General features: G+C 34.5%; 11 protein-coding genes, 2 long non-coding RNA genes and 1 other non-coding gene across 42 annotated transcripts; 6 read left to right on the forward strand and 8 right to left on the reverse strand.

Annotated features, from left to right (window-relative positions):
* Positions 1-19,781: 19,781 nt before the first annotated feature.
* On the reverse strand, positions 19,782-26,026 carry LOC123720573 (multiple inositol polyphosphate phosphatase 1). Its single transcript, XM_045677244.1, has 9 exons — positions 25,642-26,026; positions 25,432-25,566; positions 25,015-25,190; positions 24,423-24,548; positions 23,938-24,088; positions 22,907-23,007; positions 21,814-21,923; positions 20,989-21,171; positions 19,782-19,983 (listed from the first exon to the last, which is right to left on the reverse strand). The coding sequence occupies exons 1-9, from the start codon at positions 25,799-25,801 to the stop codon at positions 19,827-19,829; spliced, it is 1,299 nt and encodes a 432-aa protein (XP_045533200.1). The 5' UTR covers positions 25,802-26,026; the 3' UTR covers positions 19,782-19,826.
* Positions 26,027-26,991: 965 nt separating this feature from the next.
* On the reverse strand, positions 26,992-33,997 carry LOC123720485 (7SK snRNA methylphosphate capping enzyme bin3-like). The gene is made up of 5 exons (XM_045677108.1): positions 32,660-33,997; positions 32,321-32,511; positions 31,711-32,051; positions 28,641-28,862; positions 26,992-27,637 (listed from the first exon to the last, which is right to left on the reverse strand). Exons 1-5 carry the CDS (start codon positions 33,691-33,693, stop codon positions 27,080-27,082), a joined length of 2,346 nt encoding a protein of 781 aa, XP_045533064.1. The 5' UTR covers positions 33,694-33,997; the 3' UTR covers positions 26,992-27,079.
* Positions 33,998-34,527: 530 nt separating this feature from the next.
* On the forward strand, positions 34,528-36,860 carry LOC123720592 (protein claret segregational-like). The gene is made up of 2 exons (XM_045677270.1): positions 34,528-34,637; positions 34,738-36,860. Exon 2 carries the CDS (start codon positions 34,738-34,740, stop codon positions 36,622-36,624), a length of 1,887 nt encoding a protein of 628 aa, XP_045533226.1. The 5' UTR covers positions 34,528-34,637; the 3' UTR covers positions 36,625-36,860.
* A 1,099-nt stretch (positions 36,861-37,959) lies between these two features.
* Positions 37,960-99,687, reverse strand: LOC123719427 (inositol-trisphosphate 3-kinase homolog). 3 transcript variants are annotated; one of them, XM_045676181.1, is made up of 5 exons: positions 99,303-99,687; positions 96,400-96,501; positions 95,913-95,963; positions 39,203-39,355; positions 37,960-39,071 (listed from the first exon to the last, which is right to left on the reverse strand). In XM_045676181.1, exons 1-5 carry the CDS (start codon positions 99,369-99,371, stop codon positions 38,169-38,171), a joined length of 1,278 nt encoding a protein of 425 aa, XP_045532137.1. In that variant the 5' UTR covers positions 99,372-99,687; the 3' UTR covers positions 37,960-38,168. The 3 variants fall into 3 exon arrangements, with proteins under 3 accessions (XP_045532137.1, XP_045532138.1, XP_045532139.1); XM_045676182.1 differs by lacking the exons at positions 95,913-95,963; positions 96,400-96,501; positions 99,303-99,687 and adding an exon at positions 66,084-66,338; XM_045676183.1 differs by lacking the exons at positions 95,913-95,963; positions 96,400-96,501; positions 99,303-99,687 and adding an exon at positions 39,461-39,645.
* On the forward strand, positions 94,488-96,532 carry LOC123719462. Of its 3 annotated transcripts, none has more exons than XR_006755526.1 (4): positions 94,488-94,596; positions 94,785-95,071; positions 96,036-96,245; positions 96,402-96,532. It is a non-coding gene; the product is annotated as an uncharacterized LOC123719462 (long non-coding RNA). The 3 variants fall into 3 exon arrangements; XR_006755532.1 differs by having other exon boundaries at positions 94,577-94,621; XR_006755537.1 differs by lacking the exon at positions 94,488-94,596 and adding an exon at positions 94,667-94,687.
* Positions 99,688-100,979: 1,292 nt separating the features above from the next.
* On the reverse strand, positions 100,980-142,581 carry LOC123717817 (rotatin-like). Of its 3 annotated transcripts, none has more exons than XM_045674035.1 (33): positions 142,291-142,581; positions 142,019-142,206; positions 141,682-141,884; positions 141,496-141,603; positions 141,133-141,328; positions 140,719-140,856; positions 139,996-140,205; positions 139,076-139,245; positions 137,871-138,078; positions 137,063-137,488; positions 136,017-136,161; positions 133,805-133,954; positions 133,267-133,391; positions 131,965-132,173; positions 131,662-131,798; positions 131,046-131,258; positions 129,343-129,586; positions 127,442-127,614; positions 125,300-125,560; positions 123,633-123,850; positions 121,920-122,064; positions 120,386-120,516; positions 110,918-111,032; positions 109,841-110,063; positions 108,871-109,031; positions 107,307-107,465; positions 106,386-106,592; positions 105,025-105,203; positions 104,276-104,471; positions 103,840-104,009; positions 102,021-102,240; positions 101,811-101,914; positions 100,980-101,400 (listed from the first exon to the last, which is right to left on the reverse strand). In XM_045674035.1, exons 1-33 carry the CDS (start codon positions 142,331-142,333, stop codon positions 101,263-101,265), a joined length of 5,913 nt encoding a protein of 1,970 aa, XP_045529991.1. In that variant the 5' UTR covers positions 142,334-142,581; the 3' UTR covers positions 100,980-101,262. The 3 variants fall into 3 exon arrangements, with proteins under 3 accessions (XP_045529991.1, XP_045529998.1, XP_045530008.1); XM_045674042.1 differs by having other exon boundaries at positions 142,019-142,217; XM_045674052.1 differs by lacking the exon at positions 110,918-111,032 and having other exon boundaries at positions 109,841-110,076.
* Positions 108,980-112,799, forward strand: LOC123717857. The gene is made up of 2 exons (XR_006754885.1): positions 108,980-109,034; positions 111,885-112,799. It is a non-coding gene; the product is annotated as an uncharacterized LOC123717857 (long non-coding RNA).
* LOC123717842 (cytochrome P450 6a2-like) lies at positions 112,657-116,477 on the reverse strand. The gene is made up of 2 exons (XM_045674086.1): positions 114,902-116,477; positions 112,657-113,556 (listed from the first exon to the last, which is right to left on the reverse strand). The coding sequence occupies exons 1-2, from the start codon at positions 116,214-116,216 to the stop codon at positions 113,393-113,395; spliced, it is 1,479 nt and encodes a 492-aa protein (XP_045530042.1). The 5' UTR covers positions 116,217-116,477; the 3' UTR covers positions 112,657-113,392.
* A 111-nt stretch (positions 142,582-142,692) lies between the features above and the next one.
* On the forward strand, positions 142,693-147,139 carry LOC123717833 (tetratricopeptide repeat protein 37). 2 transcript variants are annotated; one of them, XM_045674065.1, is made up of 2 exons: positions 142,693-143,046; positions 143,278-147,139. In XM_045674065.1, the coding sequence occupies exon 2, from the start codon at positions 143,278-143,280 to the stop codon at positions 147,061-147,063; it is 3,786 nt and encodes a 1,261-aa protein (XP_045530021.1). In that variant the 5' UTR covers positions 142,693-143,046; the 3' UTR covers positions 147,064-147,139. The 2 variants fall into 2 exon arrangements, with proteins under 2 accessions (XP_045530021.1, XP_045530031.1); XM_045674075.1 differs by lacking the exon at positions 142,693-143,046 and adding an exon at positions 143,067-143,106.
* On the reverse strand, positions 147,139-148,912 carry LOC123717847 (tRNA (guanine-N(7)-)-methyltransferase). The gene is made up of 6 exons (XM_045674101.1): positions 148,695-148,912; positions 148,501-148,616; positions 148,221-148,405; positions 147,650-147,763; positions 147,372-147,473; positions 147,139-147,296 (listed from the first exon to the last, which is right to left on the reverse strand). The coding sequence occupies exons 1-6, from the start codon at positions 148,766-148,768 to the stop codon at positions 147,165-147,167; spliced, it is 723 nt and encodes a 240-aa protein (XP_045530057.1). The 5' UTR covers positions 148,769-148,912; the 3' UTR covers positions 147,139-147,164.
* A 111-nt stretch (positions 148,913-149,023) lies between these two features.
* On the forward strand, positions 149,024-186,729 carry LOC123719962 (kinase D-interacting substrate of 220 kDa B). Of its 12 annotated transcripts, none has more exons than XM_045676312.1 (28): positions 150,226-150,650; positions 161,096-161,498; positions 162,317-162,451; positions 162,879-163,076; positions 164,119-164,228; positions 167,690-167,910; positions 171,101-171,258; positions 171,577-171,780; positions 172,030-172,173; positions 172,348-172,645; positions 172,750-172,957; positions 173,203-173,340; positions 174,209-174,379; positions 174,767-174,883; positions 175,191-175,401; positions 175,645-175,824; positions 176,956-177,150; positions 177,552-177,813; positions 178,140-178,305; positions 179,082-179,260; positions 179,589-179,689; positions 180,117-180,290; positions 181,070-181,234; positions 182,161-182,263; positions 182,588-182,685; positions 183,786-183,803; positions 184,216-184,306; positions 185,493-186,729. In XM_045676312.1, exons 1-28 carry the CDS (start codon positions 150,355-150,357, stop codon positions 186,419-186,421), a joined length of 5,673 nt encoding a protein of 1,890 aa, XP_045532268.1. In that variant the 5' UTR covers positions 150,226-150,354; the 3' UTR covers positions 186,422-186,729. The 12 variants fall into 12 exon arrangements, with proteins under 12 accessions (XP_045532276.1, XP_045532268.1, XP_045532269.1 ...); XM_045676313.1 differs by having other exon boundaries at positions 180,120-180,290; XM_045676320.1 differs by lacking the exons at positions 150,226-150,650; positions 161,096-161,498 and adding an exon at positions 149,024-149,257.
* A 2-nt stretch (positions 186,730-186,731) lies between these two features.
* On the reverse strand, positions 186,732-191,058 carry LOC123719964 (late secretory pathway protein AVL9 homolog). The gene is made up of 7 exons (XM_045676325.1): positions 190,876-191,058; positions 190,583-190,780; positions 190,293-190,509; positions 189,919-190,108; positions 188,634-189,337; positions 188,332-188,515; positions 186,732-188,133 (listed from the first exon to the last, which is right to left on the reverse strand). The coding sequence occupies exons 1-7, from the start codon at positions 190,942-190,944 to the stop codon at positions 187,746-187,748; spliced, it is 1,950 nt and encodes a 649-aa protein (XP_045532281.1). The 5' UTR covers positions 190,945-191,058; the 3' UTR covers positions 186,732-187,745.
* Positions 191,059-191,479: 421 nt separating this feature from the next.
* LOC123718316 (serine/threonine-protein kinase tousled-like 2) lies at positions 191,480-215,167 on the forward strand. Of its 11 annotated transcripts, XM_045674742.1 has the most exons (17): positions 191,480-191,742; positions 192,326-192,382; positions 200,416-200,501; positions 201,881-201,934; positions 206,500-206,593; positions 207,280-207,432; positions 208,050-208,204; positions 208,503-208,601; positions 208,854-208,994; positions 209,444-209,649; positions 209,988-210,219; positions 211,495-211,646; positions 212,251-212,394; positions 212,760-212,907; positions 213,089-213,339; positions 213,632-213,851; positions 214,099-215,167. In XM_045674742.1, exons 2-17 carry the CDS (start codon positions 192,358-192,360, stop codon positions 214,270-214,272), a joined length of 2,334 nt encoding a protein of 777 aa, XP_045530698.1. In that variant the 5' UTR covers positions 191,480-191,742; positions 192,326-192,357; the 3' UTR covers positions 214,273-215,167. The 11 variants fall into 11 exon arrangements, with proteins under 11 accessions (XP_045530698.1, XP_045530710.1, XP_045530706.1 ...); XM_045674754.1 differs by lacking the exon at positions 201,881-201,934 and having other exon boundaries at positions 191,481-191,742; XM_045674750.1 differs by lacking the exon at positions 191,480-191,742 and having other exon boundaries at positions 192,346-192,386.
* A 1,615-nt stretch (positions 215,168-216,782) lies between these two features.
* On the reverse strand, positions 216,783-216,870 carry Trnay-gua. The gene is given in 2 exon segments: positions 216,783-216,818; positions 216,834-216,870. It is a non-coding gene; the product is annotated as a tRNA-Tyr (tRNA).
* Between the last annotated feature and the right edge of the window lie 16,444 nt (positions 216,871-233,314).

Consider the following 233,314-nt stretch of genomic DNA (forward strand, 5'->3'; position numbering starts at 1 on the left):
ATCTGCTGTTTACGGAACAATATTATTGATGACATACGGTGCACCAACGTGGGCGCTAAATGTTACCACAATTACGCGATGATTCCTTTCCACGCTTTAACATTTATTTACATGTGTAAACATTCTTTGAAAGTAGTCTATCGATTTTTGGATGAACAGATGTTTACGTGCAGACGGTGTGAGTCAGATGTTGTTTTATAGTTTATAAACTATATATCGTGAACCATTAATCTTGACTTTGACACTTATCAAGGAAGTGAGTTACTGCATCTATATTGTTACTAATAGAGCGCATTTCGTACTGTCTACAGAAGTTTTCTTTTGTATACAGATTGATTGAAATCTAATCTAGTTTAGCTGTCAAACCATTTCTTCTATTTGATGTGTGACATAGTCGATAATGCTCAAGCGTATGTGTCATTTGATCGCTTCCAATATTCAGATATTTCTTATTCGTCAATTTAAATTAAGATGGAATACTCTTGTGCATTAAGGTCTCTTACTGTGAAGGAATCATTCTACTAGTAAACTGTAAAAAAGTATTTGCAATACTGTTGTTAATAAAATTGATCTAAGTAGATATAACATTGACAGGTTGGGAGAACTCTGACATTTACTTTAAATAAATGTTATATATTGTAAAAACATTTCAACACTACGAGTTTTTCTTCGAAATTGCAAACATTCTATTGCCGCTATACTTTATTGGATGGATTTGTTTATTGACACTGAGTTATCAATTGTATGTAATGGGACAATAACAAATGTTTTTGTCCATGCAAATTTCCGATTTTAGATACGGAAACAAGTATTAAGGACTTGAATGTCAAACATGGATTAGATTTTAAGATATGCAAGTCATAGTCGCTGTAACCGAGTCGACTCTGAATAAGATTTACTTACATAAAGCTTTTCTAAAGTTAACGGTCAAACGGTCAGGACCGACGCTTCAGCGGGTCAACCCCTCACACGTAACAAAAAAGGGATCAAAAAAAAGGGCGGGGGGGAATGGAAGCACTGCTCTTCAAATCAGGGCGAATAGGCCGATGTGAGTATAGCCTTGCTTGGCCAAGGTCCATCCCACATCATTAATGGCCGTTGGCGGCCATGATTTCAACGACTGATGGAGTGGCGAGATGCGGAAAAGCCTGACCTGTCTTGGGCGATTACTGGTGGCACCATGGGGCTTAAGAGGTCATGTGCAGTCGCGAGTGCCATGTAACCACAATTATAAAAAGTAAGTGGGTTAAACGTACAACCATCGCCGTGCGTTCGATTCACGGCTGGACGTCATCGACTTCTATGTTCAATTATCTGCCACGATGAAGGAAAACTACGTCAAGAAAACGGCATGCTTTAAACCTAAAAATTATGTATTACGCACGCTCAAAAACGCATTGAATTTTACATCTAAGGTACCGGACACATTCATGCGTTCCTAAAATATCTCCATTGTCTATGTTGTATTGTTATTTCTATACATAATATCGTATTTCACTAAAGTACTCTTCCAGAGAAATAAAGCCTCTGCTGGTTAACTTAATTTGAATCGACTGGAGCCTCAATTCGATTACTCTTCGATGACGTTACTAATCAATGTCTGACACAGATCTATGTAAGCTGATACTTGTGAGTTTATCTTCGTATTTAATTATTTACAAAAAGCTTGCCAACGCTCGGCACACTCATATATTGGGTAGAGGATAAATAAATTACAAGATTTAATGTGACAAGCACTTATAGACAAACATACTCGTTGTTTTAGAACTTATAAATGAATACCAAACACAAAGAGACAAGAAGATAATTAAATTATAAAAACTAAAGTAAAATTGATTTCAAAGTATGAGAGAAGCAACTATGGATATCCAGACCCAGCTACGTTTATCAGAATGCTCAATCTGGAAATCTGGACAAAATGAGAAGGGTTGGAAGGGAGTTAGAAGAACATAGTATTTAGAGGTTACACGAAATTATGATATCGTTAAAAGGTTAGGAAAATCTACCTAATTCTTAAATATCTCAAATGCAAACATTTTTATGTAACAGGAGACAAACGAGCGGCATACTCATCTGATGTTAACTGACTCCGCCGCCCATAGACACTATATTGCCAGGCTCGCAAGTGCTTTGTCGGCCTTTTAAGAAATGGTACGTTCTTTTCATGAAGGATCCTTAGTCGTAGTCGTAATTGGTTCGGAAATACTTTAAGGAAACGAAGGAAACGTGGAACGACTGACGTCGAGGTGATACGTATGGTATTTTGTATTCTGCCTTGGCGTCTGAAGATGAAATGACAACATCTTTAAGTGCGCTAGCGTGGTTTCGTATGTTTGGTAACTCTTTTATAGAGATGCCACTGGATAAAAGTAGGCGAACCTTATAAAACCAACGACATCTCCGATACTTTTCACTCATCGTTTACGGGTGCTTTTGACTAGTAAAAACTTGTCGACTAAAAACGTGCGGTCTTGTAAATAAGTATTACATATAAATTTAAGATAGGTACTATTACACCTTTATTATTTACTTGCGCTATGAACAGGTGCTAAGGTTGAGGCAACATCAAGAAGAAACCGGCATCTTGTAGACGTAAAAATCAACGATATGAATCAGCACGGATCACCTTCTTCTCTAAAGTAATCTCTGTAATATATAAAAAAAAACAGATCCATTTGAAACCAAGATCTTTTATAGGGCTGCGACTGGATTTCTCAAATACTTTGTAATAATAGTAATAGTACTATGATAAATATAACAAAGGTTAGTTATATTTTACGTAGTTTTCCAGGAAGCGTGCTAAAGTTTAATGAAATCGTTACCTTTTACGACCTACATGCAGATTTTTACCTCAGCTTTCTCACGAAACATTTAGATATTTTAAAAATTCTAAAGTTTCGTAATTCGGTGGAAATCCTCTAAGCACATATTTTTATTTTTCCCGGACTTTGTTATTCATATGTGTTTCATCAAAATAATCTAAGTAGATGTAAATACAATATTTTTATATTTTTGCCTCGACACCTTTTTAATTTAATGATTGTATAATATTTAGGATAATATTTACTTAATTGTCGGCTTGAATAAATTAAATTGTATTACTATTATTATAATATTTCGATACATATTGTGCCATAGACGTACTTGTAGTGGTTAGACGAGACAGTAGGTGAACACTCATTATTTACTTGTATTTTATAATTTCATTAATTATTTAACACGCCCATGAAACCAGTTAGTAGGATGATAATTTTCAAATATTTTGTGATACTTTATTCACTATAAAGTGAAAACTGATGAATTGTTGCGGAGTTAAAAGAAGCCTGTCCAAAACGTGAACTTTAATTAAAAATTATGATGATTATGATAATTATGAAAAATTATTATCGCAATCAAACACGACCTATCCTTAAGCCGGTTAAAAACTTATTAAACTTAGTTGGATTCCATTTACCCACAAATTAAGTACGCGTTGTTACTAGCCATTTCACAACAATTATTTAAAGAAGTACCTGAAGATGTTTAGGCTACCTATTCTTTGAATGGAATACTTACTAATAATGAATTTAAAAAAAATATTACTCATAATATATTTAAAATGTTTGATTACTTACCCGTTTCTTATCCCGCGATGCAGTGAATAAAACCCATCCGACATAGACAAACATAATAAGTGCAGGCACGACTAGACTGGCTACGACGGGAATCCGTCGGACCCAGGCATGGTATATGGCAACGAGAAGAAGACATATACCGACCAATATTGCTATATATCGCCCAGTGCGCCGGCGCTCCTCCTGAAATAGGTTTTGAGACTATATTAGAAGAGATATAGTATATAATTATGTAACTGGTTTTACCTCGTTGTTAGCAAGTTCACTGTTCGAGCATAGGTGGGACAGACACTTAAGAATATTTTCATATTTTTAGTAAATTTCAACACTCCCGATCAGATCTTACGCCTACTGTCATGATGAGTCATGATCATGTCCATCATAGTATCTATGAGAGTTATGCAATAGGGAGTACACTTATGTCCCTACGCCATCCAATTCTCGTAATAAAGACACAATTAGCGCACCAACCACAAGGCTGCATAAAACGTGTAATTATTTCCAAGTCAATTGTATACGTTTACATTTAAGTAAACGGCTACGGCCTATTTTTACGGCATTTACCATGGAGAGTGTTCAGAGGAGTTGTTCGGATTAATACCTGCAGCTGAGTTTCATCATCGGACGTCGAGGCAGAATACAAAATTCCACCTCGACGTCCGCCGTGCCCCATTTTATAAAAACAAAAATGGCGAGGGGGCCGGTAGCTGGCCATGCGTGATACTCGTGAACCGGTGCTACTTATGGTGACTGGTCGTACTTGAATTCGTGTATTCGGTGATGTTAGTTATTTCGACTATGTATTTGCGTGTTGTTCCCACGAGAACGTAAGTGCGCGCTCCTATTTCTTCATTCCTCCTGCTGATGTCATGTGGAATATGGTGTAATGGTTACAGCTCCTTACAGACGTTGCATAATACAAAAAAAAACTTGGCGAGTAAAAAGAGTGGCGGAGAGTTTATAGCCAGTTCTTCTCTTCCGTCCTACGCCCTTGATTTGGGAACTGGCAGTAAATGTAAAATTAGAAGCATTTAATGTATATTCCTTTTTTTTGACGTTATCAACGTCATTAGGGTACATTATGAATAAATTGTACATTGTGTTACCTATACGAATAAATGATTTTTGACTTTGACTTTAAAATTACACTAAACCAATTGTCAAAATCTATATAAGAATATGCGATAAAATTTTACTGCACAGTGGAGAGTGAGATGCTAAAACCAAACGGTAATGAAGAGTCGACTTTATTGCAATATAAACTTTTATACATAATTGTAGGGGTCTGTTTAAGACTGAGTATTTAGGATCTATTTAAAAAGTTTGTATCGTTTGAAATACTTAATGATTTTGCGTCAGTCTGGGCTGGGCTGGGGGTAAATCGTTTTATTTTTCTATTCTAATGTAGCCATATTTGATGTTCATATATGCTATTGCGAGAGAGAATACGAGCGCGAGGTTAGGGTCAATATATTTTATCATACTTTACTACATATTCATTACAAGATCAACACAGTTAATAATAGTGAGGTAGTCATTCAACCAGAAATATTTAGGGTACCCTAGGCCCTGGAAATAGAGACGGACAGTTTTTTGTTAGTTCTTCTCGTCCCTTCTGCACCCTAGCCTAGCTTACTAGCAGCACTATACATGAATATATGTATTTTGACATTGACCTGATAAACAGAGGACAGCGCGGTGAGAGCAGTGGCATTTAGTAAAGGCATACATGCTTGTATATATGTATATGTTTTCATTTCCTACAATATCAATACGAAATATACCCAGTATTGGGTAAACGTTTATTCGCGTAATTGCATTCCATCTGTGCGGATATTACAAGACTTGTGTCAATCAACGACTTAAATTGAATTTCGTAAACATACTGTACGAATATGCATTTTTTAAAGGTTATATTTATTTGAATATATTATTGGAGATATTTTTATTATATCTAGAACTATGTCTTATTTTGTATAAAGTAATTGTTGTTCGTTTGTCTTGCTAAAACTCGACAATGTCTGGACCGATTTGGCTGATTATGATCTTGACATACTTGTAGAAGTTCAGGGAAGGTTTAAATGGGAAACATAAATAATAATTTTAAAAATATACTGAAAACAACAATTGAATGCAATACAAACTATTTCTACAAAAATTGTCATTTGGTAAGGAGTAAACGGCGTATTAGGAATTGGTACGCTCTTTTTTTGAAGAAAAATTGGTTCGGAAATACATCGGTGGCAGGTGGTTCCACATAGTGGTGGTAAACTCACTTGTGATAGAGGTTTTATGATTAATTGCTTCTTCGTGAAAAGTCGGAAATAGCAATCGCTGCTACTTACATTACAGTAAAACCCTTTGAAGACGATTTTACACAGACGATCCAAAACACTTCTTAAGCGAGAAAGCGTATTATAAGGAAGTACCACATGTTATTATGTATCTATCTACTAAGTTATGCATTTATAAATTCCATACAAATTGTAATTTTAATTAAAAGTAATCACCTGTTTGGGTTTGACACAAAGATTTGAATTAGCAATTACAAGTTTTTCGCATTTGCATCATCGCTTTAATTCAAAAAATCTACGTAGTGTCTTAAATCATTAAGGCGTTTTAAAAAATTGTACCTGTCTCATCTTCGCCTTCATCTTTACCACTTAGGGCCTGTTATTGTGTTAATCACATTCTCAATAGGATCATCAATTGATTGAATTTCATAAGATGCCACATTGTCATCAATAGGATAACCAGGAAAACCCTGCAGTAGCCTGCAGAGCCCGTGGGCTCCTCTTCTTCCAACATCGTTAGACGCTATAGATACTACATTTTCGATGAACTTGGACTGGCTTCGAAATCATATTTAGCGTGATCGTATTAAAAAAGGTTCTTTTGTATTATTCCAAAAAGATGGTGACGCGAATTTCTTACCAGCTCTTCTGGTTTACGTCCTTGATTTGAGAGCAGATATCGAACGGTATTTTAGAATAATTTAATTTTTATAAGTCCGTAAGTATACGTTGCACTACCGACCGTTATATACACAATATTTGTACTGGATTTTTTAAACTTATAACTTGAATTTAACCCAGAAACGTCTATAAATGCTATGCTATAAAAATTTCTGCTGCTATTACTTACGAGAAAACATGGAAACTTTTTGCATTGTTAGTAAATATTTTAATGTCCTGCTAAGTAACTATAAAGTCACAGATGCTGCGGTTATATCCATTAAAGTTAATTTAAATTATCAGAAATAAGTATTATGTAAAAGTCTGATTGTAGGTTCAGAATTGCATAACACATTGCTTTACAAAAAAACCACAGACAGGTATTGGCTAAAGCAGGATTGTCGAAAAGCCTCGTATGCATCGGTCTTCAATATGTTCTATATATATATCAATAATATGTTCTACGTTAATGCGAAACATATATTAAAATTTCATAGAGATGTCAACATTTATAGGTTAAAGCGTTAATAATGTGCTTAACATGGATGATAAAATGTTTCAGTCATAATTGTGAATAATGAATAATTCACGTCACAGTAAAATTGTATGCACGTTCATGAATATTTCACAATATGGAAATATTTAAATTATATTTAAAAATGTATTGTTACTATTTAACAAGAGAAAGTCTATTGACGGAAGTGATTATGAAAAAACCAGCCGAAATGACGGTAGGAGTAACTTAAGTGAGATGGGTCAAACAGAGACAATGATGATGATGTCGCGCGTATTCGTGTGTCGCTGTGATTAAAGCCAAGCCGTTGAGCGACACGACAGATAACAATTATAATGTAATAGTATTATTGTGTTTAAGTTATTTATATTCTCTATGGAAATGGCAATTCAGCATTCAGACTGACCTACATTTAACACAAAACATCATGCATTCATTAATTGTCAATATGGCTAAAGTTTCCAATCTTGTATGAATGAATTTCTAATAGTTATTTGTTATATTAAGAACTGTGTGATATTAATTTTAAAGGACACTTGACAATAATTGACGTCTTGTTATGCACTGATGACAGTTTACCAAAGCGGTTATATCACGAAAATATGAAAGCATGCAAAAATGAACTTAAGAAGATCGGATCTGCTACTTGAACTAATAAAAAATTCATGTGTTCCAGTTTCCGAATACATCAACAATAAACCATTATTTTGAAAAGTTCCAAAACTAAACTTAATTACTAAAAATATAATTAATTAACATTAATTGCTGCTACATTTATTATTTTTTACAGTACTAACATAAATAACCTTTTATTCAAGAGAGCTTAGACTTATGTTAATAGTTAATTAGATATCAGTCAATGAAATAAAACTTCAGAAAACATAAGTTATGGTTATAGTAATAGAAAAAGAAATAATAAGCTAAGTAGTTACAAAAAATGTTACCGCAGAATAAATCTTTAAACAAGGGAAAATGCAAAAACGTAAGGAAAAAAATACAATTGAAAATCTCGCGGAAATTATATACAATTTCGTTACAAACAGAGGAAAATAAAGCGAATTACCTTTACAGAAGAGACAGGCGGTTTATGAAGCAACTTGTCAGAGCTTCTTACCTCGTTGTTAAATTTTAAATTCATGTTATTTTTATTCACGATGCGTATGCGCGCTCCTACAGGCGCCGGTTAACTGAATTAACATGAAATTAATGGACTTACACTTTGTTTACTTCGTTTAAGACGTACAGCTCCACTCGGTTCAATCTGCTTTTTTACAGTATTTTTTCTGGTTGGAATTCATAGACAAATGGTCTTTTAATAGTTTACGTACGTAAGTAAACGTATACGGTACGGTCTCCTGTTTTAGTAATCTTAGTCAAATTTAGTTCGGGATGATTAAGGAGGTCACAATGTCCTGAAATACGGTTTATTTATTGAACAAAATAAGTTGCCATTACAGATTACTCCATCTACATAATATTACATATTATTAACATTACATACAAAACAATACATACTCATGGAAAAAACAACACAAGATTAATAAGTAATAGATTCAGACAAAAGACTAAGTATTTCTTATAGTATAGGAACAATGAGGCAAACCTTTTGTCAGTTCAATAGACAATTATAATCGTCTGTAAATCTATGCAGTTCATTATTTATTTTCATGCGTTGTCATGTGTGACCTTTTCTTAACATCATACATTTCATTTTATGTTATTCCTTGATTTTCAATAATTATTTAATTAATAACACATAATATATAACGACCGAAACTTAAAACGGGAAAAATGTAACAAATATTACGTAGTTTTTACTAGTTACCAGTCAGTTAGATAGCCTAACGTTAACCGACATAAAATGTAAGTGGAAAAACTATTTTCATTTGGCGAGTTCCTAAACAAGACTTTTTTTATATACATAATATGGGGTCAAACGAGCCTGCGGGACGCCCAAAAGTGCAGTCATCGCAGCCCATAGACACCCATTTTTAGTGTTTGAGTTGCCGGCCTTTGAGGGAGGAGTACGCTCGAATTTTGAACAGTTGGAGGTCGTATCTGTTAGGGACGATCCCCACCGGGAGTCGATTCTACAGTTCGCTAGTTCGCAAAAGAAAACACTTAGTTTATACAAATTACAGCGGTTTTCTAATGTAACATATTATGATAATATTATATTATTCCGTAAAATTAATAAAAAATAATTAGATATTATATAGCACCCAAACTAGCAACTATTGTAAAACAGGAAATAAAAAGGTTTATTTTATTATTATATAAGGCACTGACCGCGTATTATGTGACATTCTGAAATTATCACTCAAGTTTGTACAATCCAATCAACAATACAACCTTAGCTTAAACAAGTTAGAACTCAAACCCAACTCAAAATATATTTATTCAACTAGGTAACCAAGTACAGTAGTACACTTAGGAACGTCAACAAAAAATACGTTAAATTCATTCTAATGTAAATATCCATTGACACTTTTACAATTAAATATACACACTATAAAAATCAGTGCTTTTCTGCCTAAATTTCGTCTTGAATCCACTCTAACAATAGGTGCAATTAATCAATAAAAACGCTAAAATCGACGGCTGACGCTTACCAGAACATTTTTATTGACTCCACAATGTTAACCATACGCACTAACTATAAACAATTTTTGCTATGCTCCGTTAAAAACCACAATCGAAAATTGCAAACATATTTGCTGAACGATCTGGCGAGTGATGATTTGCGGTTTTCAAATTCTTTGTTTTTGGGTTCTGTAAGGAAATATCATAACTTTTTCTATATAAAAAGCTGATAGCTCTCGTGGTATTGAGGAAGTATAATCCCTATCGTGGGATCTCCGTTTTGACTTCAAGTCCAAACAGTTCTCCCTCCTTTCCTTTTAGAAATCAACTTAACATAGTAATGCACTCGGGCGGCTTGCCTCTTGTCAGTAAAAAAATTAAAAAATCTTAAGGACCCGAAATCATACCTTGAATTAATTGCTAAATTATATTCATAACTTGTACAGATTGAGCCTAGATTTTACAAAATATTCGTAATTTTCATTGTCAATACGGAACGCGGAAGTAAATGTACCGATTTTCTCAACTTTATTAATAGATAATATAAATGGTGTTTTATCGCGATGCCGATAACATACAAACGGCGCTTTTAAATACTCATTTCCTTCATTAGATTTGATTGATTTAGACTTCCGTTAAGACAATTTAATTGATATAAAAGAACAATTAGCTGGTCTGTAAAGAATGCTATATATTGGCAAACTACGCCACGTAAAAAAAGGAGAAAGTCCAAGAAAGCGAAGATCACCAATTATGTCGGTCCGGTATAGCAAGCAAAAACAAGAGACATTGGAAGGAAATTAGAGGAGTCAATAACCAATCTCCGGCTGCACACCGAGAGAATTTCGTGAAGAAACCGGTATAACTTAGACAACGTGTCTCAAGGTGTCTCATGACAAAAAGTTTTCTACTTGGGTAGAAAAAAAATATCACGACAGAGATACAGACATATGACAACTGAACCTGGGTTTTTTATATCGATAAAGCGAAGACAATAGTGTTAATAAAATTAAATTATGATTATATATCCACGTAGAATAATAATAATAATTTATTGCAAGAATATGGTGTATGAAATATTGTAAGTTATATAAAAGAAAAATATCACGAAAGAGATCCAGAAATCTGAAAAACCAACCTGGGTGATTACGCCAAAAAGGTAAATACAACCATATAATAAAAGAAATTTATATACACAGAGTATACGACATATTGTAGAATTTCTGCATTATGTTTTGGTACGTATGTATTTTGACAATTAAACGCTCAGCGTGCGTATTTATTCACTCGTTTCGTAATGCAAATTCCCTAGGCGTCGTTAAATTCAATGACTTGAGAGTAAACGCGATTCACTGAAACTTTTCCATTCTATTGTTTTCATAATAGTTACATCAAACAATAGATATGTCTGAAGTTTGACATATCAAATTTGCTTATTTTACCCGTAAAATATGGTTCCATTAACATACCCATTTTAAGTATTATGGCCCCACCAAATTAGAGGTAAGTTTTGAAAGTTATGGGTGGAATTCAACAGCTGTTCCTTTTCGTAACCGATAAAAAACTTGTATAAATACTCAGGTTAAAAGCATACTTTATGTAAAAACGTAAAACCTTAAAACATCGCAGCGCTGCTATCAGTAACTCAACATCTTTAATTTATTTGGAACTTTAAGGTAAGATATTTTTCATAAACAATTTTATTACCGAATAAATCAAATGCTAGAAACTTCGGAAAAGAAAACATAAAACGTATTAACATTAATGGTGCTAAAAATAGACCCACTTATAAATCTTAATAAATCTTTGGTCGAATCAATAAATGCTTTGCAGTATGAGAATTGTTAACGTAGCAATAAATTTAATTGTAATATTTGTGTTTCTAATAAAAACTTTAGTGTTTTTTCTTAAATCTCTACTAAAATGCTGTTAATGTACGGCTGTTAGAAACGTTCTACGGCTAATCATATTAGAAGAAGTTTTTCGACAAGCTAGGACATCATGGACTGTCATGTCAAAACAGTGCAGGCCGCTTCTCGAGACATGCCGCACTTAACGATATCATACGCCGGCCGCAACAGACGATGGCAAGAGACGACTGGAGTATGAGTTTGATTCCATGAAGGATGGGCCGGGCCGTGTATGTATGTAAACGCCATAATAATTTGGAGTCCCTAACACGATCCGTTTATGTATTAAACTCATACACTGTAAAAGTAATAAATGTTGTTTGCAATAGAAACCTTATTTTACTTTATTTCAGTATTTATGGCTAGACGAGTTATATTCTTGTCTCTATGTCTGTCTTGAGAAAGGTTTATTAAGACTTGTTACGGCACAGCTAGTCAAAAAATATAGATTTTGTTTTTAACATGTGAAAGCTTAAGCTTTAGAAACAGAACATTACATCAACAAGATTTTTATTTTTTGGCGCCAACATGAATGTCGGTGCATAGACAAGCGCCTTAGAATCTAGGCTACAGAATGCGTGCGCCCAATTCCGATATGCCATTGACCTGTGGCACTTTGCCCAAATGACGTTGCCAACATTGTGACACTATAATTCACTTGCCAATACGAGCTAGATAAAGCCACTTGTTGTTATTGTCAATCACGTATATTACGCGTCTGGATTACAATTATTTTAAACAAATTATGTAATACATACTCGTAGGCAAGGTAATATCTTGACTACTAGTTCCCTTTTAGATCGAGTCATGCATGCAATGCAACAATAAATGTAATAATTATTGTTGTTACCTGAAATTACAGTGACGGCCTAGTGGCTTCAGCGTGTGACTCACATCTCTGTAGTTCGATCCCCGGCGATGCGCATTTAACATTCGCACGAATTCGCACGGTGAAGGAAAACATCGTGAGAAACTTGCCTTAGACCAAAGAAGCCAATGGCGTGTGTCAGGCACAGGAAGTTGATCGCCTTCTTGCCTATTGGATTGACAAATGATCATGAAACAGATACAGAAATCTGAAGCCCAGATCTAAAAAGGTTGTAGCACCACTGATTTTTTTATCAATTACAGAGTAGCTATGGTAATTACCAATCGAACTTAAGTAATTATTAAGATTTTAAACAAAACAGTAGCGTTAGAGAGGATATCTACAGCGCTATTGTATTTGTTTCAATAGTAATGAACATATAAAAAGGTGGAAATTTCCAAGAAAATTTATCCTTACATAGTAGAAATAAAAAATGTATTACTCATATAAAAATTGAAACGGCAACATACACGTACGCTAGAGCATTTAAAATGCTTGCTACATTTGATATCATATATGCCATTCCAAGCCTGTACAGTGAATGCTTTCTAACCGTTCCTACCGTAACTATAGACAAATGTTCACATTTTATAACATCAAAGGCATGCTTTGCTCGTTGACATTTACAAGCCAATATCATACATTTCTGCGCGTTATTTAACATATAATATATAAATATATCATTTGTTAAAACAAATACTTTTAAATCGACTTTCTTAGCCTGAAATAATGATTGAAAAAGTAATTGCTCGGGGAAATGGGATGAATATCAAAAAATATGTTAATGACTTTGTTCAGTTCTTTGAAGACTAAAGTTTGAATCGTTTCCTATTGACTTTGTTAAAGTGTTTTATAAGTTTTCAACAAAATGATTTATCTATTGAAACGAACGAAAATGATATATTGTATTTTTAATGTAAAAGATACTGATTGGTCATGGACGTAGTAACGTGATCTCATATCTTCTAATAATGAGCAAACTAGTATTGAGAGAAGGCTTAAAGATTAAAAGTTTTCAGTGGCGGATTTACACATTCCAAATACAAGATCAGAAAATGGTCATGCAGAATTCGTTTGATTACTATGAGGTAGCAAAAAATTGGTTCCCGAATTTGTCGGTCTCCAACCGGTCCCCAAAATCTACCGCCTTAGACTCCAGCCTACTCAGCCTGCTGGTAAATCCGCCACTAAAAATTCTGACTGTAAAATAAAAAAAAAACCCTAAAATTATTATGATGACAAGTTATATTAAAGCTAAGCCTTTTGTCATTTCCTACTGTACAACAATCCTTGTCGCACTGCTATTTCTAAGACGTGTAAGTTAGCAAATAAATTTTCCCGTGCAATTGTTCGATTCCCGGCTGTGCACCAATAGATATTCTTACTATGTGCGCATTTAACGGTGAAGTGGGAAAACACGGGCGTGCGTCAGGCACAGAAGACTGATCAGGTGATCTTGCCTATTCAATTAACAAATGATCGTGAAACAGATTCAGAAATCTGAGGCCCAGATCTAAAAAGGTTGCAGCGCCATTGATTTATTTATTTTATGTTTGCTGCTTAAAGGGTGGATTAATATTTTAAACGGTTTGCCTACACAATGAAAAACATATATGTTTCTAGATGGCAAACCGTTTTATATATACAAATTAAATAAACAAATGAATTATACAAATAAATTATGAAAGTCAATATCTGCCATACGTAGGTAATGTTGTCATATACATTTTTGTGTTAGTCAAATACCTTTTATATTTGGAATTTAAATTTGTTAGTTATGGCAGCCAACACTTGTCACGTTTGAAGTGACAGTTTTTTAAATATCTGAATGTTTATTCAAGCGTTATGACAGATAATTGTTTTCTGTTATGAAAACGGTAAATAGACATGCCCGTGTCTAGAAGAGAATACCGTTTTCAATACCATTTTCGTGACACATCCTGGGGTTTAATAAACAAACAATATTGGAAATATGTAATTTATATTAACCATGAAGTTTTTTAAAATAGCCCCTCACCTCATAGAGAATTTGAAATACTCTAGCAGGATATGACGAATCTTCGAAAATATGTTGGAGTTAATTCAAAGGAGCCATTCCTTACTCCTTCTCTCCTCGAGGAGTTTGAGGCGAACCTGATGCGCCGTATCAGGGATAGATTAAATGCGCGGATTGAGAGTCTTGAGCCTAGGCTTAATCCTGCACCTGCATTAAGGCCTTCTCTAGCTGCGGACCGATGCAAGATCGTTAGACCGTCTAGATTTGAGCCAGTTCGTCCCTTTTTGAAACACTTGGTGGACCGACGATGGGGAACGCTTTCCTATCGGCTCGTGCAAGTTCTCTCTGGCCATGGATGCTTCGGAAGTTACTGGCATCGAATCGTTGAAAGAGAGGCGACACCCCCTTGTCATCATTTTGACTGTATAGATGATACGGTGAGGCACAGAGTTGAGGAGTATCCAGCTTGGGACTACTTTCGCTCGGTGCTTGTTGATAGCATTTATGGCAATCTGTCGCTTCCACTAATTATTCAAAGAATGGTGGAAGCTGACAATGACGGTCCTTGGAATGCCTTCAAGGCTTTTTGGAAGGCCGTCATAAGTCAGAAAGAGAATGCGGAGCGTCAGCGTGAAAATGATTCAGATGCTCCGACAGTAAGGAAACGACGACCGGGGTAGCGACGCCGTGTTTTCGCACGTCCGCCCTAAATCAAGATTTTGAAGATTTGTGCGTGAGAGGAGTCATGGTTGTATTGTGGCATTCGCGTTTGGCGGGGATAAGGATAGGGCTCAGCTGTTACCTGCCTTCGCCCTTTGGCGAGCTGAAGTTATCCGTCAGGTTAGTGGGTAGAGTTTATTAAGTCTGAGTCCCACATAATCCCTGCTGGTGTAAAATAACGTAGGGATATGCGTAAAAGCATTTCCTGACATAAAAAAGGGGCCGAGAAGGTTGATCACCTACTTGCCTATTAGACAAAAAACTGGTACAAAGCCTAAACGAAGGGTGGAGAAATATGTACTGAAATTTTACTACCACAACACAATACTCGAATATTCATGACCGCTCTAAAATCTCTCAACTATTTCCTTTGACAATCCGTTCAGTGTATCCGTTTAATGAGTCATAAAGTGTCAGGGAATGTTTGTTACGAATTTGTAAACGATTTTAAAACGATCGTGACCCGGTTCGGTTATTGCGAGTAATAATTTCTTTACAAACTCATTGTCATAATTTTACGTTGAAACGAAGGTCAACTCGTGAAATAAACTTCCATGAATTTATTAAAGTGTTGTGGAAGATTTACGAACGAAACTTGTCGATAAGTTTTCACTTTCACTAATCTGTACTAAATACTTTTAAAAATTACTTTTGTTAACATTAACTTAGAAAAAAAGACTTATTTTAAACACAGAAATGTTAATTATTGGCTTTACAGGGACCCTTGTAATAACAGACATTATTGGGTTATTTAACTTGGATGTTAACTGATATCGCCGCCCATGGACACTCTCAATGCCAGTGGGCTCGCGAATTTGCGGGCCTTTTAAGAAATAGTACGCTCTTTTCTTGATGGACCCTAAGTTGAATTAGTTCGGAAATACTTCAGTGTTAATTGTCATATAACAATTGCAAGGTGATTTGCATTGCATTCAAAATATGGAACAATATCTACGGTTTTTTTACGGTACGGTAATTTTACGGTGACAAAGAACGAAGCTATTTTTATATTTCTCTTCTTTGCTTTACGTGCGATTTAAAACGAGCACTTTAATATCATCACTGCCATCACGTCAATTTAATACGAACCATTTTACGACGGCCTTTTCACAAAGTAGCATGTTTACAAAATATTACGTACATTTGCCGTGTGGGCTGTCCGTTGACACATTGTTACCTGCATATTAAATTTTTCACGATCATTTTTATATCGCATATAGGTTTATAACCGATAAACTTTGCAAGGTTCTTTGTAACAATGTTATTATTAAATGAACATATTATGTACGTTAAGCCTGCGAATAACGGAGAACACACGTTGCACACACACACACACACAAATATCCACGAGTGGAGCTCCCTTTTGTTCTTTGCCTCAGATTTCTGTATCCATCTATATCATATTTCTTTATAGTAAAGTAAGTGATTAGTTTTTTGTCTGATGAGTCTTTGATCTTTGGGTTTTAGGGTAAGAATCAGAATCTATTGATTCAGCATTCGGAAGTGGACGTAGACATAGTTTGGGAGTGGCAACTCTGCAGTAAAAGCAGGTACAAATTTCTTAAAAGGCCTCTGTCGTTGAGAGTGTCCATGAGCGGCGGTATCAAAAAACATCAGGTGAGGTGATAAAAAATATATGATTCCCGTATGTAAAATCCAATCCGTTGGAATACAAAAGTCATTATTCACGCTAAGTCTCGAATTTATATCTAACCCTAAGAGGTTCCGCTCGGCGGTGTCTACCTTTACCGTAAAAACAAGCGTTAAAATCATAATTTTTAATTTGATTTATTAACAATGAGGTAACCTAGACATGACAGAGAGTTAATTAGGAAATTTCTAAAACGGAAATTGAAATTTCAGATTACTCATCAAGTTCGCTCCAAAGCTCAATCAAAACTTATCAATTGCTAATATTGGACTTTAACAAACTTCGACTAACTAAAGCTCCTACATAACTGGGCATGTCTATGCTTAATTGTATTTTAGACGACCATTGCTGCCCTGCGACTGCGTTGCCGTCCTTACATTTTCCTGGACCCTTATTGGTCGTTGTAAATTTAAATAAACCTGATAAAGTATAATTTTATAAGAATTTCATGCTTTAAATAAATAAAATGCAATAAAAGTATCGCCTTCCCAGTGTAGCGAGCTGTATACAGAATTCTAGAGGTTTCTTTTCAGTTGGTAGCTCATGTTGATGGTAGAAATATCTATAGCGGATAATCTGTTTTCACCACGTCCACCAGTGCCTCTCTTGTAATAGTGTATAGTTTTGAGGACGATGAGTCTTTCACTTGATCGTTACATCTGGTTGGTGGACGGCCACGTGATGTTTTGCCTGCTGTGTAACCAACCACGGTCAGTTTCTGCGCAATGATGTTGCCTTGAGATATACAGAAGTTGCATTACTGGTTCACTATTGTTATTTATACTCACTTGAGTATACCGCACCGTTTCTGAGTATCGTAAGGCCAGTATTTAAAAGGGACATTACGGTTTTAAAACCGCAACGCTTAATCGTGAATATAACAATTATAAACCTTTTTCATGACGAAATATGGTTGTGATCAAATTATTCTGGCGATGCCACCCAAACTAGGGAGCCCTTCTGTTATGTGAAACTAGATTACAGCTCTTCGCAGGTATATGGTGCATGTTTAAAAGGAATATAAGTTATGTATACAAATATTTTTTAATAAGTCTTAATGCTAAACCAAAAGAATTCGAAAATTGTGTAAGATCTTAAGTATGCATGAGTGTATGTGTGGGTGCGCGAGTGTGGCTGCTAGACGTAAGCATGCGTGCGCTGGGTTAGTTTCTGCAACCTCAGAGCCATGTAGTAGACCTCGATAGTTTGACTATCTCAGAATCCATAGATCGGATGATTTCATTATAAATATAAAACGGCGCTAGCCGAACACAGTCCGTCGTTTTAGGGTTGGGACTAAAATGTTATTAGTCCATGGAGTTAACGATATCATAATATATAAAAGGTCGCTAAGATTGTTATGTTACTTACTAAATTGGTTTTTGTTTCTAGGTGGAGTTTGACTGTGGGATTTCAATACGGTTTGTCATCAGCTACTTTAAGAATTGCAACAGTACAGAGAAAGACAGTATGTTTGTTTGAACTGATTAAGTACCAAGTAAATTATTCTAACAGCCTTATCCTCCGCTACTCGTTTCAGTCGATTGTAGATATAGCATCTGTACCACAAAGGTCGGTTTGGTGGCCGTCGATACACAAGTACATATCTCGTTACGACGTATCCTTACCAAGAAGATAGGCACACAATTGTCAGTCGTTAGGATTTGGAGAAATTGTATTAATTTGGGAACAAAGGTAGGTTAGACTGATACTGATGCCTCTACCTTTACTCTCTATAAAGTTATAAATTGAGAATGTAACTATTAAAAAATATAATTAACAAAAAAGTATATAAACAAAAAATAATGCGTCTAACATAACCCGAGGAAAACTCGGCCGAGTAAAAATATTTTGTTAATTAAATCAAATTTTATTAAATTAAAATTACATATGTATTTCGAACAGTACAATATTTTGCGATATTAAAATGGAGTGGTGATAAAGAGAACCGAATCGCTGTGATTGCATTACACAAAGTAGGTATTGAACCAAATGCAATTATTACAACTCTCCATAGGCTTGTAGCCTATACGAGACGCACTTGTCATTTCTTAACTGATATTTAAAAAAAATAGGGTGGTAAAACCGAAACAACTATTAAATACGCAAAGTGAGGTCACAGAAAAAATTGTTTACCTACGGATGAGATTTTTTTACAATTGAGCATCATACTATCAAACAATATGACCGTATTTATGCTCAAAGCTCTAAGGAAGCTTTCCAATATGTCGACAAAGCAGAACGTGGAGACTATCCGATTTCTGAAATACGTATCAAAACATCGGCACAAGTGTATCAAGATACCATTCTTAGGAAGGTAGTAAAGCTTAACAACACTATGTTCAATAACCAAGAATGGTCCTTCCAGCAAGACTCGGCGCCGGGTCATAAAGCTCAGTGTACGCAGTCTTGATTGGAAACGAACGTTACCTTATGTCCGCTGTGTTATGATTTACGTTCAGTTTTAGAGAGTACTGCTTGCTCTAAACACCATGATAATTTGGAATCCCTAACAAAATCCGTACGATTGGCACTGAAGAATTTTCCAATGGAAAGAGCTTCTATTGATATCTGGCCTCAAAGTTTAAAGGGCTGTATTGCAGCCAATGGAGACCATTTCGAATAACCTTTTTATATTTTAAATATATGTACACGTGTATGTCACTGAACTCCATAAGCGGCTGGACCAATTTAAATGATTTTTTTTGTATGCGTTTGGTTGGCGTCCTGAGTGGTTTAGATGCACAAATCAGCCAGGCAGATGGCGCTGCAGTAAGGTAGGTTATTTATCCATACAGCAAATGAACAGCATATATACCATAAAAATCTTCTGTGCATGTGTAACTAAACTCCTTAACGGCTGGACAGATTTTGATGAAATTTTTAGTTGAGATTGACTTACATTATTAGATTGTTTTGTGTGTAAGACGTGTGTACAGAGCAACCTCCGCTGATATATTTATAAATAAAGTAACTACAGAATTGATATATATTTAAAAATAAATTCTGTTGAAGCTTATGAAACATTACAAATATCTGCATGATTACAATTGTGTATAGAATTATGAAAATATTCTTCTAGAAGTGTCAACGGGCAAAGCTCCTTATCACACATCGGCAGCTTGATAACTCTTTCTTGGTGTAGAGTTAAAATTTTATCGCCATCTTTACATCTGAAAAATGAATTATTTTGAAATACCTTTTTGCCCCTTTAACGTTATAAGCCTAACATCATTTTCGCAGGGAATCGTATACAGATTTCGCAATAATCTTAAAAAAATATATAATATGAACGAGCCTACGGGTCGCCCAAAACGGGCATTCATCGCAGCACATAAACGCCTATTTTTAGTGGGTGAGTTGCCGGCCTTTCAGGGAGGTTTCCTTTAACTTTAGCCGTAGATTCTGAGGCTACAGTTTCAATACAGATGCATTTCTTAAATTGTGTGTGCTTCGGGGCGGACGTATATTTGCGTTTCTCTTTTATAATAAAGGTACGCATTTTTTGTATCATTCTATCCTATCTATCATCAGACATTGTCTGTACCAAATAAATATAAACCAATACAAAGAATAATAAATAAAACTATAATAGCCTCCCCGATATTGGTCAAATTATGAAGTGCATATCATACTATGTCATGATATGCCATGCCATACATATACATATACAGGCGATATTTCGACCATATACTGCTTACAAAAAAGTCTACAACTTTTATACTATGATCTCTTTGAGGAGTAGTTTTAATAAGTTAAATATAGATTAGTAGAAAAAAATTAATGAAAAATTAGCATAGTAGTATCTTTTTATATCTTTATAAAAAGATACTACTATGCTAATGAAAGTTGTGACTTCTGCATATGAATTTAATAAATGACATATAGGAGTCACACTTAGCGCTAAATCTTACCTAAGTTTACCCTTAACTGATGAACAACTTAAAGAAGCGGTGAGCATTTCGTAAGGTAGTTTTTGCTGCGCACCACCACTAGGTGGAACCACCTGCCTACTGTATTTCCGAACCAATTCGACTTAGGATTCATCAAGAAGAGAGCGTAGCAATTCTACAAACGCCCGCCCGACCCCTTGAGAGTTTCCATGGGCATGACACTTGACCAAACGAGCCTCCTGTCTCTTTCTATTATATGGGGGGGGGGGGGGGGGTTCAACTTACTTGTACATGACGAAGGCTATGTTCGATGCAAAGCAATCTATGTTTGAAGCTCTCCAGGTCCTGTCATCATCTACATAGTCACCCCTTAAATGTGATTTTGGTTTGTATAACTGAAGATGCGCCAGGAACTTCAACAGCGTACCGGAATGGGCGAACAAAAATGTCGCATTGCGACTCTCATTCCTAAAATTAATCCTATGTTAAGAAAGGCCTCATTACGTGGGACGGCGAAGGGTTGGACTGCCTCCCACTAGGTGGACAGATGACCTGGTGACAGTGAAGGGAAGGCGTTGGATGCAGGGCGCGGGAAAGCGGTCATACTGGAAATTTAGAGGAGATATGCCCAGCAGTGAATGTCAACAAACTGTAACGAGCACGTGAAACGAACAATATTAAAACCGCTACTACTATTACGGAGTGTTGGCCTAGTGGCCGGCTGTGCGCCAATAGACTTTCTTCCTATACACGCATTTAATATTCGCTCCAAAGAACCACGGTAAAGGAAAACAACGTGAGGAATCCGGCTTGCCTTAGACCCAAAAAGTCGACGACGTGTGTCAGGCACAAATGGTTGACCACCTACTTGCCTACTAGATTGAAAAATGATAATGAAACAGATACAGAAATCTGAAGCCTAGGCCTAAAAAAAGGATTGTAATGCCACTGGTTTATTTATTTATTTTATTAATATATGACGCAGTAAGCTGTTTGTAACCATGGATATCCATGGGCGGCGGTAACTGCCTTTTACTGGGCTGTCCTCTAGGCTCAGTTGCCGCTCTATTTTATCAAAAAAACTAGTGTAAAATCATCTAAAAGACTCACCGTAAAGTATGAAACATATGTTTCAAAAGCATACAAGCCGGACGTGAAGTCAAATTATGTCCGTACCCATCGCTCCAGTAATGTTTTAAATCATAATAATACTCTAATCTCTGTAATTAAAAATAATCAAATAATAATTATAATATGAAGCAGTGGCCTAGGTTACTGGTAGGCTTGTGGCTCATAGATGCGAGACTAAGCATGCACCAATGGCATTTTTGGAATAAACATATGATCATGAAACATTAGACAAATCTGAAGCCCAACCTTAAAAGTAGCACCACTGGAGTTATATCTTCCATTATTATTTGTAATCTATACTCTAGTAATAAACTAATTATTATTATTAATAATTTAAAAAATATTATATTTATTTAAAATAAGCATTCAAACAATCTTTGCACCCTTTTGTTATTGGGAAAACAATTTAAAGAATTTACAGACAGTGCAACATTTTAAAGTGACACGAGGAGTGTAGGTTCCTTAGGTGCAATGGACCCCCAACCAGCTTAAACCCAACCGCCCCATCTGCTCGCTATAGACGGGAAGCATAGTTTCCCTTAATCCGCGTAAAAAATCCTTGCCTAACCCAATCACCATCAATAGCTATACAGCCCCTTGTGGGCCTTAGCCTCCTCAAGTACACTTCGCCATCGCAATCTAACTGGAGCTTCCCGTTTCCAATTGCGAACCCCTATTGTTTCGAGGTCCTTCACAACTCCATCCCACCAACGTAGTCTCGGTCTACCGGGTATTCTCTTGCCACCGGGTTGTGAGTTTAGTAGGGACCTTGGGGTTCTGTCGTTCGCCATTCGGTGCACATGTCCCAGCCACTTGAGCCTGCTGCATTTTATGAATTGGACGGTGTTAGCGTCGTCTAGGATGTTATAAAGTTCCTCGTTGTAGCGAATACGCCAAACACCAAACAGGACCATTCTCCGAAGAATCTTTCGCTCGAAAATTAGGAGAGAAGTCTCGTCTTTCTTGCTAAGGGGCCAGGTTTCAGGTATAAGTGAGCACCGGTCCTATCCCAGTGCCTAACCCAATAAAGATAATTATTGACATTTGACATAAAATCATTTGGAATAAATACCTGAATACTTGTAGCGTCAAACGGGCAACACCACGGTGATGCAAAATGTTTATGCCATGACGTTTCATAGCCACAAATTTTATACATCAGTGATACCACGTCTAAAAATAAATATTTTTAATCAATTTAATAAGTAAGCCATAAATAATAATTGCTGGCAAGCGAAAGCCGGAGAAATGTTTAGTAATTTTAATTATACAAATTGTATAAAGATGAATAGTTTTTGGGTAGTCTGAGAAAATACTGGATCGAATTGAAACATTATTTTTATTTTACATCGTCCATTAATTAATATTACCGCGACTTAGCCCCAGGACAGTGTAAGCCCTTCTAATCTAGCTAGTTAAATAAATTCGCGTATATATCCCCTGATTTTATTTAAATGTACTCACAAAACCAAATATAATATTTAATTTAAGTTAACTTAAACATCCTATGAAAATGGCTGAAATGTCGGTGAAAAGTATAGAATCATGCCAAAATAAACTGAAAAAACTAGGATCTAGATGTAACAACTCTCAAGAGATAAGCGAAATACAAACAAAACAAGACTTCTTATAATGATCACTTTATTAAAAAAACAATACATGATCGCCTTTAAAGCTTGTATTGCAAAAAGCATTATCTAACGAAACATACTGTTAAAAGCAGTTAATTTTAAGTGAAGTTTACAGTCTCTATACGAGTGCTCACTAAATTAATCCTATTTATTAATTATCTTGACTATAGTTCACTAACTTCACTAACCCGCGTCAAAAAATATATGTATAAGTACAGGGAATAAAATATATAAGGCATTGGGTTAAAGCTAAAAACAGAAACATTAAAGGCTAAACAAATTTTAAAAAAAAACAATGGTGCCTTCAATCATGCTGGAGCTAGCGATGGTCTAATGGTGTGGGTGTCAGAATGCAGTAAGAATAACAATATGTAAAAGCTATATAGAAATACTATGGTAGAGAGGAACATATGTAAAGGTAAAGTCAAAAATGCAGCAGAAGCGAGAGGCTATGATTTGTATAACTACAAACCCAAACTCAACACCCTATCGAGACCCAAATATTTAGAAACATTTGCTAATGTTTCGTTCATTTCTTTACTAATGCCATATAATTTTTGCTCCTTGAAAGTTTCAGGATTTTTCTTGACTTCCTTTTTCCACCTGTCACAATCTTTGTAAAACTGAAAGAGCATTTATCTATAAACTATATCATGGGTTATTTGTAGGCATAGGTACAAATATAGGTTTAGGAATTAATATTGTTTTAGAATGTAGGGCTTAGTAGGACATCACAGACTTACAAAGAAAAGTATCATTGCAACATAAAGGGAGGAAAAGGTACAGAGGAATTTTGAGTTAAAAGTTTTAATAATATAGAATTTAATTGTTAAAGATATTAACAAACTTATTAACTTTACATTTTAGGTTTTTAGAAATTACATAATTGATTGAGTAGGCTTATAAATTAAATGAATAATAAATATAATTAATAAAAGCATAAATAGCAATACATACCCGAAGTGTATTATCTACTTTCAGAGCTGGTTCAAAGACAACATTGTGAGCATTATTTTTATCAAACAGCCCAATTGAAAAATATTTTGCACTCTGTTGTGTTCTTTGAGTTGCTGTATATCTAAACTGTGGATAGAATAATACTTGGTAACAAAAATAAATTGAGGAATAATTTCTCAGTTTAAAAATTTGAAATTCATTCTTATTCTGGCAGTTATTAATATTCACTATACAGTCAAAATCATTTATCACACATTCTTTAGAACATGGTTATATTTACCACAACTGTTTCTATTTACCAAAATCAAAGGTCCTGGCTGAATTATATAATATTAGGTGCTCAATCGGGGATAATAACATCAACTAAAATCAGTTACAATAGACAATACTATATATTGTGTTTTGTTAGAATAGCACATTAAGAAAAACACTTTTTGAATGGATTAAAGGTGTGTATTATTATGTAAATAACTATAAGTTTTAATAAATTCTTAAAATCAGTTTATACAACCAAATATGAGTAGTCCCTTCAATGTTGTTATAATAGATTTTGACAAAAGTATTTTGTATTTGAATGAAAATAAATATTTACCTGGAAGCTATTATTATCATACTTTTGCTTAACAATATTTGGGAATCGTTTATGTGTTCTCTCAGCTAGTAAAACCATTTCATCTTGTCCTTCTAAGGTCAAATATTTCTCTTCTTCCACTGGCATATCACAGGTCCAATGTTCAAAAGTTTGCAACTGCTCCTTGTTTAAAAATCCTGTAATAGTATAAAATAAAAATTAATACACTGTTTAATACTTATATAACAGAATACACGCATAGAACAGAAACATTCAAAATTTAATTGCAATTAATAAGCTCAGGATTTGAGCTTACACAGTTGTTTGAAAGCTTCAGAAAATAATTAAAAACATTAATATGTTTTTTATTTAAAACATTAATTTATACAAAAAGCTTATTAGCATAATTGCAAGCTTTACTCTAATCTATGGACTCACCCTTTCCCATCTTATGCTGTAATAGCACTTCATATTTCAAGTTTTGTAAAACTGTTTGTGCTCCCACTATGTCTTTTGCGCTAGGAAGACGAGATCCGTGGCGTAAGAGCATCCATATTTTGTGTGCTTTACAATCTGGAAGATTAAAGAAAGTATATTTATTCAAATAAGTATCTGAAACTCCAGAAAAAATAGTTGTGCGTTACTTACTAGGAAACTTTATCTTAAAATCATCTTTGTTGCATTTAATTCTATATGGCGTACGAGTACTTAAATGATGCCGTATGTCAGATTTTATGCCATAACACTGATAAAATCTAAATATAATTATAAACGACAATAATGGTAAAACTTTTTTAATAATACTCATAATGCGTTGAAGCTATTCTAACTATCATTGTATATCTATTTTTAACATTTTTATCAAACTTTCACATTTCCAAATATAAATTATTTTAATAACACCTAATTTTGGCAATATTTTAATGTTTCACAGAAAACTTTTTTTTTTTTCCTTTCTTGGCCTGCACGGTTTGTGCGTCAGCCATGCAAAAAGTTAGGAAGTGTGTTATTAGATTTATTTTATTGGTTTGGAAATTGGATCGGAATTTTGAAAAGGATCAGATAAATTAGGTATATAATAAGTACATAAATGATTATAATTTTATATTGTTATTAAAAATGAAACTGGCTAAAATTCTATATACATCAATATTTATATTAGATAGAAGGATAGAGATTGAAGTAGAAAATTTAAAATTACAAAAAAAAACAAATAAACGAAATGTTTTATTTTTAATTTGACGATTTCTGTCAATTGTCAATCGCACTGTCAAACAAATTACAAAATATATAATAAAGATAATTAATATTCACAGTTTTATTAATTATTTATTGTTGTAAGTAAATAAAAACATTTAATTTGTTAATTATAAAAATATTGTATATTAGGAGATATCTGTAAGATCTCCTCTATTTAAAAGGATGTATCTACCTATACCTATTAATAAAAAAGCCCATCATGTATCCTACTGTACGCATTGCGTAGGATTTAAGATTTTAAAGTGACGATGACGCAATACGTCTAATATTTGTACTTTACAATACACATGTGCTCTCCCAGAGCGTTAATTTTTGTGCTCTCTGGAGCGAATATACTTATCTACAATTCGCCTCCACCAGGAGGCGTATTAATATATATTCAATAAATCATTATCGATCTACTAGAAAATTTATACTATGGCATTTTGTGCTGATAATTTATACACTGAAATTAATATCAAGCGACTAATTGCCGTGAGCTTAGTGGTTTACGCTTACATCCTAGCCGGTTTGAAAGTTTTTTAGAGTTGATAGGCACAGACGGCTGATAAATCTATAAATATTGATAAATCAAGAGAAAGATCAATGAATCAGGCAAACCAAAAACTGCTGCCGTTATATTTTGCTTTGTATGTTTTTTTATGTTAAGTATAGGATACTTTACTACTATGTTCTTTGTTATTTATTATATAATCGTAAATATAATCAAGGAATAAGGAAAAAATAAAACAGGAAACGTAAACTGCTTAATATAAGAATTTATTATAAAATATTTTCAGCCTTAATTTTAGGGGATCTACCGATATTTACAAAGGCGGAATGACGTTCAGTCGTCGTGTAGGCGTTCCGGTGCGGGGAATCCTCTCGCAGTTAAGGGGTCAGGCGCGGGGGACGCGTGCGGGGCAGGGGATGCGGCGGGGGACGCTGCTGGGGATGCACTTCCCAGGGGAGACGGAATCGTCGCATACACAGTGGGCCTCGGGGGCTGGTACGACGGCGCGTATGAGTCACTCCGCGGATTGTAGAAGGGCGAATCGTCGGCGCTGCAATCCAAGTTCGGCGAATACGGGGTTACAGCCCCGCAAGATGGCGCATCGTCGCTCGGACGGTACGCGGGTGCCACTGGGGCGTACACCGTACGACGGGGGGACTCCGCTTCGGGCTTGTGATGAGACGACGGCGCGTAGGCGTCCGACCATCGGGCCTTGCTGGGGGTGAAGTCCCCTTTAACGTACAACTGAATGGGACGCGTGAACCCTTTGCTGGCATGTTGGGGCACGCCTAATACACAGCATTTGCTGAAACCTACTTCTGGTGAAAGTAGATACTCGCGGAACTTGTACGGGAACAGTTCAATTGAATTGAAGTTCTCGTAAATTGTTGGCTGAAACAAATAAGATACACATATATTCTGTCTGATAATGATGCTTGTGCTGATATCTATGTAAGAACTGAGTATAAAGATAGTCCACAACTATTTGTAAAAACAATATAAATTGTTAACTTCCTTCTTATTGGAATATTATGAATACGAATAACGTCGTTGTCTCACTTGGACCGACATCCCATTGACAACCACAGCAGGTCTCGGCTTACAACATGTTGTGAAACTTTTTTAATAACATGACAAATTACTCATATTATATATAAACCGATAACGCTACAACCTTGACTTGGCCTCATATATAATTTTTTATTTTTTGTCGTAATTATTTTTTTTAATAGGCAAAAGGGTGATCGGCCCTCGTACCTAATAAACATCGCCAACTTGCGTCTAAGGCATGTCAATTTTCTTACGATGTCTTTCTTTACTATAAGAGCGTGTGTTGCATACAAAATATGAAGTGCATTGATGCACAGCCGGGTATCGAGCCTACGACCGCAGAGACGAAATTCACGTTCAAGGCTTATACTGTCATAAATATAAATCAAGAATTTTACTTAAGTAATTTTATTTCAATAGAATTGCAACAGATTACGTAATTAACGGCAATGTAATATAATTTCATCAGTTTCAAACAATTACTCAAAAAGGTCTCTTAGCGGCCTAACCCAACATCACACGACTAGACTTTTTTTTAAATATTTTATACTAATAATAAATATAGCCTAATTTACTCACGGATAATTTACAATATTTTTTAAGTTCAAAGTTATTGAGTTTATTCGCTACAATAATAGAAATAAATACTGATACGAAACAATATTAGTATAGATTGAAAGCATCTCATTATTAATTTCGAAGCTGGTTTTGTAAAACCATAAATTTTTTAGAATAGAGTCTCGGAACCCATAGATAAGATAATACAGAGGAAAAAAAAAGAAAAAAAAATTGGCCCTACACAGTCCGTTGTTTTGGCCTATACACCGAATTAAAAGAAACTCACCGTTAAACGCTTTTTCTTCTTATAGCTAGCCCAGTTTTGTGCTTCAAGCACGAGCTTTCCTCCGGGACGTAGATCATTGAACATTCTTTTGAACGCGCGCTTAATACCAGCATCGCCCCAATTTAAATGAAGCCATTTAGTGGTAGACAGACACAGGATCAGATCGAATTGTGGTGACTCCATAGACCCCACTGCCACATCTTCACGGGGCACGTAGTTACCCTGTAAATAGAAAGACCTCTTATAAATATATTATTTAGAATAGGAACATAATAAAACCAATATGGTATGTACAATTAGTTATAGTTATTTCATATACATGTCGCAGCCAACTAGCTTAATTAGCCGATCAATTAATAGGAGGCAAACGGGTAGGAGCCTCACCTGATGTTAAGTGATACCGCCGCCAAAGGACACTTACGTTGCCAGAATGCCCGCATGTGAGTTGCCGGCGTTTGGTTCGGAAATACTTCAGTGGGCTTTGCATAGTGGTGGTGCGCAGCAAAAACTGCCTTAAGAAACGCTCAGTTGCGGAACGACGGAGGTAATGTCGTATAATGTAATCAGTCCAGGTGATACGGATGGTAATGGTCTACCCCAATCCGGGACTCCACGCAGTAGAGTTTCAACTTCAGAGGCTGGAAAATTCGAGAGCAGTGCTCTATGCCACACTCGATCGAAGGCTTACGCTATGCCTCTGCCCACCTATATGTAAGGTATACAAGGATGTCACCGGCTCAGCGACCACGGCGAACGCTAATCAGCTGGCCCTCTAGATAACATAGGAGCTGCCCTTAATAAAGTTTTCCATTATTTTGGAGAACGAGGAGGTTAGTGACGGATCAGAGGATGGATGTATTGAAGCGTTCTTTCAGCACTTAGGGACTATGACAAGCGAGTACAGGCGGTACCGGAAAAGGCGCATTAAGACCGGAGCCAACTCAGAAGCGCGCACAATTGGGAAACATATTCATCCGTAGCATTTGTTACAACATTTAATAAACTGACTGACTTAAGCCATTTGAACGATAGCCATGTCAGAGAAATATAAAAAAGATGAAAGATCTTACATAACTGTTTGTTCTTTAAAATTAAATTGCTAGAGTCAGTCAGAGCTAAATTCACATTAAAATTGTCACTACAGCCTTCCATTGTACTTGTTGTTTTTCATTATACTTTGGAAAACATATTTGCAACGGTTTAATTGACTGCCCTGACTTATTGTCGCTTTTCACACCCCTTCATCATACAATACAAGGCAAACCCAACTATTCCAGATTCCTCAGTCTCATAAAAACTATTTACCATGTATCGTATACGTTGAGATTATGACACAAATTACCAGAAAATTGATATATTTAATGTGACTAAAGAATGAAGAACTTAAAAAATATTTTAAAAACTCTGGTATCTTTTATTAATAATGGCTTTGTTATTCTTACTTTATATTAAATATTTATTATAATTATCAATGAATCTTAGAACTTATAATCTACAATTTAGTATGAATTTGTACTTAGTTATATTTTTTGTATAAATAGGTAAAACTGTGCTTTATGTTTATGTTTGAATGTGTATTCCGTTTTTGGCTTTTGTGTACTTTAATAAAATAAAAATTAACACCATCAAAGTTGTGATTTACCGGCGCCATATTGACAGTTTGAAGAGTTTCGAAGTTAGCCTAGCCTAGGTGGCAGAAAATGGAACTAAATTTAAATTAAAAATCAACAGGTAAGGAAACGTCATCGATCCAAATAATTTGCCTACTTGTTTGAATATCTTTCAGGATGCTACTTAAACGGCGCTTTGAGGCTAGGCAACAGCCTATTGATTGATTGAATTCATTTGATTGAACGGCTAATTAAACTGACTGCAACATATACATTATATAGCTAAAATAGGACATAAACTTAAGGTATTCACTTAAACCATAGGTAACACATATAAAATTCTATTTGCCTTTTGTTCCCAGTTCTATAAAAAAAAATGTTTTATGTAAATCTAAAATATTAGTTTAGATAGAAAAATTATTACAACAACAATTGAAGTATATGTTTGGTATTTAACTTCATTCCACTACATTAAATATGCGTGGATTATAATCCCATTGTTAAATGAATATTAAAGAACCGAGTGAATCATTTTCAAGGCATACTCAGACTTGTTTATGTTATATTCTTGTAACCTCAATGACAAGACTGTCAAATTTATTCCAAGACATAATTTTAAAAGCGAAACAAATTTTACAGACATATCCCAAAGTATCAGCTTGGTATTTTAATTTTATTTTTTATTAATTTTATGGCCTGATAATCAGCTTGCTTTATTAATAGTGCATAAACAATATTAGACCATTCTATCATGAGCATTATCATTATTTGCTAAAAATATTTGTTACTATCATAGAAATGGTATGAAAAATATTGTGTTGCCCTAAACAATGAAATATGAGGTAAAATTAAAATATATAATCTAATATTATTATCATTCATTTATATCATTCAAAGGAATAAGCTTTAACTAATTAAATTGTTAGAATAAAAAATAAATATTTATATTAGAATTTATTATAAATATATTTTGTTTTTGTATTATTTTTTTGTATAAATATATAAAAATTGTTAAATGTGTTATGTTTATGTTTGATTGTATTCTGTTTTTGGCTTTTCTATATAATGTATTGTTTGGATATTGTTTAGTGAGTAGCTGCAGGAACACTCATGAGCAAATAAATAAATATTACACAGACTGAAGGCGAATAGGGGCGAAGCTGAAATAATGATTCTGTTGTATTCGCAGCGTGAACACTTAATTACAGCAAAATCTTACATGACGCATTTGTTTCACTTTAAATATTCCAGTCTAGTAGTTGTGTGTAATTAAATTTGACATAAATCGTAATGAAACTTCAAATCATTATTTTAATGCCTTAGCAGATAAAATATTTTTATTATAGTAGTAGATAACCGTTTTTGGTATTTTTATTTAATAAGGGGAATAAATAGTACATTATGTTCATATTAAAAAGAGCAGATGATAAAAAGGGCCTCATTAAACACTTATAACATACCTGTTTAAATGTGACATTGTATGGAAATGTTGCTGGTGTAGTTTCCTCGGGAACATTTCCCATCGGACCATACATCATTGACATTGACATGGGAAAGAAACACTGACCCTCAGGCTTTCCAATAGCCTTTCGATTCTTTCTGGGTCTTTTAATTTTTCTTCCTTTCTTGTCATCTTCTTTTTCCTTCTGTTCTGATGCGAAACAGTCACATTTCTCCTCTTTACATTTATCACAATGTAATTTTTTATCATCTAGTAGATCTTCTGGTTTTTTCTCATCTTCAACCTTTGGCTGTGGTAATGGGACTGGTATAAACGAATGGAGATTTTTACGCGCTCGTCCTGAAATTATTTTAAAATTTGTTTTAATTAACATGTGTACAGTTTTTGTATAGCAATAATAAGAATACATTAAGAAATATATATATAATTTTTTTAATAGGTATTGATAATTAAGTAGTAAATTATTATTGTTCCAAACCCTGTCATTTCAATTGTACCCATTGGTTTCTATTTTATATAAAAAAAATATGCTTCCAGAATTGCACCATTTAAAAGCAACTTGATTGATTGATTACAGAAATACTTGCATCAGATGTATTTTAACTTACCAATAAGAAGATTATCAATGTCAATGCCCACAACTGATTTGGCACCAAGTGTGCGAGCCACTGCTATCGAGATATGACCAACATTACAACCAATATCCAAGATATCTTTATTTTGGAACAAATGCCTATGCATTTCAAATACTTGCAGACGAATATCCATCATTGCATTGAGATTACGATATCCATAATACCTGAAAGTAATGTGTTGATGTTAAAGAAAGCATAAGCATCAGTGGATGTTCATTATAAAACATCAAAGAAGTTAACACTGTTAATAATCTGGTGTAAAAACAAAAATCAGGAGTCTACAAAATATTTCAAATAAGGATTTATATTTACCTATCATAGTTTCCATATTGATAGCGTGAGTTCTTTGGGTGAAAAGTTGGCAGTTTCTGTTCACCTTCAGATAAACTCTTCAGTTTGGTCCTGTGAGGAGATGCTGGTCTTTCTTGTGGCCCTGTCCTCTGTTGGGGCCTTGCCCTCATCCATGCACCAGGTTGTGGAACCACAGGACTAACAATTTTATCCAGAGACTCCATGCGGCGTAGTTTTTTGGCATCTTTACATTTTTGCGAATTATTGTCACTATCACTACATGAACGTTTGCGCGACTTTGAAGATGATGGTTCGGGTGGAGGTGGTTCTTTAATGTGCTCTTTTTCTTCTACAGTAGTCTCAACATCAGCTGCAACAGACTCTGCTGTTCGACGTCTAATGCGCGGCTTCTTCCTAGGTGTCTTTTTGCGTTGTTGCATCTCAAGCCTCTTCTCATACTCCTCATTGTCCAGAGGTTCCATTAGATTCAAAGGATCTCTAATGTTAGGTGGAATAATCACATCTATCTTTGCCTTGTGTCGTGGTGGTGTGGGTAACGGAGAAGATTCAGGTGTAACAGCATTCATAGCTCTATTGACATCCTCATCTTGTAAGCTATTCAGATTCAGGGGATCAGATATGTTACCGCCGAGTAAAAATTTCGTCGGAGGAATAAAGGCTTCCTTTCGCGGTCGATTGTATGGAAGGAAAAACTTAGAAATAGATGGAAAACTTTGTGCTCGTTTCTTAGTTTGCTTAAATTTTGTGCCTGCGTGATGGAGCCTGCGAACAGTACTCCTTTCTGGATTTTCTTTTAGCGCACCTTTCTTGCCATGGCGAGTCTTTTTCTTTAATTTCTTTGAATTTCCAATCAACGACTCCTCTTCTTTAGACGAATTGGCATCACTAACCGTAACATTATTGGATGTGTCTATTTGTGATGTTTCTGAATTATCAACCACATTGTTTCCAACACTAGATACGCTTTGATCTAAAATCTTACTATTATCACTTGTGCTTACACTTAAATTTAATTCCTTTTCGGGACTCCCCATCGCGAGATCACAAACATATAAAAGATCACATAATATTTAAAACAATAAACTGTAAATCAAATTTACCGCCACGACAATTCTTGCAAAATGTACAAGGACATCCGCCAATAGCGATAAACAGGCCCTAGATATTTTACTTAAAAGTATAGAAGATCTTATAAAAGCCGTGATTAATAAACCGGAAATGCACGAAAGTTTTATTTTAGTGGAATATCCAATATTCCAACTAAACACTATTAATTCACATTTACCTACTTAGACGCACCACAAAACACATCGGAACGATTTCCGAAATAAGCAATTGACATAATTCTAATTTACGAATCACATTTCACTAGTTGACAGTTAACGGCTGATGGTTCTGTAGTTTTGTCATAGTCACTATGACATTTATATGGTACAAGCTGAAAATTAACAACAGACTACACCAAGTACAGTGTAAATAGGCATAAAATAGCATTGAACCTTAAAATATTAGATTTTACAAATATCAAAATGTATACTAAATTTTTATTTATGTTAATATTTAGCAGTATAATAAATAAGTATAACTTGAAACGAGCGACTAGATATTCTACATATTTTATTAAATTAATTCTTCTAATTATTCTAAGCATTGAAAAAGTAATCTAACAAGTGTGTTGTGTGTTGATGTATAATAATTTAGGTAAAAAAAATTGAAACGTGTTATTTTTATTTTCATAATGAATCATATTTTTGATAATTTTTCATTTATTTACTATTTAATTATTAGAAAAAAATTAAATATTACTACATTTTTTCGTTTTTGAACTGGCAACATACATTCAGTCGGCGTCAAAACAATTTCGAATTTTGAATGAAACGACCGTTTATGGCTGTTAAGTTGTGTTGTGTTAAAAACGAAAGGGTTTCTTTGATTTTGTACCATATTATATTCATGGTTTATAATTATAAACGTAAAGGTTAGCTATGTTTACTGAAATAAAAATCTTGTAAAGTAAAACTTGCGCGAATTTTATGTGTTTATAATTATATGACAGTGGTTTTTTTGAACTCTTACAGATGTCTCGAATTCCAAAGCTGCCAGGGGCTAAAGAAAATAAACCTGGGTTTTCGAATATAAGAAACATAACAAGAACAATTGGCAATGGCCTCAGTGATGTTGATAAAAAAGCGCTTCTTCTGAACCACACCAAACCGAGTTCAACAATTACGTCTGGTACCTCAGTAGCAGCTCCACGGCTTAAAAGAGCAGCTTCTGCAAACGCTGTAGCACCTCCTTCAAAAGCTGCTAAAGTGGAAAGAAAACCAAGTGTATCAGCAAGAATTCCACCATATGACTATAAGGCAAGATTCAATGATTTAGTGGAAAAACATAAGGTGATAAAGAGCGAATTGACTTCGTTAAATACTAAATACATTGAGGTATCTGATGACTATGAAAAGTACAAAGAATTGGCTGATAACAGCCTTAAAGAAACCTCCATATTAAAAGACAAATTGCAAAACTGTTTAAGAGAGCTGAGACAGATTACAGCTGACCATGACAGCCTCAAACTTGACAATGCATTGCAGAAAAGAGAACTTGATGACCTGCATAATAAAACTAAAATATTGGAAGATGTAACAAATAGTTTAAAAATAAAATCTATGGAAAATGATAGGCTTGAATTAGAAATTAATGATTTAAGCCGACGTCACAAAAGTTTGCAAGAAGAAAATGAAGCAATAAGAGTTCTAAATGAACATCTAAAAAAAGTGTCGGCAGAACATGAAAAATTACAAGAAGATCACAAATGTGCTCTTGAATTAATTAAGAAAACCCAAACTCACCGTGATGCCTTACAAAACATAATTGATACCATGTATAAAGACCAGAGAATCCTAAGGAATACTATACAAGATTTAAAAGGCAATATAAGAGTTTACTGCCGAGTAAGACCTCCACTTGAGTCTGAAACTAATAAGCCCCTCTACAATTTACATGTTGTTGATGCATGTACCATTGAAATTGAGAAAATTGAACTTTTGAATTCAGCTAGAAAAGGTAAATCCCAACATACCTTTTCATTTGATGGAATTTTTACACCCCATTCATCACAAGAAGATGTTTTTGCCAAAGTTTCTTCTATGGTTCAATCTGCACTAGATGGATACAATGTGTGTATTTTTGCTTATGGACAAACTGGTTCGGGAAAAACATATACAATGGAGGGTGGAAATGGATTAGCTGAATATGGTATCATTCCAAGATCAATAAATATGATTTTTGAATGTATGGCAGAATTGAAAGAAATGGGTTGGGAGTTGTCAATAAAAGCTTCATTCTTGGAAATTTATAATGAAGTAATTTATGACTTACTTGATTCCAGCAAAGATCAAGAGAGCCATGACATCAAAATGGTCAATTCCAAAGGATCAGAATTATATGTTTCCAACTTGCGTGAGGAAGAAGTGAAAAGCTCTCATGATTTCATCAGGTTGTTAATATTTGCTCAACGAAACAGACAAACAGCTGCAACATTGAACAATGAAAGAAGTTCACGATCACATTCTGTGGCCCAAGTCAAAATCTCAGCAATTAATGAAAAGCGTAAAGAAAAGTTTACAAGCAATCTTAATTTGGTAGATCTTGCAGGATCAGAGAGTGGGAAAACCACACAGAGGATGGGCGAGACAAAACACATAAATAGATCACTTTCTGAGCTGTCTAAGGTGATTTTGTCTTTGCAGACTAACCAATCACATATTCCATACAGGAATTCTAAGTTGACACATCTTCTTATGCCCAGTCTCGGTGGAAACTCAAAAACACTTATGTTAGTAAACATTAATCAATTTGATGATAACTTTAATGAGACTCTTAACTCCTTAAGATTTGCCACCAATGTTAATAGTTGTAAAACAACTAAGGCCAAAAAGAACTTGACTTTGTTTGATGGATTTTAAGTTCATTCCTAAATGAAAAAATATATAGCATGACAAGTTTTATATGGACGGGATCTATGGAACTGATAAATCTGCAAAATTGAATATCTAAAATAATTTCTTTTTTTACAATAAATAATGAACCCACCAATATGTTATAACTATGTATGTGTGTTTATGTTTCAATCATATTCAATTAGATAATTGTTATTTGATATATCTCATGTTTTTTGACCTTACCCCTAAATTTGTCTCAAATAAATATGTATTAAAGTCTTAGATTAGTCTAGTAATAATTTATGTTATGTTATCGTATGATATTTGTATGAGAGATAATTTTAATCTTGTATTGGTTTTAGAATAGTCTTAATTATGGCCTTCTATTTGAATAATAAAACATATATATATAATATTTATTTTAAGTATACATACTACACGTTGCAGCCAACCTAAATGTTAGCCCCAAACGTTATTAATTATAATGCGACACGCGTAGAGTTGCTGTCTCTTAGCTGAGCAGGCTTAGTGATTAACGCACTCAAGTGTACGCAGTATAACTCGAAGATTCTAGGTTCTAATACTAATATTAGGCAGATGTGGCACTCACAGTAGATCAACCTTAAAAATATGGTACATGAAAACAAGACTCCTATTTATTAATGGTTTTGTTCATTATGAAGAGAATTTATATTCGATAGCAGCACCATCTTCTGGAAAGAACTTGAACAATGACTTAATTGTCTGCACGAATCATATACTAACGATATAGAATCCTCCTAGATGGAGTCACATACTCGATTTCTTGTAACTCGTAATTTAAAATTATATTTATCATCATATATTTTCAAAAACTTGTATACCCCTAAGGATTATAAGTAATTTTGTTATATTTTTATAGTTAGTAAAAAGTTGTTTGTGCTCCTCGGGACTTAATTTTAAATTCGAGTGTCGTTACTTGGATTTTCCTTACACTTTTCTAAAAACAAATGGTTTGTTCCTTGATCTACTATAAATTCGCGGACAGTAATGAAAAAGTTAGAAATTTTATATTGCATTTCTATGTTTAGAAATTACTTTCTTGCTCCTGTATTGTACCAGTGTATATAAATTATACTTAGCTTGCTGGTACAACATTTGAGTACCAATTAAAATAATCTTTATGTTAAAATATCTGTATTAAAATCGATTTTAATTGTTTCAGCAGATCCAAATTTATATTAATAGGAAAAAATATCATATGTCATCAACTTCTACGTTTTTATTATAGCGTTAGTAAATCTATCATATTAATGCAAATAGATATGATTATTAATAGATATAACTACTTGTTAAGGAATTTAAAAAGAAACACACGAAAAATTATTAAATTATAATTATCAATTGAACATTAGGACTAGATCATTAAGCGAAACTTGTTTCGCATTGAAAACAATAATTCTGTACATCCCCGTGCGTACACCCTCGGTGGGCACACGAACTAGCACTGGGCGGGCGCGGCTCAGGCTTCGATTTGACCGCAGACGAGACCTTCAGACCTTTTTCTTCCAGGTCCACTCATCAGTCGCTCAACGAGACACTTCAGGTAGTTTAGCCGTTTCTATAGTCTCTATCAGTCTATCCAGTCCATACAAAAAGCCCTCCTCGTGGCTTCCTTGTTCCCAGGGTTCGCGATGCGTAACACTCAAACCCTCAGGAAGCCGTCGGGTCTTAGCGAAGTCGATTAACCACGCCCCGACGCGCTCATCATCATAAATTATAAATATACTACTGCCGACGATCTCGTGCGTCCGGAAGAACTCGGAGTTTTCGAAAAGTTCCCTTATTTCGCGGAGACGGGCAGCAATAGAGCGGCGCGCGCGTTCATTGCGAGCGAAGAACTTGGCAACTGTAGCGGTCAGATGACCTGGCTCTTTTACTTTTTGCAAATCAGTTAAGGGAGGCTGTCCTGGTAGTTTGACAGCTTCAATTCTAAATCCCTGCTCGGCTGACGAGGAGCATTGTTCCCTGAACTGCATGTATCTTAGTTTGGTGACGGCACGCACAGTATGCTCTGCTTCAGTCGGAGCATTGGGATCGAGGCGGACCATCTTCTCATACAGGTCGGTTCTAGCCCGAGCGTTGCTGACTTCGTCTTCAAGAAAAGTCCGGGTTCCCATTTTGACGTCCATAACGTGAGGGTCGCGGAATCCGTGCAATAAGTCTTGAAGCTCAATGAAATGTTCACCACCGTATTCCAGTTCTCTGTAGTAACGTGGGATCGCAGACCGCATGTGGGGACAGGATGCGAGGGCAACGTAAGCGTCACGTTCAGGGTTATGTGAGGGATGATCGCCGGGAGAACGGCGTTTCCAAACGGTGCCAGGTCCTGCAGGTGCTAAAGACCCCGGGTGACCGGAAAGTTGGAACCACTCCGAAGAACGAGTCTTGAGTAGGGCGTCCGAGGCCGGTGCGGACAACTCTAGTGCATTCTGAAAATAAAAGGAAAAAACTTTATTGTAACTGACTATAATTTTAAATTTAAAAAATACAACCAAAATAAATTATTACTGGTCTTTAAAAACTGGTCTTCAAACTATTGAATTAATTAAGTAAAACTTACAATAGCCAAAAATTTCAGCAAATCCGAAGGTTGGGCTGGTGATGTAGGGGCAGGCGCTACAGGAGAAGATTCCGGGGCGTTGCGTCTCCATCGCTTGAACAGAGCGCCTTCCTCTTTCCCACGCCAGCGTTCTTCATCTTTACCAGATGCAACCTGAGGACAATAAAAACCACACATTCAAACACCGTGCAACACACAGATACATCAAGAACATCGATTCACTTTCGTTTGCAGCGTCGATTGCACAAAGTTACGTACCGCTAGTATTTTGTTAGCGGTGTAAAGGAGCCCGCCAGGTCCAAGACGGCTGAGCAGAGATTGGCGGGAAACACTATTCATCTTACTAGTTACAGTCATGGCGAACACAATGAATGTACACGCGAGAAGCGATCAACGTTTGTGACTAAGCGTCTAGTGCTAACTTGCGAGTGATGCCAGTGGGAGGGTGACGATGCTTTTATAGAGACCTCGGCTTTCGCGTGACGTGTGCGCTCGCGCTACTCCGCGCCCGCGCCGCACGCACGTCGCTGGTTTGTTTTCCCATCGTTATTTTGTTTAGCATTAAGCTATTCACGACTTGCACTTAGCAAGAGCTCGTTGCATTACCTATATTAACAAATTTTAACATATAGAATTTTAGGAAAGTGTTGTATAATTTCAGGGGATTATAAAAGTGTGTATTATATATAATTTAAATTACTTTTATTTATACACACAGTATGTGTGTGAATTCAGTTTTTTTTTACAGTGGTTTGCTTTTGGATAAGAATGTAACAATGAAGTTTATCATTAAATTTGCATAGTAGTTGCCATGACAAGGTAATTAAACGTAACTAGGGTATAAACTGATCCGATGACGCAAATGTTCTTAGGACAAAAGCCGTGACGTAAGGGGAAGACGCGTTCCGCATCCCAAAGTACTCCTGACAATTTGCGGTAAACAGTTTTATAAATACCTAACATACATAAATGCCAATTTTGCCAGTAGTTTTAGTATAGCAAAAACAGGATTGTTAATAGGACAATAAAAAATTGTGTATATTTACTGTAATCATTTAGATGCGCTGTTCATTTTTACCCAAAGAAAAAAAATAAAAGCTAAATGGGTAAAAATTAAAAGCTCATCGCTTACACTTAGTATTCTTGTTTTTGATCAGGAAAGCGTCAGATTTTGTTAAAATAATTGTAATACACTTATTTAATGGCGTTAGGACATGTTTGTTTTTCCATTATTTATTTGCCATGAAAGTAATAAGTTCATAAGACGAATTACAGAGAAATGCACCAATATCATACCGACGTACAAATATCAAAATATAATTAAATTATTTGATAACCGTTGAAAATTGATAACGTTAAATGCGATTACTCTTAAGCTGAATGAATTATAAAAAATAAAATAAATAGATTTCTGATTCTAATCTGTATAATAATAATACAAAATCAAAGTCCGTCATCCGGTTTTACGATTAACCCTGTCATTTTTGTATCGACAAACCGTGAAAGCACGAATAAATTATAAAAAAAATATTTATAATAATAATATTTTTTTCATTTATCGCACAATAACTGAACCACAACCAATAAAATGCTTTTTGCCCCTAGCACACAAAAACACAAATTTTGCTTTTATGGACGTATTTATATGATATATTGAAAAGTAACATTAAATTTTATTATTATTTTCCTAATTAATAAAAACTAATTTTTAGATATTCCATTTATAATTTTACTATGTATTTAGTTTTTTTTTAAATACACGTTTTATCCACCTTACGGTTTTTTTGTCGGTTAAAACTAAAGGAAATTAAACCACCTTTATTGGCGTCATCGTGAAGGACAAATACCACCTCTGCCACTATCAAAATTCTCAAAGGGGATACATTAATAATTTAATTACATTTACCTTGACTTACGCGACCCAATAAAACTGAATCTCATTTGTATTTGCAACTGTTCTACTGCAGAATATTGTCTGAATTTAAGAAAACGTCATGACAATTTTTCTAATAAGCAATTAGTATTGCTGTTTAAGCAATAAGACCTGTCCTGCGTCGGTGCAATTGTTTTTTTTTTAATAAAAGAAATGTCGCCTTACTAAAAGATCATGACAGCTCCGCACGGTTGGACCTAGGCATTGGTCGTCGAAAGTAATGTTTTTGCGACCGTTATTGCGAAAATCGAAATTTCATATAAAACGGGATTTTGTTAGTATATATTACAGAGTATCGATATTTTAAGAAGCAGTCCTCAATTCAAACTTAAAAAATAATTTGATTGCTGTACAAATATAGTGGAAAATATAAATTGCCATTTCCGACACCTCAAATTAGTTTTTGTGAAATATATTAATTTAACAGAATTTAATATAATATTGCCTATGTTATGTTTTTTCGAACGACATGGTTCAAAAATTTTAGGATAACATTTGCAGTATAAATGCATCAGGAAGAGCAAATACAGTAGCAATATTTGTCTTAGTAATGCATCAATCAACGTTCACAAATAATAAGTAACGTCATTTATTTATAAAGTTATTAACACATAAATACTGTACTAAAAAAAGGCAATAATAGTTCCGGTGTTTAGACAAAATGGATTTGAATGTCTGATTAACGACCGGTTTTTTAAGCATTAACTATGGACTAAAGCGGTTACATCTAGGGTCAGTTATGTAAAACAATCTGGAAAATTCCATATTCAAATCCTATACCATAAGTTAAACTGTGCTTAACGCGCGGAAATACAAGTAGCCATGTCAGATGTCAATGCTTTCAAAATTTTATGAATTTTTACAAAAAAAATATATAGGAAGGACGTAATTAATATAAATACTACTAGATAGGGAATTATAATATACAAGTATTAACATAATCTAGTGTTGATAAATAAGCTTTTATTTAAATTTATTTCGTATTTAAATTATATAGAACAAAAACAGAAAGAAAAAAATAACAACGAAAATTCTTAAATACATTTAATTAAGTTATTACTTATGTAATAATTAATTCTGCTGTGTTGTGTGATTGTGACAAAGTGAGGGTGTGATAATGACATCATGTGCTGATGATGTAGGTGATTTAACGTGATGGATATTCTTATAGATACCGGCAAACATCTTGAACAATTTTCCTTGCCTGCGCAGAAGCGATTTTTAGATATCACTGGGAGGGGGGCGGCGGCAGGAGAGTGACGTTGGCGATCGCGTGCATGGTAAATCAGTTGACGCTTGTGTCCCCCCGCGCTGAGTACGATGCGCAAACTTTCCCCCACTCCCTTGTTTAATGCTTAAAAAGTTTGCCGGCATCTGTAAGACTCCTATTACGCGACATCTTGAACAAGTCAAGGCTTAAAAGTTGTGTTTGTATGTCCGGGCGGCGCGACGCGACACTGTATTTTGAATTGTGAGGAACAAGAAACAAAGCACAAATTATTGTTAAATTATATTACCACTTAAACCTATATGAACACGTTGTAAACAGTATTAAGTTTTGTTGTGTATGAAAAATATAAGAAGTAGTATCTTTTGTAGATTTAAGTTTCCTTGTCTTCGATGAATAATAATATATGACAGGAGGACGTTTCCATGAAAATATACGTATATATAACTATGACATGTTTCATGTAATTGTTAATATGAATTATATTATCCTTTTATTGTGAAATGGGTCGGGGCCGTTTTACAAAATCTACCTAGTGCTTTCGTGAGGGTTCTTGTTTTTAAAGTTTAATAATAATAGTTTTGATAATTTATCTTCTGCCTCATAATTTGCTACTTATATATATTAATTGTGACTCATTAACCCTAGGATTAACTTTTATATTTATGTTTATTTTATAATAATTATTATTTTAGTTATAGTTTGTGTTACATGTTCTGTTATGTTTATTTTTTATGCACTTCTTGTACTTTACCCTAGATGTTTTGTTTTTTTATTGATTAATACTAAGGTATTCAAGTCAGGCAGGCTTGAAGAAATCGCTTGTTAGCGGTAAGGCAGCCCGTTGCCTAATAACGTAACCTTTGGGGTGGGAAGTTGGGGTTGGTGTTGGTGGGAATCGCTGATGGAGTGAGGTCAGCATTGCCTAGAAAAAGCCAAAAAAAAACCTTCTGCTGTGTTACGTAGTGGAACACTAGTATAAGCAGAACCCCGACCAGTCCGAGTCATTCACGTCCTAGTCGTCCACCCTGGGACCTACTGCAGCCACGCTCACGCGTGCCCACTACTTAGAGCTGCAGATGAGCTGAGGATGTAGGGCAAAAGGCGAATATTCTGCGCCTTAAAACAGAATCCACTCACTAGGGAGGTAACCCGTATAAAACCGAGCATGTCTGGATGCTCTAAAGTGGCAGCCCCACTATCACACTAGGGCACAGTGGGCTAATCTCCTGCTTGCCTGAAAAACCAACGATTCAAGAAACTCGACTAGCACAAGCAGAAGCAGAAATGATTAGATATAATCTACAAATACTTGGTTTAAGTGAAGTGCGTAGAAATGGTTTTGGCGAACTGAGAACGTCCAAAGGCCTAACTCTTCTATACTCCGGGAAGGAAAATGAGGATGACGACCTTGAATATGGCGTCACTTTCCTCCTCTCTAACTCCGCAAAGAAAAGCCTTTTGGACTGGAAACGGATCTCAGACCGAATCATTTGGGCCCGCTTCAACTCAAGTGCACGGAAGATCTCCATTGTGCAGTGTTACGCTCCCACCAACACGTCTGCGGAAGACATCAAGGATGACTTTTACAACGCTCTAAATGCCACACTTAAAGGTATTAAGAAACAAGATATTGTGATCGTCATGGGAGACCTTAACGCAAAGGTGGGGAGCGAAAACAGTAACTGTGAGCGCAACATGGGCAAACATGGACTCGGAGTACGGAACGAGAATGGTGAACGGTTTATAGAGTTTTGCCAACACCATGACCTGACCATCGGTGGGACACTTTTTATTCATAGAGATGTACATAAGTACACATGGAACTCCCCTGATGGCTTCACGAAAAACCAAATTGACCACCTTGCGATCAGTTCGAAATGGCGCTCGTCACTCTTCGAAACCGAAGAGGCGCTGATATTGACAGCGACCACCATCTGGTTGTAGCCGAAATGCGACTCAATATTGCAGTTGCGCGACTAGCTGGTGCCCCTGGTAGAGCTGGAAGAAGGTTTGACGTCACTAAACTGCGAGATCCTGAAATTTTGAACAGGTTCAGGCTTGAACTTCGTAACCGCTTCACCGGACTTCACGCCGACGATGACTCAATAGACGGAGAGTGGAAACGCATCAAAGTGGCCTACACAGAGACCAGCTCTTTTGTCTTAGGTCATACTAAGCACTCGCGCGTGGATTGGATGTCACAAGCTACTTGGCAGCTGATAAACGACCGTAGGGAACTCCACCTAAAACTGCTAGGAACCAACGACGAACTACTACAAGCCGACCTCAGACAGCAGTATCGGGAGATTCGTAAGAAAATCTATCGCAGCTCGCGAAAGGACAGAAGGTTGTGGGTTGACGGTATTGCTGACCACGCTCAAATTGCCGCTAACACCGGCAACATGGGAGAACTGTATAAAGCGACTAAAATCTTAGCAGGAAAGATAAGTCCGCATAAAAAGCCTCTAAAATCAAAAGACGGTCAACTTATCGTAACAGCAGAAGGGCAACTACGACGCTGGCGTGAACACTTCGAGGAAACTTTTCGTCCCACAGCTACGCATGAAGGCATGCAAGACACATTTCCACCACCCAGGCCACTAGACATCGATATCGAACCACCTACACGTGATGAAGTGGAGAGAGCGGTCTTGGGTCTTAAGACTGGTAAAGCACCAGGGCTTGATTTAATAGCCGCAGAAATGTTAAAAGAGGACTTGGCTACTACCGTCGACACGCTGACACCTTTGATTGGGAAAATCTAGGCCAGCGAGAAGCTTCCGGAGGACTGGAATAGGGGCCTTCTTATTACTGTGCCCAAAAAAGGTGATCTAAGCCAATGCAGTAATTGGAGAGGTATCACCTTGCTCTCGGCCCCTTCCAAGGTTTTCTGCAGAATTATCTTGGACAGGTTGTCTGCAGCCGTCGAGCCTCTCCTTCGCATAGAACAAGCTGGCTTCCGGCCTAACCGCTCGTGTACCGACCAAATTAACACTCTTCGTATCATTCTCGAACAGGCATCAGAATGGCAGAGAGAGATTTATCTTACCTTTGTTGACTTCGAAAAAGCTTTCGATACGTTGAGATGGAGCAGCATATGGTCGCGACTCTCTAACATTGGTGTCCTGCCAAAGATAATTAACCTAGTTAAGGCCAGCTATAGGAACTATTCTTGTAGAGTGATTCACGATGGTCTCGTCTCAGACGATATTCAAGTGCACGCAGGCGTCCGGCAAGGCTGCTTACTCTCGCCACTACTTTTCCTGGTTGTTCTCGACGGGATTATGGATCGCATACATCAGAACCATCGTCGCGGAATAGAGTGGGGATTAACCAACATCTTAGAAGATTTCGATTATGCCGATGACCTCTGTCTGCTGAGTCACACGCACCGCGACATGCAATCTAAGTTGGACGACCTGGAACGCGAGGCGGGATTTGCGGGACTCAAAATCAACACCCGGAAAACGAAAGAAATGCGTGTTGGAGTTGAAAATCGCACCCCAATGCGGGTGGGTGCAGAGGACATAGAAAGCGTTCAACAATTTGTTTACCTCGGAAGCGTCGTGTCTGAAACTGGAGGTACAGAAGAGGACATCACTTCGCGCATTGCCAAGGCCAGAGCAACCGTTGCACAACTTCGGCCTATATGGCAGTCACGGATGTTGACGCGTCGAATCAAGGTTAAAATATTCGGATCCAACGTCAAATCTGTGCTGCTCTATGGGTGTGAAACGTGGAAGGTCACCAAACACATCTCGCACCGACTCCAAGTCTTCGTTAACCGCTGTCTTCGCCGTATTCTGAACATCTACTGGCCTGAAAAGATCTCTAACGAGCAACTTTGGGAGCGCTGTCGAGAAACCCCGATCAGCCAGCAGATCAAGCGACGCAAATGGAATTGGATAGGCCATACACTCCGAAGGGATCTCAATCATATTCCCAAGCAGGCGCTTGATTGGAATCCGCAAGGAAAGCGGAAGCGTGGCCGTCCCAAACAAACCTGGCGCCGAACAGTTGCGGACGAGGCAAAGAGAGCCGGAAAGACTTGGAGCGAGGTGAAACACGAGGCTCAAGACCGAACGCGATGGAGACTCACTGTGGACGCCCTCTGCCCCACCTAGGGGTTATAGGACATTAAGTCAAGTAAGTCAACAAAGTACAAAAAAATAAATATATGTCTTATAGAGAACAATAGCTACCATACTTAAAATACCAGCCGTAATTACTACTTATGGTAGAGATTTTTTTTCAGAGAGGGTTAGTCTATTATTATCTATAGGAACACGAAATACATAAGTAATATTAAAAATAAAATGTACTGGAACCTGTGTCCGCTTTTTCCTACTTCGCAGAAGCAAATCCTAAGAAAAATATTTTACCATGCGCCATGCATCATAGTTTTGCGGTGTCTATTATCCTCATATAGATATTATTAGTATATGTAATATATTGGAGGAGGATCAATATGTATAAATATTTTTTATTTATTTAAGCAGACAACAATATTAGACTAGTAGGTCGGCCTAGGTACGGCTGGATCGCCAGAGTGGAAAAGAACCTGCTGAAAGCCAGTAATTGACGGGAAGATTTTCATTTCGGAGGTCAAGAGAACTTTTGGGTCACAGAGGTTTATGTGGGTTATGTGGGTAGCAAAGTGAGTGATCTGTTCTTCCGAATCCCGTCCATATTGATATTTTGTTAGTAACAATACTGTCCTTAATATTATATTATAACTATCCTATAGTTTTAAAGTATATCCATTATTAAAATTAAATTTTAATATAACCCGATCACCCATATTAATTGTTTATCAAGTAGGCACACGCAGTCCATTAAAGTATATAAGTAGGTATTCTAAAACTTCCACTCGTAACTTAAACGAATCGCTTAAAAACGCAGTATGGTTACCCTTCGGTTAATCACAAACACGACCAGAATTGATTTAGCCATTTCCACGTTTGCCTACCGCATAATTTCGGTATTACGACTAATTCTCTTAGCTATAAGGAGAATGTAAGATCTACCTATACACTACAACAATCATAGATTGTAAATCATTTTTAATCTATGGATTAAACGAAAAAACAGATGACATAATAGTGATAGAATGAGTTTATAATCTACATTTGTAGACCTTCAACAAACCTGCTCTTAAGTAGTTTTTATATTACGTTTCATGTTTTATTGTTAAACACATTCATAGTATATATGAACAATTATCGTTTTAATTAGTAAAATATTTGTTATTTGACATTAATAAATTTGCGTATTCTCGGTAAATCAGAATCGACAAAAATGTACTGGATTTTGACATATAAGAGAAATATTACCCTAGAATCTACATGTAGATCATAAAAATTTATATTACATATATATATACATAACTTCTTTAAGTGATTTATTACTTAAATAACGTATTGAGTGCTTCGTATTCGTAGTGATATTTATATAAAACATTAAGTTATTTAAGAATTTCGTTAAAGTTATTGAATATTTTTTATAGATCCTTTTGTATATGTTTGAATTTTTTTTGTAAATATTATGTATTAAATCTTTGGCTATGTCCTTTATTTTTTTGTTATATATAATTTATGTTATATATAGGTTTACGTAATAAATAAATAAACAGTTTTAAATAAATGAAGGGAACTTTTTTAACAAATAAGTACAATTTGTATTTAGATGAATAGTTTCTCTATTGTTAGAGTGATTTAGTTTTTATCAATAAGGTAGTTATATTGATCTTGTAGTATTGCCTGTTTATATTATTTTTGCGTAATGGTAGAACATAGTTTATGTATATATAATCTGTTTGTTTTGTTTCACAATTGTATTAAAACTTTTTCTTTCCGCTACTAGCTAAGTAAAGATTATTATGAATGATAAGCGTGTCTTGTAGTGTGTGGGGTAGTAAACAACTCTTAAATTCAGCGTCTGAAAGTGCATTATAATGCGTCACTGCACCTCTAGTGTCTGGAGGCCAAGTTGTGTATTGTAAATTGTTTTGCATGGTTTCTTGGTCAATAGGTCATGCACACCTATACATCGCTTTGTAAGTTTAAAAGCGTCTATACACGGCCCTAAAATCAGAAGCAATATCGGGGATGTGGTGGGGAGCGTCCTAGATAGCCTCGTGTGTAGACAAATAAACCCTAACTCAGAAATTGGTTGGGGCTCACGATTTATAACCACCTGTCCACCTGTCCATTGTCCCGCTGATTTCAAGGTCGTCTTTGGGACAATAACGAAATTTTAAAAGCCTTCGACATACTCGTACAGTTTTTATGTATGAAAATTCATTAACAATGTAATGCCAATACAATTCTCGTACTTTTCCAATGTTTGTATTGATCTTTTTCATTGGGTACGTAATTTGTTTGACTGGAGTATATTAGTTTACAATTCTTGTGTATACAATATGATTGTATGTCAAATATGATATTAGCTGATTTGGCACATTCCTCACGCGGACACAGGATATCTCAATTTTAATCTATTGACAAAGCTTCCACACTGTTGTTGTTGTTAAATCTAGAGTATTAAAAGAAATGTCACTTATTATTTATTCTTAGCATTTGTGTTAATAAAATCAACTTCTAAGAATCGTGGTATTTTAAAAGATATTATACTTATACGATACGTGTTGAAATTATTGAATAATTTATGCTACTGATGAGTTGACATGACATATAATTGTCTCATATATCGTGTCCAACAAGTATATAATGTAAAGGACCATTATATATTAAGTACAATACAGTAATAAAGCAAAATGACGTACGTTTATATTAACTCACTTTCTAGAGAGTAATGGATTATTCAAATTATTATATATTTTCTTTTTAATTGTTATTTTATTCTGGAATTGAAAGCAATGTTTCCACATTTTTTGTGCCATGCCCCAATATGTAACATACATAGGTTTTAGATTAACATCACTAAGAAATTGTTAACTTTCGTTCAACAGTGTGGCACTTTTTAAATCTATTCGAATTTATTTCGCGGTTAGTTTTAACGACTAAAAACATAATTAACTAACCTACGGACACAGATACGTATGCATTGCAAAAACCAATTAACATAAAGGAAATTAAGTTTAAAATTCAAATAATTTAGAACGATAATGCGATGACGTCAATCAATTAATGTGCTGTGCAATTACTGTTCTTTATCATTTTTGTAACCTTCACATACGGTTAATAAAATCTAACATGGAAAGTCACAAGTCTGATGCAAGCAGATGATAATGTTATGTCAGACTCAGCGAATTTGCTATTATTAATAAATATCTACAATACAATAAGATAATAATGGATCCAAATATTTTACCTTGTCTGACACACGCAAGTCAAACGTTTCAGCAAGAAAACAACAAGAAAAGTCCTGTAATGCCGGCATGGAAAGGCATCTTAAAGTTAAGGAGATTAAACAAAACAAGAAATTGACATTCGTAACGAGACTTACAAATTTCACTCCCTTGTTTCATGCTCAAGAAGTTTGCCGGTATCTGTACTAACACAACTAATGCTCATATTAAGAAATGTAAACCAAACAGTTGTTGTATGTATTCATTAATACAGCTTTAATAATAATAAATATTAAGTACATCACAAGTACAAAAAAATCCAGCACAAAAGAGTAAATTCCATTACAGTAGAGAAATAAATATATTTTTTTACCAACATTCTTGAATAAAGCAAAAAATTTGGACTTTTCTTTATAATGTAGGCGTGCCAAAAAGGGCAGTCGTCACAGGCCATGGACACCCATTTTCAGTGGGAGCGTTGTCTGCCATTTGTTAGTTTGTATAAAAGCCTTAAAGCTAAGCTAAGACTTGGATCATCTTTAAGATCGTAATTAATGATTATTAAACGTTGGAGTGGATGTGCATGTGTACATAGAGCAAGAGAGAAGAACACACCCTTGTAAATAATACGAAGACGGGTTGACTGCAATGTTTCTAGATTTTCAGATTGTTATCCTGGTATCAGGAGGCTAAAACATTTTTTCAGGCAGTTTCAGAACAAGTATAGTCGAGAGGTACTGAGGTTTTAGGTTTAGGTAGTAGTTTTCAGGCCTAGTTATACCCCTTTGATGAAGGAATATTCTAGACCGAATTTTCTAGGTGTGGGACAAAGACGGAATGATACGCGAAGGAAAGGGAAAATTCGGAACTTTCTCGAAGTTAGAATGAAAGAGAGAATCTAACCTAACACCGTACGACAAGGACGGAGCAATGTGAGAAAGAGATAAAGAGTACGTTGTTCTAGAATAATTGTGCAATCGCTACTAAGTAGCATCCCACCAAGAGAGTTCTCGAATAGTGTTCAGGATTATTCCAAGGGATATATGAGCGAGCCGAAACGCGGCCAGTTAGTTCAGTTTCGAATGCGATTTCAAGAGATAAAGTGATATAGTACTGTGTGAAGTGAACGTAATCAATTAATTAGTGTACGTATAATAAGTGAATTTCTGTGCGTAATTTCCGGTTTTGAGTGTAAACAAATTCGTAGATCTACGGCATTTTCTATCCGATCCCCTATCTCGTAAAAATATTTTTGAAGTTTTTCGTTTGGTACAACCAAACCAAACAGCGCCAATCTCAGAAATGACCCCTTTTTCCTAAAAAAACGAATCAGTTTTTTTTTTTATTTTGTCATTTTTTTTACTCGTCAGTTTATTTTTATCACAGCTTAAACACGATTAGAAAGATTTTTTTATCGGCCCATAGTTAAATCGGGTATATATATGTATGACAGTACGCACATTACACCGATTTGGTATCGGCCGATCAGTTTTCATTCCAAATGAGTTGGATGGTCTTCACGACTCTTCAAACTGTATTATCAACCAACGGCCTAATAAACATGTCGCGGAAGCTATGCGCATGCACTTAATTAAATTACATGGGATCGGATATGTCCACTCGATAAAATGCAAGAAAAAATCGGGTAATCCGTAAATATGACACAGCCTCGATTTCTCTTCTTGATCCTTCTCCGTTGCATAAAAGAATTAAAAATATTTCTATGCAATGTTGTATGAATCTTCATTACTACAAACTAGTACATAATTATGTAGCAGTCACCCGATTGTTTGTCTTACGCACCCACGACTAACCCGACAGTATAGTTGGCCTGGTTTTCACGCTTGTGGAGCGACGGACCGTCGTATCGCATGTCGGAAAGCGGATATTGCTCTGCTGTTACGGCCTAGGGAAATTGTCGTTGGAGTTTTTAGATTTTAGTGGATACATAGCGAATCCTTTATAACCACTACGGACGGTAATGCATTTGCTAAGAAAAATGTTTGCCCTATAAATCTCGTCAAATTATCGGCAGATAAAAATATTTTTTATAGTAACGTCATAGAAATACAATCTTTAATAAATATGAAGAAATAATATATCCGTTATAGCGATCTAAATTAATTTAATGACGCGAGTATCTGAGTAAACTCAACCGTTCAGCGTTCAACCTTTTTATATACAGCTGAATACACAGTAAACTAAAAACAATATTTCATGAGTCGCTTGTTAAAAACTATAATAATAGTAAAAAGCGTATTATAAAATCCAAGACTATGTTGACGATAAAGATGTATAGCGCTAATTCATCTCTGCATGTGCGGCTTCCCTGGCAACTTGCGCTGTGCAAGTGTGTGTATCTCATTTTACACTAATAGTAAAAACTCAATTTTCTTTTGCATTATATAAACTTCTCAGCCGATTATTACTATTGTAACCGAGTCTTTGTAAGCTAAACCATTGTTGAAAAGAGTGTCCATGGAGTTTCTTGCCGGTTCTTCTCCATGAGACCCACTTTTTGGAACCGTGCAACTAGACGTTTCATAAGAGCCTGCAAAGGCCTATTTGAAATAAAAACTTTTGATTTTGAATGAAACTTACGTTACTTAAAAATATGTAGTGTATAATTATTATATATAGACAAACGTATGTCTGTAGACTGCTTTTAGGTGTAAGTCACTGATTTTGATGGAGTGTTTATTGTGTATTGTATTGAATGTTCGAAGGCTTGTAGCGACATCTACAAATGCGCTTACAAATCATTGCCTTGACACGCGCTTACAATGTTATTCCGGCCGCTAAGGATATACACAACTCATCTTAGCCAGGGCCTTCAGGTCAGCCAGTCGGTGGTTAGACTGGTCGAGCATGCAATCCAATGTGGAGGAATACCATCCCTCAGACTAAAGTTTTCGGGGAATAGTGCTCTAGAACATGATTTAAAACACTAGAGTAAGATTCAGTGAGATTAAACGCTGACTACGATGTCATAATTCTATCTATCAAGTCTCGCTGACCTTTACCTAAATTACCTTCAAGAAAAGAGCTAAACAATATGGACGTATAAACCATTAGGACCTGTTATCTCTGTGACTTTCTTCTGAATGAGCCATGGTCCAAATATAATATACCAAAAGCAAGGGAAGCTGCTCCCCTAGAAAATAGAAAATACAGTGTAAGCTCCATGTAAGGTCCCCCGATTTAACGACGAACTCCCTAAAGCCTCGAAATCATTTGTTTTTGATTGGTTTAGCATGTCCATACAATGATACACTCTACAAAGCATTACACCCACTCTCAATAACGACAACAATTAAGTAATAAAGTACTTTTAAAGTCTACATTCTTTTGTCGCTTTATTATCCTAACCCGTAATAAACTTGATTATAGATATCAAGCATACGAACTTTCTAAGAAATTCATTCTTTTGTTTACAAATTGAGATTGCTTGCACGTGTAGACTGTTATTGACCATGACTAATAAGTAGGAGTCATGGATTATCTATACATTTTTCTTCTCTACATTTAACGACAACTCTGTATAACGCCATATAAGATAGTCCCTTCAGTGTCGTTATATAGAATTGACACTGTAAGTTTTTATTGCTTATTTTAACTTTTCCCATCCGTAACTACTATTGGCCAGGCAATGAGTTGGAGACTCATTTATCCAGGCTACAAACATGCAAGTACACCAAGAAAATGTTTTCTATACTATTTAAGGATATCGTTTACTTGTTATTTCGGGGTCAAATGTTTATATCGGCAAGCGGAAACTCGCACAGTCGAATACAAAGCATTAATCTAAAGCGGAACATTGCTTTTCAATACTTAATAACGGTTTATTTGAAATGTATGTATGAATGTCAAGCCAAGCACAACCTCCACTAATGAAGACTAAATGAAGGAGATACTTCAAAATAAATACTACACTTAACTATAATAATAATATACTGGCAGAATTGAACTCTTAATGCTGGGATCATTGCTTGAGAAAATCAAGGTTGATATGGTTTTTTGACTAAAATGTTACGACTTTTTTAACAACGCTAGAAGAAGAAGCTAGTTGCACGTCCTACGTTTTGTTTCATCACTAAAAAGTGTTAATTTGACACAGAAAACATTCAGGTTCACTGCCATTTAACCGCCAACAGCCTTGCGCTACAGCCGACACTATAATAATAGTAACAGTTAAACACGTTTTACGTTTTTTAATTCATTAGAAAGCTGAAGTTAAGTGTTCCTGTACATCGTAAAATGTGGCTTTTAATACACAGCTACACGTTGAGAAACTAAGACTTGGAATGGCAAATCCGCGTAAACAAAAAAACACTTGAAATACAAAGAAATGTTGATTAAAAAATATCAAGTTTATAAAATAATAATAGACTCGAAAGGGTGAGATCTTGTATGTATTATTGATTATTCAATTCACTAGTTGACTATATTTATGTGTTATAGATATGATAAACATGTACACCTGTATAACTAAGAAGTTAACTCATGACCTCAGACAAGAGTCACATCACGACTTTCACTTAGACTTTCAATCGACCCCGTTTTTTTAATGTTGGCAATATACATTAAGATGAAATTTCAAATTTTACTTACGCCTTGCCTAACATGATTTATTACTACATTTTTAGTAATATAAAAAGAAATAACATTGTTTATAAATATATCACCTCATTCGTGGAAACTTCTTCATCTAGTGCCTCTCTATTACTGGAGGTTCAGTCTCTTTAAGCGTGTCATGTCCTGTGCCAGATGCAGAAACTCTTCCGTAGTCGCAATACCTCCCTAACGTTGTGAAGCCATGATTCTTGTATCAACACGTCGTTTACCCTGGGTTTTACCAATTGCAATTAATTAAACGAGGTGGCGGTACGCACCTTTCCGTTGTTTAATGTTCTGCATAAGTTTTTTCGACATTTCAACTCATTTAAGAACCTTCTCGTCAGAGGACTTCTGGATCCAGCTATGCATAGCACCACATCTCAGGTGCTTCTATGCGCCGGTGGGTATCTTCTTTAATTGTCCAAGCTTCATAGTTGTACAGAATCATTGGACATATGTATCAAAGGAGAATTCGGACTCGGAGTTCAATGGTCCAGTGACGACAGCGCTAAACTTCCTTCATTTAACTGATAGATCGTCGAAACTACAGCTGCATGCTGCCCTTGGAGCTGGCAATAGGTCTTTCTTTATTTGGACGTCGGTATACCGAGATACGCTTTTTCATTTGCCATTCACTGATCTACCTGACTATTCCAACGACATTTTTGGGCTTTAGGTTCACCAATTATGTTGGGTACAACAAAGGTAGCGTTCTCAAGTTTCGAAGGCCAAGGCTACCTTGGGTCGCTGCACTAGCGGAGTAAGTATTCATAGAAACTCGCTGGATCGGTAAATCATATCTAAGTAGTTCGTATTTGGCTTTATAGTATCTGATCAGATCAATTTCCTCTGCCAATTTTTGTCCTGTGTATAATTTCATCTCCTTGGCTAACGTCCACGCGATCTTTTGCCTTCGGTGTTGCCAAACATAGAAACTAAATCAATATAATTATTTTTAACTATTCTTTACTGGTCTTTCAAATCATAGTTAAATTCTATATTTCGTATAATGGATAGACTCAAGTATAGATGCCATTTGATGCATTAATTTTAATGAAATTCCTTTTACAACTGCAAATTAAAACTACTTAATTTTTAAATATTTTAATACGTATTCATTCATATTATTTTTGATACATCCGATTCAAGAACAGGTTACAAAACGAGCCATAAGCGCCTTGACAGGCACCTTCAATATGAGGACAATCACGTCAGATCAACGGCATTATAATACTCACATTGATTTGAACATACACAACTATACGTACAAACATATAGTAGAAATTTTTCAACGAACTCATGATGAAGATTATTTCAATATTAATGTTTTTTAAATAGCTTTGTATATTGTATTTTATATTCCATATCACGGATCAGTCTTCTTTAACTGTTACGAATGACTCTATACATTTAAGCTAATGATATTAATCATAATTATATATGTTTATTGGTTCGTCTGAAGGTCTGTCTAATTAACAACAATATGGAGAAAATTTTATGAAAATATTATGAGGGAAAGTGCTAGAAATAATGACATGAAGGTGACCTACTACTTTAAGCAAAATATTGTAAATATCTCGAAAAAAGTGTTTTTTGCAGTAGGACATACTGTCTTCTATTATTTTCTGTTTTGTATGTAAATAAAGATTAATATTTAACAACCTTCACGTGTGGTACCTACAACGTGTACTTATATTTGCATTCCTTTGTTTTAAGACCGTAACCAATTGCTGTAATTTAAATGTTTCGTTCATAAGAATTATGATTCAAGTAAATCAAAATTCAGGATACATCACGGAAGGGGAAGCGAGCCATGCTTTGTTTTTGTAGGTTTAAAAGTTCCGGAACGCCACAAATTATTTTTATTAACATTGGCAAATATAAATTTTAGTTTTAGTAGGTATTCTTCATATTATTAGTACTTTTTCATCACAGTATAAAAATAAAATAAAAGAAAGAGAGGAAAGAAATCTAGCGTATGTCAACCGACTTTCCGCTTCGAATTCTACCAAGACTTCAGCACTAACTGGCGTCATCATTCATCCCACATGCCGTGTTTGTGCACACATACGTACGGAGATAGGACAAGGACACAAGTCCTTCTTTCTCTTTCTATTGCCTAGACATAGCCAGCTAAAGTACTAGGGGCGAAGACGCAGGCGGAAGCCAATTTTTAATCCAATAACCAATGTTTGCCCGTTCAACGTCTTACGAAATAAGGCACATCACACAAGGCTATGTCGTGCGTCATATTTCACATTATTCAAAATTGTTGCCAGTTTCGACATATCCATTTTAAAGTTTCATCAACCCACAAAAGAGTATTTGCGTATTGATTTTATTTAAATATATACTAATTTGCTACGCTATCTTGACTATAAAGGAGATGGGGAATTCTTAGCTGAGGATGGCTTCTGGATGGATGAATCATGGAAGATTTTCCATGATTCATAATAATTATTTTTGTCATTTTAAACCTAATTCCTTGTTCATAAGAACTTTGAAATAGACACTAAAGAACGGAGATTCGTTTTTTATAGCATTATCCCTACATAGTATTATAAAGCAGAGGCCCCGGTGTTCGCGAACTTTTTAGACATTGAAAAACGAGGCTTTTTATGTGAAGACATATTTACATTTGTAAAGGAAAGGAAAATAACCACGACTATATAGAAAATGTATTAAATAATAAACTGAAAGGTCGCTTTAGTATACATATATTCTAGCTTGAACCTTGCTGCTGGTATAGCTGGAATGTCCTGTAATTCAATGCATCTCCGAGTTCCCTGGTATATGTATCGATTGCATAACGACACTGTATATTTGTGTCCTTCGAGGCGTATTAATTACAGTATATTGTTTAGTTAATAAAACATGTAATATTCATACAAATGAAATAAAGAAATATACAGAGAACTAGCTAATTATGATTTCTTCTGGTGCCACTTTCTTGCTAAAGGCTGTTAACAAATTGAATTTCTGGGTATCTTGAGGTAGTCTAGAAAGCTCATGAGATGCCGATCGACTCCCGTACATTCTGCAACCACCTCCTTCCAGCCAGTCTCTTTGCACAACAAACTGCAAAAAGTCGTATCGATGTCGACGTAAAACGTGTCAGACATTCCGTATAACAGTCTTCATAAACTTTCGTGTTGTCCCGATTCGTTGAAGAACTCTTTCATTCGTCACTCTTTAGATCTAGTTGATGCATGCGACGCTAACACATCTCAAAAGTTTCAAACCAATTATGTATCTCTTATGACAAATCCATTTTTTTATTATGGAGTTATGCTGGAGCTGTGGGTAGTATGTAGCACCAAACTATTTATAAAAATTACGACATGGTTATCAAACTGTTTTTTATCGCCTGATGAAAGAGATCACACTAATGCTTTTGAGGGATAGGTTAATAGATCGTTAAATGGACGATGCTATAACAAGGGAGAGGTTCTTAGACTGTCAATTTTGACATGCCGAAACATATGACATAAATCGTGTAATTTGACATTTGACATGGGTAATCATGCGATTTTTGTAATTCCTACCTTACTGTAATTTACTTTTGGCAAAGAATTTATGATATATTAAGTCGAGCTATAGTTCCAATCGTTTGTTAGCCATAGGCTAGCTTCTTTTCTAAGACACCATAAAAGAAGATTTCTAAGATTCAATAAATCTGCGGCAATAACCCTTATATTGTATATCTAACATCTCAGTAATGTAACCACTATAAAATTGCAGACTGGCGCCGCCCGATCCATAATGTGTGCTGTTTTACTTATTATGCACATCATCAACTTAACACATACAATACACATTGCATTCACAAATAGTAATGCTCAATTCTTTAGGTTTTTTGATACAAAGTTTAAAAATTATCTTATTGTCCCCTAAAGCATCTGACTTTTATTTTTTAAAAAATCGCCACTGGCGCTACAACCTTTTTAGGTCTGGGCCTCAGATATCTGTATGTGTTTCATGATCATTTGTCAATCTAATAGGCATGTCGGTAATCCTCCTGTGCGTGACAGGGCTGTTCTCTCGATGTTTTTCTACACCATTCGATCGAATGTTAAATGCGCACATACAAAAGAAAGTCCATTGTTGCATAGCCGGGGACCGAATCTACGAACTACGAGTCGCACGCAGAAGCCACTAGGCCTACACTTACTGAAATACAATAATTTAGCCTTAAATTCAATACCAAGTTGTTCTTGGAGAATCGTAGAAAATTAATTGATATATCATTTGCAACAATATGGTCGATTGCACATTGACTTTTATATAAATTATAATTTCGCGTATCATCCCATTTTATTTCCCTGCTTTCAGAAGAACGCGTGTTGACCAAAACTCACCAATATCTATATTGGGTATTCTGATAAACGAGCTGGGTCCGGATAGCCATAGTTGCGCCCCTTACTTTGAATTCAATTTTCCTTTAGTATCTAATTTTTTTATTGTACTTTTACTTTCTTGTACCAATGTATATGTGTGCTGAGCGTTGGCAAGCTTGCCTTAGACATACATAAGGGCCTGGACTCTACTTTGAACTACAACTACTCTTTCATCTCTTTCTGTCAAATTGTGTTAACAATGTGATGAAAAGACAGATATGTACTTCAGTTATAACAGTGCTATAAGATTGATCTCGTTTTTAAGAATAAAATTATGGTTAAGGAATTTTTGCAATTTCTTAAATCACGACATATGTCAGATTTTTAGCAATTTTGTTTAAATTTCGTAAAACCGCGCCAACCAAATATTATTGATTATTTTGATCTTTATATACCTGTAACAAAAATGTTAGCAGATCCACGAATATGTGATATTGGTTAAACCATATAGGAAATTTATTTAGTATAATAGACATTGAGCACATTGGTCTGATAAGGACTCAAATGAGTACATCCTGTGTGCGTGGGTAACACGCGATACAAGCTTTTATGCGCCCACGCATGCTACAAAACGTGATATTCAGGTAAAGGGGATATATTTATGAGGTGCCCTAACTGTTATCTAGCACACATGGAGGCTACAGTACAAATGTCTGGACAGTTTTATGTTAACAAACTTATATATTGCGGGAATAAATAGTGTGATATTGTCAAATTTCGTGCTGCTCTCTGTCGTATATATGTCGCATCCAACTAGCTTAATTAGCCGTTCAATTAACAGCCTAGCCGTTTAACTAAACTACGCAGTTAAACTAGCGGCCTGAAAGATGGTCAGCCAGTTGTTTGAACAGCTAGGCAAAACTTGGATCGATAACGTTTCATTACTAGCCTGTTGTTAATTTAATTTTAGATCCGTTTCCAGTCTGAGAGTGGCAGAAATTCTCAGACTTTTCAAACTGTCTGTTGATGGTGTTTTCCAAAATTTCGTGAAAAACAACAAGTATTTGAAGAGTGTAGTGACAGTAATATTGTGAATTTGACTTTAATTTTAAAAGAAATAGTGTTTAATGTCCTATTTTATCTTTTTTATTTATGCCAAATAATGACTGTATCGTACGAATGGCCTAAGCATTAGCCAGCCAGTTTATTAAATGTTGTAACCAACACTACGGCTGAATATCTTTCAGGCCGTTAGTTAAACGGCGCCGTTTAGTTAAAAGGCTAGGCTGTTAATTGAACGGCTTATTAAGCTTGTTGGCTGCGACATATGGATGATATATACAACAAGAAATTGCTGTTCGTTTGTCTCGTTTTAACTCGAGGATGGCTGGACCGAATTGGCCAATTATAATCTTGAAATATTTGTGGAAGTTCAGGGAAGCTTCAGACGGCGGGTAATATTTGAAATTTTGCCTTATACGAAATAAAAATTGTCACTAAGTTGGTATATTTATATGTATCATATCATCATATCTTTATAAGGTCTAATCTCTTTGGTCAGATTTTAAAATACACAGTTTTGACACAAATGTATGTAGATAATGATACGAAGTTTACTGAGTCGTCTAGTTTTAAAATAATTATATGATAGATGACTGTTTTTTGACTACCTTCATGTTTTTATGTTATTAAATACAATGTCGAATTTATAGGTACCCAAAAGTGCTAATTTGACTACCGTATCATTTAAGAGTTTAAAACTTATTTGAAAATACGTGTCGGTATTTATTATTTCTGTACTTATAAATATTTAAAGGCCGTGCCCATATACATTTTGAATTTCATTTCATTCTTTCTTTTTCTTAATTCTTAAGAGCAAAAGTACAGAGTAAAACAAAGTGTTATATCAAGAGTGTTCTGAAGGGTTGTTTGTGTTGATCCCTCGTTTCAACACCGTACGAGCCATATTAATTTAAAATTTCATCAGCATCACCTTGATGGCTGGAAGCCTTCCACGGTCCGGTTCACAAGACACTTCATTTGCGAACTAGCGAACTGTAGAATCCACTACCGGTGTAGATCTTGTCTGGGGGATACGACCTCCAATTGTTTACAGAGAATACTCCTCCCTCAAATGCACCCAAACGCATCCACTAAAATGGGTGTACATGGGCTGCGATGAATACCTTTTGGCCGTCCCGTAGGCAAAAAGAAATAAAAGCAGGAGAGAACGCTTGATAATAGATTCCCTTTTCACATAATAAAACGTTAATATAGAAAAGTGTTCCAATCAAGGTTTAACGAAGAGTCATTATCTGTATACAACAAGATGTAATTACGATAACTAATGAGTGTTTAACTGCGCGTCATAATTGGAAGTTAATTTATATAAATTATGCGACTACTTAACAATTCGATCCGATTACACTAGATTCATAAAATATCCTATTAAATCTGTAATTATAGATTGCTAATTATAATGAACTAAATAACGTAGGATTAAAGTTTAAACAAGATTAGTTTTATGTTTTTTCTTTCAATATTTTGAAGAACAGTATTGTACGTTACGTTACTTACGTACGCATTTTACTACGTTATTTAATTTAACTTCTTTTTGACGTTCATAACTGTACTTGTTTACCTATATGAATGAAGATATTTCGAGTTTGAGTTTGATTGGCCTTTTGTCTTCAGCGTGTGACTCTTATCTCTGAGGTCGAGCTTCGATCCCTTGTGCACCAATGGATTTTCTTTCTATGTGCGCACTTAACATTCTTTCGAGCGAAATCTCTTGAGGAGACCGACTTGCCTTAGGTAAAGTTTAGGTTTATCAGGCACAGGAGGCTGATCAACTACTTACCTATTGATAAAATATCATGAAACAGGTACATAAATGTGAAGGCCAGATCTAAAAATGTTGTAGCGTAGTGAAAAAGCTTCCAATTGATTCACGTTGAAGTTACTCATCAAAAACTGGTGAAAAATAACTGCGATGTTATGATACGATAATAATATCTAAGTATTAATGGCAGTTAATCTAGGCTTCTCATAGTTATGAAGGGGTAGCTGATAAAAATTGGATAACGACGCCTAAAAATATTATGGGGTGGAAAAAGTTTGAGAAGACATTCTTCCGGACAGAAGTAGTAAAATTGTATATATTATATGTATATTTATTTTTGTATAATGTATGTAAATAAGATATGGATAAATTATTATTATGGTAAAGTGAGTATTATTTCATTTTCATAACAAGAAAGAGAAAACTAGTAATTAAAGACTTTTAAGGGCATAAACAACCAACCAGGGAATTTCAATATCTTCCTTACCACTTCCACTACCCGCTGTACGATTTCGTGGTTCTCACAACCACAACTTTTAATAATATACTTGTATGCCATTCGGCGTATTTTATAAAAAAAATTAATCCACATGTCACTGAACTCATATGAAGCTAATTTGGTTACTGCTTATAAAAAGAATACAGTTTTAACGAGTCTAGTCAGACATAATAATAACGTTTCGTGTGCTTAAAATATATAATACTATATGCTATTGCATCTTCAGGTGCCAACAAGGAAGCATGAATGATTTGTGACGACTTCCGTCTGGTTATCCAATCTGACGTAAATCTTGTACATATAAACAACTTCGTTATTTATATGGACCCCGGAAGCTATTGATAATCATGTATTAAGGGAAACGCGTCTCTAACATCTAGCATACCGAGTATAATACTAGTAAATGAAACATTATTATATACAAGATTCATTAAACTTAACCAACATGGCCTTAGTCACAGGCTTTGCTTTCTACTGGTGAAAGAATGGTTATAATCGGTCCATAGTTTCTACGAATTTACTAGATTCTTTAAATATAAGTGAACTTTGGAAGCTGGAGTGAAATTAAGGGAGCTGCCCAGGCTGAATGTCATGATCTTGTTCCTTCAAGAAAAGATCGTTCCAATTCTTAAAAAGCCCCTCATGTGAGTGTATGACTTAATATCAGTTTTGAAAGCCGAATACATATATTACAAATGTTTCATGTTTCCATCTATGCAAATGCATTTATTCATTATCAAGCATTCAGGATCAAAAGATCAGGCTGGTTTTCTACACTCGACCACTGCCCCACTTGCGGTGACATAGGACTTTAAGGCAAAGTAAAGAAGCATTTTTTAAAAATATTAAATATGTCATAAATTAAAAATACCTTATTACATGCAATAGCGTACATATAAAACTCAAATCGTTGTCAACTGTTATAAATTCTACAAACCATTTTTGAATCAAGTATTTCTGGCTCGTATTTTACACTGCCACAGGGACCAAATTTTTTTTATGTACGTGTAGGTTAAGAAAAATGTAAATACTGTATATCTGATTGTAATGATTAGTAATAAAATAGAGGTATCCTATTTATTGTACCAAAAGTAACTAAAACTATTTCCTAATAAACATATATCTCCACTAGGTAAATGCGGGTCCTCCGTTCAGCAATAATCCATGGCTTCAGAGAACCAGACTGGAAGAAACAGACTAAGGCGGTTCCAGATAATTAATATTTATTATTAGTTCATATCTGCCTATATTTACGTACTTAACTGAGATAACGACCGTTTCAAGTCGATGGACTTTACAGCCAAATAACAAGAATACATGGACCAAATTTATTTAGTTACAGACGTCAAAACATTAACTACAATTAAGCCTAACATTCAAATGTTTATATTAACAAGTTATTATTATTTTTTAAATTTGAGTAATATTAAACTAACGACGAATGATGTCGTGTCTCTGAGTTTGGGCTAGCAGTTGCCCAACCACATTTAGACGAAACGAAACATTTGTCTTTTACATTATATTTTTCACAATACGTTTTAAATACGTTTGGCAATTAATATTTGCCAAACGTATATCCATCCTTTTAGTTGGCTTTTAAAAGAATAAATTTAAAAAAAAACAGTGGCGCTCAGTCTTAATAACTTTGTAGGTATGGGCCTCAGATATCTGTTTCTGTTTCGTTATTTTTTTTTATAATAGTTGATCACACGCCGTCAATTTAGAGTCAAAAGCCGGTTTTCTAACGATTCCTTCACCGTACGATTGGTAAATTCGCACATAGAAAGTCAAGTGGTGCACGGGGATCCAATCTACGACTTCAGGTATGAGCCGTAGGCTGAACCCACTATGCTTATTTACAACACAGCTCTAACTACCAAGACATTAGAACTTCTTTAAAAAAAAATTACCTTATTCTTTACGCAATTTCAAAATTTATACCAAATCAAACTCAGTTCTTTTATTCATACAAACATACACACATTTACGTGTAATATATATATATATAAGACTTATCATAGGTTATCTAATGTTTAATATAACATCGAGTTAATTCTATTTTTGTATAATAACATGCGTCAAAAAATCGCGCGATTTTATAATTACGTATTTACTGATAAATATTTTAGGACATCATTTTTAACGGTCAGTTTAGTTTCTGAGCATCGTGGTAGATAATTATTTGTCTTACGCGTATCATTTGCCTCCATCGATTTCTGGTAGCACACATCACTTCTACCGGAAAGAGTTGCCGACCCAGAGAGAGATGTTCTTTTATGTTATAGGTTTTAAGTAGAAGTTCTATCAATAGGTTGACAAGGCTTACTTCTGCGTTATGTATTCTCACGAAAACTTGTGATTCAGCATTCTTTATCCTAAATCACATTTTAATTTTGTAACAGAGCTGCCTAATAACCTTTAGCAATTGCTAAAATAATTATGATATATTCCGATGAAAATACACTCAGATAACCTTCTAAAACACAAGTTTAATTTGCATTGTAATACTGTCGTGAGAACAAAGAAGTATTTATGCCACACTTCGACGGAGAAAGTAGAACGTATTTTAATGTCTCTTTTGTCAAAATTTCTCAGAGGGGATAATGTTTCATTTGTTTCATACAGGCATATGCCTGCCCCTAGTGAAAGGTAAGATACATGGTAGAGTACCGCCTGCCTAAACTATGCCTATTTGTTTTCACCTAAACAGCTACATGTTATATTTTTCTGGAAAACGCAGACGCAAAATTACTGAAGGCATTTTCTGTCACAACTCATAGTGTCAAAATTCATAGAGTCAAAAGTCTGCCCTATTAAGTCGGTGACTAATAAAGCCCTATTATTCTACCAATAGATAGGCTGATGTGCGACTCTAAATCCAGCTGCGAACGTGAAATTAGATGTTTGAAATTACTTTTGCTGGTGCCTTCCTCGCTCTGTAAAATGTGTCCATAAAATATTAATAGATACTTACTTATTTTATCAGCCTTGACACATTTGTGACAAGTTGATTGCACATCACAGAGGCCTCAAGAGTAGTCTTTCATTTTAGGTATATAACAAAGGATATAGATAGACAAGTCTATTATAGTGGGGAGATCTAGGTTAGTGCTTGGAAGAAGAAGTTTTTAATGTCTTGCTCGTGGTACGTCATAGAAATAGTCAAGAAGAATTTAGGACATTAAAATATCGTATCTTATGTTTTTATTCTTTCTTATACTATGCCTTCTACACGAGATAAATATATAGGTAATGTCACACAAGAGCATAATCTGAGCGTATTATATTAGAAATAATTCTGTTTGTATGAAACGTGAAGAAACGTGTTTTCTTTGGGACTTCGGGCATCACTTCTACATAAAATCCACAATCCGAAAGTTGAACCCAAGAAGTCGGAGCTAATCCAATCGGTCGCGGCTAGGTTTAACTATTATCCCACGCTGAGAACGGGTTAGAAAATTACCATACACGAGTATATTTTTGTATAAAATTATTTACGCCAATCATTTTTATTTGAGTATAATTTACATATTATCAAACATTTTAGCTACTATATCTAATATGTTTAATTTGTTATGTATGTATTTTTGTGTTGCTATGGAAAATAAAACATATCAAATTATTTTAATACATTAACTGTGAAATTGTTAACGCGTTATCCCGTGTATGTTTACTAGTAATTAAAATTGATTTTATAAAAAAATATTATTTTAATGTCTAGCAATACAAAACTAAAGTTGTTTAACTTTTCCATAATTGAATATGTTTTATTGAAAACTTATAAATTACTAATACAAACTAGTAATTGACGTCACGATTATAATCGTCCGTATAAAAATAAAACAAAAACGGCTCAATAGTTCCAAACGAAGTTATGTTTTAAAGGTCAAGATATTTCTGTTGAATAGGTATGCAATTAAAACCAGTTTCGATTATATTTAATCTCTATCAAAGATCTCGAAATATTTCTTACAATCGCTGTTTCACAATACTACAGGCTTATTTGAATGGGTATAATTTATACGGTGACTGAACCGCGGATAAATTTCAATAAATCAAGTGAAGTCTGTATAAGCCATGCAAATAGTGCAATGCAAAGCTATTTCCGCTTACTTTTTCCTTAGTGAATCGTTTCAAGTCGATTATCTTCTGATACTGCCGCAGCGCCCGCATATAAATGCGGACGGGGAGGTCAGACGGCAAAGCCATGGACCCCGGAGGCCGGGAGGCGACCCCCGTACCGCTCATCGTGGAATCCGCACACACAAACACACTAAATCCATACGCACAGCACGTTGATTCCGCAAATTAAAGTGCTAATCGCGCGTCCGAAGTGAACGTTGGTTCAACGCAACACTGACGTACTAGCCGCCTTCGCGCATGCGTATTCGCAAAAGGAAACTTAACAACTCGACTCGTCTGACTTTCCATACAAGTCGGCCACCGACCTGACCCGCTTTTACTATAAATAACTATAAGCTACGCACAAAATATGTGCCCCGCACCTCGTGGGCAAGCTTTTGGTATGTCACACACATGTCAGATAAAAAATATACAATAGACAACGTAACAGAAGATAAAAAACTAAATATTTGACGATTAACGCATAGACAATAGACACAGGCCTAAGTGCGTTTAAAATAACTACAGATTTTTTCATTGCTGCTGTAGATATGAGTTAGTTACTTAACTCTAAAACGATTTTGTCGTCGTGTGATTGTTTATGTTCTAGCAGAATTTATTATTCCATATTGTATATGTGAGATAACTTGTCATGCAATCCTTAGATAAGCAAACAGCATTATCAAGGAGTCCGGACAAATTGTTACCTAGCAATTCCGTTTTGAAGTTATAGATAAGATAAATCTAAACTTGTAAGAGTCAACGTCTATCTGTGAATTATACGTGATGAAACGCAGAAAGTCCTAAAATTGTATATAAATGTCCTATAGATAGATTGACGTAATCTTTTTCCGGTGTCCAAATTCGATCGATCCGAGGGATTCATACCACAGAGCATAGGATTTTTAGAAAATGTATATAGTTTAGTAATCTAGTTATAAAACCGAAATCGGTTTTATAAGTACTACTTTCTAAAACGTAGAAGAAAGATTCTGCTAAATTGTGTTCACGGTTTGATGGAATGAGTCCAGCTGCCTACATGAACAATACATGAGACTTAGTATTACGTAATGAGATTCATAGAGGCTTGACATATGAGAGTCATACTAGCCCTCAGAGGGATGAAACATATCTTCTGACATCAATACAATAATTCAAATGCAAGCATTCAAACCTGTACAGATAGTTGAATTTGTATTAAAAATTACATCTACTTTCGAGCATTGTCGTAAATAATTTTGCGTCATATCAATTATATATTACAATTACCTATTGTTTCACTTGTATAAATGGTGTTGCAATTAATACATAACGTAATTTTATGTAAATGACTAAAGCAATGTTTATACTAAGTACAAAACTACATGTCTCACAGACCTTTCCCTGTCCGTTTGAGAATCTTAGCTAGAAACTTCTAGATAATAATGGTATATACATATATTTTATCATTCGTTTAACAATGTCCTAGGGAATGTACCTATATCACGCGAAGTAGATATTTCAGATAACAAATATATATGAAGCCTTTTAATATAACTTAGTTATCTCTAAGAAATTCGTGATACTAGAAAGTTAAGTAGAATTTGACATCGAAGGATTTTCTAGAACAAGAGATGTGCGTCATTCAATGTTTAAATTAAGTCGCCGGTCTTTAATACGTTTTGGTCCATTTTTAGAGTGAGTCACGTATGTATAAATTAGTTATTACTTGTACTAACATTCTGTGTCAAGGACAAATGTTATTTAACATTGTTTGTGTTATTGTTGGTCAAAATAACTTCCCGAAACAATGGGAAGTTATAACAAAAAACTGTTTATGGAGACGTACCTAGTTCATAATTCGTCTTTCTACATAATATACCTATATACAGCTATAAAATTTATCGTTTAAGTCCTTATAGCATGACAGCACTTACAAGAACACTTTAAGTTTATGTTTAGCATAAAAGTCATATCAAACGAAATGTTAGAGCTCTACTTACAATAACCCGAAGCTTTTGGGTAAACATAACCTCTTCTTCAATAAAACTTTTAGTATTAGGTTTATTTTAACTTCACATACATCGAACACGCACTTAATAACTTAAACATCACATAATTTATCACTGTTCATAATATTAACTTGTGAACATGGAATTTAATATCGACAAAGGCAAAAACAACGCGTCAGCATCCTAGCCGGCATTTTGCGTCCCTTCCCCCTCCGTACTCCCCTAACCCCTTGCCCGTGTTCCGGACATGCATAAAGCTAGGGTTGACTTGTGTTTTTTGTCAACAACTAGACTCAGGCCTCGTTTAAATAGTTATGTAATAGTTCAAATGTATTTAAACAACGTTATTTAATAACCTTTTAATGAAGAGATCAAGATATAAGAGATAATTAAAGGTAAACTAGTCATAAGTGCGTATTACTTTGTTATTACCAATTGAAAAGCAATTTTACTTACAAATCAAACAAAAAGTATATTTTGATTTTTATTTTGCAAATACATATACATAGATTCGTATCATATAACGATATGCAATAATGTATGTACATAATAAGATTTCAAACAATTCTTGTATCTATTAAGATAATTTTTTCCCGGGTGTTATAATAAACAGTAGAGGTAGGTCAAGAAAGTGTTTGACACTTTAATGAGCGTGGAGGTAAAGGAAGTCATTTAGATAATGCATAATTAAACTGGTATTTCTTTTTTATCTAAAATCCTTCGTTAATAAGGTGTCATATACCAACAACGTTTGTTAAAGAGACAAAAAAATATAAATATTAGTTTGAAATGTATATTTACTTATATTTCCTAACTAAAACTACAATCTGTAAACGATTTTTTTCTTGAAATTCAAATAATTTAAATAAATCCTTACCTGTCCAATGCTAAATATATCGTCAATAGAGAACTCCATAACTTTGCGCTATTATCCGTAGATAAATGTTTCATTCCAAATATACATTATATTTTAAGCTTATTCGCCGTTTCTGAATAATTTGAAAATAATTATTGATATCTGAGTACATTTTAAAATGGTCATTAGTAACATAATTGTCTTTGGTCAATGTTAGTTAATAAAAAAAAACTACGTCATAACATGTTTGTATAATATAACTTTTACATAATTCTAGCATTCTTACAATTCATAAATACATCCCTTAAAGTCTGATGCTTTCTTTATACGGCCAGAGATTTAAAATGTATGAATAAATCATTCAGGCTATAGTACAGGATCAATCCAGAAAAAGGTAAACGTCCGGGACCGCGTTGTCTCCGCTCTAACACTGAGTGTATGAAATTATATTAAAATATTTTTACTTAATTACGTTAGTCTTTAATTACTTATTAGTTTTGAGGCTACATCGCAATGTTAAATGATGCCTTTGTGCAGAGACAATTTATAAAATAAATATCCTCTTTTTTAATACTAATCTGTGGAATGTCAAGTAAAAACGTAATTATATATTTATTGTACCCAAATTCAAGTATTTTTGTAAGCACGAAACTTTTTGGACGGATATCGAGTAGCGATAGCGTACTCGGGGCCCTAACATGCAGCTAAACTAAAGGCCATTGACGTCAATGGACATACATATTTATTAATACGCACATAATTATTCGGTTCTCCTTGCAAAATAAATGTCGTAGTGAAGCGGACGACAGGTATATTAGCATGAGGTGGAACTTAGAAAAAAACAATTTTTATGAAGCAGAATTGCTAACAATAATTTCATGATTTATAGGCCGGCAACGCGCTGACTAAAATAGGTGTACATGGGCTGCGGGACTGTCCTTTTTGGGCGTCTCGTAGGCTCGTTTGTCTCCTATCCAATGAAAAAATAAATAATAAAGAAACAATATTGATTAATTTTGTTACCCATGCAAATTAATTGGTATTGTCGAAAATACGTAATTTTTATTATTCACCTATTATTTCAAGACAACAACTGTCTTGCCTGAAATCATAACTTCGTGCTCCTGCTCCACAAAGCTATTTACACTGCTTTTAATTGAAATTATTGAAATAGGTACTGGCTAAGTTTTTCTCACGATATAAAGCTATAACTTTACACCGCTAGCAGGATGTTGCATTTTATAACCGTGGGATTGTTTACTGTTTTAACTGGATGTTTTGAGTTATAGCTATAGAACCATGGGTGGAGTGTGAAATCGCGTCAATGGTGTCCGTTTTTTTTAACTAAAACTGATTCTCCAATGTTTCTGAAATACACAATTATAGAACATTTAGAGTTCGTTATTTTATAAAATTTGTTCAAAACAACTATTTTAATCTAATTCCTAATTTAAATCCGGAAACGAAAAAATCAAGTGACAAACCACAATTTTTCCACAGACTAAGAAATTCTCAATGTTACATATAAAACATTAGTTGTGGCACACGACAGATAATTAACAATCTAAAAGAAATATAATTATTTCTATACAGACATAGGTTTGTATGAGCTCGTAAAATTACGATAATATACAGAATCATTAACAAAAACTATTTCGCAGTAATGCTTTATGTTTCAGAATATCGAGCTAGTGAAAAATATACACGGAACGGAACTTTCGCCTCCTACTATAAAAGTGGAAATTTAAATGTACATACTTAATATCAAACTGAAGAATTTCATACCACGTTAAAGACCGGCAACGTACTTGCAAACTCCCTATTGTTACTATAACAAATATGTGGAATTTGAACTACAGGGAAAATGTTATTAAGTATCAGTAATCAAACCTAGCGAGCAAAATCATGACTATAAGCGTATCATCATATAAATATACAGTATAGGTACATAAGTATATATCTTTATAAATAACTAAAGCAATCACATAATATGTTCTACATTAACATAACGTTGTAAAATTGCTTAAAAGTGTTTATGAATTGACGCCATATTTGCCCTGGTGCTATCTGACTACCTTTTCAAAGATACAAACATCATGTTTAGCTCGAGTCAAGAAGGCTTTTCGATAATATTCGCCCAAGTATTGCACTTATATTGCTCATATAATGATGGATTGATCTACGGTGGAAAGAGCCAGGCGCCAAGATAACTTACGGGTCAAAAGATACGAGCTGCACGTGGGAAAAATAAATTGCAACTTCTTAATATAGAATTGTCTATTGTAATAAATACTTATTCAAAAAGTCTACGGAAAGTTAGACACATCGATACAGCTCTCTCTCAAATTATCTCTATCTCTTTCTGTCAAATATGGTTTATGGCAAGATGACATAACTTTTAAACAAGCGTTTTTATGAAATTACTGTTTTAATTTAATATGGGGTTTTTCACATAGTTCTATCGATAGACAAATTTAGCTGACCTAAAACATTGCTTAGCTTAAGAAACAGATCAATTTCAACACGTCAATGATAACGTCATAGACTAAGTACAAATATCATGTATCGTAGTGTAAGGTGTCATTAGTAGGGTCGCCAACCAAAATTTTTTATACTTTATTTTTGACATGATTTTACACTTTCGAGTTTTTATTTTACGTCAATACGTCATTTTGATTTATTACAATAGGATTTTTTACTATTGTTATTTAAGTTCATTTTGCCGCCCTAGTCTTCTCCAAGGCTACAATCGAGGTTGATGATATCCAGTGCGCACGCGCAGCCTATTGTGAAACCACACGATTGACGTCAATGCTGCCCTGCACTTTCTCCAAACGCAATGTACCAGCACTTTCTGTACTTATGTAATAAATTGGCAGAAATTATGAGCTAATTTATATATCATATATAATATATCTATACTATCATTAAACAAAAATTCTCGTTTCACGATATTTGTGGTAGCACTCAAAACTGCTTGACAGATTTATATGTAAGTATATTTGGTAGGTCGTATTTCATGATGAGTGAATGAATTTTTTTTAATTAATGTCGCAGGGAATAAATAAGATTTGTATACGATATGTTTGTCAACTCATATCAACTCAAAATATACTGGACTGATTTAATCCCCATGGCAACATTATTCCTTATCATGCACTATTTATTTCCAAAATAATAATAAAAATATTTGTTTATCTGTTTCTAGATAGAATTATGTTAAAATGACGATTGGTAGCAATTCTGTTAATCACAGAAATTGTTATTATTTGCGTAATTATTTGCGTAATAGTTGTAATACAAGAAAAATAGATTTCGAAAAGGTTTACATTTTGTTACTGTTTTTTATAAAACGGGGGCAAACGGGCAGGATTGATAACTGATTGGTTTTCTACACTGCCCTCTGCCCCTCTTGGGAGACGTAGGACTTTATGTCAAGTAAGTCGTATTGACAGATAGGAAATGTAGTACACCTAATACTTAAAAGCTTTTTAGGGGCTAACTGTGGACGGGCACCAGGAAAGTATTCGTCCACAACACTAAAATACTAAAAATTCTCGTGTTTAGATTAGTTAGTAGACTAGTTTAGATCATACACAACACGTTTATTTGATTCTGGTCTTTCTTATAAGCAGTTATGAAGTCTAACGAATCTCTAGATTTCATATACAATATCAGGTATACTATTTACATAGTGATACAATTTTGTTTGACGTCAAAGAAAAAGTTAAAGCTGTTTATGCTGTCCGGGGTGTAACAGGGAAAAACCTACAAATGTAATATTGAATGCGGAGGAAAAACGTCTGATTCGCGTAACTAACGGTGCGTTTAATTCCGAGAAATTTTCAATCTGTATTTCAAAATATTGTTCGTATGAATTTTGACAGGTTTACGAATTTTTTTAATGTTTCTTGTAAATACGTAAAAACCAGTAAAATAAGCGTAGGGTAAACTTCCTATAATATGTATAACGCAGTACTTTACGATTATTTACGCTTGTTTTATATTCAAAGATATATGTTAGGAAGTGAAGAACCAATTCGACTTAGTGTCCTTCAAGAAAAGAGCTTTCTGGCAATGTGAGTGTTCATGTTAACACTTAACATCAGGTGAGCCTTACGCCCGTTTGCCTCCTATTACATAAAATAATAATACACTATGTACTCGTAGATATACTGCAACTTCGCCGAGAAAAAAATTAAGTAAAAATAATATTATTACGGGTTTAAAAACGTGACTACAATAAGCGTCATACGAATAAAATATAACGCAATAAAATTACACGCTCAGATAATTAAAAGTCGGTTGTGTGCGTATTGACAGGAAATAACGAAATACCTTCACGCTAAAACGGAAATCGCAAAATATTTAAACCATTTCGGTTTACATGCAAGGGATCGGTACTTCCCTGGTAGCAAAATATGGTGAACTAGAGCGTAATTTAGCCTTAGTGCTGATCACCTTTTCTAGAGGCGCGGCTCTGTACATCGAGAGCAAACAACGTATATGGCGAGAGAACAATGAGGTATTAGTCAGACTACCGTGTGAGTTATTGGACAGCGTAACGTAAAAAACTTCTTTTATATGCATTTCTCGCGTTCCTAACAAGACTGCTATGGTTATATTTATACAAACCATAGCGGTTTTCTAATATAACATATTATGATTTTATTATGTAAAAGAAATATATAAAAAAACCTACCTTATGTACTTGGAATTTATTAACCGCATGAGTAAAACAATTGCGCACTTAGATTAAAATATCTCTTGGTTTAGACATGGTTCAAACACAAACAAAGTTGGTATTTTTCAGCAACCTTTCTAGTATTATAATAAAGTTGATATGTCATTTGCATGCCTATTTTTATAAGGCTTTATTATTTTATAAGGATTGTGCATTTTTTATAATCCAAATGTCCACTTTCTTTGAGAATAAATTCCTTTTTATTATTGGTATTGGGACTCCTGAACCAGTCCCATGTTCCTAACATGACAAAATGTTAGCACCCCTTTACAGAGTAGGCACGAGCCAGAAACATAAAAGATCAAAGACCTTTTTTGATGTTACAATGCGTGCGTATGACTTGGCAAAAATGTGTGACGTCAATAAGGTCGTAATAGATTATTATTATTTAATGACCCATTCAAATCCAAACATGTAACTGGAGAAGTTACTATTTTTAGATTACGTATTTTATAAGGCTTCAGTGTGCAACTTTCGTCGTAGTATCGTTTCTTGACTGTGGATTAATGGACTTTCTTTCTATGTGCATATTTAACATTTGCTCGAACGGTGAAGTAAAACATCGTGAAAAAACCGGCTTGCCTTAGACCCAAAATGTCGACGGCGTGTGTCATGCACAGGAGGCTGATCACTTGCCGATTAGATTGACAAATGATTCTGATGATGAAATAGATAGCGAAGTCGGAGACTAAAGGGATAGATATTATAGGCTGGAAACATAGATACCCACTACCATCAACCTCCTAACCCACAGTTATTATAGTCAGCATATGTATTCTATATCATGAGAGTTGCAATTAATTCCTATCCCGTAATTTTCCACTGCGTTTTTCACAATGAAAATCAAATAAAAAGTAATAGAATTATGGCCCCAGATAATAAGGTAAATATTTGCCCAAGAGACTTATGTGGTGCTTATGTTCTTGCCGCAATATTGAGATAGATTTAAGTGTTTACACAAAAATTCTCCCACTTATTGCGAAAATAAAATACAAATGTTATGCAGACATTATGTTTTCTCAACTCTAATAGGTTATACTCTTGATCGGGTTGTATAAATATCCTAATTGAAATAAAAAACATAAATAATAAAAATTCGTATTACTACAACAAGTTTTAATTTTGCTGAACAAAAAAATGATTGATTATCTATGATAGGCCGAATAAAATAAAAAAACAAGGCTACATGCCGACGGCTCGTAGTAATTGTATTACAATTACTATCATTATTTCTTAACATTTTTTGTAATAATCAATAACTGCGAATAAAGAATAGCCTGTGAGGTAGTATTGCCAGTTTTATTAGCACTCACTCACATGCACCCACACACACACTCATACACTCTGGCGTGTAAACAGTAAAAAATCAAATAGTTAAAAACAGTTGCAATTGAAAAGAAAAAGGTTTTGGAATTTACTATTAAGATTTTATTGAAGAGCTGGGAACCCTGACACAAGTATTTTTATACATAAATGTTTTTTTTACCAAACCTTACACATTACCATGAATATCTTCTAATGAATAAACACAATTCAATTATTTTACCTGTTGATAAATTAAGTACGTAATTTTGTAGTCGGCATGGGGGGGCTAAAAACGTAATGTCGTTTTAATGAAGCAATCAATATGTACGAAGTAAGTCCGCACTGTTATTGGCAACGATTGACAATAAAAGATGTATGGAAAATCCATATTGGTAAAAATCATATTTGGTATACGGAAAATGTGATAAACTTTTCATTTTAACTCAATTTTAAAAGTATGGGATTTTGCTATAATAAAAATAATTTATTGGAGTTGGAGTTTAAAAAAAACTGTGCAGAATTTCGATAAAATTGTCGACGACAGCTAGTACGTAATGTAATAAATAGTTAAAATTCTGTTCAAATCCTTTAAAATAATGTCTAATACAAGCTTAAATGGAAGGCAACGTAAAAAATGGTCTGATTAATGGGTCGATGTATCATTGCTGAACTGGAAATAAGCCACAATGAAAAAATATTTCTCCTCCTACAGGGCTTCTTCGTTATATATATGGAAAAATTAAGGTATGAAGGAATAAATTTGAGTCGAATTGTTATTCATGTATGATAAAATTATTTATAGATAACTTTAAATAAATTGAGGGGCGAGGTGCTTCTGTAGTGAATGCTGATGGTACATTGAACTCACCATGACCCGAAGGCCTTCTACTATTTTCATGATACCACCCTGGTAGCCCGCTAAAATAAATCGCTGGGACAAATTAATAATTTCCTTTCATAAACTTACTTTCAACTAGTTGTTTCTATTGAGCTTACTTACGCCATAATCAATGTATTGATCCGAAAATGTGGTGATGCTGATTTTTTGCAAGTCAAAGTTTTAAAATTTAGTGTAAAATAGGTACATAGTAATGGGGTACTTTGCCGCGTTCGCTCCTTGTGTCGTACTCTGTAGTATGTGACTCGTCGTTGACCGGTCCACCGCCGAGGTCGCGTTGAATATGCAGCACTCGAATATTAATATTAATAGGAAAACTCCTTAAAATACTACCCGGGGACAATCACAGTGATAATCGAATGTAGATCTTCTGTGGGGGCGATTGACCTGTCCGGACGACGAACGCAAGGGTCGTGTAGCTCCTCCTATATCGTACTATATATGTGATATATATATATATATATAATTATATATATATATATATAATTATTGTAAATACAATATAACCAAATAAAATATGAAACTTATGTCGAACTAATAAATATTGATTACCTATTTAATACTAGACAAATTATTTATGAGTCTTCTATGCTCCATGTCATACATGCTAGGATATTCTGTACAAGCATAGACAAAGGGAATCACACCTAGTTTCATCGTCTATAGGCGGTGTTGCCATATCCTTTGCACATTTAAATAATTTTATTCTATTTATTTTGATTTTTTTTTAATTTTTCGTGTCTTTTTAATCGTGTGTATACAGTTCTACTTCAAATGTCATGTATTCCTCTTCTAGTACTAAGATTATTAACTAAACTAGTGTCCAATTTATTATCAAAGAAGCGACGCTTACAAACCTTTGAGCATTTGACTTATCGCGAAAAATTCGTAATAGATTAAAAAGTATGTTATGTTTTCGAAGAACTCCTCACTAAATATTTTGAAGTCAGTGCTTCTTTTGGCTCGTTAGGGAAAATGATGACAGTAAAGTTTTACGATGTGAGTTCACACCGTCACAAAAAACCGACCGACCTGTAGTTAGCATTAGTCAACATTTTATTTTTTATCTAATGCCGTTTTTTCTAGAAACGTGGAATAAATTTTTGAAAAGATTTTTATCTTGGTACGGCAAAAGAAGTATATCTTCTAACGCGTGTACATAAATAAATACACACAAGTTTTTTCTTTAAATACAAGATGAATTTAATTTCGATTAAAACTATCGATATTAATATGAGCTACGTCAAACTGGGACCACAATTATTCCATTTTCATTTACGAGTTACCCTTTGCATAAGAAATGTATGTGCTTATACAAATTTTAAATAGTATATTAACATAATGTCGTCCAAAATTGCTAATGTCAATATTAAAATTGTCGGCACCGATCCCATAAGAAATTATAATCTGATTTGCTTGATTTAATTTTTCACGATTTAACCACGATGAACGATTTAAAAATGATAACAGATGTTGTATTATTTCAATACACTATATATTGATGTTGATAGAAATCTACATCGAAATAACTATGATAAAAAATCGTAATTAGCGAGTATATATTTTCTAATTTATTTATACCTGTTTACACTTCATATCTCCACACTAATCTATAATGCGATAGTATTTATTTTCCTTCACCAATCCGCAATCAACCTCTTGGCTTCTATCACATTTTCTGACTTTGATCAAGTGGTTTTGAGGCAATTAGGGAATGCGAATCTAATGATTTGGTTACCCTCCGTAACTGGGAAACTATCAAATTCGTCAAGTCTTCAAGAGACCCGAAGCTAGGTTGACGTGTTTCCGAAGTATCCTTTTATATTGTTCGGTTGATCTTTCTATGTGGTAGTTATTGATATTAATAGTATACATACTTTAAGAAGAACATTAAAGAGAATAAAAATTAGGCATTTACAAAATAGGGAAATATATATTCAACACGTTCAAAGCTATTTATTCATTTGTAAAAGCTTGCCAAAAATAAAATAAAATATGTAATGTGACTTGCACTTATAAGCAAACATAACAAATACGAAGAGAGAAAAAAAATACATATAAAACTAAAGGAAAGTTTCTTTCAAAATGTGAGAACCATGGAAACCCAGCTCGTTCATCAGAATTCTGCTATACTTAAGAGAGAAATGTAAATGGACTATGCTTGTGACATAACTCTTTATAATAGATTGAGATTCGAGACTAAATAATAAGCGTCGGCGTCGGCACGCGTAGGATGTGCGCGGGCCCACTACGTATGCGACCACATTATGACTGATCAAACTAATTAACCACCCACAATAAAATGTTCAAACGTTTAGATGCGATACAATATTTATTTTTAAACTATTTATCTTTATGTACGCTAAAAAATGATTTTTTTATATTTTTAATTATTCGACTTATTTCTAAGCTGTTTCGCCAAAAGTGAAAAATAATGCATACATTTTATTAACGTTTTTTTTAAGCCGAAATAAAAATGTCTAGAAGAATTTTCAGCTTTACCTGAACAGATATAACAAACGTATAAATATTCAACCTTTATAATTATTTCATTTAATCTTCAAGCTCATATTTCGCAGTTTCAATCTCGATGTTAGAGCGGCTTGCTGTCCCCAAGAGCTGGCGTAGGACCATATTGGTTTTGTAAATGAGATGTTCATTTTCCAGACTGGGTGCGGCTTTTCTACCTAATAGCCAGTTCATGTTACGAAGCTTTTTATAAATAATATATTTGTCTTTCTTAGAAATCTATCTATCTAGAAACAATTAAAAAGCTGGAACGTGAATATATAGCCTAAGAAGCACGCGCCAGGCCCGTGTTTATCGTTTGATCTGGTGACCGCCTGTCAAGCCCAATTGCGACTTAACCTATGTTTAACCTCAATCACAACAACCACTCTTTCACACGACTCAATAGCTTTGAGTTACAGACTCATTCCTATGGTTTAAAAATAGAAATTTACGTCAACATAGTTCTCCTTCGGCGGTAAAAATACAATTATATTAGATTCAAATAACCTTTTATGAAATAGTTATTTCAATTATATCTATCGCATTATAGATCTTTTTTTTACATAATAGAGATAGATAGTTTTTTTATACTACTATTCAAATTGTGTATTTCATTCGTTCTGAACAAGAGCACCGTACTTCGTCATAGAAGTAGCCTTTGACATCAAAAACCAAATCAAGCAAACCAGTGGCGCTACAAACTTTTAGGTTTGGGCCTCAGATTTTTATATCTGTTTCATGATCATTTGTCAATGTCTCTCTTTTGACTTTTTGGGTCTAAGTCAGCTTGCCTTACGATCTTATCCTTCAGCTTTAGAGCGTATGTTACTGGTAAATCGAACATACGACCTCAGGGGTGAGAGTCGCACGCTGAAGCCACTCGGTCAACACTGCTTCTAACTTAAACAACACTTATATAAGAAAGGATCCATCTCGAAGGCAATGGTCGTCAAGTGAAGGGTTGATAGCACCAAACGTCATAACGTCTGCATATATTCATCTTCATTTGCAAAAAGAGATCATATCGTTCTGAGGTAGCCAGGGATCAATGATGCACCATGCATAATGCATCATGGATAGTTCGTTTACCTCAACGTCTGCATTCTTAACATGATGGTTGAACGTTGCCCTTTGCCCTACACTGACTGTATATGCATTATCGCCTCTCCTATAAATAATGTCTGAACAAAGTCTGTTTCTATGATTAAGGAATCGATTTAAAACAGAACGCTCATACAGCGTGTTTGAAAGAAATACGTAATTCTTGGTTATATTGTGAGTTCTGTACTGAAAATTTGTTTCTACAGTATAAGAGAGGCGCTGGACAGACACCTGGACACCTCAGGCTCAGACATGAGCTGCCGACTGAGGAGAGAGACTTATAAACTATTTATTTAATTATAAGTAATCTTACTGCTACACACATATATATTATGAAACAAAACACTTAGACCACAACAAATAACATTAATAAACTAAATATATTAAACTGAAAGTAAGTCAATGACTATATCTTAATATTAATTTCGCGTCACGTTGTTTACACGCCATGGACTCTTAAACGACTTAACCGATTTCTATCAAATTTGCACATCGTGTATTATTTGATCTAACTTAAAAGATAGTATAGCTTACATATATAACATTCTCTTGTATGTGGGAACTCCTCTTAAAAGGCTGGACCGACTTGAATGTTTTTTTTGGATGCGTTTGGGTGGAGCCCTGGTTGGTTTAGATTCATAAATCAGCCCGGCAGATGGCGCTGCAGTCAGTACTTTCATACTTTGTTTAATATCGCTATCGCTAATCGAAATATCATGCAGTAAAACGTCTGTCGTTTCCTCTAGTATATTAGGAAGAAAACTGAAATTAAACATTAAACAAAGGATAAACTAATATTTAAAATAAAAAACTTAATTATTACTCCTGCTAAATACAGTCAAAGACGTCACGTTTCTTAAAATATGTCCTCGCTCCTAACATCATCTTTGGTAAGGTGGAAAATTCTTCCTGAACATCTTCATAATTTGTGTTATAATTAGCCCGAAACATTGGTGAATTACGCAGATAATTAAAAAGCCGGCACATGAGAGCCTTCTGGCAATGTGAGTGTTCTTGGGCGGCGGTATCGACAAATATGAGCTGAACCTCCTGCCCGTTTTCGTGTTCGTGTTCGTACGAGACACATTGAAGAATTGTGAATATCTTGTCGCATACGGGATATGGATTCTTAGAGAAATTAACGATTGTATTTATGTATTTGTATACTCTTATCTTCGTAAAATGCATTTGATGTAAAAGCTGTAGTAAACAAAGTATTTAAACTACAATATGCCTTTTCAGGCGGTCGAAAAAAGGAAATCGCGGTCGCGTGCTACTCGAATTTCATCTACGGTCGTCATACAAGGAAAACATCTTGTAAGCTCATTAAGAATCAATCAAAATCGATTAATTAATAGTTAAAGTTTGACACACTTGCGTATAGTCACGTACGCGCCTATTATTAGATTTTTATTATATTATTATGTATCGATAATGGGAACAACGATCACATAAGCTTGGCCCTAATGTTTGCAATTAAAGAAAAAAATTAATTAATAATTAAGAATTGACGTATAAGGATGGTGTTATGCACTTCTCGAGAGCAGCGTTGGCCTAGAAGCTTCAGAGTGCAACCATTCCTGAGAACCATTCATTTCATTCAAGTTCGCATTTAACTCGCTCGAACGGTGAAGGAAAACATCGTGAGGAATCCAGCTTGCCTTAGATCCAAAACGTCGACTACGTGTGTGAGGCACAGAAGGCTGATCACCTACTTGTCTATTAGATTGACAATTGATCAAGAAACAGATATAGAAATCTGAGGCCCCAGAGACCTAAAAGGTTGTTGCGCCACTGTTGTTGCAATGCACTTCTAATAAAAGATATAGGTTAGTGCAAAAGGCGTTGCGCTTGTCCTTGAAAGCCTTTAAATAGAACGTTGAATTTTTGTATTAGAAGGTATTTTTTGAAGAGCTTTTATAACTAAATGTATATGTGATTGGTTACCTGAGTGAAACGTACACATTTTTAAGATTTTTAACTAAGTAAGGACATGACCACACTAAGTATATATGACAAATTAGAAAATATGTAACTCACGTCACTCTTACGAAAGTTTCCAGTTAACAATTACGAAATATTACCAAACTCATTTGGCATAAAAACTATATTTCTTAAACGTGTTACGATTTGAATCACCCTGTATGCCACAAATGCGTCCCTTCTTTCCGTGCGTAATAATATTAAAAAATGCTATCGAATGTCTGAGAAAGTTCTTGAAAATTTAAAATAAAGCGCGGTTTTTGACGGAATTTATTTGTTTAGTCTGTTTTTCGTAAAAAGGAGAAAAAAAGTTCGTGTAATAAATATCTCTAGATGCGGTTAAGTTAAAGGTAGTGTTTTTTTAACTACCTCAGTGTTTCTGATAAGGTTAAAAAGGTAACATTTGAACGCCGTACAGTCAACACATTCTTGGATTTCTAGTCCCCAAATTTTCGTCAAAATTCCGGTCCAATACCCAGTTTTAATTATTCCTTTTTACATAATAGACCGCCCGGTAGGTGTTTTCACAACTAAAATCAGTTTTTTTAGTTCGAATAGGTATGAAACTCCTACAAACGTACCGCGTAATCTCCGTTCCCAAATATAAAATTGAATTGTCGTTGAAGCTGTAATACGGTGATAATGTATGTTAAAATAAGGATGGAATTTAAAAATTCGTATTTTTAGAGTTGATATATTTATTAATTATTAGAGAATCATATGGATTAGCTGGTTTCAAATAAGAAGTCTCTTCTGGGTGACACAAATACCAATTTTACTTAACGTCATTTAATTAAAGAAAGTCCGACAGTTTATTGATCAGGGCTAAAATTGTGTATCGTAGCTAATTTCACAGCATTATGCCGTACGGTATTCTACTGTGGGGTGCTGCTTCAGAGATTCAATCCATATTTGCGATGCAGAAGCGAGCAGTTCGGGTTATTTGTTGTTTCCCCAAGTGTCGGTACGGAATAAGTTTAAGGAATTAAACATTATGACACTATTTGATCAGTATATTCTTGAAGCCTTGTTGAATGTACAAAAAATATAATCGACAAATGGTGACTTTCACTAGTATAATACTTGAAAGTAAACTAATTTAGGCGTACGACCAGCCAGGCTCCAGAAGATATATACCACTGCTTACATTAATTTTTTTGACAAACTTCCGAAGCGAAACGAATATTATTACTTCTTAAATTTAAAACTCTCGTCAAACGTAAAAAAATCATAAAGCTTTTTTATAAATTTCACGATTATTTAAATGATCCTATCTTTGGGATTGAATGCTTCAGTTCAAACGATTTGTATGACTCAAAACTTGGCGGTTATAGAGAGTGGCGGAGAGTTTCTTTACAGTTCTTCTTGCCTGCTTTATGCCCTTGACTTGCGAACTGGTAGTAAAAGTATCAACTTAACATATTTTCTGTTGATGTTCACAGGTTAACTTGAGTACTTATATGAATAAAGTTATTTGGAGTTTGACTTTAAAACACCTTACACATAACAGCCGTAAAACACCAAAAGCTTTCAAAAAAGTTACGGGACTCGCCTTGTGTTACTTAGATATGACTTATCTATAAGCGCTTTTTAAGTTTAAGAGACCCATTAAAAATTATTTAAATAATTTTAACTCATAAACCAAACGTAGGTTTAAACAAATTTTAAACCCAAGTTTAAAATATTATTTCTTAAAAACATATTTATGTACAATTAGAGATTTAATATAAGAAATGACTGACTAATATTTTAACGGTAAAACTTTGTAAACATTGTTAGGGGTTCAGAAGTTCGATTGATTTGTACTAGGCAGACGGGAGGACGACGTACTGAAGGTAGCGGGTTCAATGCATAGGACAAGCTATAAATAAATAAATAACCGTTTGCCGATACATATTAAGTCTAGATAGGGACTGAATATTATATATTAGGCCAGTCACTTTTCGAGCGGCTTGATCCCTTGGGGTTCCGTAGAGATGTGGGGTCTCTCTGCGTCTTCTACCACAAGGAGAGAGTTTAGAAGCGTTGCTCGAATTAAAAACTGCAGCTGGGTTTCGTCATCGGATGTCAAGACAGTATACAACAATACATCGTTCACAACTGCGCGTTTCTTAAGCCAGTTTTTGCCGCGAACCATCACTATGTGGAATCAGCTGCCCACTGAAGTTTTTCCGAATTAATTCGACTAAGGGTCCCTCAAGAAAAGAGCGTACCAATTCTTAAAAAGTCGGCAACGCACTTGCGAGTCTACTGGCAATGTAAGTGTCCATGGGCGTCCATGGCCTCTGCTCCGTTTGACCTCTAGTCTATAAAAAATAATATTACTTTAGGAACATTTACTTTATATTCAGCACATAAGTTAAACGGCAAAATATTTTTAATTTATTAACTAAGTCTAAGTTGAGAGCTGATTAAACGCTAGGCAATCTTTATGTATGAGAATGGCCTGGAATAGATTCTATTGCATAAGGCTGTATGTGATTAGTAAGAGGCACGCGCCGTTATCTAAAAGAAGACTAAGTCAAACGCCTACGTGACTTCTGGCATGGAACGTTGTACCTTTAATCAACTAATGAATCAATCTGATGACCGCTTTCATAATTGATTTAAAATCATATTTTAATTATTGCCGGAGGGATTACGTTCACGTTTAAATAGAAAAACGTAGTATATAAAGATGGCGGTGGATACTATAATATATGACGTGGAAAATAAATAAAAATCTTATCATTTAAGTCTGTAGTTTAAATGATCTAAGTGGCGACGTAGATGATTTTGAACTTTCCTCCTCACGTATACTGCCTATTTCCTTTATTTACAAAAATATTAAGCCAATAAATGAAGTCGAAAAAAATATTTTAATTATTATATTAGAGACAGAGTACAGAGTCAGTACGCAACGTGTTTGTTAACGGGAAGACTCGTGTTATATTTTAATTGTGTTTACATATATCCAACACACAAATATAGAGTATTTACAATATTATTAAGAATAACAAAATATAATTAACCTACATAGCAATAAATTTTATTTTCTTATTAAAAATAAATAAATAGAAAATTTATAAAGGATTTTATTTAAGTTTTTTTTACTTTAAGTGTACATATTGTTTCTGTTTAATTTCGAAAAACCTTTTGTTGACATTTATATGTATAAGAAAAGTCTGCGCCGAGATAAACATAGTATATATAAAAGAATAAACGATTACGACGTTAGATTTATACATGACAATAGCCTACCAGAGTTTGTGATACACTTCCAAACCCATTTCATCAATTACATGAAAGATACTTCTACGTGGGTAACACTGAAAATGCTTAGAACGGGCCAGTTAGAAACATTGCTAATGAAAACTTTTTGAATTTTAATTTTAAAACTCTTTGGTAACCTAATATTGCATTCATTCGTGATTTATTTTTGTGAATTGGCGGCAAATCTAAACTCTTGTTACGCATGAAAATGAACCTAACGGGAGAAAATTTTCGGTCAATGATTTATTATCACTTACGTTGTGGGCTTACTCAACAACAAAGCTATGATAAGCCGCGATTAGCATTTCTTAATGAAGCCCCATCTCGTGTCAGTATTTACAATTGGTTTAAGTGTAAGGGTGGTTGTAGCAATCTCAATGATGATCCGCGTGAGGGACGTCCTTTAACAGCGACTACTGACGATAACATCAGTGCTGTGCGTTGCATGATAGAGGAAGTTAAGAGTGTGACCTATCAGCAGATACAGGCAAGCCTAGGCATTGGTATAAGTCAAGTTCAAAAAATATTACTCAAACACTTAGGCGTCAGGAAACTTTGTACCAGATGGATTCCCCATACTTTAACTGACGACTAGAAACACCTTCGCATGGACTGGTGAATATTTGACTATGGCAGGTGTCGAGATAGTGAGTCATCCGCCATAGAGTCCTGACCTGGCACTCTGTGAATTTTATTTATACCCAAGAGCTAAAGATAAAATTCGAGGTATTGCTTTACGAGCCCTGAAGATGCGGTGAAAGCGTACGAAAATGCCAAAGAAGAGCCCAAGGAAACATGGGCCCACTGCTTTTCTTAGTGGTTCCATCAAATGCGCCGATGTGTAGAGAGATAGATTACTTCGAAAAACAATAAAAGTATGAGGAACTTCATACATTAAGCTGTTTTTCATTTTCTAAACATTTTCAGTTTTACCTAGATACCTCTTAAGTCCATACTATCGTTTGAACAATATTAGAACCTCAAAGTTGAACCCATTAAATAAACGACTGACCAGAGCCATAGAAACGATGACAGTTACCATATATTGACGTCAAAGGATAATGTATTCAATTTCGTACAAAAACATCCAATAAATGCAAATAAATCCAGTTTTCTCAATATTATAACTTGACTGGCGCCGAGTATGTAAAATATTCTTTACACAGGTTAACACTACAGAATGGACACTTGAAAAATATTTAACTTAACTAGGTTCGTATAGTTCTTTTAACAATTGAAAGATTTAGTGTCAAGGACTTATGTTAGGTGTCGCTACAAGGCTTTGTACATTGGATAGAAAATATAATACATAAACACTTTACATCACAAAACATAGACTTATATATAAAGCAGTTTCCTATAGGTTTACGTGTCGTATTTTTGCCAACGTAAGTAAAGTACCACACGACATATTTTTAAATAACTAGTGACTCATGAAATATTGTTTTAATTAATTGTGTATACAGCTTATTTAGGTAGGTTTATATGGCAAACAATTGATATTTTTCAAGTAGCCCGACTATTAAGCTGTTATACAAAAATACAAGAAGTCAGTAGCAAAAATAAAACATAACTTAGATTGAATATCGACATTTAATTAGCTGTCTAGAGATTCAATTAACTCTCTGATTTAACTACTTTACTGCGACATATCTATATCCATTAAAATGGCGTTTTTGTTAAAATACTTGAAAGAACACAATTGAAGGATAAATCATGTTCGAACCAATTTTTTGTATTGTCCTTACATAAACAAATAAACAAAAGATGTAATCCACAGGGACAGAAGTATAAACAGATACATAATATATAAATTTCACATTGTGTCAGTACTTCACTACTATACTAATAGTCTATCCATAAATACTGTTACATTAAAAACACTTTTTTTTAACTTTTTGTTTTTTTTAACACATTGCACATATTTTTTAGTGTTCATTATCAAATTGTATGTAACAGTATGGAATGGGATGTTAAAGAAAATAGGATTGCAGTTATCGCCGAGCACAAAGTGGATATGGAGCCGTCGGCCATATTCCAGACACTTCAAAAGCTTGGTATCACCCGTATGTTTATACTTTGAACAGATACAACATTACTTCGTCTGTAGAGAGAGAGACCAGAAAAGAGCCAAAGTGTATCAAGATTGTATTGTTAAACCTCTCAGCAATACACTTTTTAATAATATACCGTGGACTTTCCAGCAGAATTCTGCACCACACAAGGCACGACCTACCCTAGCCTGGCTCGAAACCAACGTTCCGGACTTTATAAGAGCTGAAGACTGGCCCTCAACTAGCCCAGCTCAGACTTCAAATTATGGTCAGTTTTAGAGAACATTAGCACGACACGGCAACATTGAGGTTCTGAAAGAGTCTTTCGAGCAAGCAGTGACGAAATTTCCCTTGGAAACAGTGCGTAAATCCATAGATTCGTGGCCAAACAGATTAAAGGCCCGTATAAAAGTCAAAGGTAGGCATTTCGAATAGAATTTTAATTTTAATTTTTTGCTAAGACTTTAATAAATATGTAGGTATACATTTTAATAATATTACATAACTTCATTAAAAAAAATCATTTGTAACAATACTTATGGCTGGTCTAGGCTAGACTTAAACGCGTACAGTTAAAAACGTTAAGGTGTATAATAGTTCTTTAGAGTGAAATATAACGATTGTTGTTTAAGAAGTAAAAAAAATTGAATAATACACGGAATCAATGAGAAAAATATGTTTTTTTATGATTTGCTTGAAATTCTAGTGATTTAACCGCTTAGCTCGTAAGGTTTATTTTCTTTTATTTCTTAGATAGATAGATAGCTATGGCATTTTTATTAATTACATATATTCTATTTTAAAAAAACTACCTTTTCGTTCCCATACAAAACGCCAATTTCATATTTACATCGGTAGCAAATTACAATTTCATATTTGAATTAAACACAAAATAATCTAGGATCTTCTCATAAACATTGTATTTAATTCTACAGAGTTTATTTTTTTAACAATAGATAAACATTACATAATAAATTAATTATGTAGTACACCTGACTCATGATCTTTGTCACTGATCTCATTGCACGCCAGTCGGAATACAAAAGGATTTAACACTTAATTGGCGCCATTCTAAGCAATTTATGCAAAATAGACTAAAGGATATATTTATCTATGGTTATGAATTTTGACAAAATTTGACAAGGTTAGGGATCACTATTATTTTCCATTTCGATGGCTGCGATTATGCGAATCTGCGAGCTGTGGAATCCGGTCGTGATCTCCTGTATTTGGATTTGAAAACGTATGCATTCCTCAAAAACCAGCGACGCACTCCGTAGGCTTATTGACGTCACTATTTTATGAAAAATAATGTAATTTTTTTTAGTAAACAAAGCAGAATGAATGAACTTAACTATTTAAACAGTAGTAAATAAAAAAAAGTTAATATTTATAGAATGGGTAGGTTCAAAATCCAATTGAAATGTCATTTACATTATAATCGTTTTACAATTACACTAATATATTTTCATTAAATATTTTCTATTAAATAAAATATAGGCTGCACACAAAAAACGTTTGCAAAATGAATCTTATATAACGACAAAATAAAAATATATCTAAATTTATTTAATCCTTATATAATAAATATGGAGGTGAGCTACAGAATGTGTAACATTTTGCTAGACATAGGGTAAAAGTTAAGAATAACGTCTTTTGTACCTACCCACCCTAATCAAGTCTTTCACCGTCATATTTAAATCACAACGTGGTCCTGGTCTAACATAAATGGACTAAATGGTTTGAAAGTCTGTTTAAGTTTCATTGGTTTCGTGCGTAGACATTGAAATATGGGAAAAAAATATGTATTTGTGTCTTTTAATTATGTATTGTCTTCATTTTATATAGACTTAAATAATATATATTCTTGTAAGTATAACAAATAATTACATAAGACGGTAACCGATAAAATAACGCCTGTTCATTTTTAATAGTTACTTTTCTGCGTCACTGCTATTATACATTTTCAGGAAATACGAGTGCTATATATTTTTCTCATCTTTATTATTACGCCATTAAAAAAAGGCGAGCTTTTTTTAGCTGCACAATTCTGCATATTCAAAAATCCATCTAATATATGACACCTGCTGGGTTTAGAACCTCCCCCCCCCCCATGAAACGCGCCTTAACATTTTCTGTACCCAATAGTAAAACGTTTCGTGACCACCCAGTGACTCTTTCTATCTAAAAGTTATCCTTATGTGGTTTAAGTACTGGAAAGTTTAAATTTATATTAACAATAACGCGTAATTAACTCACAAAGCTACATATTACTTGAACGCTCCCTTATACATTACCCATATTATATGTTTACATTACATATTTAAATAATTTTAAGAATTAACAATAAACGAATAATTTTTACTTATACTATTATTTTTGCCCTATGACTTCACTTGAAGGGCCGCGCAGGCGTTGTGGCTCGGATGCCACTGTGCTGCGGCGAGCGCCTATCCTTGCGGTAGGTATGTTGGTGATCACGTGATTATTGACGTCAATTCTGACCTCTGCCGACTATACCGGCTTGCCTCCTGCTTATCTCAAATACCCTATACTATGTACATACCATTCGTTTCCTTGCGACCCGTATTATAGACAAAGAACGACGCGAGATCTCCAAAATTTTATCACGTTCACGTATATCATTGTTTAGGTACACGTTTGCATTGCAACGTCAGATAACAAACTAATACGTACAAAGAATTGTAATATAATTTTTAGTAGCATTTTTACCTTATTTAAACGTTTCATTATTTTTTTTAGAATAATAAAAGTTTGTACTTAATATTGTAGAAATGTTCTTTGTAAGTCATGTCTTACTGAATATCAACGAAATCACTTCTGTATTCATCTTAGAAGTAAGGGATAACAAATAAAAAATATGAATCGTTTTTGAATCACATACATGTTGACACTTCTACCTAAGTAGATTATAGTAGACTATAATTGTACAATACGCCTAATCTCATTACATCATTAAATAAGCATTCCAGACTTACAAACAGCTTCGTTACTCTGTAAAGCTTATCAATGTTAATATAAACTCAATAAATTTATTATAAAAAGGAAATATTTCTAGGTTTTTATTGTTGTAACAAAAACACGAAAAAATACTGGTGCATTTCAAAAAGCTCTTTCACCGTGATCCTAGATCGATGATCATAAAAAAATCAAAATAAACTAATTAATTTATATCATACAGCTTGGTTCGGCTAAAGGAACTTTGTCTGCAATTGTCGAAATATTGCTTAACACTAAAATAAAAAGTTAGGTAAAGTACACAGACAAGTACAAGTTGTAATAATTGTAATTAAGTAAAGCAAGGATCAAGGATACAATCCTTGATATCTTAATTCTGTATCTGTCAAAATATTGGCGTCTGCCAGCCCAACACGCCTACGAATCATACAGACATAAATAAAAAAAAACATTAATAACAAAATTCAACAAAACTTGGCAAGACATCTGAGGGATTTGTAAGCATTGCCTTGAACAGGTTACGACGGACATTTGGAACTTTCGGAATTATGCACTACATAGACTACAAAATATCTCTATATTGTCATTTTAACTTTAGCCAGTCTAGAGTAATTCGGAAGTCGGAAGTAATTAAACAAATTCTTCATCTGTCAAATGTGACGTGGGATTGTTGACAATTGACTTTGGTATTTCACTGAATCTTACGATGTGTATATATTATTCTCTGGACTTATCAGACTGGTTACAATAATAATACAAGGATCTTTATCATTTTGAACACTCGGCCCTTTGAATTGTTTTGTGTGTTACACCTTACAGATACAAAACATAATAATCCAAAATAATGTAAAACTCATACGTTTTATATAGAACCTGAAATTATTTAAATGCAATTGTATGAATTTGAATGACATATTGAAGTAACTAGCTTGGTTGGCATAGGAGACTCTAAGATATAAATCTAGCCAAGCCTTCACTACGAAATAATCAAACATGAAGGCATACCTTTACATACAAGTTTATTGATTACAAACGTGATATAAACGAATACTATAAATGGATGAACATTGTAAAACATATTAAAATGGATTCTGATACTGAAGGATATATACATAGCCTTAATTAGCCTACCTTAACAATGAATTCTAATAAAACAAGAAAAATAAATGCGCTTTCCAGAGATTTCTTGTCCATTGTTTTTACCTGGTTAAGGCGACATATTATACAGTTTTTCTCATTGTTCGAGACATATTATGTTGATAAGATTATGTAACGATTACGTTATGTTTTAAATTTCACTCAAGTGGAGTTGTTTTTCTGCGGCAAGTATTAAAAACGTGATCGTGGCCTTGAAGAAAATGAAAAATTTACAGTTCATGCACGTTTAAAAACTGAATTTGAAATTTAGATCTTTAGCAATATCACGTAATAAAAGTCATCTAAATGTTACGAAACGTATATTTATCTTAAATCTAAATATTTTTCTATAGCAGCAGAGCTTTTTACGTTATTCATAAATACAATTTTTTATAACCTACAAACTAACTGTATTTGTGTTATTTATTGATTTGTGTAACTATTATTATTAAACCTTTATTGCTGACATCTTGAAAAATATTAAAACTTATTTAAGTTACATAATAAAACCTTGTTCTAATACAATTTTAATAATGTATTACAATACATGTAAAATTTTGTGTAATAGATGTTTTATAAAACATTGATCTAATGGTATGTTAAATCATAGTAGATCTTTGATTATTTTATTTTTATAAAAAAAATATTGTATTTTTGTTTCTTAGCGAAACAATTTTGCACGAGCAACAATTTTGTTTTTCATATACAGTCAAAATCTGTTATAACGACATCGAAGGGTCTACTCATATTTGGTCGTAAAAACCAATAGCCGTAATAGCCGATGACGTCGTTATGAAATAATACAGCAGAATTCAGCCGGGATCTTTGACATTGGTAAATATAAGCAGTAAACGATGTCGTCGTAAACGGTTTAGACTGTAGTTTTTTTTTCTAATCATTAAATAAAACACATACACACCTAACTAACCTTAAATTTAAATTTTCTCACTAAGTGAATGTATTTGTTTGAGAAATAACGTATCTTTGAACCGAAGTAGACGATCAGCCTTCTGTGCCTAACATATAACACTGTTTGGATTTAAGATACCTTATTCTTATGTTGTTTGTGTGCACATGGATAGCTTTCTATAGGTGAACATCCGTGATTCAATAGCGTAGCATAGCATAGCCACTAGCACAGCTATTATTTTGCAATATATATTGGACTGAACCACGTGTTCATACATTTAAATAATATATTTTTCTAGTACATATCGCGAATTACTTGCAAAAGTGATTCATTAATTAATTATTAAGTACAACCCAAAGTATTGCACGAAGAAGTAATAATACCGGGCGATTCATTATAACAACAAAAAATCTTATTATGAATGATAATAATTTCTTTATTTCTCCCACAAACATTTACAACAAACCATAAGATTACAGAATGGTAGAAGAGGACATTATATCTGCAAATTTTTATAGCACAGGAGGGGCAGACGAACGTACGGGACACCCAAAGAGGGCAGTAATCGCAACGCATAGACACTTTAGTGCACTACCTTGTTTTGAAACAATTGGAGGTCGTATCTGGTAGTCGATACAATAATGCGCAAAAGACTATTATGATTTCGGGAGGTAAAATCACTTGCTTAAAAAAAACTGAAACAGTAAAAACGGGACCTAACACAAGTTATAAAAAAGGTCTTACTTACATTATTTTCAAAATTAAATTTTTATTCTTTAAATCAAACAATATCAGAACAGAACTTAATATTAAGCACCCTTAATTGTTAATTTCTTTCTATTATAAAAATGCGGTAGACGGGAAGATACTAAATGTTAAATCCTAAATTTTAGATAGACTTATTAATTTATGTTATAAAATTTCACTGCATTTCCATCCGCCTTTGTACTCAGTAAAATTAAAGACGAAATATTTAAGCTAAATATTTAATAATATTTATTTTTATAATTTATCTGAAGAGTGACGAGCAAAGACTCCTTTCAAATTTGCTAGTATGTATCCATGAGAATAAATTAAAATAAGAGAATTATTTAAAGAAATTAGTGTTTAAACAGTTGCCTCCCAATATGTGTATGAAAATATTATGTACGTTTATAAAAATATAAATACATATATTTTTTTTAAAGCTTAGCGACTGTCACAATTTAAACACAAAAAGTAAGAATAGACTTACTTTTCCAGCTTTCAGACTTCATAAAACTGCCCACTCATTTATAGGGAAATGTATACAGATATATAACAAAATTCAAGGAAACCCTTATAAAAATAAATATTACACAGTTCAAGAATACATAGATGATAACAATGTGTGGGCACTACTGCCTCTATAAGATAATGAGATGGCGTAAATTGACATGCATAAGTGTACAAATTACAAGATTAATAGATGACTTTTTTATTTTGATTCATATGTATCGACGTATTGGACAGTATTCTAGCAGCTTACACTGAAATCGGTAAAGTTTAAAATACCAGTGTTCTGTGTGTGCCCACGTGAGGCCCACGCCCCAGTGGAGGCAGTGATTGTTAAGGGCTATTCGAATATTAATTAAAATTATTTGGAAATGCTTTTACAGTTTTCTCTTTATATTTTGAATATTTACTTACTGTGTTTTGGTAACAATTTCCTTGTAATTTCTTATCTATCACTTAAGTTTCTTTAATGAACAAATTAATTTTTTAACATCAAAACATAGGGGCATAATAATTTTTGAAAGGTTAAGGTTGGGCATGGTATAAAATAGGTTGGAAAACACTTCTATCGCCTATAATATATCCATTGTATAAAAATACGGCTAAAATATCTAAAATTTCCATCAATAAATAATGCCTAAGACTTGACGTTGAAGATATAATTGACAAAACAAACGACGGAAACACTTTCCATTCCGTTTTACTTTCTAATTAAAATCACGAAATCAGAGTGAAAAGACGATATTCTGAAAGCGGTGAACGCTGTAAGTGGTGAAATATTATAATTTATTCCTAAAACACGTGTGCCGGACAAGTGATAGTAATTTAAAGTATTGATTTAGCTCAAAAAAGTAGCGAAATACACGTGATCACCTTGTCTACTTACTATTAATGATTTGGTGGCCATTTCGTTTTCTTTTTATCGACTTAGGAATTCGACTGAGATATATTTTATTTTCCATGCAAGCATTTGTTATCCGTAAATTCAAATTTACAGTTCGAAACGCGGGATTTTCCATATTAACACGTGAAAAAACTTCCTTGTAGGTATAGAAATAAAATAGGCTTCGTAGGAGTGTAATCGATCTTATCCCAACATTTTGAAAGTAATGATTCAGCATGGCTTTATTAGAAAGAGACAGTCATCTTCCTCTATGTCATTTTCACAGCGTAAATACAATTGGACAGAAAAAAAGAATATTACCAATTTCGAAAATTCGATCGCCTTTGGAATGATACATTATCTCCGGCTACAGTGATTTAGAAACTATTAAAACGAACTTGAAACTGGCATAAAATAAAAACTATTGCCATAGCTAATATTAAAAATGTAATAGCACAGCCGTGCAAAGCTGGCATAGACTAAAACGTAGGATTTTTTCCTTTGAAATATTTGTTATGTGAATATAAAAGCAATAAAGAGCAAAATACTGTGACGGGGCAAGCAAACAGAACTTTTAATTAAAAAATACTTAATAAGTATAGCACTACATAGTTTTGATTTATAATCTTCTCTACAAAGTACCTGGGTATATTTTATACTCCCTACTCTAGGTTTAACAATTAAATAATAAACTTTTCATGTTTTTATATAATAAATTAGAATGAAAATTATTGTCTGTAAGTCTGAACTTTTTCGACTTTGAAGATTGACCTTTTTGAAGAATTTGAAAAGTACCAATGAAAACCAATAATTAAATTTGAACGAAATTTTCAGAAACTTTTGTAGGGTAAAAGTGTGCAAACAACAATCAACGTGACCACACTAGTTTGAATAATTCTGGGATATAATCTAAGCTACAATTATACGATCACATGTAAGCGGAACCATAGAAAGAAAGCGGGAGCTCTCTCGGGCGGGAGTGAACACGTGACCTGCGCCCGAACACCGGTCGTGCACGGTCACTCACTCCGGAATTTATTAATGCGTAAAAAAACCCATAAAAGTACAGACAATGAAATTTGTATTTCCTTCAACATCCAATTCGATAGAATTTGAATTAGGTAAGTTACTTGATATTTACAAGACTATTTTTAATAAGTATTTTTGTTTAAGTAACCTGTTCTCTTTATTTTTTTAAGATAAACGTTTCCAATTTTATTCAATTAAAGTGCAATTTTGGTTAATTGTTGTCTACCTTATAAAATAAATATTCTTTAACTTATAAGTCTTTAAAAATATAATTAATTTTTACGGCTGACAACAACAACGCACTTGTGAGCCCTCTGGCATTATGTGTCCATGGGCAAAGCTATCCCTTAACATCAGGAGAGGATCCTACCCGTTTGCACCCTATCTGTAATAAAAGCTTAATTTACTATAGGTATCCATCTGCGTAAAGTAGTAGTACAGTAATTTGGGCAATATTGTATCTTCGTTGTAATATATAACGCTGTTAAAAACATCTGTATGTTTTTGAACATTGTTTACCTGAAACCCATTCCAGATACGCAAAACCTGTGTTGTTTACGATAAAATATTAAGGCGTAGATAAAAAATATGAATTTAAATGTAACGACGCAAATGCACACGATATGTCATGTGTCGGTTTTAAATAAAAAAGCTGGTATAACTAAAGGCTATGACGTATATTATATAATATTGTTTATAAAGAAGAAAGTTTTTGTATCTACATTATCTCTAAGTAACAGGTTATATTTATCACCTAAATATTTAAAAAGGAATGTTGTGTCAGAAGCTAGGGCCGCTAATTAGATTTATCGCAACTAAAAATACAATGTACAAAAGTAAGAAGGCGCTTTGTTGAAGACGAGTATCTTTACGGTATTTTGACATAATATATATGTATGTAATAAATATAAGATATTACGAAAAAAGACTCACATTATTTGAAGCAGGATTATCTTTCTTGATAACTTTCTTGCTATTCTGAAACTGAAAACAACATTGATCTTACTCATGTACTTGCTAAATATTTATAGAATTTTACCGGTTATTTATTTTCAGACAAGGCCATTGCGTAAAAACATATTTATCAAACTGCATTTAAGATTTTTGCAGAAAGCACAGTATAAATAAATGTACTTTGCTTGGTAACAATTTACGAATTTGATTTGAATGCAACGTGGATGAGTTGGAGCTTTTCTTTTATTCAGTTTTCGTGGATGTGTCTTTGTGATAGCTCGTTTCATTGAACTCAAGATAAATAATACACAGGTATATAATACAACAATTTGTATTATTCGTTATATATTTATATTTTTTGTATTAATTTATTGATACTAAAAGCTTTTCTCTAAGTACAAATTCAATAGCTTTTTGCTACACCTACATTACTTATTACCATTAGAATCGGTTTCCGAATACTTACAGCACAATGGAAGCAGCTGAATAGTGATGTTGAGGGTGAACTAGGGCTGGAGACTTGTAACACTTCAACAATTTCACAACTCGCGGTTTTGCCATTCACTACCTAAAATTAAACAAAATATATATAATATGGCTATGTGTTGTTGTCGGAGGTATACAAATAGAATTTTTAAATAAAAATAGTATAATATATTACATATACATTCGGAAACCTGTCTCTTTATGTTTTCTATATTTATAATTTGTTCGGTGTTGGAACTTTCTTATATATATATATATATATATAATATACGATATATTTCAATTCAAAATGATCATTTATAATTGGTTTGTGCTTTGTAGTATACGTTTCAAATAAATTAATACATTAATATTACTAACTCAGTATGAAATTAGTTCTTTTTTAATTCCTTAAAATAACTTAGGAAACTCTTGAAAATAAATTTATCACAGTACATTAATACGGTAAGTTATTGTTATATTTACTCTTTATGCTGGTTTTATCCATAAGGTATTAGACAAATTTATACTATCAACATTTATGTCATTGTAATAATCACGTATATTTTACTCTAAGGGCTAGTGATTTTGGAAAGTTACTATATCTTTGGTTTAAAGCCTTTTTTAATGAACCTACGAAGGAGTATAATTAACAGCTTGCTAAAGAAATTAACTTTTAAGCTACCTTTAATTAAATATTGTGGGTATTTAGTGAATGAACTGCATAAACGCTTTTTATTTTAAGTGTAATCTCATGTAAGCTATTAATGTAATTGTCTTTTTTATTATATATAATATAGAAGTATAGATATAATAAATGTAAATAGAAGGGAAAATATATATTTTAAATCGTTGGTGTAATAGTAAATATGCATTTACTTCATTAGACTATAATTGCAATCACGGGACGGAAAAAAATATTTAGCAAATTACTACGTAATAATGCTAATAATGGATACGCCACACAGCTCGTTATTTCATCCAACATATGCAAGTGTGTTTTTTTATAATTCGCTTTCCGCATTGCTATAATACCAGGCAAGAGTGTTCGACATGGTGTCCCACAAAAGATTACTTCGCAAGATTAAACTCATAGGAGTGAGAGTGGTTTAGTTCTACCTTGACTGCCAGACTACAACGAGTCTGCCTTGATGGTTACACAAACAACGAGATAAGTGACATTCGGAGTTCTCTCTCGCTCTCTTCTTTTTAATACATTTGAAAAACCTAAGCAATCTTCTAATGATGAGTGGAAACATATATAACTTTGCTGGTAACAACGCTGTAGTGTTTAACGCCAATTCTTGGAAACAGGCCACTATTGTAGCAGAGGAAGGTATTGAAAGACTTTCAAAATGGCTTCGAAGCAATCTATTACATCTAAATGTAATCAAAACAAACTTTAGTCGGTATTTCAAATCGTTCTAACACAACAATCAAACTTCATTCATTCATCAGTGCTGAAAATTCTTGGAGTTAAAAAGTCGATCCATTAGGAGTCGTTTCACTTGGCTGATGCCAAAAAGAGGGGCTGCTTTCTGACTACGATTCTTCTCCTTCCCTTCCTAAAATATCCAGAATGATTGACTCATTCAAATTTTCGCGACACAAACTGATCAAAAGTATTGAAAGCCTGCCTGAACCTCTGGACATCCGTTTCATGAAATCCTTGCTGCAGATTAAGGCTGGATAAGTATAATATTATATTAATTCTCTTTTAATCTTATGCATTTATCCAATAACAAGACAGACTAAACTGATATACACCTCACACACAAACATAAAATCACAAATCTACATACGTATACTACGACTAAATAGTATATTACAACCTTTTTTTTACATATGTAGGTATATTTTTTTTACATTTACCTGAAAATTATTGTATATATGAACCACGATATATAGTTTATCAATTCGGATAATATTCATTCCAAGGATTTTATTATAAAAATAGCCTAGCACAGGACTTGTATTTTCGTCTGTAATTTTTTGAAATAGAAATAACGTGAACTGAAGGTTCTTCAACTGCGTTTAAATGTTTGAGGGTAATGTTTAATCTATTGCATACTGGTATAAAATACGAATTAAAGACAATATAGGGAAGTAATTTAATATGTAAAGACGTCTTCGTATTTAAAACATAATGACGTACCATAAAAATGCAAAGCAGTATGTAAATTTATATCCGAACTGTTAATTTAAAAACAAAGATTGACGCACGATGCCACCTAGCAATATCATATGTTAATTCAAAAAGTGAGCATGTCAAATGTGGACATTTAGTTATTGTAACATATTATATGTTTTCTATTCATTAGATAGGTAATAATTATAATAATAAGCCTTTTTATTTCCTGTTATACAATAGTTGGTAGTTGCTATATTACAGTATTCCAGTTAGTAGGTTAGCTTAGATTATGTTAGTAACATATATACATCATTTATTTATGAATTAACCGGAACCCCGCTTTGGGTAAAGGCCAAAGATGCCCATTTTTGTCGGTCTTGTGCTATGGAGTACCAGTTTACATTAGATAGGTCTCGCCTCATTTTTTGTAGTCTGTTCCAGGCCCTTGATTCATAACAAATTCAATTGGTAAGTGCGTTACCTTTATGAATAAATTATAATTTTATTTAATCTTAAACCATATGGAGCATAATCATGCATGATTAAATAATTAATAATTTAATCGAGCTGTGATGTAATTGTTGATAAAATTATGAACTTGAGAAAACGAAACACAGGTTGCTTGAATATGTGGTTAAAAATAGACAAGCAAATGGACCAGTATTCTTTTAAATTATGATATTGATCTATTACACACGAGTTGAATGCGCCAATAAACAGTGTTGTGGCCTTGATTATGCGCGTACGAATGATAAGAGCCATGCTGTACTTACATTAGCACTAGCCTCGTTATAAACAGCCGAATAACTTTCCGGTGGAAAGTTGAATGGCAAGGCGGACATATCCGTTCTAATTCACAACACAAACACTATTGGAGGCCGTAGGGACACGATCAAGTCAAGTGGCAAGTATTCAGCAGATTCATTGTTCCTTATTCATCAACACACTGTGCCGCAATATCACCACGCGCGGGTGTCGGGGAGATCACTGACACTCCGTCGCGTCTGGACACGCACATATGCGGATTATCACGTTTTACGCCTTTAATGAGTAATGCAAACTTCCCTGTCGTAAAATTGGCCGTGTACGCCGGTATTGGCGCTATCGAAACGACCGACCCACTGCCCAATTGATTGCTAGCCTGCAGTGTATGGCGAGTGGACGAGTTATGCAGGCGATAAAGTCTACCTACATTTTTTACTATATAAAGTATTTCCGTGTTTACTTGAGACAGGTTTTTATTTCTGTGCGTTATTGAAAGGCTCGTTGATACTATTTTTATAAGTGTTTACTATTTGTGCACTAGTACCAATAATTATTAAAATTGCTTGAATGACGATTATAATTATATATTTTGAACTATTTCAACGTTTTACTAATTCGAAAGGTAAATCAAAAGTAAATTAATTCTTAAAAAATATTGGTCAATATATGCAAATGAGTATACATTAGCATAAAACCTTCAGTTGCTATTTTTAGTATTCATTAATGGTTAACTTCAATTAAACTTTTAAAAGGATCAATGAAATGATTATGAAATATATTTTGGTAGGTTTTACATATTATAATTACAATCACGTAAGTTGGCAGTCATTATGAAGTGAAGTTGATTTTTGGAACAAAATTACCACGATTTGTGTAATACTTTGAATAATATGAATTTCATTTCATTCATTTACGACATTGGTCTAAAACTATACAGCTTTTTTAATTACTTTACAATAAATAAATGTTATTTTAATACAATAAATTAGGTCTAAAGTATATTTATAGTCTTCCCATCTTATCTGTTTGCCTTCATTTTGTTTCAAGTACTCCGTATCCATTTTTACCTCTCTCATCATATAACCCAGTTTCTCCAATTTAGCTGTCGGTATGTGTATGCGTCTTTAAATTTTCTTTATTCTGTTTTGACATTGTTTTTCCTTTTACCAGTTCTTTATACCTAGCTCTGATAAACATGGCAAAATACACAAATTGTATATTTCCCTTCAGACACAGTGACCAGAACCTATTTAAGTGATGGCTATTCTTCTCTTCATCATTCTTCGGGGATTATAAGTTGTCCTAAATCAATATATTCACTTACGTATTTTATAATTTCGTTGTAAATTTTTAATAGTTTCTTAATGTACAGAAGTTGACCTAATTTGTCTTAAGTATTTTTAAGTGTTATGATAAATAAATTACCTAAGGGGCAGATATTTTGTGGTAAATTTTAATTGATAGTCTATATAGATGCCTTTGTAAAACTTACTCAATGCCAAAAATTTTCTTACCACGTCAAAATATTCTCATCTACCGACACTATTAGGAAAAAAAATTGAGCATTGACAAAGTTGTTGATGATTTCTCTGATTAATGATTGATTCATGATTTAGTTTAGGACAAGCCTCTATGTTATACCATAAGTGGTGAACGGAATAAAACACAGCGAGAAATTCATTTAATATTCATAATAATTTAACAAACTGAGAAACGAAATTTTATTTTAGATTTAAGAAAATAAATTAGTAAAACATACAAATAATTAGGTTAAATAAATAGTATACGTTAAAACTCATTATAAATAGTTCAGTCTTTTGATATTTGTAAAAGGGGGTCAAGCAGGACAAACAGATTAATGACGGAATAATTTAATAAATTACATACGTTAAAAAATTAAAAACAAGTATACGTATCCGTACGCACGATGTGTACGTTCATCTAATCGCTATAATTTTGCTTAATTAATCAAGTTTGTAAAATATTGTACGTATACGTGAGAAGTTGCAACGCCCTCTCCGCCGCGACGTCATTGCTCCTCTGCAGTCTTTGCATCGTGGTTTGGACTGCCGTGGTGATACCAGAACTCCGAAGGACTAATTTGGCCTGAAATAAAATGTATTTATTAATTTCAAAAAGGAGTTTATCAGTTTTACCTGATGTATGTGATTTTTTGTGTATTTGTCCACAATTGTCTGTCCACAATTTTTTTAGAAATATGGAGATGATGTTGTTTTATCAAAATCGGTTAAGATGTTTTTGAGATATCTACGCATTTCTGGATAGTGTAAACTTGGTAAATTACTTTATACCGTAGTTAGTATCTTGGAACGATAATTTAAGAACTTTTATATTTATTTTATTTTAGGCAAATAAAATTAGTTGTCTTTCATTTTTAACATCTTTGTTAGAACTGTGTTTGAACATACAAAACCCGTCGAAGTGATAACCTGTAACCGACTTTAATAAAAATAGGCTTTTATTAATAACATAGTTGACTAAAGTTGATGGTGTACCCGATGGTTATTAGCAGCAAGGGCCCATACAGCACGGCTGGCAGAAACTATCTCGGATGTGTCGCCGGTCAACAGCGAGCCTGATAATACTTCTAGAAGATCCGCTGGAACAAAAGTATTTTATAAAATAAAATAAAAAACAAGATGAATGTTCTGTCTCTCTGATTCAGTTTTGTGGTGGTTCTATTATGGAGAGTTCATTGTACATACGTGATTGAAGAAATGCCAATCTCTGATGATGGGCAGCGTGGGCCAGGGAAGTGAGTAATGGGCGTGGTATGGGCCTGAGTGTGGGCGAAGACAGCACGTTAATAAGAGCCGACGCCCCATCCGCGTGTCGGCTCAGGGCTTCACACAGTTTGTACCACGCTTCGGTGTACGAGTCGTTATTGCGTGCACGTAGTTTGCAGGCGCAGGATATTACGTCAGTCTGAAAATAATGTCTTTGGTTTACACGTCAATTTAAGTAAAGTTTTATTACACGATAAACATGTTACCGCCATCGAACGTTCGATGCCACTCGCGAGTGCATTCATAATTGGTACGCTTTCTTCTGGAAGTTTAAAGTTTTCTTGAATGAGCCTAATTTAGACTTTCCCTCCAATGACCGCGTAACTGTACGTTCGATATGTCGACGCTCAGTACCCCAAGGCTGGGTGTGGCTATAGGGGAGTGTCTTTGAAGGGAAGTGTAGCGATGAAAGATATCTATTGACCATTAACGCCATTAACAAAATTAATTAATTAATCTTTTATTCACAAAGTTTTAAGCTTACCCTAAACGACATGCCTTACATTTAAAAGTATTGACGTAGATTTAAGTAAACACTTGCGAAAAAAAATTATACTATTAAGTTTTATACGTGATAATAAATGGCGCTATATGATTGCCCTTTTGGCCTCAGATTATAGTGACCGTTTTAACGTTAAATACAAGTAGGTTATCAGTCTTCTAACATGATCATTTTAAGGGTCTACTTTAATTGCGTATAAAGGAAGCAAATCTATCACTTCCTAGGACGATATCTGTCTCAAAAAGAAAAATGTATGTTTGTTTAATCCTGTCCTTTTTTGTGGCACTCATTGCATATCATGTTAGTCAGTGAAGCGGCAAAATTGTTAGACATGATTAATTTATAATTAGTATGGATTTTATTAAAAAAACATTTCATACGGATTTTTCCTTTGGTAAATGTTTGAACCTTTTTATATATATGTGATCTATCTTTGGCTACATATTTAATATTATTTTTTTGTATATATAATATATAATTTATTGTAGCTGTGGGAATACAAAATAAATAAATAAGTAAAGATTTACTTTTAAGTCCTAAAACTATTAGGAAGTTAACCTACTAGTATTAATGAATACAAGAAAATATAACGTCACATTTTACATGCTTGCATCACTTATTTTAAAACATAAATAACAAACTAACAAGGAAAAACACAATCAAACAGTAAAAGCTAACTAGAAATTAAATAGAAATTTAAACCTCATTAAGAGCGACACAACAACACGGTCAGTTGGAAGATTGTTGTTAAATGAATTAATATTTTCATTAATGTTAAGAATTCGAGGTTAGCCTATTCACTGGAGCATTAAAAGAAGCAGAAAAGCGAGCCATAGGTACATTAGTTGTTTAGTTCTGGTAGGATTACTGGCTTTTAGTTCTTAAAGGATTACTAAATTTTAGTTCTTAAAGGATTACTAACTTTTAGTTCTTAAAGGATTACTAACTTTTAGTTCTTGAAGGATTACTAACTTTTAGTTCTTGATTCGATGGATTACGAAGAAAGAAAAAGGTTATTATATGTTAAAGATTAGAAAGAAGGTCGGTATGGGTATTAAAGTTAAATATTTTATACAAAGACACTAGGTCACTGTAATCACGTCTTTGTCTTAGAGTATATAACTCGAAATGGTCCAAACGAGACTCGTACGTTTCTAACCACGCAGGATAACCAAGGAAATTTAGAAAAAAGTCTACCTTTAGTAAAGGGAATATTTCAAGTGGAAACCAAAATACCTTGAGTATAAGGGACCGACAGTGCTGGTTCGGCGTGCAATGTGTGAGCACTCGCAAGGCGAGCGGCAACAGATGCGAAGCACGAGGACGCGAAGCCTCGCGACTTACCAGAGCACACACTTCACTCGCGAGGCTACGTCCGGATACGCAGGCGCACATCGCGCTCCAGCCTGTAATGAGAAATATATGATACAATTTCGTCTACTTAAAACCAGCTCGTGTAAAGGGCCTATTTCATATATATGTCGGAGCAACGGCGCTAGTGTCAGCTGTCATTGTCTTTATGTGTCACAGACCTCGTATCGTATTAACAACGGAAATGTCTAAAACGTAGATTACTAGATTTAAAAACAATGCTTAAATCCATGTTATGAAATGAATATAAGAATATTTGTAAACTATTCGTCGCAATTACGGCCCGTTCTACAAAAGTTACCTTTCGGATTGTCATTAGTAAACGTAAGCAGCAAGTGCATGATTGTATCCCGCAACGGTTCCGTCATCATGTACCAGGGCCACAGCTTGTTGTGAGAGGTGACGTCTTCGGATAAATGCTCCTTACTCGGGGCACAGTCTAGCATCGAACTGTTAGCCAACGTCAGGACCCAATAGAGATTGTTTAGTATTGGCTCCTGTTAAAGTTAAAAATATTTTTTTATGTATTTAATAAAAACGTGTTATTTATTTCGAACCCATACTTTCGGTTATAACGCGAGTTGTGAAACCATTAAAGGACGGTGAAATTAATTATACGACTATTTATTACAATTAATATTATTTAAATTATATCTCTATATCATACATAAACTGACATTTCGGGACCAAATAAAAAACGAAATTAAAATTTGCACAAAATAAATTGAATTAAATAATCAAAAGAAAAACGGCCTAAGAGAAAAGTGACAATCCTTGGAGGAAGCCTATACCTACGTAAGGGGTTCCTAAAATTTTAACTTATAAAATATTATATATTATATATGTAACAAATACATTAATTTGTTTGTATAATCATATTGTTAATTTTAGTAGAAAATTTAAGACTTTTTATCATAATATGACGTTCCTAGTAACTTTGTAGACAAAAATACACTTATCCAATTAAAATATCAGATATATATCATCGTCATTTAGATGTAACTAAAAAGAATCTTAAAGCAATTATATAAAAAAAACATCAGCACTCACCGAATTAGCATTCCGAATGACTTCCATAGGTTTCCCCTGCAAGGACAGTTTATCCCTAAAAGCCTGCAGAGCAAGGTTCAGCACTCTGGGGAATTGGCGATGAACCGCATACATACGACTGCGAGGACTGACAGAGAGTACTGACGCCATACAGGAACATAGAGAGGACCAGGTATCGTCTGAAAGGAGATTAATTTATAAAGCAATCAATAACTAAGATAGTTTTTAGACGCTTTGGCCTAAGAGAATCAATATAAATCTTAAACTCCTAAACAGTTGGACAGATTTTAATGCATTTTATTATTTAAGACAGCAAGCGGGCATTGCTGTCTTAAATACTGCTGCGACAAATACTATTATTCATTTTAAAAAACACATTAACGGAACACATACCAACACTTACAAAGAACACATGACATACAAAAACACAATACATGCATGTGGATCAATGACAAATTTTTAATCAGCCCAAATATATTTATTCATCTATTTCTTATAGTAGTTTTAGTTACAATTATTCTTATTTTCTATTTTTTTCTACTATTTTTATTATTATATTCTTTTTCTTTTTTGGGTCAGAGGCGAAAACTAACTGTTGTGGTCACTGGCAGAGTGACCATCGCTTTGGAACAGATCTGCTCCACAGCATAATGCTAAGACAGGGTCAGTTACTTCCACAACGCAGTAACACTTAAAATATACCTTACTTCCTTTTTTCTTCCCATAATTATTTGCTATTTGTTTTTGTGTGTTTCGTTAGTAGTAAAAGAGACAAGAAATTATACAATAAAAATAAAAGTAAACTAAATAAAAAAATATTAATATGCAATTCAAATTCTTCTAAATTTCTTAGGAATTGTTATTATTAGTGACGGATCAACAGTGAGTACAGCATCTTACGCCTGAAGACATGGAGATTATCATAAAATTGATCTACTTAGCTCAAAGCGTCGTTTAACGCAGATATAGAACTGATTAAAGGAGGCTTACAACAGACGTTGGTCCTCACTGCCCGAACGTACAAAAGAACTGATGTGTTTCTTGTGTTTCTCTTTAAGAGGAAAAGCACTTAATTTAGAACATTTGGTAAACCTACCAAGTTATTTAAAATATTATTAAGAATGATAATGTTAATCAGGTGGCGTCTATCGCTGAGTGATTGCAGATGAAAGAAAGCCAGTATTTTTTATATTATTGTAACCAAATTGGCCCCAGATTAAATGCAAACAAACAAAATATAAATCCACAGGGACACACTATACTAACGTTTAGCTGTCTCTTGAAGAGGGAGGTCCGCTTGGCTATTGCTCCATCATCACCGAATGGCGATGATGAGGCGGCAGTAGTAAGGAATACATTACCTTGTCTCGTCAAAAAGATTTTCTTCTCCAAATGTTCCTTGAAGATCTCCATTAATATCTTGCACAATTCCTCAACCATGTACTCCGGCTGGCAATCACTCAAACCGACGCTACCCGACTGCACGTTGTCTATGAATGTATGTTTGTTTTCTTTGCGAATCGATTGCGCCAATTGGGTTAAACAAAACATCGCGGTTGACTGCAATTCTGTAAATATCATTTACTCGCTGGTAATCTCAATTTCGGCCACAGATCTGGCCGCTCGCGTGCCTGATGGGCTAGGTCCTACACTTTAAAAATCAGTTCCAATTAGTATTGTCTTTTGTTAACGTAGCTTTTACACGTTGAAAGAAAACACTTTTTAACCAGATTGATGCTATTGATTATTATAAACTTATAATTATTTTACATTTTTTTCCGACGTTTCGCGTGCTTTACAGCGTGCGTGGTCACGGTGACTTAACTTTACACTTGACTTTTATAATTATAAGTTTATAATAATACATACCTTCAATCCGGTAAAAAGTCTTTCTTTCAGTTCTAATTAAAAAACTTTATAGACCATTTGATATATACAGAGTGTCAAGCGATGGTCCAGAGATGGAGCACTCTTAGAGGAACCTGAATAGCTAAATTATTACTCTAAGATCTAGGTTGGAAATCGATTGGGCTATCTAATGCTAACAATTTTGTTTAGTTCGTTTAGTTTACGAGACAAAATATATAAATTAGTATTGCTCCTGAAGATTTTTTTTATACAGAACTGAACAGACGTTTGTTCCACAATCCCACCTGATCATAAATGAGATGGGCCGTGTTGGAGAGCTGTAGAGAACTCATGAGAATGATGTAATCCTGCAGATTCTGAAGTCTTATATATCTGATTAGGTTTCAGTTTCGATTAATCATAAATCAAATTACCTATATCATCACTTTCCAAGAACTGCAAAAGCATTTCAAATAATAAATTCGAGTTGTTTTTCTTCAATTCCCACCACAAGGTATCGCTAGCTGATGTATCGTTTAGTAAATATCCTAGTAGTAGCGTAGCCTGCGTGCGCGCAAAGATTTGGTTATCAGCTGAAAAAATATTTAAAAATCTATACATAATGGAATTATTATATGTTATATGTTTTGAGGGTTTTAGAATAACTCAACTCGAATTCAAAATAACTTTATTCTTTTTATTTAGTGTACTTGTTAGACTTAAGATCGTCAACAGAAAATATATAAAAATGATTCTAAATAAAAATTATTACCAGTTCTCAAGGCGTAAAACGGGCTTGAACAACTGGCAAGAAACTATCCGCCACTCTTTTTAATCGCCTAGTTTTGAATCATACAAATTCTTTGTAAGGCAGGGCAATTCCAAGGATTAGGATGATTTAAATAATGGTCAAATTTATAAACAGCTTAATTTATTAAGTTACGTTTCACGAGAGTTTTGAATTTATTCAGTGATAATTCTCTAATTGTACGAGCCATGGCTGTAAATTTTGCTCACTCATGTTTTCTTAGTTTTATAAGCGTGGCGATTTCCTAAATAGTTAACATTTCATTATTTCGCTTACATTCTATTGTTGTAAACGATTGGATATTCTTTAAGCGAGGGAAGCACCAGCTCCGGGGTCACTGGTACTATCTGCCAGGCGCCAACTTAACTTTTTAATCAGCGCCTGTGCACTTGAACCCCACGGCCCAAGAGTCTCTACTTCAGAGGGAACAAAATCGAAGTTGGAGGCAAGACTCTTATATTTGTGCCGTTTATTATTTTCTGCCTACTCTGCGCTTCCCCAGCTTTTTTGCTGTTCCGAGGGAGGTGAGACGGGGAAAACGTGTCCACACAAGTAGCATTCATACCAAGGCCCGTCCCATCTCCCATCATCCTTCAAGGGACATCCCATCCGGCCGCCTGCCATCGTCTCTTGCGATGCCTTTGTATAAACTTGATACAATCTGGATATTCAAAATTATCGATAAACGACTCTGATGACATGCATTTAAAAAATTCAGGTGTTTAATGACATAATTTATAAGTGATTACAGCTTATCTATCAAATAATTTAATTAATTCTTTAATATCTGATAAAATTCCAATACAACGATTCACTTATACTTTGACCGATATTTTTATTTAATATCGATAAAAACATTTTTTTCAAGTTAGTTATTTTAATAATCTAGCGTCGCAACTACCCCTTATTTTATGTTAGTTATAAGCTCATGTTTGAAACTATTAAAGCCAGTTGACACCCAGCTTCAAATAAAAAGTTACATTTATATCAATCCTTAAAATAACCGCCACCGAACATGAATCGGTTTAAAATATTTAAAAACATTATATACAGGACTAGATTACCATTCATTGTAGGCAACATGTTTCTTTCGTAATAAATTACTTAAATACCATTCGTAAATATAACGAACCGTTACTTAAAATCTCTTCTAAGTAACGTAATTACGTATAGAAAATAGAAAAACTAACCTTCAATGGGTCGCAAACTGTTAATCAGGTTATGTAAGCAGTCCTTAGTAGAGGCTAGAAGTGCGCGTACGCACTTATGTCTCACCGCGACGCATAGAGTGCGACAGATACTACCGCTGATACTGTCCTGCTCTAACATACCCTCTGACCGACTTAAACATCTGGTAAATACAATTTAAACTGTAAAAATGTTTTATTTAAATTCGATAGGACTGGTAGGACAGTTGGTTGGTTCAGCAGTGTGAAGGAAAACATCGTGAGGAAACCGGCTTGCCTTAGACCCAAAAAGTCGACGGCGTGCGTCAGGAACAGGATCTGGGCTGATCTCCTACATGCATATTAGATTAACAAATGATTATAAAACAGATACAGAAATCTGAGTCCCAGACCTAAAAAGGTTGTAGCGCCACTATTTTTTTAACATTTGGTAAAATGAGTTTGACAGACACATAAGTGCATATATATGACCTAACATATGGATGCCAGACATGGGCACGGAACCATAAACACCTTCTAAAACTACACGCGAAAGAGAAAAAAGGGCATAATGTAAGGGAAGACAAGGTCAGAAAGAAAACAAATGTGGAAGATGTTTTACAAAAAATAACACGATATAAATCAAGTAAACAAGTCGTATTCACTACTGAATGACTGCACCGACATTGGAAAAGAAAAGATATAGCCAACTCAGGCGACGGAGGATTGATCTGTCAAACCAGCGAGGGTTGTCGGTCACAGTTGCACGGGATAGAAATAACAGAAGATACGTGATCCAGGACACACTGTACACCTTTGCCATGGCTTAATGCACTCACATAAGGTATTTCGGAAACCGTGAGTTTGATGAAATATTAATATAGGGAAGATATTTTACATAATTTTACGTTTAGCAAAAAACTTAACAATTCTTTTCATCTCTTTCTCAGAAGTTAATTATTACGAATAGCGAATGGTTTCAAAATATACGAACCGAAACATCACCCTATAAAGACCCCGTTCATTCCAACTTTGTATAGGACTATTCTTCAACATTGAAACGTTTGTGAACACATCGGCGATAGCTGTAATTAGATCGCCAGTCGGTGGCGGCTTTTCAAACTCATGGGTCGGTGACACGCAGATGTCTTGGCTCTTTTGACTGCGCACTTCCAGTTCCGATCTCTTCTCTAATAAAGCGAATGGCATGTTTGGTTCTGGAAAAAAAGCCTGATTAAATTAGCTTATAAACGCATTTTTATCAATAGGTTGCTGATCGAATTTAACCACAACTTAGGTGTAAGTGTGTAATGACTTGTAAGTATTTATAGCTGTGAAAAGTTTCGATTTTGTAGTTTAAGTTAATACATTTAGATAGTTTTTTAAATTATCTTTAGTGTTTGTGAGCAGTGTAGGTTCAAATCGCGTCGATTCACAAATGATTTTAAGTGCGTATTTAACTCGCTCTTACAATGAAGGAGGACTTTTTACTAGGTAAGTATTTATAGCTGTGAAAAGTTTCGATTTTGTAGTTTAAGTTAATACATTTAGATAGTTTTTTAAATTATCTTTAGTGTTTGTGAGCAGTGTAGGTTCAAATCGCGTCGATTCACAAATGATTTTAAGTGCGTATTTAACTCGCTCTTACAATGAAGGAGGAACTTGAGGAACGCCTTAGATACAAAAAGTGAGCATTTGTCAGGCACAGGTCTGTTCGTGTGCTTGCTTATTATTTTTATAAATCCATATATAAAAAAAAATACATATATTTATGTGACGCTGGAACACAAATTGAATACAATTTCTTACGTCCACCGAAGCGTCGACATTCATTACAATAATAATATACTTAAAAACAAAATGAGCTATTTAAATTAATTTAAATTGTAAATTCAAACAAGGCAACAAGGTTTACAATCATAAACGGTTATAATAATATATATAAATTAAATAAATGATTATGTAACATATACATTAATCAGAGGCCCACTCCTAAGAAGTCCTGTAGGAGTTTTTAATTTTTAATTAAACTACCACTGATCAAGATAGCACAATTATTAAAATTACTTACCAGGATAGGATATATCGTTCGAATTACAGCTGTTACAGAAGTCTATTAAAATTTGTAAACACTCTTCCACGAAACTGTAATCATCTAGGGACATCAGTAGATCCCTTTCTAACACCTGAAAGCAATACAATATTTAGGGAATATTTAGCAACCTAATATACATAAGGGATTCGTAATCGCGTTGGTACGTAAAAAAATATTTTATAATTTTATATAATATGTCGCAACATTACGTAAATAATTTTACAAATTATTCCGACCTTGATGAATGGAATGAATTTCCCTAGGAATGGAATTTCAAATCGGTGTCCCAAAAAATTGGGAAAACAACCCGGCATATACATCGTTGTCTGATATCAACTTTCTAAGTAGGTACCAATTTCATTTAACAGTTATAGTATCAACTAAATCTCAGTCGTAACACATGAACACGACCCACAAAGACGACAAGTCTAAATTATACAACGTATAAAAAATAATCTATGTAAAAAGTCGAGGTCAAAATAAAATCATTTCTAGACAATACTGCGTTGTATTTACAACGGCAGTGACTTGCAAATTCACTGATTGAAATATTTTATGAGAATTTATGATAATCCAGACAATGAACAATAAATATATAGTCTTTATGACCATGAGGTCATATAAATGTCGACAGATTTATTTATTTATCAACACTTCGTTGCATGTACAGAAATATAGTGCATAAACTGGCGGACTTAACGCTTTCGAGCGATCTCTTCCAAGCCAACCACTGAGCACTTTTACGCAAGTGCACTAACACAAGACATAAAGTTAATTAGACAAAACTAATGGAACAAAACAAAGCAATCAAAACATATATATGTAAACAGCGAACAAGATAATAATAATAAAGAACTCATGAAAAAGAAAAAATGCACATGAATTGTACGATATCGAAGGGTAGTTTATGTCATTTATAAATATATATATTATTTAATATTAGTAGGAAAAAAACTTGAGCGCGTCTAATGAGTCTTATGGGGAAACCTAAGGATCAGTGGTTAAGCGCATTCACAACACGTTCAAACCCCAGCTGTGGACAAATGTTTTTTACTCATCAACTGCTTCTACAGTGAGTACTTTCCACATTCTGTGTATAACAAATTCGTAATAAATTAAACAAATTCAAAATTCAGAATCTTTTATTACACAATAACATTAAGTACATATACATTAAGTTTTATATATTAAATGTAAATACGCAGTTGTTATGTTAGCATATATATCGCCTTGAAAATTGCCGTAACTGGTATTCTTGTTTATAAATGGTTTTATTCCAGTTCTTGCTGTGAATACAGAAACTTTAAAAAAAAGTAGTCTCTCGGTAATTAAATTAATTCGTAGCATAATATTCAGCTTCTGGTATATACTTTCAGAAATTATCGTAATCGACCAAAGACCTCATCTATACATTAGCAACATAAATGTGAATCTGTACAAAACTCTGCTGCGACCAGTGGTTCTGAAACCTGGACACTTCGCAAGAAAGACAAGCTAGTTCTAACAAGCGGAAGTTTCTTGGAAAAATCATAAATTCAACAGGCTTAAGTGACATTTGCACCGAATGGCGGACGACAGAACCTCAAGGTCCCTACTGAACACTCCCTTAGGCTGCATTGATGGGATGGAGTTGTCAAGGACCTCGAAACAAAAGGTATTGAAGATGGACGCAAGAAGTACGAAATAGAATGCGATAGCGAAATATACTTGAGGAGGCTAAGGGCTTACATTGCTGATGGTGATGATATAAATGCGAATGGAAGACAATGAGCATCCAATCGTTAAATCGGAATCCTTCACACAACTTTACTAATTATATTTGTATTGCAAATAACGTTGAATAAACATTCTGAGCTAAGAACTTTGTTTGACTTAATTAATATCCAAAGTACATTTCGTAATTCGTTGACTAATAAAGAAACTTTTATTTATCTTTAAATAAGATTGAATTTACTAAAATATATTCGAAATTTGAAAGGTATTTTATCGTACTTGAGGACCCAATATATATGAGACGGGCGTTGCAAAAAAATTTATTACCGTGAATATCTTAATTATGTACATTTACAAATAAGTATTAAGGCTACAGATACTTGATTGTAAAACGGTCAAAGTCCCGGCTCAAACGCGGAACGGTTCATACTAATCTCTGAAGCAATATAAAACTGTAATAATAGACTTTATTTGTAAAAGTATTTTTTATCAACTGTGTGAAATTTAAATTTCAAATATATAATAAAGTTAACTAATCAAATTTTATCATAATTAATTTATTACACAATTATTATACACGTCTAAACATCGAAGTCCGTCAAAACCGCCTCATTACAAAAAAAAACAGCACAACACTATTAAATCTTTGATACAATTTTTTAAGCAAATTTATAAATACAAAACAGGTCAAATCAGCTTAATTCTACAATACTGTAAAGGCATGGCACTCCGCATACATCATATTGGTTTAAATCGTAACCATATGCCACCTTTGTTTTTGAGCATAACGCTTCTCGGATCAAATTGAATACTGGGTGTGGTTTTAGAACATGGTTCAACAACGAAGTTAGTGAGGATTCCAGTGAGACCGGCTACAACTGTTAGTTGACCGAAGCGCGCTCCTGAAAGAAATGATACAGTGTTATAGTAAGTAATCTATTTATTGGAGAGGGCAGATTCCCAAAAGAATTAAAGCAAAATTATTAATAAACATATCAAAATAAGTCTAACTCGTGCTTAACATCTTTATATTACTGGTTACAAATGCTTTTCAATACTCGTGTTCAAGATTATATAATATTGCACTTTTATCCGTTATAGACGTTAAATTGAAATATATTATTATACAATTCTTTGTAACGAAAATACCTAAGACCTACTGAACATATTTCACAAATTCTATCCCAATTGGCCTGCCTAATTATCTCATTTATTATATAATGAATATAAGATTCTGAGCCTAACGGCGTGGACGTTCCCTTCATCGTACGATTTTTTAATGCGCACATAGACATTCAATCAGGGGTTCGAAACGATGAGGACGTCCTTAGGGATGATTTTCGCTTTTGCTATGAGGCCAATACTTCTCTAAGTTGATATAACTATTTAAACCAATTTGATTAACCGAATCAACAACACAATATAAATATATGATGTACATGTTTTATCTATATCCATTTCCTTTGTTGAATGAACAAAGCTAACAAACCATTGGTACTATCAACAAATGGTTTGATATAACTATACGTTATATTAGCCGGGAAACTCATGTATGCCAACAAAAAAGAAAAACTAAACATCGATCAAGTCGGCGTATACCTCCACTAACCACTGATTGGCAAGAAGGCCTTAGTAGCTAAAATTGAGAATTCCCACATATCCTTAGCGGCTTCGAAGTGACTTGTAAGCATATCATTCTTATAGGCAAACCTTCGTAACCATAGCAACAACGCGGTACTCAATTTTGTTCCTTGTAATAATACGGTCCAGCAGAAATTATATACATATAACACTCAAATTACATTTTTTAACTTTAGGTTTATTTACTATATGTTTATGTACATGATTTCGCTATGATTCGCTAAATCATTTTATGAAATATTGATTAAAATATAATATAGTTGCCAGATGAATTTTATTATACTTCGAATATTCTTAAACAAGAAAGCTTTACAGTTCACTAGAGATAAATCGAATTGATAGTTCTATCATCGAATGTAAACAAGGCTGACTTTCACACTTGTGCGCTCTGAGATTAACCTCCAACGATACTGCGTACACTGCATAATTTGTTATGTTGAAATTACAAACGAGTACATAAAAAGATTTAACCACGCTAATATTAGATTTGTAATGTACTCCCTACTAACATAGGCTATATTATTAATGAATAAATTAAAGTGAAATTGTTATAGTTACTTTTAAAATAACGTGAATCTTCCCAAAAGTAAATTGACATACACTTACCGGGACAACTTCTTGGTCCATCACCAAACGCTAAAAACGCTTGAGGATTTACACCTTCGCTGAAACGTTCTGGATTGAATTTATCCGGCTCCGGGAAATATCTAGCGTCCCTCTGTATACAATACAAAGGAATAAGCACTGCATCTCTCTTCTTAAAACTAAGCTCTGTTCCTTCCAGAGTGCAAGGAGTCGTGCACAGTCTCGTTGTGAGAGGTGTGGGTGGATACATTCTCAAAGTCTCCATCACGGTTTGGTTCACCAGCCGCATCGCACAGACCGCATCATAATTCACTCCATTACACCTTTCCAAGCATTCTCTAATCTCGGTCCTAAGTTTAGTCTGCAAATCGAAATCTTTAGCCAGCTCATACAAACAAAATGATAGCGTGGTGGCAGATGTTTCCAATCCAGCGAGCATGAAGATAAAAGAATTCGATGTTATCAGCGCATCAGTCATACGAAATTCTTTCTCAGTTTTTTGTACGTTTAACATCAGCTGCAAAAAGTCATGCCTTTGAACACCCGTGGTGCGTCTGGTTGTCAACACTTGGTTTATGATATCGGTAAAAAACACTTCAACGTGTAGCGGATACGTCTTGAGATTCAAAAACTTAAATAGCCATGGAAAAAATGTTCTACAATATCTTTTAAGTATAGTGGAGCGATCTGTCTTAAACATTTTCTGAGACATAACTAAAAATGGCGATTCGGGATTCTTCATCGATCCAGGGTCCACGCCGAATGCACAACTGCCAATCACATCGGTGGTGAATCGGCTCATTAATTGTGGAACATTGATTTCGTCAGAGGGTTCCAGGTTCAGTGCTCCCTTGAAACCATTTGCGCATTCCGCAATCAATGGGAACATAGCTTTCATTTTTGCAGACGAAAATGAGGGAGTAACTATATGTCTCATCGCTTTCCATTCAGCTCCACTCATATTTGCCAAATTTCTGAGTAGGGGTTCTCTTTTGGTGTCTGTTGAGACCGATATACGATCGGTGAAGCTCTGGAACTCTTTCGATAACACACTTTTAATAATATCTAAGTCTATCAAAAACAGTGTTGGTCTCCGAGCTTGAAAAATGCCAACATATTTCTCATTCTTATAAAAATCATAAAAATATTGTAACATGCTGGTATAGCTGCGCCTCATTGTTAGAGTTGCGCCAAAATTTCCGAAAATGGGACACGGTTCTCTATATGGTACATTTCTTAAAACCCAATACTTTCTTCCATTCGTCGCATAATGAAGAATTGTTAACAGTAACACTAAACACAATACAATTAAAAGTAATGGAATAAAAAACGGCATTATTATCACTGTTATTACACTCGACTGTTGTAAACAACGCGTGGCCGTCAAAAGCGAGAGCTGAGTCGCGGCGTCCGCGTGCAACGACGGCGAGCGGTGAAATAAGCAGTGTCGATTGTCGGTATGCGCAAGCGTCAACAACCAAGACTCAAGATAAGCTTGACAGCCGGCGTGCTTCAAGGCCACGTAGTGTTGACGTACCCCGCCCGTGACTCGAATTTATGCCCGCATGTCGTGCGCAAGGGTGCTATTACACAAAAGGCTATTTGACACGAATATAAACTGTTAATCAGAGTAATCTGTGTAAAACAGATTTGCAAATTATCATTAATTAAAGAATCTAGAATTAAACAAATTGATATTTACGTGAATCATTTGACACAAAATAATCACAACGGACGTGATTTATTATAACTTTTAAGCCAATATTAATAACAACAGTAAAAATAACAATTTTAACAAATAATATAATATTTGACAAGATTTTAAAAACCATATTCAAACTATATAAAATATAAAAAAAAAACTCTGAATGTATCCTGTTTAAACTATTTTACCCTTAATCTTTATATATATCAGTCTACTGTACGTGTGTATGTCACTGAACTCCTCTTAAACGGCTGGACCGATTTAAATGAATTGTAGGTGTATGGGTGGCGCCCTGGACGGTTTAAATTCACACATCAGCCCGGCAGATGACGCTGTAGTAGGTACTTTCATACTTTGTCCTAATATCCTAATATCCTTATCGCTTGAAATTTCGTGCGGGCAACGTCTGTCGGGACCGCTAGTATTATCTAATATGTTTAAAAAGACATCATACAGAATATACAAAGACGGCACCATTGTTACTAACTACTACTACTACTAAAATGAACAAGAACGCTTCAGAGAATTTCAACATTGATTCAACAAATGCAACGAGCAGTCAACTTGTAAAATGAGCAAATGTGTGAAATGTTACGGAAATTCCCGCGGTTAATACTTTGTACAATTTTCCTGCTTTCAATATTAAATTAGTTTCTCGTTTACTGTAATCTCAATAAATGCAAGTATATTAATATAATAACCGACAGCTACTGTACTCGGTTTCTGTAAGGAACCAATCGTTATTTCTACGAATATTTTTCTAAAGCTGTAATACTTTCGATTAGTATAGAAACTGACCGTAATAACTTAACATTTCTTACTAACGAAACACACAAAATAATAACAATAATATTCAAAAAACAAAACATTATGGAAAGACAAAGAAGGAATAAAGTGCATTTCAAGTGTGAAATGTGTGCGTGCTGTGGTAGTTACTGGCCCTGGCTAAGCATTATGCTGTGGAGCAGACGTGTTCATGCGATGCCATTCTGCCATAGATCAAAACAGTTAGTTTGCGCCTCAGACGCAATACTGTCTAATATAAATTTTACTACTATATATTTTTTTAAATACTCGGCCGTCTTTTATGTGCTTTAGTATCAAATAAATTATTAAATCATAACATCGGATGTGTATGTGAACCGAGTGGACGAACGACTTAACAATTTCCATTGTTTTCCTAAACAAGAATAACACATGCGCACATCATCCACAAAGCTATTGTAAACAATACTAATTACTAAATTTTTCATGTTTTTTACAGTTTTTGGGTAATATTATTTATTTCGCAATCCTACTGCTAACATAAATTATATAACAAAAAACAATTATACTAAAGATATAGCCAAAGACGGAGATATAAAAAAGGTTCATGCATAAATGAAAGGAAAATTGAATAAAATTTATTAAATACGTAACACCTAATTCAACTGTGCTGTGTGTGTAAGTGTGTATGGTGGGTTGTGTTAAAGATGTAGGTGATTTAGCTCTATGGATATTCTTAATACTCTTAAGCATATTCCGCGATAGCTTAAACAAGTCATTAAACATAAAAACTTTCGTTCAGCTATGCAATATAATTTAACGTCTCCAACTTACAAATCGTAATTGTAAATGTGATATGTTAAATATAGCATTTGTATTTATCGAATTGCAGCAGCAATGGCCTAGTGGCTTCAGCGTGCGACTCTCAACCCTGAGGTCGTAGCTTCGATCCCCAGCTGTGCACCAATGGACTTTCATTCTATGTGCGTATTTAACATTAGCTTGAACAGTGAAGGAAACCCTCATGAGGAAACCGGCTTGCCTATTAGATTAACAAATCGACCTATTAAGCGTCTAAGTGCGGAAACTGACTCCACAAACCATAACCATAGATTAACAAATGATCATGATTAAGATACAGAAATCTTAGGGCCTGATCTAAAAAGGTTGTAGCGCCATTGATACATTTGTTTTATTTTTATTTACCTAAATAGAATGTGTTAAAATATAATTTAAAGTCTTAAATATAATTATAAAAGTTTCGCAGACATTTGTGTCCGTTCCTATTTTGTTAAAGCAAGTACTTAAAATAATTATTTCACCGAAATAAATACATACGGGTTAAAATATATTTATAAAAAATAATTTATAATTATAACTATTAAAATTGAAATACCTAAAGATTATTCTAACAATAATCAGACATACAAAAGGATGTGGCGACACTTGATAATCGTAAGGGCTGACACAGTCGATTGAGTTAATTAAAAAACACTTGAAGTGGCATGTTTTTATTTTGCAGTAAGTAAGTGACTTATAGATTGGTAAAATTAGGTCATAAGTAATAAAGAAATAATTTATAACAATGCCAAAGCTAAAACGAGCGAGGGCTGTACACTTTAAAATCGATTTTTCCTTTCAAATTTTTTTATAATTAAATTTTTCTTGTACCAATGTATCAATGTGCCGAGCGTTGGCAAGCTTTTATAAATAAATAAACGCAAGCAATATTTTGCAAGAGTGACTATAGTAAATATATACAAAAGAGATATTTTTATTTATTAGTAAGGAAGTATTTTTACTTTAACAAAAACTCGAGTAAAAATATATCCTTATTCTTATATAAACGTAATATCCAAACAAAAACTGACATCGTCTTTATGAATTAAATTTCTATCTGCCAGAATCAGAGACGAGACTAAACGTATGTCAATGTCAATGTGTCATAGACCGTGCGAAATTGTTTTTGAATCACACACTATGACAGTTTTACTTTCCTTTATACTTACACTACAAGGCCGTGAGTTCAAATGACTGAATTCCTGAATGACGCGCATGGTTTAATAATTTCGAGTAGATATGTAAAAATATTCATTTTCAAAACTATACATTTGAAGACAAATATTGTAGATTATATTATCAACACAATAAACAGATCTGTAATAATATAGAAAGCCAAAATGGACATAGACGGAAAGGAAATTCCGATTATTATTATTTTTTATATATTTTATATAAACCATAAAAACGCATACATTCCGGCCTAAATGACGTAAGTGAAGCCATAGTTATCTCCTCCGGTGGTCCCTTTATTCTGCCCACGAACGCTCGCGGTTAATATAATTTATAGATCATTACTGAACATTCCTTTAAGGCTATCAAAGCTTTGTTTTGTCGCGATTTATTATTCATGTGGTTTATAAATTTATGCGTGGGCGCACTATTGTTTAGGTTAACCACTGAATGCGTCTTTACATCAGTGTAACAATTCCATTCCACCTCAATCTACAAACACGTCAATGTCAAAAGACAAAACAATAAAGAAGTTATATAAGCAATTAGAGCCAACAAAATAAAGTTCACATAGCCTTTTTTTACAGTAAGAGCACACCTACTTGCTATTTTAAAAAAACAAGAAAAGAAACCAGTGCCGTAAGAATATTTTATTATTTATTTATCTCTATGGTAAATCTATTTATCTCTATGGTAAATCTATTTATCTTTTAGAACTGGGCCTCAGATTTCAATATGATTTTTTTTATAATAGGCAAGGAGGTGTTCAACCTTCTGTGCCTGACACTCGCCGTCAACTTTTTGAGTCTAAGGCTGGTTTCCTCACGATGTTTTCCTTGCGAGGACGAGTTAAATTCGCACATAGACGGTCCTTTGGTTGGACATCCGGGGTTCGAACCTAACATATGAGGGATAAGCTACACTGCTAAAAATGGAACAAACATTTATACGTAAAAGTGATTGACGTAACAATTATCATTTATTAATCCTTGCACAATTGTAAGAGATATCTCAATACTAACTTGATTATGCGGTGAGACACGAGAGGTGACAGTCGTGAGAAGAGCCAGCGCAGACGCACGAACGACGTTTGCTTCGCCATTCTTTGAGAACACGTCCAATGCGTAACGACATAAAGACTCGTCGGAGATATCTAGAAAATTAATTTTTTATTACATATATTCTTTTATAGCTAACTTCATTATAATTATATATTGTTAACTTCCAATAGCGACAATTTCGTATATTCTATGTCGTTCCTTATCTTGTACGTCCTGGATTTGGTCCAGGTATGTTCAAGGGCTAACCAGCCAGACTTCACCATTAATTTTTCACAATTTTTTATTGATATTTATATCAATCAAGACGGATACAGACTGCATCATGAGTCAACTTTTGGTTCCACACAGTTTAAATTAACTCATTTGGGTTTTGTGTATATAAATTAAGTAAATATAATATATATACTTTAATTATTAGCTAGCAAATATACGCTAGTCTACTAACAGACGCGAACAGCGACAACGTTGACATACTGGAGTTATACTTAGGGCTAAGTCTCGTCTCTAAATCTGTGAGACGTGGGTTCCTTACTTGACGTAGACCAAAGATCTGATATTTTTGGTCCGTGATATTTATAAATTTTAATGTAAGGAACATCGTAACAAACAATACTATGTGTAGTCCGCGGCTTAGAGCGTGATTATATTAAGAACCCAACGAAAAAACTGTTTCCAGTCGGTAGCTGCATATAGTAAGATTAGAGACCTAATAACAATAGCCCGTTTAATTACTAATCATTACACAAGTAGAATATATAGCATCCTTATATCCTGGCTCTCTTCATTATCGTTGAACGGATCTCCTTGACGAGTAAAGGCCTCCTCCAGCTTTTACCAAATTTATTTCCACGGCTTACTTTCTGCTAACTTTTATATTTCATCTATCCATAATTTTCTTTAGGTAAAGGGGAATTGCGTTTTTAAGATTTATTATTCCAGATCATGTCAATTTGAAGAAAAATAAGAATACTGAACTATGAGTTACGCATAAAAATACGTTTACGCATATCGTATACATGTTCTCAATTACGTTCAGTAACCTCATATCCATGTATTGTTATCAGTATTTACAAGTCACTCCACATTACAACTATAACTCAACAAAAAATATCAAAACAAATCAGCATGGCAATCCATTTTGTAATATATATTTTAGGTTATCGTATACCCAAATTGAGCCGAACTATTCAATTCTTAAAAGGCCGGCAACAACGTCGATCAATGTGAGTCCATGGGCGGCACTTAACATCAGATGTGCCTCCTGTCAGTTTGTTATGTAAAAAATTGACGTCACGTAGATAATGAGGCAAGGTGCATACACATTTCTCGTAAACACTTTCTGTACTAGATACCTGCTGACCCACGACAATAATTCCTACGCCTGGTCACGTGGTATCTTAATTTTATAGGAACAGTAAAAAATTGAATTGCTGAACGTTGTAGTAAGCTGTATTTTGTATGAAATATTAAAGTGACAAATATAACATTCACTTACATTGCAATATCTGTGGTATAAGTTGCGTATAATATACGAGCGCGGCCGTAACTTGTAAAGCGGCTGCGCGCAACTCCGGACGTTGGGCGTCCACACATCTTATTACCGATTCAGTCAAAAAACCATCGCAGTATTCTCCCCATCGCTGTAACAATTATAACGATTATGAAATGATCACAGCATACGTTGATCTAAGTCAACCAAAGTGTCATAATTTTATAGATATGACATATTTCAATATCGCCGGAGTATGTACCAAAAAAGTAATTCTAATCCTTATCAACGTTAACAATCAATCAATCAAATACTACATATATAGTATTATATATCATTGAATTTTGATTAGTCATAGTAATTGAGCAAAAGCGTTACTAAACTGGATTTGCTATGGATGCGTAGAACTAAACGTTAAATTTTTGCTAATGGCGTCTCTCTGCGTTTTAAGGTGTATTTGGAATGAATGTAATAATATTAATAAAACCTTTTTATTAATGGCAAATAGGCAGTGCCAAATTTCATCTATCGTTAGTCACCACACTAGAGACTCCCTGTGTTGTGGGTAACTATATAGCAAATAGCTGACCCGGCAAACTTCGTTTTGCCATGTATATTATTTCCAGGAAACATTTTATTTAATTAAATAAACCTAACCTATCTACTATAATAAATAGGGATTGATCATAGAGGGGTGATAATTAAGGGTTGTGTGTATTTTTGTATGTATCATAAAAAAATAAAAACAAAGAATTCTCAAAAAAATAAAATATAAAATTTTGGTATGGACGCCCCTTATCACTTAGGGGTTTGAGAAATAGATAGTAGCAGATTCTCGGACTTACTGAATATACATAAGAAAATTCATAAGCATCGGTCGAGTCGTTTCGGAGAGGTCTGGGAACAAACATTGTGACAGGAGAACTTTATATATATAGAGATTAGTCAGTGGTACGTCACGTTTAAAACGAATAAAATCATAAGTGTGACGATAGTGAAATTTGTGTATCCCAAACTATATGTACAATGAATATTTTTTGTATATTTATCACTAGATTAAATGAGACACAGCTATTTTCACGTAAACTAAGCTATATTTCTAATAAAATGATAAAAATGTATAGGAAATTATCGTAACAAGTATCAAGAGTATGGATTTTGGCTATATAAGACTCTTATCATTGCATGTTGTTTGTCGTGTATCAAGATTAAATAGATATAGCTTATGATATAGATGAGATATGTTAGAAAACAGCAAGCACTAGTTAGAATTGAGAAACTACTTCACGCGCTATTACCAACGGATCATATATAGTAATAAAATTAAACATCTAATTGATAGTATTGTTTTTTGTTAACATGGCTTTTACACATTAAGAAAACATTTTTTAAACGGATTGAAGCTATGTATTATTAGTTGTATTAGTCACCGTGACCACGCACGATGTAAAGCACGCGAAACGTCGGAAAATATTAAATTTAAAATATAATATTTATAATAATAATACATAGCTTCAATCCGTTTAAAAGGTGATTTTTTAATCTCATTGATATCCACGTCTTCGTAGTCGGCTAAAAATAGTAAAAATGAAAAAATATGTCATTAAAAAATAAGGTTTTTGAGACAATAGTTGAGCCTCCTCATCTAACATAGCTACGGATGCCCATAGCCTCTCATAATAATAAAAAACCACTTAATGCTATCAAATTTCAAATTACCTGAACTGGTATGTTATGTATCTTGATTTTCTTCAAAACAGCCATTAACGCGAGCATCGCATCCAATCTACAGGCTTGACCTTTCCTTCCAGCGCTGGATGCACAGCCACTTAACACCCTAGTTATCATCTTTAAGCTGTATAATAAGGCTTCCTCGGAAAGATCACAGTTAGAGTGCAAGGCATACCTTATACAACATAGTAATTCCTTGAGATACCCTAGAACAAATAAAAAACTGTAAATTCAGCAAAAACGTGCTGCTCATGTGCTCCATCTCCTATATTCCTTCTTGTTCAACCCTAACACTCCTACCTATCTCAAAAATGAATTAAAATTTTAGGGATAACTAACTTTTAACTAACTTAACGTTTAACTATAGCTTACGCTCTTCCGAAAACTATACCCTTGAAATCCCATCTCATAACTTCTTCTTCTTGGCGATTCCTTTAAGGTCTCTGCAGTTAGGCTATGGAAGTCACTTCCCGTCCCTATTCGCTTAGCTCCTTCTCTATCTTCCTTTAAATTTCTTCTGTACAAACATTACCTGTCCACATCGTTTCGCTAACTTTCTTACTAACTACTAACTGATGTGAGACTTGTCTTAAGTTATCGTGATTTCTGACTTTTGACTTTTTAATTTTAATGTATCATCTTTTTAGTTTAGTTCGTTTCTTTTGTTCCTGTTTAGTTTTGTCTTTATTACTGTGTATAACATGTATTTTTGCACTTTTTGTCTAGCTTATGTAATTTAATACATTTTTCTTTATTTTATTTTTCTTTACTCACAGTGGTTGCCTGGAAGAGATCGCTCCAAAGCGATAAGGCCCTCCTTTTGATTTATTAATGTTTAATTTTTTTATATTGTAATGTAACGAAGTCTTAATAAATAAATAAATAAAATTAGCTTATAATATGTATTTAATGAAATATTCAATATTTTTTATGAAATATATATAAACACTTTCTTAAGAATCTTGCTACAACCGCCCATGTGTCATATTTGGCTCGAAGTGGGATGGTCGAGTCCTACTCCGACTCCGAATAGAATATAAAGGCAGTTGTGGCACAAGCGCACGGGCAAATCCTTTGTTTAACTTTGAAGATATACAGATCATGTAAAGTACAGTGAAGAAATAAAAGTAAATTGAATCAAGTCATTATTGGAATATTGAATTTCGTTAAAGAACTAGATCAGGTCTTGTACACAGTACTCTTATAACGATATTACGCGATTTCAGTCCCTCGTATAACGCGGGGCTTGCACACGTTATATGTACTGTGACATTTATAACTATTTGTACGCACATATTTCGTTCATAACAATCTTAATATCTGATTTAAATCGAGAAAAGTTACACGTGAATCATTTGCATATTTTGCATACACGCACGCTTTGGGGTCATATAACGCGTTATGCGATAATACTCATACAAAGCGTTTCTATAACGCGGAACCCATCTAACGTGTTATAAGATTATTGGTTTGTACTTGCCGTGAAACATTAATAAATACAAATTTTAAAAAAAGGTTATTGTAAAATGCTTAGTACCGCGTACGACTAACGTGTCTAAAGTCCCGGATAGGCGGTATGGCCTGTTAGACTCAAAAACATACATACAGGCACGTACCTAATATAGTCTAAAATTAAATATCTTACCCATACATACCTAGCATATGAAAATTCTTCAATTCAACCCGTTCCAAACATGCAAAGAGGATCTTCAGGAGACTTTCCATCTTGCTGCCACTAAACCCATCTTCCATTATTATACACCGTAGGAGAACTTTAACTATGTATATCCTGAGTTGTATGACGTCTATATCTTCGCTGGACGTTTGTTGGGGGTAGAGACGGTCTCTACTCAAAAGTACTATTATAGTTGCTTCGTTACTGATAAATGATGATTTTACCCACGACATCGTTGCTTCTATAACAAATTGACAAAAGACATCATGATGAGCCGTGTCGGTTTGGATTATGTCGAAGGATTTAAGTCAGTAAATAGCCTACATAAAGCTATGCATCAAGCATAAAGGAGTATATGGACCATAGATTTGACACCGATTGTAAATAATTTTTAACTTTGACATTATTTTATCTTCTTAATAAGATATTGTAAAAATTGATATGACATTTGCGTACCTATTTATATATGGCTGATTGTGTGGATATTTGTAGTTAATCGATCTGATTGTGTCACTATCTTGGCAAATAAACAGTTATTATTATAAGCTTGATTCAGAGAAGCGTTGGTCTACTGCGCGTGCAACACGTAATTATTGATGCTGCGGTCCCCAGCTGCGGAACATGGTCATTTCTATGTGCGCATTTAAAACTCGCTAGTATGGCGAAGCAAAACGCAAGGAAAGACCTGCGTCAGGGACGAAAGGCTGATCACCTACTTGCCTATTAGAATGACAAATGCTGCTGTGATCTCTGGCAGAAGGACCAGCGCTGTGGAACAACTCTGCTCCTCAGCATAAAAAAATGTTATCTCTATTATTATTCTTTTTTTAATCATTTTTATTTTTTGATTATTGTTATTTTATGTGTTTTGTTAGTAATAAATGTTATGTCTATGTCTATATCTAATCGACCACAAAACAGACACAGAAATCTAAGGAACTTTAAAACGACAGGAAAAGTGCCTGCCTTTTGTTAACATTCTGCCAAGCGTTCAAGAATGCAGCAATGGTTTTTAAAACTACAAACATTATCAACGATCTACTTGTACATAAAATAAATCAAAACAGAATTCCTTTACAAAGTGACATTGAATGATATCATGTATAAAGTATTTATGAAGATAGTCGTAAAATACTTCGAAACACTCAAAATTTTAGCAATCACTTTCAGAATGACAGAGAGATTGTACACATAGCGGGAATTTCCACAGTGAATATGTAAGATAAATGTGTATTGTTATCAAAAATTTTAAGAAATAACATGACATAGACAATTTTGATATGCCTTGCCTACATAGATTTTTTAAGCATATTCAGTAAGTCTGAGAATCACCTACCCTTTCTTTTTCTTCTTTCTTTCAAACCTTTCAAACCCCTAAATGATAAGGGGTACTTACACAATTTTTTCTTTTTTTGCATTTTTTATTATTATTATTGGTGGTATTAAAAATACACCTCCACCACCTATTATTATTTTTTCTACACTAATTATTTACATGACCAAATAACGTATATATGTATTTAGATATATATATCTAAATATGTCGGCTAGATATACCGTTTCAAAATATTAAAAAAATACTCGTCAAATGGTAAACCGCGCTCGGGATTTTACAATACTTGAAAAACACATCTATAAAATTTTCAAAGTATAGCTTAGACCCCGAAAAGTTTTAGTAACATACAATTTTCAAAAAATCTAATGCTGCCACGATGTAAACTAAAATGGATATATATGTTATAGCGAACATGGATAACTAACATTAATATAAATGTAAGTACGTAAGGTAAGGGAATTGTAACTCATACTTAAAAATACTAACACTTTCGTAGCGTACACACTTATAACGTAATTATAAATTTGAAGCCAAAATACATATAGTATATTATTTATGTAAAAGTAAATAAAGTAATAAGCTCTTTGATGCTCTTTTGATAATCCCCGAATAAATCACTTTATGGGCATCGAGAGAAGAGTTTACTATGTATACGCTTTGACACACTCGCAAAGGCTTCTTTCTGGTGCGCAGGCGGCGGTAAGAAATAATTTATGTCCCGCCTGCTCCTTTGCTAGCTGTAAAAGGAAATAAGCCATTCAAAAATGAAAACTGACCAATATTTACCTGTATTAGGCACGCTGTCCATATAAGCAACGATGAACTGCAACAAAACTATCAACAGATCTGTGTCACGCGCAGACGCTGGTGGCGATATTAGGAATCGCTTCAGATTCAGCCATTTTAGACTTCCAAACTCTTCGGGACAGACCGTAGACGATGACATCACATGGATATAGCTGAATAATAATTTATTTATTACATATTTAACTCGTTACTACATCGTGTTTGAACACGCAGTTAAGTAGTGGAAATTGATCACCCTTATTCGTATACTATAAATATGTATTTTTTTAATGTTACTAAAAAAAAGAAGTGGACATAGGTTCGATCCTCTTCTTTCCAATTTCTTTATATGTGCGCATTTATCATGAGCTCAATTGGTAAAGAAACTGGCTTGTCTTAAACCCAAAAAAGTCGACGACGTGTGTCAGGCACAGAAAACTGATCACCTACTTGCCTATTCAATTTACAAATGATCATGAAACAGAAATCTGAGGCTCAGACCTAAATAGGTTGTAGCCCCACTGTTTTATTTTAATTTTTAAATAAATTAATGTAATAAAATAGATTACGCTCAAAACTAACGAACTCGTAAGACTTATCTGAGCGTCATGTTAGAGATTTTATTTATGACAAGGAGCAAGCTAGTCAAATCACATATTTATAAACTCATATAAAAATGTGTGCATGTACTAGTGTACACACGTAAGAAGTGAAACTTCTTTATTTTTCAAAAAATGATCTACTATATGCAACTTTACAGAAATAAGTTAAATAAAATAAAATTAGAGAAAGTTTAACAAAAGGCTTTTATTATGATAGACATACGAATACAATTTATTTTACCTTATTACTACTAAGATTATTACAAAATGTCATTAATTGCATTAGAATTATTACTATCATTGTTATCGTTATTATATATTTTTGTTATTAATGGCTTCGAAAAAACCGTGGTAGTGACAAGAAAAAGACGGCGCGTAACGGAAAAATGTGACGGTAATTTTTTTTCCGACACCGATAAAGAAGTTTCACTTCAAAAATCTTTATTGTGAATAAGGGATGGAAGAAACAAAGAACAAATGAAGGACACAAACAAGGCACAAAACAATAATCACTAAGATACACTTAGTATGTAATACAATAGAACACTAACACCCATTATATGTGATTTTTATTGTAGTAAAATGTACATTAAAATAGCATAAAAAACATAGTGGAATTGTTTATGTAAAAGCGAGTACATAAGCGATAAATAAACCCAATTATTCTCATATCTGAGTTTAGTATGAGAACCCCCTTTTGAGGGCTCTTTGGACGAGAAGAAAGAGTTTTGACATGTTACTAACACTTCGCAAGTACTTCAATTCCAGAAGCAAAAGAAAGAAACAACCAAGTCTAGTATAAAGAATGGCCGAGTTGTTACAACTGGCGGAAAAAATGCTCTACTCAAAAAAAAATTTAACTACTGTATGTATGAATAAGTGTCTTCTAATGTGCTCGATTTGAAGATATTTATTTACGTATACTTTCAAGATAACGTAAAAACCAGACATATATGGCAAGTTCGGCTCTGTACTTCGAGAGCTAACAACGGCTATGGTGAGAGAACGTTGAATTAACTGCGGTTAATAAATGTACTATTAAAGGAACATAAAAATCAAGTTGAATAATCATTTTCATATGCATTTGTCACGCTCCTAACAATTCTGCTATTGTTACAGTAATACAAACCACAACGGTTATTAAATATAACATAAATTTATTCAGATTGTAATACTCTGTAAAATAAATTAAAAATTCTAAATAAGCGACCTAAGAGAAATTGAAGAACCAACCAATAATCGCAACAAACACAATAGTAACATTTCATTATTAATTAAAACCAATCACAGAAGACCTACCTCTCCAAGACACACAGTGCTTCGTTAACCTGCATGTGTGTAGTAGCATTCTCCAAATTCAACAGCCCTTTCGTACAGGAGTAGTCCACACATGCGGACCTAAGTAGCTCCAAATCGTGATCGTTGAGACCCTTGTTAGATTGAAGCAAATGTGGTGAACCGCGTACTCTTTTGCCCCCATTGAGTACCCAATGCCATCGTATACGGATGGCTGTACGCCATTCCGTGTCATTGAGAAGCCAGTCTGGAAAAAGGTGTTTACTTTATATGACTTTCTCATTTTTTTTAGGCTGAAGTATGGTGGAAGCGCCAATCTCAGGAAATGCTGGTTCGATAGCTTTATAAGTAAAGTGGAACACGCACAGAAGATTTACATATATTAAAAGATCTGGTACAAATTAATTATAAGTTATTTGACAGTTTGAAAAATAAAGTGTTATTGACGGCAATATGTGTATACCGTGACTATAAAAAACGTTATGTAGTAAAAGCTATTTATCAAAAATTAAAAATATTAATTTTTATTGTCAGTCACGTGACACAAGGCGGTCGCTTCGAATATAACGTAGCTTGTAGCTTCGCCATATTAATCCTAATACTATGTTGGAGTTTCGATAAAGACTGCTTTTAACAAAATTCAATATGTGTATTTGTGTACTTAAAGAATGATATTAAACACTTTAACTTGACGTTATTGCCTTTTATAAATCATCGGAAATGGTATTTAATCTTGTCAAATATTCAAACAGTCCTTTCCAGTTCATACCGGAGCTGTTCAACTGACAACTGGGTTCCGATCTACGTCTATGAATCCTACTACGACATTAGGCACGAGTTAAAGGCACGGTCACTGCGCTAGCAAAACATTGTTTTTCTGTATGAAGTGTGTGTGTCGAATCGGTAATACTGTTACACGTACAAGCTGTAGACAATGTTTGTGATAACACGTGCAGTTGCAGTCAAATATAAAAATACATACATTGAAAACAGACCTTTGAGACCAAGATAACGATTCAACTAACACAAGCAATTGTATTTGATTATAAGTATTTTCAAATAAATGTTTTTTTAGAACTATTGTATTTTATATCATACTAGCGGACCAGCAAATCAAACAAAACACGATCCAAGCGCTCTACCAGCTCTAAGCTATTCGAGAGTACCTAAAAACCAGCAGTAAGGTTAGGTAGTAGGCTAAGGTATAGGTTCCGCCTGCAGCGCAGTCTGCCGGGCTGATTTGTGAATCAAAGATTTGAAGAGGCGGGAAGACTCTGATTTTGTTTAAGCAGTAATTTTAAATATAAATTATTATTTGCTGTTTCAAATGTTAAACTTCAGTTTTGTTTAGTTTAATTTTTTTAAATATATTTTGTCTATAAATGTACTTGTTTTCTGTTACATATATATTGTTAATCTATGTAATATGTTTTGGCTTTCTGTATAAACTAAGTATTTTTTATAATGTGTATGTTAGCTGTAAGATTACTAGTAATTAAATAAATAAATAAACCATCCAGGGCGCCACCCAAACGCATACAAAAAATTCATTCAAATCGGTCCAGCCGTTTAAAAGGAGTTCAGTGACATACACACGTACAATATATAAACAATATAAACACGTAAATATAAATGTAACACGTACAGTATACATAAAAAAATTAATTAGATTGAATTATCCAATTTATTTCAGGTTAAACACATACCCACAGATCCATGTTCGGCATTAGGGCTGGTAATCCAATATGTGTTGACAGTAAATGGTAAATTGACACGCTGAGTCACACTCGAGGGCAGGGCTGGCACTATCTGCCTGGAATCGTCCAGCTCTTGTAAAACGAACCCGGCCCAAGCCAGTAACCCTAGTACTTGTGCGGACATTGTGACGTGGCTTTCGTTGGAGGGGAACACGAGTATAGCTGAAAAATATGATTTTGAAGGATGGCCATAGAAATATTCTTATATTTACAATATCACGTTCATAAAATTTATCCTACATCTTTTTATGGAACAGGGCTCGCAAGCGCGCTGCCAGCCTTTTACAGATTGGTACGCTCATTTCTTGGAGGACACTAAGTCGAATTAGTTCGGAAATACTTTAGTGGGCTGGTTCCACATAGGCTGGTGCTCAGCAAAACCGTTTAAGAAACCCTCAGTTATGGAACGACGGACGTCGAGGTGATACGGGTGGAATTTCATATTCGCCTAGACTTCCGATGATAACACTCAGCTGCAGGAGTTCGAACAACTCTTTTGAACACTCTCCATGGTAAATGGGGTAGAAGATGCAGAGAAACATGCGGCACAATTTGCGATCCTTACCTCTAAGCAGGAATAAGGGTAATTCAGCCATTTTCGACAGCTCATGTCGGGCGGCAAAACAAATGCTATTCATTACAGAGACACAACTCAAAGCGCACTCAGGGAAGGCTAAGTAGTCATCAACTGTTAGGGACATTCTGAAAAAATATTTTGTCATTACTTTACAGAACTATGAAAATCGAATTCAAAGATTATCATAGTCCGGCGACGCACTCGCTTGCTTTCCAGTATTGAGTGTACCTGGGCGACTTACCTTAGTGTCTTATAAATTTAAAAAAAGTTCTAATAATAACAATCTAATACCTAAGCAAGGCATCAATAATTTTGACCCCATCATATCGTACAAAGGCATCGTGCAGACCCTGCTGCCTCATCATCACGGCCAACTGCTGCAAAGTACTTCGACGGAGAGACGGTTCCAATGTCTGAGAAGTGCCTGCCGGCATATACTCCGAACCGTCCAGAACTAAATCCTGTTTCAGTACTTCCAGAACTTGTATTAGACCTGTAGTCTGTAAATGAATTGAAATTATGAGTGTGAATATCAAAACGCACAAAACTCAAACATTTATTTTTATTTAACAGGGGGCATAGGGGCAAGTGTCTATCTGATGTTAAGTGATACCCATGGACAGCGACACTGCCAGAAAGCTGCTGAATTTTTAAGAACTGGTAGGCTAGAAGGACCCTAAGTTGAATTAGTTAGGAAATTCTACAATGAGCTGGTTCTACGTTTGAGCGAGTTTCTCCTAACAACATTTATACAACGAAATCGTAATGTCTTCTAAATTCATAAACGATCATTTCCATGTAAATAATCGACTCTGAAATCGCAATATTTGTGGCATCGAATAAAGGCGTCCAATGGATCGGGTTTGATTGACAGTGTCACGTGTTACAAACGATAAATTTAAATAAAACATGTTTATTTAAACCGTGATGTCAAATTTCCCTTTTATTTTAAAACGAAACGACCTAGATCAGCCGCTTGTCTAATAATAAATAATAATAGCGCTACAACCTTTCTTGGTCTGGGCCTCAGATTCTGTATCTGTTTCATGATCATTTGTTAATCAAATAGGCAAGTAGGTGATCAGCCTTCTGTGCCTGACGCACGCCGTCGACTTTTTGGGTCTAAGACTAGCAGGTTTCCTCACGATGTTTTCCTTCACCGTTCGAGCTAATATTATGCGTACATAGAAAGAAAATCCATTGGTGCTCAGCCGGGGATCGAACCTACGACCTCAGGGATGAGAGTCGCATCCTGAAGCCACTAGGCCAACACTACTCCAAGCTAAACAAGCATCCGCTTGTTTACTCCGATCTAAAAATGATTTAGACAAGAAGCAATATTTTTTTATAGAACAGGGGTCAAACCGGCTCACCTGATGCTTATGCATCGCTTCCCATGGACACTCTTAATGCCAGAGGGCTCGCGAGTGCGTCGCCGGCCTTATTAGAATTGGTATGCTCTTTTCTTGAAGGACCCTAAGTCGAATTAGTTCGGAAATGCAGAGGGAGCTGGTTCGACATAGCGGTGGTGCGTAATTTATATATTTGTTAATTTTCTAAACATAAAATGTTTAATCTATAATTTTAACTTACCGACACCTTCCTGTCAGGTGAACTCGTTTGATCCACATTAAAATCCTGAACCTCCACCCGCCGCAAGGCATTTATGAGGATGTCTGTCCGGAGTGTCTCTTTTGGAGGTAGATATTTGTCGTCATCTAAGAAAATACAAAAATAATGATGAAGCGGTGTCTGGCAAATTATGGCTTTTTTTTAAGAAGAAGATGAAATAAAAGAGAAAGCAGGGGAAGATTGGAAAATAGTAGCAAAGATGAGAGACACATGAATTTTGAGGCCGGCCCGTCGGAGGTAGTGTATATATATTATATATAATAATCTTTATTCAAATCCAGGCTATTTTATTTTTTATATATATAAATATACATATATAGGGAATTAGTATTAGACATGACATTTATATCCTGCGCTCCATACCGTACATATGTGTCCGCAGAGAAATAAGTCAACTTTCTTATTCGTTCGAGACTCTCATTATTATATATACTTTAGGAAGTATATGTATACAATCAAATTGTGTATTCATACAAGACTAAACATGCTATTAGCTCACCTAAAAGTCCACATAGAGAATGCGCCGCATACATTTGCACAGCTGGACATTTGACAAACGAGAGACGGACTAGACCCCAAGCCATTTCGGCTTTGGACACTCCCATACATTCCACTATGTCCGCTTCGAGGGATTTGCAAATCGCCTTACCTGAAACGGAATTACTAGTTCAAGTTCCGGACATATTATTATTTATTTTATTTATTAACAGTTCGTTACATTACAATATAAAAAAATGAACATAATTAAATCAAAAGGAGGGCAACTGGCGGTCTTATCGCTTACGAGCGATACTTCCAGGCAACCACTGTGAGTAAAGAAAAAAAAAATAAAGAAAAATGTATTAAATTACATAAGTTATTAAATTAAATTAAAAGCAAGTATTAAATTGCAAAAATACATGTTATACACAGTTATAAAGACAAAAATAAACAGGAACAAAAGAAACGAACTAAACTAAAAATATGATACATTAAAATTAAAAAGTCAAAAGTCAGAAATCACGATAACTTAAGACAAGTCTCACATCAGTTAGTAGTTAGTAAGAAAGTTAGCGAAACGATGTGGACAGGTAATGTTTGTACAGAAGAAATTTAAAGGAAGATAGAGAAGGAGCTAAGCGAATAGGGACGTTAAGTGAATTCCATAGCCTAGCTGCAGAGATTTATTACTGTATATATTTTATTGTTAAATTGTGATATTGGAACACTAAATGTGTTAAATTTATACGGCTCTGGTTCACCATTGATTATGTTGTTTTTTTTAAGATACAGGAGGCAAACGGGCAGGAAGCTCGCCCGATGTTAAATGATACCGCCCATGGACACTGACACTGCCAGAAGGCTCGCAAGTGCGTTGTCGGCCTTCCAAGAATCGGTACGCTCTATTCTTGAAGTTAAATCGGTTCGGAAATACTTCAGTGAGCTGATTCCACATAGTGGTGGTGCTCGATATGATCAGATGGTACTGTGACTCAGTTTAAACATTCGTTTACGTTCGATTTAATTCTATTTTGAAAGGTTTGAAGCGAATATCACAACAAAATTAAGGTCGTTTAACAGTTTGTTGGTTTATTTGTAATTTTAGTTTACAAATTATATATATATCGTAATATTATCTCTATGAATGCATTATAGATTCGATTTCCTTACCTTTACATATCACACTAGGGTCAGGGAGCCACACCCAAGAGGCCTTATAATATCAGGAATATAAAATTTAGAAGTTTTATTAGGTGAAACTTCTTTAGGCGTATGAGGGTAGGTCACGAAGATGTGCGTTTTTGTTGAAAAGGGAGAGAGCGATCGTGACCAATTGAGAGAGAGTGAGAAAGGGAGATCGAGGAAAAATACACGCTATTGGTTGATCTATTTATTTAGAAGTTATTTGTCTATATACTTTAGATGGCAATTCTGCCGTATAACTTCTTATGAAATAAACGCAGATTTTTTATTAATTTGTGTTATGACTAGCTAACCTGGCAAACGTCGTTTTGCCATGTATAGTATTTCCAGGAAACATTTTTTTAGTTCAATAAAAATAACCACCACTATAATAAAAAATAGGGGTTGATGGTACAGGAGTGACAACTAAGGTTTATGTATATATTTTTGTATGCTGTATCATAAAAAATAAGGTTTGAAAGATAGCTAGTAGTCGATTCTCAGAATTACTGAATATGCATAAAAAAATCATAAGCATCGGTCGAGCCGTTTAGGAGGATTACGGGAACGAACATTGTGACACGAGAATTGTATTTATTTAGATTAGCACATATACAGTGTGTAAACATCGTGAATATACAAACACATGGAGTGATCATATACTGGTATATGATCGTCTACTGGGGCTTTTACCTTAGTAATAATTAATTTGCAAAGAAAAACGTACGTAAAAATAAGTTTTTTTGCAGGAATGAGACTTTTTTAAAAACATTGTCTCTGCGCTGAGACATAATTGAACACGACAATCTAGCCTATCTTAAGTAATAAGTAATTTAAGTCTATCCCAATTTACTAAAGGATATTTAACATAAAAAAGTATCCAATAACACTTCTTACAGTCTCTAGTAAGGGTGAGACACTCTTGTTGCACTTGAGTTATGACATTTTTTTTATTTACTTTCGATATCCGAGCATGCATTTGAGTAATTTTTTATGGCACAGAAGGCATAGATAAAAATAATTATCATATATAATACTGTATCACGCACCAAGTTGCGTTTCGTGAGCTGCGTAGACGTGTAAGAGAGGCAGAACGGGCATCAAACTGGCGAGAAGCCTCCACCAACATTTCTCGCTGAGAACTAGTCTCCCGCGGAGTAGGTATAGCATTACTTCGGAAGCACTTTCCTGAACCTGAAATTTGTGTCAATACAGATTAATTATCGAATAATTGGGGTAACGGGTCTTCAATCTTTTGAGTTGATTGAAAAAATATTTTGATGAATTTAAGGAAATTTTAGGAAATGTAAATCAATGCAGCTAGGTCTAATTAAAATATAAAAGTTAAATTGAGTGTTACAAAGCGAAGTTGAAGTCTTCTTTTCCTGCTTTATTTATTACAGCGAGTTATTATTAAAATTTCTCCTAATTTAAGTTCTGGCACAATTAGATTTTCCCGTATATTTTGATTTTAATTTGCATATGTCTTCCCGTATTGTGCTTCCAGTTCGTGTGATGGAGTAACCTTACATGTGTTTCCAATTAAAGAACTAAACAGATTACGTCTACTCACAATACGTAGAAAATTATTCATTTTCAGTTGGAAAGTACTGAAATATATGTTATACCCGATTCTTATTTACAAAAGAACTTTGTTAGTGGTAAAAAAATATTGTTATTTATATATTTATAGGAGGTAACAATATACCTAACGGTGAAACGGTTCTCTCGAACGGTGAAGGAAACATCGTGAGGAAACCGGCTTGCGTTAGACCCAAAAAGTCGACGGTGAGAGTCAGGCACAGAAGGCTGATCGCCTACTTGTCTATTAGATTGACAAGTAATCATGAAACAGATACAGAAATCTGATACTGACCTAAAAAGGTTGTAGCGCCACTGATTTATTTAATAAACAGTTTTGCTCTCGAAAACCTTACGAACTGTCCTATTCAGTGAAGTGTATTTTTTTTTTAAATGTGTGTCAAAACTATCTTGGATTTGACGTACGGAAGTCATACTTGCTGTCTTGTCTATGAATCTAACCCTCAAAGTACTAGTGTACAGATTATAATTTTAAGAAATAATTTTTACTCACCTCTTCATTACTACATGTCAAGCCATGACAGCATATCTCAGTTAGAACACCAACGTCACACAACAAATTCAAACTCATTTCATTTTCTGACTTAAACACTTCCTTAACCATATTCGCCAGTATTTTATAGAACAGCCCTTTAACCCAGGGGATGCTATGAGCCATAAGCGATAACGCTATATCCCTTGCTACTGACCAATCACTGCCATCAACCTTCTTCGCCATTAAAACCTCGGCTATGTCAGTTAAAAATCTCTCATTTCTATATATATGAAGCACTGGTATGGAATTTTTAATTGTTAATAGTATATTTTGGCTATTCCCAGGTTTCTGCATAAACTCCACCGCATGATCCATGCTGGTGAATATTTTCTTTAGTTCTCGGTATCTGCTTTTAAATTCTTGGTCAACTGCTGATTGTGCACACTGAAATGAGACATATTACTTGGGCGTTAAGATTTAAAATACCACATTGGTTTTAAAGGAAATACGTTGAGATAGGTGTGTGTACGTTATGCACGTACGCGTAAGTGAAGATGAAATATTTAGAAATCATATATTTAAAATATTTATAGATGTATTTCTTCTCTTTTAAAAGAACTGAAAACCACATAAATAATTAAATAAATTGAAAACAATTATTATCGACGAATATAGTGTGATTTTTTTTTATTTTTCGAAGGTATTATACACTACTACCAATTTCTTTTAATAGCTTTAACTACATTACAATACAAGAGAGAAAAAAGATTATGTCTAGATTAATGTTTAATCCACACAGATTTTGAGATCTAGGCACAAAACTCACCTGTAAAACAACAGACATTCGCTTATTAAGCTCTGGATAAAAAATATCGATTCCCGGATCCAAAAGACCTATTTGTAGAGCTTTACATAAGGAAGTTGGCGGAAGAGGAGATTTCCTTGCCCAATACAGCAATTCAGCTGCACATGATAAAAGTCTAAACCAGGCTACTCTATGCTGTAATCGCTCTTGGTCTGCCTGGTACAAATTGCTGTCAAATAATATTTTCAGTATTAAGCTTTGTGGCATTACAGTGTCTCATAATATATATTTTATTCATAAAAATAAATATCGAAAAATAAGAATTCGAACTTGTTCGAAATTGATATATTTTTTATTAACAACCGGCGATCGCCATATTTGACTTATATACGCTATCAAAACCACGGCGAAATGTTTTTGATAACCCAAGTTGAGATCTTAATTTTTTTTAGATTTTTGCAAATTTAAATTATTACACAAAAGGCAAAGTTTTATCAAAGTTTTGTCAATTATTGCCGTAGTTCCCATACTAATTGTTTTCTTATCCTTGCGACTGACTGAAGTTCGCGTCAAGGATATATATACTCAGGGTTTACCGCTATACTGCTGCTATATATATAATATATGCGTTATACTGCTATAAAACTATGTATCAACGGTCATCTGCCTCGTACTCGTTTGTTTTTTTTATTACAGTGTAAATACAATTTGACAGAAAGAGCCGAAAGATTACTAGAAAAAGATATACTGATTTGCTTTGTATGAAGAAAGAGTATAGGCTATCCACGTTTTTAATAAATGATCTAAACAACACAAAAATGTTTCAATTAGACTAAAAACTGCATGCCACCAGTTAACATATACAGTATCAGATATTGGGCTAGATTATGCCATTATTAAGTCCACTATCAAAAAACATGTGTACAATTCACACGTGGCAGAAATGAAACCCTAATTTGGTTTCAAAATAATGAGACGAATGTATTTTTTAAGTTTCGTATCAATTATTATTTTTGATAAACACACACACACTATATATAAGCAATAAGAGAATATGATCAAATACACACTAATTTAAAGTTTACACACTTTATAATGATTCCTATCTAATTTTCTACCACGTTAAATCTTATGAATTTCTGTGTCTGTCTCTGCATCGTTTTATCGACTTTCAAATCACAACGATACTAAAGAAGTTGTCACTTCAAAAATAATAATTAACTTACTGATACTTCATTAAAAGTTCACCCAACATCCGCATTGTCATGCAACTTTTATGCGCTATATCCCTTTGAATCTTCGATGAGTGATCCGTGACCCAAAACCTCTCATCCACAAGGTCCAAGAGTAAGTTTGTAAGTTCTTCAACTAAACAAATACATAGACTTAGCTCCTTCTGAAAAAAAAAATTCCATCTCGTATTTAATATTTGTGTATTACATTATCTAATCTGCCTGACAACCATACTTTAAAAATAATTATTCATACAGATACCGGCAAACATCTTGAACAAATGTCTTTGGCTGCGCAGAAGCGATTTTTAGGTATTACTGGGAAGGGGGGGCGGCAGAAGAGTGACGCGTCGATCGCGTGATTGGTACATCAGTTGAAGTTTTTGTCCCCCGCTCCCTTGTTTAATGCTCAAGAAGTTTGCCGGTATCTGTATAAACTTTGAAATGTAAAATTTTCTTTTCCTTTGTATAACAAACATATTATTATTAAATGAGGCTTTATTAAATCATTCTATGCTAGGACTAGGTAAAATAAAAATCCTAGTAGTTAAATATTTTGCCGGTGCATGGCACTCGACATTGTATCAACGTTTATGCAGGCGACGAATCTTTGAGGATATCAGGAGTGACTGTTCTAAATATTGTATATCTTCTTTTATAAAATAATGACGTAATAATAATATATACATAATATAATGAGTAGCTGTTGCTTAGTAACTTTTGTGAAACAAAAAACTTGGCTCCATTCTACAACCTTAATTTGAGATGTAGCAGAAATTTTAAATGAAGAGAATTTTGTAATACAATGTGTAAAACAGATTGTGCTTGTTTACGTGCCTGACACGTTTATAGCACGCTCATGGCATGACACGATGTTTTGACAGCTTAAATCTGTTTCGTGCTCGTTCACTCACCATAGTCAAAATTTCTTTATTAATAGAATCAATCTGTACACTCTTTGCCATGATACAGAGAACAGTGTGTGCTGTATCTAATGCAAATATTGGTGCAGGCAATTGCCGCAATGCTGCTAATTTATCCTCATTTGGTGTTATTATTCTACCCACTATTTGTTCCAATTCCACATTCACATTATCATAGGAATCTCTGTTGTCATGCGGTACCTAAAAATTAAATTTAGCAAGTTTTATCTTAGCATATACCAGTCCTAAGATTATATTAGGAACAATAAATTTACAAATACCCTCTTTTTATAAGCCACTGATTGGACCATGTAAAGCATCATTTCTTAAAAAAAAAAAACAACCAAAAAAGTAACAAAAACTACATAGAAACTTAAGCCTCATCATGGAATAAGTATGGGTTTAATAATGTGTGATAAAGTTGGGTTTGTAAAGTAATTGTATATGATTTTAAGGCTTCTGGAATTAGTCACATCAGTTATTTTTAAAATAGTTGAAAAATACAGAATGATATTTTTAAACTAAGGCAATCGTAAATTCTATTCTAAGCTTCTATTCTAAGTCTAAGCTTCATTACAATTGGTTTATTAGTTTTTGATATATGGGTAAACAGACATTTTTCAAGGTGACGTCTATAATATAGTTAAGTTAATAGATAATGCAATTTTTCTAAATTACTTTTAATCAACTTTTTTAATAATAACAATATGTTACCTTACTATGTTCACAAATAAGTTCTGCAGATAACAGCTGTTTTAGCAGTTTATGGAGTGATTTTGTTATAGACAATAGCACATGCAATGCTTCACTGGGAGAACTGCCCAATTGCCCATCCGATATAGCTAGTAAGGCCTAAATAAAAATTATTATAACTACTAAATATTAATAAAATAAAAGAATAAAACAACTGTAAATATAGAATAATAATATTAAAAAGAAACAAAAATATAATTAATTCAATGTGTGCTTCTTTAATAAGAATAAACCACACAACACCCTTTGTTTAATGAAGTGATTTTAACAATTAAAATTAAACTAAGCACTTCTGAGAAATGTACCCTGAGCATTACAACCTAATATGGGCCTCATATGCACTTAACCTAGCTATATTTTAATAACCAGTTTTACCTTAATAATAGATGGTCTATTTAAAAATATTTCAGCAGAAAAGTCACTAAGAAAGACATCTCTGATAAATCTACAGCAACGCCTGGTAGACTTAACAATCTTCAGGGAATCCTCAATAAGGACAATTGTTTTATAGTCAGATGGACTTAATACAACCCATGGAAACAGAAGCACATTTATGCCATTCGTTTGAATACTGAAAGGCAATGTTATAATAAATGGATAACTAATATAATAATGGATAACAACTAATTACTAGCATTTGTGTTTGTCTATTATATCTGTGTATATATTATATTTTGAGTTACCCAACAGTTTGTCAATTTACATATTTAAGTAACCTGTTACTAAAACAAAACTTACTTGTGGTTACTATTATATTCAAGTAAAACAGATTCTGGTTCTGACGTCAAATTTCTGTTTGAGTAACAAAGTTCTTCATTAGGTAATCCTCCCCTTTCAGAATTTGAGCTACAACATTTACATTTAAAAATGTAATACATTCATACAAATGGTTTTACACAATATACAATTTATATGCAAACTTACTTTATACTAGAAGTAGAAGGAATATTAAGTCTTGGTATGTTCATATTATCAGAAGATTCTACAGTATTAAGAAACTTAAGGTTATCTACAATTTCTTCAAATAATTCTAAAGTGTTTCTTTCAACTTTAGGCCTTATTTTATATAAAACTTCTAACATTTGATGTATGTTATATTCCTTTACAGCATAATTACCACCTTTTGTCTGTGAATACAGTATCAATTTAAATATTAAGTTTTTTTGAAGAGTTTAATAATAAATTATATAAAAGTCCATTAGTAAGTTTTTCTGATATATTTCGTACACATACTTTACAAGATAAGTTTCACCTAGATTACCTTTATAAGTTTAAGTAATAATTCTAAGGCTTCCCGCTGCATTGAAGGATGTGGAATATCAAACCAAGCAAGAAGAGCTTCTAAAAGTTCACTATTACTACGTAATTCATCGTTTAAAGTCCAACCTAACTGCATTTTAGCAAAAAGCAGTTGTAAAGAACGCTCACGAATTTCTCGCAATGGGTGACCTAGAAAAAAACTTTAATTATAGATAGAATAGGCCAACTTTAACATTTGAAATAAAAAAATAATCAACACTACTTAATACGTACTCAATTTCTTAGTATAAGTAGAAAGTATTTCATTTGTGTCCATTATTGTGTAGTTTTAAGTTCTTAACATACTGAAACTCGAAAACAAACCAAAAAATTAGTTACCAACAAAAATCATCAAATCAACAAACAAATCGTTAAAACTTGAAAGAGTTTTGCAGCCCGCCGCCCGCACAGACTAGAAAATTACAGCATCACTATTCATTTTGACAGCTTTTAACTTAATGTTCATTAATATTTTTGTGAAATTTAACGTATAACCTAATTCACAAATTAAATGCCAAGAATAAATGAGTTTGACCACGTCAAAACCAACCAAACCGTTCAAAATTTCCAAACACATTAAAGATGTTCTTGATATACGGCACCTTAAATAGACTAAACTTCATTATTGATTATTTTCGATTCTCATAATAGTACAACTATCGTATCAACCCTTATGATATACGGTTTAAGTACTACGAGAACTTTTAATTAAGATCGCCTTATTTTCTAGAAAAAAATTCACGGTTAAAAATAAAAATATTTTTTTTAAAAAGATCGAATCGAATCGAAGTAACTACTTTGACGCCTTGAAATCTTTATCCTGTGGTTTTTGGGTTCCCTACTACATTATAATTTATATGCTCTTTTGGTTTTCTTTTTGTCTAGTGGCTAGCCGGCCTACAGAGGCCAGAGATCGGAGACGGAGCCCTACATTTGTAAACATACGTACATAATTGTTATCTGTGGCCTATTCACATTAAAGCCTTAAGGGTGATTATGAAATTAAATTATATTGTTTGAACTTAATAGAAGTGTTTATTTAAACTTTTGGTAATTTTGTACTTTTGTTATATAAAACATCCTTAGTTTTCACCGACTATTGATTATTAACGATACTTTAAGCCGTCTTTAATGTTTTAATTCACAATTTAATGATGGTTTTCACCTAGTTTCACCCTGGTTTTGGTTTTGTAGTTTTATTTAAAATAATGTTTGTTCCAGATGGCTGATGTTAAGTCTTTGCTAAAAGAAGCAAGGAAGCTTATAGATGAAAAAACTTACAAAGATGCTCAGGAGACCTGTAAAAATATTCTTAGAAAAGACAAACATAATTATTTAGCCCTTGTGTTACTTGGTAAATCATTGCAAGATTCGGATCAGGCTCCATTAGCATATCAAAAAGCAATTGCAAGCAAACCTGATTTACCACTTGCATGGCAAGGATTAGCAAACTACTATGAAAGAAAAGGCGATATTAGCTCTGAAAATAAACTGTTAGATATTTATAATGAAATTTTAAAACTCACATTAGAAGAAGAAAAAGCCTTAGAAATTATCACAAAGCTCAGCCAATTGGGTTGTAAATTAAATGATAATAATGCATTATCTTCAATTGTGAGTTACATACAAAAGTCATCAACTGAGAAACTTGGGAAAGCTGCTGAAGATGAATTACTTAAGCTCTTAAGAAATGGTATCCAGTGTAAACATGGTGACATTGCTTTCATTTTAAATATCCTTGATAAACATGTTACAGTAAATTCCGATATTCAAATTCATTATGCAAAAGTTATCTTACAAAAACTAGATTTTGCATCTGCAGTAGAAGAAGTAATAAATTTAGATTTTTTCTCTAAAAATGTCAGTCTCAGAGAATGGCTATGTAAAGAGTTGTGTTATAATTACATACACGAAAATTCCTTCAAAAACTTTGACATTGAAAAAAATATTAACTTAATTATTCAAGGAATTGAAAATTCTAAATATCCAGGATTATTAAAAAGCATGCTGTATTATGAACAAGGACTTTATGTAGAAGCATATAAACTATCTGTCCCTTTAATAAATTATCAAGTAGTAGATGAAGTTGAAGCTACATTTATAATAAGATGTACAATGATGTTAAATAAATGGCCAGTTGCTCAAAAACTTGCTACAAATTTTTTAATGAAAGTTAAGGAGCCTGCATTTGAGGCAATTTTAAAAAAGTTCTTATTTCTATCCCTATATGAGCAACAAAAATGGGAACAGGCAATGTCTGTGGGAAATGAAATTTCTTTTGATGCATTGTCTGAAAAGGAACAAGCTGCTTTAGCAAAATGCTGTATTGAAAGTAACCAACAAACACAAGATATTGTACATAACCTTCAAAATACTGAATATTTTGCCCAACTAAAAGCTCTCTCAAATATGAAACAGGGAAAATTTGAAGACGCTGTTGCTTTATTAGAGCAGGATTTATCAGGAAATTCACTTAATTTATTTTATTTAGGAAAATGCTATTGGGCATTAAATCAATATGAGAAATGCTTATTGAATTTATTAAAATCGGCAAAGATGAATGCAGAACATGCTGATACTTTTTTATATTTAGGTCATTATTACAATTTCAAACAAGATTTTAACAAGGCTAAAAAGTGCTATGAAAAAGCACACAGTTTAAACAATACTGAAGAAGAAATAATGAAAAGCCTGAGTTATGTGTATTGTAAACTAGATCTTAAAAATTTAGATTTTGAATTATTAAGAGCTAACCAAGATTCATGTGGAGTGTGGGTCAATTTTAGACTTGGTCTTCATTATTTAAATAAAAGGGAGTGGGAAAATGCTATATTACAATTCAGGAATGTTATCAAAAGTAATAAAACTCATGTTATGGCATTTGAATGCTTAGCGGATGCCTACTACTCAAGGGGTTCATATACATCATCTTTGAAAGCATATAAAAAAGTGATTTCTATGGATAAAAGTCGAAAAAATCATTGTTTGACTAGAATTGGTTACATTCATTGTTTACTAACAGAGTATGAAGAGGCCATTGCTACATTTGCTGATGTAATCAAAATAGATCCTTGTTCAATTTTAGCTTTAAAAGGCCTGGCTGAAACATGGATTAAAGTGGCCAAGAAAAAGGCATCTTTTAAGTTATATGGGGCTGCACAAAATTCTGCTCAGTATGCTATTGATTATATCTCAAAAGGTATATGTATAGCCAAGCAATATGTATGTTTTTGGAATTTGTTGGCAAGTGCATTGATTTTTATAACAACATTACCAGACAAGTATTCATTTGTGTACCTAAAAAGTGCATTTGATGAAGAAAGCAATATTTGTAGAAAGGACAAATTAGATATATTCCCACAAGCTCTTGCCTGTTTCTCTAGGGTTGCTAAACTAAACAACCTCAATTGTTCATATGATTTAGCAGTAACTTACCTTGTATTTTATCATGCATCACAGTCAAAGATACATTTACAAATTTCCTATAAATTAGCTTTAGCTTGCATTAACTTGAAACCTTCATCTTGGCGAAATTGGAATTTACTTGCAAAGGTATGTGTTTTAATGAAGAAATTCGATATAGCCCAACATTGTTTTATAAAAGCATTATTAGTTACTAGAAAGTGGTCTGTAGCTAAAGTCTGGTGCAATTTGGGCACTTTGTATATCAAGGTTAAATTGTTTAAATTAGCAAATTATTGCTTTTGGCGTGGACAATCAACTTTGCCATCATATCCCCAAAGCTGGATAGGTCAAGGATTGATTGCAGAAACAATTAGAGAAGAAGAGGCTATGGATTTATTTAGACATGCATCCAGACTTGGCTACCATCCTGAAAGTGCCCTTGGGTATGCAGACTGGGTTTGTAGAACTCTTAAAAATATTAACTACCCAGATAACCGGGAATTGTGTTATATCATAGATGGATTGTATGCTATTACATACAGTATAGATCTTATGGACTGGTTCTTAACATATGAACCTGAAAATGCTTGCGCCTTAAATATTATTGGCATTTTACAAGAGAGAATTGGGCTTCTACAAGTAGCACTGGAGTATTACAAAAAATCATTGCAATTTAGTGAAGAAGATAAACAGAACCTTATTAAACTAAATATTGCCAGGCTTTTGAATAGACTTGAAAATTATGATGAGGCAATTACTACTTACCAAAGTATTACAGAAGCTAGTCTGGATTCTACATGTGGCTTAGCTTTGGCATTATTTAAAAAAGGTTTGTTTGAAGAGTCCTATGCAGCTTATGATACAGCATTACATTGGTTAAGTAATAATGATGATGAAAAATCTGATCTTTTAGTTGCAATGGCAGGTATTATTTACATGCACAAAGGAATTGATGATGCCAAGACAATATTATTTCACAGCATTCAAGTTTCACAAAAGAAGCCTACTCCATTCAGTCTTTTTGCAATTTGTTCTTTGGGAATATTACATTCTGACCAAAGCCTATCTAAGTTGGCTTTAAGTGAACTGCAAAAATACGAAAGAGACAGTAAATTCGGATATGATATTGGATTCTTAAAGTCTTACCTAATATTCTTAAATGATATTGATCATGCAATAAAAATAATAAGTGACTCTATCCATGATCATCCAAGTGATGCTAAATTATGGTACTCTATGGCACAATATTGTTTACAATCACCAAACAATAAATCCACAGTTGCTAGTAGCTGTGCTCAGAGAGCAATTTGCTTGTTTCATAACAGTTATTCTGAATTTAATATAAGTAAAATGTTGGCAACTGCTAGTGTTGCTGAAAACCTATCTGGGAACACTGTAAAGGCATTAATTTTAGCAAAGAAGGGTTTACATTTATATCCATGCCAAACAGAAATATGGGCAGCAACATTGTTTTCAATATTACAAACAAAATATGATAAAAATTGGATTTTTGCTGCATCAAACCATATGAGAAGAAATTTAGATGCAACACGTGCAATGACAAGATGGCTGAATCTACTTGAAAAGAAGTTAGGAAAGTAAGAAAAAACATTCTAACATTATAAAATATAATGATGAACATCCGATGTTGGTTATAAATAAAATACTCCATTTTAATAACAAATTTTATTGAATAAATTAAATTATTTAGATGTAATTTTAAACTTATCACCAACCCTTTTAAATACTGCGAGAAATTTTTCACCATTATTTCTAGACACTTTTTGACCTTCTTCTGTACTTTCAAATAGTTTCTCTACAATTTTATCTTCTTTCTAAAACAACAGATAAAGTTCAATTTAATATTATACTAATTAATAAGCATTATTTCAAAAATAAAACATGCTTACCAGTTCAACATCAGGAATTCTTTCAAATAATTCATGTTCCTCAAAATGCTTTACCATCCATTCATGTAGATCTTTTACATCAGTTATAGTATACACAATACCCTAGAAAATATTTCTTAGTACACACCAAAATTTAAATGGAGATGTAATTATTATATATTTGTAAAAAAAATTAAAAATCTTATGAAAAGACAAAACCATTGCCATAAAGATTAGTAAAAATTAAATCATGTTAAACAGTTTAGCAAAATTTTACTAAAATATATTAACAAATTTACCTGTTCAGCTAAAACATATGCATATTCTGAAAGAAGCCACTTGTTAATTACTCTCCATTTATGTTTTGATTTCTTAAAATGAGGATCGGGGTATAGGAAAAACATTTTTTTTATCTGAAAGCAAATTTAAAATTCAGAAAAATATCAGCATAATAATTGTATAAATAGATAAGGATATTTCTAAAAATGTGTATACTGTATATAACTAATCAAACACTAAGAGTAGGCCTAATGGCTTGAGCTTATTGTGCATTTGATTCATGGCTGTGTACTAATACATTTTGTTATTTAAAATGTCCAATTAACACAAACTTATATGGTGTAGGCAAACATTGCTAGGAAACTAGCATATCTATAAAAAAATTTTTTATCAAGAACCAGGTGCAATTTGAGACCAGCATCAATAGTGTTACAACATCATTAAAAGTGATAACTAATCATTTCTTAAAGATATTTTGTGTGTGATGTCTTAATATATAGCTTGATATACAAAAATGTTAGCAGAAAAAGGTAAAATCAGTATAGGTGGCAGAAACTTTGTACAAAATAAACAGTTCAGAGACTACCATACCTGACCCTTATGGAAGAAATTAGGTAAATATTTCATAGCATTTGTTCGTAATACAGCAATATTTTGGAACTTTTCTGGATTTTGTGTTCTAAGAGCTTGAATTCTGTCATTTACATAATCTGATACCTTTACTCTTATTTCTAAGCCCAATATCAGACTTTTTTCAAACATCGGTGAAAGTGTTACTGAAAAATGAGATATAGAGAAAGATATAGAGCTTTATTATTTCAAAAGGTAAGAAAGACGAAATTCTATCATTAGTATAGTAAACTGTACCCACCTAAAAGACCTCCATAACCACAACCAACATCTAAAAATTCAACTAGCTTGTTATTCAAACCCTTATTTAAATCAGGGTATAACTCTGACCAATCGTATTCGTCAGGCTTTGAAGGGCTGGAAGTTTAAAACTATTTCATTACCTTAAAACCATTTAATTTACAGCATATAAATAAGTTATTGAACTTAACCTACTATTCAAAACAATGATCTGCCATCGGGTTGGAGTGTGCTCGTTGGCGATAATATTTTTTTTGAGGAAGAGCCATTTTGCTGTTAGTTATACCCTTAGTTGTAGGCTAGAAAACAGAATATAAGTATATTAAATTATTATAAAATTTTACAATAACAAAACATGATGGCAGGCCATGCTTGAATAATTTTGAACGTTTTCACGTTTGCACAGACCAATTATAAAGATGTTTTCAAGTTTAATGTTACTTTGACATTACTTTTTTATCAATGTGACAGCTGACTGTAGCGTTGACAATTTGAAAAAATCATGGAGTTTTTATATTTCTTTCGTTGACCATTTCTGCCATTGTATTAGTTAAATATTTACTAAAGATTTGTATTATGAGTTTATTGTTACAGTCCAGTGTTGCGTGGTGTTTTTAATATGTGAGGTGTGAAAATGTTAATAGAGCGAATTATAGAGCGAAATCATAATTTAATACAGCAAACCAATACGTAAAAAGCTTTGTTAGTGTTGTGTGATGTATATGAATTAAAATCAATGCTATAAATCGTTATTACTGGTAAGTAATTACTTTAATCCTGTAGCCTAATAAGCATATTTATAAATCTAGTATTTAGCGCACTAAGCAGGAGTTTCAATATTTTTCTTGAACTTGGTTATCAAAATATAAACTTCGGTTTTAACAGATAATAGAAATTAAAGACAGGTGCCCAGATGAGTCAGTCATTTATTAAAAAAATCGAAACAAACTTGAGTGGACTTCACCAGTAACTGTAATTTATTTTTAATATAAATTTAAAAGTGAGCTTTTTTTTAGCTTATAAAAAGGAGATAATTTTTAGGAAAATATATATATTAATAATATAATAAAAATATATATATTAATATAAATATCAAATGACCTTTTATGTTACAAGTAGTATAGATAAATAAATGCTATTCTGGTATAATTGCAAGTTTATGTGTGTAGAAAAGAAATCTCCTAAAACCATACTGATACTTTTTGGAAAGAAAAGTTTAAATCACTTGTTAAACCATATACCAAAAAACTTAGTTCATTCAATATAAATTTGTAATGTTCTTCATTCCACATTCAATAATGTTCTTCTCTTTGGTAGTATAGTCCATACTGCTTGATTCCATGAATCATTTTATGTATATTTTTATTAGAAACTTGTACAAGTACCTCATTTCTACATAATTTAAAATAAATTGTCACTGAAGTTTAGGTTTAAAATATGTGTAAAGTAGTTTTAGATTCTCCTTTAATGAAAATGATTATAAAATTGAAGAATTCAAAATTGTAAATGCTAATCTGTTCATATTACTTATTACTTACATATTACAAAATAATTATATTTTGAGGGGATTAAAATTTGGCATCCACAGACATACTCAAGTTATTTAAAAATTCTCTACCAGTATTTTTTAAATGTAAATTTCCCAACGAGTGATTATTTTGACGTGGACGCTTATCCACGTGCACTCGTCACTTCGTCGGTTTAGGTTTGTCATCGCTAGCCGCAGTCTACAAGCGGCGTCGACTGCGACAGACGCCCGTCACTCAAAGGCTAACAAACCGAGTGTTATCATTTAGCGGAATTCTCGATACCCAATCGCTATTGTTTTGTGTTCCGTTTTATTAGTGATATAAACATGAAGAAAGCGGACTCCAACGCGAGCATAAAAAGGTGTTCGACGTCAGCGCGGTTCACAGACAGTATATCCTCGTCTGATGAACCGGAATCGGAGAGGTTACTAAGCCTGAAGCAACCCACGGTTGTAGCATCAGGGGCACGGCGGGAATCTCTCACAGCACCACCGTCCCCCACTGAGTACGCTAAGAAGCGCGACAACCCCCGCCATCACAATTACATGAACCATCTGCATCATCTCATTCACTGGAGAGATAAATGGAGTGGTGAACCTCATAGAGCACACGAGGTACAGAGGTTAAGGCAATTTATTATTAAGCCCTGGTGAAACAAGCATGACTGTATTGTATTGTACATTCGTTGTTTACCTTTAATTGTATACGCTCCTATACTTCCATTACACGCGAATACCACATATTGCATATTAAGATTGTTTATTACTTTTCATACAATATTATCAAAACTTGTAAGAGCCTTACCTTAAACAAGTTTTTGTGCTAGTCTTTAACCTTCATTCGGCTAAAGAGGCACCGTATTCGCGAATTTATCGTTTTTTTAATATTCTAACATCACAAAGCAAACATTAAGCATTATTTATTTTATAGTATTTTAAATTTGAAGAACGAAATACGACGTGACGTGACCGTGGCCGTAATCATAAGGTAAAAACATAATCGAATGAGAACATGACGACGAACAAGGCCGTAAATCTAACCCAATGAAATGAAATACAAAAACATGATTCTATAATCCGCCAAAAATTTCATAGAAAATATTAAGGCGCTCTATTTTGTAATCTATAAAAGTAGCTTAATTATTAGGTATAAGTAAAAAAACATCTAAAGTCAATTTAGTATATATTTATATTGAATTATGGCTTATTGGCTGTTAAACTTGTAATGCTTTTGCATTATATGCGCACAAACAACCTTTTGTTCTTGAAATCTAATAAAGAAGTATGTTTATCTATTCCGTCCATCCTTCAATGTTACGATTGCATGCGCATTGATAAATTGTGATGACAACATAAACTTAACAACACAACTGCGTGCCTCCTATTTAATCCAGACAATTGACTTTATAATCATTCCAAGAACCGACCAGTAGAGTTTTATAGGCAATGAGGCATTGAGCTAACCAACTTCAACGTTCACTGCTTCTTTTCACCGGCAAGCAGATTGTCTCTCTACCACCAAACTAACAAATGAGCTAATATGAATATGAAGATGGTTCGATAATAAGCTAAATAAAATTGGATAGTAAAAAAATTGCTCTATTAAATTTTACAATTTCTTGGATAGGTCTTGCTCTCGTAGGTCAAAAATGTGTTGGATTTTGATACATGCGAGTTTATAAATATTAATAATATAGCCTTTATATTCCGATGATCTGTGTTATTTAATATATTTTCACTACAGTATATCTCGGAGTTAGGTGTGCCTCTCTTACCCTCTCCACAGTTGTCTATCCTTTTCTATTAACTAAAATATTCTTCTGCTGTTAAGTTGAGGTCGTCTTCCCATCTTTTGCATTGTTGACCTCTTCTTCTTATACTATTTCTTCGGGTACTATTCAGTCAATATTTTGCTCTATTTTTCATGGCGCCTCCGTAGCATATGGTCTTTATAGATCTCTTTTCGGTGTTTCTTTGCTTGTCTAATTTTCTTATTCTCAGCATGCTTCTTTCCATTGTTATTTGGCAGTGTGCTAGCTTGTCTCTGTACTGGTTAGTGAGTGTCCAAGTTTCGCAGACATAGGTAAGGCAGGGTAGAATTCAGGTGTCAGAGACTTTACTCTTTATTAATTAATATTATTGTAGTTAAAATAATGTCTGAAACCGAGTTGATTTAGTTTGCAAGGCTCTCAGCCGAAACTCTTTTGTTTGTATGAAAGGCCACGCTAATAATAAGTATACGCTTGGGGTAAATTTATATTAATATCTTTTCATTGAACTAATTAAAGCATATAAATCGCGTTATTGTTCATTAGAATACCTTGTACAAATGTTGGTTTTCTTATCTGTCACTTTATAGCAGGAAAAATCTTGAGCAAACATGATTATCACAAAGTTTGTACGTGTCTCTTTGTGAAAATTGTGATCTTTATTTGTCGTTTTAATTTGTAATATCATGCGTAGTGATGAATTCACTTGAGATTTCAATTCGATTAGTAGTCAAGGATACAACGTCACGTTTGTTATCAATTCCACTAATTTCTTCTGTAACCTTGCTTCAGCTCACACCCTAAACGATAGCTAATCGACCCAGTCGTACTTTTAATTAGTAATACCTACCTTTCTATATATACTGTCTGAATGAAATATCTTTATTGTATACAATAAAAAGGCTATTTAGGTAAAAATAATGTGCACTTGGATTCCCTGTGACCTGCTTTAGCTGGTCTGTTTCTTTTGAGATGTTACCTACTTGACAATTATTTCTCAGGCATAACACATTTTATAATTAAATTATTTTTGAACAATTATAATATTGTTACGAAGACGGGTCGACTGCCATGTTTCTAGATTTTTCCACTAGTTAGAGAACTTTTCAGCAAGCTGAAATATGATTTCTGACCGTTTCAGGAGAGGGTCAATCACATATTAGAAAATTGTAATTTTCATAATGTTACCCTAGTTTTCAGGAAGCTGAAACCTTTTTTCAGTCGGTTTCAGAACATGTGTAGTCGAGTGGTGCAGTTTTCAGGAGACCCGTTTTCAGGCGTTTCAGGCCTAGTTATACCCCTTTGATGAAGGAATATTCTAGACCGAACTTTCTAGGTGTGAGACAAGGACGAAATGATACGAGAGAGAGAGAGAGAAGATCAGAACTTTCTCGAAACTAGACGAGCACTCTAGAACGCCGTACGACAAGGACGGAGCAACGTGCGAAAGAGACAAAGAGTGCGAACGTTCTAGAATTGTGAAATCGCTACTCAGTAGCAAGCCCGCCTAGAAAGTTCTCGAATATTGTTTAGAATTATTCCCAGGGATATATAGGCGAGCCGAAACGCGACTAGTCACTTAGTTTTGAATGCGATTACACGAGAGAAACACCGAAGCGATAAAGTGCGAATAAAGTGAATATAAGTGATAAAGTACTGTGTGAAGTGTGCATAAGTGAAGTATTTAGTGACTGTGTTTTTGTGTGTTATTAGTGAATCTCTGCAATTAATTTTGTGCCCATAAATTCCTCATTGATTTTTCAAGAAATAAACCCTTGAAGAAATCTACGGCATTTTCTATCCGATCCCCTAGCTCGTAACAATATTTTCTGTTTTAGCATAGGACAGGATGCGATGTTGTTTAAGATTATTAGTGAACGTATGTACTTTTGAAACTTTTGTTTTTAAGAAAGTGGATAAAGATGAAAGGGCCTCTGAAGGTGAAAAAGCGAAGACGAAGAAAGTGCGTTTTTTGGGTTGCTTATATTATAGGTTTACGTTTTGTCTGATGTCGTATTGTCGGTTTTACAAAAGTCTGATTATTAACCGTTAAAAGTTTTGTTTCATTGTACATTTTTGAAGTTAAGTAGCGTTTATGAAACTATTGTGTTGTGATTGTGTTCGAATTCAGTAATTACTGTCAATGGTTTACCAAGCTGCTGTTTATTAATGCTGTTGATAAAATTACCTGGGGGTAAAAATGTAAAACAAGAACATGTTCGATTGTGATTAGACAAACGTAGATACGATTAGACGTAATATCACGACATCGTGCCGCATATCAACGCGTCTGGTGCTGTTGGCCAATCACAGTTAAACGACGCGAGAACGGTACGTCCGGCTCCTCTTCACATGTGCGTAATATTCATAATGTGTGGAAAATTTATCCATCGGGCTTATTAGTATTTCCACCTAAATTCTATATCTCTCTTTTCAGTCGGTAGCTCATGTCTGAGCATCGTGGTCAACAGGCAAACATCTGGAGCAGACAATCTGTTTCTACCGGTTTCTGTCCAGCGCCTCTCTTATAGCAGTGTATAGTTTTGAGCATGATGAGTCTTTCAATTGAACGGTCTATCTGGTTGGCTGGCCACGTGATCTTTTGTCTTCTGTGTTACCAACCACGATCAGTTTCTCCAAGTTCGGATCGCGTCTGCGCATTGTATGCCTGTAATAAGCTATCGGTATAAACAAACAATAATAAAAATCAGTAAAGTACTTAATAAATAAAAAAATGGAATCTTTGAATGATTTGTTGACATACGGAAATTATTAATATCTAATCTTTATCTTGGATTCGTATTGCAACTGTAATGATACAGTTTTTTTATAACACATGATAGGCATCCAGCCGTGACCTTGCTATAAAGCATGCTATATGTAGTACTAGTAGTAATTGTTACCAGACGTAGATTATAATAGAAGGGCCTTTTCGATGTTTTGTAGGCGTGTTGTATTTAACGCCCGGTCGTAAATAAAATGAACGGCGGAAAAAATCTTGAATTAAAAAAAGTTAAATAAAGGTTGACAAAATTATTTTTTATTTTGTTGCTAATACTAGGTGTATTGCTAAAAAGCGATTTCTAGAGAGTAATATTCAATCCAATCTTCGCCTTAATATATCCAACGTTGTCTTTATGGCAATATTCCGGTATACAATTTAAATAATAAATGTTTTGTCTTGGTTTTGGCTGGTAAACATGCGAGTTTCTCGGCCAACTTCAGCCGTACCATTTAATTCATGTAAATTATAATAAATCGGTGTTAAAAGCCAAATGCCTTATTCGGGTATATTAGCATACCTAGTAGAAACGTCTGTTGACAATAAGTGTTCGATCGATGTCTAAAGTTGTTGAAATCAACAACAAGTTTACGCCGTGTTTTTTACAAATTTTCTTTAAATATCCTCAACTTTTGGGGTTGAGACATGTTGTGAATTGTGATTTGAACGTACGATCGCACGATGAGAGTCAAACGCTTAACGTCCCCAGGCCCAACCTACTTATTTTGTATTACGATAATATTATAAAGATAACTAAAGATTATGACTGAATAAATTATTTATAGTTTGGTATTAAAAGAGTTGGAGAACATAACGTTCCTTTCCAAAACGTTCATATTTGTTGTTTATATATTTCAATTAACAAATGCTCATGTGAAGACCACTAAAATGCATTCAGACGTGTCTAGGTTTATACATGTATTAAGTACTGAAGTGTACACGCAATTTGTTTGTTGAAATACGATTTTCACCTGGGTTACTGCCAAGACACAAGTGAATTATATATTATACATTGCATAAACAGAAAATTAAATCAGATATTATGCAATGTTGAGAATTTCGCGCACTTATCAGTATATGCCCATCAATCTTGATAATAACACATCAAAACACAGTAAAATGTATTAATAGTTTAAACATATTCGAAGTATATATATCATATATATCAGTAGGTACAGTCGCTCAGTCTTACCGACGACAAAATTGCTATTTCGTTTTAAAAATGGCTTACGATCAAGATGGAGACGGACATATGTTTTAAAGACTATGTAATCCTTTTTAAACCAATATTATATTTTTTATATATTCCCAATTACTCAAAGATGCCTGCTCCATCATGAGCACCAGGAGGAATGGGGGAATATCACATCTGAAGCGATTTCGGTTTATTGCTTTCGGAAAACACAATTTGCTGTATCAACCTGATGATGAAGAGAATGCACTACGTAGTTACGTATTTTGCATATCAAAGTCAATTATATAAAAGGCTATAAAAAATATAAAATTATTTAAAATCGTTTAAAATCCATTTGTCAAGAAATAAACTAATATGTAAATGGATGTATACTAAAAATGCGAGATTTATGTAGACAGCATTACATACAATATGAATACATGTTATTCTCTTTGATGAGATTTTCTAAGTAATATGTGTCGTAAGTAGAAAGTGTAAGTTATTGAAATGGGATAGCTTGTGAGACTGATACGATGAGATATTCTTTTGTTATGAAAATTTATTAAGTCTCAACGGTGCTAAGACCTACGCTTTGAGACAAAAACGTCAATAATTTTGTTATTAATAAAGTCCATTGTTATTATTAATATAAAAAATGGGTGTGTGTCTAAGACGACGCACGATTGGAGTTTACTCCTTACGAACGATAATTATGATATATATCGAATAGAAAAAAAAGGGTAAATGAACGCATCTGCTAAAATGATAAGAGAAACAAACATATATCTGTAATTATTCGGATTATTTATATTACTTCAATAAAGCGTATTACATGAAGTATGTTACAAAACAATATAAATAATAATAATTATAACAATAATAATTGTGTTCAATTTATACAAATCCAATTTTAGAGAGAGAATGAGATGGAATCATTCTTTTACACGTTCAATCCTACAGATATATATGTTTGTCTCTTTCTACGTAACGCTTCAACTTTTCGTTTTACACTTGATTTTACTCCTCATAAAATTTCCGTACCGGGCCTTATAACTCAAATCGTTTCTTAAGGAGTCAACTCCAAAAAAAGAAGTTTGTACATTATTGCTCCGCTATATACATGTCATAATATTTTCTGGCTAGCGGTTACTTGCTTTAATAAGGATGCTATATAGTTTTTGAGATTTCCTTAAGCAAACAAAATTACACTCAGTTTCAAAATACTGTAGGCCTAGATTATAATATACTCGAGGTCCATTCATATTCATTCATTCAAAGGCTGTGGACTGGCTGTGGAAGGCTGTGTGTTATATTGTGGACTTGCCAGCGAATTGTTAACAACCTCAATACCGCCTGTGTCATAAATATTAAACTGACAAAAGGTCCGACGGACAAAAGTCTTATTTCTTGCCTAAACATGATGAAAATTTTTGCTTAGAAATCTTTTCATAGTGTAAGTCGCAATACTTTAATTAAACACCAATATTTAAAACAACGTAATAATAACGGATTATAAATTTTAAAGTCATTGTTTCAGGCTATCGGCGATTTACCCTTAAAAAGTTTTATTTATAGGTGGTACTAAATATGTCGAACTACTATGGTTTGACGGAAAATTTTACCAAAGTCTTAATATACAGCTGAGTAGTCATTATTGGTTCCAGTAATTATTGAACACAACGAATTGTGATACGATTCCGTTCAATTGCCTTCATGGAGAATGAATCAAACATTTTCATTGTTTGTTTAGGTGTATGAAGGACGCGCGTTTGTGGTTTCTGCTTTCGACTCGAATAGAGTTCTATTTCGTATTCACGAACACATACACTATTGATCTGTATGCAAAATTATATTTTGAATCTATTGTTTAAAATGTAGATGTACGCCATCTGTTGGACACGTTCGATGTTACGTGGTCGTACAATTTTTTACGTCGCATTGATGTTCAGTATCGTCGCTAGGTGGCGTTACTGACCGTTAATAAATTTTACATTAATACTACATATTTGTTATCACAAAAAGCTTTGATTAGCTCGAAAATATATGGCCGCTTTCGAAATGCAGTGTAATAATTTTGTGTAATTTAAACTGCTTGTACATAAATACAGTTGTTCCGATATTAAGTAAAGCACGAGTAGTACACAACAAACAAACGAATGATAGGAATTGATAAGCTTCCCGAGTACTTTAAATCATTCATTATCAATACCTCTTGAACAGAGGGTCACAGGACGTAAACAAAATTTTAATTGGCTACCCTCAATGACGTTTCTGGGATTGTGATAGTTTCAAGTGATGTGAGTGAGATGCTTTCATGGTATAACGCGCCTTCGACGTCTGGCTCCGAGCGGAACCCGCTCGTGATACCGATAAGATTGCCAAGGAATTATGGCAGTGTTCTTCCGTATTACCGTTTTGTGAGGGACACTATTAGGGATTCAATTAATAATGAGGTACGTGTTTTGGTACCATTAACAAGATTGTTTATTTAGTATGAAGTATTGTTAGGTGTGTTTATAATAATTAAATGTTTTAATTAATGATTTGGATACATTTCTAGTAGACAAATTATACATAGATTTAATGATTCAGTGTCTGCATGCCTGAAACCAATCGTTTCCCTGGCAAGGACCCTCGGACTAAATAATCCATGGTGGGGGCGGCATTTTCTATACAATCCTTGTTTGTTGTTTTTTTTTATATTTTACAAGCTAGAAATTAAGTAATAGGCACTTGTGTGTTAGCGTAACATATGGGTGATAAATAATCCATAAAATGATAAGGAACAAAATATACTCCGTTGAAATATACTCAGTATTCACTGTTGTATGAGCAAACATTGTTGCATCTCTAAGGTCGTGTTAATGTGTACCCAGGATATCTGATAAATATACCTTTATACAGTTAATATTGACTATATTAATAAAGCTGATTTCGTGCTAATTACACTACTCTTTCTTGTGGAAGGCGGTCGAAACTGCCAGAGTTAGTAATTTATTACAGCAAACATCTTTATCCTTAAACAAACTTTGAGTTTACCTTACATAAATTATTGGGTCTACTTAGCCGCGTTACGAGATTAACGGAAGCATTATGGTGTGAGATTTTGTTGAGAAAAGATCATGGATAAGAATTAGAAGTGTGTAACGTGAAATGCTTCGTGTATCGTCTTTCAAACGGACGTTTAAGGTTTTTTATATGTATTTTTGTTATATTACCTATTTACTACTACTACTTTGTCTTAAAGTGAGTTTTGCCTTTGAGAAAAGAGAACGCGGCCTTTCGACGGTCTTCTGCTGCTCCTTGCTAAACGTCTAGTTGGAGATCGCGCAAGGCGCTATCCACGGCGTCTTTTCTGATATGTGGGCGGTCCGATTTATACTCTGCCCCATTCTTTCAAGGTAGAAAGTCCAGCGGAATTATTTGGCTTCGTTTTTCCCGATGGTGTTGGGTTGGGGTATGGTACCCCCATTTCTTCTGATTTTCCAACCTCCATCTTTGTTTTTTAAGGGCCTAAAATTATTTTGTAAAGTACTTTTTTATATAATGTTAATGTAACATTAACAACAAGACTTTTTAAGCTAACTAACTAAACAAATATAAGTCCAGCATTGAATCCAACATCGCTGATTAAGCTAATCATGTATTATCAAAGCGGAAGACTAAAAATTAATTTAAAAAAATAATTATGCTTATCAAATATTGAACTAAGCTACAATTCAGATTTTTGTGATATAGATTATTAAAAATTGGATTGCAATGAACAGAGATTATTTCTATATTTAGTTGAACATAATATATAGAATGATATACATAAAATATTATATTTTTTATGTATTACATTCTCCACTAATGCCTCATTGTTTCCTGGTAAGCCATAATCTCATCTCTGACCCGTGTCAATCAAGTTTGTGAGATGCATTTAACATACCACACGCATTTTATTTTGAAGCCTCAAAAATATGGTTGGATATGGCAGTCCGCAACGAATGAACTTTAAACTTATTAACTAATTTAATTTTTAGTGAAACAATTGAACTTTCAAATTTTACGTCTAATGTTAAATTCATCCATGCAAGGCCGTTTATTATTATTACTCATAGCATCGGGATAGTGTTAAAATAATAATAAACAGATAAAAGGAACAAGGAACAACCCATGTCTTAATTTTATTGCTTTATGACAGGATTCATAGTCACGAGTCGACAGTCTACTTCGAATCTTATAATAGTAATAACAGTAGACAAGTAAAACTGTTTAGGTTGTTTACTAAAATGAAATTGTTTACAGGATATTTTCGTTTAAATACTCGCGTTAATATAGTATTAGGGCGTTTATAAATGTATGTATTAACAGGATAAATTAAGTCTCCGGTCTCAGCATGACTGGGCAGTAATCAATCCTGAGAGCCCGTTATTATTTTTGCCTCGTTGCGCCTCGGATCTTCAACTTCATTGCTTGCTCTATTTTTAAACTTATAGACAAGATGTTGCATTGTTATGTAAGGTTTTTAAGAGTTGAATTAACATGTATACACTTAATTTCGTTGTTTTTGACGTTATCGGACCCTTAGGAAGTTAAAACATCGTTAACATTTGAATCTGACATTTCAAGGAAAAATCACCTAATGGTTTATTAACGGAATGCTTGATTTAATATTGATTATGATTTTATAATTTTAAAATCAACACATATATCTAATAATTGATTTTATGTAAGGAAATATAAGGTTCACTTTAAATAATGTTTATTTATAGTTCAAAGCTTACAACGCAACGTGTTGTTTACTTTTTCAATTGAAAAGTTTGCACGTTTAATTTAGAAGCAAAACAAGAAATAAAAACAGCATGGGAACTAATTGCGGTATCGGAGGGGAGGGCTATGTCCGGTAGTATCCACGGCGAGTGGCTGGCAGTCGGTCTCATCGCGCAGTGTAACTTGTGACCGGTCACACAGCAACATGGTGCCCTCGGAGCGAGCCGCGCAATGTACCGCCACCGCGATCCTTCATCGCATCTCTTTGCGTACCTACAGCACGTATTCTCTAGTACGTATCCCCTCGCATTCATTCATCGCCCGCCTTACGCCCGCCCTGAGACGCGCCGCGCTCTAAATAGTATCCGCCCATCGGTATCACTCGAGACGAGTCGTGTTTCCCGCGGGACTTAGTCACCTTCCACGTCTCTCGCTAATCTGTCTCGGAACTCGTGTACCCATAAATTATTATGCGGACATTCGAACCACTATGTTCCGTCCGCAGTTTTCAAACAGAACTAGTGATAATGATTACGTACATATACGTTGTCTCATTGCAAATATACATAAACCACGAAATGTATCTAGGCCGCCCGAGTCTTCAGATTCGGTTCTGGAGACCGTCTTGGAAGCGAATTCATCGGACAGGGAGTCCAGCCCGTCGGGATCAGAGAAGTCCGATAGATCATTGAGATCGGAAAATTCTGACTTAGCTGATATAAGTGAAATAGAAGAACCCACCAAAATACGAGCGAAGAGTAATAGCATTGCAGGTGCAACTCTGATGCCACCGTCGATGCACAACAAAAGGCGTCGGCCATCGTTCCTCCACCTGCACGTCGGTGGACACCACGAGAACATCGGTCCGTTGTCTGCGGGTGCGCAGTTCAACGTGCCGCGCTTCACCGTGACGGCGCCTCCGGGTGAAGGAAGGCGCCTTAGCCATGGATTCCCTTTCCATGGCTTCGCACTCCGTCGACACTCTAATATGGTCTGCACCAGGATATATAGCCGGTGTGAAAGTTTTGCAGTTCACGATATAACAATGCATTTTAGGCAGAGTTTACTAACTTGTGAGGCATGACTTGTAGGTAGCGAAGACTAAATCTAGTTGTTTGATCCACCCACTAAATGCGATAAGACAATCGAGATAAATCAAGAAACAATTTGAATGATAATTAAAAAAATGAATGATAAATGATGACTTGTATGAGATTAAAATAAGAAGAGCTTTGTTTCGCGGAATGTGTTCGACGTATAATCCCTCGTACCACAATAATTTATTAGAATATCCTTGATATCGCCTCTTATCACAATGTCTATAGGTATGTGGTGTTCATTACTAGCTTTGTGGGTTGTGCCGTGCAAACGTGTATTCTTTTTGCATATATGAAAAGTGTTTTTACGGAATGCTACGTCGGAGTTTGCAAGTTGTTGAGGTTCTTGTCTTTACCATCTGAACTAATGTTTTATTAATCAAGTTTTGTTTGTTTGTTCGTTTGTTAAAGGTTGTCGAAATGGCATGTTGCTTGTCCACCATAACCGCTAACGAAACATAATGAATAATGTGTATAATTGAAGTTTGCTATTTGTTATCTCTTATCAGTGTATTTTTCTCTATTTTAATTTTAGATATAAATTTTATAACTGTATTTTAAAATGATATCACTATGTAAGACAATGCGATTGGAAAATTTATACTAATATATAAATATATAACTTGAAAAATGACATTGAATGTAATTAGTAACGTCTCCAAACAATTGTTTCATCACGACTTGTGATTGATTTTGGTTTCCGTGTTTGCAGAGCCTTCATCGCAGCGAGTCGATGGTGTCGCTGGCCTGCTTCAAGACGCTCTCACAGCTCATAAACAATGATACCAACGAGCTGCAGACCTACCTTGCGGCCAATAAAAACCTCAATGTCGATGACAGAGATGAGGTATATATGAACATAAAAATAATTTAAGAAATTGGGGACTTGTCAAGTACACATGTATATTATAGATTCCCCCAGAGTCCTGGTCTGGACCTTTTTGTGTCAGGTTTCTAAGCTTTCCATAACCAACTTTTTATTAATGGACTTATGCTAGTAGTTTACTCTTGGGTTTGGTCTACGTTCTCCCTTCTGTTTCGTAATAAAGCATTAAGGTTTTTAAATGCTTAAATCGATTATTCGATACCAATACTATTAAAAATCTGAGTGTTTTTGGCTTGGTTATCAAACAACATAATATTCATATATTATATTTAGTAAATATATTTAAAAAGGTTATAGGATATCAGGAACAAATGTTGGGGTGACACAGCTAGTAGTATTTTATTAGTTTAAAAACCACATTTAATTGCAACCTATCTTTCTCTAACAGAACGGCACAACAGCGCTCATGTGCGCAAGCGAGAAGGGGCGAGTTGAAGCGGTACGGTTGCTTATCGGTGCGGGCGCGGACGCGTGCGCTGCGGACGTGGACGGGTGGACACCGCTCGCGTTCGCTGCAAGGGCGGGACACCTCAGCGTTGTAAGGGAGTTGGTGGAGGCCAGCGTGATTATTGACTCGAGGGATTGTGTGAGTACTTAGCCGTTGGGTCAGTTGTATTGTAAAAAAACGCATGCATAATCGTCAAATCTCCGAGACCAAAATATGCAAGAAAGCGAGAAAAATTGGTAATCAACTATGAATTCAATAAATCTAATTCTGAAGCCGTAAAAGTAGTGTTGGCCTGGTGGCTTCAGCGTGTCACTATCATCCTTCAGTTGGTAGATTCGGTTCCGTCTGTCTTTCTCTGTGCGTATTTAATATTGCCTCAAACAATTAAGGAAATAATCGCGAAACCGACTTGCCTTAAACCCAAAACTTCGACGGCCTGTGTCAAGCACAGGAGGCTCTTCATCACTTGCCTAGATTAACAAATGATCAAGAAACAGATACAGAAATCTGAGGCCCAGACCTAAAGAGGTAGCGCCACTGATGTGTTCATTACAAAGCCATACGTTGGATACGTGGAGGGACTAATAGATCCCATTGTGACCTAAATTATAATAGAGCAATAACCAAACTGTTCTCTGGACTGTGCAGTTTGTATTTATAATTAAGATGGAGCTATGCCAAGAGATCAGTGACATCCACGCATTCTTAAATATCCATACAAACTAAACAAACCCTTCTCATAAACAACATATATTTAGAACAATGGAATTATTTATAGGCTGTATATAATTAGATTTTTTGTAGACATTTTCATATATATATATTCACGAAATACTTACAGTTGTAAGTCGAAAATTAAATATATTCAATACATAATATACACAATATCGCTACTGTGCACGCACTCTGTGAACTTATAAAGATGTACATAGTGTCGGAGACAGCATTTAGTATATCCTTGTTAACGGGAACTGTGGTAGAGACTGAGGCTGGCCCTTGGTATATTAAGCAAAATATATCTTGTACAAAGAAACCGAGTACACTAGGGTTGCTCACCACATCGCAAGACTTTAAGTATACAGTGGGCCAACTGTCACGTCTTGTTTCTAATTTATTGGACCCCACCATCCCTAACATTATGGGACATGGATACACGCCATACAGCTTAGTTTTTTTACAGGGTAACTGGACACCTCTTATGTGGGCATCGTACAAGGGACATGAGGAGATTGTAGCTTTATTACTAGAGAAGGGAGCCGATGTGCATGCGCATGGAAACTATAATATAAAGTAAGTGATTATATCTTAGGATGGTTAATTGACAGGTAGACTCACTTTATCGAGATCTTATAAAACCGAATCTAACACCTGTTGCTTATAAACAATTTTATTTAAATTTTTTTTTTAAATCTAGACAATTCCCCGACTATGTAGTCGTCGGAGGTATTTAATAGCTTACGTATGGTATTCCTAACCCGGATGATTAAACACTACTATCTATATCTATTAACAACTTTCTTTATGACTTTTACAGCAAATCCCAGAAAGATGCCTCTTAACCTAATGTTGAACATTATTTTCCTTAAACTCGCCTCTCTCACCTCCATGCCCATAGCTTGTTCAGTGTTATACCTGTCATATCTATACATTGGACAGTCGGTCAGAACATGTAACACCGTCTCTTCAGCTGTATTGCTACAAGCACAGGCAGCACTTTGTGTAACCCTGAACCTGTTATAAACCTGCTTATAAACAATTGCGATTACGAGTGTTAAAAAAACTAATTGTTCTTTGATTATTTTATATTGATTAGAATCTGTTCATTAAAATGTCTACATTGGTATATATGTCGCAGCCAACCAGCAAGCTTTTATATAAGGTCCTTACATTCAATCCTTTTTTCATTTTCCCGTTTTAATTTTTTTGGGGCTGTCGAAACGCCTTCAAACATTTTATTGATTCCCATCGGAATGTTTTTTTTTAGTAAAGGGATCAATGAACTACCTATAAGAAGGCAAATATGCATAGATAGCAATGGTACATACATAGTTTGATAAAAATGTACTTTATGTTCCTGCCATACAAAACCAATTTAATATGTAAGGATATAGTTCTGGTTGAAATTAAGCGTGGCTTAAAACTTTTCTGAGGTCGTAGGTTCGAGCCCCGGCTGTGCACCAATGGATTTTATTTCTATGTGCGCATGTTACATTAGCTCGAACGGTGAAGGGAAACATCGTAAGGAAACCGGCTTGCCTTAGACTCAAAAAGTCGACGGCGTGCGTCAGGCTCAGAAGGCTGATCACCTACTTGTCTATTCAATTTACAAATGATCATGAAACAGATACAGAAATCTGAGGCCCAGACCTAAAAAGTTTGTAGCGCCATTGATTTATTTTTACGAAATCATAAAATTAGTTTAAACAGTCTATAGAAAAATGCGCAAAAATGGTGTTAAGGCAAACTGTTTTTAAGCGAAACTGAAGGCTAATGCGAATCTCCGAATTTGTACGGATTTCCTTGTAGCTTTAATACAGACTAATTAAGTGTAATTTGTATTGTCTAGTTTAATTACGTGTTTATGCTTTATTTGAAACCGGACGGAAGAGAAATTAAAGGACAGCCCAGGGACTAAATCGGGAGCGTGTTAGCCTTTTATAGGATTTTTAACATATTGATTGTAACACAGATTGTTATTATTAATTTAATTTCTTATCATTGATAGTACCCTATCTGTGTCATCCTAATGTTATGAAGTTTTATCGCGATTTATCTTTGTGTGGTGTTTTTTCGAAACTACGACCAAAAAGGTTTTATATAAAGATTTGAGTTCAAAAGAGTAGAGAACAATGTAATAATAAATATCTAGTATAATCTGTTTTGATCCAATTGAAGACTTTCCATTCATATCTACACTGGCTTCCAGCCAGATCTTGTCTATGTATTAATCCAAACATTTGTTTCTCATTACTGTAATATCATCAGCAATGTCAAATTTAATCTGGTGATAACGAATCCCTTATCTAAATCTCCTTTTATGCTATTTCCACTGTTTGATAACCGCGCTTAGGTTACGAGAGAAAACATTTGTCTTGTTGTGAAATGAATTTAGGACGGAATATCCTAAAATAGAAGTATTCGTTTATGTTATGTGTCTTTGTCTGGCCTAACGAACATGTATTTCAGATATACATAGTATATTATACTATACGATATAATGTTGCTCCAATTTTCATACGAAATACTGTTGTATATTACATTTTTGTTTTAACTGTAATAAACTTAATTATTAAAAGCCGCTTTGCTTATTTTAAAGAAGTGTGTTAGGCTACACGCCCGACAAATTACTAAAGTAAGAGTATACTCCTCCCGCAAAGGCAGGCCACTAAAATTTTGTGTCCATAAGCTCGTAATCTATAAAAAAGTCTCTCAACACTAAGAAATATAACAAGACATATTTATGACTCCTACTGGGATTTAGACATATTTGTCAATCTACTATTTGCTCATTTAAAGTAACACGAGAATAAATACGTCAAACAAAACGGAAGCACTTTGCTTAGAAAAATGAAGAATACTAATTGTTTGAAGGCCATGGTTTAAACTAACGTATGGCTTATTTACAGAGAAATATTGAAACATGTATTATCTTGGTAACGTGCCTTATAATAATTTCAACAGTGAAATTGTATGCTGTAAATATATTTTAATGAACCATACTGATACATAAGATATTAGGCGTCTTAGTTCAATTCGTTTCGGTTTATGGAGAAAATTACTGGAAAATCGTGTTATTATTGTATTGTAATAGAAATGAAAAACTTTAAAATACGGATTACGGCGTTCAACGTAATAGTATCTAGGATAATTATTGAATTGAAACAGAAATGCTGTATGAATCCTGGATCATCCAGCATCTTTAAATAATAGAAGATTTTTTAACTCTACTATCTATCGTTAATTACTATGAAACGAATAAATGAAAAGTAACAGTTGAAGAGAGTCCATTTGGCTTATAGTCTCGGGGCGTAACTCCAACGATTAGAGAATTGCCACGCTTATAAAACTAAGAAAGCCTGAGTGCGCAAAATGTACAGCATTGGCTCGTACAAATGCTTTTTAGCAGTAGTAACAATATAGTTTTTTTTAAATATTAAGTTGTCGTTCGTTTAATGATTAATTTCACTTAACTGACTTATGTTTTTCTGTTTTGTAAAGACAAAATATACAAAAGTCTAAGTGTTTTATTTTGCAATATGGATATGTGTAGCTGTAGGATTACGGATAAATAAATAAAATGTTAACTAAAGTAATAATTTATACACGTTTTATGTTATTAGTTATCAGAAATGATTTATATCGTGTTTCTAAAGGTATTTCTTAAAAATCGTCTAATAAACTAATAGTATATATTATTTGCACCAGTGTTAGACTGGTGTCCTCAGCGTGTGACTATCATAGTTGAGTTCGTAGGTTCGATCCCCGGCTGGGCATCAATTGACTTTCTTTCTATGTGAAAACATCGTGAGGAAACGGATTCGTGCCTTAGACCGTGCCTTAGATCCAAAAAGGCGTATGACAGGCGCAGAAGGCTGATCACCTAATTGCATATTAGATTGACAAATGATCAAGAATAAGATATAGAAATCTATCTATTTCTTTTTATTTACTTTTTATTTGGATAAGACCAAATAATCATGATACTTTTGGTTTCTGGACGATATTTTAAGTCATTTGTGTCTAATTTGCAGTTCCCTAGTATGGGCATCAGGTCGTCACCATAGCGGAGTGGTTCAACGACTTCTGTCCGCCGGAGCTCGCCCAAACTCATGCGACAAATACGGCACTTCCGCCCTAACTTGGGCGGCAAGAGCGGGTGATGTGGCGGCTTCAGCGGCTTTGCTACGTGCTGGGGCGGATCCTAACACGGCCGGGATGTATTGCTGGACACCGTTACTACAGGCTACTCAAGGTTAGTCGTAAAAACGAGTTTGTGAGACACGTTTTTTGAACTTTACAGATAATTTAATCCGAAGCTTTAAAATAAATGATATTTGTGACCACATAAACCAGGATGGCAGCTTTGGCATACACATTTATTTATTTGTTTACACTTCGTTGCAAGATGCTAGTATAATTTAAATTATAAGGACGGCAATGGGCGGTCTTATCGCTTCGGAGCGAACTTTTTCAGGCAACCATTGTAAGGATAAAAAAAATTAAAGTCTGATAATTCTTTTATAGTACAGGGGGCAAACGGGCAGGGGGTACATCTGATGGTGGTGATACAGCCGCCCATGTACACTCAATGTCCGAGGGCTCGCGAGTGCGTTGCCGGTTTTTTATTCTACTACCATATAACATTTATAGCATACATTGTTAAAGTTATATGCTTTTAACATTTTATGACAAAGTGGTTTCGCTGTAAGTTGCAAGATGTTAAGTATAATAATTTGTTGTGAATTTAATTTAAATCACGCGACAGAGGTGACCATTAAATGCATCGACTATATTTATAAAATTACGGGATTAGCAGACAAATTTCTGTGTCTGTTTCAATTATGTTCTTAAAATTGGTAGAACAAGGTCGGTGCAACAAATTTTTTAACGGCAACCTAGAAAATTGATTTGAAAGCGAACAAAACAAATAACTCGGCTTTGAGTTATTTACGAAGGAGGTGACAAAGTCTAGATATTAAAACAATTCCAAGTGTTGACAGGATGTGTTTGTCGCGCCAAAGTCTATTTGTAGCTAAATATCTTCCAAATTATATTTTTAACAAAAAAACAGTACCTCCTCAAACCCTGGCATCGCTCCCACTAAAAATGGGTGTCCATGGGCTGCGACGATTGCCATGTAAGAGCATCCCGTAGGCTTTTTTCCCTATCTAAAAAAATATATTTAAAAATAGTCTGTATTCAAGTACATTAGTATATTAGATAGATATCAATGTTTTTCATTAGTATACGTCTACAAACAGCGTGAAGGAATCCTCCAAATTCTTCCACTTATCTCTCATCCACGCCACCATTTTCAAGCAATAATAATAATTTATTATTACTCATATATTACAATGTTGCATTGATCTCTTTTGACTCTTTTCATCAAAGCGTGAACACATTTTGACAGAAAGGGACGAATGAGTTGTATTTATTCATTTTATTAACACTTCGTTACATTGCAATATAATAAAAAAATTGAACATAATTAAATCAAAAGGAGGGCAACTGGCAGCCTTATCGCTTTCGAGCGATCTCTTCCAGGCAACAACTGTGAGTAAAGAAAAAAAACATTGTATTAAATTACATAAGATATGCAAGATGTTATATTGGATACTAGATTTGGACTAGTTCAATATTATAAAGCTAGGTTTGTCCTCTTTGATTTTCAATAGCGATATAGCACTAGCAAATACATAGTACCAGCGCTGTAGTAATGTTATTTATATACAGTATTATAGAAGAATTAAAGACCAGTTTCGGCCTAGTGGCTTCAGCGTGCGACATCTCTGAGGTCGAAGGTTCGATCGATAGTAGAATTGATGAGCGCATTTAACATTCGAACGGTGAAGGAAAACATCGTGAAGAAACCGGCTTGCTTTAAAACCAAAATCAACTACTTGCCTATTAGCTACAAATGATCGTGAAACAAAAAAATTGAGGCCCAGATCTAAATGTTAACTATTTTATTTATTATAAAAGTATTGGCTGATGTCTAAAACCTAAACTATACAAACTCAAACTCAAAATAACTTTATTCATATTGGTTAAATTAATAAATTGTATATAATGTATGGAATAAATTAATTGTCAATTAACATTTACTACCAGTGCGTCAATATCGTAGAGTTGGCAAGAAACTCTCCGCCACTCTCATTAATCGTCATGTTTTGAGTCATACAATTTGTTTGAACTGGAGCAAGTCAATCCCAAGGATTAGGATCATTTAAGTATTCGTTAAATTTATAAAAAGCTGTATTGATTAATTTACGTTTAACGATAATAAATTGTAATGATTATCAAATTTATCTATTACGCATAACGTTTAAAGTGATTCATGCGAATTTGTCATGAAACCGATTCCAAGAAATATTAGTCTCTAAATTGATTATAAATTATTCTAATTTTATACAGGCCAAGGTTGATATAAATATAAACTCATATCACCTATTCAGTATTTATTTTTCTCAGCAAGATCTTGACATCTAAACGGATTGATAATGTAAATATAAGCAAATTTTCCTAATCCTAAATGATAAGAATATATCAGTAACTGTACCGTGCTGAGAAACAGCTATTGTATTTCTAAAATTGAAAAGACGAGATATGCCCGATGACAAACTAAGCTAATTTTTCGTCTTTCACTTTATTAGAACCGCTCACTATTATATACTTCCCACATAATTATTATAGTTTAAGACTTCTTACTAATACGATAGAACTACACAACATACCTACACCGATAATTCTACAATTTTTTTTTATAACTAACAACATAAAAGATCATAGCAGATCTTCTGAACTCACTCAGTGCACAAACAAATACGTGTTCCGCCTGCCCCATATAAATAATAAAAATCGTAATAAGTTTTGGAACAGTCCTATTATTCTTTATGATTCGACAACATCTATTTCTTTAAAATATCATGAGATTTAGCCCAACACGAGAGACAGCTTCTGAACAGTAAACGGGGTTTAATTAACTTCGATTCTTTTTAATTTGATAAGAAAACATTGTTTACGTGTTTGTGCGTTAATGAATTTAAGATTAATCAGTAAATTTGTTTTTCGAGCTTCGTCTGTTTTCTGTCTGTCCAACGGTCATCATTAGCGATGATTGATGTCTTGGCACAAAATGCAGTTATAACCTACATCAAATAAATATATTTGTAACTGCATGTACATGACATGAAATTTAAATGTGTTTTAAATATCAGAGGGATAAATTATTATATAAAAATTTCTCTTAATTTATGTTAAAATACATTAATTTCTTTACTAGTTATTTTTCTAAATGCGTTTGTGATGACCACATATTTGTTTTATTTGCAAAATTTTAACATTCGCTAACCCGGCTTGAAGGACCAAAATGACGCGTGTCTTAGATATTATTTACAACATTCATTTTTTTTAGTAACCACTTGGAATTTACAAATTTTCAGGAAACTATTTCGAAATTGTACAAATGCTGTTGGAACATAAGCCAAATGTGAATGCGCTAGACAAGGATGGTTGTACTGCGCTGGCGACAGCTTGCAAAGAAGGCTTCTATGACATAGCTTTAGCTTTGATTAATTCTGGGGCGTACATTAATGTACAGGTATGTTTAATGATTAATAAACTAGCATTATAAATTTAGCAGCTGAATATCGTGATAATATCTGATTTTTATAATCATTGTATTAGCACAGATGGGCGTTATTACATGTATTATGTGAAGCGGAATACGGTGTATTGGAATCGCCTAATTTATAATTTAATTATAAATAGTACTCAGCTAAATAATGTTTTGTTCTTACTAGACATTTAATCGATTTTGGCTTATAGTATATTTATATATTATATAGTTAATTTTCAACTAATATGGTATGAACATTTCATGTAAAACATGTACAATTAACATTAAAACTGTTCTCAGGACCATTCGAAAGACACTCCCCTTATACAAGCAGTGAAGGGTGGCTACAAGCACGTAGTTGAGGCATTACTAAAGAAGCACGTAGATGTAGACCTTCCAGGGAAAGAGAAGAAGACTCCAGTGTACACTGCGGTGGAGAAAGGCCATGTGGCCATTTTGAAGTTGCTTTTAGCTTCGAATCCGGACCTGGAACATTGTACTATAGTGAGTATTTTGAATGGGGGACAAACTGTGATTTAGTTTATTGTGTCTTCATGAGCAGGTGAACCCAGAACATCTGGATTATGCACCATATTATTGTAATTTTTTCTTCTTCTCTGTTTGTTGAAATTGTATTTTAAAAGTCTACCCTTATTATTGTACTTGTAATTAATTTTTAATATTTATACTAGGATAACATAACCTAAACAATGGCAGTTAAATAAATATTGCTTATTTTCATATTTTTTGTAGACAGGGGATACCCCATTACTCCGGGCAGTGCGGTCTCGTAATGCGGAAATGGTCGCGTTGTTGTTGGAACGCAAGGCCCGCGTCAACGTGGCTGACAATAGGGGTGATACCGCACTGCATATCGCTATGAGGGCGCGGTCTAAGGTAATTTCACTATTTATTACTGTTTTTCTGTACAAATATTAACCGACTCCACAGAAGGGACGTTTTACGCTGAATTTAAAGAATTCAAGAATCTCCAAAAAATGCGCGACGTAATACTTGAACGTTCCCTATGCCGTATGTACCAGCTATAATCTACAATTTGTCTTTTTCCAGCAAATCGTGGAAATCCTCCTCCGCAATCCCAAGAACAGCCAACTCCTGTACAAACCGAACAAGTTGAACGAAACACCGTACAACATAGACATGAGCTATAACAAAACCATTTTGGGCCAAATATTCGGAGCTCGCAAGTTGAACACGAACGAAGACAACGAGAACATGTTGGGCTACGAACTGTACAGCGCGGCGTTGGCCGACATGCTGTCGGAACCCAGCTTGTCGGTGCCCATCACTGTGGGGCTGTTCGCCAGGTGGGGATCGGGGAAGTCGTTTTTGCTCAACAAGCTTAAAGGTGAGCCATGCTTTTTAAGAAGATTGACATGAGTTTTTAATTAAAAATATCTTCTTTGGTAGCTTATAAATAACGTTACTTGAATATGAGAGTTATACTCGCAGAGGAGATGAAGAACTTCGCCCGGCAGTGGAGCGAGACGGGCTGGTCGTGGTCGTGGGCGGTGTGGTGGAGCGCCTGGCACGCTGCCCTGGCCCTGGCGGCAGTCGCGGCGGCCTGTGGGGCGCCGCCCTATCTGGCTCTTGGGCTCTGTTTCGTGCTCTTCGCTGCTTTCTATCTGGCTTTGTATACGCTGTGGTACCTCACGCACCGGTTAGTTACTTATGTGGACTGTAGTTTAGATACTATACTTATTTTGTATAATTATTCAAAATACCTTATGTTGATAATCATACATTTTAAATAAAAAAATATATTTATTCTATATAGGCAATTACATAATGTAGATTAATTTTTATCGAGTCAATAAAATAATGAAAAACTTAATAATTAACAAATTGAAATTCACTACAAGCCAGTGTACTTTATATATTTATTAAGATTTGTACGGATTTCAGATACGAATGGTGGTGGGCGGGCGGCGTCTTGTCAGCCATGGGGAAGCGATTCAGTTCCCTGCTGCTGGTGCTTCAAGTGGTCTTCTGTCACCCTCCAGGGCCGAACGATCCGAGAGCGCTGCCTGCCACACCCATAAGGTGATTTGAAACGAAACGTTTATTTTCCTGGAAATAACTATGGCTTTAAAACTTTGGAAACCCTACTGATGTCTGTGGGCCAAGGTTACTTAACGATTTATATACAATAAAGTAGTTAAAATATTAGTATTGATTCAGTAAGTCAAAGATAAAAGTAGAAATAAACTTTTTATTAGTCTGTTTATTAGACGGCATCATATTTTGAGGAAATAATTTTTTTTTAATATAATTAAACTAATCCGTAGCTTGCTATATTTTTTTGCGATCTTTTATAGAATAATTGTTATATTTCAATCAATTTACTTACCTTAGTGTGCCTCATGTTGGCAAATTAAGCACAAAAGACAAGAATATTTACGTACAGTCTTTAGTTCTTCTAACTCTACAAATGACACTTTAGCTTAAAACGAGCACCGATCTCACTATTAATCACCATCTACTGCTGGAGCCAATTCGTTCCACTCTATCAGCCCTACAAAGCTCCACTGAATATTCAGTAATGTCCTGTCTAAAGACAAGATGGCGCCACGACCCGAGGAATTGCTCTGCTCTGATTGGTCGTAACAATATTCGTACTTTTATTCGTTAATTTATGGTTTGAAACTGTGAAACAATGTAAATAATAACAAAAGAAATCGAATCAAAATAAATTATTATTCTTAAAAGTAATAGAAGCTATCTCAATAATTAACCAAAGCAACAAAAGTCAAATGCCTCGATCAGAACATTTGGTAATCTGAGCATTCCCCTGCCATACATATGTACATACGTCTTCAGGATACTGTTTATTTCTGAAATCTGTATAAAAATTCGTTCGTAAAGTTTTGAACTTATTGTATACAAACAGACTATGCAACTATTATTACAGATTCCACTTCACCGAAGGCATGAAAAGCGGGAGCGGCCAGGAGAGCGAGGCGATGGTGGTTCAAATGTTGGCGAGTCTGGCCGAAGCGCTGGAACTGCAGTACGGCCGCGTCTGCACCAGGCTGGCACGGGCCTTCAGGCCTAAGCCTGTCTCTTCAACTTCGGGCTGGAGGTCAGTATAAATTCCGTTATTTTATTTTAGGAAAATCAAAATTAATATGGATAAAGGTGACATCTGTGTTTATATGAGTTTTAATTGAGGACCTGTCATGGCCGTAACGGTAAGTAACATAAAATATTATAAATTAAAAAAAAATATATTATGCATTATGATTAAGGTTTCAAAGAGAGTTTTCTTTCGTTTTAATGACAGTTAAAGTATATCAGTATTTAGCAAATTAATTTGTTTAAACTCTGATTAGAAGTAGGGCCGTTCAAGTATTACGTAAGCACTTTAAGGGAACAGGGGGTCTTTAATTTTTTTATTTTGATGACATGGGGTCTGGTGGATAACTAATGATTTTTATCAATCGAAATCAAATGTAATATGAAATTGCAGATGGCGCCGCGCGTGTTGCATCCCCCATATCGTGACGTTCGAGATTTGCTTCACGTGCATCTTATTGGCTGCCTGCATTTTGACCATTTACCTCACTGACTCTGGAGCAGATCAATCGTAAGAAGAAACATGAGTTACAAAATCTATTCCTTGGTTACATATCTTCGTTTGGTTGGGTTTTACTTTAAGTTTTTTTTTAAATATTGTTTAAGATAATTTAGTTGTTGTTCGTGTTATTGTTTTATTTTCTTTGCTGAGCTATCGCTTTCTTATTTTGTTTAACAATTTGTATAAATTGTTTTTTATCCATGAATGTCTTGTGTATTTTTTTTAAAATTACTCGACTCCAGTTGAATTAGTATAAAGAGGTATAAGAGTAAAAAATAAGAAAGAAACGACGGCTCAGCGAAGTGTCGTCGATCAGACGGCGTGACATTCAACAGGGGCTGCTGATCGGCGCCTGCGCGGCCGCAGGCGCGCTGCTGTTGGCCAACGTGTTCACCGCGGGTCGGGCTTTGGCCGCCCTGGCCATTCCACCCCGGGTGCGGCTCACCCGGGTGGCTCGGCAGGCTGTCAAGAACCACCACGCGCACGTGCTCGCTCTGAGGCCCGAAGTGCAGGCGCTGACGCACACCGTACGTATATTATTCTTGATGACTTTCGTATGTACGTATACGTGATTTTGATTAACTGCGTTATAAGATACGTATAAATTAAATTAATTATCTGGTTGCGCTGGTATTATTATTATTACGGAGCTCCTTTTCTTTTAGCCACGATAATCCTTTTTGTTTGTAAAGTCCATTAAATTACGTTAAGCGTGGTTCCATCCGCATTTGGGCTGCATGATATCATCTAGCCCCAAAACATATTTTCAGGTATCGTGCCTGGATGCCTTTACGGGTCAGCAGACCCGCCTGGTGGTGGTGGTGGACGCTCTGGACAGCTGCGAACAGGAGAAGGTCCTGGCCCTCCTCAACGCCGTACACGCGCTCTGCTCGGACCCCAAGAGCCCCTTCATTTTGCTGCTGGCCATCGACCCTCATATTATTAGCAAGGTGCCTTTTCACTCAGTGTCCAAGTCGATTTAAGTTTAACATTTTTAAGTAATTCTTTTAATTAGAATTTGATATAAATGAATAAAACTGCATAATATTTGGTATGTGCCGAAGATTTAACGTATTTGACATTATTTTGTCATATTTTTACTTATGACAATGTGAGTTCATTTCGTTCGTATGGAAGGATCAAACATTCTTAATTAAGCTAGGCTTAGTACTAATATTGTGGTTCTAACAAGTTTCCACTGCGCAGGTGGCTTGGATGGAGGTTAGTCGAGTTGGAGTGTCGTGTCTCCGTTAGCGAATAGCCTTGTATATGAAGCCCTATCATAAATAAAAGCGATTTAATAATTTTGCCGAGAGCAGTCCTCGGAGAATCTGGCTAAAAATAGACCTAGAAATAAGATTCTTCATCCTAATCTCATCCCCATACTTTAAAACGTATTCTGCCTTGGACTAGCAGACATAAAATCAATCAACAAAACAATTTTAAAAGTATGATCCCAAATTTTTTTAGGGAGACGTCTCAAAATATATCCGAATATATTGTAATATATTATGTGGTCACTCAGCCTTGTTAATATAATGAAATATAGGGCTGACGATGTCGGTACAGTGTGCTTGCATGCTTTTACACCTGGGTTGCAGGTTTTTTTGGTTTTCTTCTATTGACGTTGTATATAAATGTATTGCATGAGTATCCGTAATTCAAAACTACAATAATATCCGAAATCAAAAAAAAACTTATCCTAAGCAATGTAAGCCGAGCGTGCTATTCTCAATATAGGATTGTAGATTTTTATAGTATAAGGGGACACACGAGTTTACGCCCAAAAAGGGTAGTAATTGCAGCCCATGAACATCCATTTTAGTGGTTGCGTTGGTTTTTGATAGTGGAGTATACTCTTTAAGCAATTGGATTACACAGTTCGCAGAAGAAAGTTTCATTCTATAAGTACAACGAACACATGCTTGTACGCTATGTTTGGCATTGAAAGCTTCTTATATACAACCTAGCCAAAAAACAAAATTTATTAAAGTAGAATTTGTCGGCCTCGTGCCCCGAGTTGTATGTATTCGTTTTAAACCTTTTAGAAACGCCTCTATTAACGTTGGAAAATAAAACAGGCCGTAGAAATAAACAGTCGCCGAGCGCTCTCAGAGAGCAACATCGGAGGCTGGGATTATCTCCGGAACATGGTGCAGCTGCCGTTCTACCTCCAGAACTCGGCTTTGCGTAGAGTGAAGAGCGCTCAGCAGACTGCCACCAAGAGGATGCACAATATAGCTGCAGAGGATTTCTCGACGTCACTGCAACGATCGGTACGTTGTTTATTACGTACTAAGGGCGTATGTGCTGTCTTTGTGAATTAGGAAATAAAATAACAATAATCACTAGAGCTACAACTTTTTAAGGTCTGCGCCTTACTGTATCTATTTCATGATCATTTGTCACTTTAATAGGAAAATAAGTGATCAGCCTCCTGTGCCTAACACACGCCGTCATTAAGGCATGCCGTTTTCCTCACGATGTTTTCGTATACCGAGCGAATGTTAAATGCGCATATAGACAGAAAGTCCATTGGTGCACAGCCGGGGAACCAACTCACAAACTCAGGGATGAGAGTCGAATGCGAGAAATTTGTATTTTGATAGTTTTTCAATAAATCAATTTTTCAGAAAATATAGCATATAAGGAGATAATCGATATAATTATTTTTTAGGTATCATCGCGACGTCTTTCGTCCACATCGGAACTCATGTCCAGCCAAGAGCGCATAAAGCCCCAGCAGACCAAAGAGAGCGTGAGACGTCTCCGGCCCTCGGAGTCCATCGCTTCCTCTGTGGCATCGGGTCTGCACAGGGCCGTCCCGACACCGGCAGGAGGGGCTGCCGACCTTGGCCGGGTTCTGCTGACCGATGACTACTTCAGCGACGTCAACCCCAGGAGCATGCGCCGTTTGATGAATGTGCTGTATGTCACTGGTGAGTGGTATTCCAATACATCGTGTCGTATACAGGTAGTCGTAGTCTATGTAAAGTTTTGTTAGTATGCCGTAAATAAAAATAAGTAACTCGCCTTCTAAACTTTGTAAATTTCTAATATTTTTCATAATCTTATACAAATAGTCGAAAAATGTTCGCAATTAAAAAATAAATTTTCATTTTTAATTACGTAATATTAAATTCAGCAAAAACAGATGTGCTTTATAAATGCCAGACGATTGTTTGATTTGCAGTATTTTAAAGAGTTTAAATCTCAGTGAATCAGAAAAGATAAAAGTGTATAACTGAGATTATTTGGTATTCAGGTCGTCTATTAAAGGCTTTCCAAATCGAGTTCAACTGGTACCAGCTGGCCTCTTGGGTGAATCTCACGGAGCAGTGGCCGTTCCGCACTTCCTGGATCATATACCACCACGAGACTTTCGAAGAACACATCGACGACACCACCTCGCTCAAGCATATCTATGATAAGTACGGAATGTTTTTAATCAGTCTGTGTGTACATAAGTAGGTTTTAGAAAAAAACCTAGGTCCAGTACGGTTCACAGATTGTTGATCCCTTGTTATGGTTACCAGTGAAATATGCGTTATTGTTTTTTATGATACAACATACAAAAATAGATACAACCTTTCATTGTCACCCCTCTACAATCAACCCCTATTTTTCATTATATTAGATACTTATTTTTATTAAACTAAAAAAATGTTTCCTATAAATAATAAACAAAGCAAAACGACGTTTTACGTAACTCATGTGTTCGTATAGGTTCAGATTATGACACAAATTACCTGAAAATAGTTATATTTAATGTAACTAAACAATTTTTAAAAAACTCGTGTGTATACTTATGTACACGCGTTAGAAGTTATACTTCTTTAGCGCAACAAAATAAAACACTTTTAAAACATTGTTAGAAAAAACAAAACTAACCTCATTGAAAGTTTTATTTTAACGCTAATTCTACCTAAAAATGTTGACTTCGGGGTGTCGCTTTTTTGTGGTGGTGTGCGCGCGCATCGTAAAAATGTACTCCTCATTATTTTTCATTAAACCACGCGCCAAATGAAGTATAACTTCAATAATATAAAAAAACTCCCGAATCCATTATTATTTTTTATTGAACATATTATGATCGATTTATCTTACATTTTATTATATATATTTTTAGTTAATAAAAAATAAATAAATCATTTATCTAAAAAACAAAAGAATACTTCCCTTCATCATTTGGCATTTAAATTACCAGGGTAAAACCACTGATAAGCGGTCTTCGTGAGGCTGGTAATCTGCTGGAGTTGGATCGTGACGAGCGGAAGCTGGAAGTGTTTCTGAGCTTCCATCGTGCAACGCTCACTGCGGCGGATCTCAAGATATTCCTCCCTTTCACCATCAACCTGGATCCCTATATCAAGAAGGTTATCAAAGGTGAGGGATTCTCTTCTTTCTCCTGGCAGTCTTAGGAGTACTTTCTAAAATAGATTCTTTTCTTTGTGTTTTTTTTAATCTCGAAAATTAGAAGCAAGACTGAGAAATCTATTTAATCTACAGCATAGGTTATTTATTCAGGAAGGATATTAAAAAAAAACTATGTTACGATGAAGCGACGGAGCATTCTGATTCATTTTGTCCGACTATTGTATAAAAAATCTTAAAAAATATCTATACAAAATAATTTCATTATTTTTAAACACATTCATTTAGAATTATTGAATATTTGTAAACAGTGAATAGTAAAATTTATCATTTATTTCAGAGGAGCACTTGCAATCTGGTATAGACGAAGACCTGGGTTCCGGAGCAGCGACTTTCACCTTGCAGAAGCAACCGCATTCGAAGCTTATTCATAGGAAACAGGTAAATTAAATTTATATAAGAATGACAATTGTCGATTTTGATGTAGACACACGATCCGGAGATGGTAGGTGGTGTTTCGGCGTCATGGCGTAAGCATATTCTGTTGGATTTTGACCAGCTGTCGCGTGCGCACACAAATTTCATCGTAAGCCATATCGCATTTGCTAATTATAATAATTAAAGAGTCGGTGCTTGGACAACCGTTCCAGTCTTAGTCTGATAAATTTCTGGATTCCTTCTTTTACTATACTAACACGCGACAACCGAACCAGCGCATACCTTTTCACCAAGAGAAGGGAGCTGGAGGTCCTGAACACAACTTCCGGATAATCAGGCCCACACACTCATGATATTTAGTTTAAGTGCCTCTAACTCATCTTCTATGGCTATGTTGGTTATTTTTTTGTTCTTTTTTATAATTTATTAGCAGAAAGTTCAGCCGGTAGCGCCAACTCCGCAACAGAACCAGGTGTGGGCGGGGTGGGCGACGACATCTGTGACCCCGCCCACTTCGGCCCCACCCCTCGCACAGCACACTCCTTTTATGCCTGTTGTCGGTGCTAACCCGGCGGCGATGATCAGAACTGCTTTTCCAGCACTGGTACGGTTTAGCCTCTTTGATCTTATTTAATCTTATCTGATGGCAAATATATGTAATATTTAATACTGCATCAAATACTTATTTATTAATTTCACATAATATTTATTATCTAACAGCAAAATTTTCATTTTTACTCGCACGAAACCACAAAAACTGATCCGCGCGTATCTATGCGTCCACGCAGGTAACCTTGCAATATTCCGCGTCGTGACTTATTGTTGAATGCACGTATGATGAATTATTTATTGAAAAATTGTGATCATTTGTTCTACTCCATATTACTAAATAAATATCCATTTTGATAAACTATAATTAATGAATAATTTATTTTCTTTACAATTACTGTTATATTTAGTTTCTTCCTTGCCAGTTCCTCTCGTCTCTGAATTTTGAACTGGCAATAAATATAAATTTATAACAAACTACTTTATTTCCCAATTATGTCTTTATAACATATATGCCAATGATGGAATACATAATATATACAAAAAGGTTCAAACATTTACAAAAGGAAAAATTAATAAATATTATTAAATCCAATTAACTTAGTAATACCTAATTCGGCTGTATTGTGGGACCGTCAGGTTATGTACGTGAGGGCGTGTATGTGGAGTGATCTCATGATGTAGGGGATTCAGCGCTATAGATATTCTGTATAAACCTTCTAATCATATTCCGCGGTAGCTTAAACAAGTCAAGACTTAAATATATATGTAATATTTACAAAACTTCTCGTTTTAAGCACCTATTCTTCACGACTCACATTTCTTGCTTTCTAGGGTGACGTATCCACGATCCGCGTTTCAACGCTAAGCGTAGAGCGCGTGTGTACGCTCGTGCGCGATGCGTTGGGCGCTTCGGGCGTGACGTGTGCGGCCGCACTTCAGAGACATCACGTGTGCGGTCTCGTGCTGGCCGTTTGTCGGCTTGCTGAACTTAGGCCGGTATGTATTAAGAAAAGTATATGAGAAATCATTTTACCTTTTCTAAAAGCATTTATTATAAATATCTGTGGGGCTACAACCTTTTTAGGTCTGGCCTCAGATTTCTGTATCTGTGTCATGATCATTTGTTAATCCAATAGCCAAGTAGGTGATCAGCCTCGTGTGCCTCACTTACCCTGTCGACCTTTTGTGTCTAAGACAAGCCGGTTTCTTCACAATATTTTCCTTCACCGTTCGAGCGGAAGTTAAATTCACACATAGAAAAAAGGGCTATTGGTGCACAGAGTCGCACGTTGAACCCGCTAGGCCAACACTGATGTGCACAGAACATAATTTGTCAGATATTTAATGCTATTTGACAATATTTTTTACAAATTTAAAGGACACACTTTTTGACCGGATTGAAGCTATGTACGTGCTTTACAGCGTGCGTGGTCACGGTACAAAGCACGCGAAGCACGTCAGGAGATATTTCAAATTATAAGTTTATTATAATACATAGCTTCAATCCGGTAAAAAAGTGTTTTCTTTAAATGTATAAAAGCTATGTTAACAAAAGACAATACAATATGTTTTACAACTTGTAAGTGTACTAAGGAAACATTCAGTATTTAAAGCCTTTCTAATCAAGATAGCGGTCCAACATTCCCTCTAACTATACCAGGCCAGTAAAGACGGAAACAAACGTCAAATTTGTACTAAATTATCACTCTTAGTAGTAAACAAAAACTGAATATTATTTTTCAATCAAAAACATGTTCCGACAAAATTTTACTTAAGCCAGTATTAGGATTACAGAAGACGGATGTCATCGTGACATAGGAAATCAATATTTTTAATGATTATTTACATGTCAGTCAGTAACGTGTTATCAGATTACTTAAAGGCTGTTTAGCTTGTATCGGTTAAAAATGAATAATTTCCAGGTGCTAGAGTTACCGTTCGGTGACTGGGAGTTGTTCAAAATGTTGATTCTCAATTTACGGGAGCTGGAAGCCACGATGCCCGTCACAGTCCCAGCATTGTCAGGTATTTATTTTTATTCAGGCCGTATCCGGATAATCCTGCCCCTCTTTTTTTTAAATAAATTATTTCCTTACTGAAACGTCAGTTAACATTAGGATCTAGCCTAACTTATGTCACATAAGTAATTTAAAAGTAACGTAATACTAACTAAATGATCAACATAAGAAAGTGTCAAATAACACTACTTACAGTCTCTACTAAGCGGAAGACATTTCATTATTTTATGAAAATTTTGAACTTACCACTACTAGTACTTGACACTAACGTCCACTAACACTAATTCCCTAATTGAATAGAAATCCAAATAAATAAAAAAAATATTTTCAGTAATTCCGGATAAATCTGGTGACACTGAAACGGATGTGATAAAGCCACGACCGGTCTTGGAACATCAAAGATCGCGTCCAACTGTGGTTGAAAAACAGGTTTGTTTAACAAAACTTTAATACAATTGTTTTTATGTATGAAACTCTTGGACATTGCTTCGTTTAGAATACAATTTTCGCAAGACTGATGCCCGCCTTCCACTGCGAGCGGAACCTTTACGGACTCCGCTATACTCGTAATGATGACTTTCATACATGTGCCTCCACCAAAGCGGAGACGGCATGTATGATCGTAACGAGTGTAGCGGAATCCGTAATGGATCCGTTCCGCTCGCAGTGAAAGGCGGAAATAAGATGTCAAAAATGAATACAGTAATCCCCCCAAACTGGACCGCATTATAGAAAATCGCGTTGAAGGAGTATTCCTGTAAAACCGTTTTTGAAAACTGGAAACATGAATTTAATTAATTAATTTAGTTTAATTATATAACAACATAATTGAAAGTGGTGCTAAGGTATGCAAAACTAATTATGGACTTGACGGATCATTATAAAGAAAACACTTTTTTACCGGATTGAAGCTATGTATTATTATAAACTTATAATTATTTTACATAATTTAAAAAATTTCCGACGTTTCGCGTGCTTTACAACGTGCGTGGTCACGGTGACTGAAGACAAAAGGTGTTGAATGTCAAAAAGTATTACAGCTGTAAGAAAATTTATATTATCTGTATTTATTTCCCCAGAGTTGGTATCGACTAAAAGATGACGGGTTTTTCCCGAAATGACTCACGGTGTCCTCTATCTTCGCGGATTGTTTGTCTTGGGGTTTTAATTTGGATATTATTGGATCCCAGGTGTTTGATAATTTTAGGCCGTCTTCTCTATTGAAATTGAGGCGTTTTTTTTAATTCAATGGCTTCGCGTACCAATCTTGGTAAAATAATACATCCGGTAAAAAAGTGTTTTCTTTAAATGTGTAAAAGCTTTGTTAACAAAAGACAGTACTAAGATCGTTATAAATATCGCACTACAGAAATATAACTTGTGAAATCTCCGTGTTCGGGGGAAATAACGTTATAGTTAAACCTATATATAGTTCTTTCATATTAATTTAATTAAGTTCATTCATTCAGATTTTTTTACAATTCAAATAGGCTTCAATTCTCTAATAAAGTCCGATTTTGTAATTGCAGCCTTACGCGGAATACCAGGTGATTATTTTAGCAGAAAGTAGTTTCATTGCTGTCATTAGAAAGCACTATGAATTATAAGTTTTCCTTATTTTCTGTTTCGTTAATGTTTGATGTATTTAATTATGTAGTTGTCTAGCATGTTTATCATCAAACTTAGTAGTGCTGCTTGTATTTAGATATCCAAAACATTCACTTCATGATACAAATTCTCTTTAAAACTGAAGTAAGTTTGTAAGTAACTTTTAAGTTTTAGAATGTGAGAATTAGTCGTCAATTAGCAAGGGTTTTTCGCCGGCCACGCTTGTTGAGAACCTATTTATATCAAAAATCAATATTTTTGTCACGTAATTTTTTGCATGTTATTTGTCATCATATAGTTAATCTTCTAAATAGAAGACATTTCATATTTAATCGGATTCTCCTCAACTAGGTGACGCTGGAAGAACAGATGATTTGCGGCGCTCTACAAACCCTGAACGAGGAGGCGATGGAAGACGTGCTCCACTCTGAGGCGCCCTCAGGTGAGCCCCAGCTGCGGACCATTCGCGAGTATCCCCCCTCTCCCCTCCCTTCGTCATCCTCTTCCCCCTCGAATCCCCCAACTCCCCCGCCAGCCTCCTCAGAGGAGGAGCTACGCAGAGATGTCATCGTCAATATTTCGGACGACGTCTTTCTATAGGAACATCTGAATTTACGATAGGCTCAATCGCCAATATCCCCATCTCACTTTCTCTTTTCCGTCTCCCTCGGAGAAGTAACAGAGATGTTGACATCTCTGATAGTGTCTTCCTATGAACAGTGGTTGTATTTACGCCTAGAGGCATTTTTGGCTTTGATTAATTCGTTTCTTCAATTGACACAGTTTTATTGTTCTAACACATTTGGCTTCAATAGCTTGAGCAAACGAATTTGAGCAAATTCCGCCGACGCAAGCAGCATTTCTTTTAAGTCGAAGGTTGAAAACTAAAAGTTCTGTGCCAAACGCATGTATTAGCGATAAAAGACTTTTAATACTCCAAAATCGCTTAGATTAAGACATTTTTAACAAATCTTTGTTCGGATAAATGTCCCAATGTACTTTTTAACTCTAAGTACTTAATTTGTAATAAACATAATGCATGTACGCTTAGTTTAAGTAGCTAATAACACTGCTTCGTTTAATTATACAATGAAGCGTTCCTATTAATATTAAGCTTATCAAAGTATTAGTTGAAATTGTTAAATTGGCTGTGCTTATCATTCACGATTGTGATCGAGATACTGATACAGGTTTTGGGAGATCAGATCATACTTTGAGTATGAAATTACACAAATTTTAAAATGTTAAACCTGTGTTACGTATTGCACTTCGACACTGTAGATGTAACTTTAGAGTCCTGAGTGCCATTATAAGTTGATTACCTCGATCGACCTGTTTTTTTTATATTTTCTGTTTTAACAGTTTTGTAACAATATACAACATTCACGATTGTTAATCACTGAATGACTTTAGAGTAAGGATCCGCGAATAGATGCTGTTACACTAGAATTGTCATTACATCTGTACCCATACATATCAAGCATATTGTAGTGATATTCCGTAATAATCATTCCATCCGAATTCGAAAAAATAAACTTATAAAAATTATTTAGTTGTTTTATTTAACTGAGACCAGCCGTGTTTAGCGTGTGAAGTCCGGGCGAGTACAAAGTGTCGGTTGGTTTCAGGCGAAGAGCGCGAGCCAAAGTCGTCCGTCGCTCGTGGCGCCTCTTGGGCGGGGAGCTCCGCCCCTGCCCCCTCGCCCCGCCCCGCTCCCGCAAGCTTCCGCTCTCGGCGTGACCGGGATCCCCCCGCGGTCACCTTCAAAGTCGAAAACGAGGAGGACTCCGACGACGGCCACATCACTTTCACCGCGAGACCGCGGACGACGGAGCGGCCTGCTCGCTCCCGTCCCTCCTCTCTCCTAGTATCCGACGACAACTCGGAACCCGGCGACCGCCTGGCCGCTCGCTCCAAATCCGTGGAAGATTCCACTCGCACCGGTTCCCCGGTCGTCGATCTCAAGTTGCGAAATTTGCGTCGCACCGCCGATATTTTACGAAAAGTGGGTTCCGCCGAACGATTGACGCGTCTCAGGGAGAAGTTCTTCTCTCTCAACTCGGGCTCTCGCGAGCGCAGTCCGCCCCGGGAGGAGCCGAGCGACGACGAATCGGTCCCGCTCGTCTCGTCACCGACGGTCAGTGCCGCCTCGCCGTTGGACAAGTCTGAAAACGTCGACGCTTCGAAACCGTCGTCACCCGCGACCACGGCGTCTTACAAAAGGTCACTCGGCGTCGACTGCGGCGATAGAAGCAATCAAGACTTCACGGTCAGCTCGGACTTCTCCCCGCGATCCGATACGACCGAGCTCGAGTCGCCGCGGGAAGGCGGGACCGCGTTCGACTTGTTTCCGGAGACCAAAAGTTTCTCCGGTCCGGCGAAGAAGGCGTACATGGTGCGGGAAGAGAGCAACGGATCGATATCTAATATGGTCGAGCCGTACAATATGAGGCTTCTCGCGCACGGAACCACGGAGGGATCCCGGGCCTTATGGAGACAGGACGCCCTGGATTCCGGTCCGCCATGGCCGTGGGAGGAGCCCGATTCGGCCGTGTGAGCACGATGGAGGGGAACGAGCGAAACTCAATATCGAGGCTTACTCGACTGCAGAATATTCATAATTCTGACAAATCCAGCTGGATTTTTCGAAGGTACCTTGGCGTATTCGACGAATGTAAGGATTAAGAATATTCATGTATATGATGAATTGTTGTACTCAAAAGACATCTGTGTGACTCCGATGCATTTAATATGCCTTGTATGTAGCTGTTAAATGTGATTTTAAATAAATAATATTCCCACTTCGACTCAATGCGAGTAAATTTCTTCAATCCAATGGCCGAACCAATAAAACGATTTCAAATGCTTAACATTTTTATTGTACATACAGATCTACAACTTGAAATTAATGAGCGTAGTTAAAAATACAATTTTCAACAAATCTAATGGCAAGACAGTATTTCCGAAAATATATAAAATTGCAATGATTTCATGAAAGACATATTCACGTCATACGAGCGACATTAACAATATATAAGAAATCTGTCGCAATCAGCTTTATTGGTTCAAAATCACATCCGCCTTATCGCTGTACAAATAAATACTAAGTACAAACCTAAATAACGCAATTATATACATAAAGGAACCGATAAACGTAAAATTAATAGCAACACTACGTGTATATCGAAATTAATTAATTAAGAGATCATGTTTCACGTGGATGTATGAAATATACGCCTTACAAGTATACAAATTCAACAATACCTACAATTGGATTCCTTCAAAGCCCGACATAAATTCGTATATAATCCTCCCTGTAGCGTAATTGAAACATTTTAGCTCATGCCCGGGATTGCGCAGGATATACCTAATAGTCTTTTCAGAGTCCTATTATATGTTAAAATGTTTAATTGAGAAGATATAAACTAACTAGCGCAATTTCTCCGCGATTTTTAACAAGGCAAAAGCGTGTTTAATTTTAACCACAATCACAATACGCCGGGGACAATTAGGTTATCATTTAAATAAATGGAACAACTTGTGGATTCAAGTTTGGCCTGTCCAGCAAAGCATATATCCACCACAATACTTTGAAATGTAAAATGAAGTCCTCTTGAAGCCTTTAACGTCTATATAAAAATAATTAAGTAGCATCTAAACTTAATTTGTCGGAGCACATAAATTCAGATCTCACTTCTACGTCACACATTTGATCGACCTATTTACAAGTGGCACACGAATCCTAATCTATCGATTAACTAAAAATATAAAAATACCGTTTTTAGTCGAAACAAATAACAACTGTACATAAAATAAACTAGATGTATAAAAATAAATAATGGATTCTAGAGAAGAGTGAGTCGGCACACAGTTATATCACTTCAAACGACTTGTATCTTGCCGAGGTTGCCCGCAGTGTCTTCTATGACTTTGTCGGGCGGATCCGACGGAGCGCTCTCGCGCTTGTTGTCCTGGCCCTCCAGCGCTTCTTCGGCATCGGAAGGCATTTTCTCATCGCGAGAGGTCTCAGGTTTCTCGTCGAAAAAATTGTCAGGTTTTTCTTCCGAGTCGGAGCGCTTTTCGTCCGAGCTCTCGCAGAGATGGAGTGGCGTCGGCGTCGGAGTGGTGAGGGAGCTCCACCACCCGGATAGGGCTCCGCGAGCCTGGGACAGGGCTCCGCCCACGGCTCGAGACGTCGTGGCTACCGCTCGACCGGTGGTGGCCACGGCTGCGCTGACTTTCCTGCCACCCTCCGTTGTGGACATGGTGCTGAATCACAATGACATTATTATTAAACGCTAAAATTAGTTATTTCTCGCATCTTTCCTTACATAGTAAGCTATGAATATAATATAAAGTGAAATTGCTTATATTCTTGAATTAGTAGTAATGTTTGTCTAAGACAAAAAGACAAAGTTGAACTTTTTCAACGGCTTAGTAATTTACCAATATTTCCTGAACACTCACTGTGCAAATTTCAGCTTCATGTCGGCCACGGAAAGTTGACCGGCGAAGGGATGCATCGGAATCAAGTTCATGAAAGCTTCCACATCACCATTATTAGTAATTTTCAGCCATTTCTCATAAGCATTAGTCGCCTTGAATGCGGCCATAAACTGTGAGTTATATGATTCAATTTCTCTGCTTCCATCTGCGAGAATTACATATGCAATTTGTATTATATATTTCTATTTTTATTTGTATTTAAATTAAGTAATTTCATACTTTTACTATAAATAAAATCATATGAAAAACAAAAGTTTTTGTACCCGGTAGCAATGATGTCCTCAAAAGGTAAATCAAGTAGGTGGCGAACTGATCTCTTATCCATGCATCCCCTTGAGTAGAACCATGACGTACCACATGATCGGCAAACCTAAGATCTTCGGTGCCGAGGGTGAGCTGCCTTCTCAGTGCAACGTCTGCTGTCTCAATTCGCATTTCATTCAACTCTACAAGAACATCAAACAGCTGTCTCTTCTGTTTGAAAAGCACATTTGAAGCGCCAACCACGAACCCTTGAACGGCAGAATCGGACAGAAGGTCCAAGTACTGCAGGGATAAATATGGCAAACAGAGATAGCCATCTTCAAACAATGGCAGTGGAAAGCCACAATCGGCCTGATCTATTTGTCCTATCAAATTATACAATCCGTCTACACTCATGTCTCTTGCCATTGTGGGACTTTGTTGAGCTTCCATCACACATTTTTGTGGTTTATACTTTTCACCAATGCTGTGACATTTTTCTCTACCATGTAACTCTTGTCGATCTACATCTGCGAGTAACGTTTCATCAAAACTTTGTCGGCTGACTCTATCTTTCTCATCAAAAAGGTTTCCAGTTTCCTTCGGCGACAGTACTTCCACTAAACTGTTACCATTAAAAATTGGGTCACTTGCATTTAGGGTATTAAATTCTTCAGTATTTACTTCTATGGCTGTTGTAACTGGTGAAAGGGGCCGTGACAGTCTGTAATTTACGAAAAATATCTTATATTTGTGCTTTACTGCCTATTGACAAGACTTTTTCTAGATTATAATGGCATTATAAGATATTTGTCACAAATATAGTTTTCACTTCAAAATTAGATATACATTATAAAAACTATTAAAATATAGAAAAAAATTATATAACAATACTATACAAGATGTTGTACTTACCATTACCATTTACTTATAGATTAGAATTTTTCTGTTGTTTGTTATTATATACCAAAACCAACAAATAATTATTATAGTAACAGCTAATTTATGGTATATTATATTTATATGTAAATATGTTGTTTTTATAACAACAATCTTTATAATCTCTGAATAATTCAAGAAATGTAATGTACAGTCAAAATCTGTTATAATGGCATTGAAGGAACTTATTTGGTCGTAAAAACTGATAGTTTTAACAGAAGATGATGTTGTAATTAAGTATTATACATAGAATTCAGCCAGGATATTTGATTTTGGTCAACATAACCAATATGTTGTTCTAAACATCATCATAAACAGATATGACTGTGTAAATTAGGGGAGAAATATTATACAAATAATACTTACACTACATTAGCCGACTGTGATAGCCCATATTCTACACAACGAGGCAGTAACGAAATTACAGTTAGTAACGCTGTTGATAGCTGTCCAGCGGGAGATCCATATATGACAACTTTACGACTCAATAATAATAATTTGAATAGCAAAAGTGCTTTGTGCCTCCAATTTTCAATTAATTTTTGCACAGATAGACCTGTAATCAAAATGTTATAACCAAAATAAATAATAATTCAATATTTACCAAAAATGACTTTCACAAAAGTCTCCTATTAAAAAACAAATATTAGATAAAATTTAAATTTAAGAATAAATAAAAAATAAGAGGAATAATAATTATAATTTTGTTATTACATAGTGTAACATTATTATTTACATACCTTCCAAACATTGATCAATCTGTACAGGGCAACTATTGAGATGATTATAGGCATCTTCTAAAAGCTTTGTCTGGGAAAAATCACCTTGCAGAAACCAAGCCCTTACAACAAGTTCCAATTTAACTGCCAATCTACCAAATAAAGGTGCTCGACAAATAACACATACACTCTTCTGAACAGAACTTCTTGTCATGTCTTCAGTTTTTTGTACAACTTGCTAAAATATGTTAAATGTCTCCATGTAATAAAAGTGTTAAAAATGTTGAAATTACTGATATATTGCAACATACCTCAACTGGAATTTGTCGGAAACATGAAACACCATAAACAGTTCTTGTAGAGTCACTTAAATCTGGCAAGTTGAAAAATATTGTGTCAGAGAGATAATTGTGTGAGCCATCAGGTAAAGCCAATGCTGGTAAATATCGCCAAGCAGGTGGAAGTTCTGAGGGTCTCCCGGGAACTAATTCAGGGTAACAGTGTTCTACCTAAAACAAGATCGAAATGTTATTTTTTTTTTAATTCAATCTAGCTTTCTCCTAAAAATTAATTTAGGATATCGATTTTAGCATGAAACGCCTACCTGGCATCCTTTTTTGTGGTGAAAACCCACTACTATAATGTTTAACACTGGTTCTTTTATGAATGCCATATTTGTTGTTTCAAATTTTATCAAAAAGTAAACATATTCATTAATTCAAATAATTTGCGCAAATTCAAAAGACAAAACAAAACTAAAAATTTCATTATCCCATTTTTTAGCTTTTGCCATAAATGACACTAAATAAATGACAATGACATATAACCTGCCATGATCCAGCTACAGATCATATAGATTACATGAAATCTGTAATATTTTGCTTATTTCTAACATTAATTAAAAGTAAATTTATCTCTGAAACATAGATTGGAAAGAAAGAATATTGTTTGAAATTAAGATACCAATTGTGTAGATTAAAATGGTTTGTAAATAAACGGAACGTAGGAAAAATTACTACAAAATATATACAAGTTTATAGTTTTTGGTCATTTCTCTTTCTCGACAAGTTCTTGTCATAATGATATCTCTTTTGCTCTTTAGAATTTTTATATTATCTCACTCACTCATTAGCATTACCACTTTAAACATTGCTCTATAATCTTTATCTCTAGAGATTTCAGGTTTTACGAATTTACGATCTAAATTCTAAATAGTAATTTGTATTTTTTGATTGTTGAGAAGTTAACTATTTAAAGGGCCATACATTTTATTCTAACATGGTACTTTATTGAAAATTAGATATCATTTAAAGGAGGTTCATTTCTATTTTCCAATTATCCGAGTTAAAAGTAAAACGACCGCTTGTTTACTGTTTATTTGTGATATTATGTTACGTTAATCTTGAATGCGTCGCCATTTTCGCACTTATTGCAATCGGCTGCAAATAGAAGGTGTTTTAATAACAAAAAGGTATTGTGAAGTGTTAAATAATTGTGCGTTTACTTACTTTTTAACATTACTAAATTTCATTCTTAAGAAGAACTGCAGTATGATTGTTTGAACTCGACAAAATAAATCTATAAGAGGTTAGAAACAAGAATCGTAAATATATGACTTCTGTTTACATATTTTTAAATGTAATCGCGACAAATTGATTTTTTCCGACTTATCTATTTCATGCGAACAGCATACTTCCAGAATTTAACTATTTAAAATAAAAGTCATTGCATCAATAAATTTTAATCGAATTATGTCATGTTCAAACCAACTATAAAACTTAAGTAATGAAATATACAAATTCGATCAAAGGTTAATAATATCTCATCATAAAGTATATTTTCATTATTTATAATTTATTTACTGTGCAAAATTATTTTAATGTTCTAGTTTCTTGTTAGAACTAGAATGAACATGAAATGATTAATTAATACACAGGATCCCTTAAGAAGTCCAGTAAATTTCTTTGCTTTAGGTATTAAGACAGTTCTCTACAGTAAAAAACCTAATAGTTTAGTTTGTAAAGTTCAAAATTAATATAATAATTTTGTTGCAGTGTTAAATGGGTAACCCCATAGAACCACAGGCATGACGGAGAAAGTTCTTCACCCAGGTAAGTAAGTTCATATTTTATACTGTACCTATTTGAGAAATTATTACCAATATTTCTACTTATTAATATTAAAAAAAGTAGTACTGGTATAATTACAGTAAGTTTTTTTGACTCGAGGTAATAAAAGAATTTCACATAGCTATTAGAAATACAATAAAAGTATGCAATCTATTAGTTTAAATATTAGTATATCTTAGTGTAAAAATTGAAGTAAAGAATATATATATGTTATTAAAACAAAATTATCTAGGTTGACTATATAATTATTTGTTTATGTTTTTGGAGATTTTTATAGCTGGTTACAAATTTATTGTAAATGTGTGAATGGCCCATTTTTGTGTCCATTTCACATTAACATACTATTTACATTACTCTAAGATAGTAAAATATATAGCATCTTGGCAAAATTAGGTTAATTAATAATATATAAAAAATAAATAACATACATACCTTCTACAAAAGATCAGAATTTGCATTACTTTAGAATAAATTTTGTGTAGTTTACGTCTATTTTGATACCTAACATCAACTGTCGTGGTTAATATGAAGTTTAATTGCCGCGTTTTTAAAATAAAAAGTGATTTTTTTTTAAACTTCATTATTACGTTTTTTTGTACCAAGAAGTGATTTCGTGTATAAGTATAATTAATATATTTCCTGGTTTTGTTTTGAATTCCAAGTGATTTTAGTTATGTAATTTGCTGTAGATAGATTTTTACAACCGTAAAATCACAAAAAATCCAGATCCATTTGTGATGAAAGACTTAAGTTTTCTAAAAGCTTCTTGTGCAATTATTGTTTTAATAAACCCTATAATATAACGTGCTTAATAAATTATGACGTCTTTTAGAGTATTTTAATGCCATTTTGATATTAAATATTGTATTATGGTTACCAGTAAAAGTTATTTTGAAATACCATATTAATTTTATCAAAATCATATTCATATTGTGAGATTATAGCATCCTGTTTTTGCTGACGTATTAGCTGGTTCCCATCTTATATCTTATCGTGTTTTAATAGAATGTGCTTTGGATTCGCAAATGAAAGTGTTACTATCTGATTTACACTTGAACTAAAAAATAAATATACATATTTGGTCGTGGGACACATTTCATGTTTCATTCTTTTCTTTTCGAGGCGAGTGATACGCCTTTTGTATCTTGACACTCGTCATTGATTTTTACGTTGTTTTCCCTCACCATACAATCAAGTGATAGTTACATAGAAAAATCCACGTACGCAGAGTAGAAAACTACGTTAAAAGTAAGAGTCAGGTAGCAGGCAGGGTTTGAAGGTTTATGGCAAATTCTTGTTTACCGTTTAAAACAAGAAAAGCGACATTTGCATTTCGCACACAATAAAACACAACTATGAGTTATTACGATGCGATATATACAAATGTTCATTATATAATATATATACCTATAAAATACTTTAAATATCACACGGTTAGGTAATATGGTTAGTACATTCTCTCGGTACTATAGAGTACTGGATACTGTTATTCCTGGATTCTAAATATCGTTACTAAGTGAATATGTTACAATTAATTAAATTGATTACATTAATAATTATTAAATCACTAATTAAATTGCTTTTAAGGTCATCTTTGTGAAGAACGCACCCTGTGTGTAACTAGTGAAATTACTAATGAAACAAGTGTGTCTAGTTGCGAGACTTATTACACTAATTGTGGTCTTTGAGTTAGACATAAGTAATTTTATAATAACTAGAAGTCGTATATATGCCCAGACAGTTTGTGTGTACACTAGTTTAAGTGTGTGCATCGTTTGACACATCGCAGTTGAATCTTTATATAGGTACGTTGCGAGGGCCGAAAAACTATGTAAAATTAGTACATAAAGCGTGGATCGATGCTAGTTGTCGACGCGACCACATTTGTATAACATTTGTAGTAACGAATATTTACTTGATATTTTATATTGAAGTACATAATATTATATAAAACTAAAATCTTTATTTTTTTAAACTACCAATTTTCGCACATGCTATCGTAAGGATATATAGAAATACCGCTTACAAGTATATATTTAAATGAAAATTATGCGTATTAGAATTTGTAAATCCCGACTAGATTGTACAAGAAAATATTAAGACTTTGGGGTCAGAGTATATCATCAGCTAGGCATCTTAACTAAAAATGTGTTTATTTCATATTGTAATATGCATTACTTTATGTTGTTTACATGTCTACAAGCTTGGTGCGAATACGAACTCAAGACAATATAGTAGGATGAATTCTTAAAAGGCCGTCAACGCACTCGCTAGCCTTCTAGCATTGAGAGTGTCCATGGGCACTTAACAGCAGATGAGCTTCCTGTTCTATATAAAAAAAAACAATAGTCATTCGCCGTGACCGGGATTCCGTTATCATTCACTGCTTATTAGAATCAAATGCAATCCTATTTTAAGAGATTTATCTGGACAAATATATAATAGAGTTATTAGATCCCGTGGGTTAGTTATTTGTGACGCGTAAAATTGTGTAAAAGAAAGTGGTCGGAAACTGGGTGATCGATTAATTGAAAATTTTCGCATAACTAATGTACATTTCTTGTATTTGGTGGAATTATGGAGATGTGATGTTACTTCTTTCTCAATTTAGGGTCGTTTGTAATACATTTGGTATATTGAAAATCTCTCAAAATTGTATTAGAATGCTTCCCAAAATGAGAAATCTGTGTGTATGCCTGCAACTTTTAAGTTACATTGGATAATTGCGCTGACACAAATTATGGATACTGTGTACACTGATTGTATTGTCTACATTGATGTTATAAGTCATCTGGGGGCCAGTGAACTGGGCCTATTGCCGTTCTACGAGTGCGAGTGAAACCTTGCTTCCTCGAGGTCAATGAACTGTTCATTTTACTGCATCTGTTGCAAATACTTGAATGTGCATCGCTGCCACCAATTCTATTAAGTTCCACACGCCGCTTTTCGCTGCCTAGCCAAGTGAAAAAGTCGTTTGCGCTATAAAGAAACTGAGCGAGGTTGAATTGCCAATAGAAAGTTTATACTGGAGTTTCACTGTTAATTCTTATTAATAACCATGTTTGTATTGAATCTAGGGTACGTCAAATGTATCACCAGGTGTTTGTAATAGTAATTTTATCCTGTTTTTGGTATATTTTGATGTAAATATGTACCAACTAATAAGTGTCGCAGACTAGATATTGCTATGTGGTGTATCAGTCACACGACATTTGTTTTAAAACATGTCCCTTTAGACTCTATAGTATAAAGCTTAGCTTTACAAACGATGTCTTTTTAAATTAATGATGAATTTAAATAAATATATTGCTGTGTTAAGTATGAAGATTTTATGACTTCCATCGCGTTAATGTTGTACGTCTGTATCACATTAAATATAGTTACATCAAATTCCGTTAGGTAGTTTTTGCGCGAAAGATCCATCCTTGCTTCCTTACAGACTTTCGCGTTATTAGCAGGATATGGATATGCATATTCATAATTTGATAATTTATGTTTAAAATGATTCCTATACGAATTTAAAAACGTGTTTATGGCTCCAATTTTTTAAATAAATTGGATTCATTCTGAATCTATATTTTCATTCTGTGGATTCTTTGAAGTAGTTATGGGCTCTTTTCTTTACCGGAGTTTGAAAAATCGAGTTCAGCGGTGTATGGCCATGATCTTTGCACAAAAATAAACAAAGAGCTTGCTTTAAGATAGATGTTATGGAGATGTGTATATTATTTCATTATAATTATATGGAGTGAATTTTGATTAGTGCATAGTTTTTTATCATTTATCTATACGCCGTTGTTATGTTGAACGTTATGTTATCTAGTAACAGTGGATGGTTGGTGTGATTCATAGCTTTGAATTTTTATATTGTTTTTGATATGGAAAAGTGTTAAGTGTCGACACAGAGGGTAGGGAAAGATCTGGGTGTTTTAGGGGTGCGGTCGGTGGAATGAGGGAGTTATATAGTGACGCGATCACGTGTACATTTTGCAGCCTGTATTGATCCTGTCGTCTTTTTCTTGTTAAATGCGGCAGCTCAGCGTGATTTCCGACAGTTTTCGACCCTGATCGATGTAAATTTTGTTTGTTTTCTTTAACATTTGACTGTATGTTCCTCATACTCGAGCTTTGTCTGGTCATATATGCCTTGTTTTTTTTGCATATTACGTAGTAAAACTATTTTAGTTTAATGTCAAAACTATTTTCTTAGTAATGGCGTGCATGAAATTGTAGTAGAAAATTGTCTGTTTTGTCAAGATCTCGTTTATTAGATAAGTTTGCTCTTTAGCATTAATACAATTAAGACGTAGTGAACGGGTGCCGGAATGTGGCAGGTGGCATCAGATCTCTCCAGAGCCCAATAGCAGCGTTGTAGTGTTCAGCTCCGATGCGAACCGTGTTCCCGTTTTGGGTGCGTGCCATTATTTCTTTACTTTATTTTTGTTTCAAAATCCGGTATCTGTATTAGGAATCGAATTCAAATTATGGTATTTCTGTCTTTATATCATTAAATAGTATTTTTTGCCCTATCATTTTACCACGGCAATGTTCCGGCCGCGTCCCCGACACATGTGAACAATTTATCTAGGGACTTTTCGTGAGACTTTAGTTATTTTTGGTAGACATAGCAATAGATCTAATAGATGTGTAGAAAAGGTGAACATGATTTGAGATAGCATGCGTGTGCTCTATTTTAGTCGCGGTGGCACACTCGGCAGCTAATCGCCGCGTCACGTGGCCATCGCCGGAAGGACGAGGGGTGAGGACTCGCGGACGAGGTAGGGACGTAGGAATGCAGTCACCACAGCGCTCTGCACGACTCGCCGATTGATTGTTCAACTTCTTTGTACTTATTATACTTCCATTTCATTCGCGAAATTATCTTGTCGAACTGTTAATTCGCCGGTAGGTAGCATGACTCGCCTTGGGAACTTAAAATATACCTTATGAAGATATTACTGTCAATTTATTTTATTAAATGATATAATTGTATATTAAAATTAGTTTCATTACCAATAACGGCAGGTATTAACAGTTGTGTGTTGATTTTTGCTTCATGAATGCATTTATTATTGCAATAAGCAGCCGCTCGCAAATGAAGTGTGCTGACTGATATTGCACTCGATGTGATTTCCTTTCATTTCTTGTATAAATGTAGTGACTAGTGATGTTCGGCACTTATTACAGTATCGTTAGATGAAATTGTGGAGAGACAAGTAATTGCAGCGCGCGGATTGCAGGCGATCACCCCTCGCCCCGCTGGGGCGGCCCGCACTCGAACACCGTAAGTAAACAGTCTGGTGTTTATCCGCGTCTCGCTCACACCGACCGCGTCGCGTCGCGCTTCTGAGGTGCACTCGCTATTCCTATTATTTTCGTGACGGGTATTGCGCCGAAGCCGATTCCCGCATCCTCGCCCCGAGACGTGAAGTCCGGTCTCGCGGTGGAGGTGGCCGTTCGCATCGTACGCTAGTGCACGCCCGAGGCTGTCCCGTCGCGCGGGTCGCGGCTAATGGAACGTTTGTTTTGCTCGCTCTCGGCCCCTCTGTTATACACGAAAATTATGCGTCACGTCCCATGGATCGACTCGATGTTACGTGTGCGCTACGGATCCGATCGCCTCAGTGACCGATAATGTTATTGGGTTCCGTATAACTAATTGGAATGTTGATGTGTCTGTGGTGGTGACAGTGTGTGGATTGTGCCCCGGCTGTGCTGATGCTACACGTGAATGTGGATGGGGATAGTGGAGTTGGAAGATGCATTTCAAAGAGTCGTTTGCAATGAGCGATCGTCAGAACGAGCGCGGCCGCCGCAACTCTCGCTGCAAGGGTGGGTGTTTACAGTGACAGCTCTTAATACTGTTGTGATCCGTCACACGTCTTGTCAGCTGTCACACACTTCGATAGTTTAGGGGTTTCATCGCGATCATAACTTTATCATTTTGTATAGATTTTTACAATGGCCGTTAGTTTTCAGCTGCATTAACTTTTCCATTTGTTAGTTATGTTGAAGGTCACACACACATGGACGTAAGATAGGAACGTATGCTTTAGGTACAAGTCGTTTATTGTGTTCGTGTTTGACAATTACATATTAAGAGTACACATTCGTTTGATAATAAGGTATGTTTTCAATAAAATATTTTAAAATGGGTTTTGGTTTGAACTTGTTTTGGTTTTAGGTATCGAAATGTAATCGTAATTGTACACAATTATTGTCCAAATCTAATAGATTACAGTTATCAGTAAAAAGTAAAATGAGAGTCGTGCGTTTACAATTGTTGGATTTTTTATTATATTATTATTGATAATAACGAATTAGGTAATTGTTCTTGTTTTAGGAAATTAATTATACGAGATAATTTTTCAAGTTTATTTTACAGTATGTTTGTTGTTTAATTAATATGTTTGTTCAATGTAATTGAAATTTGATATAGTATATAATTTATGTATGTTATAAATACTTCTGTTTCAAATAATACTTTTATGATATGCAAGTAAAAAATAGTTGTGGACGATTTGGTAGATTTACATGAAATGTTACCAGCGCTTAAAATTCGTGAATACAAAATACGATAGCAGAGGTACACCGTGTATAAGGTACTTACACAGGTAGGTATTTTGTCTAAAGTCCGCTCTCTGAGTAGTCCATTAAATTATGTCCATTGGTGCAAAGGCAAGTGCAAATAATTACGGCTACGCAAATTTTAATGATTTAGGAATTAATGCTGTAGTAACGTTCAACTTCCAATTGTATATTTAACTAACTAAATGCTTAGTAAACGGCTTGTACGGGGTTTAGATCATCATTTATCGTATTATACACTCGTAGACGCGAGTATTTTTCTTTAAATCCGACAATGGCGGTATTGTAGGCCTCTGAAAACGGAGGTGTAAGGGGGGTGGGGGGGACACAGAGGATGGAGGTGAGATCATAGTGGCGAGTGGCCTGGGGTGGCGATCAATATGTACATTGAGCATATATACATATAACAACGTATATAAATAACCGCACCTAACTTCTCTCAACTCGTCTGTCTGCTCCAGATACTGCGCCAAAAAACCCCTCTCGCCCCTCACTTCACTTATTTTTTTAATATCAAGATTAAATCAATATATATTTGTAGGACACAAGTACGAACAGTTGTATTCTGTACGAAACTTAGCTATTGTTATATGTAAACGTCGTTATATTACCTTTTTTTTCGATTCACGCATAATTACTACATGTAAATTGTTTTATAGTACTAGTTTTTCTTTGTCTTAGTCCCAGATTTGATATCTGGAGTAAAGTGTTTTTAAAAATATATCGTATAAATTTGTTGGCCTATCAAGAAACTGCGTTGTTACTTTGAGCCATAGCTTACAAGTATAGATCCACAACAGAATATCCCCTGTTATTAGAACACGAAGTAGCTCTGTTTCAATAATCACTGATGATTCCGTCTCTGTCGTACATTTTTTATTCCTCGGGTTTTTAATTGTTCGTCTATATCAGTGGCTGTGTTGATGTTTTTTTCACGCAAAACATAACAGGGTGCCGGTCTATTGTAAATGCTCGTGCGTGGATTTTAAGTTTACCTGATTCGAGATATACCTTGTATAAGGGATTAACTTAACACACGAAACACATATTCACAGCACCGATTACAATTTTCTAGACAATTGAATTTCAATATCATCTAAGGATCGTAAAGTTTTTATAAACAAAAGTTCGTAATCGACTCATCTAAATATCACATTCAACTCTAATAACAAAACACCCTTCTTTTGAGGGTCGAAAATATAGAGGCGTGACCAAAAGGGGTCGATCAATGATACAATTTTTTGGCTTTAAACAGAATTCGTACTTAAATCAGTCATTATGACAATATTAAACGAGAAAACATCCTCGTAAGTCAATTAGGAAAAACTGTGAATTTTAATTGTGCCATTACTTTTCCTTATGCATTTCTGTTTTTTATATAGTAAAGATTATTTAGAGCTAGATGTAATAGTAATTTTGTATGGCAGGCGCTGGCGTCAAAATGGAGCACTTCCAGGCGGCGCTGGATCCTCGCAAGCAGGAGCTGCTGGAGGCTCGCTTTCTAGGCGCCAAGGTCAGCCTTTAGTTATTCAATTTATTTACAAAACCAGCCATACTTGCTTCGTTACCTTGAATTCGAAAGTGACGTTATCGATTAATTCGTAACCTAAAAATACACGCTTCGAACTTTTGCGACTCGACGACAGATTGATGACATTCAAATTACGCGCAATTCATCTTTGCGCCACGGCTGGTATCAAGGTTTTTGTTATGTATAAACTCAACTGTTAAACCAATTTGTACTAACATCGGGCGAACCGAAAAACACGGCGCGGTTGTACATAAAAATATTAATCACTTTACGTAATGTTTAATTAACAAATGCTCCGAGACAATTGCTTGATTCTTTTGTTCTCGCGTTTCCCGCATTGGTTGGTTCGGTTTATCGGTACTGTGGAGACGTTGCTATGTATCATTGAGCTACGTCACCGCAAAACAAGCTCACGCTTACGTGTACGAAAGAAAATGGCGGCCCATCGCGATTCGAGTGCACAATGGAAAAGCAACGATTCTCTATAAATAAAATGGTCAAATGCCGGCGAAACGTTTTTGTAAAATGGCACTAGCAATACAGTTTTGTGGGAAAAACCTTGTAACAATCGCGCTATATTGTATCCTCAAAAAACATTCTAAACGGTTGAATTTAATTTTTATATACATAATTATAAGCTTTTGCCTTTGAATAAGTAATGTGTTAAGTAATTAAGCGCCGTTTAATAAGCGAAAAATTATTTTATATTAAGTCTGCAGTAATCTCGAGGCAACTTCGCGGTGTCGCATGATTATAAATTAATGTTCATTGTGTCGGATAGCTGTATAAATATGTATTATGTATAGCGATCTCAGCCAAGTGATGTGGTAGGATATGTAATTCCATTATGTGGCTCGCCTCCGTTCGTCTACCCCGCCCCTTCGTCGTACCTCAGCCCCCTTTCTGCCCTATTGACGCGTCGTTTTATCGCGCCACAGCACTGCTTCGTTTCTAAAACTTATTCAAATACGTCTACATTACATATCGATCGTTTTCGAGTTTTATTTCACTTGGATTAGAGACATCGCTTGAACTTAGTTAATAATCCAACTAAATCTAGGCTAAACGATGGTTTCAGTAACTCTCCTTATGTGCCTGACATAAGTTGATACGTTATTTAGTTAGCATTTTATTGGTACCAAGATGGCGTGGCGGATGATTGTAAATGGTATGTAAAATGAACTAGGGACATCAGACTCAATCTGCAATGAACTAATAGCTCAACTCTTAGCAATCAGAGCAGAACGTGTAAAGATGAAACAATTATTTAAGAATATGGAATCTACGAGATTTGTTGGTTATCAATTTACATTGTATTCTATGCTCTTATCATGGGTTTTGTCACTAAGCCCTCTTTGCAGGTGAGCGCGGGGGCGGTACTGGTTGAAAGCCAGCGTGTAACCGAGTTCAAACCGGTGAGTTATTTTTCGTCCGTTCATGCCCTATTTACACTGTCGTAGGAATATTTAACACGAGATATTTTTAATAATAACGTTTAGCGCTTGCGGTCTGTCGAGCGTCGTGTCACCTTGATATCAATTAGGTTTCAACAAGTGACTGAGGAGTATTGATTTTGAAATGAGACAGCATAACGACGACTGAATGGGCACTTGTTTTTTTTATTGATATTATCTTGACACGTGATAAAACTTATCTTATAGCTTCACTATATTGACCACAATTACCTGTTTCATATGTAAACTTTTATTTAAAATTTAAATTGTTTTGAATGCTAATACGTTAATTGTAGGTGTCAAATATGTTACTTGTTATTGTAACTTATTTTAGTTAAAATAATGGTGTGTAGTGGAAGTTGTGGGCGTCCTCGGGTTCAGTTGCTATTGCCAGTGGCTTTTGCTCGGAAGGGGTCAGCGACACTGTCGCACCTCGCTCCGTGCTCCGCACTCGACATGTCCCTGTCTATTGCCTAGATATTTTATCGCGTCACGTGACATAAAAATAATTGAGTTGATGTTTTAAATATTGATAAAGCGTTGTATTGCCTCTGGTTAACATAGCTTTTACACATTGAAAGAAAACATATTTTTAACCGGATTAAAGCTATTTGTATTATTATAAACTTATAACTATTTTTACATAATTTTAAATTTTTAAATTCATCGTGACCACGCACGCTGTAAAGTACGCGAAACGTCGGAAAATTTTAAATTACGACGGAAAGTTTTACAAACATAAGTTTATAATAATACAAATAGCTTTAATCCGGTTTTTTCAATTGATAATGCGTTTATTTCGAAAAACGACAGAAAATAACTTGTTTGTAATAGTTTAATGATAGCATTCACAAAATTTTATCTTCAAAGGAGTTAAGCTGGTTCAAGATGTATTGTTGCATTTTTCATTATAGGAACGTTGATAAAAATGTATTTATCATTAACATGGTTGTTTGGATCAAAATTGACGGTTTAAAATAAGTTGTATACACACGTAATTCGAGCACAGCAGCTGTATGTCGTAGTATGAGTGTTTCTTTACAATAGCTATTTACTTTGAGACGGCCCATCGGATCGCTTTGCCTTATACCGACACGTATAAGTTGTAAAGAGGGAAAGAGATATAGGCCTCGGTTTGCACATTCAACGCGAAGGGAAATTATAATATGGCGCATTCGGCCTCGCCCCGCCTCAGCAATCCGACAAAACTCCACTGGTTGCTTAGCCGTTCGGTTCCGCAGTTATTTTTACACAACCTTTCGCACCGATCGTCACCGCACTGCATGGGTACACTTAATCAGAATGGACGCCTTTCACTGTAATAGCACATGAAATCATACTCGTAATTTTCGCTTGTTGTTTACATTTTGAAATGTTAAATAAAATTGAACAAGGCGGTAGGTCTGCACACGTCCGCAGCCGCGGAGGCAATGAACGCCGACCGGGGAAGGAAGGCGGGTGCGGGCGCCGGGCGGCCTGTCATGCGTCAGCTGAGCGTCATGCCGCGACATTGCAAGGTCCGCCCTTACTGCCTCGGCTGACCCACTGCGCCACGATCCTATCGAAAAGCGTTGGCGTTGCCACTGGCAATAATAGTGTTTAATGCTCGCTATAATATTTTATAACATGATCGAAAGACTAAACTCACTTTAACGCTAAAATTATCTGCTGACTTCGAACCTTTAGAACGCGATATTTTCCAATATATTAATCGCCGTGCGTGGTTCTTATTTTATGCTTATATGTTGGTACTTTTGATTTATACATGTGATTTACTTCCGCGTAAACTCAATAATCTATTTAGGTAACATTACACTGTTTATTACAATTTATTAATTAATTTCAGCTTTAATGAAAAATTAATAGAAGTACATTTTTACTATTTACTTTTTATTTTTAAGTCTTTGTAAAAAGGTTAACTGGATAAAAAAAAAAACAATTCTTCGAGTTGTAAAGATTAACTAGTTAGTATTTGCTACTTACTAAGTAAAGTGAGAGTAGGTAAGGACTGACAGGCACTAGAGAATAATCAATATTGCAGGCTCGTGTTCGAATGTCTCGTTGGCATTGCACACTTGCCGAAGTGGCGCTCCCTCTTCACCCTACACCCCTCGTACTAGAAAATTGGGTTAAACAGCACACGGCTCTACCGCACCGGAAGAGGGGATTCGGCCAGAGCTGCGCTTCAACAAATGCGGGACAAAGATGTGACTGAGTATCGATTGTCTTCGTATGCGTTCGCAAAGCACAGTTGAGGGTTTATAAGCGCTAATATACCAAGTTGCGTCGGTTAAAAGTTAACGTCGGATACAAATACAATTTTATGTCAATAAAAATACTCGCCATATTAGATTTTACTAACGGTTGACCTTTACAAAGAATCGAGGAGGGGGTTCCTCCCTTTTTTGACAGTAAGGTTGGTATTACAAGAGAGGGCTAATACGAGTGATTCGGTACAATAATTTGATAAAATATCACATTTTTAAGGTATGACGCGGTCCGCAAACTCTGCACACATAAAATATGTAATATATAAACATGCGCTAACACTAGTTGCCAGCTCGCTAACTTTCCATTTGCCTGATGCTAAGCGTGCTAAAAATAGAGTTACAAATAACTTGTGCGCCGCAAATCATTGTTCGATTCTCATTGTACCACGTGATAACATTCCTTTTATTGTATATTCAGTTTTTTATGCTTAAAGCTTTAAATAGATTTGAATTAATTTAATTATGACCTTGAAGAAGCCGTTACTGTAACTTCCTCACTAGATATAAAAATAAAGTCGTCTTATAAGGAGTAAATTTAACTTAAAGATAAAGAGAATACAACCTTTAGTCCGTTAATAATGTGAGTACAAAATGTGATCGATAATGTTTTTCAAGCGTTTCGGATTTTCACGTGTCCCTTATCAGTGGTTACGTAGATATAGTTGTTTGTCTTGCTCTTTATCGTATATTTCATTGAGTGGGAAGTGGGTTTGCGGTTTAGGTACATACTTAACAACGATGACCGAAATATTTGACATTTAAGAAATGTAAAAATTTCAATACGACGTTGCATTTAACACGATTTTTTAAAGAAGGCTCTTCGCTATTAAAGATTGATTGTGGTTAAAGTCGTGTTAAATGTCTTTGTTGGCAAAACCGGATTGCCGTTAGAATAAAGGAATGCCGCGGTTACCTGCTCAGTTTGCAGTGACTAAACCAGTATGTGGATAATCTGTTGGTTAGTGCTTAGACTTGTTTAATTTGGATTTTGCCATACATATAATACATAATAAATTTTGTAAGGAATTGTAATAAGTGCCAAATGTTTATATATAAGAACTGTAACATTAAAGGCAGCCCATTTTCCAAGGTCATTCATCGTTACCAAAATATATCAAAACTTTTTGGGTAATATTATTTTATACACGTATTATTGTAATACTACAATAAGGGTTTGATAAGACGTCAACCGCAATTATAAACTGCGAAAAATGCACTTATTGGTAAAGATAAAGCAACATGCACTAGTGTCAAGTTTTGAAGGTCATCCGTCATGTTTCTTTTGTGTAAAATGTATAAATATTAAAAGAATAATTTTATTTGCTGTATTATCTCGACAGTTAATATACCAAATACAAAAAATATATGTATATATTTGCCTACGTATCGCGTCCAGTAAGCAGTTTGTTATGGAACACGGGCGGAGCGCTGATATAAAGTAGGTAGGTACTCGTTTACCGCAGGTCGGTGGCACTCCGCCCCTGCCCGCCACCCGCTGTTGCCACTCCGCACAGTACCTCGTTTTGGGAACGATCGTCTAAGTGCAGTGTTTCATAGGCGCTTAGTAATCTTCTTCGATTATTATCGACCTTGTTAAAATGTTATTGTTGTTACCTTGCAATTTTTAAAGCTAAGCAATAAATAATACATGTATCGCTTTAGTATTGTTTTTACAAGTTTAAAAAGAGTAATTTTATAAGTATTTGCAATCTTCGATTGCTTCGCAATTTGCAAAATTCCAATAGCATACATCGCGGTCATTGCAACAAATATGAACTTTGAACATATTAACGAAAGGAAAATCTATTACACTCTAATCGTTGAAGATACCACGTAGTAAAATCATCAATTTAATAAAAGTCGGCCTTGTAAAATGGCGCTTTACTAGACATAATACCTATGACTTATGTGTTTATATCTAATGTTGATTGTTGAACGGTCGAATACGGAGCAAACTTCGTGACGGTCTCCATTCTGAAGTCTGTGCAACGTCCCCTCTCCCCGCCCCGAGCCCACGGATGCGTATCCGATTGTCGCGAGCCGAGTGCCGACTGGCGTTTACAACTTGACAAGTAGCTAGGTTAACGTTTACCAGATTATTTTTGTAATTTATTATAAAAAAGTGTTTTAAAATGCACCACATATTTAAAGCCTGACTTGTGAGTAGCTAAAAATAAAGAAACTTGTCAAATTAACGAGTTTAGACGTGGATTAATGTTTGCGAATCATATGTATTGACGCCATCTTTCTTTACAGATGTCAGCTGGCTCACAAATTCAAATGGCACCTCAAACTACTGTCAACACGGGCCAGCCAGTACATAATAATCAGGACTCCAATATGAGCACAGGTAATCTGTGATTTACTGATGAAAAATGAAGTTTTACGTGGTGCTGTGCATGTGGGCAATGATGTTCGTTGTTTATAATCACGGTTTTATCAAATTAAAATATTACTTGTAACTGTGGGACCTATAAGCCCCTAAGGAAAATGGAAAAAGGATTCAACGTCACAGGGCTATTGAATGATGCCGAAATGGAATCGTAAAAGTGCTATATTCTCTGAACAATCCATTTCATGATGCATGATCATAAAAATGGGTCAAACTTTATTAAAATTGGTCACACCAACGCTTTTTTCAAAAGTGAGTACTTTGGTGATTTCCTAGTTAAAAGCTTGCATTTTTTGCATTTATTTGCATTTACCTATTATTTACATTTTGATTCAAATGATCAATTTTTACCATTTATTTTGATCAAAATGCAAAATATAAAATTTATGTAGTTACTGTGATATTTTAATAAAGTTATTATATTATTTTTTTATATCAATTTTTAGTTCTGATAATCTATGCCATGATAAACATAGCTGCCAATGTGCACAATTCTTGAAGTGCACGCAAGAATTATGTCACTACTTTTATTAAAGATGCTGCATAGCAACAAAAATAAATAAATTAAATTATTTATATTCATATTCAATTAATGTTACATTATAATACAAGAGCAAAACTCAATATGTATTTGTTAATTTCAGGATCTTCTCATAGTGATAAAGAAGTAGATGCATTAACTCCTGAAAAGTCAGCTGCTATGAGAGGTTCTGCGACTGTACCAGGCAGTGCTTTAGTGCCACCGAGTGGAGCTACACCTACTATAGCAATGCCAGAAAGGAAAAGAAAGCGAAAAGGTAATGGACATATATTTTATATAATATTTATTGTAACAAACTCCCTTTGACATCATTACTCATCGTGTCACATATATACAGCACACACTACTTGAGAACTAGTATTGTATGGACATTGTTATGCTAGAATATTGCATGATAAGATATAGGGAATGCTAGGTTTCCATCCATCAACTTTTTCTATAAATATTAGAGCCCCTGTTTTGAAATGTAAATCTGTAATCAAGAATTAAAATTTTCCTTATGAAGTTAATACAAGACATACTAAAAAAAATCAATGGGGCTACAACCTTTTAGGTCTGGGCCTCAGATATCTGTTTCATGATCATAATACAAAACATACTGTTCTAGTATTTAATAAACCTAAAAATACTTGTAAAACTGAAGTTTATCTAGTAATCTGGTTTATTCAAGGACCATGCAATACATTGCTTTTATGTTATGGTATCCAATGTCGCTAATGCTCTGCATCTGCATACTAAAAATCCATAACATTGCCATGTTTACTAAAACTAACATGTATGTATTCCAGTGGTTTAGGAGACATACACACATACATATGTTACATGGAATTAAGTGATTTGCAGGTGTTAAATAGAAAGTCTAAATAATTTCAGGTGAAGAAGGTGTTGGCGGGGGTGGGGGTGGTGGTAAGCAAAGAAACAATTCGGATAAGAACATTCGTGAATATTTCTCGAAACACCCATCGTCCAGTCCGGTCCGGCACACCGGGGCGAAGTCACCGTCGCCGCAAAGCGCCAATTATCCTATGGTATGTTAATTCATTTAGATGAAGAACTTGACATTGGAATACATTTTGTTACCAAGTTTTGAATTTATTATGAAATAATTATTCTAAAACATATTATTGATGCATGATGCATTTATTTTTCGAATAATTTTTAGAACTTTTCTATTTTATTCTAAATGATTATTTGTCAGAGTTAGGACAAAATGCAGTATATTTTATGTCAGAGTAGGAGACAGGGTATTCTAAGGACACAGACACAAAAATAAGTCTGTACTAGAAGCCATAAGATATTAGGCTATAAAAGGCTTTTTTATCACAGTACCCACCGTCACCATCATCAATATCATCAATATTGGCTCCGGGAGCTGATTACTTACGTTCCGCCTCGCAACAGCGACCTCACCCTTCTGTTAAACAGGTAAAAGAGTGTGAATTTTAAGGTGAAAAGTGTTAAGAATCAAATTGATACATTAACCCCTTTCAATTGTTTACTTATAATGAAATAGGTACACATTGATCTGACTAAACACATTAATTTGTGACAACACTGAACTAACACAACTGAACCATGACCATATTAATTGGACTTCCAATGCCTGAGTATATAATAAAATAAGTACTTTATAATTTTGTACATGGTTTAAAATGTTTTTTTTTTATTTATTCACAGATTCAGACAGAAATGACATGTCAGAGGATACAAGAGTTAGAAACTCAGGCTTCGTCTGACTTAGAGCTAAGAAATAATAAAATAGATGAATTAACAAGGACTAATGAAGAGTTGCAACTTCAAGTTCAAGCGCAGAATAAGGTGAGCTACTTAAGTTTTTAAAAGAATTTATGATAACTATAATTTCATTATTATTCACTAATCAACAGTCTGTTCCATTACGAACTGTTTTCAAAGTGCAAGTGTTAATTGTGCTGTAAAGTTGCTTTTGTAAACTTAATATTTTCTATATGTATATACATATACATGTATTTCTATATATGAAGAAATGTGGACCTAAACATTTTGCCTTTAAAAAAATTATAAAACAGAAATTAGAATTGAAGAAGCTTAATTTATGTTTATATGTATTAAATTTTTTCTACTGAACCTAATTGTTGTTTAAAGATTATTGATATATTTATATAATTATTAGTATTAGTGTATTTTTATATCTGTTCTACTCCCAAAAATAAATTTCACTAATGTTTACTTTAACTTCAAAAAAATTCACCCCTTTTATTGATTGAGCTCAAATATTTTCCTTACAGGCTATCGATCAACATAAATCACATATTAATAAATGTATAGAGGTTGTAAAAAAGTTATTAAATGAGAAAAGTACTATAGAAAAGAAAGAGGCTCGGCAGAGATGTATGCAAAACAGATTAAGGCTGGGACAATTTGTGACTCAGCGAGTTGGTGCTACTTTCCAAGAGAACTGGACTGATGGATATGCATTTCAAGAATTAACAAGGTGAAGTTCCGTATTCCGCTGAGTATACGGCGTTGTCAATTTGTAATTTTCTATTTTTCTAGCAATATCTCGTGTTTGTGTAAATTTAAACAGTTTTTGTAACTGTGACATGCATCTACAATCATGTATCGCTCTTCTTTCTTTTAAAAATATATATATATATATATATATGAGTTTCTTCTCACTATAAATAAATTGGTTGAAACAGAACGTTTCTCCTTAAATCAGTCAATCATCAGATTCTTTGAAATTATATTAAAAATGTTTAAGTATGTTATAAATGAAATATAATCAATGAATGTTGCGATTTATTTTAATGTGATGCTATATGGAAACAGGCGGCAAGAGGAGATAACGGCTGAGAAGGAGGAGATCGATCGGCAGAAGAAGCTACTGATGAAGAAGCGGCCGTCCAACAGCGAAGGCAGAGGCAAACGCACGTCCAGCGTAGCCGCGCCCACGACCCCCCAGCCCCTGCACAACGGCACCGACCCGCCCACCTTCCTCAAGCCCGACCCTCTACCCAGTCTCACCTGGCAGGAGTACTACGAGGCCGACGAGATCCTGAAGGTACTTGTCCAAATACAGTCATTGATACTAAATCTACAGAAGTTACTACCTATTGTCAATAATATGCAATATTTTTCTAGTAGTGTGTCCCACATGTTTCCAATGAATATAAATGTAATTTCTATTTAAAACAGTTACTTAATTAAGTAACGGCTAACCAATCACAAATATTGTAGTGATTTTTATACAATCAAGTAGCCCTTTACATAATTGTGTTTGCAGATATTCATGAAATATATAAATCCCTAATATCTGTATGTTCAGTTGGTATAATTACTCATAAAAACATATTACAGCCCACAAACAGCAACCATGACCTGTCATGTGAAACTTGTAGCTCAATCAAGTATTAGTAGGTGAAAGGAACAATCTATTGCATTATTGCACCATGCACTTGAATCAACAGTTATAGCAGCGAACCGTTTCGCGTACTTTTCAATATTTTGTTCCTATTCCGACATTAGGAATATTTTATTTTACATATTGATTTGTTGGTAAAAAAATTAATTTAGTATAATATATAATACAATTTTTTTAACTTTTGTATAAATATCCAGCAAAATACATAACACGTCATATATCTTATTTTCTACCTATTATTTGTATGAGGTACAGTGACCGGTTAGCGCCCGATATGGTGATGGTACTTAGTATGTGCATCCCACTCCCAAAGAAATCTATATATGTATAAAGATATCTTGCTTTCTAGAGTCATAGTATCTGCAAATCACTCTAAATCTATTTACGCCGTATTCCTATTGGGACCAGTGTTGCCAGATCAGGATTGCCCCCTAGATTTAGGGGTGTCTCAACTGAGTTAGGGGCAGAACAGGGGGAAATAATTTTTGGGGGATTTTTAGAGGACATTTCAAAAACACGCCAAATACAGTTTTCCTGATTTTGGAACTAAATTTAAGTTCGTATACATGGTGAGAAAAGGATATGAGGTTAACCTTACTAATTGTATATTCGTTTAAGCAAAAATCTAATAAAACTTGTACCTGTCAATCCATTTTCTATTATAGATACTTTGCGCAATGCCTTTCATTTCCCAACAATCCCAACATGACCGCCGCTTGATAGAATCGCGCCATGGCCCATTCCAACATCCGCTTGGTGAGGGCATCCTAGGGGATTTCTGGGGCAAAATTCCGTAGTACGTCGCCGAGACCATCTGGCAACACAGATTGGGACGCCTTAGTCCCCTGCTTATATTTTTATTATAATTTAAAAAGTTTTAAATTGTGTACTAAATATTACCGTCACATTTTACAGCTACGACAAAGCGCGTTGAAAAAGGAAGATGCTGATTTGCAGCTCGAAATGGAAAAATTGGAGAGGGAAAGAAATCTTCACATCAGAGAATTGAAGAGAATACACAATGAAGATCAGAGTAGATTCTCGCAACATCCAGTGCTGTCTGACAGGTGAGTTATATCATTATTTTAGTTTATTTAGCTATTTTACTATGTATTATTAGTAAGCTCTTTGGGATGTGTACCTCAGCTTAAATGGGCCTAAGGTGACAACTTATATGTCCATAATACAAAATTACCATATTAATTTGCTGTATTTATTTTTTAAATATTTAGATAGAGATAAATTTTATAAAAATACATATTCTGATATATTTTATTAGCTGTCTGCATTCTGTGTAACTGTATCCGCCATTTTGTTATACAATACTATGGCAATTGAATAACTCTATTTAGGGTTGATCATGAAAATCAATTTAAAGTAATTAAGGAAAATAGGTTGTTAATGTGACAAACACATGAAGTAATTAATACAAAGTATACAAAAATAAAATAAATAAAAATGTCTGATATTTAATCATTGAATAAAATGCTCTTAATCTACTAAATGTATGCAATAGTTTTAGAATAATTGACATTGTAATTGGTGTTATAGACATAGTACATATTAATATTGTGATGTTTTAGTCATACTGTTGCAAACCAAAAATACTTGAATATGTAACTTCATATATCTCCATATATACATACTATAATATACAATACTTTGTTACAGATATCTGCTGCTAATGCTGTTGGGCAAGGGTGGTTTTAGTGAGGTCCACAAGGCCTTTGACCTTAGAGAACAGCGCTACACTGCTTGCAAGGTTCACCAGCTCAACAAGGATTGGAAAGAAGACAAGAAGGCCAACTATATCAAGTGAGTCCGTATACACGTGTGCCATTATGTGTGTTTATATATGGTTTTATTGCTGCTGTATATGTATTTTGTCTTATGTCTTGTCTTTTTCAAAAAAAATGTTGATCTATTGAAATTGAAATTATTTATTTAACTATTTTTATATTTATGCTTTAAAGCTTTCATATCAATTTAAATCAATTTAATTTAAAAATGCTATACTCCCATAGTCGTAGAGGAAGAATAACAATTAGAATCTCATACATTATGTATATAGTAAATAATGTTTTCGGGAATTTTAGAGGTTTCGGAAATCAAATTATAATTCCTATATATATAAAATTATCATTGAAAGACAGTATATATGTATTGAGGTTTGTTTACAGACACGCACTCCGGGAGTACAACATTCACAAGGCCCTTGACCACCCTCGGATCGTGAAGTTGTATGATGTTTTCGAAATTGACGGAAATTCATTTTGTACAGTGCTCGAATATTGCAATGGCCATGATCTTGACTTTTATCTTAAGCAGGTAAGATTTTAATATTAGAAAAGGATTTTGGGGAATGTTCTTTAAGTAAAAAATTAGTCTCAATCTTTGGTAATTCATAATATGAGCTGATTACAGCAGTAAACATGATATTTTGTCCATTGAGATTTGTTTTAAATGCCAAGCATTCAGTAGTTAGTAATTTATTTATTTGTATTCTCAGCATAAGACAATACCGGAACGAGAAGCCAGATCAATAGTGATGCAAGTGGTGTCTGCATTAAAATATCTAAATGAGATAAAGCCTCCGGTGATACATTATGACCTCAAACCGGGAAATATCTTACTCACCGAGGGAAATGTCTGTGGAGAGATCAAAATCACTGACTTTGGCCTCTCAAAAGTGATGGATGAGGAGAACTATAATCCTGACCATGGAATGGATCTCACCAGCCAAGGGGCTGGTACCTATTGGTGAGTAGAGATTTTTTTTCTTGTATATTTATTTCTCAATTAGATTTTTGTAAAGACTTAGTAAATATTTTTAGAAAAATTGATAGGTTGGTTTTCTTAAAACTGGACACTATCTGTGACCATAGAAAATCACTTCCAAATTGGCCTTTGTAGACTTATTGTATTTGCCATATTGTAGGGTTTTGACAAGAATTACAATATTAATATACAATTTTCTCAATAGGTCAATCTAGGTTTATATTTTATTTTGCAATTAATATATACATTTTAAATAAACATGTATATTTTTTAGGTATCTTCCCCCCGAGTGCTTCGTGGTCGGCAAGAATCCGCCAAAGATAAGTAGCAAGGTAGACGTGTGGAGCGTGGGTGTAATCTTCTACCAATGCCTCTATGGGAAGAAGCCGTTTGGACACAACCAAAGCCAGGCGACTATCCTCGAGGAGAACACCATCCTAAAGGCAACGGAGGTGCAGTTTGCCAATAAACCCACTGTCAGTAACGAGGCTAAGGTAAGAAAGCGTGTCCTGAGCTTGTTTTTAATAATAATAATTGTTTGGGTTATTATTATAACTGATTAATATTAGTCAGTTGTCTAAGTGCGGAAATTGAGTCCACCCTACCTACCTACCTACCTATTAGTCAGTTATAATAAGACACACGACTACTTAGACCGAAATTGCTTATGTATAAATTGTAAGAAGCGAAAGACCCTCCGATAATTATTTGATTACAAGAACTTTTACCTTTTCCTCGCAGAGTTTCATCCGCGCCTGCCTGGCCTACCGCAAAGAGGAGCGCATCGACGTGTTCGGGCTGGCGCGGCACGAGTACCTCCAGCCGCCCATGCCCAAGCCCCGGGGCGCCCCCGGCAACACCCACGCCCACCAACCGGCCTTCCCGCCCTCCATGTACGCCAGCTCCTCTTCCTAGCCGAAGCACCGCCGCCGCGCCGCCAAGAGATAGGCCTGCAGAGAGACCCTCACCGCCGCCGTCTCTCCGCCCGACTCGGGGCTAGGGAGGCGGCTAAACGTTTCTAAGTGAGAGGTCACTGAAATTACAGTACGAAAGAATACAGTCGCCGGGTCCGCATTCCTGTCCGCCGTCTCACCGGAGTGCCGGGTCGGAATGCGAGCCTCATTTTTAATACTTAGATTTTTGAGAATATTTTAATTTTTGCACACTGTATTTCGTCAACTGTAATTTTTCGGTGAAAATACAGTACTGTAACTAGTCGTCCAGCGGGTCCGGAGGTGGACCGCTGGCGAGCACCCTTGTGCGGGTATACGACGTATACACGGCGGACTGACTGAGTTAAACTTGAGTGGTGGTGAAGTGCTATATTCGCTGAGCTGACTTTGCGTGAGCTTTCGCGTGGACGTCGAAGTGCGAACTGTAAATAGAATCTCCCGCGTCCATGAGACTAGTGTTGTTGAGTGAAGTGCTAGGACATGATAATGAAGCTGTCGAGAGTGGGAAGTGATATTCTCGGGACTTAGGCCTACGCCCACCGCCCGGCCTCAGTGTGTGTAATCGAAACGGTGACGAAGTGAAAAAGATTGAATGTCTTTCCTGTTTTATAATTAAATCGAGTCTCGAGTGACTGTTTGCTTACACACACTGTGACTTCAACTACAGCGGAACTCGGAGATAACTATTTTAAAAATAAAATTGTTTAACATTATGCTTACTGTTGACTGTATTTATTGAGGTGATAAAATGTGATTCTCCATTTCTTGAATGGTGTCATCCTTATCACTAGAGAGGATCCATGGGAATATCCCTTGCATATTATATAAGTTATCCCTATTAAAAAAGTTAAAATATTCATAACGTCTTTTCCTTATAACTCCTGACAATAATGGCTCAAAGAAGACTCGTTACTCATCGCCTCGAAGAACATTCTCTTGTTTTGGACATGCCTTACAGTTTCCTATCCGGAATTGCAAACATGGAAACGATTCTAAATATTACATATTACTTGGCGTTTTGTCGTACTGGCCACTGACCTCAAATACAGGAGGTATTTGAGGTTAGGAATTTCAAATTCAAATTTGTACAGCTATTTACTCATGTATTTGTGCTTCGATGACCGTCATTCATTTGTTTTTTTCTGTTTGCGTCACTCATTTTACAAAATGGAAAACTTAAAGTATCGCATTATTTACAAGTACGAGTTCCGCCGTGGCATTAGTGCTGCGGAAATGACTCGAAGGGTGAATGATGTGTATGGCGGTCATGTTGCAAAAGAAAACACAGTTCGTTTTTGGTTCCAACGTTTTCGTTCTGGAAATTTCGACCTGCAGAACAATCCCCGTGGACGGCCTGAGACCCAAGTTGATAATGAAGTATTGAAGGCTATTGTGGAAGCGGATCCATCGCAAACCACGTCCAAGTTAACTCCAGGATGCGGTGTTAGTGATAAAAATGTTTTAATTCACTTAAAGCAAATTGGGAAGATTAAAAAGCTTGAAAGGTGGGTACCTCACGAATTGACTGAAGCAAACCGGCAAACGCGCGTCGACTGCTGCGTTACATTACTGAACCGGCACAATAATGAAGGTATTTTAAACCGAATCATTACCTGTGATGAAAAATGGATTCTTTACGATAATCGGAAGCGCTCAGCGCAATGGTCCAACCTAGCCAGCCAGACAAATCCTGCCCCAAGCGAAAATTAACCCCAAAAAAGTTACTAGTAAGCGTTTGGTGGACTAGTGCCGGTATTGTTCATTGCAGTTTTCTCAAATCTGGCCAGACTATTATGGCTGATGTCTATTGTCAGCAATTGCAAACCATGATGGAAAAGCTAGCGGCTAAACAATCTAGGCTGGTCAATCGCTCCACGCCACTGCTACTTCACGACAAAGCTAGACCACACACTGCACAACAGACGGCTACCAAATTAGAAGAGCTTCAATTGGAATGTCTAAGACATCCTCCGTACTCCCCGGACCTTGCTCCAACAGATAACCATTTTTTTTCGAAATTTGGACAACTTCTTGCAAGGGAAAAAATTTAACTCTGATGGGGCAGTCCAAATCGCCTTCACAGATCTTATTGATTCCCGTCCGACTGGTTTTTTTTGGTAAAGGGATCAATGAACTATCTATGAGATGGCAAAAGTGCATAGAAAACAATGATTCATACTTTGATTAATGAAATATATTATATTTAAAAATATTCGACTTTTTGTTCCTTCCATACAAAACACCAATTTTAATATGTAAGGACCTAATATATATTTTAATTTAAAATAATTAGATAATAAACCTTTTTTAACAGTTTGAAACTTACATCTCCATTTAGGTTTAGGTTAGTCAGAGCTTGAAATTCCAATGTTGTACCTGTATTATGTATAATAGATAAGGTATAATGTGATTCTAATATACATAAAACGAGTTTATTGCAATTTTATTAAATAAGTAAAAAAGACAACTCATTCCTTCGAGCCGGATTTGAACCAGCGACCTATGGATGACAGCGTTATTCCTCTACAGTCCACCGCTCTACCAACTGAGCTATCGAAGGTACATTAGTTTAAACGAAATAACCGTATCAAATACATTATATGTATGTCAATCTACATTTCTTTTGTTTGTAATTAAAACAAACATGAAATTCTAATATATATTTGAGATAATAAAGTTGATATACCTCTTCGCAATAATGTATTTTAAAGGTACTAAATAATTACGGTATTGACCAACTCTGTGAGAGGCTGTGGTTTACAATAACTACAGAAATCTTTTGGAGCTTGTGGGTTATTTTAAAAAATCACTTCCAGTCAGGCCTCAAAAGGCTATGATGAAAAATGTTCTGTTACATCGTAATCTTGACTTTTTAAAATTTACAATTAGCTGTTTAAATGTTGACTGTATATACTTAAGGAAGAATTAAGTTTATTGAGAATAAAATAGACTTTCTTTGCAAATTGTGCCCTTACGCCGTATGTTAGTTTGTGTGATAGGGTCAAATGTTACTTGGGAAAGTTGCTTTAACATAAACGTTTCTTTTAATGTGAGGTCACCCCACATTGGATAAAGGGAAACCGTTAAATAGCGATAGGGAAGACCGGCTTCTACTTTGAGAATTGCACGTTGGCTCTTTCTACTTCAATGAGTTGACTTTTGGCGCAACCTCCCATCTTCATACATTAACTAAATGTCGGGTGTATCACGACAAAATAGACCATTTACAGAATACACTGATCATTTAGATTCCTAAAGAAATAAATCAATTCCCGCATGTGGTGACTGGTCGTACTTGAATTCGTGTATACTGTGATGTTCATTATTTCGACATTGTGTTACATATACGAATAAATAATTATGAATTTTAGTATACGAGCGTTTCTAACTGAAAGTAAAGTTAAGCAGTAATGGACGTGAAAGCCCAAATACTAGAGATACATAGCTCTTTCAACTCTTTCAGTGTAACTTAAAAAACAGTTATGTTGTTGGAGATGGTAGAAGCTGTTATCGCGATAAATTCCGATTAGGTGACGTAAAGTATGTTGGTCGGCAGACATTTACACACCGACTCAAAGCCTGTTTGAGCTACGGAGAAGATTTGAGCCGTGGTTAAAGAAGAGTGGTGTATCATGAAGTCTGAGCTGTCCTTGCTTCTTCCTCTTGATCAGTTGGATATATACAAAGACAAAAGAGTGTCGCGATGATGGAAACGGCATTTATGAAAGATTATTTATGGCTGTATCAGTATACCTACTGATTATTAACTTAGCAGGTAATAATTCTTTTAGCTAGGTCGAAGCCTATGTTTGCAAAGTAACTATTAATTATATTAATGGAATTTGTATTCGTAGCATTTATCAAATTGGTAGCTGTTGTGTTATTTTACCACTGTATGTGATACTTTTTACTGCTACTACCAGCATTTTGGATCTGTTTCTATCTTACTCCCTTTTGGATTGATTAATAGGGAGCTGTAGAAGTTTTTAGTACTTGTCAAATAGTAATATCAAATAATCTTTTAGAACTTAAGAGAAGAGCCATACTTTACTTACTTGACGACTCATATTTTACTTAAACCATAATGTGATCATTACGAAGGGTAAAATGGAACATAACGAGCAGGTGAAATGGAATGTGTCGTTACTATTTGGGGATATATCAATATTAATATCACAACAGATGATTATATTTGTGTACATACTTAAACTTGTAAGCAACGATTTCAATGAGTGACCCATGAATGATCCACCTAGGATGGTCATTAATGGCTCAACTTAAGGTTCTTATTAAAATAAACAACAACATTTTTGAGTACGATTATACGTTGTGGATATACTTTAGTAATTTTTTATGCTGGTATGTAGGTTGGGGCAGCTGGTATTCCGTCAAATATTACGGTAAACACCTAAATTTTCATAACGAGAAAATCCTATATATTTACAGACTAAGTATCGCGCAAATTGCTTCAAATACATTTGAGTAATCATCACCAAATGAACCAATAAACTTGGCAAACAAGTTAAGCTCGAAAAAGTAATTTGGTGTGCAAATGAAAGGAGGCAATTGGATCGGCATTTATTTTAGCGTGTTTATTGTATTTGATCTTTTAAAAATGTTGACCTTGTGTAGAGAGTTTGCTGTTTATTCGGTAAATTAGGTGCATAGATAATGGCGGTTAGAATTCGATTCTAGAAAAAAAATGTTTCGAATTTTACTGATGAGTTTGATATAAATACAATCGCGGTTTCTTTTAAATACTGTTTGTTGGTGTCAACGCCAATAAGCTATCTTACTAAAAATCGGCATCAATAATGACATATCAATTACGGAGAATTATAATGACAATTTCAAGCCAGTATTCTACCCTATAAACCAACACAAAAAGCAACTTATACGTGGAAAATTGATCCTGGGCAGCGAAGAGAATAATTATCTGGCTTTGATGTTCACCGGCCTTGTGGAATGTGGGGGACCAGCTGAGACGCGCCGAAGCGTGGCTTTCCTGCCACCCGATCAGTGGAGCAAACTGCGAACTTGACCTTAATTAACGATATCAATGACCTATATAAGCTTTGACTATTCACGGATAATAGGCTGTAATTGATATTTTTTATTATTTATCAGGAAGTACATATAAACCATATAATAAAGTACAATTTGAATTAAGGAAAATCAATTACAGAGTGCAGATTTATTTATTTATAAAAGCGCTGGCAAGCGCTCGGCGTACTCATAACTAAAAATTAAATACAATATTTAATGAGACAAGCACTTATAGGCAAACAACATACACGAAGAGATAAGTAATCAAACAATAAAATAAAACTATATTAATTAAGCGAAAATCGATTCCAAAGTGAGGGGGAGCAAGGATATCAAGATCTAGTGTATCAGAATGTTCAATCTGGAGTTTTGGCCAAAGTATCTACTAAGTACATGGAACACGAAATTTAAATTTAGTTAAAAGGCTGGCCAATCAACTTGATTGTTAAATATCTGAAATGCAAATGATATATCAATTAATTTTCTAACTTTCTCCAATGACAACATCTTAAAGTGCGCTAGCGTGGTTTCGTCCTTACCTCTGACGTTCATAGGTGTACATATTTACCTATATGAATAAAGTTATTTTGAGTTTGAGAGTTTGAGTTCGTATGTTGGCAAATCTTTTTTCGAGTTATTTTTAATAGAATAGAAATTCATAACCATTATAGTAAGAATACTAAACTAGCAATTAATACTATTAATTTTAGACATCTGAGTCAACTAAGATAATATGTACATATATAATTGTCTGAGTTACAATTGGCCTACTGTATCCTGAAAATCTTGCGGAGGATGTTGTGTTCGCCAAGAACTCAATTTCTTTGTGCCTAAGGGATATGGGCGATGGCGAAGGCTATGGTTGTTTGCGAGCCATACCAAGGGCTAGAACCAGTCTGTTGCACAGATCTCCGTTTATAAATACGTTGATACTGAATGCTGTCACCGACACTATCGACATCTTTCTGTTCGCAGAGTGTGGTCATAAAAGCGATATGTATTTATTTACACTTCGTTACCATAATATACAAAATTATACATTTTACAAAAACAAAAAAGCTTACTTACTTAAGTTAAAGGCAACGGGCGGCCTTGTCGCTGACAAAATAAGATGAATACTTTAACACTATAACTAAAATTAAATAAATTAAATAATATGTATAAACAAAAATGTTTTAAATAGCTCATCCAAATTTAATTGAGTAACAATATATATAGCTTATTACGGGGCAGAAGAAAAATGATCAAAAAGAAGGTTTTTTACATAAATTTAAAGATCATCTTCTTCTTTTTATTTTATTATCTTTATTTATTTTTTATTTTATTATTATTATAATTATTTAATTGGTAAGGAATTTTATAGCGAGATATTGTGTATATTAATTATTAAATATGATATAATTTATTATATTTTTACCACATTATCGTAGTGGCTTAGTACTATAGGTATTTCTTTAAATATATAATCATAATTTCTTATTTGAGACAATTATATGAAAACTTTGCGTGAGAATGTTAGCATGTATGAAATAAAAAACGCAATAACAATATAAAACGTTGTTTAGGAGAATAAAAACTCATCATAAACAAGTGAATATAAAACAATCTTAATATATAATCTAGCCTCATAAACCTGTCGGCAGATGTTTGTGGTATGAAATTGTTGAGAAATTGGCGGATCGCGTGTATTTTCACTATGTAATCTTGTGGCCTTTGCCCCGGCTACGCCATTGGCAATGGCATGATTGACAGTAATGAGCGACAGGAAAGTAATATTTTGGCCATTATAATCGAAGATAATTCCATGGTAATTATAACGTAATTCCTCACAATTGAGACATTGTATGGTAAATGTTTTAAAATAATTTTGTTAACAGACATAACCTGTTTTTACGCGACTTCAAAAAATTTAAAGGAGGAGGTCGTGTAGGAATAAACTGAGCGTTTCTTAAGGCGCATCACCCCTATGTGGAACTAGCTGCCCACTGAAGAATTTCTGAACCACTTTGACTTATTATCCTTCAAAAAATTCCTTTAACAACTTATAAAAGATCGAAAACGAACTTGCGAGCCAGCTGGCTATGAGTGAGTGGTGGTGGTGACTTACCATCAGGTGAGCCTGTTATAAATTTAAAATGACCCGTAAAGCAGAAGTCGGAGATGGGACGTACATTTCTATGTATTAATGCAAATAGCCCCAATGGTTTCTAGTCTAAATACATGAATATCGCATTTAGTATTCATAAGATCCTGAGCTACGGACGCGCTAAGTATATCATATAATTAAGGACATATTCATATATCTTGAATACAAGTTTCATATCAGGAAAACATAGTTGTCCTTAGTTATCTAACTGGTTATACATAGGTTCATTTTCCTTGAATAAACAATTACAGGAAGTATTCAGGGATTTGATGACAATGTTTTTATCAGTTAATTTTTTTGAGGAGAAATAATCGTAAGTTTAAATCTGAGATGACATGTTCCCGTACACATTTATTTATTAATTGAAGTTCACCACATCATATATAATTCTATAAATACAGTATATCTTACAAGCTATCTTATATAAAACACATGACAATTATGGGAGCATACATGTTACAAAAGATTAAAACTACTAGAAAAATAGCAGATTATGTACTTATCAGATGCTTAACAATGCTTTTGTTTTAAATTGATCAGCTCACTACCGAACATATCAAGCTCTGGATACATTGTGTTTATTCTGTTACATTCGCGAAGTATTCAAATGAGAGGTGCTTGAACTCCTAGGTTGGTTGGGAATGAATAAGGCACGACAATGTTTATGTTCTGTAAGAAGTTACTTTTCTGTATTGGACCATTTAACAATTTTTAAAAGAAGATAAATCTTCTTAAATAAAGAGAGCGTATATAGGATGTTAAATGCTGGGATCTGGGTAATTTATTTGGCCTTTAAAGGGGAAGAATTAACTAATAATATACGAACCTTTATTCCAGTCACGAAGATATGAGTCGCAACTCGCAACTGACCGGAACGTTTTTAATTCGCATATAAATGGGTACAGCACTGCAACGGGGCTATTTGAATTACAAAGCGAGGTACCATTTTGTTTTTGTCAATACTGAGTCGGATTGACGAAAATATGTCATAATATAATATTTTTATACAATTTATTTGATAAACTTTTATTTTATTTTTATACATGTGTATTTACTAAGACATCATGGACCATTACGATCTACCATAACTTAAGACTAATTAATTTGAGTGATTTACTAATAAGGATATTTAACATAAGAAAGTGTCCAATAACACTTCTTACAGTCTCTATTGAAGGGAAGACACTCTGTTGTTCTATTTCTTCACTCACTGTTTAGCAGTTAATACTCTACACATTGACTAGTTCAAATGGTTTTCTCCTTTTCACTATGCCCGTGGTGTCAAGGAATAGCCCAAACATTATTGGATTAATATGTTCCTAAAATATTATAAAACGGAATAATAAAAAAGAAACAAGTAATTGTGAGAAAAAAATTCATTATATATGGCCTAATGACTAGCGTGCGATTCTCATCTCTGAGCTAGTAGGTTTGATCCCCGGCTGTGCACCAATGGACTTTCTTTCTATGTGCGCACTTAACAATCGTTCAAACGGTGAAGAAAAAGACTTGGGGAAATCGGCTATAGCTACATCAGTTTATGTAAATCGTATAGTTGTGTGTAAACTGACACAAGCGCCATTGTCCTCGGGAAGGTTCGAGTGACTCTTAATGGTTCTATAGTCTTTGATATTTGACAGAAGGCTATTGTAATCTAGCTAAAGACATTGTTTATGGAGGTAAAATATCAAAGATTGATTTTATGTTCGATTAAAATGTAATGTGTTCTCAGTTACAAGGCTTACCCGGATACTTATTTAGCGGTTTTCTTTGCTAATATTTTTTTTAAGTTTAAGCCAGTTATAGGCTTCAGTAGTCACCCTAAGCCCAAGGGCCCAGGCATACAAACACAGAATTGCTAAGCGCAATTACCTTCCTTGGTCTTTCAAATACGTCTCCGAGTCGATTCTGCAGCAGTAAAATAGCCATTGAAATGTTCAAAAAGACTTTAGTCAGGTCGTTAGGCCTCATTAAAGATAGGAAAAAACCAAGGATCATAATAGCTCAAAACTCTGATGAGAAGGTATCGAGAAGAGCCTCCACGCTTTCTTTCAATAACCGGAAATGACACTTTTAATGTTTTTATTGCTTGGTTTTAATTTATCTGTCTTATTTTTATCTGTTGCGTTATAATGAAATTTATTGTTTTTTTTCGTACAGCAAATAGGCGCAGAGAATCACTTGAGCAGACTCTAGAAGTAGCCGAAACGCGACGAGAGTGGTTTGTAGCTATCTGAAAACACACCACATTAATCAAAAATTAGTAGCCCGTACATTTTTATTTGGTTTCTACAGCTGTTGCAATATAATATTGCCGTAGGCAGCGGTCATTTACACAAATGAATCACATTTCTGTTGTTTATTTTTAAAGTGTTGAATTACGTAAAATTGTATTCTTTACCGCCACAACCTTGACATGCTGTAAATGTTAATAAAATTGTGACAGTTGACAGTCAAAGGGCAGTCTTGATTAATAGTAATTTTTCATATTTCTTTGTTTAATTGTTTAATTATAACAATAATTTAACTTGATTTTGGATATAAAATTCATGCTGTAAACACAAAACTGTGATGGTTTGCCAGTAAAGAGCTTGCGGAAACTACTAAAGAACTTATTCTTTCGGGATGGGCTACTTTCTAATCGATATAGCAAAATCGAGAAAGCAATATAATTTAATATAAACGAAATAGTTTACTCTTTATTGAGGAGTTGCGTGATTTCAAACAATACCAAAAGATACTTCTTCTAGACTTGCTGGAGTATTTCGATCTGTAATCGGAATATATTGTCACCACAAATGGCTTGATTACATGATTCATTGGAATCGTGATGTCATGATCATTAATTGTTAGTATGGGGCTAAAGCATAGATGAACATATAATATAGGAATTTACCTTTAACATAATTAAGTTGTAATACGCAATTAAGTAGAAGGTATTATAAAATTGACAAATATTTTGCAAGAGGTAACACAGGTATTGCCGGCCAGCAGGCTCCATAAATATTATGAGGATATTTCCGAAAAAGTTGTGGCCTGGACCCGTTGGAAGACTTCAAGCATTTTAAGCGGATAAAGTCCTTTTTTAGAGAAGAGGAAGATTTGATACTAATCTCTTGCCTAGATTCTCGGCCGATCTGCACGATCGCGTGCCTGACAAGTTACTATGTAGCAGTACTATAAATAAAATAAAATAAACTTTATGTTATTGGTTAACAATAATATTTTTAAACTATAATAAAATGAAATGAAAACGATGTAGCAATATAAATTATTTATTTGTTTATTAGTAATCTTACAGCTAACATACATCGAAAATAAAATATTTAGACAATATACAAAGCCAAAACAGATTACATTGATAAACAGTATATATAAAACAGAAAACATAGGTAAGTACATTAATAGACAAAAATAAAACGAACCTGAAATTTAACTTTAAACAAACAATAATAACTACTTAACATTTAAAAGAAAAAACTAAACTGTTACTGTTAAACAAAGTCAACGTCATCTCGCCTCTCCAACTATTTTACCTCACATCCTCTTTGGTGAGTAGGAAAATATCAACATCCTCATAATTATCCTTCCCTTCCTATCTTAAAAATGATTACAAATTTTTGGTAGCCTATCTTATGTAATGTAATACATTGTTTTTTCTTTACTCACAGTGGTTGCTTGGAAGAGATCGCTCAAAAGCGATAAGGCCGCTAGTTGCCCTCCTTTTAATTTAATTATGTTCATTTTTTTATATAGTAATGTAACGAAGTGTTAATAAATAAAATAAATTGCCTAAAAATCGAAATATTGGCGAATTATGCAGGTAGTTCGAGTTTCTACGAGGCACATGGAACAATTGTGAGTTCTGAGATCTTGTCATACGGTGGAGGTTTTTAGAGAAATTAATGACTGCAAATTTATATAAAAAATTCATTGATATTTTAGAATTATTTCGTAACAAAAATATCCACTGAATGCATAATGGAAAATGGTTAAAATTCAAGGGTAAATTCAAACCTGCACGAGAAGGACACAGACGTTTCTATCAATGATTCATGAAATGTAAAGAGTATATATCGTTTATATTTTGAACCTGACTATATAAAATTTATCCACGTTCACGGCTTGGTTAAGTACTATTTTAGAAACTATTATAAATATAATAGCTGTCTATATCTTGTCTTGTCTCTACAAGTTGGTCTAGTGGCTATAGCATGCTACTGTGCACTGTTATGGACTTTCTTTCTATGTACACATTTAACATTGAACGGCGAAGGAAAACATCGTGAGGAAACCGGCTCGCCTTAAACCTCAAAAGTCGGTGGCTGATCACCCACTTGCCTATTAGATTGATAAATGATTATGTACAGATACAGAAATCTAAGGGCCAGACCTAAAATGGTTGTACTTTATTTAATTATTTTATATCTTGTCTACCTTGTAAGTCCCATAGCAAGGCAAGCCAAATTCTGCCTCCATAATTGATCATTTTTATATGTTCAAATTGTATTACTGGAAATCGAAGCCAGAAGGGTTGGTACGACAGCATAGAATATTTCAGGTTTTATAGTCTTTCCGGGCAAGAAAGACTTAATTTGTACGATAAATCTTACGATAATATTAATTTTTCGTTGCATATACTGAAATATAATACAATTGACACAGTTAAATAAAAAGGAGGACAACTGGGGCCCTTATCGTTTACGAGCGATCTCTTGCAGGCCACTGTGAAAAAAAATTAGGTAAGTTAATATTAGAATAACCCCACTTATTTTCATAAATTTGAATAACGTACAGAAAAATCAGTACTAATAGAACGAATATTCGATCCCAAGGGGACTCAACCCGAATTTCAATTATAAGCCTACCAAATCTCTGAGTTGATGCTGGAGTATTTCGAATGCCCAGTCCTGACAGCTGACCTAAATATTATTGTGCATGAATACGAGATTGCGCAGTGCTTGCGAGGTTTTACTACTTGTTACAAGGATCTCGATAGAGCGTTTCCTTTTTTCAACTTTTGAATAAAATACATTGGTTTTCTTAGTAATTTCTGCAGGGTTTACTATACATAATAATTTTCCATTGTAATTAAATTTAAGTCGAAGATTTATATCGCGAATATTATTATTTGAAAGCAATATAAGTTTTAGTTAATAATTAGTAGCTTTGTTGGATTAGCTGTTGTTTCCACGCTCTCTAGATATCATCATGGCATAGCGCTTCTGCCGCACATCTGTGATGATTGTTGTTTTGTGATTAAGCCATCTGTTTTAGCATTATATTTTTTACATTTTGCATTAGATTTTCATTGGATAATTCCAAGTATCTACTATCTGAATTATATTTATATTATAGTTATCTGAATTATATTTAATGTATCTAATCGCTAATTTATTACATTAATTATATAACTCGACGTTGAGAGTATTTTTTGAGAAGAGAGTACTAGCTACACAGACATTTTGTGCTGCGATATTGAAGCCTATTTTAAGGCTATATGAATCGTACTATACAAATGGATCAAAAGGTATGGCCGCTATTAACGTTGTAACGCTATCGACGACAACTGTATGTATGTACAAAACAAGAAATGTGTGGATGTACAAATTAAACTAAAAACATAATATAAACAAAACAAGAAAACATAAAACGTAAACCTTTATATAACTAATTATAAAACGCTCAAGGCACTGCAAACAATATCGAATAACAAAATCAAAGTCTATAAAAAATATTTTTTATACGAACTATTAAGCTGTTTCTCCAAACATTCGTTAAAGACGTATGAAATTGTATAAATGTTTGTTTTGTAAAAGAAAACAAAACATACTTCATGATGATTAAAGGTGGTAAGAGAATTGTGAGAACTGTTTATACTACAGTCACACATTGCAGAAGGAAGTGCACAGTGCATCCGGTAAGGTACCTTCCTGCGGGATCACGTACGCAGTTAAATATTATGAGAGTCCTATGTAAATAGCAGACGAGATATGGCTGGAACTTTTTATTATAAACATAAGATTTGATTACACACTTTGAATTACTATGAGCGTTCAATCATACGATATTAAAATGTATGGCGATTCGATTTTCGGCGAAATAATTTTTTCCAGTTAATGGGTAACAATGCAAAGTGCCTTACACAATACTTTAATTGTAAAGTATGACCGAAAAATGCAGCAAAAATAGGTATTAAAACACTAATTAGATAGATTTACTTTTATTAATTTAATAACGGTGTTTTTAAATCAGTTTTTGGAAGGCAAGCCGTTGGTGCTTATGTTAAATGCGCACATAGAAGTAAAGTTTATTGATGCACATCTGGGATTCGAACCTGCGGTCTCAGGGATGAAAATGGCGCGCTGAAGCCAACACTGCGCCTGTTTTTATTTTATGGGTATAATTAATTGTCTTAATCGTCGAGAAAATGACAGAAATGGATCTTAGAGACGAATTAGCATGCGAAACAGCGCAACTTCAATGTCGTTGGATGATCAACGATGCTGTCAGCATTCAGCTGACTCGGGGGACGCGTGTTTGTATTGTGACACGAATAGCTAAGAGCCTCCGTCGAGCCTTCGAAATTTACCTTATAGGCTTATAGTATTGGCATACATTTCCTCATCCTGATACACTTGTGGAGATTCATTTAAATCAGTACTATCACATATTATTAACCTAGAGTATTAATAGAATATATATGTATGTATCTACTGTAGACTCAATATCCGCACTTTGGTAATTTGATCCGTTGTGCGTAAAATCCTGTCTAATTAAGCCAGCCTGGCTCCTTCCATAACCTCGGAAGTTTCCTCTTGAGATTAACAGAAACTTAAAATGAAACCTGAGCGACCCAGAGAGGTTTGCGGGACTTCAAAATACTTGTGATTGAGTGTATTATTATTATTATAATCCAAAAAATATCCTGCCCTGAGATATATCTCTCTAGATATATAAGACTCTGGTGAAGCTTGATGGTGAAATTGCTGAGGCTTCCGTAGGATGGAAAAGTGGAAAATGCGTGTTGTAAAAATCCAAAATGTTAATAACTCAGAATAGAGCCTGAAGTGGACCATGTTCAATCCTGCCTTTTATCGGTAAAGGGTATGCTATTTTAATAGGTGGCAAACAAGCAGGATTATGATAAGTGATACCGCCGCCCTTGGGCACTCTCAATGACAGAGGGCTCGCAAGTACGTTGACGGCCTTGTAAGAATTGTTACGCTGTTTTCCTTACTGGGAAGCTGTTTCCACATAGTGGTGGTGCGCGGCAAAGATGCCTTAAATAACGCTCACATGTGGAATGACGGACGTCGAGGTGATATGGGTGGAATTTCGTATTATGACTCGATGTACGGTGATGAAACGTTTCCAGATGGAAAAATACACTATGTTTTTGACTTTTTGAGTAGTTCAGTTAGATGCTCAATGATCTACTTAAAAAGTCACGGTTACACATACAGAAAATACTAGCATATTAATAGTTTACTCAACGGCGAGGTTGTAGTACTAAAAAACTCGACTCCGACTCTAGTGTAGTACGCACTGAGCTTGAGTACCGACAAGTGCGGATAGAATTAAAGTTAACTGATGATGATAAACTAGTTGAAAATTCAAAGGGACTAGAGTACTTGGAACGACATTTAGTTATGTTTACAGAATTACAGCTGTAATTAAAGTTTGTATTGAATTAACCACCGCACAATAGACTCCTGAAACGCTGGCTTAAGGGCCTGTTGCCTTGAGGCATTAGTACGCTTGTTGCTGGAAGACCCATACGTATAACAGACCAGGCAGGCGGTTGCAGAAAGCCGCTTTAAAAAGCGCCAATTATATCTTAATAGCCAGGAAACAACAGATAATACAACATAACTATATGACGATAACATAACAAATTATTTGTTAAAACTTAAATTGCCTATAAAACGAATCAAAATATTTTATTATGATTTCCTCGCAAAATAAACATTTTATTTCCAATATAAACCATAATTTTCGAATTAAATTTAATTACAAAATTATCATTGAGATTTTGACCTCCGAGACAATACAACTTTCGGATTTTTTGTATTGTAGCTACGTATTTATTATTGTCAGTACGTGTTATCTTCGTTATTTAAAAATTATGTAACTGTTAATCATTCTATTTATATGAATCGCTGTGTCAACGTGAGAAAAAATCGCTAAAAGGGTTTATTGATTTTGATTAGAAGGTTCAGAAATCTAATCACTTTGCCATATTTATAAATGATCTCCGGAATGTACATATTTATGTAATTTCTCAATTCTTCTATAAATATTTCAATTTGAATAAATAGTTAAAGCGTCATCAAAATACATTTGCATACAATTGTCGTAAAACTCTTTGGTATTTATTTGTTTTTCAGATAATTCGGTAGATAAGTACTCTTTAAAAAAAAAGGTTTTTCATATTCTAAAACAATAAAAAATGCTGGTTGCAGAACCAAAGAAGTGTATGTGAAACAAGTCGTTAACCTAACGATATTTTCTTTACTGATAAGTAATTATAAAGTAAATATTCGTAATTGCGCATTATGTTTACTGTCTTCTGAATCTAGGGAATACGACAGGTTTCATTTTTCACTGGTTTTACTATGTAAAAGCCTTAAATTTGAAACTAGAATATGAAGCTCGCTACTCAAGTGTGTGGTTGTGGGTTCTTCCTTGGCCTTGGATATTCTTCTTCCTATAGAGCCATCTCGTTGCGAAGGTTGGCTATCATCATGGCTTGTTTAATTTTGGATGCCACGCTTCTAAACAATCACCAAAGCACCAAAGCTTTGACCAAATCATTGTCTAAGCTTTTTCAACCAAGACCTGCGTCTGCTGCCAGGTCTCCTTCTACCACTTTGCCTTGTATGATTAGTTGAAGGAGCTCGTATTTTTTGGTCTCACGTAAAACGTATCCGAATTGCTCAAGTTTTCGTTTCCTAACCGTCATAAGCACTTCTTTATTCTTCTGCATTCTGTCCAGCACGGTTGTATTTTGTATGCGGTCCGTCCAATATATTTAAAGCATACGTCGATAAACCCAGATCTCCAAGGCTTCCAGTTTTTTGGACATAATCCCTTTTGTCAGCGTCTCGCATCTCGCATGCGGGTTCTAAGCTGTAAAATTAGGCGCTTGCCACAAGGTTTTTTATTAGTTTTGAAAAGTACGTACCGCGCTTGTTCATGGTTCGCCATGTGTGTTCCATTTATCTATGCGTGCAATTAGCACTCTTGCTTGTATTGGCAAAATTCTCAAGACCTAGTAAGGGGATTTATGTATGCATTTAATATTAATCTTATAATTATAAATAATCACCAATTACCATCAACATTACATAAACCAATTGAAAATCTGGATTATGTCCAAAATTCTACTCAACTGTCAAGATGTTTTACTCGTACGTCACTGTATTATATTAAATATTTACGGACGTAGTATGTCCGGCAAAACTATATTTACTAAACACTCATTGGCTCAGTGATTAGGTTGTTTGACTGCAGATAAAGGGTGGATCAAGCATTCGCGCTAACTTCTTCAAGTAAAACATGATTTCCTTTCCATTTATTTTCTTCTGCCGGCAACGCAGTCTAGCCCCGTGGCATTGAGAGTGTCCATAGGTGGCGGAAATATTCAATGAAAAATTAAATACAGGTTTTTCAGAAGAATTTTCCGTCATCGCTGGGTTTGAACGGTACTGGCACTTGAATCGTACCGTAGCGGACTCGAAAAACTATACTTACTTCCATATACATAAAAAATACTTCTTAATATAATTTTTTTTTTCCCTATTTCCCATTGCGGCATTTTCTGCCCATTTCTTCCCGTAATAAGACAGGAATAGTTTTGTGACGTTAAAGTACCTAATAATAGTTTTAATTAGTTGCAGCAAACATGAAGCTGACAAGATGAGCTAATAAACATTGTTTATAACGGGAACTTAAGACGGAAGCTACGATGACAAGTCTTGAAGATGAAACTTTATCAGTTTTTTTTAAGTGTAGAGTACCGTAATTGAATTTTTTATGAATTTTACAATACTCTTTTTAAACTACGTTTACCGTGATATTCATAATCCTGAGTTCGTGGTTTAGAAACCCACTATAATACACTTGCTCGTGCGGCCGATTTAGGGGCAGATAGATTATGGCGTCTGTTTCATTAATAGTTTTTTTAAGAACTATTGTAACCCGAAACATTTGTATTCACCAGGGTTCCAAATTTAAGATTTATAATTTATGTGTACTATATAAGTGTTAAAATGATTAAAATAGGAATGTTCGTTAAAGTCTGTACTGGAAATTATATATAGGCTATATGTAGGATATTTATGAATTAAACTCCATTGTGTTGCTGAAATAACTATAGAAACAATAAGAGTTTGTTATTTTATAAAGTCCTTCAAACCATTTATTTTAATCAAACTCCTACGGAAATATTATTATAATGCTTCTTGTAAAAATCTACTTCAAACGAAAATTCGCATCTTTTCCACAGACTGTCAATTACAATTAAATAAAAAGTCTATTTTGAAACATAATTAATTTCAAAAATATAAATTTCTTTACATATATATTATTAAGCCCGCATTGGAGGCAATAATTAATTTTATATAACATAAAAATAAAGACACGGTCCGTAGAAATAACGTTTGGTGAATTCGACTCACCGAAAATCAATTGCGGAAGACATTTGCGTGAATTATTTTAATACCCAGTGTGGATTGATCTGCAAGGTATTTGATATAAAATAAATCGTATAACAATGAAGGAGCAATGGCCTCCAATGACGTCTCTGCTATTTGTGTAGCGGTAACTGTCAAACATAAGATTAGCAGTGACTTTTGATTTACAAATGCATCGCAAAACACTTTATTAATATCAAATACAAACAATCGTTGACCCAGTTGCTAAATGGTGATTGATAAATTTGCTGATGCACTTGCATGGTTGTGGTATTTAATCAAACAGTGATTTATTTGTGTAATTAATGTATACGGATAATCTGTGGATTATGTATTTTTAATTTGTTGGTTGTCGTTTTGGGATATAAATTGTCTATGGACAGGTAACTTAGCTACTTGAAACTTGCGCTTCTATTTGAGATTGATAAAGCAGTCGCGGAATATGGTTAATGGGAGTATTAAGAAAATTCAGAGCGCAAAATCACCTGCATCATGAGCATATCTCTTAGTTAGAAATATATTGAATAATTTTTAATGTGTGTTCCCTATTGTAGATTGTTGAACCTTATTGTAGGTAAATATTATGTATTCCATCTATGGTTATATTTTTAGTGTTATTGTTTGTTATTATATATAATTTTTGTTAGCTATAGCTAGTTGGATTACGAAATATATAAATAAATAACCTCAAACGAAAATCACCTTGTATTTCATGACTATCCTCCGATGAGCGCTTTGCTTTTTTATTTATAAATTTAAATACACCACATCAAATACACCTAATTCATTTTCTCCAGTATAAGTTACAATCTATCTATTCTTAATTACGGGGAACAAAAATAAATAAAAAATAATGAAAGAAAACATCGTGACTCTGGCAAGTTATTTTAGATATGTATTTTAGGTATGTTTAGAAAATGAAAAACGGCTTAATGTACAAAGTTGCCAATACTTTCATTGTTTTTCGAAGTCATTTCCGTTCCTCTCTCCACATCGTCGCATTCGATGGAACCACTGAGAAAAACTGTGGGCCCATTCTTCCTCAGGGCTCTCTTTTATGGCATTTTCGTACGCTTTCACCGCATCTTCAGGGTTCGTAAAGCGAAAAACTCGAA

This window comes from Pieris brassicae, chromosome 2 (assembly GCF_905147105.1).
Source record: "Pieris brassicae chromosome 2, ilPieBrab1.1, whole genome shotgun sequence".
Lineage (NCBI taxonomy): Eukaryota > Metazoa > Arthropoda > Insecta > Lepidoptera > Pieridae > Pieris > Pieris brassicae.

What these genes read in the sequence shown, in the direction of transcription:
- LOC123720592 (XM_045677270.1), top strand. Translation starts at nt 34,738, where the DNA reads ATGTCTCGAATTCCAAAGCTGCCAGGGGCTAAAGAAAATAAACCTGGG.
- LOC123719964 (XM_045676325.1), bottom strand. Translation starts at nt 190,944, where the DNA reads ATGGCATTCATAAAAGAACCAGTGTTAAACATTATAGTAGTGGGTTTT. An exon ending in GATTGATCAATGTTTGGAAG is followed by an intron (nt 190,109 to 190,292) that starts GTATGTAAATAA and finishes TTTTGATTACAG; the next exon opens with GTCTATCTGTGCAAAAATTA. An exon ending in TCACAGTCGGCTAATGTAGT is followed by an intron (nt 189,338 to 189,918) that starts GTAAGTATTATT and finishes CGTAAATTACAG; the next exon opens with ACTGTCACGGCCCCTTTCAC.
- LOC123717842 (XM_045674086.1), bottom strand. Translation starts at nt 116,216, where the DNA reads ATGCCGTTTTTTATTCCATTACTTTTAATTGTATTGTGTTTAGTGTTA. An exon ending in TGGACCAAGAAGTTGTCCCG is followed by an intron (nt 113,557 to 114,901) that starts GTAAGTGTATGT and finishes CATTTCTTTCAG; the next exon opens with GAGCGCGCTTCGGTCAACTA.
- LOC123719427 (XM_045676181.1), bottom strand. Translation starts at nt 99,371, where the DNA reads ATGTCCGCCTTGCCATTCAACTTTCCACCGGAAAGTTATTCGGCTGTT. An exon ending in ATAACGAGGCTAGTGCTAAT is followed by an intron (nt 96,502 to 99,302) that starts GTAAGTACAGCA and finishes GTTTAATTTTAG; the next exon opens with GTAGTGAATGGCAAAACCGC. An exon ending in TGCTGAAATTTTTGGCTATT is followed by an intron (nt 39,072 to 39,202) that starts GTAAGTTTTACT and finishes TTTTATTTTCAG; the next exon opens with AATGCACTAGAGTTGTCCGC.
- LOC123719962 (XM_045676312.1), top strand. Translation starts at nt 150,355, where the DNA reads ATGAAGAAAGCGGACTCCAACGCGAGCATAAAAAGGTGTTCGACGTCA. An exon ending in GTTACTACAGGCTACTCAAG is followed by an intron (nt 167,911 to 171,100) that starts GTTAGTCGTAAA and finishes ACAAATTTTCAG; the next exon opens with GAAACTATTTCGAAATTGTA. An exon ending in ACCTGGAACATTGTACTATA is followed by an intron (nt 171,781 to 172,029) that starts GTGAGTATTTTG and finishes TATTTTTTGTAG; the next exon opens with ACAGGGGATACCCCATTACT.
- LOC123720573 (XM_045677244.1), bottom strand. Translation starts at nt 25,801, where the DNA reads ATGAGTATTATTAAAAAAGTTTTACCATTATTGTCGTTTATAATTATA. An exon ending in TTGACGCTACAAGTATTCAG is followed by an intron (nt 21,924 to 22,906) that starts GTATTTATTCCA and finishes TTTTAATTACAG; the next exon opens with AGATTAGAGTATTATTATGA. An exon ending in CATATGTTTCATACTTTACG is followed by an intron (nt 21,172 to 21,813) that starts GTGAGTCTTTTA and finishes GATTAATTTTAG; the next exon opens with GAATGAGAGTCGCAATGCGA.
- LOC123720485 (XM_045677108.1), bottom strand. Translation starts at nt 33,693, where the DNA reads ATGGGGAGTCCCGAAAAGGAATTAAATTTAAGTGTAAGCACAAGTGAT. An exon ending in CAATATGGAAACTATGATAG is followed by an intron (nt 32,512 to 32,659) that starts GTAAATATAAAT and finishes CATTACTTTCAG; the next exon opens with GTATTATGGATATCGTAATC. An exon ending in CATTGATAATCTTCTTATTG is followed by an intron (nt 32,052 to 32,320) that starts GTAAGTTAAAAT and finishes AAATAATTTCAG; the next exon opens with GACGAGCGCGTAAAAATCTC.
- LOC123717817 (XM_045674035.1), bottom strand. Translation starts at nt 142,333, where the DNA reads ATGGACACAAATGAAATACTTTCTACTTATACTAAGAAATTGA. An exon ending in ATTATTGATGCCTTGCTTAG is followed by an intron (nt 131,799 to 131,964) that starts GTATTAGATTGT and finishes ATATTTTTTCAG; the next exon opens with AATGTCCCTAACAGTTGATG. An exon ending in TACTAATGACAATCCGAAAG is followed by an intron (nt 104,010 to 104,275) that starts GTAACTTTTGTA and finishes TTCTCATTACAG; the next exon opens with GCTGGAGCGCGATGTGCGCC.
- LOC123717833 (XM_045674065.1), top strand. Translation starts at nt 143,278, where the DNA reads ATGGCTGATGTTAAGTCTTTGCTAAAAGAAGCAAGGAAGCTTATAGAT.
- LOC123718316 (XM_045674739.1), top strand. Translation starts at nt 198,160, where the DNA reads ATGCATTTCAAAGAGTCGTTTGCAATGAGCGATCGTCAGAACGAGCGC. An exon ending in CTCGCTTTCTAGGCGCCAAG is followed by an intron (nt 200,502 to 201,880) that starts GTCAGCCTTTAG and finishes CCCTCTTTGCAG; the next exon opens with GTGAGCGCGGGGGCGGTACT. An exon ending in CTCACCCTTCTGTTAAACAG is followed by an intron (nt 208,602 to 208,853) that starts GTAAAAGAGTGT and finishes ATTTATTCACAG; the next exon opens with ATTCAGACAGAAATGACATG.
- LOC123717847 (XM_045674101.1), bottom strand. Translation starts at nt 148,768, where the DNA reads ATGGCTCTTCCTCAAAAAAAATATTATCGCCAACGAGCACACTCCAAC. An exon ending in GCAGATCATTGTTTTGAATA is followed by an intron (nt 148,617 to 148,694) that starts GTAGGTTAAGTT and finishes TTAAACTTCCAG; the next exon opens with CCCTTCAAAGCCTGACGAAT. An exon ending in ATTTCTTCCATAAGGGTCAG is followed by an intron (nt 147,764 to 148,220) that starts GTATGGTAGTCT and finishes ATTTGCTTTCAG; the next exon opens with ATAAAAAAAATGTTTTTCCT.